The sequence below is a fragment of the Hemicordylus capensis genome, chromosome 4, assembly GCF_027244095.1.
Source record: "Hemicordylus capensis ecotype Gifberg chromosome 4, rHemCap1.1.pri, whole genome shotgun sequence".
Lineage (NCBI taxonomy): Eukaryota > Metazoa > Chordata > Lepidosauria > Squamata > Cordylidae > Hemicordylus > Hemicordylus capensis.
In genome coordinates this window covers 96605619-96833632 of record NC_069660.1, presented here as the reverse complement: position 1 = coordinate 96833632, position 228014 = coordinate 96605619, and the positions used below count along the sequence as shown (strand labels likewise).

Here is a 228014-nt window from a genome sequence, read left to right as displayed (position 1 = left end):
ACAATTAAACAATTACAGTGATTAAAATCCTAAAATTTGGTTTTTAATTGTAAAATAAACCAGATATTAAAACCCCCAAAATTTAGGAAGCTGAGAAAGCTTGGGTGAAAAGATGGGTTTTCAGGTGTTTTTTGAAAATTGCCAGAGATGGGGAGGATTGTATCTCAGCACTTGAGTCTGTTGTTGATTGGTATCTTCATTCTTCTTTTTAAATTTCTTTTAAAAATATAATTATACTGCTTTTCAATTTAAAAAGGTTCTAGAAGCAGTTTACATAGCAGAAAGTGAGACGAAATTAGTCACAAGCTAAAAACAGCAGCTCCCACATACATACCCAAAGGAGACAGCAATGCCAGCCCCTGGAGGTTAGGGGTGTGCGTGGACCAAGGGTTTGTGGTTCAGTCCAAATTCGGACCAAACCACTTATCCACGAATCCGTTTGGACCAGTTCAGCCCAACTGCAAACCGGTTCGAGGGCCGGTGAGGGCAGCACCAGAAGCGGGGGAGCGACAACTGCCCCCATTCAGCTCAGAATAGCATCTCTCTGGAGGCCAGGTGAGTGCCAGAGCCACACTGCCACTGCACACAGTCTGCTGAGGGAGCACCACCGCAACAGGAAGCTGCCTGGAGCGCTGGTAGTGCTGGTAAAGACCTGCTTATTTACTTTTAAATAAGCCTCTCGGGGGCCCCGGCCCAGTGCCACCCACATACCACTGGACCAGTTCGCAGTTGGGCTGAACTGGGACCAAACTGGTTCGCAGACCAGCAGTTTGGTCTGAATTTGGACCGAACCACAAAGCCTCGGTCTACACACACCCCTACTGGAGAGATGCTGTTCTGAGGTGAATGGAGACAGTTGTTCTCCCCTTGCTAATTATAAGAGAATCGCCATTTTTAAAAAATGCGTGTTTCCCAGTTAGCAGGGAGGTCATGCAAATCTGTACCGCTTCCCAGCGGAGTTGTTGGTGGCGCAGTGGTAAAACTGCTGCCCTGTAACCAGAAGGTTGCAAGTTCGATCCTGACCAGGGGCTCAAGGTTGACTCAGCCTTCCATCCTTCCGAGGTCGGTAAAATGAGTACCCAGAATGTTGGGGGCAATATGCTAAATCATTGTAAACCGCTTAGAGAGCTCCGGCTATAGAGCGGTATATAAATGTAAGTGCTATTGCTATTGCTATTGCTATTGTTGCAAAAGTTGGCTTTGGGTTTGCATGTAAGGGTGACCCACCAAATCCTGCCTTTCTGCAACTTGCTTCTCTTCCCTAAACTGATCTGGATGTCTGGGAGGGCTTTATGCCCGTACAAAATGATTAAGTGGTTGTTTTTCCTTATCCATACAGTTCATGCCAGGGGCTGTCTGTGTGCCTCTGGGGCCCTTGAGTAGGTGCAGGGCTGCTGGCAGTAAGAAGCAGCTGCAGTTTTTCAGGGATCAGTGGGGCAGAGCTCACATGCCATGCTTAAAATGCCTCTAAACTTCAGTGCAGCTGCCCCTGACGATTCATCTGTTTGTGAACAGGCATATGATTAGGGGACCAATGTACTAGAGCAGGCGTCCCCAACCTTGGGTCCCCAGATGCTATTGAACTACAACTCCCATCATCCCCAGCCACAGTGGCCAAAGGGGATTCCCAATTCCACTGGTGGGAATTGTAGTCAAACAATACCTGGGGAGCCAAGATTTGGAACCCCTGTATTGAGGAAGCATCTGAGAAAATGAACCAGCAAGCCAGTTCTTTGGCAATACTTCTTCCAAGATTCTGTCTAGCCCTGTCCAGTCATCAGCAAAACTGGCTTGAACTGAACAAAAGAGGCACCTTTTAAAAGTGGTGATTCTCTTTATTGAGCAGTGGGAGAGCAACTGACCTTATCCATCCCCACACAGCATCCCTCCAGTGGCTGTGGCTGGTGTCTAGCTTAGGTTTCCTTTTTAGATTGTGAGCCCTTTGGGGACAGGAGGCCATTATAGTTTGTTTTGTTTGTTTGTTTGTTTGTTTAGTATATCTATGTAAACCGCTTTGGGAACTTGTTGTTGAAAAGCGGTATATAAATATTCATCATATTCGTAAAACCATGGATGCTGTACCCAGACACAACAGCGTCAGCAAGCTTCACTTCCGCCCTGACACACACTTAAACATCCACTACCCTGCTCTTCTTGGCTGAATACCCCACAACATTCTGGGCACGTTTTAATGGAATGTGTGCGTAATCATGAAAGAGCGCTTGTGTGCAAAATGCAAACGTTGCACAAACCCAGCTGTGCAATGGACTGCCATTGTTTCTAGTGGCATCCATTGTGCAACTGCATTCGTGCCATTTTTGTGGTTTCCACAAGAGTGTTTTTGCACAATGGCGAACACGTTCCATTAAGCCATGCTCAGAACATTGTGCACCATGTCAGCCCCTGTATCCAGATACTGTACTTGGGGAGAGATCCTCCCCATGAATAAGAACAGTGGGCATGCAACATTCCTAATCATTAGGAGGATCTGACCCTGAACTCAGTGCTTTGGTTCTTCAAGGGACATGAAAATATGTTCCTGCACTGTTCTGTGTGATTTTATGAAGCTTTCATTTCAGGAAGTAGCATTGTCCTTTCCAGTGCTGATTCACGCTCTGTCCATCTGCACAGTGGGGTCTTTGTGCCATTTTAGCAGCATTATCTGCTAACCAACTCTTGCTTTCCATGGAGAACCATTAGAAAAGTTGAACAGTAATCAGTTTGTCACAATGCAGGAGCTAGCCAGCAGGTGGCGCTGTTAAAACTGCACAGGGACCCTGCTGTGCTTATGGACAGAGGAGCGTCGATTTGTCCTGGAAAGGGCAACACAAGCCTCCTGGTGTGTGTGGAAGTCAAGTAAAATCATGCAGGAATAGTGCTTCTTAATGTTGTCTGGAAGAGCAGACGAATGTTCTAAGTGTAGAAAGCCAGAGAGCATGGTTTACAAAAGCACCATGCATTTACAAATGCACAGGCATTGCTTAGTGGCACACACTTGTGAGTGAATTACCTCGGAATATGTCTCTTTCTTGGCTATAGCTAGCTGACTGTTAGCTCTTCTGCTCTCATAATTGTCTGAATTTACTTGTTTCCCTCACCATCCTTTTTTCCTTTTGTAGCATATCTTTTAGACTATAGGCTTGTGTTACTTTTTAACCTATGTTCAGCATCAAGAACATTTTAGATGTTATAAAATGATGATGATTGATGATTGCTCTGTCATACAAGCCATGTGCTTGTATTACAGAGACATATGCCCAAAAGACCTAGAAGTGCTTCAAAGCAAATTCCAGTGCTGTGGCCTTGATAAGCGAAAATGATCATAATTCAGATAATTGTATTAGGAACATAGGAAGCTGCCATATACTGAGTCAGACCCTTGGTCCATCTAGCTCAGTATTGTCTACACAGACTAGCAGCGGCTTCTCCTAGGTTGCAGGCAGGAATCTCTCTCAGCCCTATCTTGGAGATGCCAGAGAGGGAACTTGGAGCCTAGATGCTCTTCCCAGAGCAGCTCCATCCCCTGAGGGGCATATCTTACAGTGCTCACATATCAAGTCTCCCATTCAAATGCAACCAGGGCTGACCCTGCTTGGCTAAGGGGATAAGTCATACTTGCTACCACGAGATGAACAGGGGCGGGGGGAACCAAAAAAACAACAACCAGTTAATATTTTCCTTATGCTATTATATTCTGGTCAGGCCTTCTCCAAATGATGTTATCAGAAGACTTTGGGCAAGAATGTCTCAGCATTGGAGGGAACAGAGAGGAAAAACAACTGCAGGGATGGAAGGCCTTGGTTGGGAAGTCTGTGATGTGGTTCATTCCTGAGATGTTTTGTGCTCAGTGCCTAATCCTGTTCAGCCATGTTTGTTTGGGTTTGGGGTTTTGTAGGTTGTGTGTTTTTTTTAACAAAACCATAACACGTTCTCTGGTGTCGTTGATTTTATGGCCTGTATTTGTGGGTAGCTGCTGTGATGCTACACGTTGAGCAGCCTCCCTTAGGGCTTTTCCATGGGATTTGCCCTGAATGGATTTGCCCTGGAGAAGGGAAAGCTTGGAAAACTAAAAAGGAGAAGGGGTAGAAAAACATTTGGCATGTGAAATGGTCAGTACCTTGCTGCAGGGACGGAAGGTGGTCACTTTCCTGCTGTTTGCCACTTTTCTCTCTCTCTAAAGGAGCTAGATGAGCAATTTGGTGTCTTGCAGAGTAATTCTCAGCCTTTAAAAATCTAAAACTACCAGCTGACATACTGCACAATGTTCCATCTGCCTTGTAACAGAATGCACTCACAGCCGTGCAAGCGTGCTGTTGCACAAACTTGGGAAATTGCACAAACTGTTGCACGAATCAACAGCCATTGGAAGTAATGGCTGAAATACTGTGCATTGTTACTGCACAAAGTTGCACAAGAGCACTATAGTGCTAAATGCAAGAATTGTGCACATGCAGTTGCTGTATTTTATTTTTACTGGCCATCCATTACATGACGACATTTATGCAGTTGTGTTTAGCACAAATTATTGTGCTTAGTACAAGTTTAGCTCTCGCAAAGCTGCACCAATGTCATGTTGCAACACACACATAACACTGTGCACTATGTCTGCCAATGTCTATTGATTGCACTGCTGCCTTTGTGCTATTTCCCACATTTGTGCAAGGGGAATGCCCACAGTTTCCATTACAAGGCAGACAGGATGCTGCACAGTATGTCAGCCACTGTTAGGTGTGCACCCCGTATGTAATGAAAGATGGAGGGAACAAATAATAGTTTTACTGCCAATCCTTGTATGACCCATGGTCAGTTTCATCCAGCCACTCCTGTTGGCTTGACACCATGTTTGTAGTCTTCTGTGTGTGGGGTGTGTGTGTGTGTGTTTATTTATTTATTTATTTATTTATTTAATTGTTTTTATTTATTTTTAGAATTTTTCCCCAGTATAATACTAGAGGCAAGTTGGCAAGCCAAGAAGCTTGGCAGTTGGAAGGATCCTGAAGCTCCCGTGCAGTGTTCCAGATTTTCACTGTGGCGCACTGAAGCTGCTGCAGGCCATCAGGCATAAATAGCAACTGAAAACAGGACCTTAGAAGCAAGACGCACACAAGGATCCCACTCAGCTGGGGTTCATGCACACAAGCAGCTTATTCTGGGGCATCGACACTGGTGGAGTTGGAAGAGTTAATGGGCTGGATGTTCTTATCTCACTGCAAAAAAGAAATATGTTGCTGGGCAATAAACAACCAAACCTCTTCTTGCCAAAATAAGAGAGTTTGGAATGCGTTAGACCAAGCATGCTGCTTCCCTTTCCCCAAAAGAGGAATGCCAGTTGCTCCTACTGATAGTAAAACTAAAATGTGTTGGTGTCTTAAGGTACCAGCCAATACTTTCCAAAGAAAATAGATTGAGCAAAATAGGATGTGGCGGAAGCCCCTTATACTGGCGGAGCGTGAGACACGCCTCCACCATCACTGATGCAACGGCGCAACTCTGCTCGCAGAACTCCGCACCGATGACGCTGCACTGCCAGTGCAAATCCCACCACCCAAACTCCACTGGCTCAAGCTGCCTTAAACAAAGGTGGAGATGTGGGTTTGTCACGGGCAGGATAGGGAGAAGAGGACTGACGCCAAGAGCTTTCCCAGACCGCAGGCTCTGCCACACGATTACTGTGAGTTTGAAGTTGCCCCCCACAAAAAAAGAGGCAAAAAGTAGATTTTTGTACATGGGATAGAACTTAGGCTACTCTGTAATGTGCAATGAAAAATCTAAATTGTGTGTAAAGTGCTCCCCGGTAGCTCACAGGGGCTTCGAGGGAAATTTGGCCGATATGTGAACACTCACCTACATTCTGGAGGAGCTGGGGGCTTTCTGGGTGTGAAAAGGCTTCTGATCCTATCTCACTCCATGGAGAGTGAAACAAAAAAACCCACTGCCACCCCACCATTTCCTGCTTCACTCACCGTGCCCACTCTGCTGCAATGGGGTACAGGATGTGGGTGGGAGTTAACACTGTTTTCCTGTCCCCTCCACATTCTGCTATCTCCTGTTAGTCCCTAATGTGTTTATTCGCAGAAGCCGCTGTTTGGTGAAATCCCGGGCAAGCCCGGGAATTGCTCATGAAGGATATCTCCAAACTGGGTGAATGGACAACAACATGGCAGGCGAAATTCAGTGAGTAAGTGCAAAGTGATGGGACCAATTTTCAAAAAACTTTGCAATGTATAATTGCATATACATGGAGGGGATCTGAACAGGCTGCAGCAGTCCAGGACGCATCTTAAGAGTCATGGTAGACAGCTTAATTACAATGTCAACTCAGTGTGATGTGACAGTGAAAAAGATAAAATCAGAGTGTCATCCTGATTAATGCTGCGTGCATACTTCAAATAACAGCGTGAGCACAGTCCTAGTACCCACACATCCAAAGCACAGGAACTCTTATGCAAGAGCACAACTGTTTCAGAACCCCCCCCTCCCCATGCTCTGGAAGTGCTCAGTTGCAGCAAAAATGGATTGTTGAGGTCAGGGACTTGTTTGTGTGGTGTCAGAGCATGAGGAGAGAGCACCAGAGTGCAGGCGCTTCTGTGGGGGCTCATGCTCCATGCGCACCATCGTTTGGAGCACGCATGCAGGATTAGTCAGAATGTCCACTAGTGCTGGGAATTCTTGAGAGAGTGGAAATAAAACAGCAAGTACAATAATACTATTATATAAATTTGTGCCTAAAGTGATTGTTGACTGGATAATAAGCTGATATGCAGTGTTTTGGAAAGCACCCAGTACTGTGTGAGGACAAACTTTGCCAGCAGAGGGCAGACTGCCACAAGATTAGCAGTAGCAGAATGCTGTAGTGACTGCCAGGTGATAAATAGTTGAGTGTTGGTGTCATACTCCCATGCAGTATGTGATGATGCCTTTCAGCATCTTCCTATATCACTGATGCCCGAAAAAGGTGTTTCCCATTGTCTGGGAAACATACCAGTGTGGATTCGAACCAGCAACCTCTGGCTTGCTTGTCAAGTCATTTCCCCACTGCATACAGAGTACAAAAGATATGTTGAGGTAACAGACTGTTCCTTGAGGTTTCTGCTTTGGTCTCTTTGGGATATAAGCGGCATTCTTTGTAAAACAGCCCTGTATTAAGAACGTTGGGATGTCTTCAAGGAATATGCTTGAACCATCAAGGAAATTGTGATAGTGTTCCTGTTCACAAGTTAAAGGAAAACAAAATTAGCCAATTAAAATGAATTTGAGACCTAAACTACACATTGCACACAAATGCATGTAACAGCAACCTGATCGTTCATTTAGAACTGGGAAAGCTGTTCCTGGTGGGTGGAGTTGGGAGCACAAAAGTGACATGGGAGGGGTGTTTCACTGTTGCCCCAATTATCTGCAAGTCCCCCCCCCAAGTTTATAATGCATGTTGCGGGCAGAAGGTGATTTGGGGTGGGGTGGGGGAGAGCAGGCAGAGAAAGGGTTAAGTGCTCCTCTTCCTGCTCTTGATTGCCCACTAGAAGTGATGTCTCCAGTCCAAAATATTCAGGCTACCCTTACCTGTATTTGTGCATAACATGTTGTTTGGCCTGGCAGGGATGCAAGTGGAAAGGTCAGTAGATATATCTTGCACTTTCAGAGGGCAAACTGGATTTGTTTGCATCATGCTACATTCACTTATTGCTTTGCGCACATGAATCCTGTCTCAGTGTGAAAGGTGGTAATAGCTGACCTCCAACATCTTCCCCTGCTCTTGGGTCCCACAATGCTAAGATTCTGTAAGATGGGATATTTCTCATGCTCCAGCTTTGGCAAGATACAAATCCTCCAAGCTCATGACTCAGTTGTCCCATGGGACACACAAGAGATCCACACAAAATCATTTTGCGTCTCAGCTAGATACCTCATACCTATGCACAGGGAATACTTCACAGTTTCTGAGGAGCTTGGGAGTTGTTCTTTACTTTAAATGTACCTGCTTTTAATTTCCTCTCAGGTGAGTTATTTCTGGTAACGCTGCAAAGCCTTTTGGCTGCCTCACCCAATGTCAAGGTTATGTGCTAGGACTCTGGTTATTGCCTCGGCCTTTTCCACAAAGAGGCAGCCAACGCTTTGGGATGTCTGTTTACGTTGTTTAATTTCATGCAGGAATGTCTCTCTCCCTACAATATTTAACCCCAACTAATATTCTGAGTTTGAGCTACTTGGCCAACAGCAGCCTGGTCCAAGAGGTACATGGCTGTATGAGTGTGTTCACTCTGCATGGATGGTTCATAGGGAGCTGCCTTTTCCTGAGCCAAGCGATGGGCCCATCTAGCTTAGTATTGTTGGCACTGACAGGCAGCAGCTCTCTGGAGTCTCAGGTAGGGTCTTTCATAATCCTACGTGGAGATGTCACGGATTGGACCTGAGACTGTATTCAAGGCCTGTGTTTTGCCACTAGCCCTTCCCCTTCTGTATCAATGGCCCTGAACTTACTTTGTGGTAAAACAATCCGGGCCTGCTGATGGGACTGGGTAAGGGGGCTACCTCAGGCAGTGGACTGACAGGGAGACAGGACGCTCCCCTATTACTTGGACACACCAGTCTAAAATCATGGAGTCGGGAGACCCCTTCCGTCTTTAGACTTCCCAGCTAAACGCACACACACACATCCTGCAGCTGAGCTGGCATTAGTAGTATGTGATTGCTGGTGCAGCATTTTAAAGTGGTTTCTTGGTCTGTGTGTACTTTGTGAATCCATGGTATTGCCGGACCTTCACAGAGACAGAAATCTGTCACTGACTGACATACTGTGCCATGTCGCATCTGCCTTTTAATGGAGCGTGTGCACATTCCTACATTATTTCCAATGGCACACGGGTACACTTGTGCAACTTCATGCAGGTTTGATGGCCACAGAGATACACAATGCAAACCAGGCCTGAGCACCTCAGCAAGCATTCCAGTAGTTAAGGAGTTTTGCTTTAGTGTTCTTCACCATGCCTTGTTCCTTCCCAAGTCCCCGTGATACTGTTCTTGCCTCTACAGCTGCTTACTCCCCTAATATTTTCATTCTTCCAAGTTGAGTCTGAAAGATAGTCCTTTGTCCAGCGCCGCCAGCCAGGGGGTTCATGGCCAGTCAAATTTCCCAAGCCCTCTCCTCAGAGGACTTTCTTTCCATTCTTTTCCTTTTCTTTGCCAGGCACAACTGACTACTGTTATCTGTCCTAAACTTCAAGGCAATTGCATGTTGATGGTCAATGCATGGCCAAAAGGCAGGATTTGCACACCAGACCAGCATGGTCACTGGAGCCACTGCTGCCCTGGCATCTGCATAGGGCCAAGAAGTAGAGCTGGAATCAGACCATTGTTGCCAGAATCTTCCAAAGTGAACACGCAGAGAGGGCCTAAAAGTTAACAAATTACAGGAGAATCAGCTTCTAAATATCACAGAAAGTCTGTTGTGTTTAAGTTTCCATGAAATCAGTGGTGCCTGAGTTAGTCACTAACTTGTCCCATTTATTTCCATGGGGAAACATAGCTGGATTTCTCCGGAATGGATCTGTATGTTCCATTCTGTCTTCTTCTGTCCCATTGAGAGTTGGTATGCCTTTGAGTTTCAGCTGCAGAGGAACAGCAGCAAGAGAGAGGCGTGCCTTCATCCCCTGCTCATGGGCTTCTAGTGGGCCACTGTGGGAAATGGGATGCGGGACTAGGTAGGCCTTGGCCTGATCCAGCAGGGGTCTTCTTGTGTCCTTACTCAAGAAGATGTAGTATCACTATTATTACCGTAATAGTTATGCAAAAGACAGGTGAGGTTTTTGCTTTTTTCTTCTAATATCATAAGCCCGGGTCTAAAGAATGGACAGTACCATTCAGAGAGATTGAATATCCATGGACATATCATGTTTCCCATGGAGGAGGATAAACAAGGCTCTTGCAGGTGAAACAGCCTGCCTTTGAAGAAAGAGCCAAGCCGATGTAAACAGCCGAAATTGTTCTCTTGTGTACAGAGTTCACCGTCTTTGTGTACAATGTTTATGAAACACTCGTCTTCTTCCTTTTCTTTCCCACACCCAGCAAGTGTCCTTCACAAATGTATAAACAACCCCCCACCCCCGCCACCCTGACATTGTTTTCACCTTCCAAAGACAAATTTACATGAAATGGAAACTCGGAGCAGAATAGCTAGTGTGACATTGCTCTGATCTGCTGAATGTATAGTCTAGCTTGTTTCAGGTGAGATGCAGGGAACCAATGTAAAGCACAGTCAGTGCATAGTAAGAGATACAGAAAAAGGTAACACTGGTACCTATCCATCTGTCTGCCAGTGTTAAACTTTATTAAACTTGGAACCTGGCTTTCTACCGAAGAGCTCAAGGCCTAAGATAGTAAAATTGGTTTGTCACACATCCCCTGTAAGTGAATTTTATATAATGTTAAGGTGTTGTTTTGAGTGGCTGACATATCATGCAAAGGTGCATCAGCCCAATAGTGTTGAGTGCATGTAAATTGTACAAATGATGTTACATAAGAGTAAGCACATTGGGAATAATGAAAATAATGGGCTTACTCTTGTTTAGTCTTATTTGCGCAGCTTGTGTGTCTGCAGCATTACTGGGCTGACATACCCTTGCATGGCATGACAGTCACTGTTCTTAGGAATCACTATTGGCCATTGACTATGGCAATATCTACTAGAGCAGGGTTTCTTAACCTTGGGCCCCCAGATGATGTTGTTGGACTACAATTCCCAGAATCCCCAGCCACAAAGGCCATGTCTGGTGATTCTGGGAGTTGTAGTCCAACAACATCTGGGGGTCCAAGGTTAAGAAACCCTGTACTAGAGTGTATAGTGATGGATCTCATTCCCTATTCATTCTGCAAGTACTGAGAGGTGAAGCAGGCAAGCTTCTGAAGAGCCAGTGATGGAAAAATTATTGTCATAATTTAACAAGGCTGTTGGGGATAAGGGCACCACTCACAAGCCTTGTGGGAATCAGTAGCAAGTGAAGGAAGTCCACAAAATGGAACAAATGAATTTGGACTAACCATTGGTGGATGAATGTGTGAAATTCTCCCTATAATATTATTGAAAGTCCATGCTGTAGTGCTTTCACAGGGAACTTCTAAATAAACTAAAGTTGCCGCCTTTCTGAACTGTGGTCAGAGCTAAGAAGGACATGTTGGGGACATTAACTGGAATTTCTATTTAGTATAAACAAGACATTTAAAGTAACTCTGTTTACATGGTGTACAAGTAGGATTATTTCTGTGTATCTGGTGCAAACTGTGTTAACAAGATTTAGTAGAACTTTAGAGCTGATGTGATATAGAACTAGCAAGGAATTGCAGTACTGTATTTACCTGACTCAAAGACAATTCTGAATTTCAGATGACCCTCTTTTTAAAAAGTTATACCTGACCTGTATTTACCAAAAAGGAAGAGGACTCTGAATTTAAGATGATCCCCCTGATTTCTAACATAAAAGAACTTGGGGAAAACCAAGTCTTGGATTCAGGTAATTTAGATCTGTTCTGAGCTCACTAAACTGTGAGTCTCCTAGCCCCCTATTCCTCCCGATTAGCTGCTACCAGCAGTGATGTGGAAATGATGAACATATATTGCTATCAGGACACAACTTAAACATAGAAACATAGGAAGCTGCCTTATACTGAGTCAGCTCATCTAGGTCAGTATTGTCTTCACTGACTGGCAGCAGCTCTCCAAGGTTCAGGCAGGGGTCTCTTCCAGCCCTATCTTGAGATGCTGCCAGTGACTGGACCGGGGGCTTCAAGCATGCAGGTACTCTTCCACTAAGCTATGGCCCTAAGGGGAATATCTTACAGTGTAGTAACCCATCTGAATGCAACTCATGATGGATCCTGCTTAGCAAATTCATGCTTGCTACCGCAAGACCAGCTCTCCTCCCCAAATAGGAGTGTGCACAAAACCAGTTTGTCAGGTTCAATTTGAGTCCGAACCGGATCAGGCATGTTTGGTTTGGGTACCCCTTACTAGAACCCCAGCATGGCTCGAATTTGAGCTGGCTCAGGATTCTAAAGTGTTTAAAAGAATTTTTTTACTTACCACCTCTGAAGGGTGCTGCCATGACCATATGGGGGTTTCCGGCAGTTCCCCCTCCCCCTCCAGCCTCCCCCCAGTTTTCTATGTGCCAGTTCGGCCCTCTCTGGTGGCCATTTGGGAGACCGCTGCACATGCACTATGGCCATTTGAGTGGCCGGGTCACCTGGCCACACTAATGGCCAGGGCACATGTGTGGAGACCCCCCAAAAGGCCACCGGCTCTATGGGGAAGGCCAAACCTGCCCATAAAGACCGGGAGGAGGGCAGCAGGGGGAGGGGAACTGTCAGAGTCCCCCCAAAAAAATGGCTTTGGCAGAACCCCCCAGAGGCCACCAAACCCGGTGGTAAGCTTTTTTTTTAAAATTACAACCTAGCACCCCAAGCCTGCCTGGGGGGTTCAGCGCAACTTTGAGCTGAACCAGGGCCAGTCTGGCTCAAGGGCGAGGTTGAACCAGCTTGACCTCAAGCCAGTTCGCATATCCCTATCCCCAAATAACACATCATAGAGGGAGATGCACAACACGGAACTGCCATTTTTTATCAGCAGCTCTGTGTTTCTGATCATGTGTAGTTCCACCTCTAAGGTTTCCGAAACTCAAGATCAGGGACATCCAACCGCTTCCAGGCCACATCTGAAGTCAGCCTCTGATAACAGATTTGCACATTGTTTAAATGTTTAAGTGCTTCAACCTGTTAACAGGAGTCTTGAATAGTCTACTAAAACAAGAAGAAAAATCTCTAATTGCATTGCTGGAAGTGACATTTATTCAGATGCACAAAGTTTCCTGGTCATCTTGCGAGTTGATCTGGGAAATCAAGCTATTTGTTAGACTCTTCAGAGTCATGGCATTTCCAATATTTGTGGGGTGGAGAGTTTCAAGTGCTCATGATTGCAGAGACTAACCTATACATATGTTGTGCCCTAAGCAGCATTTCTTGGAAGTAACTACAAAAGTACATTGCTCGGGTGTCATGACACACCAATTTCACACAAGGATGAAGGCTGCCCTGTTCCACTCAAACAGAGAGCCTGCAGAGTGTTGAGCAGCAAGATCTAGGGAAATTGAGTCAGGAGGAGATGGCAACCCTGCAGCAGAGTGCAATAGCACAGGCAAGGGAGATAGTCTCATATATATTTCACACCCACATATACGCATTGCCAGTTGTTGTGAATGGTCACTATACTTGTATACATTTGTGTTTTGCATAGAATCGTCAAAGACTGGATCTCTTGCATTTCTGATCCGAGTGGTCCTATTTTCTTTTTATCTCTACTGATGCGAATATATCTGCCAACTGAGGATAACACTTCATGCATCCAATGACATGGGTACAAGTCCATGAAAGCTTCTGCCATGCTACATATTAGTCATTCAGGTGTTAAAGGACTCTCTTTCTTCCTCTCTCTCTCTCTCCCCTGCAACAGACTAACACAGTCCATCTGGGGTTTGGTTTTGCTTCATTTACTTAAGGTATCCTGAGTCCTGACACTGAATCCAGGTGCTGGAGTCATAGGTGCTCTTACCCCTGGACTTTGGAGCCAAAGTCCAGGGCCTCTTCAATCCCTGGAGCCCCCTCAAATCCTTTTTAGTCTGTCCCGGGTGGTATGGTTGCCCAGCCGAACATGATGATGCTTAATTTGCAGGGTAGTTGGGGCACATCCAAAGGCCTTTAGGTCCAGGCTCCAAAATTACCTAGGTGCACCTCTGGCTGGAGTTGTGCTGTGGTGAACCCATAGCTCAAATTAAGCCTTTTCAGTAGCAATGTTAACATTTGTATGCTTTCTGTATGTCCTGAACAGAGTAAGTTAACAACAGCATACTCATAGTTTCCCTTTCTTCCTCACTTATGAATTTTATAATGAATAAAAGGCAGAAACAGCACTCTGAGATGTTGAAAGACTCTTTGCTCTTGCGGAAATTTCCAAATATCCCTGTTTGCATGTTTAAACTAATAAAGGGATAACTCGGGTATCAGGCGAGGTAGAAAACCTAGAGGCTGTAATCATGAGCAGCTAAGGCCAGGCTAAGGCAGCTAAGCCTGGGGTTGGCTGCCTATGAGAACTGCAGGGCTTCTGTCGGCGCCTGGGCAGCAAACCCGCCTAAGAGGCTAGGCAGTTAAAGGAGGTTAAGGGAGTGAATCCTCCCTCGACCCCATTTACTTGACTGTGCGTCAGCACCAGCTGCTTTCAGCCAGCATTGAAACAGCATCACTGGGGAAATCCCCACAATGTGCCATGCACTTGTGTGGTGCATTGTGGGATTTCCGAGGGCCGGGACAACATGCCCTGACCCCCGCAGCTCCATGGGCAGGGAGAGGCCAGGGGCGGCAGCGGCTCGTCTGGGCGTGCGATTTATGTGCCCAGCAATAACACGAGGATTGTCTGCGGGAAGGGCGGGCTTCTGCTGCCTTCCCCGCTGCCCGTTCTCAAGGCCTCTCACACGATTGTGAGAAAGGGCACCCAGTGTTGTATTCAGGGTGTTTAAAGACTTATATAAAATGGTGGGTTTTCTCTTCCTTTTCTGTACATGCTCATATGAGTAGTGATGACTGTGGGAGCCAATGCACACCAGCTCAGCACATGGTGTCATTAAAGGAAGTGAACGTGCATTGCAGCCCAGTGCATGAGCACACAGTCCTACGCTGGCTGTGATGCTGGCTGGGCACTGGCACACAAGTCCTAGGTTTCACACTAGCCTTTGACAGTACATAAAGAAATTGGCCTGGGCTAACCAAAAAGCACTGGTACCACTCAAAAGGTTTATGTCAATGAACCCTGGTGGAGAAATAAAATGACTTCGCTAAACATTCAGTTGTTTGGCCCTTGTGAGTACAAAAAAATTGTAATGAGGCCCAAAGACCATGAAATGTAAGAGGTATGGCCTTTGACACACACAATCCAAATGCATATAGACAAATACAACGACCACTCACAATTGCATTGGCAAACTCTCTTCCTCCCTCAAGGATAATGCTTCAAGCATCTGATGGGATACACATATGTTCACTTTTAGTCCTGTTGAGAAGGTGGGAGTTACTGTGGATAATTAATCCAGAACAAAATATTGTGTGTGAGTGCCAAAGTTATTATTTTAAACACAAATTGCTTAGCAGTATGTGTCACTGAAATAAATTGAATTTACTTCCAGGTAATTCTGTTTAAGACTAAGGCCATGAGCACAGCTTGTAAAATACAGACTTTATGGGCCTGAAGTTCAGATGGCCTACTTAAGATGGAGCTTATGCCAATTCCTCTGCCACACATTGTCAGTTTCATACAGCCGCTGTTCCATTGTTGCTTGGGAGCTTGGCTTCTTCTCCATGCAGAAGAAACAAACTGACAAGCCAAGGAGTTGGCAGGCTTCTGAAACAAACATAAATCACTCCAGATTTTCCACTGCGATGAGTTGACCTCCAACGGCCAAAAGGCATGAATCAGAGCAGAATCTGAGCAGACCTCAATAGCAAAGGTGCTGAAGGCACACAATCAGCCTTCTGTTTGGCTGCTGCTCACGCATGTCAGCTGCTCAATCACGATCATGCCTGTCAACGAAGCACAAACAGTGAGCAGTCTGGGCATCCCCACAGAAGTGCTGTTTAACCTACAACCCATTTTTAATGTTGAAATAATATTAAAAGTGTCATGGGGCTTGGGAGATGTATCACCATTTAGAATTTTGTAGAAAGTATGCTTTCATCAGCTGGATTATTATTAATTATACTCATCATCACTGTCATCATTATTGCCTGCAATTATGAAGAATGGATAGAGGAGGGGGCCCATATATGGCAGGACACATAGAAAATATACATACACACACACACACACACACTTTGGTGTCCTTTCCTACTGAAGACTAGGTGCCCAAGATAGGGGTTTTGTAGGATTTGGGGAAGAGGTGATAGTACTACCATATATATCTCTATTTCAGCCTTTAAAAGTCATAGAACTTTAGACCTTGGAGGGATATCAAAGTCATGATCCAATCTCCTGAAATGAAGCAGAATCCACCCTTACCCAAGATAATCGGATTATCAAAGCCTTTTCCAACAAATCAAACCATCGGAAATATGGACATGATTGACAATCACACCAAGTTATGACTGGGGAAAAGGAGATAGCAAGATGGATGGAAATGCACCATCACTAGAGGTGTCTGAAAGACCTAGAATAATATTTATCAGAACAAAGCCAGAAGACCCAGAACCACTTCACACATTATGAGAATGCATCCATAGAAAACATCTCCCTTCCACATTGAACATCACCAGCCAATGCAGCTGGTAAATTCTGCTCTCAGCAATGAAGAAGCATAAATTCCCTCAGGTAAAAACAAAAATGGTTAACCATTTCCCCTGACTTTAGCATACTATGGCATCTTTCAAACAAGAGATGGCACCTCTGATGTGCAAAAAAAAAAATGTATGCCTATGTCTACATCATTCCTGTACAAGTTACAAACCACTAAGCTGAACGTATTGTGGCATGCAAGGTGCTTGAAAGGCAAGGCGGGAGGGCAATGAGGAAGCAAAGAGAAGAGATCTCAGCAGTACACAGTAAATGCTTTATTTAGCCCAACACATTCCAATCTTCCTGACTCTTCTTCAGGGGCACTGGTGAACCAAAACAGTCTGCTACCAGGGCAGAGGACTGCTTTGGTGCTTCGGAAGAAGGGTTGTAGGACTTGAAGCAAGTTAGGTGCTTCACATCTCTGCTCTGGGGTGTGCAATTTGATTCGCCAGCAAATTGATTCGGGTTGAATTGGGGGAGATTCACAAATTTGACCCCTAATTGAATCACCCTCAAAATAGAGGGCTTGATTTGGGGTCGAGGAGAGTCACCCCCGATCTGGTCTAAATTGATTTGTGTGATTCAAAAGCCATTTTAAGGCCCATTTTGCCTCTCCCCCCCCCCCACACAGCCCTGAGAGCAGGCTTACCAATTGGGAACGGTGGGTAGACCAGAGCTCCGCTCCAGATTAGCACATCAGCCCACCTCAGAGGACAGGTCTACCCAGGTAGACCTGTCCAAAGACGGCTGACGTGTGAAGTCCTGAGCAGGCAGCTGGTCTACCCGTTGATCCCAATTAGCAGACCAGCTCTCAGCAGGAAAAACACCATTTTGAGGCTTGTTTTCCCAGCAAAATGGACCTAAAAATGGCATGCAAATCACCCAAATCAATTCGGGTGATTCCGGGCTGATTCACTGAGACAACCGGCCAAACTGGCTGCTTTTGACCAATCAGTTCAGGGGGTCTGCTATTCAATTTGACCTCGAATCAAATTGCAGATTTTGATTCATGCACAGCCCTAATCTACCTTCACTCCTGTTTTTGCAATCCCAACACAAATGGGGTTTTTTAGACTCCATATCAGAGGCGTAACTAGGGAAAACGGCGCCCGGGGAAAGCACTGAAATTGCGCCCCCCCGCCGCCGCCCCCTGCCGCCCCCCAACATACATCTGACTGACACACATGTTTCAGAAAACTTTTATTTTAAAATTTTAAAAAATTACAAAAATTACCAAAAATTTCAAAATGCAATAAATAACCAAAAATGCAATAAATAACCAAAAATGCAATAAATAACCAAAAATTCTATTATTGTTTTTTGAGAGAAAATAGTATTTATTTTTTGTATTTCAATTTATTTATTTTTACATTCTATATCCCACTCTCCCTCCAAGTAGCCCAGAGTGGTGCACTACATACTTAGGTTTTTCCTCACAACAACCCTGTGAAGTTGGCTTGTATCTCAAACATCAGAATTATGATGCAATGATGATACATACTACATTATGAAGCCAACTGCTGCCAGCGCATTGCTCAAGAGTCAAGCAGCAGCACCACACAGACCCCGTTTCCTCAGCCACCCTCCTCCCCCCCCCCACCTAAAATCAAAAGAATGAAAGCTTTTTTTAAAAAACTAACAAACGAAAACAAGCACACACCGTGACCCAGCCAAGGGTCTCTCTCTGAATCTCTCTGTGCCGCCAGCCACAGCCGCATCTCAGCTGTTTGTCGGTGGAGAGCAGGGGAAGGGGCAGGCTATCTCCTCACTCCCGCCGCCGCCTCTTCAAACTGCGGGGTGACCCAAAACTGCCGCCTCACCACCTCCCCAGACACCATCTGAGCCCCAACACACCCCACTGTTTCCCTCAACCCTCCCCCCCCCCCGTAAATTTGAAGAAAAGGTTTTTTAAAACAGTAAACACACACACAGCTCTGTGCTACCCGTGGCTGTTTGTCGGTTGCTCCGGGTGGGGAAATAGCAGGGCACGCTCTCTCGTCACCATTGCCTCTTCAACTAGCATATATGGAAACTCTGAGCACCCCACCATTTTCCTCAACCCTCCCCCCATAAATTTAAAGCAAACAGTGTTTTTTTAAAAGCACATGGCTCAGGCTAGGGGGGGAAAGGGCAGGTTTTCTGCCTCCGTGGGGGTGGGGAGTTCACCCAACCGTTTTTCCTCAACCCTTCCCTCCCCCCCCGTAAGTTTAAATAAAACATTAAAAAGAACAAAAAACAGACACACACCTTGATGCTGCAGCTGCACACTTTATTGTGAAGGCGGTCAGTTTCCGTTTGCAAAAAGCAAGGCTTAGGCTCAGTCTGGTTGGTGGTCTTCTCCTCGCTGGATCCTCCCCGCGCAGCACACTAGAGCAGCCTCCAAACAGAGAGGAGCACAAACGCTCTCATCGCCAGCATGCAGTGCACATGAGTGATGACGCTGCGAGACTCCAGCGGGGAGATCTCGCGCAAGTGCAAGGACTCGGGAGGCCAATCAACCAATCAATGGCAGCAGCAAAACAGGCAGCGGCAGCACCCGCCCGCCTCAGAGCCAAGAGTGTTTGCCGGATGATTATCTTAAAAGATCTGAAGGGGGGCACGCGGTGATGGGCAGCATTTTGGCAATGGGGGGCGTGGGCGCGGGCGCGGAAGGGACCACTTGTGGGGGAGGGGGCGCCGACGCACTCCCTTGACTGCTGCTGCTGAGCCGGAGAAATTTTTATTTAAAATTTAAAAAAAAAAAATTGGGGGGGATCGGCAGGGTCATGGTGGCGCCCCCCATGTGACCTGCAAAGATGGCACCCGGGGCACGTGCCCCCCCGTCCCCCCTATCGTTACGCCTCTGCTCCATATGGTTGCTGTACGTAATTGGTGGACTGCATTTTGTTGGTCACAGGTCATACAAGCTTATTCCAGAATACATCTGGAGCAAGTGTTCTTCTTGCGGGTGATATTTATATTCTACAAAAGAAGATATATGCTGGCCTTGGGCTGAAATAAACAAATACATACATACAAAAGAAGATACAACTTCCCTTGAAATGCCCTGAGTGTCTTTGGAATAAGACATGCATACAGCAATGGCCTTGGGACAAATACACAACTCCTTTCCTGGACTATGAATTGTCCAGTCTGACAGTGAATTTTTTCTGGACTGTAAAAACAGCTCTCCATTTGCTTCTTCATCTTCTGCTTTGATCCCATTTCTGGTTGCTTCTTAGACAACACTTTTCTTTCAGACCCACAACGAGCAGAAGAAAAATACCATCACTTTGGTATTCTTTCCCTTCTACTTCGTTTAATAATGAGGCTCAGCTATTATTGAACCAACTGGATGACCACCAACACCCCCATCATCACAGATTTGGACTCCCACAAGAAATTTTAGACGTCAGGCTCATCTCTGTTTCTTACATTCCCCTTTCTAAGTGCTTAATCTTTCGGCTCATCTCTGTTTCTCACATTCCCTTTTCTAAGTCCTTAGTCTTTTGATCCAAAGACAGCATCAACAGATGTGGGGATGTCTTGTGGTCCCTCTTTTATCCCATAGTACATATCATCCTCTTCCACATTCTGCATGCCTTTGATTTCCAATAGCCCAGGTCTGACATCTGTAGCAGATGTGCCATCTCTTGCTGGAGCAGGAATAGAGCAACAGCCTTGGGTTGGTGCCACTGCCTTGTTCTTGCTCTGACCCTGACTTTCTCCCATCAGGGAATCAATCAAGGCAAAATCTTCATAGCAAGGAAGCTGGAATCTGAGCTGACTTTCTGTTGCAGGCACAAGTGGGGCATTTTTGCACCTCTGAAGAAATGGGCTGCTGGCAGTAGATTCCACCGAAGATGCATCCACCTCCCCTTGAAAGGAAGCTAGTGGTGCCTGGCTGTGAAGCCCATCAGACTTGCTGGAATTAAAAAGAAGAAGAATTATTTTTTTTTTAAGAAGGAGATTTATTGAAGGACACAGTTTTCAAGGCTGATTACCAAGCTGTTTTCTGTTCCGACTGGGAAGTTTACAGTAAATCAAGAAGGGCGGATGTTTGGGTTTCACCATCAGGCTGTTGGTTCTGGAATGACCAGGTTTATTTTGATTAACTTGGTTTCTAGGGTAGGTCAGTCCAATACCAGCATTTTGATCTGCTAACACAGCAATGAGAAGTGAGACTTTGACTAGAGGGCACATCAACCCTAGGTTAGTCGACTGCATTGGCTTTAAACTGATGAAAAGCAAGTGCACCATTTCATGCGGTTAACACAGCAAAAAAACCAAAGCAGGGATTTGGACATTTCATCTCTCCATTTTTACTAGGCCCACAACATTTCATATTCAGGTTCAATTGTATTTCCATATTGGCCATGGGCCATGACAGAAGTGCAAATTGCAGTACATTAAAATGATGACAAAAGTCATATGAAAAGTCATACAGTGGGATATAGAAGACTGAAGCTGGCATATATGCATCAAAATGACTGTTCTTTGTTGCAATTCCCTCTTTCTATGCTTTAATTTGCACAATTAAAAAAAGACCTGGAAAGAAGTAAAAGTCATATGTTTAAACATTATTTCAGTGGGCAAGAGATGAGTCAAATAACTGGTTAGTAGCAACTATTAATCAGATTAATTTATTAGAGACCCTTTAATCATTAAAAAAGTGCCCACACACACACACATATATAAATAGATAGATAGTACCGCTGTGCATGCATACATACTATACATACACATACACACGCCATGGGTGTCAGGCATCATCCAGGAAGAGAACTGGCTGCTTTTATCACGCCCAAGAGGGCATACCTTTCTTCAGATGATGCCTAATACAACACATACATACATACTCTAAAAATAAAATAATACATTTGTCTTCAGAAATGTTCTTATGGGTTACTTCCAATGCTGTGGGATGCTAAGTTCTGACTATAGAATATGGGCAGAGGGGCTGCAGTTCAGTGGCAGGGGACTGGCTTTGCATGCAGGCGATATTTCTGGCATCTCCAGGTTCTTAGAGAGCTTGGAGATGGCTTTATCTACCCCAGCTGCAGCGGAAGTGCACAGGTAAGGAGAGCACTGCTCATTAATACTGTTGTCTGGAGACATGGAGTTAAAGTTCTAAATAAAGTAGTTTAGGAAATCCATCAGGGAGATAGATAAGGCCTACATGCCTTACTGCTAACTACATACAGGAAGAAGGGGAGGGAGAAGAAGGAAGTCTCTCTCTCTCCAGGTGAGAGAATGGAACCTGAAACTATCAGTCTAACAAAGGAGAAGTAGAGTAGAGAAAGGGTAGTCAGAGAGGGTCCCTAGTGGTCAAAAGGGTTGCTGGTGCTAAGAGTCGATGCCATCAGGAGCTGCATCTCCAACACAGCTAAGGTTGGGAAAGAGCCCAGCCAGAGGCACTCTTCGGGGCCGAGTCCAGGGCCTCCACGCCCCGTGGGGGACCCCAAATCCTATTTCATCTGTCCTGGGTGGTGTGGTTGTGGCGCCACACTACTGGCCTGCCCTCTGCCCAGTGGCCGAGTGTGATTGTGACTGCGCCGGGTGCTTTAGAGACAGGAGTGCGGGGTGGGGAAAGAAATCTGTGGGGTGGGAATATGTTGAGCTGCATGTTGAAAAGCTTCTGCTAATGCCTATTCGCATGTGAGTTCCGTTGCTGTTTATGCCCTCAAGAGCCCACATGTGCAAAATACGGTGTGTTTCACAGCGTGTGTGTGTGTGTGTGTGTGTGTGTGTGTGTGTGTAGGGAGATGATGCTCAACATGTGGTGGGGGGCAGGGCTCCGAAATTACCTAGATACACCTCTGAGTCTGTCTGAAACCCTGGAGAGCTGCTGCCAGTCAGTGTAGACAACACTGAGCTAGACGGACCAAGGGGCCGACTCCGTATAAGACTGCTTTGAATGTTCATTGTGAGAGATCACGTGCTGGTCTATGCTCAAATGTTTAAAGCTTAGGACCAAACTGGACAATATGGCTAGGCATGACTGAGGTCTGATTGTTTTTTTCTAAAGTAAATGACACACAATTTGGGGGAGGGGGAATCCATATCAGGACTGAAGGGAGGGGGCTTTAACCTCCTCCTCCCCCCACCACTACGGTTGTGATCTGACTCCCTCCCCATGAAGTTATTTGCCCAGCCCCCAGGAGAAAAGCTGCCACCAAGAGGAGCAGCCATTGGGCGTAGCCACAGGGGGAGGCTCCGTCTCTGGACTCCAACAGGGGCACAACGTTAAGAAGACCCTCTCCCTGCACCTTGGGCCAAGAGGAAATCTAATTACAAGATACAGCAGGCTTTTGTCTGCAGCAGCCACTGAAGGAGAAAACATAGTGAAAACACAGCCAGCATAGTGTAATGAGCCAGCATAGTGTAGTGGTTAGCGTGTTGGACTGGGACCGGAAAGACGCAAGTTCGAAGCCCCATTCAGCCATGAAACTTACTGGGTGACTCTAGGCCAGTCATGTATCTCTCAGTCTAACCTACCTCGCAGTGTTGTTGTGAGGATAAAAACTGGCATGTACACCACTCTGAACTCCTCGGAGGAAGGGTGGGATATAAATGCAAAAATAAATAAATAGAACGACCATTTAATTTTTAAAAAAATCTGTACTACCTTTCTCTCATCGGACTCAAGGTGGTTTACAAAAAGAATCAAGTACAAATGCTACAATTCCACAATAAAACCACCATTACAATAAAAAAGGCAAACCGTCATAATTAAATAGTCACGTAAGCACCAATGCTACAATCTTATACCCTGAATTAATGCTTATTCTGCCTTGTGTTCAGTAAAATGTTTAGTAAAATTTTGCATGTAACTACTGAATGAGCATAATAAAGGAGATCATACCGTGGACTCTGGATCTACTTCTCACTGTGGCTGTAAACCTGTGTCTGGGCTGCACCACGTCAGACTACTGGTAGGGGCCCACATAATGGAATGCTCCCTCTGTGGGTGGGTGGATGCCTAAAGCATGTCAGGGAGAAAGCTAACCCACAACCCTTCTCCCTGACATTTGGTTTTCTCTGTGAAGAGGATGTTATGTATGGAGGAGCATTCAAGCATATGAAACTGACTTCCCCCCACCCCGTGATCTGAAGTGGTACAGCTCCAACAGAGACAAAAAGGCCCACCTGTCTCTCATCGTTGCCCCAGCTTTGCTCCTTGATGTGCAGTGCAGCAGCATCTCAAAAGGTCACACACAATTTCAGACATCATTTTACAGTCTCTTTGCTACAAAACAGTGGAGAGCTTCTGGCCTGCAGGTTATTTACAGCTAAGTATGCCAGGTCAGGTTTTTTGAAAAATAAAGGTTTGGATAAATCATTTTCTACAACTGTGACATTTCACTACCACTTATTATTTGAATTCACATCTAAACAAGTTAAGTACACCAGACTGTTTATGTAACTGGGTGGATCCAGCAGTCAAGAAATACGCCGCAGACTACCACTTGGCAGGGTTGCAATGAAGGCCTTAGAAAGGATACTTAGATGCCGTGGCATGTCTACACCTACAAAGATTAGAATCATTTGGACCATGGTTTTTCCCATGACACTCTATGGATATGAAAGCTGGAGTTTGAAGAAGCAAGATAGAAATAGCATCAACACTTTTGAACTTTGGTGCTGGAGAAGACTTTTGAGGATAACACGGACAGCCAGGAAAACAAACAAATGGATCATAGAACAAATCAATCCAGAATTTTCACTCGAGGCACAAATGACCAGGCTCAAATTATCATACTTCGGACATATTATGCAAAGATCCAGCTCCCTTGAGAAGTCCAAAATGCTGGGAAAAGTTGAAGGAAAGAGAAGAAGACGACGACCAATAGCAAGGTGGATGGACTCAATTACAACAGCAATGAATGCACCGCTGAGAGACCTTAAAGGCCAAGTTGAAAACAGATCATCCTGTAGAGAATCTATGTGTTCGCACTTGACGGCACTTAATCAATCAATCAGTCAACCAATCAAGAATGGCTAACTGAGATAACTGGAATGAAAAGTGACCATAGAGTGCTAGATGATCTGCAAAACAGCCCTTGTGCAAAACAAAAGAAGTACTCACCCGTAGAACCTCATGGCTTCCCTCTGGGATGCTGGATCTCCATCACTCTCTGAAGCCCTGTGAACCTCTGCTTTGGCTTGCACAACAGGTTGGACACATCCTCCTTGGCTGACTAGCAGGGCTGGGGCAGACGGAACTCCCAAGCACTCCGCAGCACCTACCACCTTTGTTTGGGTCTGCTCATACGTTGGCAGGCTTTTTTCATAGACATCAGCTTCTTTCTGGCTGGTGTAAGGTGTCTGAGAACTGTGCAAATACAGAGGAAACTGGGATGTCATTCAGGGGTACAGGCAAAGGGAAATCTTGAGGAGCAACTCAGTTAAATTGTGGGGAAGCACTTTTGGAAGGGAAATGTGGGCTATTCGGTTTGGCAGGGAGAAGTTCAGTAAAATGTGGGGACTCCTCTAATCCTTGGGAAGAGGGAGCTGCACCCCTGCAGGGAATGCTTTGTTAATCAGTTAGCAGGGACTCCACCATGAACTGATGGCCCCTTCCCTTTTTGTGGAAATGTCTCCACTGAGTGAGGCTCTTGGATTCAGAGAGCATAGACTGAGCATATAAAATTGGAGGGTGGAGCTATAGCAAAGCCACTCCTGGTATTTTGGGGCTTGGTTTGGACAAGTCCTTAACTGGGGGGCCATGGCCATCTCCTTTCTCAACTGTAGTCCAAAACATTCCTGAAGCCACAGCAGTCCTAGGATGGAGAGAGACATGCACAGAACAAAACGGAGAGACGTGCGCAGCACCAGAGCAAAACTGGTGCTCCGTTCTGCTCTTTTCTGCTCAGAGGAAGTCAGTGTGGTGTAGTGGGTAGAGGGTTGGACTAGGACCGGGGAGACCTGCGTTCAGATCCCCATTCAGCCATGAAACTTACTGGGTGACTCTGGGCCAGTCATGTATCTCTCAGCCTAGCCTACCACATAGGGTTGTTGTGAGGATAAACATAAATATGTACACCACTTTGGTCTTCTTGGAGGAAGAGCGGGATATAAATATTGTTATTATTACTATTAACAACAACTGAGCAAAACTGGGCAGCACCAGAGCAAAACTGAACTGTGATGGGCTCCAGGCAGGATACAGATTCAGCACCAGAATATGGTGACAAGATGGGCTAGACTGAGGCAACAGGACTAGGCTTGCTGTGAAGAGAAGTGGAGATAGTCTGTGCTCCTCACTTTGACCCTACCCCCAAGAAAATATTCCTAGTTGTGCCTCTCTACACTTCCAATGGACCATAGCCATCTGAATCACATGGAAGAATTGAGGTCTTTACATCAGTATCAGGATAGAAGTCCCTCCTCCTGAGACAAAGAACGAGGTAGCCAGGGACTTGGAGCTGAATAGCTGACTTCCTATATAATTTAAGCCACAGTGAAAGTTGCTATTTTATTGCGGCTTGGATTTATAGTGTTGCTCTTTTTTAAAAATAAAATAAAAACCAATTTGATTTAATTATGAACAGGAGTTCTGTCTCAGGCTTGATAACATATAAACTAGACATGACAGACAGTTTTGTGCATCCGTCTCCTCACTTTAGGTTGCTTTTTTAAAAGCAGCTTTAAGAAGGCTACAGGTTTGAGCAAAGGAATGGAAAGGGGAGGGGCTGCTTACCCCCTTCCCACCTGGCTGCCTTTCTGCTCAAAAGCCTCCCAACTTGCAAGCAACTTTTCTCTCCATGGCAGAAATCCTATGGGCACCTTATCATTTCCCCCTCTGGGAGAAAAGCACATTGAGAGATCTTTGAGCTGGAATATGGCAAGAGGAGCAAGAGTTAATCAGACCTTCCCCTAACTACTCCTTTGCTCATATTTGCCACCAGCAACACTGCTTTAAAAAAATAATCATAGGAAAGTGACATTACTACTACTATGAGTATTTGTATACTGCTTTTTCAATGAAAATTTTCAGAGAGAGAGAGAGAGAGAGAGAGAGAGAGAGAGAGAGAGAGAGAGAGAGAGAGAGAGAGATCTGTCCACAAAGGGTTCACAAGCTAAAAAGAAACATAAGATAGACAACAGCAATAGGCCACAGAGAGATGCTGTGCTGGGAAGGGCTGAGGTTGCCTAGGGTGGGATGTGTAACTAAGCTGCACATCTAATTTTGTCCCATACTCAGTATTAGCCGAATGTGACTTCCCAGTAGCTAATGGAGGTAGATGACAGCTACAGCTTAAATCGAACCTGGCACCTTTTCACCACAGCTGTGGTCTAGGTACTGTCCAACATGCCCGCCCGTGGTTTCTTCTTCCCTGAGCAGGGACTCTTGTCCAGGGTGGACAAGAGTACTGCTATGTATTACAAACTGTCAGATTATCCCATCTAGCAGTTGGACCCATCTAGTAGTTGCAGCCGCATTCATGCCAAGGACAGATTAGCAACCTTGAGATTTATAGCAGCACATGAGTGAGTATTATAAGAACATGGACAACTTGTGCACTACTGAGAAGCATTAATTTAAGAAGGACTGATGGAGGGGGTGGCTTTACTCATGAAAAAAGATGGTCTTGTGGTAGCATGTATGACTTGTCCCCTTTGCTAAGCTCCACCCTGGTTGCATATGGATGGGAGATTACATGTGTGAGCACCACAAGATATTCCACTTAGGGGGTGGGTCCACTCTGGGAAGAGCTCTGTATGCTTGTATACAGAAGCTTCCAAGTTCCCTCCCTGGCATCTCCAAGGTAGGGCTGAGAGGGTCACCTGACTGCAGCCTTAGAGAAGCCACTGCCAGGCTGGGTAGACAATACTGAGCTAGATAGACCAATGGTCTGACTCAGTATATGGCAGCTTCCTGTGTTCCTAAAACAGAATACAGTCAGGAACAGATTCACCTGTATATGAGATTGGACTAGCCCACAATAGGCCATGGCCAGGACTTAATCTAAGAAAGAGCTGATTGCTGGAGCCATAAAAACAGAACTCATGGCCGAAGGCTTGGCTTCTGCTCCTGCTCAGTGTTGAGAGATGTTGTTGGGAGGAAGGGAGCCTGAGATATGTGTTAGGGAATGGGAAACACAGAAAATGCTGCTTGGAGAACTTGATTGGCTGATTGTAGCTTTACACATCCCAAACAGACTGAGGGTCATAATTCAGTGATATGTGGACATGCTTTGCAGAAAGCAAGTCCCAGGTTGAATTCTTGGCATCTCCTGGTAGGGCTGGGAAAATCTGTGTCTGAAACCCTGAAAAGCTGCTGCCAGGGTAGACAACACTGAGCTAGATGGATCAATGATCTGACTTCATACCAGGCAGCTTCATAAAGTGCAGGGTGAGCTCTAAGCAGATCTACATTCCTGTTTTTGGATGGAATTACATACAGCAGGATTTGGCACTGAAATAAGACCAAGTGCTATAGCCGCAAGATCAGTGTATTGCTTTTTCCCCACATTGGTCTCCAGCACTGTTCCATGTGTTTTGGTGGGGTGTGTGTGTGTGTGTGTGTGTGTGTGTGTGTAATATATTTATTATAAACACAAAAACATCAATATAATCACAGTAGGATAAAACATAATTGATTAAATTATTTCCATTAATTACTAATACAATTAACTTAAATTATGTGCACCAGTCCACAACACAATGATATAAGCTAATATAATCTTTTCTAACCCTTCTTTCAACCTTCATCAATTATCCAAAGCTTTTCATCACTTAACCCATCATAAGCCATCCTGAGTCCACCATTCCATCCCCAATATCAAAAACATCCATCCATCATTCTTATATATTCCATGTAGTTCTTCTTTCCTTCCCTACACCATATCATATGGGTTAATTTTAGGCATCTCAAGGTTGACTAACATTTTCCCTCCCATTGTCTTTCCACTGGGATCTCTACATTTTGCCCTTTCAATAATCTAGCTTCCATTATCAAATGAAATATTAATGCATTTTCATATTTTGAATCCATCTGACCAAAGCACCCTCAATGCCACTACTACAGGATCTTATTCCAGGCTGGCTTAAAAAAAAAAAAAAAAATGAGCAGGAGCTTTTGAGACACCCTAAATTTTTCTGAAGATGTTGATTTTCTTCTGGCTTCTTTTGTTTTCCATCAGTAAAATATGTTTGTATTTCACTGTCTTGTGCCACTGTTTCCAGACACTGACCTTGCCCCCTGAGGAACACCGCTTATAGTGTTCTTATTAAAAATTAGATTACAAACTGTTGAGATGAAGCTTACAGGCTTGGCTTCTTCAGACATACCTGTTCTTCTCAGGAATCTCATTTTCAATAGATGAAGCAGCAGACTTCTTTACAAGGAACTTCTCAGACTCTGTGTCAACAGAAACAACTCTGATCTGGGGAGAAAGTGGGGGTTAGGGGAGATGAGGGGGAACAAAGAGAGGGAATATCCTATGTTAGGAGCTATTATTCCTCTTATAGCTCTCACTTGTGAGAGGACACTAATGTGCACATTGCAGCATCCTTTACAAGTTTTCTCTTTAATATAGCTTGATGTATCCACGTAGTAGCTCCTTCACGATAATCCCACCAGTAGGCAGGTGTTAGGAGCATTTGATCACACTTGCGATTTGTACTTGGTCTCTATTTACATCACAATATTACCCAAGTTTAAAACACTCAAGTGTATGCTCTCATTAATCAGGAACAGGGATGTGCAGAACCAGAACCGGTTCGAGCTGATTCTCAAACCCACTGGCCCAGCCAATTGGTTCAACGAATTGGTTCAAATACCCACAGTTGGGTCTGAATTTGAAATGCCCCGACCAGTCCATGCATACCCCTAATCAGGACTCTCCACCCAAAACAGGCACATGCACTGCTTGCTGTGTAAACACTGGCCAACATGATGTGCAACACAAAGCTGGCATTGCACATCAACCCGTGCTGCTGCACACAGGGCAGACTGCCCTGATGGTGTTGTGAGTGGGGGCAGTTGCACAATTACTTAAAACTACTGCACTCCCATAGTAGTGCAGCGCTACTTCTATTGGAAACAATGATGTCCTGATTTTCTCCCAGCACACACACACACACGAATAAATAAATATGTGAGGGGTGGCTTGTCCCAATTAGTATTTGGGTCACGTGTAGAGTGGTATTTCAGATTAGCCACACACCCCACATTCATTAAGAGGACATCAGGAAATACATCGGGACAGGCATGCACTGGGGACTTCTTAATTGCCCTTGCTATTCTTAGTTGCATGGGCCAGTTCTTCAGGGGAAGTATAATCTGAACCAGCCCTTTGCTTTGTAAGGGCTGGTGTCAAGGGTTAGCATAATTGTGCAAATGGTCAAGGACCCGCTGCCAATTCCTGAAGACACCTCTGTGCACATAGCTTTTGTGTGGTGGTAATGGAGTAACACTCTTAGCCTAGAGAATTGGTCAATTGCCACCTCCCTCTTTCCCATTTGCCACAGTAGCCCCATTGTGTGTTGGGGGGGGGGCAGGTAGGAGGGATCCCATGGAAGATAGTTTACCAAGGATTCCCTCAAACCTGGAGTCTGATCCCTGATAACTGAGCAAATTGACACATTTTAAAAGTGATGATTCTCTTATGTTTTGCAGGGGGAGAGAAACTGGCCCTATCCAGCCCCAGCACAGCATCCTTCTAGTGGCTGTTGCAGGTATCTGCCTTATGTTTCTTTTAGAAATTGTGAGCCCTTTGGGGACGGGGGACCATGTATTATTTATTTTCCTATGTAAACCGCTTTGTGAACTTTGGTTGAAGAGCAGCATAGTAATTCATAGCAATATATACTAGCCGACCCCGCACAGAGCATCTGTGCGCTCTTTGGGGCCGGCTACCTCTTCCCCCCTACCTTCTGCTCCAGTCTCTGGCCAGCCTGTGCCTGGCCCAGGCTGCCAGGCTGAGTGCCGCTGCTACACCCGGGCCCACCACCGCCTCGCCTCCATGGCCAGGTCCACTGCAGCAACCAATTCTCCTGGGATCCGCCTCAGCCAATCAGATGCCTCCGACGCCCAGCCAATCAGCTGGACTCCAGGACGCACATTCCAAGGCTCACCCAGGAGAATTAAATATATAGGTAGTGCAAACATCTGTATCAAGTATCAAATGTATTGAAAGCTATTTGGCACCTAGTTCAAGGCAAGAATGGACAACAGTCATCTGTATTAGAAAAGATGGTGTCCCCTTCGTCAAGATTTTTGCACATCCTTTAACAAGGCATTATGGCAGCCTGACCCATTTGTTAAAATGTGAGTTGTCCTAAGTTCCCATAAAACAAGATGGAGGTAGGGTTGCTGACCTTTTGGGATTGGCTTAGACTCTTTAGGAATGGGCATATATCTCCAGGCAACTATTGAAAGTAATCCTGAGTTTTGTAATGGCTTGAAATTGTGGAAAATATTTAGGGAGGTGGAGAAGTCTCTAGGAATTGCTTCACTCAGAGCTGGCAATCCTAGATGGGAGTGATTTAAAAGCTTCAAATTTTTAGGGGGGGGGGATACTGAACTCTTCCCCTGCCCATGCAAAACATCTTCTCTCCAGCAGTTTTCTCTCATCAGAGGTTTGTTTCAGTCCTGAAGCCTCACTGAGAAGAAAACAGGAAAGAATCAGTTGGGGACGGAGCATAGTTTCAGTGTCTCCACCCACCCCCCTGCTATGTTTTACATCTCCACTTTATATCCTCACCTCCCTTTATAGGAATTGGGTCTGATTCTAACACATGGGTCTGTCACCATCGCCTCACTTGGTTAACCCCAAGTGAGATTTGGGTTGCCAAGCCTCTGGGATCGGCTTGGAGTCTCCAGGAACCAGCATCAATCTCCAGGTGACTACTGAAAGCAGTCTTGGAGCTTGTAATGGCTTGAGAAAATGCTGTATTGGAAAACACATCTCCAGAAATGGCTTCAGTCAGAAGCAGTGGTGAGAGGACTGGGCCTTGACATGAGGAAACCCAGATTCACACTCCCCCCTCAGTGCCAAGCTCATATTATTCAGAAGGTCTGTGACTGAATCTCCTGCCATTTTCTTTCTTCATGAAATTAGGGCTGCCTTGTGGGAAAGAGGACAGGTTTCCTGCACCTGAAAAGATGCAGAGAAGAGGAAAGTTCAGTAGATGCAGCTTGTCACACCAGGGGGAGAAAAGCTGCACCTGTTGCAATTTCCTCTTCTGTGCAACTCTTCAAAATACAGGAGACCTCTCTCCTGTTTCCCATACGGTAGTCCTCAGTGGAATGCACCAGCAGGTATGAGAGCTAAACCACACATGGCATATTCTCCTTGAATGAAATGCATCTGTGGGCTGCCTGCCAGTTTGATTGCAGCCATGGCGCGGATAGTCGTGTACTTATTAATAGCATATTATTAACTGCCATTATACATCTTAATTGCATCTTTAAATATACATCCATGCAAGTATGAATATATAGATGCTAGCATATATAAACAGGATGTGTGTGACCTAAAAAACCCTCATATTTCCCTTCTTGCCACTTAAATGTTTTTCAGTGAAACATGTATTTTGCCTTGTACTTTATTGTTCCAATATAATATAAACATGCATCAACTTTGAATAAAACCATTATCTATCTGCCAAATCAAACTGGTGAGTATGGCATATCACAGACCCTAACCAATTGCTCCATTTTTTTTTAATTTCATGTTTTAATGTGTTGTGAGCCACCAAGAGAACAATTTGTTATGGGGCAGCTAACAAAGAAAGTTGTTGTTGTTGTTGTTATTTAGTAAATGCATCTGCTCTCCATGTAGGGGGGAAAGTTAAACAGTCCCTCCCCTCCTGCTGTGATCAAATTCACAGTCCTCTGCATCTGCATTTTATTTTTAAAATAAAAGGAAAAGGTAATATGTAGCTTGGCCTTCCAGCAATAAAGCCCACTAGCTGCCTTGGGCAAAGCAACTCTGAGCCTCATGTTGTTTTAAGATGGTATCTTCAATCTGTAGATTTTCAAGAGAAGGATTCAAGCCATGAACCCAATGAACCCAAGACATTCCTACATTTTGTCTTTCAAAAAGTGGATCTTCTACAATTCGCACTGAATTATGTGCAACAATTAATATCTACACTGCAATCTTAAGCAGGGCTTTCTTAAAATATGCAATTAGGCACAAAATTTGCAATGTTCTTGCAAAAGAACATTTGTGCAATTCAAGAATTCAAGTCATGAAAAAGTTGTATTATGTTATATTAACCAATGTAAAAAGGGACTGAATGAATGAACCATTGAGAGACCTTAAAGCCGAGTTGAAGACAGATCATCCTGGAGAGAATCTATCTATGTTGTCGCTAAGAGTCAACACCAACTTGATGACACTTAATCAATCAATCAATCAATCAATCAATCAAAAAGTGACTGATAATTTGAAAAATAAAGTTAATAGCCCAGGCTCCTCTAGAACCCCAGACTCTGATACTGTAAACAAGTCCATTATAATGAGGGAATATCTGAAGCTAAATTGTAACAGATCATACTGAAAGATAGCTATGAAAACCTATTCCCCTCATCTATTTCTATCTGTGTCCAGACTTTATGAGATTTTCTAGAAGAAAGGGTCTCTGAACATCAGCAGAGTTCATTTCTCATAACCAGAATGCAAAGATGTGTTTTAGCAGCATGCACTTTAAGTGGCACAGCGGGGAAATGCTTGACTAACAGGCAGAAGGTTGCTGGTTCAAATCCCCGCTGGTATGTTTCTCAGGCAGCAGCGATATAGGAAGATGCTGAAAGGCATCATCTCATACTGCACGGGAGAAGGCAATGGTAAACCCCTCCTGTATTCTACCAAAAGAAAACCACAGGGCTCTGAGGGCACCAGGAGTCAAAATCGACTTGATGGCACACTTTACCTTACTATGTGTGCAGATTATAATCATATACCACAGCGCCATTCCAAATTTTCCTCTTTAAAAAACTATGCTTGTCAGTATCATCATCCTTGTGGTAGCTATAAGGAAACTGATGTATCATGTAATTAACCTGTTGAGCAGTTACTAGAACCTGTATCTCCTACCTGGCAAATACATACATACTTGCCTTGACACTACCCTACAAGAGAACAGGAAACACTGAAGCATCTTGAAGTGATTACTAGAGATGCTCTACAGGAGCCCGAGTCATGTGTAAAAACATACAGATGCTGAAGGCACATTTATGTATCTGCCATTCAAATCTCCCCTACCTTTGGATAGCACTGGCACATGCTCCAGATGATCCCCACCACAACGATCAGGATTCCTAGGGTGCAGAAGGTGATGTAGATCTGGGGCTTCTCCACGCTCATAATGAACATGCCAATCATCACCAGAAAAAAGCCCAGGACAATGAGTCCATAGCGGAAGGTTTTATCTTCAGCCATTGAAAGCCACGCACCTCATAAAGCACAATCAAAACCAAGCAAATTTCTGGGCAATCCAAGTCATGGAGAAAGGTCGTGCTGGAAACACAAGAGACACCCCAAAAGGCTGGGCAGCCCTTCACCTGCCCCTGACCCAGACAGCAGTTCTCTCAAGGCACTGCACACAGAGAGGCAGGAAGGGGGCAAGAGTCAGCTGCACCTTCAAACCAGTCCTGCTCAGGTCTGAGCCAGCCAGTTTTCTTTCTAATGGGCTTGTAATGAATGCAAACAAGATCCTCACATTCACACTTGAGTAAGACTGCCCAGGTATGCTTTCATATAACCTTCCCCCTAGGCATAGGCAGTGTAAAGGCTGGGAATGCTTTGCCAAGGGGGTGTGGAGAGGGGAGGGAGATGTTAGAACCCTTCTCGAGTCATAGCCCAGGTGCCAGGTTTGAGAGGCTGGAGGTGAATTAAAGAAATAGGCAGAGCCCATAGCAAGCCAAGAGGATATGGGCTGCTCCAAATTCCAGTCATTTGCACACATGTGCAAGTGGGGACTAGCTGTGTGTCTGTCTGTCTCTATGTGTGTTTGTGTGTTCTTGCACTGACAACCTTGGCAATGTAGCCAGTTTTGGAGAATAATTCTGTTGCTAAGAAAGGCAAATAGAGAGGCATTAAGCATGTGTTAACTGCTGTCATTTACCACAATGTCAGCAGCAGAAGCTAGCTTCCCCCGCCCCCACCCCAATTGTGCCCCCCAGTTGCAACTGTCTTTCTTCTTTCAATAGCTGCAAATGCCTCCTGCTGAGAAAGTCAATACAGTCCATCATGAAAATAGGCAGTTCACTATCCCATTCCATCAACACTTCAAGGCACATACATCCTCAAGATCCCTTATTACAGATAATTTTAACAAGCTTTAATAATTTAACTAGCTTTAGTAATCTGTTAAAACAGGGCTAGAGAGTGGAGGTTTTCCTCCGTCCTTCCAAATACATTCATGCTGTAAGGAAGGGAACATTCTGACAATCTGAGGTCAGCCTATTACAGGGGCGTAGCAACCGTTCAGCAAGGGGGCCAATTGTCCCCAGGCCCCAAGACTGTCCCTTGCCCAGGGTGCTTCCTTGCCCCTCTCCTGCACCCGACTGGAAGCCAGCTGGAAGCATGAAGCACACCCCTCTCCTCTCCAGCTCCCTGGAAGAGGGATGGAGCCTCTCCCGGGCATTAGTCATGTCCCTGCATCTGATGTCAGATGCAAGGGGTGGGGCCAATGCTGAGAAGCCCAGCAGGGTTTTATTTCAAAGTGAAGAGATGGGGTGAGATGAGACGGGGTGAGCTGGGCAGGAAGGACTAGCAGCGGTTCTTCCTGACCGGTGACCACACTGGGCTCAGCCCCATGGCCTGCTCTTGGGGTCCAAGGTTGGCACTGCATGGGCTGCTGGCTTCTGTAAAGTGGCCACGGAGGAGCAGCACCCGAGGAGCCAGCTGAGCTGACCATGGCGGCGCCAGGGAGGAGGCAGTGGCAGCATCAGTTCCCCCAATGTAAGTACAGTAGGTGGCTCAGGCCTGGGAGGGCATTGCCCTGCCCCCTTATGTCTGATGTCAGACACAGGGGGCGTGGCTTTGGGCATGTGCATGCTTTGCACACGTGATGGAGAAACCGGGGAGGGGGGAGCTGGCCACCCTTTGCTCCCTGGCCACCTCAAAGCTCGCTATATCAATTATCTATTCGTGTATTTTTGAGACAAATTACTCTGAAGGTCTTCATCACCAGTCTATTCTGAAAATGTTCTTCTAACAAAGCACATTTCTTCACCCTTTTGTTGCCTCTTCTTGGTTTGGGGTAATGTAATGCAGTCAATGAGATCTCTCCAAGCTCTCAGAGGATGGGTCAGGCAGCCAAATCAGAAACATTTATTTTATTTTTGATGCTCTAATGTAATTGGCTTTTTCCTTTGCAGGGATTGATAAATTCATGAATCACCTAGCTTGTTTGAGTTGACCCTTTTCTCTTCAAGCAGTAATTAATATTTCCTTCCTTCCTTCCTTCCCTTCCTTCCTTCCTTCTTTCCTCTTCTTCTTCTTCAAACCTTTCAGGAGCAAAAACATTTAGGAGTAGGATGCCACCTGGTGGTTGCTTTGCAAAACAACATCATTGTCAATGAACCATTTAGACATGGAAGTAATTTACAAATCCATATGTTCATAAAATTAAGTTTTCTCCTCCAAAACCCTTTTTCTCATCTCTCCAATTGTTCAAGAACAACAGCTGACGATTTGCAGAACTCAGTCCATGTCCTCCAAGTTCACATTGCTGAGACTTTAGCATTAATTACCGTTACAACTGCGAAAGAAATCACCCTTCTCTAACAAGAGAAACTCATGAGAGGCAGCCCACAAATCTTGCTCCAGTAGGCATTGAGGCCCATCATTAGTAGCCATCAATATCAATATTGATTCTATTTTTCAGAAAACAAATAATCAGTAGATGCCCAAGAGTACTTTGGGAAGTCTTGCTTTGATAGAAGAAGAGAACAGCCAACCCAATTGTAGTGAGCTGACATGCCAATCGGGGTGGGTGGCGGTGGGGGTGAGATGCCAGTGGGAGGAACACAGGCCACCGGCTGGCTTCCTCTGCCAAGTGAGCACTCCGTACAGCTTTGGTCACTGTATCTGGAGGAGGACAGTGTAGAACTGGAAAAGGTGCAGAAGAGGGCAACCAAGCTGATCAGGAGCCTGGAGCACCTTCCTTATGAGGCCAGGCTACAGCATCTGGGGCTTTTTAGTTTGGAAAAGAGGCGACTAGAGGGAGATATGACAGAGGAGTGTACAATTATGCATGGAGTAGAGAGAGTGGACAGAGAGAAATCCTTCTCCCTCTCTCACAGTACTAGAACCAGGGGTCATCCCATGAAACTGAAGGCCGGGAAATTTAGAAACAACAAAAGGAAGTACTTTTTCACACAGTGCATAATTAATATATGGAATTCTCTGCCACAGGATGTGGTGATGGCCGCTAGCTTGGATGGCTTTAAAGGGGGCTTAGGCAAATTCATGGGGGACAGTTGGCCAATAGTCTGATGGCTATAGGCCACTTCCAGCCTCAGAGGCAAGATGCCTCTCAATCCCAGTTGCAGGGGGAGCAACAGCAAGAGAGAGGGCATGCCCTCACCCCTTGCCTGTGAGAGGCATCTGGTGGGCTACTGTCATTGTGAAACAGGATGCTGGACTAGATGGACCTTGGGCCTGATCCAGCAGGGCTGTTCTTAGGAAGCAGGGTGAAATGGCTGCCTCAGGCATGGGTGTGAGGCGGGGCACGAGGGCAGCAAGCACCAGCCTTGCCACTACCCATCTGCTTGCTGCCACCACTCCACGGAGGCATGCTGTTCATTTCCCCCACTTCCCCCTACTGAGGCACACCTCTTCGTTTCCTCTTCTCCCACCACCGATGCAAGCAAGGTGCACCCCGCTGCCACTGCTGGCTTGGTGGCATAGTCTGAGAGGGCTCACGTGCCACTGTCACAGCGACAGCAGCCTGGCCTGAGAATACTGGGAATACTCACCCAGAGGAGGAGGGGTGTCATATTGCCTGCCGCAGGCAATAACATGTCTTGGACCATCCCTGCATATAATGCTCCTGTCAGCTAACGTGCCTCTTACGCCATGATTGGCTATAAATTAACATCCTTTCCCATAACCAGGGGAAGAAAATATCCTCCTCTGATGTGTTTAGAATTGGCGGCCCAGTTCCATGCCATTCTGTGCCATAATATTATTATGTTGAGGACACCAATGAATGTACCCAAGAATTGATCCATCACATATTTTTATTAATACAATTTTTAAAAAGCACTTGAAAGCCCACCTCTTCACTCAAGCTTTTTCAGCTTTTTAAAGTTTAAGCTTTAATCTGTTTTAAGTTTTTAGATTGCCTGAATTGTTTTAAGATTTTTGTGTAGGTTTTAACTTGTTTTATGATGTTGTTAACTGCCCAGAGACGAAAGTTTGGGGTGGTGTACACATTTGACAAATAAATTAAAAAAAGGAGCTTCTTTTTCCTTCAAATTGTTTAGCTACACATACTGTTCTTTAATTTGAAAAACATACTTAGTTATGCATACTACCTAAAATGATTCCTCCTTTATATTTTGCAGGAGGAGGTACCAAACATACGAAAAATGCAAACTTGGGCATGTTGAAGGCAGATGAGAATTTAGACTAAATCCATTTCAAATTTTAGTTGAGTCACTTTAAGGGTGAAGGAATAGAAGTCACTGAGGTGATCTACACCAGGGGTTCTCAACCTTGGGTCTCCAGATGTTGTTGGACTTCAACTCTCATAATCCCCAATCAAAGGCCATTGGGGCTGGGGATTATGAGAGTTGAAGTCCAACAACATCTGGGGACCCAAGGTTGAGAATCCCTAATCTACACGACTGCCCTGGGAGGGAGCAGGGGGGAGGCTGCTTTTACCTTCCCTTCCTCCAGACAACCAAGCAGATCCTCTTTGGTGCACCTCCCAGATGCCCACATGGGCAGCCCTGCTCTGTACAGCTCCATGAAGCACAGAGCAGGGTGGAAGGAGCCAGGGCTGGAACTCCTTGTTCCAGCCTCCAGGCATCCCTCAATGCAATGCACAGCACACAGATTGCACTGGGGGTTCCCCCCTCAGATGGGCACTCTATGCACCCATCTCTGTGACTCTTTGGGCTGCACACAGCCCGAGAAATCAGACGACACCTGGTAGCTGGGTTAAGGGTGCGAGAGTACTCTTAACCTCCACTAAAAACTGGGTTGATTAAGGGGGGTTAGGCAGCGGGGAGCAGAGGGATCCACAAGGATCCTGCTGCTTCTCACGACCAGCTTAACCTTGCCTGGGGCAGCCCCGGCAGGGTTAGGCTGGTCATGAGAACACCCTCATTTGCCTTCTGTTTCCTGTAAGGTTAATCCTCTGTTTTAGAAGCAAGCAAAGTCTTACCCAGCAGTCAGTTGAACTCTGGCTTAAAAAATTTTTATTTTATTTTTTAAAGTATGTGTAAGTCAGCACAATGGAATGCAGGAGTTTCATTAGCCTGGCTGGATGTGTGAACCACACAAGGGTTCTTGCTTGGTATTCTTTGCACAAAGGGCAAAAGAAACAATCGAGATTTCCCATTTGAACTGGGTTCCACAGTTTGTGCTAAGAAGCGTGAAAATGTCTGTCCCGTATTGCCTTGCTGTAAGAAAGCTTGAAGTAGATCGCCTTTGATAGCCCAGGGCTTGCCTTTGGTCCAACCCAGGGCGCCCTAAACTTGGGTCTCAAAGTATTGTTATCCAGGGGCGCACAACTCTGGCCCTCCAGCTGTCGTCAGACTGCAGCTCACATAACCCCCAGTCACAGTGCCTAATAGTCAGGGATTATGGGAGTTGTAGTCCAACAACATATGGAGAGATGAGCTAGTCTAGTGAGTATGAATTTTTCCTTTGCTAAGCAGCATCTGTCTTGGTTTGCCTTTAAATGGGAGATCATATGTGACCACTGTAAGATATGCCCCTTAGGCGGTGGGTCCTTAGCCCAGTGGAAGAGTATCTATCTGCATATTTTCATGCAGAAGGTCCCAGGTTCGCTCCCTGGCATCTCCAGGTAGGGCTGGGAAAGACGCCTGCCTGAAACTATGGAGAGCCGCTGCTAGTCAGTGTAGACAAAACTCAGCTAGATGGACCAAGGGTCTGACTCGGTAGAAGGCAATTTCCTATGTGAGCTGCTGGACTAGCCGGCTACTTCAGTCCAGGAGGAAACTAACAGGCCCCAAAATTATTAAGGAAACTACATGGGAGAGGGGGGAGGGATTCATCCAACATTGCTACCAACTAATGAGGAGGTTGCAGCTCTGATTTGGGTGGGATCAGGCCCAGCTTAAGGGGCACACAATGCATTCGCATGGAGCCTGCATTTGTATGGAGTCCGGATGAAGTCTGGTGTTTATATTATAATGTGAATGAAACAAAATAAGAAAGCCACAAAAGAAGCCCACTGCTCCTGCCTGTTCACAGAGACCATCTGGGTCAATGTACATCCCTAAGTGCAAACAAAAGACTGTTGATTCTTCTGAATACCTGGCTGGCTCTCAGCAAGAACAGTCGTGGCTGGCTGGAGTCAGTTACTCTGTAGGTTGCTTGAAAGAAGGCCCCTCCCCACCACCACCACCACCACCAATAACTTTCTCTCATCAGTGCCATATCTGATTTCAGCATTCAGCATATCAGATTTAAGCATTTAGACAGGTGAAAGATGACCGCAGAAGAAAACTATCAGATAAAGCATATCTTTATATTCAAGTCAGATGGCATATTTGCTGCTGCACATCCTTTTGCATGCACAAAGGGACCTAAAAGATGTGCAACTGCTTACAAGCTACTTAACCCTTGTTCTGGGAGTTGGGGCGGGGGGGGGCGGCGGTTTGAGGTGGGTGCAGCTATGGGGACTGCTTGCTGTCCCTGACTTCTTACATAACCCCCAAGGGGAGGTTGTAGAAAAGGAACCCCCCCCCAAATTCGAAGAGGCCGCAAACCTCGCTTTTCAACAGGCCTCAAAATCCCTTTGACCTTGTATCCCTGCCCCCCCCCCAAATTATCTGACATTAATTTCTCCCTATCAAGCTGCTATTAAAGGCACAGGAGTAGAGCTAGATAAAAAATATTGGCAACCCTATACAGAATCTCTTCCCTTATCCCCACCTCTGACCACTGAAATGACTTTCTCTACAACTCATTTTTAACACTGTAGGCACATGTTAAGATGCTTTCCAGAGCCAAGAGGGCTGCAGACTCCATTTTCCTTGACAATGGAAGAATGGACTCTTAGAGTGAGGGGAATTCCCTGGTTTCCATGCCAACATGCAGGCCTCTATGAGCAACAGCACTTCCCCATGATGCCGAGGAAAGGGATCATTGTTCCAGAGTCACTCCAACAGGCTAGAAATGTTCTTCACACATTAGGGTGGAACAGGGGACAAGTGGGCCTAGCCTGTCCTTCCAGAGATGGTGGGGAAAAGGCCTCTCTTCTCCTGTTTTCCCCAATGCCATGGCTTACTCAGGAGGCAAATCCTGGCCCTCTTGGTTCCCAGCTCCCCGAGTGGTGCTCTGCAGGCCTGGGATGATCTTATTGACCAGGGCAACCAGGAGTTTAGGGAACCTCGCTGCCACCACGCTGGCGTGCTCCAGGGAAGATCCGTTCCTGGCCACGCTGCGAACGCAGCAATGGCCATTTAACTCCCGAACTGGGCCGCGGAGCTCCAAATTCTTCCAGTGCTGCTTTGAAGTGCGGCTTTTACACATCTGCTTGTGTAATATGTAGTGGAGCCCTGCATTTCATCCTATCCCACCAACCATCATCACATCAGTTCCAAATCACACAATGCTGTTTCGTAGTGAGGGTCTTACACATGTGTCTTACACATGTGCATGTGCGATGTGTAGTGGAGCCCTTCGTTTCATCCCATCAACCCAAATTCCTCCCAACGTGCAGCAACTATGGTTTGACCCACTCTCCCCACACACAATCAGGCAGCACTCCCTGGGCGGCCGGATTGGCCGACCAGACAATTACGGGCCCTGTCACGGAGCCAGCTGGGGCAGCGGGGATCAGGGGCCTCCCAGCCCCTGGAAGTTCCATAAAGGTACCACACAAGTGCACAATGCCTTGTGGGGAGCCCTCCCGATGCCAGGAGGCTTGTTGTAACCCCCCGGTCAAGAGGCTACTCGTGAGGCACTGCGGCACAGAGCCACGCTACAGTGACACACACTCTTTTAACCCAGTTTTCGGACACTCTCATGCCTGAAACCCGGGTTACGCGGCAGGCTTCGTAAGCAGACTTGCCGCCGTGTGGCTCCCATTGCTGCACCAGAGCAGCAGGAACCAGGCTGGGCTGCCTTAGTCCAGTTCCTGCTGCTCGTGAGAATCGCCTCAGAGGCTCACACAGATCGATTGTGAACCGTGGGCAGCTAAATGTACGAATACGGATACGACAAATGTTTATATACCGCTTTTCAACCAAAGTTCCCAACGCGGTTTACATAGATAGATATAAATAAATAGAATGGCTCCCTGTCCCTAAAGGGCTCACAATCTAAAAGAGAAACATAAGACAGACACCAGCAACAGTCACTGGAAGGCTGCTGGGCTGGGGACAGATAAGGCCAGTAGTTACTCTCCCCCTGCTAAATAAAGAGAATCGCCACTTTAAAAAGGTGCCTCTTTGCTCAGTTAGCAGGGGACGTACATGTCCCACCCTACTGCTCCTGTGCCTTAACCCTGGATCTTCACCCCAAGCCCAAATAGGCATAACTACATTTGCTCAGACTGATCTCCTCCACTTCTCTCATTCTGTTCTGTTCTCATTCACTCTTCGTTTCCTTTTCCTGCCCTTTCTGCCTTTCCCCCAGTTACATTGTTAGACTGGGAGCTCCATGTGGGCAGGGAACTGTCTTTCTTGGCATAGGAAACCCAGTCAAGTGCCACTTTTCTTGATTGCCAGAGGCAGTAGGCTGCACAACGTTGGCCCTCTAGGTATTTTTGGACTACAGCCCCCCTAATCCTTAGCCACAGGGGCCAATAGTCAAGGATTATGGAATTTGTAGTCGAACAGCTACGGGGGGGGGGGGATAGTTGTGCAGCCATGTAGTATTCAAATGCAACTACAAATAACCAGTAAAATAAACCATTGATCCTAATAATCCATCGGGAGCAGGATATCGTACCGGAGGGGAGCTACAGGAACTTCCACTTTGAGGCTGCCCACACTGCAAAGTAAGGGGTATCCTTTCCCCAGGTCCTAGAGAGGAGAGCAGGAACCCATCTGGATCAGAAGGGAAGATGGGCTGCATTAGTTAGTGTCCATGTGGGTCACCCCAAAGGAACCAGGATGGACTTACATCCTGGAATTCCCCACACTGACTAAAATGCAACCCTCAGTGGTCTTGTTTTCCCCAAAACCTATTTGGGGCACAGTGGTGAAGACATGTGGGGAATATCTTCCTGAGGCAATGTTCAGCACTCCCTTACAGCCAAATATGGACAGAAAAGTGGAGTAAGCAGCAGGAGAGACGGGAAAGACCTCTTGCCAACAGCTGTATCCAGAGTCCAACGGCGGCAGCAGAACCTCCAGCCTCCATCACAATCCGTCAGAACCTCATCACCATGGAGATCAGGTAAACACACCCAGCCCTGAGATCCAGCAAAGCAGCTGCCACTTTCTGAATCTATCTATGTCTGGCAGGACTCTCAGGCCTCAGTGGTGGGAATGGGGCACCTGCAGGCAGAGTTGCCAACTCTCTAACTAATCCTGCTTCTATGCCTTTAGAAGAAACCTGGCATGTAGAAATTAAACTGGTTGATTTCCCTATCTCTTTATTTTCATGGCAGCAAAAGCTTCACCTGCTTAATTTTTGTATGTCAGACTATTTTTAAAGGCATAGGAGCCAGGCCAGTTAAAAGGTTGGTAACCCAGCAGGCCGGGTCCAAACTGAATCCAGTCACTGAACACACACAGGGGGACAACATAGCCATGTCTTTTCTCCAAGTGGCAGGGGGAATATTCCAAACATCCAGGTCCTCAGACTTTTAGAGAAGTAAAGGGAGACTTATTCACACAGGTGTTAGTACATGGGGGAGGCTCCTTGTAAATTGGATAATAGAGTATCTGACGAGCAGAAGGCTTGGAGGGAGGTGTGTGTAAAATGGGGTCAGGTGCAGAATCTTTTTCTTTCTGGATCATAACAGAAAGGCTTCATCTGTAAGGCAGGCCTGTATAATTGTGGTGGTCATGAAGTTAAATGCAGCAGATGGCCAGTCAACACTGCTGCTATGTTCTCATCCAGGGAATCCATAGTTTTGCAGATTGTCACACTACTAGGAGCCTCTGGAACTCACCAAAGCAGCACAGAATAGACCTGTCTGTCTCCACAGCAATGGTGTCTTGGAGAGCAATCCTTCCTGCTTCTTCTGTCCATGTTCTCCTAATACCACCAGAATCTGAACCACCTCATTCTATAAAGTTAAGCTTTTGACTAAAAAGGACCCTAGGTTCTGTGTATATTTTTGACAGAAGCACCTGGTCAGGGCCGGATTAAGGGCAATTGAAGCCCTAAGCACAGCCCAACAATGGTGCCCCCCCCTCGGCCCCCTCCATTGCTTAACTGACAAGACATTAAGACTCAAGCAAATTATTTACTTATACCTTAATATTTATTTAAATTTTAAAAATTTTTCTTCTAGATTTTTAAGGTTAAAAAAAAAACCCCAGTTCCACTGCCTATAATTTCTTATAAATAGCCGCAATAGAATGAATGATTGAGGAGAATATTTCATCTTCAAGGTCAGACATCATAACATACGACCATCTTTTACATGAAGTTTTATCAATATTTTGTACTGCTCTTTAATCTTTCTCAAATCAATGACTTTTTACTTCAGCCAGCGTGGTGTAGTGGTTAGAGTGCTGGACTAGGACCGGGGAGACCCGAGTTCAAATCCCCATTCAGGCATGAGACTTGCTGGGTGACTCTGGGCCAGTCACCTCTCTCTCAGCCTAACTTACCTCACAGGGTTGTTGTGAAGAGAAACGTAAGTATGTAGAACACCACTCTGGGTTCCTTGGAGGAAGAGCGGGATATAAAAAAAAACCCACCAAAAAACCCATAGTTTAGTAGTTTCTCGAAACTTTAGTCACGCACTGAGCCAAAGAAAATGTTTTTTTAACAATGCAGAGTAAAGTCGAACACGGCAGATAAAAACAATTACAAAAAATCGACTAAAATTGAGTGTGGCAGTGAAATGCAAGGTGGGAAAAGAAATGCAAGGTGACAATAAGGGAGGCAAAAAGAGAGTTTGAGGAACATTTAGCTAAAAGTATCAAGGGGAATTAAAAAAATTATTTAAATACATCAGAAGCAGGAAACCTGCCATGGAGGCTGTTGGACCATTAGACAATGAGGGAGTGAAAGGGATTATTAAGGAGGATATGGAGGTTGCAGGGAAGCTTAATGAGTTCTTTGTGTCTATCTTCAGGGCAGAGGATACAGAGTATATACCTGTTCCTGAACCAGACTTTTCAGGGATGGAGGCTAAAGAACTGAGCCAGATAGAAGTGACAAGAGATGATGTTCTATACTGTCTGGAAAAACCGAAAACTAACAAATCGCCAGGGCCAGATGGCATCCATCCAAGAGTCCTCAAAGAACTCAAATGTGAAATTGCCGACCTCCTTGCCAAAATATATAACTTATCCCTGCAATCAGGCTCTGTACCAGAGGATTGGAAAGTAGCAAATGTAACACTGCTTTTCAAAAAGGGGTCCAAGGGTGATCCGGGAAATTACAGGCCGATTAGCTTAACATCCATTCCAGGCAAATTTATGGAAAGCATCCTCAAGGAAAAAATTGTAAAGCACATAGAAGAACAGGCCCTGCTGGGAGAGAACCAGCATGGCTTCTGGAAAGGTAAATCTTGCCTGACCAACCTTTTGGAGTTCTTTGAGAGTGTGAACAAGTGTGTGGATAAAGGTGATCCAGTTGACATAGTATACTGGGACTTCCAAAAAGCTTTTGACAAAGTTCCTCATCAAAGACTCCTGAGAAAACTTAGCAGTCATGGGATAAGGGGACAAGTACATGTGTGGATTACTAACTGGTTGAAGGACAGGAAACAGAGGGTAGGTATAAATGGAGAGTTTTCACAATGAGGGAAGTAAGAAGTGGGGTCCCCCAGGGATCTGTACTGGGACCGGTGCTTTTTAATTTATTCATAAACGATCTAGAAGTAGGGGTAAGCAGCGAGGTGGCCCAATTTCAGATGATACCAAACTCTTTAGGGTAGTGAAATCCAAAACGGATTGTGAGGAGATCCAAAAGGATCTCTCCAGACTGGGTGAGTTGGTGACAAAATGGCAAATGCGGTTCAGTGTCGGCAAGTGTAAAGTGATGCATATTGGGACGAAAACCCCCAACTTCAGGTATACACCGATGGGATTTGAGCTGTCGGTGACTGACCAGGAGAGGGATCTTGAGCTCATGGTGGACAGCTCGTTGAAAGTGTGGACTCAATGTGCGACAGCTGTGAAATTCCATGCTAGAGATCATTAGGAAGGGGATTGAAAATAAAATGGCTAATATTATAATGCCCTTATACAAAACGATGGCGTGGCCACACCTGGAGTACAATTCTGGTCACCACATCTAAAAAAGACATTGTAGAACTGGAAAAGGTGCAGAAGAGGGCAACCAAGATGATCAGGGGCCTAGAGCACCTTTCTTATGAGGCAAGGCTACAACACATGGGGCTTTTTAGTTTAGAAAAAATACGACTGCGGGGAGACATGATAGAGATCTATAAAATCATGCATGGTGTGGAGAAAGTGGATAGAGAGAAATTCTTCTCCCTCTCCCATAACACTAGAACCAGGGCTCATCCCATGAAATTGATTGCCAGGAAATCTAGGACCAACAAATGAAAGTGCTTTTTCACACAGCGCATAATCAACTTGTGGAATTCTATCCCACAAGATGTGGTGACAACAAACAACCTGGGTGGTTTTAAGAGGGGTTTGGATAACTTCATGGAGGAGAGGTCTATTGATGGCTACTAGTCGGAGGGCTGTAGGCCACCTCCAGCCTCGGGGGTGGGGTGTCTCTGGGTACCAGTTGCGGTGGAGTAACAGCAGGAGAGAGGGCATGCCCTCAACTCCTGCCTGTTGCTTCCAGCAGCATCTGGTGGGCCACTGTGTGAAACAGGATGCTGGACTAGATGGGCCCTGGGCCTGATCCAGCAGGGCTGTTCTTGTGTTCAGTGAAAGAGTTAAACTCTGTGGTGCCCCCCTTCCCTTGAGGCCCTAAGCACATGCTTCTTTTGCCTTATAGTTAATCCAGGGCTGGTTCACATATCTGCCAGATTTACCCTGAAGTCCTTGCGAATTATCGGGAAGCAGTTCACACATAATTCGCGTTTTTCACAGCGTGTTAGAATGTAGCCTGATTTATATCCAGGGTTAAAAAAAATCCACTATTTGTGTCAGGGTTTTTGGAACAACTTTGAGTTCACAGTAAAGCTTCCCAGTAAACTCACAGTAAAGCCTGCTGTGTGTAAAAGTTCCATGACGCTTTCCAGATTATCTGATACAACCGTGGAAAAATGCTTCAGCCTGGCAGGATCAAATTGAAAACGATCCCCAGAATCTACAATGGAAAATACAGCTACTTTTTTTTTTGCAACATACATACAACTGTCCAGCTACATGTCTCTGCTTCCCCTACCCAGCCTGGCTAGGCTTATCAGGACCAGCCTCAGAGCAGGGACAAGGAGGGGGTTGAGCATCACCCGGTGCCTCCTCTGTCCCAGGCTGCTTGTTCTTTGTGTCAGTCCCTTGCTGGGGGGCCCTGACACTCTCCACCAACCTCCTTCTCATCCTCGGCTGGCTCCTTATATGCCTCCTCAAAGGCTATGCATCGCCCACTGCCAATTATGGGGCCAACGCCCCTCTTTATTACCTGCAATTGATTACCCTTTACAGCTGTTGTCAATGTCTCTCCCCCTTCTCCCTCCTCCTGCTCAGCCCCCCTCCCTTTGGGAGGCATGCTGATGATGTTATTCTTGCATGCCTCCGCTTTGGTTTTATCGGGGCTCAGCTCCTCCTCCACCGGGGCTGAGTCCCTACCTGTTGGCAGTCCTTCCTCCATCTCTCCCCGGCTGCCACCCATCCCTGTCACCTTGGGCCCTCTCACCACTCTGTCCTCGGAGGTAAGGACAGTCGGCCTCGCCGGACAACGACGTTATAGCACTAAATCGCAGCGATAAAATACGAAACAAGGCATTCAAAATGTGAACGGCACCCTGCTGACAGCGGAGGGACTGTGGTGTCACAACACAGGAAGTACGGAAGCAGACTGAGCAGATACGTTGAAACACTGTTGTAGGGGTTAGTCTGGAAAGTGCCCTGGAAGGAATTGTTCCCAAACACCACCCACATGTGTGAGGAAATGGCTAAGATTCGTCAGTGCTGGGGGAATGGACCTTGCTCATGCTCAGAAAACACCCTACAATTACCTGACATAATCCATACTTAATAATCATACTTAGGTGAGAGTAAATTCCATTGGACTGTATAGGATTTAATTCTGAATAGACATGCACAGGAGAATGCTTTATGTGTGAGAATAGGCAAAGATTGCAAAGGCAAACAATGGGGGGATAAGACCAGGAAGATGGTGATGAGGATATTTGGTGGTATTCCCCACCCCTGCCCCCCCAAAAAACTGCTCACAGGCATCTGAAATTAAGGCTTGAAGTTCCTATTTGGCTTCTCTCCCTCCCTGCCCCCACCACAAACAGGCAGGAGTCATGTTAGCTATGCTGTAATAATTTGACCAAAAACAACTGTAGTTTGAAAAATCCAGAAGGTACAAGTGGTATATAGTACTATTGTGCAAGAGTACAGCCAAAAGTACACAGGAAAAAATATTTGTGTGTGTCCCTATGGAAAGAAGAGAGAGAAAGCAGGCATAGATGCTATGGGATGGGAAAAGTTGTTCAGAGAGAAATCTGTGTTGTGTGTCAGGACCATGTCGCTCTCAGTACAAATGACTTATAAAATATTTATTCTCCCCAGCGTTCTTATGTTACACATATTTTTATTTTATTTTATTTGCTTCATTTTACCTCAGAACTGCTAGGCCTCAGTGCTTTTACTACCCTCCAGCCTTGTGCCTCATAAGTGGAAGGGGCTGCTGCTGAGTTCCTTGTAAGGGCCAAAGGGCCCAAGATTTTTAACAGCTGCATGACAGGCAGACATTTGACAGGTGCAACTTTACTTAGCATATGGATGGAAGCAATATCTGTTAATATTCTGCCTGTACTTCAGCTGCATAAGAGTCAGAATTTCAACTGGTGAAATTCCAGTCTCCAAATGCTGGGGAAACACCACCTACTGGCGTTCTGACTGTCATTGTCTGCTAGACACAGAATGACAGACGGAAACTATCCTTGACTTCTTGTAACGGAACCTCCAGAATTATTTTACCTATTTATGTGGGGTGCGTGGCCATGGGCATGTGGCTGTTGGGATGGGCATGGCTGTCAGAGTGAGTGTGGCTATGAGACCTGCCTTCTGTCCCTGGAGTACGGATAGTGTGTGTGGTGGGAGGAATGTCAATTTTCAGCAGTTCCTCTGGTATGGCACTGCAAACAGGAAAAGCGACAACACCTCATGCAGGGGAGAGGCCAATTTTTTTTTGTCCCAATCTGTCACTGAAAGGGGGCAATTACCACTCAGCATCCCAGAACTATGCACTTTCCCTTTAATGTGGGTTTCCCTGAGACATTTGCAGACACTGTGGATCCTTCATGATAATTGCATTGGATGGAACACTAAAGTACCACAGAGGAATTATAAATCCTAAAGTGTCAGGAGAGCTTTCAACAGTAATTACAGCAACAAATCAGGAGTAAAGTGCTACAGCAAATGCATTCATACTAGGATTGTATGGGAGCCCCCTGAGAAATTTCAGTAGCCTTAGAGAAAGTTTTTATGCTTCCTTTAAAAAAATAATTGGTAGAATCCAGGATTTTTCTAAGAGGTTATAATGTGTTTCACCTTCCTATTCAGCCTTTACAATCAGATTCTGTCTCTGAGGCCCTGGTGTAATTTCAGTGCGGTAGAGGTAACACTTTAATGGAGTTTTTGACACTAAATCAGATGTACAGCAGGGGTTTCTCTTGCTTGACATCTTTCATGTAGAGTTGCCAGCTTTTTTCACAGGCTCTGCTAACCTCGTGCATTTAGACATCAGCCTAACATGCAGAAATTAAGCAAGTTGCCCTTTTCTGAGCATTGAGAGAAAGTGATGAAAAAAACTTCACCTGCTTGTTTTCTGTGTTTGCTTGCTGTCAAAGGCATAAAAGCAGGGCCAGTAAGAAGTTGGTAAGCCTGTCTATGAGTGCTTTTGTTTTGCATTAAATGGAGATATTTGGTTAGGCAATGGGACAGCATGGGAAAAGATTAAACAAGAAATCGTGTTAAGATAATCTAATATTCTGTGAGTTTAATTTCAGAGAGGAACATTTCCCTTTAACCAATAAAAGGGTGTAACCCTGCTAAAAATATCCAGGACTTAATTGCATTCCTGAAGCTGCCAGATCCATTGTCTAACACCCACATAACCTATTCTTTCGTTTGAAGGAAGAATTGATCGAACATGTGACAGTAGATACCACTGTGTTCACATGGCTGTCTTGCCTTGAGTTCTCAGAAACAGAATCCAAGAATTTCAGCTGTGAAGTTTGCAAAAGCTTTGGTTGTCGAAGAGACACCTGTAAATGAACATTAGCCTATGTATCCTTGCTCCTTGGGGAATGAGGATTTTAGTGACTTATTGGATGTGATTCTTAAAGATATTTGATAGCATTATCCAGTGCTGTTCATATCATTCCAATAGGGCATTAATCATGATTACAATTTTCAGTGCCAGTAGCTTCACTGTAAACAACTTTTTAATCTGCTTCTGTTCCTATGACAGCTGTGGTGGCACAGCAGAGAAGCAGCTTGCCTAGGGAGCAAGAGGCTGTTAGTTCGAATCCACACCAGTGTGCTTCCCAGGCTGTGCCCTATATCGGGCAGCAACGATAGAGGAAGGTGCTGGAGCCAGGTGCTCACTTCAGTGACAACAGCAAAAGCATCATCTCATACTCTGGGGGAGGAAGGCAATGGTAAACCACTCCTGTATTCTACCAAGAGAAAAACCACATGGCTCTGTGGGTGCCAGGAATTGACACTGACTCAACAGCACAATCTTTTCCTTTTTCCTATGTCTTTAACAGCAGTCATTTACACTCAAAATGAAGCAGGTGAAGCTTTTTTTTTTTTGCAAGAAACTAACATAAATGGGTTGTTTTATAGCTACTTCCCTCATACACTCAAGGAAATCTTATGTGGATTTAACAAAAGGTTTGTTCAGAAGCAACTCCATTTTCTCCTCCTCCTTTCCCTCTTTTCCTTTCTGACTCCTCCTCCCCCACACTCTCTACTACAGGGTCCCCCCTGGGACAAATGTCCAATCAAACAATCTGCAAAAGTTAACTGGATATGATGCAAAACAGCCCTCCCCCTTTATAACTAAAAATTGAACTGATTTAAACTCTAGTGTCAAAGTTTTAAAGTCTTTTAGGTGGTCTCCTGTCATGCACACTTCTCTTGGGTTCTCTGGCACAGGAGCTGTTTGTTCTTTTGGTACCAAGGATTGTCCGTCAATCAGCCTCAACTCCAAGGTCAAAACTGGAGACAATATCAAATTCCTTTCCAGTTCCTCTCTTGAGATCAGACTCCTTTCCCGCTTGTCTCATAGTGTGCATGCTGGAAAAGTCTCAAACTGTTCAATTTCTTTCCATCATCCAATAGAACAGAATCTCCTCAGATTTTGATTATTTGTTTTGGTCCAGAATATTGGGGACATCCCTTTCTTACTTTATAAGGCAGCCATACTTGAACAAAGTCCCCCACCTGAAATGTTTGCTGTTTTGCACCCTGTTTCTGATCTAGGTAAAGGTAAAGTGGGCCAATTTTGATTCCTGGCGCCCACAGAGCCCTATGGTTTTCTTTGGTGGAATACAGGAGGGCTTTACCATTGCCACCTCCTGTGTAGTATGAGATGATGCCTTTCAGCATCTTCCTATATCACTTCTGCCCAATATAGTACCAGCAGGGATGCGAAACAGCAGCCTTCTGCTGGTTAGTCAAGCATTTCCCCATTGTGCCACTTCAGGTGACTGTTTCTGATCTACATACAACTTATATGTTTGTTGCTTCTCCCTTATCTGATCATGAATCTCTGCATCCTCAGGGTGAGAGGGTATGGAAAGCCCTATCAGTTGTTGCCATTGGGTATGTTTGGTGGTAACTTTGCATCCTCTCAGTTGTTTAAGAGGTGATTTTCCTGTAGTGGGATGAGGAGTACATCGATAAGCAAATAGTGTTTCACCAACTGCCACTTTCCAGGGTTGTTGTTGTAGTTGTGTAGTAACCATTTACAACCTTTCTTTCACTAATCTGTTCATTCTTTCCACTAGATAATTCCCTCAAGGATGGTACAAGGAAAGAGTCTTGTGTTTTATCCCATGGTTATGCAAATATTGCTCCATTTCAAATAAGGTAAGTTGTATCCCATTGTCAGTTACTAGTTCTATTAGGAAGACCTTCCCTCACAAAAACTGCAACCATGAACTTGTTTGCAGTAATGTTGTCAGCAAATGAAACTTCTGGCCACCCATAATAGTAATCCACCATCACTATAACAAATATTTGTTTTACAGATTGCTTATCAAAAGGCCCCGTTATATACAGACCAAGTTTCCCCAGGGACCATTGGGATACTACTGGAGGGTGGTTAAAGTCTTCTGCAATTTGTCACATACAGCACAAGCCATGCAGTATTTTCAATGTGTTTGTCCATAACTGGCCACCAAAAACTTTCTCTGATTTGCCTTTCTGTTAAGCTCATGCCCAGGAAATTTTGATCACTTTTGCTTGTAAGGAGGTTGGCACCACCAAACGATCAGTCCTCAGCTCCAACTCATTGAGAAGGGACAGCTCACTTGCTATGTGCATGCATTGCTGAAGATGTTCAGGTACCCTGTTTTTGCATGACCAGCCATTAGTTATGTAAGATTTAAGTTCAGTAAGCACTTGATCAGCACAGGGCTGCTTTCCATTCAGAAGACATGATCATTCCATGAGTGGATGAAGCTATTTGCATAATAATTAGTCCTTCAACCTCATCTTCTGGGATCTCCTCTTGGCCTGGAAGTGGAAGTTGAAATAGATCATCTGCAGTTGTATTCCAAAGACCTGGAAGATATTCTACCTGGAAATCAAAATCCACAAGTCTGGTGATCCATTTGGCTTTTTATTCTTTTAGTTGCTCAACTTGATTCCCAAGTAGGAAGTAAAGCAGATAGGGGTTTATGGTCTGACCGTAAAATGAATTTTCTGCCCCACAACTAAGTCCTGAAGACTTCACCATCCAGAAACATCCTAGAGCTTCTTTTTCAATGAAAGAATACATCTTCTCTGAAGCAGTAAGAACTCTGGAAACAAAGGCAACTGTAACTTCCCTTTGCTGGTTCAAGACAGCATTCAGACCATATTCAGAAGCATCAGTGGTTACAATAGTGTGCTTGTTGATGTCAAAAGAAGTAAGAGCAAGGGCTTTCAGCAAGGGCTGATTTGATAGTCTGAAAACTAGTCTTGCAGGATGCATCCCACCCAGGTTAAATGCTACAGTCTTTTAAAAAAAGAGAGACGCAATGGAGCAACATTTGAGGCCAATTATCTAACAAATTTAGAGTAATAATCTCAGAGTCCTAAAAATGATTGAAGTACATCCTTGTTGTATGGCTCTGCTGCTTCCCAAATAACTTTCACCAAGTCTGTTTTGGGATGTACGTCAGTGGTCCCTCTAAATTTTATCCACAGTGAGTGGAAAGAGTTGTTCTGGGTGGCACAATCAAGTCAGTGTGTGCACATATCTCTCTCTCTCTCTCACACACACACACACACACACACACACACACACACACACACACACCCCAATTTAAAAAAAAAAAAATTCCCCAGGCCCCCCAGAAATAATTAATGCATAAAGCAGTAAAAAAAAAATAATCTTTACCTTTTTCTTTTTTTTTAACCTCACCTCCAGTCTCTCTGGGCTGTGGGAGGAGCCGCTACCACCACCTCTCCTCCCTCCCTCCTCTGGCTTCCTCCTCCCCCTGCACCAAGGCCCCCACCTCCGGTTTCTCTGGGCTGCTGGAGCGGAGCCTCCACTACCACCACCCATCCTCCTCCCTCCATCCTTCTCTGGCTGGAAGAGGAGGAGAAGGCTGAGGCCTGGCTGGAGGGGAGGGAGGAAGTGGAAGTGGCGCAGCGGCAGCCCAGCTGGGGAGAGGGGAAAATAGACAATGCTTCCCTTCCTGGATGGGGAAATGGGGTGCTGGGCAGTTGGGCAGCAGTGGTGGCTGCAGCAGAGACTGCGCACCCACCAAAAAATGGCTGCGTGGGGGCCCAGGGGTTGGTGTGCATGGACACCTTAGAGAAGCCTGATGTACACCACTCTAAGATATTGTGTGTCCCAAGTATGTCACTGAGTGTGTGCAAAACTGGCATTTCTCTGTGGAGATAGTAGTCCATGTTGGAGTTTTCTTAAGACTTCTTTTCACGCTCCTCAGGGGTTTTGCCATACACCAAAATGCCATCCTGAAAGTAAATTATGCCATCCCAAAAATTGCATGCATCAGTCTATGAAATATCAAGGCTTCAGAGGTTAACCCAAAGGGCAGTCTTTTTTTAAATTGAAAAGGACCCTCTGGGGTAATGAAGGCTGCTTATTTGTGAGAACTCTTGAGCAGAGGAATTAGATGATAGGCTAAAGACAAGTCCAAAGTTGTGAACACTCTTTCAGAATAAGCAGCATTTCATTGATATTGGGTAATGGATGATAATCCACTACCATGTTGGAGATCACATCTCTTAGATCTATGCACATTTGAAGTGTACCATTTTATTTCTTCACAAGAACAATGGGAAAGACCCATTCTGATGACTCAACTATGATGTTGGCATGCTGTGATCTTAAGAGCTCTTCTCTACGTGGTTGGCACAATGCTATTGGTACGTGTCTCACTTTGTGTTGTACAGGTATTGCATTTGCCTTTATCTGGATTTTTTTTTATTTATTTAACACATTTATATACCACCCTATATAAAATCTCAGAGCCATTTACAATCTAAACAAACAGCAGCTAAACAAACCAACCAACAGCAGCTATAAACCCCAAATAATATGATTTTGAATTTTATGTTTGAAATGTATGGCAGTGCCAGGAGTATCAGCAAAAATATCTGAGATATCATCAATCATATCAGCATATGGATGATCCATCATCTGTAATGTGGATTCTGTCCTATTTGGGTCAAACACTATCCGTAGATCTTTCTGATGTTTCCAACCCAATATTGAGACTTCTTTTGTGACACATACACTTTCACTTCCGCAGTACATCCTTTGTATTCCAGGACAGCGATGAAGTATCAATTTATGGCAATAGGGGAACCTCCATACCCCCATGGGTGGATGTCTGAAGGCTGCAAGTGCAGATCTGATGCAGTGAGGAGTTTCTTGTAAAGCAGATGGGAAATGATAGTGTACTGAGAACCAGAATCAGCCTGCATCTGCACTTCATGGCCATTAAGTTTTACTTCGCTATGTGGAGAAGCAGGCTCTGGCTCTCCCAAAACACTGTCAGGAAGTGGCTCAGTTGCCTCATCCTTATCATATGGTGAATCAGTAATGGAGCAAACAGCAGATTTGCAAACCTTAGCTAAGTGCCCCCTTTTTTGCACCTCTTGCAAGTGACCTTCTGTGCAGGTCAGTGAACAAAATTGGCTTTGTGGGCAGAGTCTCCACAACAATAGCTTTGGTAGCTCCCCCATCTTGTGCTGCCACAGTCTGGGGCAGTGCCATATGAGAAGATTGGTTTGGAAAGATTTCAACTGAACAGCCTGGATTTCAAAAGATAAGGTTTTGGGGTACCAAAGAGAGTGATTTGGCACAGTGAAAAGCATTTTATACCCTCTGGCCATCACTATAACCTTATCCAAGATATGTTTCCACCCCAATAGCAGTTTTTCACACAGTTTGGAGCAGTTTGTTTTAATAACAATCTGATCCCTGATCAGTGGTGCACCCAGGCTAACTGGGCATCCAGACCGCCTCTGCCATGGGGTTTATTGGGGATGAGGGATCGTGGCAGCAGCAGGGAGACAGGTTCACAGCAGCGGGGGGCTCGTGGCAGTGGGAGGAGGCCCCTAGGCCTTTGAAGCCCTGCCCAGGCCTTGCAGGACACAGACCGGGGCCCCAAGGTTCAGGGGCTAGAGCACCTCTGTCCCTGATCAGTTCATCAGGATAGTTGGCAAATTCGTGGGTTACACTGAAGGCACACAGTGCTGTGATATACTGATCGACAGATTCACCAGGCAGTTGGGATCTATAATAGAACTTGTAAAGTTCAGCAATCACATCAATAGTAGGGTTGAAATAATCATCTAAGGCTTGAAGAGCAGCTTCATAAGAATTGGCATCCCCATCTAAATGGCAGGAAATAGGATGGTTATATATTATCTGGCCTTCAGGGCCCAGGCAGTGAAGTAATATAGCCTTCTGCTTTGCTGGAGTAAAATCAGGGCTCTGAATGGTGAGGAGCAGGCTGGTAACAATGATAGGGCAAGGGGAGACAGTTGTCTGGGGGCCCCACTGCCTGGAGGGGCACCCCAGAGGCACCTCATGTGACTCCCCATTGCCCCCTGCCCAGCCCCATAGCCTCTCAGCCACTTGCCCTCTTCGCCGTCTCTCCTGCTTGTTCTCCTGGCCCGCAATCGAAGCAGCAGGCAAGCTGCAAAGAGCTCCTTTTCTCCCGCCTCGCAGCTGATCGGCGGGTGGGCGGGGCTTCCACCGAGGCCTCCCTGTAGGCCGCAGTGAAGCCTGAACTCGAGTAGGGCCCAAGCAAGCCAGGAAGGAGGAGGCAGCCAGTGTTCTCTGCAGCAGAAGACCCTTTGCTGCCCTGCTCAACCCAGACCAGCATTTGCCAGGTAGAGTGTGAACTCCTTTTTGTGGTTACCTTTCCCGCCCCCCGCCCCCATATATAGGGATCTGCTTGCCATAGGGCTTGGATATGGGGGGGGGAGGGACCGAGAAGTCTCTGAATATTTATTTTGAAACAGCTTGGAAAATTTGCTGACTTAAAAAAAACTATCTAAAAAGTCCTATAAGTGGCTTGTTTCATGGCAGAAAATTGCAAAAACTTCTGGAACAGTATTTTATTAATTTTATTTATTTATTCATTCATTTATAAATGCACTTATGTTCAAGTTGTTTTGCAACCCAGAAGGTCTGAGTGAGAACTGTGAAGCATGTGTGGTGCTTTTATTTTATTTTTCTTGTGTGTGAACTGCTCCCCAATAACTTGCAGGGACTTCAGGGTAAATCTGGCCAACATGTGAATGCAGCATCTCCATTCCAGAGGGGATGTGTCTTAAAGGGCTTTAAAAGCCTCCTGTGAAAAACCTCCTGGAATCAAACTTGACTGAATTTGTTCAGAATTCTGGGAAAACAAACATAGGCTCACCCTGCATGGTTGAAAGTCTCCTTTGCTAATCTGCAGCGAGGGGCCCATTTTAATAATTCATCTTTCTAGTGTGTTCTAGGCATTAAAAGTAATACAAATGTATAGTACTCAATGTATCTCACTATATACTGTGAAGTGTGCATGTGTGTATTCAGTGAAATGTATTTGCAGGCAGCATACTTATTTTGGAATATCAGACTTAAATCCTTGGGGGCCTGGGGTGTGCGGAGGCCCTGGACTTTGGGGGGGGGCATTTTAAAATGGAGATCCTTGTCTCTGGGCCCACTCCAACCTTGCTACGCCCCTGGTGAGGAGGTAATTGCAGAAATAGGATCTCCATTGTTTCCAGGGAAGAGCAGGTTCTCCTGGGGTGGACAAGAAAAAAGGTGGTGGTGGGATCTGAGCCATGCTGCAGTGGGCATCCAGTGAACAGAGTCCAGGATTGAGAAGCAAAAAGTACCTTCAGGGGTTGTGCAGATCAGGAGACTGGAGAAACAATCAGCAGCAGTGATAGTAGATAGTGATGTGCACGGTCCGGAGAAGTCCGGACCGGCACCAAAGGGGGGCCTTGTTTTTAGGGCGGGGAGGGCTTGCTTAGCCCTCCCGCCTCCTTGCCCCCGCCAGCGCCCGTATTGAACAGTATAGGGGCGCTGGAAACCAGCCGCCGCCCCCCCGCCGCCGCGGCGAAATAACCCCCAAAGCCAGCCAGCCAGCCCTCCCTCCCTCCCAGCTAGCTGCCCTCCCACCCACCCGCTCGCTCACCCGCTCGCTCACTGGATAAGAAACGAGAGGAGCTCCGGCACAGAGCTCCTCTCGTTCGGAAGGCCTCCTGCAGAATGGCGGCTTGCGCGCGCGCATGCGCGCGCCGCAAAGCACACCGTTCTCCGGAGGCCCGGTCTACCCGCCGGGAAAGGGCCGGGTAGACCGGGCCTCCGATCGCTGAGTAGACCGGGCCTCCGATCGCCGGAGGCCCGGTCTACCCAGCGATCGGAGGCCCGGTCTACCCGGCCCTTTCCCGGCGGGTAGACCGGGCCTCCGATCGCTGGGTAGACCGGGCCTCCGGCGATTGGAGGCCCGGTCTACTCAGCGATCGGAGGCCCGGTCTACCCGGCCCTTTCCCGGCGGGTAGACCGGGCCTCCGGAGAACGGCGTGCTTTGCGGCGCGCGCATGCGCGCGCGCGCAAGCCGCCATTCTGCAGGAGGCCTTCCGAACGAGAGGAGCTCTGTGCTGGAGCTCCTCTCGTTTCTTATCCAGTGAGCGAGCGGGTGGGTGGGTGGGTGGGAGGGCAGCTAGCTGGGAGGGAGGGAGGGCTGGCTGGCTGGCTTTGGGGGTTATTTCGCCGCCGCCGCGGCGGGGGGGGCGGCTGGTTTCCAGCGCCCCTATACTGTTCAATATGGGCGCTGGCGGGGGCAAGGAGGCGGGAGGGCTAAGCAAGCCCTCCCGCCCTTAAAGGCATACCCCCCACCCGGACCCGAACCAGGCAGGGCCGGACCGGTCCGGCAGTTCGGCCATTCTTTGGAATGGCCGCCGGACCGGTTCGGGCACACTGCTAATAGTAGAAAGCAGTTCATGCCCAGTAATGCAATGAAATGAGGTTGCAGGGACATTCACAAGCTTTGCAGGCTCACAAGCTTAGCTTGATCCCATCCTCATCACAAAACATTACACACAAGGAAATCTTATGTGGATGTAGCTAAAGGTTTATTCAGCAGCAACTCAATTTTCTCCTTTTTTTCTTTCTTTCTTTCTGACTTCTCCCCCAAACTCTCTACAGGATTCCCCTTGGGACAAATGTCCAAAACAAACAAACTGCAAAAGTTACAACATGGGGCAGGCCTCAAGTGCTTAATTTCTGTGTTTCAGACTTCTGTTAAAGGCACAAGGCGCTTTTCAGATTAGCTGCTCAACGGCGGCAAAATGCTTCCGTTCAGGCAAATTGCAATCTAAACGTAAATAGCAAAGTGTCCTGCAGGAGGAGCAGTCTCGCGAAAACGAACAACCTGAAAAAACAGCAACTTTTTAATGCCGGATATACATTATAGCACTATATCACAGCGATTAAATTCAAAACACGGCACTGGAAATATGAATGGCACCCTGCTGTCAGCATAAGGACTGCAGTGCCACAACAAAGGAAGTGCAGAAGCACACTTCAGAGATACGTCGTGACCCCGTTGCAGGGTCTAATCTGGAAAGTGCCCAGGAGCAGTACAACCAGAATCCTTAAGTCCATGTATGAAAGATTTGCATCACCACCAGAATTTTTTTTAGCAAGCCCACCACCCAACCACCAAATATTAAGTTCAAAAACAAAGACGAGTGCATGCATGCAATCTTTTCCACAATGGCAATGCATATTTTAAATTAAACATTTAAACAGATTTATAATCATTTTTCAAAAGTCTGTGATTAGCTGGTTACTTTAATATATTACAATTTACTTTAAGATTGCCTGATGACAGGAACAATCCCAGCCCAGCCTATTCTTGTGCCTTTAACAGACATACAGTAAGCAAAAATCAGCTGGTGAAGATTTTTTAAGGACATGGACATAAACTTTTATCACCGCTAATTGCTGCAGGTCAAATGGCTGTTAAAAGGCCTAAAGCAGATAATAAAGTTTGCAAAAGTATTTGGGAAGGAGGATTACACTTGGAAGACTAGCTCTGTAGGCTTGGCAAACCATGCGAAAATACACTCATGTGGGCCCATTGGAATGTCTGAGAATCACAAGATGGTTCTTCATTTCCAGGAAAAACATCAAATTGCTTTCCAGTGTGGGAATAATAAGATGCCAAATGAAAGTGGAAATCCTGTAATTGGAATAACCTATGTTTCAGATATCATGCTTTGTATTTTTGAAAAAGATATAATTCAATTATAGTTCAAAAAATTGGGGTCTGTTCTGTTATAGACACACACCTTGAGAAGCTGTGAGACTAGCAGGTGGTGGTTCATATGTGCACCTGTAACCAAAACAGATGTATATGATGAAAACTTGTGAACATATTTTTTTTCTTCTACATCCATGTGCATCTCTGTAAGTAAACAATTGCATTTGAATCAGCAGCTCAATTTTCATTTCTACAAGCATGGGTGTTTGGAAGAGATCTACCACCATGGGTGTTCAGAGGGGGGCCAGGGGGCCAGCAAGTCTCCCCTGATTGAGTCAATTCCATTGAATTCAATGGGGCTTATTCCCATGTAAGCGAGTATAGGACTGCAGCCTTTGCATCCCCCTTGAAAAACATCCTGTGGATGCCCATGTATACAGGCTGGCCACCTTTGTAATAGACAGGGATTCTGAGATTTTTACACCAGCCACAAATCAAATTAATAAGTGTAGCTTTTTTTCTCTTGAAGATGCAGTGGTGGAAAGAATCTTCACCTGTTGATTTCTGCCTGCTACTCAGGTTTTAAAGGCCTAGACTGCCCATTTAAATATATATATATAATGCGCCAGGCCTAATGCAAGACAAACTGACTACTACATAGTTCAATCATTTCCAATATTTATTAGCAGAAGAATTAAGCAATGACACACTTGATCCTTTCCTCTTCCCTGTTCAATCTTTAGGAGCACAGTGAAATTTAAACAGCACAGTAGAAAAATAAATAACAATTATTTCCAAGCCACTGCCAAACAAGAAGAACACATTGTGCTCGAAAGGCGAGTTAACATGACAAAATTGGAATGCTGCAGAAGTGGACTGAGCAAGTCTGGGCTAAGTTCAATAGGTGGCGTTACCTCCCAGTTCAAGCCACATTTACCGTACCACTGAAAAACTACCCAAGGTGGCCGAGTTGTGAGCCAAGCGTATTGTGAAATGGTCACAATGATGTTTCAGCCAAAGATAAATAATATGTACTGGGATCTCTTCTATCAAGCAAATAAGATCCCCACCACATTATGTACAAACCATATAATGAAGAGTGTGGAGCCAATTGGTGTAGTTTTATAATCAAAGATACTGTCAACAGGGGATAGAACCAAAGTTCAACCAAAGATGAAAATTGGAAATGACATTGGTAAAGCTAAATTTATTGCAGTGGGAAAATACTGAAGTTCATTGTGTGGAAAGTAATATAGTCTGTTTCAAACAAGTCGACAAGTCCACAATGGTGACCTGGAGCATTTCCAGACAGCAGGCTTTACCGTGGGTTTACTGCGAGGCTTTACTGAGAGTTTGAATTTCCAAAAAAGGGGGGGGGGGGAATCCGAAGCAGAAAGTGGATTTTTTTTTAACCCCAGACATAAATTGGACTACGCTCTAATGTGCAATGAAAACCCAAATCGTGTGTGAAGTGCTCCCCAATAGCTCACAGGGACTTTGGGGTAAATCTGGAAGATATGTGAACACATACCCTCCATTCTGGAGGAGAAGTGAGCTAAAAGCCCCATCTGGAAATGCTCCTGGTGACCTCCGTTTCAAGGTCAAGTGGACCTTAGTCTTAGAAAAGTTCCATAAATTTGACAGCACTGGTCCAGATGCTCCAGAATCCAATCTTCCAAGAAATATACAACTCATTTATTATCTAGGTTGTAATCATGTTTCATATAAATCGTTGGCAACACAACTTTTATCCTTTGGATACAGAATTACTACTGACTTCCAGCTGGTATATAAGTTGTGCTTGAGGAAAGTGGTGTTTGAGTAGTTTTTTACCTTATTGGAATGTTACAGTAAGTTGGTTCTCTTAGTAGATTTTCTAGACGTAACAGAGGTGGCTCTACACATTGTGAGTATTATACAAGCTTTTTGCTTGACTTTTTATAATATGTTAATTTGAGATAAGGTGCCTTTGTATCAACTTTTTTTTAGTTTTTTACATATGTACTTATTAAGCGTTTGTAAAAAGATGGAAACTTTTTACAGACACTACTTTAGAATATTTCTTTATCTGATTAGAATGATATAGTAAGCTGGCTGTTTTTAGTATATCAGGTTGAGAATACCTTGGATTATAAAACTATATTACTTTGTTACATACTCTTCATTATATGGTTTGTACTTAATATGGTGCGGATCTTATTGTTTTTTACTCTCAGTTATGGTTCACCACTTTCTGAATTCAGCCAGGATTCCTTCCATACACAAAACACTCATTTGATCACATTAATTGACCCTAGTACAGTAATTCTTGTCAAACTGATAACCCATCCTTAAGATTGATTTCTCTTTATCTTCAAGTCTTTGGTGTTCTGATTAGCCTATCTTGGAAAATAAGCCTGTTCACTTGCCCTGTACAGTGCAGTCTGAACTTTTGTTTTTTACAATAATTTGTACCAGAACAAGACTATATTGCTGGAAAGTTTGTTTTTTTCCATCTCTCTCACAAAGTTGGTCAAATCAAAGTTTCAGTTGATTATTTCTTCTGTTCAGTCAGGGTGTAGATCCTAACCCCGCCCCTGGAACATAGGAAACTGCCATATACTGAGTCAGACCATTGGTCTATCTAGCTCAGTATTGTCTTCACAGACTGGCAGCGGCTTCTCCAAGGTTGCAGGCAGGAATCTCTCTCAGCCCTATCTTGGAAAAGCCAGGGAGGGAACTTGAAACCTTCTGCTCTTCCCAGAGCGGCTTCATCCCCTGAGGGGAAGATCTTGCAGTGTTCACACACCAAGTCTCCCATTCATATGCAACCAGGGCAGACCCTGCTTAGCTATGGGGACAAGTCATGCTTGCTACCACAAGACCAGCTCTCCTCTCCCTGCCCACGCACACACACACCCAAGCATTTGAGTAGTTCCCCCTTTGTTTTATTAACTCCTCTCACAAAAACCTAATATTCTGCATTTTCAATGGTCAAAACATTTTTCTGCCCTCCGAAAGTCTCCCCTTCCCTCCTTGAGTTGCTCCTCAAGCTTTCCCTCTGTCTGCAACCCACATTCAGTTTTCTAGCAGTTACATGTTCTTTGACAAGAAACAGCAAGCAGAGATATCCTATACTCTGAATTATTAAATAACGCTGTTAATAGCTGTGTGATTTTGAAAGTTCAGCGGGTCATTTACTATGGAGATGTAGTGATGGGATGCTTCATCTATTGAATTTTGATTTGGCACAGAGTAGTTTCAAGGCACAGAAGCCTTGCCAGAAACAAAGAAAAAGTATCAACCTTGTTCTTATAGCAGACTCTTCCTGTTTCCATGGCCCTGTCTTCTTAAAATATTCCAAGAAAAGTACATTTTAAACTTCCTACCCAGTTAACCCTTCCTCAGGTAAAATATAAATGACAAACACTGAAATGCAGAATGTTAAAAGGCCCTAAAAGCCTGCAACAAACATTTGCATGTAGCTAAGCCCTAGCCTTCAGTCTAGCTCTGTGGCTTTCCATCACAAGAGAAGATAGACATCTGCTGTGCTTTCCATCTGGTCACACAGCATAGGAGGGCCATGGTAATAAATGAGTTATTCTTTCTTACAATTTTTCCATGCCTTGGCTAATAGGGCCAGTGTTCACTGTGAGCAAAGCAGCAGCCTGCAGATGTGCAGCAAGGTCATCCTTGTGAGCGGAGCCCTCCTCCTAGGTCACTGCGATAATTAAAATCAAGATGATGCATATACAGTAAATATGCATCTGCCTCCTGTGTAGGAACAGCTGCCACATGAGTGACAATATTTCAGCAACTTTTAATCTTTAAATGTATTGCCTTTTTTCTGGCAGGGCTCCTATGGACATATGAAGTTGCCTTATACTGAATCTCAGACCATTGATCAATCTAGCCTTGCACTGAGTTGAGTCTGGCAGCAGCTCTCCAAGCTTAGGCAGGTGTCTTTCCTGGCTCTCCTTGAGAGTCTTGTAATTCAAGGTCTCCGAGACTGAATCTAGGATCTTCTGCACGCAAAACACATGTTCCCCCCACCCTGCGCTATGGCCCCTGGCCAGTGCCTTCATGGCAGGCTCTTTTCCCAGCATGGAGCTGCAGTCATTGGGAAATACTTGCTGAATTTCTACCTGTTATGCAGCTGGTAAAAACACTGGTATTTGCTGAAGGGGGAACAGATGGCAGTTCTTTGTATCTTTAGTCACATACTGACTTTATACACACACAAGGGATAAAATATTTGATAAAATAAGATTAATGATTAATATAAAAGATACTTGTAGACTACTAGCAAATATCTGTGATAAGAATCAGAAGCCTTTTGTAAGTGTAAACAGATTGTTAGTAATTTTGGAAAATAAAAAGAGTAATGGGTTGAAGTTAGGTCAAACAGGATAAGAAATGCTAAGGAAGAAAAATCCACCCTTAGCCATTACATCTTTGAGAGAGAGAGAGAGAGAGAGAGAGAGAGAGAGAGAGAGAGAGAGAGACTGCTGTATTCACAGACTGATTTTTAAATGGGATAAAGTCCTCCCAATGATGACTGTAGCAACTTGATTTTCACACAGAGAGCCATTTATCTGAAATTGTTCCCATGTAAAAGTCTTCCAAGTTAACCATTTAGTCAGATAAAATGTTAATTCTGAAGGGTTCTTCTTTTACGTAGCACTGGAGATGTTCATGTGGGCACAATTGGAGACAAATAACTTCCCATGTGAAAATGAAGCAGTAAAGTCATTGCTGGAGGACTTTCATCCCCTCAAAATAAACATGTGACTCAGTTCTAATACTCCCCCATAAGCCAACAAATGAGAAACACCCTAAGAAAATAAGCTGTTCATTCTCCTCTTCAAGGTCCTCATAGAATCCAAATATAGACACATTCTCTGTAGCTTCACTTGTCTTTTCAACTGAAAAGCATTTTGTTTTCAGGGAGGCAATTGTATCTACCTCGGTTCCCATGTTTCAGACTACAAACACACAAGCATATTTTTCAATTTAATTATGAATATACCCCAAAGCAGCCCTTTCAACTTTGCTGTGATCTTGCGTCCCCCTACTAAAATCTCTTTGCCTCCCACCTTGAAATCTGAAATTATGCCCATGCTTGCTTTCACTAGATGTCAATTCTTCTCTAGACAAAAGGGAATTCCTCCTAACACTTCATTTACCATTTCAACAAAACTGTTTAATTTGCACCTTTTCATGTTGTATGCCTTTTACAGAGTTAGACAAAATATCAAGCTTTTGTTCACATCTTTGAATACTCTCTCTCTGACTCAGAAACAGTTAACTGAAAACTGACAACCAAAAGATCCTCAGTTGAGATGAACTGAAACAGGTCCTAGACTACCAGCAGAAGAGAATGATAAGGTCTCTCTTTCAGGCAATCTCTCTCTTTCAAACAATCTTCTCTTTTCTGTGATTGCTGCTCATTTCCCCATAATGGATACTTTGGCCTTCGTCTGCAACATAACAGCTTTATGGGATATTTATCTTTCATCAGCTGGAGTATGTGAACTGGGGGACTAACCCTTCCTTCTTGGGATACAATTGCATACATAGATGAGCAGTAATTACATGTTATGGCAGCAATGTATCATCCTTGCCCATAGACTCAACCACCTGGAATGTGGCATATAACCTTTTAAAGAGGACATTAAACAGCAGGACATTCCACATTTTGCTTAGCATTTGAGTGTGCTGGGCTCATTCTTTTTTTTCTAATTCTGAAATCCCTGTTCACCTCAAAGATGGTGTGGACCGCTCATTCCTTCACTCTATCTGTGGCATACTATCATCCAGCATCTATGCCAAATCCATTTGCTAAGGTCTGTTAGATTTTGCTTCAGTTTGGTTGAATTAGAAGACCTGCAGCTCTCTTTCAGATTCCTGATTCTATGGGATCAGGTCCTACCTGAATATATTTCAAGGGGCATTACCAAGTCCACGGACTACAGTAAAATCTAAGACGGCTAGTTGAGACAATACTGAGAGTGATCTTCTTAAATGCATGGAAGAGGAGCATAGGTGCACATGTCTTCCTGCCACTCAGCTTGCTGTCCTGCCACTGCTTAATCACATGGGAGGGACAGTTTGTCCACACCACCCCTCAATGCACTGTTTAAATACTACATTAAAGTGTGATTAAACAGCACACTGGGGGCGGGGCTCCTCCCTCTGTGTTTAAAAGGGCTGATTTGAGTATTGCTCAAACCAGCCCAAAGTTACAAGCAGTTTGGAGTCAGGCTGTCCTTTGTCCAAAAGAGGTATGGCCATGCTCAGTGGGCGAGCCTCTCCTGTCAAGCCTCAGAGTCCATTGTGCTTCTCCAGCCTCAGAAGCATGATACCTCTCAATACCAGTTGCAGGGAGCAACAGCAAGAGAGAAGGCATGCCCTCATCTCTTGTCTATGGGCTCCCAGAGGCATCTGGTGGGCCACTGTGTGAAACAGGATGCTGGACTTGATCCAGCACCCATCCTTGGGCCTGATCCAGCAGGGCTGTTCTTATGTTTAAGAGGTTTAAACCAGTGGTGGCCAACCGGAGTCTCTCCAGCTGTTGTTGGGACTGCAGCTCCCACCATTTCCAGCTGCAATTGTGTAATGGGAGTTGTGATCCAACAACAGCTGAGAGCTTCAGGTGGGCCACCCCTAGTCTAAACCAATAAAGAGTAAGGATCCCTGCTCAGTGTTTGCTTCACAAATAAGTGATTAAAAGAAGAGGAGATTCCTTCTGACTAGGTGGTAGCTGCCTTGCTTAGAAAGGGAAATTACTTGTAACTCCAAAAGCTTTCTAGCTCTCAGAACTTTGCTTTCCAAAATACCACCACTTAGTGCTCAGCAACACATTACTTTAAATATGTCATGCCCAACATTAGTGCTGACCTTTTCTTTTTTTAAATTAGAAACATTTCAGAATATTGCTTTTTCTAAATCCCATTTATCCAGAATTTAGTTTACTCATATTCACTGTGTGCACTGCCCTAAGCTTGTACCTGTGTTGCCCTATGTAAGTAGAATTCCCACCTTTCAATTATCCATACACTTTGAGGGTTCCTCCAAAGCATTTAGATATGAGGCCTATCAACACGTTAGCCACACACTAAAAAAGCAATGTTGAGACAGATCTCCAATAATTTAGCAGCAGCTCCTACAAAAGACAATACAGTAGTTCATGTTTCAATAGCTATTTATCCCTTTCCACAATTAATTAATTAAAGAAAAAGACAGCTATCAGTGAATGCACTCAACAGCAATCTAGAGATTCTTGAGCAGTGATAAACCAGATCCCTAGATCATCCTTCACACGAGCTGACACTCTCATAGCTAGGAGGTGGAGTGTCACAAACAACGCTTGCTTCATCCCATGATCCTGGCTCTAGCCTTGGTAGAACATTCCGGAACAAAATACTATCTGAGGAACTGCGTCTACGACTGCCATGCCACGTATCGTTTTCATCCACCACTTGATAAAAGGGTGGCCTGTTTTCCTTCACACCATGAGACTGTGTGTAGTTTGGGGCATTTTCAGCAGGCTGGCAATTCAAAGCTTCTTCATAGGTCGGAATGCTGCTGGCTTCCCAGGTACTGAAACAAACCAAAGCCAAAATAAAACACTTTTGTTATTTAAAATGTTACTTGAATGTAAAATAAGATTTACAAAGAGACACATGGGAAAGATTAATTAGCAGTAGTAGAGTTTGAGTGGGGACCCCACATCACCATTTTCCAGTGTTCATTAAGGACATTTTCATTAAAAGCATCTCTGTGCCTCGGTCACAATTCATGCACACCTGTGAATAGCTAATTCTACTACAACTGATTAAGGGCAGAAGTCCAATGTTTCTGTACATGGCCTATGCTTCCACTTCTGTAGTTTCTGTACAACATGGATCTTTGTATGCTACCACAGTATAATGAGTATCCAACTTTACTGTATTCCCACTGGTTAATTACATTGCGCAGGCTGCTGTTTGTATGCTGCTGTTCCTTTTTCCATTGTCTTTTGCTGAGCAAACATGGCTTGTGTACAGGTAAAACTTTCACATAACCTTTGATCATCTCACTTCCTCTATTTCAAGGAGAAATTTTTTTGTGGGTGAGAAGCAACAATGTATATTTCACTTTGAAGCAGGGCTAGCCACAAGACACTACATTTATCTGGATCAAAAGGAACAAATCAGTATGTAATGTGAGATTTTATCATCATGTCACAGGTATTGCATCATAGTTACACACTCAAAACCTAAGAGAGAACTAAAAAAAAGAAATTCTTGTGTGCAAGATGCACATTTTTTGAGAACTATCATAATATTTTTGTTATGTCAATCTGGATAGGGTGGGGGGAGGGTGAAAATTCAAATCCATCTTAGATTTTAAAAAACCTTCATTAAAGTACTGAGCTGGATCTTGATCAACTACAGCAAAAGGCTCAGTTGTGAGTCTGATGGCCTGGGCCTCCAGTTTGAAACCCACAGTGCCTATGAGTAAGTTTCCTGCTCCAGAGAACTTTTCCCTCCCTAGGTGGGGCTGCCCTTGAACAATATTCGGAAACTGCAGCTAGTGCAAAATGCAGTAGCTAGGGTTTTAGCTGGAGCTGCCCACTGGGATCACATCACACCCATTTTGAAAGAGCTGTACTGGCTGCCAATTTCTTTCTGGATCCAATTCAAGGTGCTGGTTTTGACCTTTAAAGCCCTTAACGGTTTGGGCCCTGGATACCTGATGGACCGCCTGCTCCCAAGGGTTGCTGCCTATTTGATGAGGTCATGCGGGGGGGGGGACTCTGCTCCGGGTGTCGACATTGAGGGAGGCTCAGTTGTGAACGCAGGACAGAGCCTTCTCTGTTGTTGCCCCCAGACTCTGGAATGCTCTCCCGGTGGCCATCCGTTCTTCAGTCTCCATCACAGTTTTTAGAAAGAGTGTAAAATCTTGGCTTTTTACCCAGGTTTTTATGTTATTGACTCTACTGCTGCTGCTTTATATTTTTGTGGTTATATTGTGCTTGGTTTGGTGGGTTGTTGTTTTTTTTTAAATCTTTTCAATCAGATCTGTATTTTTATATTCTAGTTTAATATTTTAATTGTGTAATTTTTATAGTCTTATTTTTACTTTTGTGTGAACTGCCTTGAGATTGTTTTAATGAAAGGCGGTATAGAAATAAACATTGGTCTTACCTGTGAAGGGTTCTTTTCCCATGTGTCTGGAGCTCATCATTATGGGTTAAGTATGGAGCATGCTCGGAAGACAGGACTGATGTCATTGAAGTTTTAATCTCCTGCCGCCAGGAGGCAGTTCCAGGAGTGTAGCAAAGAGCAGCAGTAGTAAATACAGGAGAGAGCTCCCTAAACTTCTGAGAAAAAATGAGTATATACAACTTGAGAGAAATACAAGAGAGGCGGAGAGGTTAGTGAGATGGAAATACCATATATAGGGAAGACTGACCGAAAGCAAAGAAAAACTGTCCACTAATAATGCCATGTAGCTGGCTCCACCCAAAAGTGGTTACCCATAGTACTATCCAATGGAAATAAGAGAAGGTAACATCCACATACATCCGGGTGGGCATGATGAGCTTCAGACAAAGGGAAAAAGAACCTTTCACAGTTAAGACCAATGTTCCTTTTCTCCCTGTGCTGAAGCTCACCATTATGGGACATGCTCAAGCAACCTAAACGTGGGAGGGAGATGGACCTATACAATCTGTTGAAGCATGCGGTGTCTGAAAGCTGCCTGTGGTGTGTGGAAGGAAGGAATATTATAGTGTCAAATAAAGGGAGTGATAGAGGACCAGGTAGCAGCTTTGCAAATGTCAAGTAATGGCACCTGGGCCTAGAGGTTCGTGGCGCTGTGCATAGAGTGAGCAGTGATTCCCCCTGGTACTGGGAGATTTAGGGTCTTGTATGTAATGCTGATGCACTCCCTGAGCCAACAACCCAACGTGGCTTTAGATACTTTTGGACCTAGAGAGGAAGGATGGAAAGACACGAGAAGGTAATCAGAAATTTTGCTGTGTGGCAAAGATAGGTGAACAGAGCCCTGCGTATGTCCAGTTTATGCCAAGTCCTCTCTTTGCTGTGGATGGGCAGTGGACAGAATAAGGGGAGGACGATGTCCTGGGAGTGGTGGAAAGTTAAACTGACCTTTGGAATGAATGTGGGATCCATCTTCAACACCACAGCCTCTGGCTGGAACAAGCACAATTCCTTAAGGGCCGATATGGCTCCCAACTCCGAAACCCTGCAGGCCAATGTGATGGCTACCAGGAACAGGTCCTTGTAAGAGAGAAGTGTGAGACTGATGTCTGACAGGAGCTCAAAGTGGGGTTGCGTCACTGCGTTCAGGTCCTTTTTCAGATTTCAGGATGGAAAACACTGGATGGGGGAGGCGCAAGGTTAGAGGCTCCTTTTAGGAAGCGAGATATGTGAGAGTGAAGAGAAGATAGGTCAAGGATAGTTCCTAAGTCAAGGACAGAGGCCAGCTCTGAAGCCTGCCATCTAAGGGTACTGGGCCTACACCTCCCTGAAGGAAGTTGAGGAACTCCTGCAGTGAATGGATTTAAATACTTCCTGTGGCCAGATCTGGAGAATGCCACCCATGTAGCCTGGTAGATCTGCTGGGTGGACGGATGGTGGGAGGCTAGGATGGTATCTCAGACAGGGGCCCTTGGCCACTAGTCTGTTGCACTCAATGTCTAGGGACAGAGTTGGAGCCATCCCGGCTCCAGACGCAGAATGGCCCCTGGGATAGAAGGTCCCTGCATACTGGGAGATGCCACAGGGGCCATGTGGACAGGTTGACTAGGTCAGAAAACCATGGCCTCCCGGGCCAATGAGGGGCCACCAGGATCAGGTGGGCCCGCTCTCGGATCAGCTTTCTGATGACCTTGTTGATGATGGCTGTTGGTGGAAAGGTGAAAAGGAGGCCTTTGGGCCAATTGGTGTTGATGGCTTCTGCTGCTGGAGAATGGTATTTTGAGAAGCAGCACAGGAGCTGGTGATTCAGAGAAGAGGTGAAGAGATCCACTAGAGGCTCACCAAAGTGTGCTGTGATCAGCTGGAAGACCTCTGGGTGGAGGGCCCATTCCACTGGGTCCACCGTCCTTCGACTGAGCCAGTCAGCTCAATCGTTCTCTGTCCCACTTTGGTGTTCCGATGTCATGAACAGAAATTTCTGACGTTTTTTGACATTTGTGGGGGGTGGTATGTTCTGTATGTGTGTGAGCAAGAGAGACTTATGTGCGCACACTGCCTTGATACTGCCACCCAGAACAATACTCTTTCTGCTCACTGATGATAAAAATTAGAGGTAACACTGGTCATGAGGTCAGATGGCCTCCTTGATGGAGTAGAGGGATTCCATCCTGATTTTTTTCTTCCTGACAAACTTGTTCAGAAGTTTTAGTTCCAGGACTGCCCTCCAAGATCTGTCTCTTTTTCAGGACCAGAAATAACAGTGAGTAGACAGCAGAACATTCTTCTGTGGAGGGTACTTGCTCGGTCGCCTGAATCTGAAGAAGATGGTGAATGGCCTCATTCATCAGTTGATGTTTAGATGCTCTGGTAGATCGAGGAATGAACATGTAGGAGTCCAGTGGGGTGGTCATGAAGTCTATGGTGTAACCGAGGAAGATTGTGTCTATCACCCATTAATCTTGGGTGGTAGACATGCAGGTGGGGGCGAAAAGGTGTACTCTGCCCCCAACCTGACCGGTGACATTGTTTTCTGCTCTGTTGGAAGTTAGATGAAGGTGCTCGGAAGCTTTCGGAGCTGCCTTGGTCTCTGAAGCTCTCCGTCCACTGAGGTCATCCTGTACCTCTGAAACTAGATGTGCAGAATTCCCTCCCTTGGGAAGGGAAGGAGCATTGGTACTGCCTGAAGGGGCGAAAGGAAGAGGAGGAAATCGAAGTCTGTGAAGAGCTGTGAAACAGTCTGTGCGAGTCCCTGTGTGTCATAGGAACATAGGAAACTGCCATATACTGAGTCAGACCATTGGTCTGTCTAGCTCAGTATTGTCTTCACAGACTGGCAGTGGCTTCTCCAAGGTTGCAGGCAGGAATCTCTCTCAGCCCTATCTTGGAGAAGCCAGAGAGGGAACTTGAAACCTTCTGCTCTTCCCAGAGCAGCTCCATCCCCTGAGGGGGAATATCTTGCAGTGCTCACACATCAAGTCTCCCATTCATATGCAACCAGGGCAGACCCTGCTTACCTATGGGGACAAGTCATGCTTGCTACCACAAGACCAGCTCTCCTCTCGTCGAAGGCATGGCTTTCTTTTTGTCCTTGGTCTCTACTAATATGGGGTCCAGCGCTGGACCAAACAGGTCTGATCTGATAAAGGGAGATGCCGTGAGTGCCATCTTGGACTTGGGGTCTACTTGTCACGATCTTAACCAGAGAGATCTGCACACAGCCACCCCGGCTGCCATGGACCTGGAGGCCTTCTGCAGGCAGTCTAGGCTAGAGCCTACTGTTAGGGCCACTGCCTTGGCTAGCTTATTAATGCCTTGGCGACACTTGACATTTTCAGGAGGGACCAGTGTTATGAGCTCCTTGGCCCATAAGATTGAAGCCTGGGCAAAGAGAGTTGGTAGTGGCAGCTTTGATGACTGTTGCCAATGCCTCATGCACCTTCTTAAGGTAGGAATAGCACTTCCTGTCCTCAGAAGATCTTAACTGATCATGCCCCTCAGTGGTTAGAATCAGCCCAACACCATCTGGGCAACCGAGACATCAATGCAGGGTACTGCCAGGGGGGAAATTACAATCTCGGGCAAGGAATAGTGTTTTCTGGGATAGCTGCTTACTGGCCTAGAGGAGGCTGGTTGCTGCCATTTGGCCAGCATGACCTCACGAAAGCTGCTGGGGAAGGGGACCGTGCAAGATGGGGAGTTGGCAGCAGAGAATACATTTTGATCCAGATGGGTAGCCTCTTGTACTGATTCTGCCAGGGCCACATCATTGATGGCTCTTTTAGCTTTTGCTAATTGGATATCAAAATCAGAGGACAAAAGAAGGCAAGCAGATAGTGTAGATGGCTGAGCTACCTCCTCTCCAGATAATTCCCCTTCCTCCTTGTCAGACCTATCTGGATGGGGGCGGGGGTGAATTAGGGTTGGACTTGGGTTCGGATGTTGGCATCTGGTCTCTAGGCTTGGCCAGTGGTGGTGGGGGGCACTATAGCTAGGCTAGGTTGGGGTAGAGGAGGAGGTGGGGTAAGTTGGGTACTCAAGGATTGGATGGAAGAGGGAGGGGATGTTTGGGAGGGGAAGGGGAATCAAAAAAGGAATAATGATGTTTTCCTTTTAAGTTTGGCCTCCAATTTTTGTTGTAGGAAAAGGCCACACTCAGATGGTAAAATAGCTTCCCTCTGTGGACTAGAGTCAGGAGAGGAAGAAGACAATCATTTTCTGGGTAGTCTGGGTCTCATGGGCACAGTGGGTGCCCCGGGTCTTGAGGTGGCATTGCAGGTTGCAAGTTTAAGGCACTGCACAAGGCTGAGCCACCCTCCCCCATAAGTAGTCTTAGCTAATCGGCTACATCAGGCAGCACAGTTGATACCGACCCTGGAACAGGGTTTGTGGAGTTAATTACTGGGATCTGTGGTTTGCCGCTCAGGCCTGCTGGTGGAGGGTCCAGTGGCATTCCTGGGAAAGCCGCCATAGATGGAGCTGAGTTTTGGTCACTAGCAGGCTGATTTGACTTGTCTGGCCAAGTTAGAGTTGGGCCAAGCCATCCTTCTCATAAGCATTGGATTTTGGTGCAGGGGAACAGCACAGACCAGCCAATTTCCCCTTGACACCAATCAACCCTGAGATGATGTTACTGGATGCCAGGGAATTGCCCGCTGGGCCCTGGCCGTCCACCTCCTTTTTGCTGCTCTGCACTGTGCTGCTTTCCAGGCATGGTTTGGTGCGCCTACATAAATCTTTAATAAGGCACTCGCTAAGATGCAGGCAAGTGGGTGATCTTTTCTTTTTCAGCAGCTGAACATCCTCTTTAAGGTGCTTGGATTTTTGGGAGGCTTTTCGCAGACTTGCAGCCACTTTGTGCGTCCCTGCCACCTTCGTGTGGGGAAGGGGACTGGGAAGAGTTGGGGATAGCGATTTCGGGGGGTGAGCTTTGTAGTCACAGGGGGACCTTCAGAAAGGTAACTCCCCAAGAGATCCTCGGCTTGTGCTCTTTCCATGAGTGGAGGAAAGGGAAACCAAAGGTAAAATACTCAAACAAAGGGCTACGCTGAATTGGTCAAATTGGAAAAGAAAAAAGATTTTTTGAGGGATTTTTTCAATTAAAAATGGGCCTAGGTCACTCTTTTTCTGCCCTGGCACAATCTAAGAGGAACAGAGGGGAAGTTAGGAGCAGAAGAAAAGAAAATACAAGACCCGAAGACCTAAATTTGCAAGAGCTCTCTCCATATGCTGCGTTCCGAGCGAAGACAGGACTGGAATTGGGGTCCGAGAATGCTCTGTACTTAACCCGTAATGATAAGCTCCAGCACAGGGGGGGGAATTTAAAAATTAAATTAAAAAGCAAGCGACATGGGGCTCCACGTTGTGCTGGATTGTCCCTAGAATTCCAGGATAAAAGCCAAGAAAAACTGTTCATGGTTTCACAATGCACTTGACTAACATGGCTTTTTAATAAATAACGTAAATCAGTCTCTCTCTTTGTAGCAGCAGTAGTACATTAATACTACTTAATATTTGACCAAGGTTTTAAACCAGTAAAAGGCCCAACTCTGAACATCAATCTATCACCATCAAATATTGCTGCAAAGCTCTTACTAACCTGCAGGTCTGTTTCTCTAGAGGTTCAACGGTGGAATAATGAAGGTCCCTGGAAAAATGGTACTGATAGCGTCGAGAAACGATCCCAGCATTTGCTGACCACAGGAGGCCAAAAAGGAGAAGGAGCCCACCAATTCCACAGCAAAAGAAGCTGATGGACCTGAGAACTGCATTTGAAGAGGAAGAGCTTGTCACTGGCTCAGCTTCTCCATGAGTTACAATCTTGGCGTCACTGCTAGTTACGACCCCCATTTCACCATCACTCCACCAAGCAAAACACAGCGTCCCTGTCACCAACAGGATAGCTCCAGTGATGGTCACTCCATGCCGCAAGGAAGCCGTTACCATTTTGAAGATGGAGGACTGTCGATTGCCGCTATTTCATAAGGAAATAGGTCCAAAGCCCTGGCTCATACTGGGGGGAGGTGTGTGGAAAGAAAAGAAAACAAAACAAACATGAACATATACAAACAGTTGTAAGCTGAAAATCAACCCAACATTCAGAAAGTCACTCAGAGTTCACTGAGTAGCTTAGTACATTTGTGTGATGTAATTACATACATTAGTACATTCTTGTGTATTAAGAATCCAAATGTCCTTTTGTGGCAATATGAAATGCCCTTTATACTATAACTATGAATATTTATATACCACATTTCAGCAAAAGTGATACAAGTGGTTTACAGAGAATATAAATAAATAATATGGTTCTCTGTCCCCAAAAGGCTCTCAGTCTTTTTAAAAGGTAGGAATGTGCACAAATATATTTTTTGATTTGATTTGTGCCCCAAACAAATCACAAATCATGTTTTGTATCCAAATCTATCCCCTCCAAATCACCCCAGATTCGATTTCTATTTACTTTGATTCGATTCATATTCAGACTGATTCGGACCACTTAACAAAGACCTAGGGGCACCAAATTTGGGTGGTGGGTAAGTCCCCATGGGTGCCACCTACCACTCAAACATCAAGGCAGTGGGACACTTGGTTGATTTTTAATGAATCTGTTTCATTTTTACTGATTTTGAACATTTCCGCCATAGGAAACAATTGTGATACAAAGTTGCCATATCCTAACCCTAAAACGGATCCCCAGCTTTCTTTAAAAAAAAAAAAAAAAAAAAAAGCTAAGCTTTAGCCCTTGTAGAAGTGGAGTTATGGAACAAAATGTCCAGTCATTATTTTTCAAGTGTTTTGATTCTTTGGTGTATAATTCTTTTCCTCATAATGAATCCCTATGAGGATTCATTGCACACCTTCATTTCTTCTGTTCATTTTGATTGTCACTGGACAGTGCCAACCGTCAAATGCCATGTGCCAACTACACCACCACCCCCAACTCCAAGGCAGTGGGGTACTCATTTTAATTTTTAGGAATATTGAAATGTTTAGATTTTTTGGTGTCTGGTAACTTTTCCTAATAATGAATCCCTATGAGGATTCATTATACGCCTTCTTTTCTTCTGTTCATTTTGACTCTCATTGGACAGTGCCAACTGTCAACTGCCATGTCTCAACTACACACACACACACACACACACACACACTGAGGTACTCAGTTTATTTTTTAGGTATTTTTGAAGTGTTTAGATTCTTTGGTGTCTTCATTACACATCTTCATTTCTTCTGTTCATTTTGACCCCACTGCTTTACAGATGGGGGTGGGGAATTAGTGGCATCCTATGTTCCAATTACCCTGCAACCCACAAGCCATTGGGTACTCAGTTTATATTTTAGGAATTTTTGAGGTGTTTAGACTCTTTGGTGTGTAATGAATCCTCATAGGGATTCATTATGAGGAAAGGTTATTAGACACTAAAGAGCCTAAACACTTGAAAAAAATCCTAGAACATAAACTGAGTAGTACCCCACTACATTGCAGGTGGGAGTGTAGTGTAGTTGGCACATGGCAATTGACACTGTCGAAAAGACAGTCAAAATGAATAGAAGAAATGAAGGTGTGTAATGAATCCTCACAGGGATTCATTGAGGAAAAGTTATTATATACCTAAGAATCCAAACACTTGAAAAATGATGTCCACACATTTTGTTCCATAACTCCACTTCTACAAGGGCTAGAGCTTAACTTTTTTTTTTAATGAAAGCTGGGAATCTGGGGGAATTAACAGGAGGGATCCGAATCTCAAATCGATTTGGATCGCATCAGACGTGATTTGATTTGTACCCGAATCTAGCCAATGTACCACAGGGGTGATTTGTTTTGTCTCCAAATCACCTGAATCAGCTAGATTTGGGTACAAATCAGTTTGTACCTGAATCAGTTTCCACATCCCTATTAAAAAGAGAAAGGAGATAGACAGCAGCAAATAGCCGCTAGAGGGATTCTGTGCTGGGGTTGGAAAGGGACAGTTGCTCCCTCCCTGCTAAATATAAGAAAATCACCCTTTTAAAAGATGCCTCTTCACTTAGCTAAAGGCATTATAAGACCATGTTTGATCCTAGAAGATATAACAAAATAAAATTACTTATAACTTAGGTCTGAGACCACTGGAATAGTTTTTTAAACATCTGTATTAAAAAAACCCTAGCATCCATGTGCAAGTTAGTCACAAGATACAGGATGCATGCATTATGTAAAACACAAGGCCGAGTGCATTACCAGTAGTACATGTCAAAGTCAGTCTCTCTTTCTTCGATAAATTTCCAAAGTTCATTTCAGATAATATCAGGTTCCATATGAATGTTTTGACATATCATGGATCTATATCCAGTAATATATAATTATGGTAGTGGTGCCTTTACAAACCCAGGTTTTCCAGCTTTTTCCTTGCCCAAGAAATCAACCAAGTGAAGCACTGAAAAACGAGGTAGCCCATTAAAATAGAGACATAATAGAAACTCCACAATTAGCCCTAGAACTTGTTTTCAGTACTGAGACACAGACTATGTTGTTATCATAAAGCATGTACAAGGTACTTTTACATCAATACTTCATAGCCACAACTGGGTCCAGTACATCTGAGAATAAAGATAAGATCAGGTAGAATGTATTTGTTCACACCACAGGTCATTTGGGGACAAAAGAGGAAGTTTCGGGGTAAGAGGCAGAGAAGGATCCTCACTCAGGGCAACTGGGGCACTGCCCTCCCACCATCCAAATGTCCCCCACTCTCTTCCACCCCCAATCCTTGCTTTGCTGAAGCAGTGGACACTTGCAACGCTTTCCATCAGCCAGGCAACAGGAGACTGGCTGTGCCTGTCACCTCACCCGTAAAATCAAAAACAAAACTTTGCTTTTTTCCAAGGTAAAGTTGCCTCAGGAAAGGTGTTGTTCTGCATTTATCACACAGTCACTCTCTAAATGGCTAACTATGTGCCCCAAAACCAATTGGAACATGAGGTTTTGTTTTATACTAGGGCATTGTCCATAATGCCTACAGCCAATCCCAATTTGCAATAGCTGCTTCATGCAATTGCCATCGGAAGATGACATGAGAGGGAAAGATGGCAGATCAAGATTAGATATCTCTTCCTTCCCTCTTCCCCTTCACTGTTCCTGACAGATTTAGCTTCCCTCAAAAGAACATTCTTTAAAGCTGATAGAACAGAGATAGGAAACCTGCAGCACCTTACTGACTGGAAAGAGAAAAAGACATTCAGAGTACATTTTAGACTCCTTAAAATGGAAAGCTTTGTGTTCAAAACTTGGATCTGCTCTGCCTAAACCTTTTTGTTAGACCTCAGAAGATCTAATGCAAAATATTAAAATGAGAATAAGAATTTGCCCCCTTTAGCATGTGGCTTGAGTCATCTGTTCTGCTAGCACTGCTGTGTGATATACCCACTCCGTTGATTATGGCACCCTGTGGTCTGGATTGTTTGGGTTGATCTGTTGAATTCTGACATGTGCAACTTCATGGTTCAGATTTATTATTATTACGGTTGGTAGTTTCCTTGCTATCCCAGCCTTCCTACAAGATGCTAAGAACATAAGAACAGTCCTCCTGGACCAGGCCAAAGGCCTATCTAGACCAGCATCCTGTTTCACACAGCGGTTTACCAGATGCCTCTGGAAAACCCACAGGCAAGAGGTGAGGGCATGCCTCTCTCCTGCTGTGGAGATGCTTACAAAGTTCTCCCCTTCATTTTATCCTCATAACTGTGAGGTAGATTAGGCTCAGAGATAACAACTGGCTTAGTCTAACATTCTAACCACGATGCCACACTGGCTCTCAAAAGACTGCTGTCCTTTCTTTTACACTTGTCCAACTCTGTGAAATCTACTCTACTACACTACAAACCTAAACATGCTCAGTAAGAAGTAAGCACCACTGGGACTTACTTTAGAATAAGCTGTTTGGGATCAGGCTGCATGAAAAGCACCTTCATTGACTTGGGCCTTAGTTCTTCACAGACATCTTACTAATGAAGGGAATGGATTTCTACTTTTCCTGTAAGGACCCACCTATTTCAATCCCTGATGTGGAAGCAAATTCCATTAAGCCAGGGGGTTCTCAAACTTCCCCAAAGGCCATTGTGGCTAGGAATGATGAGAGTAGTAGTAGTCCAGCAACATCTGGGGTTGACAGCACCAACTGTCAACTGCCATGTGCCAACTACACCCCCCTCACAACTGCAAGGCAGTGGGGTACTCATTTTAATTTTTAGGAATATTAAAATATTTAGATTCTTTGGTGTCTAATAACTTTTACTCATAATGAATCCCTATGAGGATTCATTATAAGCCTTCGTTTCTTCTGTTCATTTTGACTCTCATTGGACAGTGCCAACTGTCAACTGCCATGTGTCAACTACACCCCCCCACACACATACACACACCGGGGTACTCAGTTTATTTTTTAGGTATTTCTGAAGTGTTTAGATTCTTTGGTGTCTTCATTACACACCTTCATTTCTTCTGTTCATTTTGACCCCACTGCTTTACAGATGGGGGTGGGGAATTAGTGGCATCCTATGTTCCAATTACCCTGCAACCCACAAGCCACTGGATACTCAGTTTATATTTTAGGACCCAAGTTTGAAAACCCCTGGCTTAATGGAATTTGCTTCCACATCAGGGACATTTTGGTTCACACCGCTTTAATACTCGTGACTAAACTAATGACAACGGGTACAGCAACCAGCCTCACGATTGATAATGAAGACCTTGAAGTGGTGGATAGCTTCTGCCTTTGAGGATCGACCGTCAACAGTAAAGGATCCAGCAGTCTAGAAATATGCCGCAGATTAGCACTTGGTAGGGTTGCAATGAAGGCCTTGGAAAAGATATTTAGATGCCATGATGTGTCTATACCTACAAAGATTAGAATCGTCCAGACCATGGTTTTTCCCGTGACACTCTATGGATTCGAAAGCTGGACTTTGAAGAAGCAAGAAAGAAAAAGTATTGACCCTTTTGAATTTTGGTGCTGAAGAAGACTTTTGAGGATACCATGGATAGCCATGAAGACAAATGGACCATAGAACAAATCAATCCAGAATTTTCACTCAAGGCCCAAATGACCAGGATCAAACTATCATACTTTGGACACACTATGTGAAGACCCAGCTCCCTTGAGAAGTCCATAATGCTAGGAAAAGTTGGAGGAAAAAGAAGAGGATGACCAGCAGCAAGGTGGATGGACTTGATTACGACAGCAATGAATGCACCACTGAGAGACCTTAAAGGCCAAGTTGAAGACAGATCATCCTGGAGAGAATCTATCTATGTGGTTGCTAAGAGTCGACATCAACTTGACGGCACTTAATCAATCAATCACTAGCATCTGAGCAAGCCAATAGAACCACAATGGTTCAAGGACTTGGAGGAGTCAAAGAGCAGCCACCTCCAACTGATTAGTTTGAGTGGTCAAACAGTGGTAAAATAATAGTCAATTGTTTAATGCAATAATTTTAAAGAAGAGCGACAGACTTTATGCTAAAACTTGACTTTTAGAGGACTTCAGAGTCTACTTCCACCCAGAAGCTTTACGGAGTACCATACAAGATCACATGTGGTCTCTTCCTCTTCACACTAAAAGCAATGCGCTCTTGGTAGTCCTGACTCCTGGGCATTTGTAATCTATGCCACTGGGATGATTGCTTCTGAATTTGCTTCATGCTTCCTCCTGAATCCTGTGCTTTTGTTCAGAGGTGTGTTAGAGTATGTAGAAAGTAGGAGACGGTAGGTATAATGAGCATCCTGAAGGAATCCCATTAAGTTTCAACTCAAACAGATAACTCAATTCCAACTAGCTTTTAATGAATTTAATACTTCCAAATCATGCAACTGACTTACATGAGTGGAGGCAGAAGATTGCAAAAGACTGATCATCTTATGGTTCAAATGAAGATCAAATCCAAGATACACATTAATGCAGATGAAGAATGTTGGCTGGTGATCTGTTAGGTGAAAGGATGGTGAATTTACTAACTATATAGGGACTTTTCTGGTGAGAAGACTTCATGGAGGAACTTGCTGAGGATTGGAACTAAACAAGAAGGCAGGGCTGCTTAAACAGGATTGGTTGATTGAGAGAGGACTCTGCACATCTCTAACTTATACCCTGACTTTCAGCCCAATCAATCAATTAATCAGTCAATCTTTATTATGGTCACAGACCAGCATAAAGTACATTTTAAAACGTAAGCAGCAATAGATTTTACACTCTAAGACTATCATAAGATGATTTAAAATATACAATAAGAAATATAAAATACATTACTAACATAAAATGTTAGAGCCCCTGGTGGTGCAGTGGTAAAACTGCCGCCCTGTAACCAGAAGGTTGCAAGTTCGATCCTGACCAGGGGCTCAAGGTTGACTCAGCCTTCCATCCTTCCGAGGTCAGTAAAATGAGTACCCAGAATGTTGGGGGCAATATGCTAAATCATTGTAAACCGCTTAGAGAGCTTCGGCTATAGAGCGGTATATAAATGTAAGTGCTATTGCTATTGCTATAAAATGATTTAAAATATAAAAAATAGGCATGTGACTGCACTAAAAATCTAGCTATAGCTCTAATAAGAGACATAGTAGACTCTGGGCTACATTTTGATTAAACTACAGCTGCAATAAGAAGCATAGGAAGAAACCATGTACCAGTACCCTAGATCGCATTGCATGCTTATAAAGTAAGGGCTGACTTTCAGCCCGTTTAATTCCCCAAAGCAGATTACTCTCTCTCTCTCTCTCTCTCTCTCTCTCTCTCTCTCTCTCTCTATCTATCTATCTATCTATATATATATATATATAAATGTATGTCATCCCAACTCCTGTAGAGATGAGGAGCAAGGAGACCTCATTATTGCCATTGCTTTCAACTGACATCATGGTGTGTTAGTTAGATAATAGAGATATAAAAGGCAGCGCCACTTACACAAAGTCATTCTCTACTACTTTGTGGACTATCTAACAATATTTGATCATGGTCAAATAATAAGAGGTGGCCCACTGAACTGTGTCCCAGTCTAGATTGTCTCCATGAAGATTGTACAACTGTTAAAGCAACCCTGATCTGTGGGTGAGGTCAAGCCCACTTCTATAACACTTGATTCACATATCAGATTGACTATGTGTAGCTCACCTCTGATATGAAAGCCATTGCTCAGAAGTTTTTAAAATTCCACTGCTGCCAGCAATACTCTGTGGGTTTTGGACTGGACGCTGCACAAAATGTACCCACAGACCTGTGGCATACTATGATCATAGTAATTGCAAAGCTGAGCTGATAACCATGCAAAAATGCTTTGTATGAATCAGACATTAATCATAATATACATGATTGCAAGTGAAATTAAAGGGCAAAATGAAATGGAAGAAGAAAAGTGTTCCAAAAGCTGGATTATTTAGCAGCTATCTGCAAAGCGTAAAAACCTGTCACTGGAAAAAAGCCTCTAAGATCTCTTTTGGATATTATTATTAATTAAAAACTCCATCACCATTAGGCAATGTACCGGAGGGGGCAGGGGGCAATGGGAAATGAAGTATATACATATAGATACACCACTCTATTGTATCAGACGATCATCTTTTAGTCAAAGGGCATATATGTTCATTTACCTGAAGTATATTATTTAAGATCTGATGTACAGAGAAAACCAAAAAGAATATGGTACCTTCAAGGTGACTGAAATTGCTATTTTACACAACAGTTTACGAGCTGGGCCAATTAGGTGGAAAGTTGAATTATATGGCAGTGAAAGAAATCCTGTATGATCTTATCCATGTTTAATGAAGAGCTGTGATGAAATCAGATTTATTAAAGTTGCAGACAGGTTGGATGACTCTGTAGTTAATTAATCCAGGATATATATTAGCTCTAGATATGCTCCGACACAGATCCTTGGCTCAAGTAAACATGGGGCTACTCAGGAGCTGATTCTCTCTCACGTGCAATGACCAAGTGAATAGGCTTTGGCAGGAGTCCTAAAATCCAGGCAGGCATCCAGCAGTCACAGGTATCTCAAAAACCAGGCCTGGCAACTGGGTTGCTAAAGGGGCAGAGAAGTAGGATTCATCTTATCCATTCTCCTCTCACTAGCATGCTCGGGTCTCAATCTCTCCCTTTCATTTGGCTTCTAGAAAATCTCTTGTGAATCCAACATTTTGCAAAGATGTTTGTACTCCTGGATTTCTGGTGATATAATCCAAGATGGAGAGAAAGGAGATGGGGAAATGGGGATTCTTGTCAAGGAAGGAGCATCCCTTTCATAAGGCAAAGTGAGGCAGTGGATTATTAGGATGCCATCAGGGCAGCAAGATGCCACCCCTCTGCCACTAGAGCAGCAATTCAGGACCAATCTTGGAGGTTTTGCAAGGAGCGCCTCTCCTTGCAAGAAGCACAAGGAGACAAGGTTGCCGGCAACTTTTCCTCCTCCCTAGCCCCTGTGCCACTTTCAATGCTTGTAAGGTGCATGTAAGGTATAAAGTAATCCGCCACCTAATGGCGCAATGGAAAAGTAACTTGCCTAAGGAACAAGAGGTTGTTGGTTCAAATCCCTGCTAGTATCTTTCCCAGACTATGGGAAACTCCTATATCGGGCAGGAGTGATATAGGAAGATGCTGAAAGGCACATTTTAAACTGCATAGGAGACGGCAAGGGTAAACCCCTCCTATATTCTATCAAAGAAAATCACATGGCTCTGTGGTTGCAGGAGTCGACACCGACTCGACAGCACAACTTTACCTTTAAGGGCTGGCAAAACAGCATTTGGCACTTCTCCTCAGGAACCACCATATTTTTGGCTGCCCCTCGTCAGGGATTCTGGGGTTTAATCTTTGCCTGGGCAACACAGCAGTGCCTACTGCCCCTTCAGCCTCCAGATCTGGTGCAGCTTGTGTCAAACATCCCATTTTGAATACACAGAATACACCCTCCAGCTCTATACTGAGGCACAATCCTCAGTGGCCCCAACCTGAATCTGACAGGTTGTGTGCACCTGTGGGATGGTAAGTAGGTTGTTGAGAATTATACATTCTCAGAAGCTGAGGTAGTATACCAGAAAGAGAAGATAAAAATCTCTCTACCTTTCAAAGAACACTTGAATATCAGAGAATGATCCAAATCAACCCAGGATGGGAATATTCAGATGTGCTGCAAATGCAGAGAGCTGCTGAAATGCAACCCACCCGTATGCTTTGACCCTGGGACGAGCCCCACAGCAACTCTGTTTTCAAAAGACCATCCACCCGGTCATACAAAATGTGGGCATGTCAATCCTTTTTAAATCGACTTGAAGGATTTACATTACACAAGGACTTACACTGCCTGTATTAACAAAACCAATTAATTAACCTCTTAGAGACAGTCTGCCTGCAATCAACTGGATTAGAGGATCAGGCTTCTTATGGATCAGACCTTTCCTAGAACACCACTAGACACCTGCAATTGACAGGATCAACATTTCTAAGCCAAGGGTTGCATCTCAACTGTTTTTATTAACTAAAGTGCTCCAATTGCTGTTTCTTCTTCAGCCCTCTCCACCAAATAAAGAATGCCCATCTGTACTATGTTGTTACCTCATCTGAAGGGAAGGGCTGGAACGCTCTTCAGATATGCAAAGGCCCCAGGTAACATATGGAGCAGGATAGGATGGGGCTGTAGCTCAATGGTAGAACATCTGTTTTCCGTGCAGAATGTCTCGGGTTCAATCCCCAACATCTCTAAGTAATGCTGGGAAAAGACTCTGCCTAAAACCTTGGAGTGCCACTGCCAGCCAGATGATACTTAGCTAGATGGACCCATGGTCTGACTCGGTATAAGGCATCTTCCAATGTTGCAGTAGAGTTGCCAGCTATTCTATATTTTAAAAGGGGCAGGTTTGGTAGTACAGTAACATCACCTCAAAAAGCAGAAAGAGCTAGTACAGCAGAGTGTCTATGAATGCAGGCTGGAGAATTCTCTGTTCAAAATTCAGCTCATTAGGTGGTCTTAGGCAAGCCATTATTGTCCCAGCCTCAACCCCCATCTGCAACATGGGCATAATACTGTCCTATCTCTTAGTGCTATTGTAAGTATTACCCAAATAACATATGTCCATGGCAGTGTTCCCTCTGACAGGGATTCCCAGATGTTGTTGACTACAACTCCCAGAATCCCCAGCTGCAATGGATTTTGCTTGGGTATTATGGGAGTTGTAGTCAACAACATCTGGGAATCCCTGTTAGAAGGAACACTGGTCCGTGGTAGTCAATTTGTGAGGTAAGCTACAGTAGCACCAACCTCAAAGAACAAATGAAAAGTCCAAGTCTTTTAAAATATTAATATGGCAGGAGCCAATAAGCATGCTCACTTTTGTTTATCAAAGTGGGCAGTCCTAGGGCCACCCTATAAACCAATCAGAGAGGAATGACTCCTCAGGCAGCCAATCAAAGTGCCCTGAGGGTGGGGAAGTCTTTTTCTTTTAGCTACTCAGAAGCATTCAATCACCATTTTGGTTAGAGAGCAGGTAGGCTGCTGGCTGTTGACAAGTCTGATCTTTTCCTGGCTTCTTTGTTTGTGTTTGTTTGGAGGGGAGGAATACAACCTCTGTTTTCTCTCCCTTGCTCTCTGTTCTGATTTGTATGCAAAGCATTATGGCCCCTTCCCAAAATGACATGCCATAAAAGGAACAGTGAACTGGACTAATTAGATTAGAAACTGGCGTAAGAAGCCAGAAAGTTCTTTTAGGGCATATGGATGGGTTTTTGAGTCTAAATTTCTTTTCAAATAATTGCAGAAGTGGCTTTCCATGTGGGTGTGGAACACTAGGTATCATGATTATAATTGGGCATAGTAAGGTTCCCAGTGGCCCAAGGGACAAGTCGGAGCTATGGGGCCTCTGTTGCACGTGCAAAGCACAAGCACATGCCCCAGTGCTCAAGCTACACCTCCTGCATCTGATATCAGATGCAAGAGGTGGGGCAACCTAACCCTCCCACCACAAACCTTCCCCTCCACTGGCTCACCTTCTGTGCAGAGTGGGAGGGTGGCCAGCAGCAGCGCTGGCTCGACAGCATGGAGCTGGGCCAGGCATGGGGCCACCGGGGGTCGCCATCCTCTACTGGGGGTGGGGCAGATTGGGGCTGGGCAGCATGGCTGCGGTGGCGAGGGGCGGACCACTGCCTGGGAGGAGGAAGCGTGGGGGGAAGAAAGAGAAAGGAAGCCCAGCCCCAGTGCACTTCTTCTCGTCCCATCACACTCTGAAAGAGCATGTGCGGACCAGCTGCAGAGCACCCTTGTCCAATGGACCCTACACCCATGCTTGGAGGCCTCTCAAACCCTGTGGGCCCAGGTGCAATCGTCACCTCTTGTCCAACAGGAGCTACGCCCCTGATTATAATGAATGCCCCTTCTGAATGCTGCAGAAACAATTCCCAAAGGCAGGCAACAAGGAACCCTTAGAGGGGACAGGGCCACTGTGCAGTGCCCCTAATTGGTGAAGCCATGATCGAGCAAGTACACATAGGCAAGGTCATGAGTGAAGTAAGCAGGCATTTGTCCTTGTGGATCTGAGGACAGGAGATAATAAACCACACAGCAGAGCTGGAACCCAAGAGTTTCTCTGCAATTCAGCTGAGCCTGAGACCAGTTTGCTATTTTCTGTATTTGAAGCAACGTAGTGAACACTTTCCAGTTCAGTCTTCTAGGATGATTTTTGCGGGGGAGGTTAACAGCTTAACGCAATTTTTATCGCTTACAAAATAATAAGAAAGATTGACAGTTTTTGTAGAATAAAGTCCTCTCTCTCTCTCTCCCCGCATAAAAGCTTCAGCTGAAGCAGCGACATTTCCAGCGTCCCCAGCCCACGCTCCCAGGAAAGAAGGGAGCCTTGGGGAGGGGGGAGAACAGTAGATCCCCCACACCAATGGTTGCTAAATCAAAATTTGAAAACTATGGATGACATCCCAACTGTTCCTTACCATAAGGGAGATCTGCACTGAGCAACTTGGAAGGTGTCAAAAGACACAAAAAGGGAGAAAGTTGGATGGGAATGCTGAACAGAAGAATGCCAGTAAAGAAAGGCAGGGCATTCATGAAAAGCAAACACACACCAGAGTTAGAAATATATTTCACTATAGGACCACTTAATGGAATATATTAGAGATTAAATTAATTCAGGGAGAAAAAATATTCTCCGGCAAATTCTCCCGACTCAAGTTGGCTTGAAAAAAAATCAGATTTATATTTCCCTAATACTGTTTTCGCCCAATATCCCCTGTATAGGTTATATTTATTATATTTGTGTACCTTACCATTTCTCCAAGAATGTCAGGGTGATACTTATAGGGAGTCTCTCAGGGCTTGACAAATCCCAGGCACCAGGCAGCTACAGCACCTCGAAATTTAACCATGGTACCCAACTAGAATATTCAAAGTAGAGTTATTTAATAAAATCTGTATCTGTCCCAGGCAGCCCTGTTTCTGTTCTAAGTATTTATTTGTAAAGGGGATGAAGAAAACCTATTTATTCTCCCCCTCCACAATGTCCATCAATAAGTCCAGTTATTTTGTCAAACGTCCATTGTAGGGATCTGCAGTACTTTCCGCACTCAGAACATTCCAACTCGAAATGGGGCATTTTGAGTGTTCCGAGCTCAGAACAGAATGCCCTTCAAATGAAGTGCCTGTTCCAAGCTCAGATTGGAACAGCTCATTTTGAGTTGGAACGTTCCGAGCACCATTTTGGTAGTCAGCACCACCACGCAAATGGCTGCAGTGCATGTGCAGAGACCAGAAGAGAGGCATTTCAGAGTCCAAAATGGTGCTCAGAATGTTCCGAGTTGGAATGGGGTTGTTCCACCTGAACAACCGGCTGGACCAGTTGTTCTGTCAGAACATTATGGGAATTTAGCATTCCATTCTGAGCTTGGAACAGAATGCTCAATCCTGCACATCCCTAGTCCACTGTCTGGCTCGCAAATTTTGGAGCTGGCTCCTAGATCCAAAGAAAAACTGTCAAGTCCCGGGTTATTTCATGTTATCATCACCACGGTTTTGTAAGGTAGATTAAGCTCAGAGCAAGCAATTGGCCCAGGATCACTATGAGGATCATTCATAGCTAAGCAGTGATCATACTCTAAGTCTGTATAATCCAAACACTCCATCTTCTGCAGCTCAATAGATCTCTGTCATGTTGGGTTTAGTAATTTTAGGAAAAACAAGGTGCAAATATATTCTATTTGGGCGACATTATTGTCTTAAAAGTCATCAGCAGGGAACAAGTTTTTATAGTCCCCAAATGTGATCTGAAACATTCCAAAATTCAAATCTTGAACCCAAATGCCTACATGTTTAAGTGTGTGTATTTTCCCCCCCTTCTGCTGTATAAATGTCACTATGAACAACTGAACTAAAGACACTGTGCTGCTGAAGACCTTCGGTGTGCCCTCACAACTCTCTTATGGTGGATGAAGTCTAGGCTGTGGCACAGCAGGAAGAATGCAAGAGCGGGTAGCTCGTTCCAGTGCAGCATGGGGCTTGGTGCTCTGCAGGGCAGCCAGCATGAATCTTGCCAGAGGGGACCATCAAAGTGCCTGTGGCTTTTCAGCAATGTCCGGACCCTGAACAACTGGTTGTTCAAGTTGCCCAGATGCTGGCAAAGGTCCTGCCAGCCTCCTTCTCCTCCCTTCTACAGCAGACTTTTTTCAATCAGGCTGACCTGTGAACTAGTTTTTAAAAGTTCCTGCCAGCCTTTAGGATTTCAGCTTATTGAGTTATGTTGTCATCCCAGTTTTGAAAGGTCAGGATCCAGGATGCACACCCAGAGGTTGAACAATGAAGTGAATGAGCATGCTACAGCTTGCACAGAGGTCCATGTCCACACAAGCGCCCTTATGTGTGCAACAGAGGAAAGGACTACAATCCAGCAAAGCTGAACTATGTGCACAAAGAGGGATGCCCCATTGTTGGCTACAGGAACTAAAAACTTTCCAAATGCACATTGAACTTTGCTGTCCACAGGCTAGCAATGGAAGCTTCTCAGTTTAAGCTCTTCCAGTTTGTGTCTATTATACAGAATGTACATCTCTCCTGTTCCAGTCAGATCATTGGCTTCACTCTGCTTCCAGGCAGATGATGAATACGAATACGATGAATATTTATATACCGCTTTTCTACAGAAGTTCCCAAGGTGGTTTACATAGCTATAAACAAACAAACAAATAAATAAATACAATGGCTCCCTGTCCCCAAAGAGCTCACAATCTTAAAAAACATAAGATAGACAACAACAAATATTTATATACCGCTTTTTAACAAAAGTGTCCAAAGCGGTTTACATAGAGAAATAATAAATAAATAAAATGGTCCCCTGTCCCCAAAGGGCTCACAATCTTAAAAAACAAAAACATAAGACAGACCCCAGCAATAGTACTGGAGGGATGCTGTGCTGGGGAGGACAGGGCCAGTTGCTCTCCCCCTGCTCAATAAAGAGAACCACGTTAAAAAGGTGCCTCTTTGCCTAGTTAGCCTGGGTAATGACTAGACACCAGCAGCAGCCACTGGAGGGATGCTGTGCTGGGGATGGATAGGGTCAGTTGCTCTCCCCCTGCTAAATAAAATCACCACTTTTAAAAGGTGCCTCTTTGCTCAGTTAGCAGGGGAATGATGAGTTCACTCTACTGATTTTCCCAGTTCAGTTGCTTACATCAGGGGTTCCCGTCATTCCCACTCACAATGGCTAAAATGCATGATCAAACTTGTATGCAACATCTGGGGACCTAAACTTAGAAACCCCTGCCTTATGTGATTACAGAACTATGTGGAATGAGATTGGTGTTGGGCAGGAATACATGTAGCAAGTCAGCAGCCATCTCCCCTGGTGCTACTGGGACAAGTGCAACCATGATCATGAAGATGACTGCTGGCTCACTGCGCATACTGACCTTCACCCCATGATAGTGTATTTTGTTTGGGTGAACAAATCCAGCAGAGTGAATTGGCCCTTGTGCTGATGACCTGGTCATCTTGACTAAGTAAGGGCAATCCACACATGAAAAGGTGCTGTGGGTCCAGTTCCTGTGGCTTGACCTCTACATGGGGATGCATGCTGGATTCCAACCATTCGTGGAGGACCCCTGGTGACTGGCATTGACAAAGCCGCCCATGGTGACCATCTGTTCAGCTAATATACATGTGTGCAGGTCCAGTATATATACACAGCTGTAAGGATCAGAGGGCATTATACTGAGGGCTGGGATATGAACTAGTTTTAACTCAGATAATCATAATTATCTTAATTGTGTAGATAAGCATACAGGTGCTTAGTGGCTTCTAAACAAACATTCAAAAATGTGCTATTTTTCTCTAATTACCCTTTTGACTGATGCTTCTGATGGATGAAACATTCTTATCTTTACTCCTACTATAAAGGCACATCCTACATATTCTGAATACAGGTAAATTGGGCAGGGGGAGGTTTGCTAGAAGCAGGATGCCCCAGGAGGACTTATATGCAAGTCACTAAACTAGGGAGCAAGAGCCTGAGTTCAAATCCCTGCCGTTGTGCTTCCCAAACCATGACTAGTAAATATATATTTGTAGTCACCCATATCGGGCAGCAGCGATATAGGAAGGTGCTGGAGGTGGAGGCTCACTTCCGTGACAACGGCAAAGGCATCATCTCATACTGCGTGGAAGAAAGGCAATGGTAAACCATTCCTGTATTCTACCAAGAAAACCACAATAGGTCTGTGGTCGCCAGCAGTCGACACCGACTAAACAGCACAATCTTTCCTTTCTTTCCTAAATGTGGTTTACAGACTTCCTTAACTTTATCACTTCTCAGTCTTGATCACTTACCCTCCTTTAAAGGGCTTAGCTGACCATTTTTCCTATACAGACAGTGTTGATGGGTTTTCATGTCATCTAATCATTCTGTGTATTCCCCTGCACCTGTCTGCAACCCCACAATAACCTCAGGAAAAGAAAGCTGTTTATGTGGTGCAGGTAGAGGAAGAGATGCACTACCTATTGCGAGTGGCTTCTATAAACAGCTACAGGTTTGGGATTCTGTTTTTGTTGTTGGAGTTTTCGTTAAGACATTTCTCCAAATATTCTTGGCAGAGCATCTGGCATTTCTATGCCAGAGAAAAACAAAGGCTTAGTGTGTGAATACCAATCACTATAGAATCACCCTGTGTCTGCTCTTGAGGATACCTCATTTATACAAGTTCCCCATATATAATATTCAAGTGTACCATGCAAACACCTGCCTGGCACACTTTTTAAAAATCCCAGCTCTGTATTCTACAAGTCAAGATTGTGCAAGATGTTTGACCTTACTAAGTAGGGCTACTCTACCAGAAACGTCCGGGTGCAGCAGATCCAAGAGGCAGTGATTGCCAAAACAAACCCTTCCCATCCAGCAACTTTGGAATTCTACCATGGGCCAGTTTACCGCAGGGTTTGTGTGACCAAATCTCCAAACAATAGAACAACGAACAGACAATTAAGCAGAATGTGACATTCTGACTCCCCTAATCTTTATGACTAATCAACAGAGCGTTTCAACAGGAGTGCTTGCCTGTAAGTAAGCCCACTGGATCTAAACTGCAGGGGTGGCTCGAGATGGAGCACATGGGTGGGCAAGTGCCCCACCCCCCACAGATAGCCCCACTACTCCCCCACCCACCCATTTCTAAGCTGAAAAGGATATATTTGAGTGAAAATATCCTCAAGATGAGAGTGTTAGTGTGAAATGTACCATGAGTTCTGTTTCAAAAAATCTAAGTGTGGGACCCAGCTTGCCCACCCAGAAATGCACTTTGCCCCTTCTGTGCCCCTCCTCGATTTCTGTTCTGGTGCTAAACCGGTTTCAGTCCCTATTCTCTAAATGAAGAGGTTTATGCATGGCACATTTTATTGTTACTTAATGCACACATCCCGCGCACGGCGGTTAAGTGAAAATCCAGGCACCGACCTAAGCAAGAAAATGAGTTTTGAGTCTCCGACGACCCACACACACACACATCGAGCACAAATGCAATGCCGCTGCCGCCAGCCCGGCAGTCCTTTTGCTTTTTGCGTCCACTCCTCGCTATTAGCAACCGCGGAAATGTATCACCGAGGAGGAGGAGGAGGAGGCAAGAGACGGTTCCATCCAGCGTGGACTGAAATGGGATTCTCCCCCTCCTGTGTGCCGCAGCCCTTCAAAACAAACGCACGGAGCTTCTACAGCAAAGTCCAAGCGGAAAACGTTCTACGAACGCCGTCGCCTGCACCAGTGTCTTTGGGAAGCAAACTTGCCAGATAATGCATCCCAGGCGAAACCAGCACAATGTTCCCGAGAGGCTACCCTACTAATTCTGGGCAGTTCTCGGGGCCATTCTGAGCGTCTTACTGGCTGCACCGCAAACGACGCTGAACTTTGAATAATTCAAGCCAATGGTTAGGAGCAAATATTGAGACGGCTCGTACGGCAGGCCAGCCAATTGGACGCGGACATGGACGATATTATAGCATGCAGCCCTGCGGCACAATCATAGCAGCAATAATCCCCCCTAAGAATTGCTAACGTGCTTGAACATGAGATCAGTGCTGCAAATCGCGAACTACTCTTCGCACGTTTCCCTCCCTCTGCCGCCAGCTCAGATTGTGAGCGAGGCAGTCTGAAATCAGAGAGGCAGGCATTGTGAGACAATCTAGGCATACCTACCCGTGGCTTCAGGTGGTCCCCATCTGGCATCCAGAAGCTCCTTGGACAAGCAAGCAGCGAAACTCTCAACTGCAGCAGGAACAGAAAGCACAGGGCAAGCCGAGGCGCTTCCAAAGAATGCTAGACTTGCAAGCGCAAGTCCTAGCTAGCCAAGCCAATTAAATCCCCACAGCCAACTTTGATAACAGCAGCAGCGCCCTCCAGCGGAGAGAAAGGAGGATTTCCTTGTCGCTGCTGAATCGGACTGACGTTGACTGGTGAACTCCTAAGACTCGTTCCAGAGAGTGGCTTAACAGCGCCCTCTAGTGCCCAAGATCCAGAGACGGAGATACGTTCTAGTCTGGAGACTGTGCCTGCCACTTAAGAAAAGGGAGAAAGGTTGAGGATTGTCTGGTATCAATAAAAGTGAAAAACTGTGTATGCCTGTATGTGTGTTTGAGCTAAAGCCTAAAGGCATGAGGGTCACCACTGGTCTTGTGTCTTCATTCCCCCACCTTCCAGCATCCCACTTACAGCCTCTTCAAACTTCAGTCACTACGCCACCACATTTCCCTGGATTAGGTTCTGGCAGAGCATTTGCCCAGGAAGATCCCGGTCAGGTTGAGGGAGATGGATTGAAACAGAGAGGCCAGAGAGGAGAGATCCCAAGGTGGGGGGAGGGGCAGGGCAGGGGGGCGGAGCCAGACTACCAGGCAGCAGGTCCCTTGAGGCATACAAGTCAGCCCTGGTCCCTTGCCTTCTCTTCCCCACTTTCCAACACCCCACTTACAGCTGCAAAACTGTCTTTTCTCTCTCCAGCAGAAATCTGGGCTTGTGGGCTTGGAAACTGTGACAATCTTTTCTTATAAAGGGGTTTTTCCCCAGTTTGGAGCTTACTATATTGGTATCTATCTACCTATCTAAAGCTGGTTGGGCCTCACTCACTCATTGACATGAAACTCTCAGACCAAATCACAAAAGACAGAGGTTCCTATCTGTTTTCACAGGGAAGTTCCAGATCTTGGTCAGATTCCCAAAGAGTCCAACCACCCTATTCTTCAGAGCAAGTCAGGCTTTGCCCGTCAAACCCCTTAGAACCCTTGCCTTTCAGATGTGAGCACAGGAGAAGTACCACAGAACTCCTGACTTCCTAGCCCACTGTTAATGAACAGGGGCAATTGACAGAGACAGACATCACCGTTGTAGGGCAAAATGTTATCTATTTAATTAACAGAACAATCAATCAATCAATCTTTATTACAGTTTCAGACCTGCACAAGGTAAAAGGAGCAAGTTACAGGTGATGTTAAATCAGACAAAAGCGATAGAATTTGTGTCTATTCGCATAAAATTGACTGAACTAGAAGAAGGTTACCATGGGCAGGGTTACTGCAGGTGTATTGCTGATGCAGCTTAGGTGCAAGTCAGTGTCTGGGTGCAGCCAAGTCTCTTTCAGCCAAGTAAGGATGTGTGAACCTGCTCGAGGTTCTCTTTCACTTTAAAAGCCTCTTTCGCTTTAAAAGTAAGGATGTGTGAACCTGCTCGAGGTTCTCTTTCACTTTAAAAGCCTCTTTCGCTTTAAAAGTAAGGATGTGTGAACCTGCTCGAGGTTCTCTTTCACTTTAAAAGCCTCTTTCGCTTTAAAAGTAAGGATGTGTGAACCTGCTCGAGGTCAAGCCAGTTCGCCATCAAACCGGGCTGGCGCAAGGGCTTGCCCTCGAGCCGGACTGGAACTAGTTCAGCTCAACCTCGAATCAAAGCTCCTGAACCAGCTCGAAGCTGGTTTGGGGGTTCTAAGTTTTAAAAAAATTAAAACTAGCTGGGCTGGGCGCAGAGCACCTGTGCCTCTAGTTTGGCCCAGCCATTTTCTCGCCGCTGGCCCCTAACTTCCCACCCGCCTGCCTGCCAGCCACCTCCAGCTGGCCAGCCACCACCTCCTCCAGTTGGCCACCCTCCTCCTCCCGCCAGCCGCCTCCTCCCGCCGGCGTGGCTTTGCCCACCGACCAGCTGCTTCCTCCTGCCGGCTGGTCGGCTCCTCCCACCAGTGTGGCTCCGCCAGCCGCCATGGCTGTTTTCTTTCCTGTCCCTGTCCCTGTCCCGGTCCCCACCCCCACTGCTCACAAACTCTCACAAGAGCTGCCACACATTAGATTAGTGACGGGTATGCCTAGGAGAAATAAATATATAGATTTTTAAAACTTTTAACACTCACCGCTGTGTCCGGGTCATTGGCAGTGGCCACGGGGGGGGGGGGTGGAGGTCTTTGCCATCTCCCCTCCGCTTGCTGGCCTTTTCCCATTCTAAAAAGGGCCAGTTTGGCCCATTTTTCCAGTGGCAGCAGTGAAAGCCATTTTGGAGGCCATCACACATGCCCAATGGGCCTCTTCATGGCCTGGGTCATGACACAGCCATGCAGAGGCCCACTGGGCATGCGTGCTTCTGGACAACTATAGACCTGTGTCTAACCTTCCCTTTCTGGGCAAGGTGATGGAGCGTGTGGTGGCGTCCCAGTTTCAGAGGGTCTTGGATGATACGGATTATCTGGACCCTTTTCAATCTGGCTTCCGCCCCAGGTATGGGACTGAGACTGCCTTGGTCGCTCTAGTGGATGACCTACGCCGGGAACTAGACAGGGGGAGTGTGTCCCTGTTAGTTCTGCTGGACCTCTCGGCTGCGTTCGATACCATCGACCATGGTATCCTTCTGGGCCGCCTCTCGAGTATGGGAATTGGAGGCACTGCATTACAGTGGTTCCAGTCCTTTCTTGGGGGGAGGGTCCAGAAGGTGGTGCTGGGGGACTACTGCTCGGCCCCGTGGCCGTTGGCCTGTGGGGTCCCGCAGTGATCGGTCTTGTCCCCCATGCTGTTTAACATCTACATGAAGCCGCTGGGAGAGATCATCCGGGGACTTGGACTGAGTTGTCAGCAATATGCGGATGACACTCAGCTCTATCTCTCCTTGTCATCTGATCCTAGGGAGGCGGTGGATGTCCTGAATCGGGGGCTGGAGGCTGTGATGGGTTGGATGTGGGCTAACAAACTGAAATTGAATCCGGATAAGACGGAGGTACTGTTGGTCAGTAGGAGAGCCAATCGGGATGAGGAGATTTTACCGGTTCTGGATGGGGTTGCACTCCCCTTGAAGGAGCAAGTATGCAGCTTAGGGGTACTACTGGACCCGGCTCTGCTTTTGGAAGCTCAGGTGGAGGCGGTGGCCAGGGGTGCCTTTGCACGGCTTCGGCTAGTGCGCCAGCTGCGTCCCTTTCTCGAGAAGGCAGATGTGGCCACGGTTACCCACGCCTTAGTCACGTCGCAGCTGGATTACTGTAACGCGCTCTACGTGGGGCTGCCCTTGAAGAATATCCGGAAACTGCAGCTAGTGCAAAATGTGGCAGCGAGGGTTTTATCCGGAGCTGCCTGTTGGGAACATATCACCCGCATTTTGAAAGAGCTGCACTGGCTGCCGGTTCGTTTCTGGGTCCAATTCAAAGTGCTGGTTTTGACCTTTAAAGCCCTTAACGGTTTGGGCCCGGGGTATTTGAGGGACCGCCTGCTCCCAAGGGTTGCTGCCTGCTTGACGAGGACATCTGAGGGGGCCCTGCTCCGGGTGCCGACAATGAGAGAGGCCCGGCTGTCGTGCACTCGGGACAGGGCCTTCTCTGTTGCTGCTCCTAGACTCTGGAATGCTCTCCCAGTGGCCATTCGTTCCTCGGACTCCATCACCGCTTTTAGAAAGCTTGTAAAGACTTGGCTTTTTACCCAGGCCTTTACATAATCGTTTTTACTGCTGCTTCTGTGTGTTTTTATCTGTTGTATTGTTTTTATGTCTGTTTTTATATGTTTTTAGCTTGATGTTTTTACTGCTTTTTTATTGTATGTTTTAATTTTTGTAAACTGCCTTGGGGTTGTTTTTAATGAAAGGCGGTATAGAAATGTAAAAATAAATAAAATAAATAATAAAATAAAATAAATAAATAAAACCAAACCAGGCAAACTGGTTTTGTTCACACCCCTATTTAAAAGTGGTGTGCTCTTTTATCAGCACGCACCTGTCTGCCTTGCTGTTGGGGCAAAATGCTGCCAGGCATATCTTGAGAAAATTGTTTGCTGTGTTAGTAGCAGAAAAAATGGAGGGGACATACAGGCCTAAAAAACACTGCTCTTTATTGGCACATTTAGAATATGCAGAAGCTCCACCCAGCAGCTACACCTCCCAAAAAACTACAGGAGCTGCAAAGGAACAAAAAGCACAACTAAACAACACAGCAACCCCTGGCATACATAACCCTCCTCCCTGATTAGCTAACATAGTCCTTCATCCAGTGAGGGGGAACACTTTCACAGGATGGTCTCTGAAGTCTGCGGGTGGATGTCAGTGGTCCAGAGGACTGCACCTCAGCAACTGCCTCAGGCAAGGAACAACTATCACTCTCATCCCTTGCTGGCTCTGGTAATTCCACAGGGAGTGTGGCAGACACATCAGCTCCAATGCCCAAGGAAGATGCCTCTGATGGGTCCGTTGGTACCAGTTCACTCTGGGAAGAACGCCGTCTCAATTGATCAATGTGGCAATTCCACACTGGTCCACAGGGGCGTAACTATAATAAGGCAAGGGGAGACAGCAGTCTGGGGGCCCACTGCCTTGGGGGGCTCACCAGAGGCAAGTCACATGACTGACTCCCCCAGCCACACACCCGCCCGGGCTTCCTTCAGTTGTATTCATCCTCCGAAAACTGATGTGAGTGTTAAGACCTGGAGCTACCAGAACAGCAAGTCTTTCTCTAGTACCATTAAATGACTTGCATCGTCCACAATTTACAAAACCTTTAAAAAAATAATTTAGGATGATGTTCTATTGTGGCATTGTGTGTGTGTGTGTGTGTATGTGTGTGTATAAAAACTTTACTGTGTTTTTTGTTACCACTATTCAGCCTCATTTAAGATTTCTTTACTTCATGAGCTGAGCTTCGGGGGGGGGGCATTTTAAAATCTTGTCTCTGGGCCCACTCCAACCTTGCTATGCCCCTGCTGGTCCATCTTGTCCACCTTGAACTGGGGTAGAGCCACCATTGTGTGAATGGGTTCAAAGAACCCGTGCCGCCCCCCTCAAGGGCCATGCCTCCCATCCCTGTCCCGCCCCCTGTGCCTTATGTCAGATGCAGAGGGTGGGGTTTTGCTTGGAAACGGGGGGGGGAGCACCTAATTTCCGAGAAAATTCCCTTCCGTGTTCCTGGCATAGCCGGGAGCGGCTCTCCCTGCTTTAAAAGGCAGGGAAATGCGTTCCCAACTAGGCAGGGAAGCCGGTGCTGGACTAAGCACCTCAAAAATGTCGGGGTTGGGTGGGTTTAGCCACTCTGTTTTGAGCTGCTTAGCCGAGTGCTGGCTTCCCAGTCTGGCTGGAAACACGTCTCCTTGCCTTTTAAAGCCGGGAGAGCTGCTCTTGGCCGCTCTGAGAACGAACGCGACTGTGTGGAAATGTTGTTATAATATGTCCAGCCAGTAGGTGGCACTAGCATTTGCTAGTGGTGATCTGAATTGAAGGCCTTCCTTCTTCCTGCCCGTACCTTTGTTGAACTTGCCTCTACCTGTTACACAATAAAGTAGTTTTAGGCTATAATGGCTGCTGTCCTCTGAGCTCTCATGACATGGTGTCAGAAGTCTGAGTTCGAATCCACAAACTTTTGAAATGGCTCACTTTCCTGCACCAGAAGCGTTACGCTTTTACAATGCTGCTTGGCTAGAATGGAAAGAAAGATTTGCTTGCTTCAGACTAGCTACAAAGCTCCACAAAGAAGAAGGCGTTACAACGCCTGATGAACATCTCAGAGACAAGCTTGTCCTTGGAATTCTAGATAAAGGGCTATCAGAGTGAATGCAACTCGCAGAAAATCTGAAATGGCAAGGCAATCAGAGTTAATAAAAGCACAGATCAGGGAGCAGAGGAAACCTGAAAGTTTAGAAGAAATAACCCTTTCACCACAAAAAACTAAAAGGAGAAAGAGTAGCTCCTTAGGAAATGTAGATTTTATGTCTTTAGCTGCAATGACCGAACAAAAGAAACCCCAAGCAAAGCAGCCCAGCCATTTCAAAAGCATACTGCAGCAAAAAGGCATTCATTCCCAGTCTGCATGTATAATAATAATGACAACAACAACACTGTCTGTATATTCAGTAGCGATATAGCAATGGAGTTTGGACTAGACAAGTGTGCTGCATTAATAATGAACAGAGGAAAAATAAGAAAAACAGAAGGAATAGAACTGCCCAATGGAAGCAACATCAAGAACCTGGAAGAGAAAGAACATTACAAATACATACTTGGGCATTCTCCAGGCTGATAACATTGCACACACTGAAGTTAAAATAAAAATTGGAAGTGGATACATCAGGAGAGTTAGAAAAATCCTCAAGTCCAAACTCAATGGCGGGAACACCATACACGCCGTAAACACCTGGGCTATACCTGTTATCAGATACACTGCAGGAATAATAGACTGGACCCAGGCAGAGCTAGAGACGCTAGATCATAAGACCAGGAAAATAATGACCATCAATCATGCTCTGCACCCCCGCAGTGATGTAGATAGGCTATACCTCCCTCGCAGCTCAGGTGGAAGAGGAATGCTGCAAGTCCATCAAACAGTAGAGGAGGAGAAAAGAGGCCTTGCACATTATATCAAGGACAGTAAAGAAGATGTACTTAAAATGGTCAATAATGAGAAACTATTAAACACCAATGAAACAAAGCAGGCCTACAAGAAAGAACAAATCAAGAACCAAGCAGAAAAATGGAAAAATAAGCCACTGCACGATCAATATTTGCACAATATAAGTGGAAAATCAGACATCACCAAGACCTGGCAATGGCTTAAGAATGGCAACTTGAAGAAAGAAACAGTGTAGTGCACCACTCAGAAGTTTGTGGAATATAGGCCTGGAATATAGACCTGTGTCTGATTTCATTTTTATATTAAGAGATGAAATCACACCTGAACTCTGGGTGAAATGCCTGCTCGGCCTCTGGGTGAGACATTCCAGCATTGCATTGTGAAACTGGATACTTAAGATAGCACAAAGGCTGGGCTTGAGCTAATCAATATGCTAAAATGTAACTCAATATCAGATAATGTCTGTGGAAGAAATCTATGCTAATCATTGTCAATGATTGGCTCTGCCATGCCCCAAGGGGGATTACTCAGTTGCTGTCTATAGAAATTCCATCCTGGGAGAACACCTGTAGATTTAGTCTTTCCACTAACACTTGCTTCCCCCCCCCCACACCCTTCCTGAGTGCACAGATTTCAGAAGATGAGATTCAGAATTCTCTGAACTGGCCAATATCCTGAGTGATTAAAAGACATTGCCCTGAAAGTAACAGTTTTGTCACCCCTTCTGGGGAACCCAGGAAAAGATGAGATTTGTATAGATCAACGAGAAAATCCACTATAAAGAATGGGGCTTTTTGAGACAGAGAGCTCAGCAATCTTTGCCTACAGAAAAGCTGCTCACAAGATCCCAGAGTTTGCTGCTAAAGCTACGGGGCTAAGCAGGAACTCTGTTCATGAACAGAAACTACAGCAATGCCTGAGTTCTGCTGCCCTAGCTGCCTGATCTGAAGCAACTGCACAGCTCCTGTCTCCGCCAGCGCCTCACTCCTTCAACTGAAGTGATTCTTCTCTCTCCAGCCTCGGTTCCTGGTAAATATGCTGCTTGGGATCCACTCATCCCTTCCTCTTTCCCTGCTCCCCTCTCCTCCCCCTTTTTCCTCTACTAATCACCCCAAAACTATGCCAGCCCTGAGCCTTCCTTCCTCCCCCCCCCCTTTTCCGCCTGTATCTAAACTGTACTAGGCTCTAGGAAGATTTAAGTGCAAACACATATTTAGTTAGGAACACTGGGTGGAATATTGGTGATGGCTAGAATGTTCCATTTAAATACTGTTGCTAATATTAATAGAGTATTCTGCTTTCTGCTTTGCTAGATTGTTGCTAAGCCTTTTATATTCAATAAAGCCCATTGAATCCTGTTTGAGTGGTTTGCATCTCCTTTCTTCCTTGAGCCCAGATCCAACATGGGTCACCATATAAAAGAACTTGAAGCCAGACCTGATTTTGTATACTAGCTAATGAGCATATTTGGTATACCAATCGGGCCTGGTCTGTAACAACAGAGGGTTTAATACTGGCTGCGCAAGAACAGGCACTAAGAACAAATGCAATAAGAGCAAAAGTAGAAAAGTCAACAACAAATAGCAAGTGCTGCCTTTGTAAAGAAGCAGATTTCAATTGAACTTGAAAGGCTGTGGCAGAAAAAGACCAAAATAATCCCAGTGGTAATTGGCGCCCTGGGTGCAATTCCAAAACAACTTGAAGAGCACCTCAACACCATAGGAGCCACAGAAACCACCATCAGCCAATTACAAAAACCAACTTTGCTGGGAACAGCCTATATTCTGCGACGATATCTATAACAACAGCAACAACATTGACAATAAAATTCTGGCATCCCAGGTCCTTGGGAAGGACTCGATGTCTGGATAAAACAAACTAGTCAATAACACCTGTCTGACTGTGTAAACAACAACAATAATAATATTTATATACCACTTTTCAAAAATGTTTGCAAAGCGGTTTACATAGGAAAATATATAATAAATAAATAGACGATTCCCTGTCCCAAAAGACTCACAATCTAAAAAGAAGTATAAAATAGACATTAACAACAGCCACTGGAGGGTTCCCGGGCTAGGGTTGGATAGGACCAGTTGCTCTCCCAGTTACACAATAAAATAGTCTTAGCCTCTAATAGCTGTCTTCCTCTTTGTTCTCATGACAGCAGCGCTGGCCGGGAATTTGAGCAAAACCCCGCCCACTGCATCTGATGTTGGATGCAGGGGGCAGGGAGGCTACGGTAGCAGGCAAACATGGGCTGCCGCTGGCCTCTCTACGGGCCTGCATTGAACCTTGTATGACACAGGTCCAGTGACCTCCATGATAGTGGAAGGAACCTGCCTTGGTCCACATCCATAGTTCCTTGCAAAACCTCTGCAAGTGGCACAGATAAACAGAGAGTAGGTGCTGACAGAGCAGCATCCAGAGCACATTCCTGTCTGTCTTGTAAGTTAAATCTGGATGGAAACAGTCATAGTATTTAGACATTGCCCCATAAGTAACTCAGCAGGACTGACTCCTGTTGTTGAGTAAGGAGTAACATGTTGAGCAATCAGAAACCTGGCAAGATGTGTTGACCAGTCTCCTCCAACAATTCACTTCAGGGCATCCTTTGCTGTCTGCATCATCCATTCAGCCTGGCCATTTCCTTCAGTATGACGAGGTGCAATTGTGACAGCCCAGATAAGGTTTCTGTCCAAAAAGTCCTTAAACACAGCTGATATGAATGTGAGATGACAGTGTCAGGCAATCTATGGGCTGTAAATAAATGGTGCAGTGCTGTAATTGCTGCAGTAGATGTTTGTGAGGGTACTAAGACCACTTCAAGCCATTTCAAGTAAGAGTCTACCACAATCAGGAAATTATTTCCCTAAAATGATCTTGCAAAGTCAATATGAATCCTTGACCAATGTCACTTCCCAGGGAAAAATAGGTGCCCTTGGTGGGTTATGTCGAGTAGCCTGGCATGTGCTGCACTCATTTATAGACCTTTCAATGTCTGAGTCAATTCCAGGCCACCAGACATAATTTCTAGCCAATCATGCAAACAATTCTGGGATGTGCTGCAGGTCGTGTGGCTAAAATTGTTCAACGACCCCCTTCGGGAACAACAACATGGTTTCCCCACAAAATACATCCTTATGGGCAGACATCTCACATTGACAGCTTTTGAATGGCTTAAATTATTTTGGCAGTTTCTGGCCAACCCTTCCACACTCAATTTAAAACATGAGCCAGTTTGGGATCCCAAGTGGTTAATTTTGCAATTTGATCAGCCTGAAGGGGAGGGTCTGGGAGGGCCTCCAGGATCAAAACTTCCATTGGTGGTGGCACAGCAAACTCCAGTGGCAGCCGACTCAGAGTATCAGGATTAGATATTGTTGTTCCTAGCTTGTAGACAAGTGTACTGTATAATCATAAGCACTGAGCAAAAGACTCCAGCATTCCATATGAGGTGACAGTGCTAGGGGCATAGGCTTCACATTAGAGTAAATTAGAGAACATTCCCCAAAGAAGATTGTGATCAGTATGAATTTCAAAGACATGGCCATAGAGATAGTTGTGGAACTTCTCAACTCCGGCAATAATAGCAAGGGCTTCTCTGTCAATTTCTGCATAATTCCTTTCTGTTGGAAATTCTCTGTGGTGAGAGAATCCCTTTCTCATTATAGCAGAGTGCACAGAGGCACAATACAGCGGTTTAGTTAGGCATGCGTGTGTGCTGAGAGTAAAGTAACTTGGAGCCAATTCATAGTTTCAATCCTCTATAATAAAGACCCTGAGTGTGCGGCCGTGCTGCCCGTGTCTTTTTTGGCAGTTCTGAGCATGCGCAGAGCGCATGCTCAGAACCTCTGTAAAAGATACAGCCGCCCAGACACGGGTGGCCATGTTGGCAAGGCTGAGGAGAAGCCGGCCGAGGAGAAGCGAGCCAGCCGAGGAGAAGCGGCTGCTGCCGGGCGGGCCGGCTGAAGAGAAGCGGCTGCCGCCAGGCGGGCAGCCGGCCTAGGAGAAGCCCCGCCGCCAGGCGGGCGGGACGGCCGAGGAGAAGCGGCTGCCGCCGGGTGCACAGCCCGGCCAAAGAGAAGCCCCTCCAGCCCAAAACCAACTTGCAGCCGCCTATCTGGTGTTGAGGGTCTGTTGCTGTTGAGGGTCTCGGGCAACGGGACTCCGTCCTAGCAACTGGGAGGAAGGAAGTAGCAACTGGGAGGAGAAGGGAGGAGAAGCAAACTAGCACACACACCCCACTAGAGCCCGTTATTATAACGGGCTTAAAAACACTAGTTCAATATAAAAGGCATTTATTAAGGAACTCCATTCTAGATAGGAAAGTGAGGATTTAGGATCTCTAATCTATCTATCTAGCTGGATGCAGATGGATTCTGCATCCTCTCTGCACATATGGTGCAGGGAGAGAAGCTTGCCATGTTGCAAGGTAGGCGGGCCAGGTAGGAAGAGAGAGAGAGGAAGGAAGGAAGGAAGTCCCTGAGATTAGCAATCTACACATCAAAGGGATAGCATCAGAGCAGTGGAGAAGGGATGACAAATGTCTTGACCCTCTAGCCCTCTGACTTACTAGTCTGTCCTCCACTGTCTGAGGCAAAGAGACAGTGCAAAATCCTTTAACTTCCAACACCCCCTCTCGATGTCTCATGACTCAGCTCACAAGATTCACTTTCTCTCTCAGCTTTTCAAAGCAGGGTCTTGGTAGTGGCTTAGTGAGTATGTCTGCAAGCATTTCATTTGTCGGGCAGTAGATCAGCTTGATTAGTCCATCCTTCTGCAGACTTCTCACTACATGGTACTTCATATCAATATGTTTGGTACTCCTCTTTACATCTTCTTGTTTGGAGAGCTGAATGCAGCTTTGGTTGTCTTCATACACTGGTATGGCCTGTGGTACATCTGTACCTAGGTCCTTCAGTAGTTGACACAGCCATTGTATCTCGTGACAGCCCTGTGCAGCTGATACATATTCTACTTCAGTGATTGATGATGCTACTATGTCTTGCTTTCTGCTTGACCAACGTATCGCTCCATCTCCATAGAAAATTATGTAACCACTGGTGGATTTCTTATCTGTTATATCTCCACCCCAGTCTGAATCTACATATGCTTCTAGTTTTGGTTGACTATTAGCTGGCAGCTTGAGCTTAAAGTGTGCAGTACCCTTTAGGTACCTAACAAGTCTCTTAATTGCATTCCAGTCCTTGACTGTTGGTGATGCAGTCTTTCTACAAAGTAAGCCAACTGCTGTGCTACTATCTGGCCTAGTGAGTGTACTAATGTATAAAAGCTTACCCAATGCTTCACGATATCTATGGTTGTCAGATAGTGGCTCAGTTTGATCTTCTTGCTTTATGTAGTTCACTTCCATTGGAGTTGGTGTAGGATTTGCATTTTCCAGTCTGAGCAGGTTTATCAGGTCTTTAATTTTCTGTTCTTGGTTGATGAGGAAACTTCTATCTTTCTCTCTTTGTACTTGAATGCCCAAGTAGTGTGCAATGTTGCCAAGTTGCTTGACTTCCACTTCTCTGTTCAGATGATGCATTATTTCCTTGCTGTCATCTGGATTTTCATAGGCAAGAATCAAATCATCAACATACGCCAAAATGTAAGTCCACTTGCCATCTATGCATCTCATGTATAGACAGGGGTCTGCGTTGCTTCTTTTGAAGTTTGCTTGAAGCAGCATATCATTCAGTTTTATATTCCATGCTCTGGCAGCCTGTTTTAAACCGTAAATGCTCTTTTGCAGTTTGCATACATAGTCCTCTTTGTCTTTCTCTAAGAAACCTGGTGGCTGTTGCATGTAAATGTCTTCTTCCAGTTCACCATGCAAGAATGCAGTTTTCACATCTAGGTGTTCAACATACATTCCTTTGCTAGCAGCAATACTTAACAGAGTCCTTACTGTGGTATGTTTAACCACTGGTGCAAAGGTTTCATCATAATCTTCTCCATATTTCTGTGAATATCCTTTTGCTACTAATCTCACTTTGTAGCGCTGAATCTCACCATTAGCATCGTGTTTGAGTTTGAAAACCTATTTGCAGCCTATAACTTTCCTTCCTTGTGGTAACTTAGTAAGAGTCCAGGTTTTGTTTTTCTGTAGAGCCTCAAGCTCTTCAATTGCAGCTTGTTTCCACTTCTGGGCTTCTGGTTGTGGTAGCTGGGATATTTCCTCCCATGACGAAGATTCTGGTTGTTCTGCCGTTCTTGCGAGGTAGGACAGTCTCGGAGCTGGAACACGTTTGAGCGCGTTGATCGCCTCACCTCACCCTCTGTGGTCCCTCTCATTACCTCAGGTGCGTCTGGTGGATCGCTGGGGGTCTCTGTGTTGACTGTGGTTGGATCTGGATCTGCTGTCTCCTCCTCCTCAATTCCTCTGAGATCAGGAAGCATAATCCAGTCATCAGGGTGCTTGGTCTGGTTGCTTGCTTCAGTGTAGGCCCCCTCTGAAGGTGTAGCTCTCATTCTCATCAAAATACACCACTCTGTTTATGGTTATCCTGTTGGTGTCAGGATCCAGAATTCTGTAGCCTTTGGACTGTGCTGAGTAGCCTACAAAAATCCCTTTTGTGGCCCTAGCCCCTAACTTAGTCCTTTTTTCCTTTGGGATGTATGAGTAAGCCGTGCTTCCAAAGACACACAGGCTTATGACCATGCCAAAGTTCATATGGTGTTGTTCCTATAGGTTTTGTGTGCATTCTGTTTTGTATGTATGTAGCTGTCATGATGCCTTCTCCCCAGAATTTCTGTGGGAGGTGTGCGTCAGCAAGCATGCATCTTACCATGTCCAGTAGAGTTCTGTTCTTTCTTTCTGCAATTCCATTTTGGGACGGGCAGTAAGCTACCGTGGTTTGATGCACGATTCCATGTTCTCTCAGGAACTGCTGTGTGGTGCTGGACATATATTCTCCTCCATTGTCTGTGCGTAGGATCTTTGGCTTCCAGCCAAATTTGTTGCTTGCCATCGCCACATATCCTTTTAATTTCTCGAACATTTCTGATTTTTTCTTTAGTAGAAAAACACACGTATATTGTGAGAAATCATCTGTTATTGTTAGAAAATACTTTTGATTACCTATGGTTGCTGGTAGTGGTCCAGATATATCGCTGTGGATCTATTCCAAGGGTCTTCTGGTCTTCCTTTCACTCTGCTTTGGATATGGCTTGTTTACTGCTTTGAACTCAAGACAACAAACACAGTTAGTTACAATGTCACATGGTACAAAATCAATGCCATTAGCTAATCCCTTTTCCTTCATGTTCTGGATTGACTCAAAACTCCTGTGTCCTAGCCTTCTATGCCACAGTTGCAAGCAGTTTTCATGCAGGCATGACTTAGCAAGGTTCACTTCATTAGGCTTGTATGCCTCAGGTTGTGGTCTTTCTCTGTCTGTAGATTCCACATAATAAAGACCTTTGAAATTAGAGCCTACAAGGCAAATTTCTCCATTCTGGGTAACAATACATTGTCCATTTTTAATATACAGTTCACAGCCTTGCTTTTCTAGCTTGGGAATTGAAATCAAGGAGCTTGAGAAGTCAGGGATATACAAAACATCTTTAAGAAAAAATGGTTTAACAGATCCATCCAGCAATTTGCAATACAAAACTCCTCCGCCTTTCTTCTTGGCTTTAATTGTAGTATTATTGCCCAAATAAACAGTCTCTTCAGGAATATCAAACAGTTCAGTATAGAAACCCAGATTTTTAGAGATATGCACAGACGACCCAGAATCCAAAATGAACTTTTCATCACTTTGCATTAGATTAACATTATAATTTCTGTTTAAATTCTCCTTAGTAAAATCGGTCCCCCTTGTCTGATAAAAATCCTTTGTCTGATTAAAAGCCTTTGTCTGATTCTTGGGACAGTTCGCCACCTTGTGGCCAAATTCGTTACATAGAAAACATCTAAAGGCATTATTCCCAGTTCGCCTCATTTCAGGAGCAGTTTCCCTGCTGGCGGTCATGTGACCTCTCTCTCTGGGCTGAGTTTCTTTGGCGGCAAAGCCAGATCTCTTTGTATGTAAATGTGAGGGCCCCATGCGGTTTCCTCTTGCAGCATTCCCTCCCCACCTTAGGTTTCGTCTGGAATGACCAATTGTTGCTTTAAGAGCAAAGTTACTTGCCAGTTCACTCTCACAGTGTGAATTCAAAATTCTCCTTCTGCTTGCTTCTGAGGATAATGTTTCCACAGCCTTTTCAAAGCTTAGATTGGTGTGGGTTTCCAATTGGCCGATTATACTGCTATAGCTGGGGGGCATGCTTAAGAACAGAGCTTCCAGCTTCTGACTTTCTGAAAATTGCTCCCCTGCCTCTCTAAATTGAAAAAAGAAATCTTCCAAAATTCCCACAAAGGTAGAAAAACAGTCCTCATCTTTATATTGGAGGTCTTGCATTTTCTTTCTTAAATTAAAGGTGTATGCCCACCCTTTCTTCATATTCAAGGAATCTAGCTTGCTTAGCATTTCCTTTGAAGTTCCAAGATTACATATAGCAAAAAGTAGATTTTTACTCACAGAAGCTGTAATCATCGCTTGCGATTTTGCATCTTTGATGAGCCAATTTTATCTGGCAGTCTTCTCAGCATTTGTGGTTCCTTCTGGTGGGGGGGTCTCCTCAGTAACGTTTTGGAGTCCTTCTGCTTTCAGTGCAATCCTCAATCGAGTCTTCCATTCCAAATAGTTGTCTGCATTCAGGATAGTCAGCCTGAGTTTTCCCTCTAGGTATGTAGCCATCCTCACCGCTCCAAAAGGCAGTTGCTGTAGATTAGCAATTCAAAGTGTCCAAGCTAGATCTTACTGGATCTCCTGGAACAAACCTAACTCTCTAGTTGCAGCACACGCAGCTCAAAATACTGGGCTCCCGTAACCTGTTGGAAATTCTCTGTGGTGAGAGAATCCCTTTCTCATTATAGCAGAGTGCACAGAGGCACAACAAAGCGGTTTAGTTAGGCATGCGTGTGTGCTGAGAGTAAAGTAACTTGGAGCCAATTCATAGTTTCAATTCAATATAAAAGGCATTTATTAAGGAACTCCATTCTAGATAGGAAAGTGAGGATTTAGGATCTCTAATCTATCTATCTAGCTGGATGCAGATGGATTCTGCATCCTCTCTGCACATATGGTGCAGGGAGAGAAGCTTGCCATGTTGCAAGGTAGGCGGGCCAGGTAGGAAGAGAGAGAGAGGAAGGAAGGAAGGAAGTCCCTGAGATTAGCAATCTACACATCAAAGGGATAGCATCAGAGCAGTGGAGAAGGGATGACAAATGTCTTGACCCTCTAGCCCTCTGACTTACTAGTCTGTCCTCCACTGTCTGAGGCAAAGAGACAGTGCAAAGTCCTTTAACTTCCAACACTTTCAGTGGAAGACATAGGCCTGGAACAGTAAATAACTGGCGCCTCTGTGCCATCTGGCAACCTGTGGAGGGCTGTGGTCATTAGCACGTGCATGCAAAGCAAGCAACGTGGAACACAGGTGGGACATAGGTGTGGATGGAAACCTCCCATTGGAAAATAAAGCCACACACATGCCCTCTTTCTTATGATGGAAGATCAAGTGTGATCAGAAATGTGTTCAATTATTTGTGTTACTAGGGCATAATGTGTTTGTGCACAAAGTATTGCAGTGATGAACTGTTGGAGACCTCTTCTGCTGTCTCCGTCTCATTCTCCCATTCTTTTTTGATCAGGAGCACGCAAGGTCCAAAACACGCTGGGGAAAGGGGCTTGCTCTAGTGTGGCTCTTTCCCTTTAAATGCACAAACTCTAGGGACATGGCATCCCCGTTGCTAAACAGTGGCAGGAGGAGTAAGGAGACGGCAGAGGGCGGGCCATCAGTAAGTAGGTAAGTAAAACTTTATTTCGGTCGTAGACCAGCAGTACAACAAAATAATAAAACAAATTACAAGAATAAAATAATCATATGTAATCAGACTACATTAATACGCATCTGGCATAATATATAATAATATTTGGCCACAATATGAATAACATCTGAATTAAGATTAGTGAGCAAATAGTCTAAATAAAAATCATCTCCACAACCCGGTAAATTAATCAGAAGTGGGGCAATTAGTTGGCATCTTATGTCCCTGTAATAATCACAATACAGAAGAACATGAGCAGTTGTTTCAGCTTTACCAAATCCACAAGGGCATAATCTTAATGCATATGGTATACCCTGGTATCTCCCTTGGAGTACGGCTGTTGGGAGAGCATTTACATGTGCAAGTGTTAGAGCTCATCTGAACTTTGGGATTAATATACTACTTAAGTATGTAGCAGGCTTAATGCTACATACTCTGACTCGATGCTCTGACTAGGTCGTGCCATCCGCTCCGAGAGGCAGCCAGCAAAACACGCGGCCACTCTAGAACTCATGCATTTCAGGGCTACTCTGAGCCAACTTCATTATGGCTGTGGGAGGAACTTGTGCACAAAACCCAGATTATAGTGGCAACGGAATTAGGACAACATAATGGTGTCTTTGAACCTCAGGTTTAAGCAGTGAAACTCATGACAAACTGAGGGTTCAAATTCAAGATTCAAAGAAAAAACAGAGCTGCAGTTGGGTGACGAAACTGAGGCTTTGCGCATTTGGATGATCACAGACTCCAACCTTTGGCATGTACCTCTGGCTTAGCATTATGTCCAAAGGAGGCCATAGAGTTAGATTAGAGTGGCACACAGGCTAAAATTCTGGTGAAAACTGAAAGAAGCTATGCTTCTTTATTTATACTGCAGATGTAATTAGCAATTAATTTTGTCACATGTAAGACCTGAGTTAGAAAGTTCATGACCTCTTCTCTTGTCTGGCATTTTTCTACTGGGGGAGGGGGCCCTGCCTGGTGCCCAACCACAACTATGAAAAAATCCAATATTTCTCCATTGATTTCTATGGGTAGCTCTCACTTCTGCTCCAGGGAACATTTTAAAATAGCTGCTGAAATTTCAACCAAGAAATAGTCTGTAGATATATTTTTCTGTCAGAGGTACTATACACACTGATTTTAGGCAGTAGTTGCTACATTATCATCTCAGCCCTGATAATGTTGTCCATTATCATTATCACCCCTGCTAACTTGGCAAAGAGGTACCTTTTAACGTGGTGATTCTCTTTATTTAGCAGGCGGAGAGTAACTGGCCCTATCCACACCACCAGCACAGTACCTCCAGTGACTGTTGCTGGTATCTATCTTATGTTTCTTTTTAGATTGTGAGCCCTTTGGGGACAGGGAGCCATCTTATTTATTTGTTATTTCTCTGTGTAAACCGCCCTGAGCCATTTTTGGAAGGGCGGTATAGAAATTGAATGAATGAATGAAAAAACTGAGTGAGCTGAAGAGGTAGTTATTTCATTTCACCAGCCTATGTTTTTGCCCTGGATCTTCCAGATATTTCTTAGTTACAAAAAATAATAGAGTGCTAAGATGGTTTCTGCTGTTTCTACAACACAATCGAATCCACATTGCTTCTCCTAAGCAGATTTCCCTCTGGAATGAGATTGCTATCAGATCGTAAACACCTTTTTCTTGGAAATAATTAAACAAACAATTCTGGTTCAAACAGCTCCTTTATATGTAGGTTCTACATATGAAGAAGTATGGGTCAGAAGCTTGGGTTTGTGCATGCCCATCACACAGCATGTAGAATGTCCATCTAATGTAGTGTACTGTTGTTGTTTCTGCATACATCTACTCAATAGCCCCATAATGATCAACTGGACGAAGGCACATATTATTTATTTATTTACATGTGTACATGTACACCTCAGATTAAAGATTTGTGCTTCTATTTATCCCATTGCCCTTTATATGCATCAATGAGTGAAAAATATCTTGATAAGGTGATGCACTCCCAAATCTATCAATCTGTATGTTAGATTCTGGTGAAGAAAAGGTGTTCTTTTTGTTATCAAACTGGGATATTAGTATTATCAATGTGTAATGCCATTTACTGTTAGCATCTTTAAAGATATAAGCTAATTTTCTTAAGACCATAGCAACAGACCATAAGGGGGCTTATTGTTTGATTCATATTTGCCTCTCCGTTGATCTATATGTGACTCTGAATGGTAGATTATACTGTAATTTATATCTGATGCAATATCCTATGGTTACACACAGTGAATGAACTAGAAACCTGAACCATATACATATACATGAACCAGTCATTTAACTTACAATTCTCTTCAGCCAGTGATGCATGCATGCCCAAAGCTTGTTCCTGTGCCTCACTTACATAAAGAGTACACATGCCTGAAAGATCTTTCCAGGCCGTCAGTTTTAGATACACAAAACCTGGGTTGTCATTTCTTTGTTGCCAGGAGATCATTTTCTGAAGATGTCTTTCCAGCATGCATCCAAAAAACCAAGTATCTACAGATTAATTACAGGTTAGAACTAGATTCTTCCCATCAGTAATTGTGCCTCCATCACCAGAATTGGGGGGGGGGGGCAAAATTACTCCAAATAAAACAAAAGTACAAATAAAAATTAAAGCTTTTTTTTAAAAAAAAGTACAAAAATGATAATTAAAATGCCAATGATGACATACAGGGACATAGATGCCACTGAAAAAGGGGAGGGGAACAAATGTCCCTGGGCCCCTGGAGTGAGGGGGCCCCACTGGCTGGGTGACAGGTTGCTCTTCAGTAGGGAGGAGAGCTGGTCTTGTGGTAGCAAGCATGACTTGTTCCCTTAGCTAAGCAGGGTCCACCCTGGTTGCATCTGAATGGGAGACTTGATGTGTGAGCACTGCAAGATATCCCCTCAGGGGATGAAGCCGCTCTGGGAAGAGCAGAAGGTTTCAAGTTCCCTCCCTGGCTCCTCCAAGATAGGGCTGAGAGAGATTCCTGCCTGCAACCTTGGAGAAGCCGCTGCCAGTCTGTGAAGACAATACTGAGCTAGATAGACCAATGGTCTGACTTAGTATATGGCAGCTTCCTATGTTCCTATTGATGTTCTGTGAATATATGAGGTGACTATAGTAGGTACATATGTTTTTCAAAGTGTTTTTTTAGCTGAGGGAATGCATGTACTCAAGTGTGTGTGTGTGTGTGTGTGTGTGAAATGTCTATGTGTGTAGGGAATGTATGATGCTATTTGCATAGGAGCAAGAGAGAGACCATGCCAAGAATGTTTTATTTTTCAGTCCAACAGAAGGGAGTCAAAACAAGCAGGAGATCAGGAATCAGAAGGTCAGTCCAACAGGAGCAAGCTAAGCCACAGTCAACACAAGCAGGAGGTCAAAAGCCAGGGAATCACAAAAGCCTGAAACTAGGATGAACCAAAGTGCATTCACAATGAAGTTGCTTCAGCAAGAGACAGAGGCAAGCTGGAAGCTTCCATAAGAAACCAGGACTGAGGCCCTGCCTGGGCTAGGAATGTTCCAAGTCAAGTCTTAAAGGACCTCTGTCCTATTTTCCAGGAGCAAGCTGGGTTGCCGTTATTAGGGTTGGCGGTGCTTCTGCTTCTTCCTCCAAAGACAGGGGTACGGATTGGGAGGTACAGGGACCACTAGTATTGGAGGTGGAAGCCTCTTGAGACCTGCCTCATTCTGTGAATCCTCCATATCCACTCAAATGATAGAGTGTCAAGTTCAGGGTTCATGACAATAACGCCCCTGACAAAATAAATAAGAGGGAACAAAGCACCGTTTTCCACTTTTGAATTTATTTATTGAGTTCTTTTTTCCACAAACACTGTATCTCCCAAATTGTTATGCACAGAAAGAAAGCTTCAGGATAGATAAAGGCACTCACTACTGTGCACAACTAGGTATTCAGTCCTCTATCTTCATATATGAATCCTTTTCAGTGATCAACTTCTTAGTGAATCAATGTCAGCATAAATATTTCTCCCAGCTAAATATGAACAACTTTAACAAAATACATAAATTGTCATCTCAAGTAACAAACAAAAATAATGCAGAAAGATACAATATTGCTATAAAAATATTGCAAACAATGAACTGCTCAATTACTTACAAAGACTTCAGACACATTCAATGAGATAACTCACAACTGTGTGCAGCTTAAGTTTCATTTCTCTGTCTTAAAATACTAACATATAAACACAAAAGAGAATATATTTTGTTTTCATCATATTGGTATTATTGGTATTTTTGTTTTGTGAGATACATTTATGCTAATATTAAATCATTAAGAAGTTACTGGAGACTATTGGAATTTGGAGGTGTCAATGTAGACAAAATTAACTATTTTAACATAACTAAAACTTGCATTGATTGAGGGAAGAGAAGTGCTGGTTTTTGTTTTTAGGTGGTGTTAGGTTGTTAGTTTTATAACTACATTGCATAACATGCATATTATATTAATATGGGATGGTGTCATATTATCCTCATGAAATCTGGATTTTAAAGGATAGCGAAATATTGTGCTTGCGTGTGTCCTTGTTTTTGAAGGTTAGCAATACTAAACAATAAATTCAGCCGGTAACAGGGTGTCCCAAGTAATTATTTATGGAACTCAATGTACTCCTGAGAGTTAGAGGAAGAATCTAAGTAATGTTTAAATAAACCAGTGGCATAAGGCTGGTGTGAGCAATCCTTGAAGCTTCAGCCTTAGCCTTTCAGTTGAACTCAGATACGAGAATGGACTTTACATCTCATCAGCCTTCGGTCTGCCCTGAAGGCCTAAAAGGAGAGTATATGGAACAAGAACAGCTATCTTCAACAGAGAGCATCCATATCTATCTACAGTAAATGATGTTTGATATTGTAGTGTTTTTATATTATGATGTTTTATATTGTACACCACCATGGGGGTCACAGGATGAAGGGTAGTATACAAATGCAAATAAATAAATAAACTCTAATAGTAGCATCCTGTCCTGGGATCAGGACGTGAGCCATATTTGACTGGCTGACATAAGGAAATAAGAAGAACCCTGCTGAATCAGGCCAAGGCCTATGTGATCCAGCATCCTGTTCCTCACAGTAAACAACCAGATGCCCCTAGCAAGTCCATCAGCTTCCCTTCAGCTGGTATTTGGAGACAGACTGCCTCTGAACTGAAGATAACTAACACGTAGAATCAAGATGAGTAGCTACTGAAGACTTGTCCTCCATGAATTTGTCTAATCCCCTTTCTAAGCCATCTAAGCTAGTGGCTATCACCACATCTTCAGGCAGTGAATTCCATAGATTCTGTGCTTTAAGAAGTACATTTTTTGTCCATCCTAAATCATTGCAATCAGTTCAACTGGATGACCCTGCTTCTAGTGTTGTGAGAGTGGGAGAAAGACCTCTCTATCCACTTTCTCTGCACCATGCATAACTGCATATAATCCTATTATTTATTATTATTATTAAACAAATAAATAAATAATATAAAATAACCTTCCTTTTTAAAAAGTCTTCAAAACAGATTATATAGCTAAAGGAATGAGAAAGTGGTTTCCTGATGCAAAGGGACTCACAATAACACACACACACACACACAAGAAACACCACAAATAACCCAGAGGGTTACTCCATGGTAGAGCAGGTGAGAGGATGGGGATGGGGAGGTGGGGTGGCTATAAGAGTACAATCTCCCTTACCAGGATCCCTGTCAGGGATTTGGCCTATACTGAATGTGTGTACCCTAGCCAGGGACCAGGCATAGACTGGGATTTCTGCTGGTGTACCGATCACCCCGCTGGCCAGTGGAGTCCCTAATTGAGCTGATGGACCTGGTTGCTGAGTTGGCATTGGAGTGGCCCAGGTTGCTGGTGGTGGGGGACTGCAATGTTCATTTTGGGACCAGGTTGTCGGGAGCAGCTCAAGAGTTCATAGCAACCATGATGACTGTGGGCCTATCCCAACTGGTCTCTGGTCCAACACATGATGCTGGTCACACACTTGATTGGGTCTTTTGCTCTGATCAAGGTGGTGTTCTGTGGACAGATCACCAGGGGCGTAACTACAATTAGGCAGGGGGAGGCTGTTGTCTCGGGGGGCCCCGCCTTGGGGGGGGCCCTCAGAGGCTCTCCCCAACCCGATCTTCCTTTTGAAGTCATTAAAAAAAATGTTCCTCCTTGTTCTGGCGCTATTTCCTTGTTGTTTGTCTCCGCGAGTCCACCCTTGGAGGGGCCCCTCAGAGGCTCTCCCCACCCAGCTCCTACGCGATCTTCCCTTTGAAGTCATTTTAAAAAAAATTCTCCTCCTTGTTCTGGCACTATTTCCTTGTTGTTTGTCTCCACGAGTCCACCCTTGGAGGGGCCCTCAGAGGCTCTCCCCACCCAGCTCCTATCCGATCTTCCCTTTGAAGTCATTTTAAAAAAATTCTCCTCCTTGTTCTGGCGCTATTTCCTTGTTGTTTGTCTCCACGAGTCCACCCTTGGAGGGGCCCCTCAGAGGCTCTCCCCAACCAGCTCCTACCCAATCTTCCCTTTGAAGTCATTAAAAAAAAATTCTCCTCCTTGTTCTGGCACTATTTCCTTGTTGTTTGTCTCCGCGAGTCCACCCTTGGAGGGGCCCCTCAGAGGCTCTCCTCAAGGTGTTATCTATACCTTGCAACTAGTTGGGATAGTTAGCAGAGACATCGGGCCAGAGGAAGGAGAGGTAAGTGGTGACGGCGGGGGCGGGGGATTTAAGAATCTTGTCTCAGGGCCCACTCCAACCTAGTTACGCCCCTGCAGATCACCATCTGGTTAAGGTAGAATTTACAGCCATGACCCACATCTGCAGGGGTGAAGGACCTATTAGTTTGGTCTGCCCAAGGAGATTATTGGATCCAATAGAATTCCAAGAAGCCTTGGAAGGGTTTAGGGTTGGCTCTGCTCATGATTCTGTCGATGCTCTGGTACAAAGATGGAAAAATGAACTCACTAGAGCAGTAGACACAATAGCTCCTAAGCATGACAACCGCATGGTATTTGGATGAGTTACGGGAGCTGAAGCAGCAAGGTAGACGAATAGAGTGCAAGTGGAGGAAGACTCGGCGTGAGTCTGATCGGGCACAACACAGAGCACATTTGAAGACTTATGCTCTGGCACTGCAGGTGGGAAAAAAGCAGTTCTTTTCTGCCCGCATTGCTTCCGCAAATTCACGTCCACTTGAGTTGTCTAGGATTGTGAGGGGGCAGTTTTTACCCCTCCCCCTTGAATTTATACTTAGAATCATCGGTCACTCACTGTGACATTTTTAATGACTTTTTTGTGGATAAAATCTCTCATATTCGGGCCAAGCTGGATTCCACAATTAGTGCTGAGTCTACTGTGGAGGTGTCCAGCAACTCCTCTTATGGGATTAAATTGGATCATTTTGTGATCAGGAGTCAGTTTGTGATCAGGCGTCCGTTTGTGACTCCTGAGGAAGTTGAGAAACTGCTTCAGACTGTATGTTCTACAACCTGTTCTCTTGACCCTTGCCCAACTTGGCTTGTCTCATCTGATAATCATATTATCAGAGAGGATCTGGTAAATATTATAATTGCTTCTCTGAGGGAGGGCAGGATGCCTCCTTGTCTTAAAAGGGCTATTATTAGACCACTTTTGAAGAAAGCTACACTGGATCTCTCAAAGCCAGCTAATTACAGACTTGTTTCTAACCCTCCATGGTTGGGAAAGGTGGTTGAGCAGGTGGTGGCATCTCAGCTCCAGGCAGTCGGTCAGTCATCTTTATTCGGTCAATTGACCAGAAAAACAAATAAATAAAACAACAGCACATTGTGAGATACATTCAAACAATCCCACAGATCCCACCACGGACCAAAGAGCTCCAAATTCTAATAGCAATGTAACAAAACTTTGCCACTGAATATGAGATACTAGAGTCTTTATCTTCAAGTAAGAAATTCACTAACAAATCATTAGAAATACAAGAATGACCAAGACAACCAAAGCGCCGAGACAGCAAAGGTGCAATTAAACGCTTCCTAACATCTGTATAAAATTCACATAAGTAAAATGTGAGCAACCGTCTCAATCTCATTGACATTGCAAGGACATAGTCACGCCTCTATCGGCCACTGATGGAATCTGCCATAAAGTAAAACAGATGGCAAGGAATTAAAGCGAGCTCTAGAAAAGGCCCAACAAAACTTAGAAAGGGTGGTAGTGGATAAGTATGGAACAATAGAGAATCTTGTCCATGATTTTAAAGGGCTATATAGGTTTGGAAGGAGAGTTGTCTCATTCTGTAGCTTGATATTGAGAAGACGTTGGCATACCAGAGCCTTTGCTCTCCGAAAACCCAACTCCAGCAGGTGTTCAGGGTCTAAACCTATCAAAAGCAATTTGTTAATAATCCCCTTAGACCAAGTATGTCTGGGAGAAATAGAAAGAAAATAAGGTATTAGGCCTGCCGGCTGCAAAACAATCTTCAGCCAATAGTTAATAAAAATCCTCCAGGCCCTGGTTTCCACCTTTGGAAGCCCTGCCTCTTGCCGCAACACTACATTAGCAATACATTTTGGAGTGTTAAACAGGGCTCTGAATTCTTTCTAATAATGTAAAATTATCATAAGGGCCCAATTGGGCTCCATAAGTGAGTTGTGACAGGGATTTAGCTATAAACAACATGATGGCCACTGGGATAGAACCACCACCTTTAGGCCTAAAGAATCTAAGTATAGCAGCAGAGCTCCTTTGAGCAGAATCAGCTGCTGATTGAATATGGGTGGCCAACTTCCCGTTATATTGGAAAACTGCACCCAAATACTTTTTTTTTGCATTAAATTTTTATTGATTTTAACAATATCTTAAACATCTCATTACATTTAAACAAACCAAAATTGACTTCCAGCTCACCAATCAGCGCAAATCACTAACTATACAATTAGCCCTTGCTATAATAATTCAAAACATATATCCTATATCTTACCAAACTCGATTTTAGTCTACTCAACCTGCTAATATTACTAAATTTCAAACCCTGTTGAAAAACCAATATTAGCAATAGCAATAGCAATAGCACTTACATTTATATACCGCTCTATAGCCGGAGCTCTCTAAGCGGTTTACAATGATTTAGCATATTGCCCCCAACATTCTGGGTACTCATTTTACCGACCTCGGAAGGATGGAAGGCTGAGTCAACCTTGAGCCCCTGGTCAGGATCGAACTTGTAACCTTCTGATTACAGGGCGGCAGTTTTACCACTGCGCCACCAGGGCAGTGGTAAACTATTAGGAAAATAGTTCTTTAGGTACAGTAAGAATGATTTCCAATCTTCTTTAAAACCTTCCAAATTTTGATCTCTTATCAGTACTGTAAGTTTTGCCATCTCCGCATATTCCAAAATTTTTATCAGCCAATCTTCTTTTGTGGGCAGTTCATTGTCCTTCCATTTCTGTGCATATACTATTCTGGCCGCTGTGGTTGCATACATGAAGAATGTTAAATTGCTTGTGGAAAACTCTCCTTGCATTATTCCCAACAGGAAGGATTCTGGGCTCTTAGGAAATGTCATTAAAAAAATTTTTTTAACTCATTATATATCATGTCCCAAAAGGCCTTTGCCTTCCTACAAAACCACCACATATGGAAAAAAGTTCCTTCGCAATGTCCACATTTCCAACATTTGTTTGAAACATTTTTATACATTATCGCCAATTTTTTAGGCGCCAAGTACCACCTGCACATCATCTTATAATAATTTTCTTTTAAAGTGTAACATGCAGTGAACTTTAAATCAATTTTCCATAATTTTTCCCAAGCTGCCATATCTATATTATGACCCACATCTTGAGCCCGCACCCAAATACTTAAAACACTTCACCTGGTCAATTTTATGGCCATCAACCTGCCAAACCGAGCTTTTAAATCTATTGTTAAAACACATTATTTAAGTTTTGGCATAATTGATGGTCAAACGCTCTTCATGCCAATGATGGACAAAAGTTACAAAAGGCGAGCCTTTTACAGAGCATACATATTTCTCAATTAGATGATGCAAAAGCAAGCAGTGGTCCATAGTTGATCTGCCATATCTGAAACCAGCCTGTTCATATTCCAAATAACCTTCCTGCTCTAACCACCAAACCCATAATTTATAGCAAAGATGTCTAGTATATAACTTACTAATAATATTTAGAAGGCTTATAGGCCTGTAATTGGACAGATCCGCTCTACCACCCTTCTTAAAAATGAGAACTATTATAGCTAAACCCCAGCCTTGAGGAATTTGGGCTGTTTGGTCAATATGCGTGAGCAGAGCAGCTAAGAAGGGAGCCCACCAATCCATGTTCAATTTTAATAGGTCGAGGGGACAAAATCACTGCTTGGAGCTTTCCCGCTCTTTAGCTGTTCTATTAGGAGTTTAACTTCACAGATAGTTACCAGCGGCCACCGAGGAGTAGACTCAGGAGAAATATCTGAAAAATGATTTGCGTGCTGATCATTATAAAGGGCAGAAAATCGATGTTCCCAACCTTGACAGAAATGGAACTGGTCATATGGTTATATACTAAATTGGAGCAGGAAGATGTTAGTCTCCAGAACTCCACAGTGTTATTGGTCTTAACAGACTTGATGAGAGCAGACCAATTTTCATGGACAACAGCTCTTTTCTTATTCCTTAGAAGAACTTCATATGCTTTCTTACTGTCTAAGGCTCTTAATTTTGTAGCTGATGACGGATTATTTTTAAAATCGCTAAAATGCCACAGAAGATCTCTTTTAGCGGCTACGCAATCATAGTCAAACCACTTCCTGGAGGGAATTTTCTGAGTAGAACAAACTGAGCCAGATCTAGATAATAGTGGTTTTAAAAACTGTATAAGTTCCTCATATATAACCCAAAAGTAACCAACATTGTCTGAATGACTTAAAGGTCTAGCATGAATCTCTCTACCCTGGGGTGAGTTTGCCCATTCAGTGATTGTATTGTTCAATTGCAAACTCCATTTAATTTTAAGTCTCCCAGGCTCAACTGTCGAATCTAAGAATATCTCACAGACTGATTTCCAAGATCGCAAAAGAGAGTAAGTGGCAGGTGATCATTTTCCCGCCTTGGTACAATAGTATAGTTCTTTATCCTAAAAGCCAGATCAAGTGAGACCATCAGATAGTCTATGGTAGGTAGTTTGGATCCAGACCAGAATGAGAATTGGCCAGGATGGTCACCAGGGGCAGCTCCATTAAGAATAACTAAATCTAATTTGTTGGCTGCCTAGACATAAGCCAGAAAAATTCACCACAGGGTCCAAGGAAATACAAGAGGGGAAGGGATGTCCACCCTCGATAGCAGGGGGCCAGAATCGAAACTTATCTGCCAAAGTAGCATCATTGGGGCCACTCCTAGCATTAAGATCTCCCCCAGTGATCAACAGGGCAGTTGGAAATCTTCGAACTAACTGGGAAACAGAAGATTCCACTTCTTTCCACAGGGATCTAAGCTGAGCATATGAACGCTGTGGAGGCAGATAAAGATTAACACAAAGAATCTTAAACAGTTCAAAAGACAGCAACACAGCTACTACCCAATTAGCATGAGAGGCACTTCCACAATTTGTACCATCAACCTAGTAGACACAAAGATCCCAAGTCACCTGAGGGTCTCCCCACCCTGGTACTTGGCACAGCAGCCGTTAACACAGAGTGATAATTTGGAATGTCAAATTCCTCGACCATCCAGGACTCCTGAAAAAACAAAAGATCAAATTGAGAAAGAAATTTTATAAAAGCACAGCCTGATCTTTTGGAGGACCACCCCGCAATATTCCAACACAATAAGGAGAACTGGGATGTTTATAAGTCAGTCAGCAGGGGCCAGTTGCACTCCACTTCTCTCTTTCAAATGATGTCCACGCACTGGAGGAATCTGATGAACTATATCTATCTGATTCGCCTAGAACAGTTCCTGGGCCAACGACTTATTATTATCATCGCGTAAGTGTAGATCAAGTGGTAATACCCTAGCAGACCTTAGGTGTAAATCAAAATCAGATATTGACAACCCTGGAGGCACAAACGGCTGGGAAGGCTCACTCCTGGAGATTAACTCATTCACTGGAGAGGCAGTTGGTTCAGATAAATCTAATAAGACTTCTGAGTTTATGTGAGTCAAAGGAATAGATGAAGTTTGACCAGAGCAATCATTCTTTTGTGATGAATCTGAGAGCAAATTACAAGCATCTGAGAGATGAGCATAACGTTTTTCTGCTTGCTTGAACAAATGTAAGATTTCCTCACTCTTACCTGAAACAGTGGTCAGTTCTCTGGTTTTCCCAGTAGGAACATTGTGGAAGCTTTCTGTTGAATCAATCTTATCTTTAGTTAAGTTGGCAGCTTGCCCATGTTGAGCATCCAGGCTCGGCGTTAATTTCCCAAAGACAGGCTGTTTCGTCAATTTAGCACAGCTGCAACTCACTGTTTCTCTATGAATCAAGGGAGCCTGAGAGGCATTTTTTAAAACTCTAGAAACTAATATATCAAACTTATTAAAAAGGTGTGAACACATTCTCAATCACTGGGATGGGGGACCCGCATGATAAAAGGATAAAATCAGTCTCTTGTAATGGCCCACCCTTGGTAGGTGGGAAACAGACTGAAGTTGAATAGAAGCTGTGTTACAGTTCAGTAGTTGACTTAATGTTACTTTAATAGAATTAAAGTTATACCAGCGATTAGTATTAAGTGTAGAGTCCCCCACAGAAATTGCCAATTGCCTCCTTTGTAAAATTAAAGAGAACACCTCAGTTGACAAACCTAAGCGACACCCTTGACAACTCCAATTAGGTCTATACAAAAGTAAAAGTACAACTAAAAGTCTCTAAAACAAGCCAATGAGTTTTTCATCTCATTCATCATAGTTTCTAAACTGTTAAACTTCTCAAATAAGATTCTCAAGGTTTCAGAGATCAAAAAAGCTTCATTGGATAATATTTCTAATGACAAAGAGTTTTCAAGGGCGTTATCCATCAAAAGTAAAGCTCCCTGAGAAAGATGTTGTTGTTGCTTACCGCAGCACAAATTAATGGAGGAGGCACCCTCCTCTGTATTATCTCCAGGCAGATATTATCTCTGTATTATCTCCAGGCAGATATGGTGTAACACTCTCCAGTACAGAAAACTTGTTGGAAACTGGGATACCATCCTGCAGAGTCCTCCAGAGGTCTTTATCTAACAAATAGTTGTCTATTTTCAGTTGTTTCCCAACCTTCATAACAGCATTTTCTGGAGAGAGCGGGCGCTTCCTCTGACCCATCATTCTGCAGACCTAACTTCAGCTCCCATAATCCCCAGCCTCAGTGGCCTTTGGTTGGAGATTATGGGAGTTGAAGTACAATAATATCTGGGGACCCAACATTGAGAATCCCTGATCTAAACCCATTTCAAACTGGCTTTCATGTGGGTTGTGGGGTTGAGACTGCCTTGGTCGACCTGATGGATGATCTCCAACTGGCTATTGATAGAGGGAGTATGACTCTGCTGATCCTTTTGGATCTCTCTGCAGCTTTTGATACCATTGACCATGGTATCCTTCTGGATTGCCTGAAGGAGGTGGGGTTGGGTGATGCTGTTTTACAGTGGTTCCACTCCTACCTCTCTGGCAGATTCCAGATGGTGTCGCTTGAAGACTGTTGTTCTGCTAAGTGAGAACTGGAGCTCCACAAGGCTCCATACTGTCTCCAATGCTTTTTAACGTCTACATGAAACCACTGGGAGTGATCGTCAGGAGATTTGGTGTTAGGTGTTATCAATATGCTGATGACACCCAGATCTACTTCTCCATGTCGACCTCATGAGGAAATGGCATATCTTCACTAAATGCCTGGCTGGAGGCAGTAATGGGCTGGATGAGGGATAGCAAACTGAGGTGGAATCCACTTAAGATGGAGGTACTGACTGTGGGGGGCCAGGACCCGAGAGATGGTTAAGATCTGCCTGTTTGGGATGGGGTTACACTCCCCCTAAAAGATCAGGTACGCAGCTTGGGAGTGCTCCTGGACTCAAAGCCATCTCTGGTTTCTCAGGTTGAGGTGGTGGCCAGGAGCACTTTTTATCAGCCTTGGCTGATACCTCAGCTACATACATTTCTAGAGGCGAATCACCTTTAAACAGTGGTATATATGCTGGCAACTTCCAGGCTTGACTACTGTAATGTTCTCTTTGTGGGCCTGCCTTTGTACGTAGTCCAGAAACTACAATTCGTACAGAATGCGGCAGCCAGGTTGGTCTCTGGGACAACATGAAGGCACCACATTACACTGGTTTTAAAAGAACTACACTGGCTGATATGTTTCCGAGTGAAATACAAAGTGCTGGTTATTACCTATAAAGCCCTTAATGGCTTGGGTCCAGGCTGTTTAAGAGAGGGCCTCCTTTGTCATAAACCCTGCCACCTGTTACGATCTTCTGGAGAGGCCCAGTTACGGTTGCACCAGATCATTTGGTGGCGACCCAGGACTGGGCTTTCTCTGTGGCTGCCCCAGGGCTTTGGAATATACTCCCTGATGAAATAAGAGCATCTCCTCTTTTTGTTTTCAGGAAGAACCTCAAGACTCTCCTGTTTTTGCTGACTTTTAATTAGAATTAATTTAATAATTTTTTAAAACTTGTTTTAATAACTATTTTATTCTATTTTTATTGTGTCATGTATTTTAATTTGTGACTTTTAAATATTTTAAATTTTGTACACTGCCTAGAGAAGTAATATCAGGTGGTATAAAAATATGACTGATAAATAAATAAATAACTAAATAGCCACTGGAAGGACCCTCTGCTGGGATCAGTAGGGACAAATGCTCTCCCTCTGTTCAATAAAAGAAAGCCACCACTTTAAGATACCTCTTTGCCAAGACTAGCAAAAGTACTGAAACAATACTAGAAATGGTGATTACTTTTCAAACCCAAGGAAAATATGTTAGTCCATGAATCAGAGAGTATTGCACACAGATTTAGGAAAATATGGGTTATGAACTCTCTCTCTCTCTCTCTCTCTCTCTCTCTCTCTCTCTCTCTCAGAGCTAATCCTTCAGAATGTAGCTAGAGTGACTCAGTTATTGTAGATCTGCTAGAAGCAATTCTGAACTGACTCAGCAGTCCAGGCTTGCACACAAAAGCAAGGCATATTCAGATCCAAGAGTGCAGGCTCTTACATTCTTCAGTTGTTCTTTAGCTAATAAAGTGTTTGGTTTTAACTGCCCTTGTTATTTAAGAAAATAGCAGTGTATACCAAATTTCAGTTTCATAGGGAGTAGCTTAACTATTTGTGGGTCTGTTTTGAGTCCCCTGTTTTGGTGGATAAATGTTTAAAAAAAAAAATTACAAGCTTTCTTCTGTTCCATTTTCACCAAAGGTAGATTCAAGCAACATAATATTCTCTGCCAACAACTTAAAATGTAATTAATTGCACAATGCTGCATTCATGTGGAGAGCCTTGCCTTAAATTTACCTTACAATACCAATATAGCTAACTCCCACATTTTTGTGCAGTGCAGTAGCAAGGCAGAGTGTGGTAGAGCAATATGTGGTCATTCACTATAGATAACCATCTCTCCACATGGATGCAATTACTGCACAGTCAGAACTAAAATGGCTGGCACAAGGCTCTCTGTTGTCTAAATCAGTCCCAAAATAAGAGATAGCAGGAATATAGATTCATTTTGGAAGTATACTTACCTCATCCTGAGCTATTATCTGTGTGAATGTTAGTGAAACATAAGGTAAAGTTGTGCCTTCGAGTTGGTATCGACTCCTGGTGACCACAGAGCCACGTGGTTTTCTTTGGTAGAATACAGTGAATAGGCCCCTTGAAAAGATTATTCTGTCCATCATAGAACAAATGACTATATCCTTTTGAGAAAGCAGAGTAGGGAAGAAGTTTGGGATGTCCTTGTATAAGAACACTGGAAATTATCCTCCTGTGCAGGGTGGGTGGGGGGAATATTCCTGAGCATAAAGAGTGTGTGAACAATACACAAGTAAGGTAATTCTAGGTAACAAACAGGTGGGTGTTTTTTTCTTTTGGTTTTTTGTAGGATTTGTAGTATGTGATCAATATCTCAATCCCATGTAATGCATAGAAGAAAGCTCGTTTGAACATAATTTTTTTTAAAGGTTCACAAATGATGCAACTATGGGAGAAGTTACAATGTTGATATTGCATCTTTCTTTTGTGTATCTATTTATTTTAAATGCCTGAAAACTGCACACTTCAATGGCATCTCTAGAAAATGTATAAATACCAGAGACAAGTTAGCCTGCAAGTCATACTTTCTGACCTGGGCACTGTTGTGGCCACCCTGACTACCACATTAGACCCAGAGTTACCAATCCAAAATTATGTGAAATCCAGGCCTGTGTCTGATACCATTTTATTAAGAAATCAATTAATGCCTAAACTCAGATGAACTGACCAGTACTGTACATGACACCCAGGTCTCATGACTTGCCTCTGGGACAGATGGTAATTGCTTTGTGAGGGCAGTGGCAATCCAGCATTGTTTCTCAATGTTTGTGAAATGGGTAATCAAGAGACACAATGGCCAGGCTTGGTTTCCTGTCTCATACGTATCCAAATGCTATCACTGTGGAATGCCTTTACAGATGCGTGTTTGGAAGATTTAACTTGCTCTCAGGTAATGTCTCTGGGATAAGCTAGGAGCTGAGCTCACATTTCCTCTTACAGAAAGTTTACCACAGCCATTGGTCATAGCTTTGCTATCCGGTGAATTGACTTGAAAAGACAGGGGATAATCCTGTCTTTCTCTGAGGAGATGTTTGCAATGTAGAACTAGAAGCATTGTCTATATCCTCTTGCTGTTTTTAGAATTACACCCTAGGTAGATGTACACAAAAGAAAATGATTTAATTGCTGTCTCACAGATGTAGCTTAACTTCTTCCTTCTTAAATAACCCCTTTTGACCTTTTAACATTCTTTGGAGCAAGAGGCACCAGGAGCATACCTCTTAGGCAAAGGCAGACCAACAACTTAAGAAATGCAGAAATTTGGAGAACAAAAGGAGCAAATTGCTTCCTGACAACACAGACAGTATGCAGAGGATGCTGCTCTGAACTCGTCTAACAAAGAAACAGTTTTGTCATGAGAAGGAAGTTTTATTATAAGAGCGACTGACACTTTGAAGATCCAGGACTGAAATTGCTATCTTGAAAGAACTCCTAGTACAGGTCTATAGGAGCCAGATGCTATAAAAAGGGGTCTCTGGACATGGAAAATCAGCAAGCTTTGCCTAACCAGCAGTTCTTTGCTCAAGAGTGATTCCAGAATTCACTGTTCAAGTGTGGGGCTAGAGCAGGGATTCTTTCCATGGACAGGGACTGTTTGTAACCTCTGCTGCGGAGTGAGAAGCCAAGACTACCCAGTCATGGTGTTCTCTCTCTCGGTCTTGCTCTGAGCATCTGCCACCAGCCTGCCTGACTGCTTGAAGCCTGCATCACTCCCAAGCCCCAGCAATGAACAAGTCCTTTGAAGCCTTCTTCGTGAACCTAGTGAGATGCCTATTCAATGCACAGCTCAGCTTGCTCCCCCCCCTTCCCTCCTCCCTGCTAATCACTGCCATCTCTTTCCTAAGCCCTCCCTTCTTTCTTCTCTCTCTGCTTCTCTCTAAGTGTTTTATTAGGATTTGTTACGACAGCTGTAATTATCAGAGGCGTATCTAGGGAAAATAGCACCTAGGGCAAGCACTGAAATTGCGCCCCTGTCCAAACATCTGACATGCATCTTTCAGATAACTTTACCATAATATCAGCTGAAGAATACAAGTCAAGCTCGTTAATCTTTTAATCTTTCAAAAACTATTTAGCAGTGGATGTAGTCAGGCCAAAAAATGCTGGAAAACTACAAATTTCAGTATGCTGGAGCTCATGAAATATCTAAATACTATGTGGAGGTGTACTTGGAAAACTAAACAGAAGTGCCTGTCTAATTCTCTACTATGCATTGTAGCATTACATACGTTTTAAAAATAAATGGAGAATTTGACTTTCCCCAGATATTCTGAAAATAATTAAAGGATATTCAGAGTAAATTGTGTCATTGCTTGGAATATATTCTAGTATTTCAGAAAGACAGTTAAAATGAGAGAAAGAGAACAAGACACTCTCAGTGGCCTTAATACTAAGGATTTCACACTGATTCAAAGAAACTCACCATTAATTGTCATATTATTAAGACATCACATTTAACTAACTTATCACAAGAAGCAAAGTAAGAGCAAATGAATACAATCCTAGCTCATAAGCTTCAGCTCAGTATTCACAAGCCCTGATAGTGCCAAACTGAATATGTGTACAGTGACTTATATTAATTTTAAAAAAAATGACCTGTAGCCCCTTTGTGGAGCTTCCTAAAGGCCGTGGGGGGGGGGGTCGGCAAAGGTTCCCCCTCCCCGCACCGGCCTCTTAATTCACCACCACAGCCCATCCCGGGCTGATTTTCGGGCCTGTTTGCACCTGCAAAGATCAGTGTGGTGGCCATTTTGGAGGCCACCACACATGCTCAAATGGCCTCTGCGAGGCCTGGCAAGGCCTAGGGCCTCACAGGGACCATTTGACCATGTGCAGTGGATATATATATATATATATATATATATATATATATATATAGGCCACCGAAAACAAAATGGCCACCGCGCATGCTCAAATGGCCTCTGTGAGGCCTGGCATGGCCTAGGGCCTTGCAAAGGCCATTTGAGCATGCGCAGCATCCATTTTGTTTTCAGTGGCCATTTTTAAAATTTTTATTTTATTTTTAAAATGGCGCCCCCTTTCAGGTGGTGCCCGGGGCACGTGCCCTGCCTGCCCTACCCTAGATACACCCCTGGTAATTATTGATTGCACACACGTGATAGCCAGGCACATTGCACTACACCTTGAATTGGAAATGTGTTTAATTTGGATGACCTGTTTGAATTTTATCCTGATGAGCAACTTTCTATAATTAAGCCCATTGAATTATTTGGGAGTGTTTTGGTCTTCTTTCTACTTTCATGCCCAGACTGTACATGGCCACTGTATAAAGAACTGGTCACTTTGTGACACTGGTGAAACAAGCCTAATTTCATATGCTAGCTCCAGAGCCTATCTAGTGTACAAATCAGGCTTGGCTCGCAACAGCACCTGACCCCTCCCAGATGTATGGAGCCTAGCTATGGTAAGTCAGTTATGAGGGGCGAAAGGCATCCTGCACACAGAGATCAGAAGTGACAGAGATTTTGCTGCTCCAGGAGAAATTAAGTGGAGTCAGGGCATTCCAATACAAGAATGCAGTTACGAGCCACTGAAATATCACAGAAAATTCTGAAATTCTCTTATGACTAGTTCTTCACATTGCACAGAATGAGATGATAGAATATGTTTAGAGACTTTGTGGGCTTTATCCATTTCAAGTGAGAGATTACACTTTTGAATGCTTCCCACATTAAGAAACAACAACCTCCCAGCACGTAGAAACAGGATGAAAACTGATGTGCTCGTTTACTATGCACAGGTTATTTTTCTTTTTTTAGGTGGACAAACATACCATAATACACTCACCCATCTGAAATTTGCATTGGTACAGATTGAGAACTCTGCACCCACCAATTTATTCTGCATAATATGCAAAACTATTTTTTTTTTAAGTTTTTACTGGAAGCTACGGTAGTTTTCGTCTTCTAGCATGGCAAGTTCCTCTTGAATTGTGGTGCCTGAGGCGGCTGCAGAGTGAGTTCTACTGCCTGTAGAACTGAAATGGCCCTGACAGAGCCAGACTATGATAGTTTTCATGGCCCATGGCTGAACCTAGTATGACCTGGGTCTGCGGCTCACCCCTGATTCAATTAAGCTCTGAAGGGGAGTGCTGTTTCCCTCCCAATTTGTAAAGGTTGTCCATTATTTTGTCTCATGGCCACTGCTGTGCCAGAGTCTGCAGATGGTTTGCCTCGTGCCATGACACTGTGCCACCAGAGAGGCGGGAGGATTACAATGTTCCAGGCGGTGTGCCACAAGCCAGCACGTGGCTTGAAAGGGTGCCCCATGGTGCTGTGCCAAAGCCTGGCTGTTTTCTAGTCCCAGCATGCCAACGCTATTTCCAAGCCCATGAACATGGTTTAGTGCATTGCTTCTTTCCCAGTGGTAAGAAGAGGGCACAAACCACCCCAGAAGTTCCCTTTCCCTTGTCCCACTTCGCGTTTGGGAAGTGGCTACAGCTATTTGGGCGGCGGGCGGGGGGGGGGGGGTACAGTCAACAAGAAAAAGAGTTTCGTCAGAAGCAATAACGCGTCAGTCACAACGTTGACTACTCTTTGAAGCGCCACAGAATTCTACGCTGTTTTCGCCTACAACAACAGATACTGTAACATAGCTGTTCGTCTGAAAGCGATGTGGGAAGAGAAATTTTCCATATGCTCGGAGACGCTTTGATATTTTTAACGCCACACGTTCCACCAAAACAGATTCCGGGGGGGCTGAACTGAGCCTGGGGTCCAAAGGATGCCTTGCAGCGACCTCCCACTGTTGCGGGAAGGCAGCCCTCCTGCTCAATGCAGGCGCACATTAAAAGCGGCTCCAGCAGCCTCGTGCCATTTCCAGGCACCCGCGCGAGCCGGCCCAGGGTCTCACACCCCCTTTCCTCCCCCAGCCAATCCCGCCTTGCGGTGCCTGATCCGATCCCAACGGCTCGTTCCCATTGGTTGGACAGCGTCCCTCTCCTCACCGCTGAGGGAGCAACCCAGCCAATCCGGAGAGAGTGGGCTGCCTTCGAGTTGCGCTTGCGAAGAGCGACGGGTGGACACAGTGTCTTCTGAACCAGAGAGGGAGACGGAGTTCCCTGGGTGTGAGCTGCGAGGGCGGTTTGGATTGAGCAGGGCAGGGCAGGGCGGTTACAGAGGGACCAGGGTGTGGAGCAGTGTGGAGATCAACAGGGTTACGCAGCTGTCGGTGTGTGAGGGGTGCCTGGGGGGAAGGTGGTGCGTGTCTGTAGCAAAGGCTTCCAGGACCGCACTTGTTGAGCGCGTTCAGCGTTGTATGCCTGAAGGGGTTCGTCCTGCACGCCCTAAGGAGTGCAGGTGGGCAGGGCAGGGTGTCAGCAGCTGGTGAGCAGCAGAGAGTCGGGAGGAGCTCTAGCTGCAGCGACTGCCAGAAAGGGGCTACTCCGGCGCACGGGGGCAGGACGGAGGGACGTGGTCTGGGGTCAGGACAGTGAACTGAGCGGTAGAAGGGAGAGGGGGAGGCCAGGGTGGCTTTGTGGGTACTAATTGTGAGAACAGGTGGCCGGCGATGCAGAGGGGGCGCTAGAGAGCGAGCAGGAGAATCGCCGCCCAGGGAGTTTTGAAGTCCTCGCTGGGCGATCTGCAGGTTGGCTGATCGGGAGATCTGTTTGGCGAGTGGTGGGTGAAGCGCTGAGACTGGCCCGGGAGGATGGGGCCCCTGCTCTCTCTCGCGGTTGGGCTCCTGCTCCTCTTGCTGTGGGCCCGTTATAAGGGCATTGCATACGTGCTGGTCCATCACCGCTGGGTCTTCGTGTGCCTCTTCTTGCTGCCCCTCTCTGTCCTCTTCGACATCTACTACCAGCTCCGCGCCTGGGTCGTGCAGAAGCTCCACAGTGCTCCTCTGCAGCACATCCAGCGTGTTCGCAACATCCAAGCCCAGGTGAGCGCTTGGCAGAGGAAAGAGAGAGGTCCTTTTGCTCTACGACGTGGAGGTGCTGTTTTTGGTCTGTTTTCCAGTGAGACTGGACTTGTTCCTGGATTCCGGGAGTTCTCTGGTCTCTCTTTAATACGTATAGTGTCTTTTTTAGAGCTTTATCCTCTTTTTTTTAAAGCTGAAACCTCAAAAATTATTCAACTTCTGATTAAAGCCATTTTGAGGTGTTTTAAAAAACAACAACCCTGCTTTCTCTAAACTTTATTGGGTGACTGAGTTTCACTATTAATAATATAGCCCATATTTGCTCATGCTGGCTGTCCAGTTCTGGGCCTTCTGTTGTCTTCCATTACCTAACTAGTTCCATTCTGGCATGTATGTTTGTTCTGCTTGTTTGTTTTATAATATTTGAATTGCATTTTCCAAATTACCAGGAAAGCTCAAAGAAAGAAAGGTATGCGGGGGGTGAGAGAGAGAGGGCTTTTCGTTTAAATTAGTAGCTGTTAGAAATGTCTTCCTAATATTTCTGACATCTAACTAACAGGTATGGAGAGAGGGGGGCATGCTGTCATTTATCTTGGTGTTGGTGTCACTTTAGTTTGTGTCTCTTGCTCCTCCCTTTGACTAAAGCCTCCTTTGGGTATTTGTGTCAGTGATGCAGTGCTAAATTGGAAGTGAATGGAAAAGTGCTATAAGGAATCAGTGCCAGCTAGCACAGGTCTTTGCAAAGTTGCTATTAATTTACTTGGTAGAGTCTGCATTGAATCTGTTAGTTCCTGGTGCTCTGTTTGGGCCAGCAGACATAAATTTGAGGATTAAGAGTCCTTGTGACATGATAGTTAGTATATGCCTGTGAAAGCTATCCATTAAGAAGCATTCAAAATTGGTATGAAATGATTCTGTGCAAGTGTGTGTAATGCAGTCCTGCCAAAACAGCCTTTTTATTATGTCCCTGTTGATGGGAGTAGTAGTATTTTATCTGTACTGCTTATGGTAGGGGCTGTTCTTGAATACTTAGTATTATCTTTTTCTATCTAAAGTCTTCAGCCCTGGGAGATCAAGTAATTTAAATTGTGAGCCCTTAGATTGTCTAGATTGTGAGCCCTTTTGCGGGCAGGGGAGCCACTTTATTTATATCTATCTATGTAAACTGCTTTGGGAACTTTTGTTGAAAAGTGGTATATAAATATTTGTCATACTTGTAATTGCTAGCTTTTAATACCTCTGGTAACCCATAAGCAGGAGCCATCAAGGAATGCATCTCAAACATAACAATTTTTAAAACAAAGAATGAAAAAACCTACATTCATTGTTTGTGAGCAGTGTTCCTTCTAACAGGGATTCCCAGATGTTGTTGACTACAACTCCCATAATACCCAAACAAAAGCCATTGCAGCTGGGGATTCTGGGAGTTGTAGTCAACAACATCTGAGAATTCCTCCTAGAGGGAAGACTGTTTGTGAGCAGGGCTACATGTTAACATGTTAATTATGCTCCCAAAACTGCATTTGTCAAGATAAAATGAATGTAGAGGCAGCTGTTGTTGGGAAGAATCTGGAGGAGGAAGTGATACATAACATTCCCTGCAGTTGCCCATCAGGCTCTTTGAATAGCCCTGCTCCCCCACAACTGAGTTCCATGCATAATTTCTCCCCCTCCATGCATAACTTTCTGCACCTCTATCATGTCTCCCTGTAGTCGCCTCTTTTCCAATCTAAAAAGCCCCAGATGCTGTATTCTTCCCTCATAAGCAGTGTTCTCTCTCATTTTTTTCATCTGTGTGCGGAATGAGTTTTGTTCTGGGCGGCAGTGTCAAAGCAGTGTGTGCACACATGCATTCAGAGTGAGGCCTTCCTGACTCAACCTGAGCAGGATCTAAAATTAACTGAGCGGACATAAAAAAATGTGTGAGTGTGCACGCACGCCTTAGGGGGAACACTGCTCATAAGGAAGGTGCTCTAGGCCCCAATCATCTTGGTTGCCCTCTTCTGCGCCTTTTCCAATTCTACAATGTGCTCCTTAAGATACAGTGACCAGAACAGTACGCATTACTCCAAACGTGGCCGCACCATAGATTTGTATAAGTGCATTATAATATTAGCGTTTTTATTTTCAGTCCCCTTTCTCATGATCTTAAGCGTGGAATTGGCATTTTTCACAGCTGCCATGCACAGAGTCCAAACTTTCAGCAAGCTGCCCACCATGACCCCAATATCTCTCTTCTGGTCAGTCACCGACAGCTTGGACCCCATAAGTGTATATGTGAAGTTAGGGGTTTTTGCCCCGATATGCTGTTTTAACTACTTGCTTGCCACTTTTATCCTTCAGTTCTGTCACTATAATTCTTTCTTGTAGGTTCGAGAATGGAAAAAAGAAGGCCAAAAGAGGTATATGTGCACAGGCCGTCCTGGTTGGCTTACAGTATCTCTCCGTGTTGGAAAGTACAAAAAGACTCTTAAAAATATAGCAATCAACTTGATGGATGTTCTGGAAGTAGACATTACAAAACAGGTAAGTGTAAACTATACTTCATTTTTTAAATTGGGCTTTTGTGTAACGAATGCAGCTCTTGGAGATTTAAAATTTATTGCTTGTGTTTACTTCTGTTGGAGGAGGTGTTTTGCTTACTGAATTCACCTGACTGGGACAGGAAATGGGCAAAAACATTAATTTTCTGCAGATCTGAGTTTTATACTTCTAGTATGGTCATGGAGAAATGTCCTAAAAGGTTGTCCGAAGCTGTCTTTGACTTTAAACACAGACATATACAAGGAGAAATCTGCAAGAAGTTGGGTTTGTGTGTGATTTTTTTTTTTTTTTTAATCCTTTGTGCAGAGTGGGTAGAAAATCTCTGGCTAAATTTCCAGGTACCACGTTTGGCTGTGGCTGCTATGCCTGCTGTAGAAACTACTGTTGTGCTGCTTATATCTAAAGCACATTCATAGGATAGGGTTCTCAATCACTGTAAGTTACACATTTTCATCATGTATAATAAAACATTACTGGTAACACTATTCTACATATGTAGAGGTTTCACTTTTGTTTTACATTTTTTGCTTTTTATAAGCAAAATCCCAAGATTGCTTTTGCTGCGTGTTCCATGTGGTGAGGATGGGTTACTGTGTAAGCAGCAAAAGTACAGTTACACACTTGTATTCAAACTGTGGTATGTACAATATTTTCTGCCCTAGGTTGTCCGTGTAGAGCCCTTGGTCACAATGGGTCAGTTAACTGCACATCTCAACCCCATGGGCTGGACTATTCCAGTGGTACCGGAACTTGATGATCTTACAGTAGGTAAGGGGACTACTAAAGCATGACTGTTTTTCAGGTTAAAAATTTGGATACAGTTTCACAGATAACATTAGAATGACATGCTCAGCAATCTGAAATAGAATTCTCATTCAGATATTTCTATGGTGCAGGGGATGGAATGTTAATAGCATTAGTTTTATCCCTAGAAAATTTTCATATTGAGCAGCTACATGTATTTAGAAGAGTAAATTTTGTCTTATTCCTATTCATGGTTTCTTGTTCAGGTGGCTTGATCATGGGAACTGGCATTGAATCTTCTTCCCATCTCTATGGTCTGTTTCAGCATACCTGCATGGCCTATGAACTCATTCTTGCTGACGGAAGCCATGTGAAGTGTTCACCAGTAAGAAAACATGTTATTTTGCTGTGTTGTATGTTAATCGTACCCATTCTGTATCCATATGATTTTGTGTGGTGTGCTTTTTGCAGGAGGAGAACCCAGACCTTTTTTATGCAGTGCCTTGGTCTTGTGGTACATTGGGTTTCCTGGTTGCAGCAGAAATAAAAATGATCCCAGCTAAGAAATATGTGAAGCTGCATTATGAACCTGTGAGAGGATTGAAAGCAATCTGCAAAAGATTTGCTGAGGAGTCTCAAAAGAAAGAGAATCATTTTGTGGAAGGCTTAGTGTACTCTTTGGAAGAAGCTGTCATAATGACAGGAGTTTTGACCAATGAAGCTGTTCAGGGCAAGGTAATGTATCATTTATTCTTCTGATTGTTAAGATGAACGAAAGCCAGTCAAATTAGCCTCTATCTGTTCTAGATACAGCCAACAGATAGATAGTATTCTAGCTTACATCTAAAGCTGGAATATGTAATAGTCTAAATATAATACACTACAAATGCATATCCGTTTAAAACTTCACAGGATCCCCCAAACAATTCTAGGAATTAAAATTTGGTAAAGGCATTGATTCTGGCTTCCAGTACAGATTCTGGCCTCCTAGGCTTCTGTGGAGAGAGAAAATACTGTGAAACTAGTCTGTGATCTAGCTTTATACTGAGTGATATGGTTTTATGACACTACTTAAGATGACGGCTGTAAGTTCTGGTGAATTGCAGCTTTGGAGGTACAGAGGAGTAATTTCAATTTAATCTCCGAACAAGCCAGCTCAGTGCATCATATAAGTAGTGTTGTGAGGCTATACTTCCCAGACTAATCTTTCACTGAATCATGAGGATTGTGTTAGCAAAAACAGGCTATGGTACTCCTGGCAGCTTCCTGTAAACACATCTACTCTTGTGGACAAGTCCATAATACTGCTACTTGATTTTAAACCTAACTGCATGGCAAGCTGCCTCAAACTTTTAGTATACTGATCCTTTTGGATCAGATGTGTTTGTTGCAAATCTGCTCTGCCTGAAAGGCATCCTGGGTTCTCTCCTCCTGGGGAGTTGTTTACCATAAACAAAAGTCTGAAAGAAATGTGGATTTACAAATTGAGTACATTGTGTACCTGTGATGCTTCATGCCATTGTCACTCTGAACATGGTAGAAATTAGGCATATCCTCTGGTCCAAATTAGGATCTGTTCTTGGTTTTGTGAACCAGTTCATTCTGGTTCAGCCCAACCATGAACCAGTTTGAGGTTCATGCACTGGTCAGAATTCAGACCAGTTAGTGATTCCGTGAACCAGTTTGTTCTGGTTCGGCCCAACCACGAACCAGTTCAGTGGTTCGAGGGTGGCGCCAGGGAGAGCAGCAAGCGGCACCTTTAAAAGTAAGTAAGCAAGTCCTTGCCTGCATGACCACTCCCCCCAGCAGCCCGTGCATGGTGGCATACACAGAAGCCCACACACGGCCATGGGCATACATGGAGGCCCGCACACAGAGGCTACATGTGCACGGGCTGCTGGGGGAAGTGCCTCCACAGCAGGAAGCTGCATGAAGTGGCAGTCATGCAGGTAAGGACCTGCTTACTTTTAAAGATGCTACTTGCCTCATAGGCAGAGCCCTGTTGGGGAGGCAGCCCCTCCGTCACTGCATCCATCTCCACTTAAAAGTGCCCCCCCCACCAACCAACAACAAAAACATCACTGATTGGACGATTGTAACATGATTGCTTCAAAGTGTGTGTGGGGAGTGGGAAGGTGTTTACAGCAGACTCACTGAAAGAATAGCACTTAGATTACAGTGCAATCTTATGCATGTCTACTCAGAAGTAAGTCTCATTGAATTAGATGGGGCCTACTCCCAGGTAAACAGGTATGTTTATGCAATGTGGCAGGCTAGTGCAGCTTCTTTCCAACATCACACATGCACCAACATAGCTTGAGGAATCAACTTGCCCGTAAGTTTTTTGTCCAGCTGGTTGCTTTCCAGACGGCTGCTTAAAATTGCTTCGCAACATATAGGCTTGGTGCGCATTTGTATCTTGCATATGGGAACATTCGCACAGCCACAGCCTGTAATTGTCTCTTATCTTGACATTTCAAGTTCAATATGTTGTATGTGCGTGAGAAAATAGTAGCTGGGTGTTTGTTTTTGCTTGCTCCATTTTCCTCCCATCTCTGCCTCTCAGCTTTTGAAATCGGACTTTAAAAAAAAAAAAAGTTCCCACTGTTCCTGCACAAAGCAACCAGCTTTACAAAAAACAATTTATCCAGTGCTCTGGCGCAATGGTACCAGCAGTACTTTCTTCAGTTGCAATCGGCAAGGTGTTTTGTTTTTTCAAGAGTCTCTCTTGCGCAAATTCACCAAGAGGAAAAAAATAGAGGGAGGGAAAGCCATCATGTCATCCGCTCACTCGTCCTCTCTCTCGCTCTTTGCCAGCAGTCTCCCTCTCCAATTTGCTTCACGTGTGGGGGTGGTTTCCTCTCCTCCTTCTTTCTCTAGCTCTCTCCCCTCAAAGCCTCAGACAGCTCCAGCCACAACCGGTTTACTCCCGTTTTGAAGCCAGTTAGGATTTTATACCACTTCCTCCCTTGCTCAAGGTCAAAGTCTGGAAAGCACCATGGTGAACTGAATCAACATTCCTTGACCCTTGGTTATGGCTCTTGCTGCTACTAACTCATCAAGAACAGTTGGCTTTGGTTCTTGTTTTTTCATTGTGCTCCTGTTTTCTATGTTAAGATTAATAGAATTGGGAACTACTACAAGCCATGGTTTTTTAAGCATGTGGAAAACTATTTGAAGACTAACAAGCAAGGAACAGAATATATTCCAGCAAGGCATTACTATCACAGGCATACACGGAGCATCTTCTGGGAACTTCAGGTAGGAATATAATTCATTCAGGTTTACTATTGTGTGACTATTTATGTCAGTCTTTGCAGCCAGTCCAGCCCACAAACACTTCATCTTCCCCTAACAAAACAGCAGACAGAGGGTTCTTCATAATATATGGGATTGCACTAAATATGCAATTGTTTCAGGAAGCATAACTAGGGCAGGGTGGGTCATAGCACACATATGGTCTGAACATAGACATTCCAAAATACAACATCTCCTAGCAGGGTTGGGAACAGCCCCTGCCTGTCAGAGTAGACAATACTGAGCTAGATGGATGCCTGATGGTATAAGGCAGCATCATATGTTCAACCAATACCTTTTCCCCTTTAACTTATATATTTTGCCAGCTCCCAAACAGTCAAACCTAAAACACTTGTGCCACTTAGCTTCCTCCAGCATTAGTGTTGTGGTGGGTCAAATCTTTCTGTCAAACACACTCATAGGAACATAGGGAGCTGCCATATACTGAGTCAGACCATTGGTCCATCTAGCTCAGTATTGTCTTCACAGACTGGCGGCGGCTCCTCCAAGGTTGCAGGCAGGAATCTCTCTCAGCCCTATCTTGGAGAAGCCAGGGAGGGAACTTGAAACCTTCTGCTCTTCCCAGAGCGGCTCCATCCCCTGAGGGGAATATCTTACAGTGCTCGCTCATAGTCTCCCATTCAAATGCAACCAGGGCAGACCCTGCTTAGCTAGGGGGACAAGTCATGCTTGCTACCAAAAGGCCAGTGCCAGTCCACAAGCAAAATAAGAGTATGAAGCAGAAAGCCAGGGAGCAGTAACTGTAAGCAAGACTAGCAAAAGGTCCAGTTTTTAAAGGCTTTGTTGATAATGACATTTGTCTGGAAGAGATTATAAATAACTAGTGATGTTGCCAAGACTTGTTTCTGACTCCAGAAATACAACGATCAGGAACTTGTAATGCTTACTTCAAATATAAGGTGAATACTGTAACCTCTGAATTCTTCTCTGGCTAGGATTTTAAACTGAGCCAAAGAATTCTCCTCCTACCCCACTTACTAGGCTCATGCTCTAGTGAAGGGAAGAGATAAAAGAGGAAGGTTCTTACCCAGCCCACATCCCCTGGTTCAGTGCACCAAGCTGCAAAAAGCCCCTAGGAAATAAACATTTCCCAAGGGCTACTACATTATGTTACCCCTCTTTACTGTAAGATGTTTCCTGCCTTTCTCCTCGTCCCAAATAAAAAAAGATTAGAGAATGCAGACAGTTGTATCTAGCCATGGCAACACCATCCTCCACTACCCTATCACTAATGTCCTGTGCTCCATAGTATGCTAAATAATCGAGTTGCGGTGTTGCATTCTTCCCACCGCGCTGGGTGACTGCTTTCTCCACTGAGCCATTTCTACAGCTTTTTCTGTGGCTCTTGCTCAGGAGTGGAGGTGGGATGTCTCCTTGACAGTTCTTCAGTCATTTCTGCTGCTGGGACTCTGTTCCTAGTTAGCAATGTGAAACTCTTCTTCTTCCCCTACCTGTTCCTGGAGAAGCAGGGACCAAAGCAGGTATTGTCTGTTAAGATGTTAGTGAGAGCACCCTAGCAAAAATAAAGCTGCAGTGCTTTCCCTTTTTATGACTGAGCTGAATCACAATAGTGTGAAAGACTTCTTTGGTAGGCTGTACTATCAAGTACTCTGTACTATCAAGTGCTTTGCGGACATAGAGAAAGTAGAGCACCAGATGTCTGTAAAATTAGTTGCTTATTAGCTAAATCTATCTTTACTGTAACTTCAGCATATTGTTTTGGATGTACCAGTTAGTACTAATTGAGGAGGAGGTATTTTTTAGGCTAGGCATTGGTTTTGCAATGTGCAATTTGCTCATAATCCCGCCCCCCATTTTTGTCTCTTCTATAGGATATTATTCCTTTTGGCAATAACCCAATTTTTCGCTACCTGTTTGGCTGGATGGTTCCTCCTAAAATCTCACTTTTAAAACTTACCCAAGGAGAAGCAATTCGAAAGCTCTATGAACAGCATCACGTGGTACAAGACATGATGATCCCCATGAAAAGCCTTGACAAGTGCATTGAAACCTTCCACAGCGACATTAAAGTAAGAACATCTTTCCTAAATCTAAAGGCAATGTCCTAAGTCTAGCAGAAGGACAAATGTTAAATAGAACAGAGGATTGACAGTGGTGGGTAGTAGCTTTTGTATAAGCAGCAAGTTGTTGATCTCAAATGTCTGTTTCCTAGCCCTAGTTTAGAATCTGACATGGCCCTGCCAGCATATATTGCTTTGCATTAATGGAGGGCCTCATGGGAACTCATCCTCTTAGTTGTGTCTGCTTCTCTATATTGCCACTGCTCCCGTTTCTAATCAAAGGATCTAAGCACATTGCTAAAGCACCTGCATGTGTGTTCTCACTTCAGGATTTGATGAACATAAGAATGCATGACCCCCTGTTTTGCTAAGAAAAATAGGAGCAGTGACTGCAGTGCAATATAAAGAAAGGGAAATGGGCAGAGTGGTACCAAGAGGGGCAGGCAATAAAAGTAGGGGGGCGGGTGCTGCCCATTTTCAGTGTGTGTTGCGCATGACAATCTTTGCCTGTTGACTTGGGCTTTGCCAAGTGTGAATTTTTCCCTTGCTTCCTCTTTCCAGACCTGTTGGGATGTTGGTTAACAGTTGTTTGTTTACTATACTTAGGAAAACTTTGTTCTATATGTCAGTGGTTTGGGAAACTTGGTTTCTTTGTTGCTGTAGAACTAACCAAAGATTACTGGGGTTTGTAATTATGTAAATAGGTCTGGAAAAGGGAGGGGATTGGTTTTCCTGCAAAGACTCTGACACTTGTGTATGCAGGCACCTTTGCAGCTGCCTGCATACATCTTTTTGCCCCTTTGACTGTGCTTTCTTTGGAGGGTGGAAAGCCTTTAGGTTCTTACTCAGAGAAGAAAGATTGTAGCCTCACTTTGGTCTGTCCTGTCTGTCCTGTCTGTCTGTCTGTCTGTCTGTCTGTCTGTCTGTCTCTCTCTCTCTCTCTCTCTCTCTCTCTCTCTCTCTCTCTCTCTCTCTCTCTCTCACACACACACACACACACACACACACACACACACACACACACACACACACACCTCCCTCTGAATTTTCTAACAATACCTCTTCAGCCTGCACTAGCAGAGTGGTTCAAGAAGATATGGTGGACTAAACAACACAGAGCATCCTGTGAAAAGGCTTATTTTGTTACTGTGTGTCTTGATATGACAATAGGCCACGAGTCTAAGCCCATTTTCAGTTGGCTGCTTGTAAGTCTCATGCTGGCTCCTTGTGAATAAGTAGCTTAAGGCTGAAGTTGTTACTAGAGTGATGTTTTTTGTTCTCCCCCAGTTTTAGGAGGGAATCCATTCTAGCGGGTTGTCATGCCCACTTGCTCCCTGAAGGCAGGACTTATCCTTCTAGCTTTTACACGTTCTGTTTTTCTCATCTTTTTGCTTTCCTTGGATTCTCTTTTGAGGTGTTTGTGCTCTCTTTTTACTTAGTTTTTCCTTTTAAAAAACACACACACACATTTTCTCCTCCTATTGCCATCACTCTCCGAGGCTTCTCTAGTCTCCCCCCACCCTCCATGGTTTTCTTGCCTTTGCTGCGCCACCTGAAAGTTTTTAGTTTGCATCTGCTCCGGAATGGTGTGCATCTACATATTGGACAAATTTACCCCGAAGTCCCTGTGTTTTTCACCAGGTGTTAGAATGTAGCCTGATATATATCCGGGGTAAAAAAAATTCCACTTTTTGCATCGGTTTTTCTGGGCAACTTCAAATTCGCAGTAGAGCCTCGTAGAAAGCCTGCAGTCAATCCTGCTGTCTGGAAACTGCATGGCTGATAATGTAACCAGACATTCCCGGAACTGGGAGGATCCTATAGAGGCAGTATGGGACTACTTTTGTTTCTGAATAAGTCTTGCCTTCAGGGAACAAGTTGGCATGACAACCCACTAGAATGGATACCCTTGTACACTGGGGAGAAAGAACCTTCACAGTAAGTACTACCAATGTTACTTTCCCCATTGTGTCTAGGTTTATCCACTGTGGCTGTGCCCCTTCATATTGCCTAATAACCCTGGCATGATTCACCCAAAAGGGAATGAAGCAGAACTCTATGTGGATGTAGGAGCCTATGGAGAGCCCAAAACAAAACACTTTGAAGCCATGGCTTCCACCAGACAAGTAGAAAAGTTTGTGCGGAGTGTACATGGGTAAGGAACTAACTCCTGAAAAGACTTCTTGTGATTCCCCTTTTATCTTGTTCAAATGAAAGTGGGTTATAATTTTTTCAATTCAATTCCTTCATCACAGACGAGCACAGTTTACAAACAGAAGCCCAACCAAAAAAACCCTACATAACCTACAGAGTTATGATACAGAGGTTAAGCACATAGTTAAGCACAAATATATAAACTGAATTGAATTAAATAAATAAATATTAGTTAAGAAGGATTCTTAATGAACTCCGGGTGAATTTTACTGGCTTTTAAACAGAAATTAGCCACATTATAGGATCTCAAGTCATTCTGGTCAGTTAAAAGATAATCAGAATAAAAAGAATCTGTACAACTTGGATGACAGCTAATAAAAGGGGTTATATGTTTATGCTGTATATCTCAGTAAAATTGACAATAAAGGAGCACATGAGCCATTGTTTCAATATCTCCCGATTTGCGACTTGTCCCTTAGCTAAGCAGGGTCCACCCTGGTTGCATATGAAAGAGAGACTAGAAGTGTGAGCACTGTAAGATATTCCCCTTAGGGGATTGAGTCACTCTGGGAAGAGCAGAAGGTTCCAAGTCTCCTCCCTGGCTTCCCCAAGATAAGGCTGAGAGAGATTCCTACCTGCAAGCTTGGAGAAGCCGCTGCCAGTCTGTGAAGACAATACTGAGTTAGATACACCAATGGTCTGACTCAGTATATGGCAGCTTCCTATGTTCCTAAGTACGTTCTTTGTAGGGGATTTTTTGATATCTCCCTTCCAGGACTGCTGCTTGCAAGGTGTTGCATCGTGCCTGTGTCAAAGCTCTGCGGTATTTTGGCATGGTTATCTGGTTAGGTATCTGGCAGGGTTGAAACTCAGAACTTGGTTGCCCAAATGGACACCAACAGGAATAGAGCTATGATCAATTTAACGTTCCATATCATATATTATTTGTCTGAGTTTGACCCTGGCATTTTCATACCCAAGAGTTAACAGTTCAAAAGGGGAGAAACCATAATGATGCAGCCTCTCCTCCAGCTCTCTTTTCCACATGGAGTGATAGATATACTTTAGCACAAGTGGAGCTAGACCTGCAGGGTGGAAAATCAGCTTCAGCTAGAATTCAAAGATAATAAGCCATGCTCTGGCCTCTACTTTAAGCAGTCCTGCTTCCAGGCGGACAGCACTGAGTACACACCAGGGTACCTGAAAAATGTTCCTCAGGAACTTAGATTTCACGGCTTCCACCTTAGATAAGTTAGAGTACATGCCAAGTTGAGCTCCATATAGGAGCTGTGTTTGTACTTTAGCCAATAAGAGTTTTATTGCGGAGTGGATAAATTGGGCACTCCTGGAGCAATGGAAAGATTGAATTGCTTGTGCACTCTTGTGTGCATTCTGCCTCACACATTCTCTGGGTGCACCCCTTCTGCCTGAAGACTGGACTATTACGCCAAAGTAGCTGAAATACTTAATTTGTTCTAACTTGTGCCCATTTAGTGACCAGTTCCGAATCTTTGGTCTCTTTGCAAACAATAGGATCTTAGTTTTGTTATAATTAATTTCTAAAAGTTGTTCTTCGCAGCAGGTAGCAAGAGAGTTCAAAGCTCTTCTTAGACCTGTTGGAGTTTGCGAGAGAATGACAGCATCATCTGCATATAGAAATATAGCAAGATGTCTGTCTGCTAATTTTGGTGGATGATGGTCTAGGTTTTCTAAATGGGAGACAAATAATTTGTTAATATTGGAATATGTAAAAAAAATATTGTCGTTATGGATTACTTCATAAAAACAAGTTTAAAAAAGAAAAATGTTTCTGTTTACTTCAACTGTTACACAATATGCAACTGGTTCAGTGGTTTAAACCACTAAGTACTGGAGTATATGGAACTGAGCTGAAGGGTTCTTCTGCTGGCACAAGGCCTTAACGAGTGTCCCTATCCTGGCAGAGCAACCTGATCTTAGAAGGACAGCATCTGCTGCCTTCTGAGGCAACAATTCCAACATGCATTTCTTGTTTTTCTCAGTTTTCAGATGTTGTATGCAGATTGCTATATGACCCGTGAGGAATTCTGGGAAATGTTTGATGGCTCACTATATCACAAGCTGAGGAAGCAACTTCAGTGCACTGATGCTTTTCCAGAGGTGTATGATAAAATCTGCAAAGCTGCAAGACATTGAGCATGACTTATCCAAACAAGCAATCAAAGGAAGTTGGATTTAATAATAACTAATTGGTCTACTCTTAATAAAACATTTTGTTGATGTCCTAAAGATTTCAAATATATTTGTGATATGAAGGTACATACTCCTGCTGTCTTATATGAAAATACAACTAATGAGTTCTTTTTAAAGAACGCAGTTCACAGTTCTTAATAAAATTATTAAGGAATAAGCAGTCTTTAACCTGTAAGGCTTAGTGATAGCTTAGCCACAGATTTGTATATTTATTTAGTGGTATCTTGCAGAAGGGAAATGGAAAAATCAAAATCCTTAAGTACAGCAGTGACTTGTTAGAGAACTACAGTCCTGACTAGGGATTGCCTATGTGAGCTGTGCTACTGCAGGTGTATTTAGATGGCATCCTGTAACTAAAATATAGCCTCTACCTGCCAATGAGTGCCAAACGAGACTGCCTTTTTGAATGATGTCACAGTTGCCTCTTCTAAATCTCTGACCTTGTCCAGGAATTCAGTTTGAATTGTCAAAGCCAAGTGTGCAACAGGTTCACAACTTTAAATCATCTGTCTGGATGCCTTGGAAGTTATGATTTAGGGGGAGTTTCAGTCAATATACATTGTTTCTACTCTCACTCTTGTTTCTTATTTTTATGATAACTTTGTTTTGTTACTATCAAGATGTATTTACTTTAGGTAAAGATTATGGCTGGCATGCATTGAATGGTGGTAGAGGATTAATATGTATGTTTTTCCTCTTTATAAATGCTGCTTTTATGTCTCTTTCCCTGGTTCCGTGAAGGATCTCTGCAGCCTCTCCTGGCACAGATTGCTGCTTTAAAAAAACAAAACAAAAAACTGTGCTACTTGTTGGGTGCCTCTGTTACAAGACATGAAGCATGCTAGGGTGAGCTGTATCTTGGGTTACAGAGGCAGGATTAACGGGTTTCTAATGTGTTTGTTAGAAATGTAATAGTAGTCTCATTTTTAATAGTACACCAAGAGGATTGCCACTAAGCTGAAATTGAATAGTAAAATGTGTTGAGTGTTGTGCCTACTTATTTTATGCTTATTCTGTTTATGAAACATGTAGTAAACATAATGGTGGAGTTCTGTGTGGTAGATTATAATAGGGCAACCATTACTTGAAAAGTGGTATCCTTTTCCCTGCCTTTACCACTGGCAGATTTTGCCGAATATCTTGGGAGAAAAGTATTTGACGTGTCTCTCCCTGTTCTTAGTAAGGTTTTTTAGTGCCTTAAATCAGCTGGAGGAAACTTAGATCATCATACACCATTCTGTTTTCAAGTCTTTGAAAATGCTTTGGGGGGGGGGTTGTGAAGGGTGGTGTATCTCCAGAATATTTACCTGTCATCAGAAAAGCATCTATCTTGAGTTCTAGCTGAAAAGAATTTGAGGCTCTTGTATTTTGAAGATCCAAGTATCTTCAGAAGCCAAGCTCTCAGGCAGGCAGTATAGGAGGGGAATTAATTGCATTCTCACACACACACACACACACACACACACACACACACACACCCCGCCACCTCCCCCATCAGCTCCTGCCTACTACGTAGAATGTTAGGGAACTTAGCTGTTTTCTTTCTCAGGTTAATTCAAGCTATTGGTATGTAAAACTTTCTCATTATTTTGAGTAAGTCTGCTTCTTCCCTCAAGTGATGAAGGAACATAACCCCTAATCAATTCTTTCAGATCATTTTAATATTGTGACTGGGGTCATGAATCTTCCCATAATGAAAAGTGATTGGGAAGTAATCGGCTTCACAGAGTTGTGTTTTGAAGATATTTTTGGTCTGGGTTTTTCTGATTAGACAAGTTTAACCAAAATTCGATCCAAAGACTAGTTAAGATGTAATCAAATTCTAAAATTGAATATTTATTTGACCTTAGGGAGAAATGTCTGGTTTGGTGTGAGACATGCAATATGCCTGTAAGGTTTTATTTATGATGTTCATCTAATGATTGTATTCAGTAAAAGGAAAGGCTGAGAAGGGACTAGTAAGAATACGGTTTAGCATTCAGTCGTGTGCAGACATCCAAGCTGTGAGCCACCTGACAACTCTTCCATGAGAGTTAAGGGCACTGCTCATACTTCTATAATAATGGTTACCAAGATGTCCGAGACTCACTTTCATAATGCTTATGAGGGATGGGAAAAGGCTGAAGCAGCCGAAAGCCAGCATAGCAGTCCAGTGCCTTGGGCATGTGCTGAACCCAGAAAAAGACTTTGTGCATACTCCATATTTGCCACTCATCTGTGTGCAGGGATTGGTTCACTTAGTTCTAAAGCGGGTGGTGGGAAGTGCAAGAGTTTATAATTTCTAGAATATTTCTTTACTCTCGGTTATACACTGTGTTGTTTTTCATCACAGGTTGCATGTGTAAGTGTTGTTGTGCTCTGTTGTTCTAATCCAATACCAGCAGCAACAATGTACTTGTGCTGAAATTATCAACTGTTTGTAATGCTACACTTGGGCAGAATTTGTACTAGTCACATAAAAATGCTATTTAGATGTGACTGAATAAAGTGGTGTTGAGAGTTTTTTGCTGTACATCTGATACTGCAATTCACTTGCTTTGAGTAGAAGACATGTTCAAAATGCCATGCATCTGCCACCCTACCTCCTTAGAGTATATTTATATTGGAACACTGTAGAGTGAGTGTTATTCCCTAGAACTAGGAATCTATTCTTTGAACACTTAAAAATGTTTTGCATCAACTTAAATATAACTGTTATTCTTTTCTTAGACTAACTTCTAATCTGTTAATCCAGTGGGCATGCAGACTAGAAACTGACTTGCATCTTTTCTTAAGCAGCCCTTGCCTCTAATAGCCCATGAAAAGTTTCAAACCTGTGCTTTGCCTTAAATCCTTACAGGGTCCTGCCTGCCACTCTCTTAGCCCATTATCTGCATGTTGCAGATGACCAAGCATGGCTTTTCCATGCTTGGTCATGGATGAAAAGAGGGCAGACTAAATGTTTGGTTGTACTGTATGTTATGTTTCATTGCAGTCCAGTTATGCCAAATAGTATTTCGCTGTTCAGTATTCGCATATTAGGAAAGTCAGTAGTGTGCAATAAAATCTATAGGGAAACAAGGGGGGGGGAATCTGTGAAACTAGACATCTGGTGAATTGAGTCTCAGCAACTTTAGGCAGCGTAAATTGAGAGCAACATACCAGCCTATGTATGTGCACCTGGATAGGCTTGAACTGCCTCTCTTTCTCCTTTCCCACCCCATCACACACACAGAGTGACCACGCAAGACCAACTGCCCTGTGTGATAACTAGGGGAGAGAAGTAGGCAAATGCAACATCAAATGGCTGCGGCTGAGTCCAGGCGTGTGGCTGCTGTTGTGATGGAGTACTCCTTATGTGGGTCTTTGGGGGATGCCAGCTGCCTTCTCCCCCCTACACACACACACACACACACACACACACACACACGGCACTTGGCCTCAACTCACACCAACAGCCACTGCCGTTTCTCAGCCATCCTATCCAATGCAGGCATCAGTGAGTGGGGAAGATGGTGAGGGAGGCTGGTGGTGAAGGGGCCCACCCTCCCATCTTGCCCCAGGGCCGTCTCCAACCTTGCTATGACTCAGGCTGGGTCAGCTCAGAGTTGTCCCTTCTACTTCTCCATGTTTTATGTAACTTTGTTTAGTTCTTTGTGGTCAGAAGAACAAAACATTCTCCATGTCCTGGAAGTCTTTTTGTTTGAGTTCAGTGTATTAACATTCTGTGTCTCGAATTCTCATCTCTCTGCCCCCACCACCCCAAGAACCTTTCCTCTTGGCTCCATTCCCCCCCCCCCATGGTGTTAGTTTGTAAAGTGAAGAGGTCTTTAATAGAGCTGTTGTATTTAGTGAGCGTTGTGAGCTGCTTTGGCAGTTTATTAAATATCTTCATTGGCTTCAGGTAGCAAAGTATAGATCTCCCTTGTTCTCTACACTGCTGCCTGGAGTCGGTGAAAATAAACACTTAAAATGTGAGCTGAGAACCAGGATCAGTGAGACCATGCTGCTTGCATCTGCTTATACCTTGTGGCACATCTGACTCACTGAAGGAATATACTAGCTTCATAAGTGCATATAGTTTGTGCATCATCTCCTTTGTGAGTTCCATTCAGATATTGCAGTAGACGTCGGAGTATTTCTTAAACGCTTTTTGTAATGGCTGATTCCACCCTGCAGAGAGGCGATGGTGGTGTAGAGATTTTGACCACAGTTGCCTTTACTTCCTCTTGGGGCCAAATAACAATTGTAAACACTTAAGCTCTTTTTCCTCACAGTACTGAAAGGACACAAGTACAGTGATAGAACCTGGGATGCTTATCTCTACCAAATGTTTTGATTTTGAATGAAATAAGTAATGACCAGCAGTGAAGAATTATTGAAAATTGGATGGGATATGTCAATGTAGCAAATGCATAGGTGTCTGTGCTCTGTTGCAGGGGCATAACTACCATTAGGCAAGGGGAGGTGGCTGCCTGGGGGCCCCCACGCCTCGAAGGGCCCCCCAGAGGCAAGTCACATGTGAAGTGAGTGTGTGTGTATCAGCGAGGGGCCTATTTTAAAATTTTGTCTCTGGGCCCACTCCAGCCTCGTTACGCCCCTGCTCTGTTGGATTTATGCAATTAGAATCTCCCATGAAAATTAACTATAGGAATGCAGCTGATATTTGGTTGCTTAACTCTGCTTTGTTTCAGGAAGCAAATTCTGAAAATAGTGTTTCAGGCAGATGCTGGATTGATCCTCCGGCCTTTATTGACAGGAGTGATCCGTTCCCTGAAAAAGAAGGTGGGTTGTAAGAAGAGGAAGCCACCAATTATTATTTCAAAAATTTTTTACCATTCTTCACCCAAGGAGCACAGAACAACAGTTCAATCTCTCATCAAGCTATGAGGTGAGCTAGACAGACAACGCAAAGCCAAATTATATTTTGACCGAGTTGTAAAAAACAAGCAGATTCACTTCACAGACTATCAGCAATAGCATGGTTTGTTTGGCCCCTCCCTCTTCACAGTTTCCCCAAACACCATCCTAGAGTTCCAAGTCTGCCCTAGCGATCCAAGTCTCCTAGCAATGCTTCACCCCATAGGGATGTGCTTAAAATGTGTTTCGGTGTCGGGATTGCAGCACAATCGCTTTAAAACCAAATCCTTACACCACCCCTTTTAATGAGAGCAGGTCCATAATCGCAGAGCTCCTTCAGCTATGATTGGGCAGAGACCATGTGCATGCTGGCATCATGCAGGGGCAGCAGGGAGACGCCACACTGGTGTGCAATCATAGCTGGAGCATTACGATTATGGAAGTGGCGTCCAGTGGAGGAGGAGCATATATGGACCTGCTCTCCGCATTAAAGGGGTGGAGTAAGGATTTGGTTTTAAAGGTGCTTCAATTTGGACACTGAATTGTCTTTCAAGCACATCCCTATCACCCCTTCACTCTCTTAACATTAGTTGCCAGCTTGGCATGGGTGTGGAAAAACTGCATGAGCTGCTTCAGCTCCTTTTCTGTCCTCTGCTAGTCAGAGCCTAGCCGTGGTGCAGCAATACAAAGATGAGCAGCCTGCAGCTTTCTTGTCATCGTGGAGCTTGTAATAGTTAAGTTAGAAGGCCTACAGCCCCGCCGACACAGAAGGCCTCTTGCTGCTTGCTTTTGGCTCTGGTTGCCCCCCCCCCCCCGAATCACCTGGTAAATGTCTGTGCTCAGCACACAACCGTATAGCAGAGTTGGGTAGTGGTCACGCTAGCCAGCGGTACCAGAGCCCTGGTAGACACTAAGCAGATTTTGCCTGAATGTGTCTGGAGGGAAGACCACACCAAGGCTGCTTCTCAACATCTCTGTGGCAGAGGCAGAGCTCTTGTAACAAGCCAAGAATAAACCACCAGGGTGTCTTCAGATGCAACATGATGGTGAATTGAAATGCAGTTAAAACAAGCCAACTACAAACAGTTACAAAGTTCAGCTTGTTGGACCAAACTGAACCTTGCTTGAATTTCAGAGGTATGTTTGGACAACAATGACAAAAAATGAATGCTGAAATTCAACTGAGCATCTGAACATACCCAGAATGACTTGCCCCAACCCCTGCAGTGCTTCATAGCTGAACAAAGATTTGAACCCTTAGGGCCAGATTTATCATGAAAAGGAGGTCCGCTTGGGAGAAGGCAAGAGGAAACTACACTTACGTGGGCAGCAAATGTCAAAAATCATTATATGACTTGCCTCCCTTGTTTTGCCTAGTCTTACACAATTAGATGCTTTGTTTTGTGAAATGTGCCTGTAAACATCCTAAGTGTATTTCAATTGCAACTCTATAGACATACCTCAAATTGCAGCAGACAAACTTTCTGCTATTACAAGAAAAAGGGACTAGAGTCTGACTGCATTTGATTCCCTTCTAAGATGGTGTGGTTATTATGAAACTAGCATACTGCTCCCCGGAAGGGCTGAGAGAAGTTTATCATCCTGAAAGATCATCTGACTTTCTTTGTGGATTTCAAATTCAGAGACTACAATAGGTGTGGGTAAGACTAAGGATGCATCTGAAATTTTCTTTTAAACTTCTCCCTGAATTGCTTATGGAACAGACACATAACAGAAATGGAACTGGTGCATAACAGTGTCCACTTTCCAGTTTTTTTAATTTCCAAACTTTGTACAAAGTAATGTATGTGCTGTCTATGCTGCAGCTTTTGCTTTTCTGTTAATGTCTCTCCTCCACATTATTTACCAGTGCACATATTTGTGCTGAAAAAACAAATTTAATGTGATTGAGTAAACATATTATTGCACCAACATTCTCTTGTGTGGTGCTTTACTACAAGGCAGGCATGTCTGTGCATCCATAAAACACTGCACACAAAAATTTAATCTTGATGCAGATGAACTGAAAGCAGTGACAAACTGCATACTTGCCTAATGAAACCAAAATTCAGAAGGAATAAAACCAAGGGCAGAATGAATCACATAAAGGGAATGTGCAAAATCTTCTCCCTAGGCTTGGCCACAGTGTCTCTCCTAATTAACTCTAGCCACACTTTATTTCATGTGTCCCCTCTCTCTTACTGTTCTAGACCCTGAAAAAAGTTTCTAAACACTACTTAGCTTTTTTTAAGTTGTAATCAAAACTTGACATCCAGAACAAGGCATGTAAATTAGATCAAGCAACCAAACTAAAATGATTTGTTAAATCAAGCACTGTGTCTTCCCTGTAGAACTCTGTGGGAGGATTTCTAAAAACCAATTGCCTGCCTTCTACACTGGTAAGATTTCACTTACTGTAAACACTTGTCTCTTTCCAGGTTACTAAGGTAACGCTCTGCATCATGCATGTAAAGTGCACGGTATCTGATCTTCTTTGGATACTTCTCATGCTTTGTGGTATCATAGCGGCCAACTCCAACTGGGTTCTGTAAATAGAAAAGTAAGCAAAAGAATGTGGCTTTTGGATATTAGGAGAAGGACTAATAAGCAGATAGGTAGATCCTTCCATCATCTGCTTCTTGTATAGCCACTGCAGGCTCTGAAGGAAGAACTCTTGTTGGGGAGATGCACAGGCCTAAGATGTGCCTAATGCTTTAAGCAACTCATCTGTGCAGATTACTCTTCTGACAGCACAGCAGAAGCGGAAAAGTAGAACTGTGGGACACTTTGTAACCACTTGTTGCTGCTCACAGCTGAAACTTTCAAGCTTTTAGGAGTAAAGTTCTTCAAGAATCTTGAGCTGTGTGTACTGTACTTAAAGTGATAGAAGCTATGCACTGTTGATGCCAGTGAATGTTGGACATTATTTCCCAATGATCTAACAAAAATGTGTGCAAAAAATTAATAGTCTTTCCACCCATACCTAGGTGAAACTTCTAACTCAGTATTTCGTGGAAACCTAGCTGAAGAACTGGAGCATCAGCAGAGTTAATATTTAAAAGCTACACTGAAGCCGGTAGTACAATGTGAGAGACAAACCTTTCTGAGAGGCTGTAAGGAAGCCTCTGTTCTTTGAGAAGGAACACTTCTGCTCCACTTAAGGGAGTGATGAAAGACTTAAGGTGTTGTAATGTGACTTAAGAGGTTTTGAAATTAAAATACCAATGGGCAACACAGCTTGTTTATCAATCTCATAAGGATTAAGATGAGCAATCCCAAGCTAGTCTAGTCATACACCACGTGATGTGTCTAAAATAATTCCCCTGCAACCTACCATTCAAAAGGGCCAAGATGATTGCCAGGGAAACAAAGGACTATGCCTTCATCCTCTACAACATTGCATAGTTTTTACTTATGTCTATATCTATATATGGAAGTGGGGTAGTTAATTTTATATGCAAGGCAGAATTCAACTTATTCAATTATTCTCTTCCCCTTGATGAGTTTTGATTATAGATACCAGATGCAGCTAGTGCTGTACATTTGACACTGCTATACATAGAATGCAGGCACTGTAGAGTAAGGGGAGTGGGAGTATATCGGATAGCCCTGCCCACTCTTTAATTATGCACCCCAGCTCTCCCTGGTAGAGCATTTGCCTCTGCAGACAAATGCTGTATCAGGGAGAGCTGGGATCTGTGATTATGATGCAGGTTGGTGCTGAGGATATGGCTAGCTGGCTTGTTCTTGTATTCAGTTTGAAAAATTACTGGACTATAAGAGTATGGGGGTTCTGCAGCATTGGTGAGGGTTCTACCCATAATAGAGGCCTTGCCACCTCTGTACTTGAAACAACCTTCTCAAGTTGTCCTTAATGAGAATTGCAGGTATGCACTTTCCTCTTGCTGTTCGAGAATAGCCTAGATAGGAGAATGTAGCACATAAGTACTGAGATAGAAAGTGAATTGTGGTGGATGTAGAAAAGGAAGCTGCAACTCCTATAGCTTTCCTTCTACAGAGTTTCATTCTGGTGAGGCCATGTTAAATCCCTAGAGCTGCCCAATGATCACCTCTTTCAGGTAACAAGAGTCAGAGGACATCTGCAGAAGCCCATGTTCAGTGGGTTATGTTCCCAAACTGGCTAATACAGTTTTTTAAAATCTTCTTCTTTATACAAGGCCCCCCACTTTTCTGGTTATCTTGGGGAAAGTGTCATTGTGTATAAAATTGCCTCTGGCACTGGCTGTCGCAGGTCTCAGGCAGGGGACTTTCCCAGCCATTGTATCTGATATCTTGTAACTGGATATGTTACTGTAAGCGTAGACTCCCTTCTCTGCCAGTACCCCTGCCAGAGAAAAGTAGCCCACAGTCAACCTAGGCAAACTCAGAGGGAAGTCCTTTCCTTATACTCTACTGCTGTGAGGTGGGGTTGGGGTCCTGGAGCCAGAACATGCTTTGCCTAGCACATCTGGGGCTGGCCCAAGGATCAATGGCACCCTTAGTGAGGAATGCTGGGGAAGTTGAAGAAAAGAGAAGAAGAGCACGACAACCAGCAGCAAGGTGGATGGACTCAATTACCACAGCAATGAATGCACCACTGAGAGAGCTTAAAGGCCAAGTTGAAGACAGATCATCTTGGAGAGAATCATCTATGTGGTCGCTAAGAGTCAACACCAACTTGACAGCACTTAAACAATCAATGCTGAAAGGGCAGTAGGGATGTACACGAACCGAAGCTGGGCTGGTTCAGTGGCAGGGGGGTTACCTTTAAGGAGGGTTCTCTTCTCCCCCCCCCCCCCGCCATCGCTGTGTCCAGAATTGCTGTGCAGGTCACGCACATGCACGGGCCACTTCCAGTCTGATGCTGACCAGGGCAGCAAGAGGGTACCCTTCCACCCCGCACAGCAATTTTGGACACAGTGCCAGTGAGGGAAACATGCTGGGGGTGGGGGAGAGCACCCTCCCTACTCCTTAAAGGTAACCCACCACCACCGAACCAGCTTGACTGCCGGACCAGTTTGAAAGTCCAGAAAAGGACCTCCGAACCAGTTAGTGCACATTCCTAGAGTGCAACTGTCCTGATATCTTTTGCAGACACCCTGACATCATCCTAGTGCAATTCTTTATATCATGGGGAGTGGAGTGAACCACCACTCTACACACAACCCATATACTAGTTTAAACTATATTTGGGTTGCATCTAGAAAGGCAGTTTGGACACGCACGTGATAAATGAAGATGCTGGTGGGACTTCAGGACATCTGCAAAACTGTCAGGACACGTGCAGTCTCAGTGCATACTCCTAGACAAGTGAACTGGAAAAGTAGCATCTGAAACAGGCATGCTAAGTTTTGCAAAGTTGTGTGGCTGCATTCACACAGTGATGGTGATCCTAGTGAGAAAGTTAACCAGGATTGCTGAATCCTGTGGAACTGGTTGTAAGACCCAAACATTTCTGGGAAATGCTGATCAGACCACTGTGGTTAAGCTGTATTGAACCAGGATAAATGCAGTTTAATCACAGCAGGATTGACTGGAAATTTTTGGTTCTTGCAATCAGCTCTGCAGGTTCAGCAGTCTGGGTTAACTCTTTAACCAGGATCGCCATGACTATGTGAATACAGCCTTAGTAGTAGAACTGGTCCTACTGGTCCTAGGCTTTCTGAGTAATGTCCACGAAACAGGGTCAGAGCGACCTTTCAGTAGTCTGCTACATTGCTGCTAGTGTTCTTCAGCTCCAGTTCTAGGATCCCACTAAAAATCTCACAGAAGAAGCCTTCTGTAGCTGCTTCTTCCCGTTCCCCACATCTTTTCCTCCATTCTTTTTCAAAACCATCTCTCCCTTAACATATGAGAAAAATCAGGCAGAGAAAGCTCTTTTCTGGTTCTGCTTCCCACCCCCCACCCCTTAGTTCACTGCAGGCAGCTCAGCAACCCCTTCAGGGCGGTGGGATGGACAACAGCCTGGCTTACCCACTCCTGAGGCTAGCCCTGAGAATACTCTATTTGCATATGAGAGTAATAGAAGTCCTTGAGCCTCAAACAGAGGCCCTTTATTTTTGAACCATGGCACAGCGGGGAAGTAACTTGTCTAGGGAGCAAGAGGTTGCCAGTTTGAATCCCTGCTGGTATGTTTCCCAGACTATGTGATATAGGGAGATACTGAAAGACATCATCTTATACTGTGTGGGAGGAGGCAGTGGTAAACCCCTCCTGTATTCTGTCAAAGACAACCACAGAGTTCTGTGGTCACCAGGAGTCAACACCGACTCGACGGCACAACTTTACTTTACCTTACAAGAATTCTAGCACACCTGGCAACTCTGGCCATGTGAATCCAGACCACTGGTGAGGCCTCTATTTATGGATTAGACCTACTTATAGCCATTACAGGTGGCCAGTGAACTGCACTGTGTGAGAGATTAACTCCCCTATTGCAAAAAGCTCTCAAATCAGCTGCAGGTAAGTTCAGCACTCTTCCAATGTTATCAGGAAAGCTTAATCAGCAAAGTTCCCCTTCAATTATAGAAAAGCATTAGTTCTTGACTTCTTAAGTTCCCTGCTCTCCAGCATAAAGGACAAAAAAACTGCCTGGGAGTCCTTACCTGTTCCCTAAGCAGAAGTGAACTCTTTCAAATGAAAGCTTTCCCTGACTGAGTCCTTCTAGCTTTGTTCCAGTTCACCACGGGAACCCAGAAAAGATGAAGAGACAAGAAAGGGCACAGTGGGGAGGAGGAGGGAAAGTGCCAGACCTATCGCTTTGGCTCATCACTACTAAAAAAAGGTTGAAGCCTATCAGCAAAAGGAATGTGACACTATAGAACCACAGAAAGAAGCTCAACACACAACCCAGGGTAAGATGCACTTGAACCGGTTGAAAAGAGAGGAAATAAGCACTGTGTAGCGGGGAAATGCTTGACTAACAAGCAGAAGATGCCGGTTCAAATCCCTGCTGGTACTATATCGGGCAGCAGAGATATAGGAAGATGCTGGAAGGCATCATCTCATACTGTGCAGGAGGAGGCAAAGGTAAACCCCTCCTGTATTCTACCGAAAGAAAACCACAGGGCTTTGTGGGTGTCAGGAGTCGAAATCGACTTGACGGCACACTTTACCTTAGGCTGATCTTATGCTCTGCTCAGAAATACCTGCTTCCATGCAAATGCACACTGGATTGCATTAGCTAGCTAAAATGGCTTTTAAAAATAACCATGGAGTTTAAATGGTGAGCAGCATTCTTCTACTGGTTTGTAGCCAAATTCTAAAGAGAATATGCTGCAAGACGCAGCAAGTCACCTGTTGGGTGCAGTGCATGCATCTGCACCAGAGCCAAGGTGCTTACTGCATGCGGAAGACAATTTAGAAGAATTACAACTTTCATATCTAAAACAATATGATATGAAAACAACTTGAAAATGTTTGCAGGCAGGATTGTGGTGGCCATGCCTTTTGGTTACATTATTAAGCAATTCATATGCTGGGCCCTCTGCTTAAACTGTAAATATGTAGTGGCTTCCCTAAGAAAGAAATTCTCCCAAATGGAATGCTGCACTTACAGTGAAATTTACAGAAATAGTGAGATAGATTGAATGAGTTGGACGGTAGAATATTTATATTCTATTCAAAATGGTGATTTCATTTTGAATTAATTTAATTTAATTTTAATTTAATTTTTACATTTATATCCCACTCTTCCTTCAAGAAGCCCAGAGCATTGTACTACATACTTGAGTTTCTCCTCACAACAACCCTGTGAAGTAGGTTAGGCTGAGAGAAGTGACTGGCCCAGAGTTACCCAGCTAGTATCATGGCTGAATGGGGATTTGAACTCGGGTCTCCCCGGTCCTAGTCCAGCACTCTAACCACTACACCACACCAGCTCTATCTATCTATCTAAACAATCTAGTTTAGATTGTACAACAATCTCCATGTGTGTTTTTCAAATAACTGCAACAACTAAACTCTGCACTCTACTCTGTAAGTGGAGTGGGTAGCTTCCTTTTGGCGCTTTGTTAAATAATTACAAACTCCAACAGGGATGTTATAAAATAAGACTTGGTTGCAATGCCACTCCAAGAGTCCTTGCAGCTGACAGTGTGAAATAAGGCACAAGAGCTTGTTCTCAAGGGACTGTGTTCTCTGGTGCATTTTTACTGGTCCTCAGACGAAGCAGTTGTGCAACTTAAGGTTTGCAAAATATTGGCTGCCCACACACTCTCTCTCTTATTTGTGCCATTCCCCCTCCCTTTATCCTCACAAGAAGCCTGTGAAGCAGGTAAGACAGACCGTAACTGACTGAAAATCAACCAATAGACTTTGTGGCCAAGTATGGATTCAAATAATTGAAGCCCAATTCTAACCACTCCACCTGACTGCCTCTTTGCTTGGACAAAATTCATAAAAGAAACACAAGTGAATTGGAAAGGGAGGAGCCAAGACATGGAATATTCAACATTGCCACTCGGTCTGTTCCAACCTTATCTCTTCTCACTCACAGCATTTCCAAAGAAGAGCCGGTATGCTTTCCTGTCAAATCTCTTTGTACCTATCCAGAATGGCGGCTGATCTTCATATTCCGTTTTCTTAATGGGCTTTAGGTTATATGAGCCGGGCCCTGCTGTGAACTGCAAGAAATCAATAAGCTATTGTTTTGAGTTAGTGACTATGATAACAAACAGATTATGATTATGATTCTGCAGTCACACCCAAATTATGAAATACCCTCCTGGGGAAAATCTGCCTACTTCCATTGTTGGTTGCATTTTACAGAGCAGTGAATGATTTCAGCTGGCATTTTGCTGCTGAATTGTTGGCTCTCCTGACTGGTGCAAACAGCCAGTTACTGTCCCCATACTGAGAGGTAGGGATGTGCACAAATCAGTTTGGCGGTCCATGCCTCCTTGCTGAGCACTGGTTCGTGCACATCCCTACTGTGTGGTGAGCTCCACAATCCAAGCAACAAGTGTGCTTGCTGCTTCCGAGGCACTGTGAAGCACACCCATGCTGCTTCCGATAGCAGGGCTGCTGCAGGCCTACTAAGGACTGTGTAAATGCACTCCTAACAGTACTCCCATCATTCTCAGTGATGGAAGTAGCAAGTGCACCTGTTGCTTGGATAGGTGGCTCACTGTGCAATACATAGGCCAGTAACTTTGGAGAGGGATTTCTGTTGCGACCACAGTGTGGGTAGAAAAACACCCACCTCAAAGGCCACAGTGCCAATCCAGATCACTGCACCCCAGCAGCTATTACATTAAAAAACATAGATGGAAAGGCAAAGATGTGCTTCATGTTGCATCTAGTTTGACTGAGATACCTAGACAACTGCTCAGTAAATAGATCTTTTGGTTCACATTGGCACTGTCAGTTAAAATGTGCTTATTAGTTAATAGGTAATGAGGCGCTTCACACAATTGGTGTGCAGCACCTGAGAGGTGCTGCCGCTTGTGGTTGGGTGGCCGGATCAGCCGCCCACATAACTGCTGGCTCCGTGACGGAGCCGAAAGGGGTGGTGGGGATTGGAGGGCATGTGGCCCCCGGAAGTTCCAGGATGCCCCACGTGAGCACACAGGGCATCCTGGAGAGACCTCCGCACCTGGGAGGCTGCTTCCAGCCTCCTGGCGGGGGTCTCCTCGTGTGTCGCCAAGGCGCTGAGGCACACCATGGCGGCACACGACCAGGAAACCCGGGTTAGCAGAGTGCTCGCTCTGCTAACCTGGGCTGAGTGGAGGGCTACTTTGGTGGGATTGCTGCCAGAGAACCAGCGGGCTCGCCCGCTGGTTCTCACGATGGGGAAAAACCAGGCTGGGCTTCTTTAGCCCAGTTTTCCCCCATCGTGAGAATAGCCTCATTGTCAACCATCTCATAGGGTAGATCAGGCTCTGCACAAACCCATCCTGGCCAGGTTACATGACTGGTGGTTGTATCTGCCAATTCTGCATCTATCTAAAGCCTATCTAGGACCTAGGTCAGCACTTTGCATGAACTGAGGCCCATGTTGGACTGTACACATAGCCCATCAGATTTTGGAAGTTTAAACAGTGAATCTATTCTGATGATCACCCAAGAGCAGGCTAAGGAAGCCTAGTTCGCTTCCTGGTGATCGCTGGAAACACTGGGCTCATAGGCGAGCCTGGTGGTAACAGCCCACCTAATTCCCTCTCCCCTTAAATGAGGATAACAGAGCGGGCACTCTGTTAACCTTGTTTTTATGCTCGTGTGCCAGCACGGCATGTGGTGACATACGAGTAGACCCCCAACTAGGAGGATACAAGCAGCCTCCCAGGCTCGGGGGTCCCCCTAGAATGCCCCACGCACTTGCGCGGGGCATCCTAGGACTTCCGGAGGCCAAGCAGCCCCCGATCCCCACAGCCCCTACTGGCTCCATGGGAGCCGGTAGACATGTGGGCAGCCGATCTGGCCACCCAGGGCTCCACGGGCCACCATCTGTGGGGAGAGTGGGCTAAGCCCACTCTCCACGCAAACCACCTCGAGGCGCTTCACACTAATTGTGTGAAGCGCCTCGGTGACATTTTTTAAAAAGAAAATGTAATCCTTTTCCCTTTGAGCTGTGTACTACTTTCCCAGTCCCATCATTTTATCCAGAGAAAATCACCACTTGACGACTTTTCGGAGAGGAGCAGGGGAACAGCACCTACTGTTTCACAAGGACCCTGGCCAACCGTTGCCCAGAAGATCCGCTCGGTTGGGTAACTAGGATTCCGAGGAAGAGTGCTGAAAACACCATGTTTCTTTTTCTCCTTTGTCTCCAGTTCTTCTAGGAAGCTTTTGACTTTACTGCCACCCAACTCAATGGATTTTTTCTAGCAACATTAAATGAGGGAAACAGCGGCTTTGAGAGGAGAAATGTGTAGTAGATCTGTGTTATTCACCAGTATCAGCCACAAACCTAACTGTATTCCTGTAACTTTGCCCTCATATAATATACTCACCACACCCATACAAACTCAGTAAATCTAAACCTGAATTACATATAGTCCAGAGACCTTCCTTCAAATGAACAGACACAGTCTAATAGGATCTGAGTTTCTTGGACTATAGAATCTGAACCTGGACTATAGAATTCTGCCTTGGGATTAGCTCTGATGTGCTGGCTGCTTTTGCTATACTGTTGCTTACCAGTTTATAATTTTTCTTGTTCAGGAAAAGAGAAATGATATAATGTTAATCCTAGCAGAGGACGCAGGGTCATCCCAGTGGTTTCCCATGGACCCCCAGCAGTCAAAGTTACATTGACTCCCACTGTAATATGGGAATAGTTGGTTTACCTTGCAGGGTGGTCGTCAGGACTACACATGTGCACTTTAGAAAAATGTTAAATAATAAGTTGGTATTTTATGTTAAATAATAAGTTGGTATTTTTTGTGACTAGCTGTGGTATCTAAGGTTGCCGTCACCATCCACATAGTCTGAAGAAGTTCTATTGACATACAAGTCAACTACTCCTACCAAATATAAATTGCTCAGTTTCAATAAATGGAAAAACTACCTGTGGATTGCCAGAGTCCATTCAATGCAAATTACGTCAATGAAATGTGATCAGACTATGCCAAGTTTGTCACCCTCTGGCTCATAATAATTCTACTGGGCCCTTTGCTATGGAATATTTTGCTCACTCTAGTCTGGACTTGTTAGAAATTTTAAGAACAATATTGCACAGTGTATAGTATTGTTAAAAACAAGATTGCACTGTAGTGTAGGTGTAGTAACAACACTGTACTGCATACATTTGAGTCCTTTCAAGAACCCTCCTAAAATGTTTACAGATTTCACACCTGAATAGTCAGTGTTCCAACTCTAATGTTAAAACTCCCCTCAAATAAGAGAGTTTCAAAGATCATGAGACTGCAAAATATAAAAATGTAAGATTACCTGTAAATCACAAACAATTTTTAAATATTTTCTTTTTAAACCTTTCCCCAACAGAATCTAATTAAATTCCTGTAAAGACTGAGGACATAAAAGGGGCAGTGGGGAAGACTCATGTTGCTTCTGAAGCCTCACTAGTCAAACTGAAGGCTGACAACAGTATATCTTATGAATTACTAACCAGCACCATGATGTATGGAAAATGTCTTGCAAGCAAAGAAGATGAGCATACATACTTCAACAGCAAAATGTCCACAGATAATCGGCTTTGACCTGTCTCCTGTAAAGATTTCATAGGGCCCCCTCGTGCTGACCACTCTTTTTAGCATCTCATCTATATCGTTCTTCAGGTTATAGGTGCCAGGACCCAAACCACTTCCCTGAAACCAATGAGAAATTATGAGAACATAAAAAATGGACACAGTTTAGCAGTTGCAAAGTGCAGCATCTACTGAGCTGAGCCGGTGAGGACATTGGTCCTGATCCTGTTAATGTTATGTGCACAGAACAGCTCATAGCCCTGAGTATGGATGTGCAGCCCTCTCTGCATCACAGCAAGATGCAGCCAGCCAGTTCAGTGGGGTTCAGATGAGCATCGCAGCACAGATGCGTGTTTAGAGCCATTTGTAGGTGTACTAGCTGGACAGAGGGGAAACTGCTTCCATGGGTGCATCTCCTCGGTTTGGCCAAGTATGGTTTTTCAGCATTCATCTCATGGTAGCTGCTGCTATCTGTCTCCCTGTGCACCAAGGGTAGGATAGAATGCAGTAACTACTTTGTGAATGGACCCTTGTTTCCCTGTAGTGGATTACTTTGATCCAGTAACAAACGCTCAAAGGAAGCTCTGCAGCTTTCTAGAGGAAGCACTTACTTCTTGGTATAGCAACCCAGAGGTAAAGTGTACGATGACCCCAAGCCTCTGCATGGCTAGATGTGCTGCGATAGATGCAACCCGACTGCTGTACCCAGCTGGCAGTGCTTTGCTTAATCCGCTGTGGCATCATCGCAGTTGGGCACATGTACGTAAACAGAATATCAGGCTAGAGAGCCAATATGATGAAGTAATTCAAGTGACCTGGAGACTCAGAGCTAGGACCTGAGGGGATAAATGGGAGCTCTCTCTCTCTCTCTATCTCTCTCTCTCTCTCTCTCTCTCTCTCTCTCTCTCTCTCTCTCTCTCTCTCTCTCTCAGACTCATAGGACTGTTGTGGGGATAAAATGGCAGGGGGTCAGGTACAGTGCCCTTGATGACAAGGGAAGATAAAAATAACAAATACCTTCTCCCTTCCCCAGACTTAAAGGGATGGGATTAAACACCAATCCTTGGCTCTGGAAATGCAGCAAGGGCTTCTGGGTGCAGAAAGTAGGGGTGTGCACAGAACTGCTCTGTTCAAATTAAAACTGAATTTGAACCAGCTCGTTAAAACTGACGGGGTGGTTCAGTTGTGCACTCAACCCAGGTTGAACCAATTCCACCTGGTTCGGGATGCTTGTAAAGGGGAATCCGGTAAGGATTCCCCTTTACAAGCATCAGGGATCTCTAGGAAGTGCAATGGGGTTGAAAAGGCCGAGCAGGAGGGGGGACAGATGGAAGGTCACCTTATGCACTGTGGTGGCGGCAGGGCAGTGGCGACTCCCCTAGACCCTGCTGGTGCCCCCGCCCCCCGCATCAGCGCAGGCTGGCTGGGGCCCAGTTCAGGCCTCCATGCATGTGTGGAGTCCATTTGTGTGACCTCGGCACATCTGCAAAGGCTATTTGCATCACCATGCACCTCACAGAAGGACTCCTTCCATGAGGCTAAGGCTCTGAGCACGTCCCTTCCCTGGATTTTGTATTTACCAAACAGGCAGACCTTAGGCATAAAGAGCAGCTGAGTGAAGAATTAAGAGCTTGAGCTTGCCATATTGGGAAAGGCGAAGCATTTTGCAGCTTTACTGTCCATGACTCCAAGCGCAGTCACAAAGCGTTTTTGCCTCTCATCCTGGAGTGCGTAAGGATTCCCATACGTTCCTGGGCCAGGGTAGCATTCCTGGAAGTGGAGGAGGGGAGCCAATGAGAGAACGAAAAACAATTAGGAAATCAGCAGGGCAGCCATGCCCTCATCCCAGATAGGACGCAAATGCTCAGTGATACTGAGAAAGCGAGAACTTCCTCCTACATACAGGACAACTGAGTGTGTTCACTGAATCGTAGGGAAGCTCCTGATCTGATCCCCTGATATCCTTCAGATCCTTTTCAGATAAGTCTAGGGCTGGCAATATTTTGCGACCCTGTTGATGCAGTGATGGGGGGGAAGTTATCTGCTGAATTTCTTGTCATGCTGCTGTTAAAAGGCACAGGAGCCCTGCCAGTGTGATCAGGGAGGAAACTTGTCAACCCTAAGGACTTCCTGTTTTCATGCACTGAGGCTAGTTCTTGTCAGGTTGTCTTCAAAAACGGAAGCACCTTAGGTACACTTCCTGTCAGGAGTGAGCAAGTACTGTGAGAAAGCACCCTTCAAACCCTGGGTTCCATTAGATCCATAATATTCATATCATTTAATAGTATGAAAAAGAAACCTGGCTGTTTGAAACATATTGACAGGACCAGTGGAAAAGATAGCTGGATATTCTATACCAAGGTTTGGAATGAAGAAAACATTAAACAATGTAATAATAAGATGCGGGAGATCTGGCTATCTTTTCAGTGGGTTGAGCTTAGCAGTACTAAAAAGAGCAAGAAGCGGTTCACCTTCTAGTCCACTGTGAGTCACTCTTGCTCCATAAATACTAACATCAATCTTGCAGATATACTTGCCAGTTCTGAACCACAGAGGGCAGCCAGTGTGTCCATTCTGTGTTCACTCTCTCACCTTCACAGTTCTGTTCTGTTTTAAAGTGGAGACTGGTGCATGTGTAGCCCATTGCCATGCCATCACCTCCTTCCACATTGCTTCTCCTTTTCTACAGCACAAACTCACTAGGCACTTCCAAGGCAGAGGTTCTGCCTGAGGAAATTTATGGATTGCTAAAGTAGTGAGAGATGGCAGGAACAGTGAAATGAGAGGTCTTCTGATTACGGGGAGGAACACCAAATAATGTGGGCATCCCAACAGAAGCACCACCACCCCTTCCATTCATTACAACTCGCTAGTTAACCATGAAAAGTAGCTGTAGTCTAATTTTCTCTGACTGGTTCAAAGTTGAGCTAAGGTTGCCAAATCTTGACATAAATTGAACCCCCTGTGGTATGGAGAAATCCCAGCACCAGATAGTCCATTTCCATCATGCCTATAATGCAACACCAGGCCTCCAGTTACTGTTGGACTATATATCCCATCAACCCCCACCACAGTGGCCAATAGTCAGGGATGATGAGAGCTGTAGTCCAATAGCTGGAGGGCCAAAGTTTTGCAGACTTGATGTACGTGCTTCAGGGCTTCACCTGTTTTCTCTCCCCACTTGTTAGACCAGACATCCACAAAATATGGAATAAAGGACAGTGGCAAGATTTTGAGACTTCTGTGGATCTCCTGTTCAGCCTCATAGCTCCTCCTCATAGCAATGTATCCAAAGTAGCTTTCATATAATAACTGCCTTATCAGGGCAATGTTAGCTGCAATGTCACAGGAACGAATATAGCAAGGATGGATCTCTTTCCACAAAGCAATGAAATATACTAAACATGGCAGTTGTGATCAGAAAGTGTTGCTCTTTACCTAAGATGCCAAATTATCTGTAGTTGTATATAGCCAACCACCCACAAATCCACTTGCCAGGTCACCAGTGCTGAGTGCCCCAGGATCTCTGGAGAGCAGGACATCTGGTACCATGCAGATCTCGCTCCTTTCAACTGCCGTTTTTGGGAAGGGAAGAAACAGCAGGAATCCCTTTGGAGCAGTAGGAGAGTTTCTTTCCCTCTCTGTATCCCAGTGCAAATGAGAGAAGACCTGCTGCTTCTCTCCTCTGCAACTCTGCTTTTGTGCCAGAGAGAATTTGAGGGAAGCTGGTGGCAAGCACAAAGAGCAGCTGGTTAGTGAGTTAAGCCAAAATTTGTGGATTCATTTGCTAGGTTTTAATTATGAATGCCCCGCCATGTTCCACAACTCAGCTATTCCATGTTGAGAAAAATGTCAAATTGTCCAACCTTTGGGGGTTTTAAAAACATCTTTTACGTGAGTAGTTCCTGCAAGGATCGATGCCAGTACATACCCTGATGCGATCTTTAAACCTTACTTCTCCGGTGTTAATTATCCCTCTAATACTATGTGGACGTCTCTCCTGGAGTTCCAGAAAACTTTTGTAGTCATAAGTTCCAGGACCCAGTTTTGCTTTCTTGGAAAGAGAGAGAGAGGAAAAAACACGTGCAAGTAGGGTAGGAATGTTGTATAGTGTCACTTGAATAGCCCTCCGGCCACCATGGAGTATGCACATTAGGGGTGCCATCACATTTCACCTAATGCAAAATGTGGGGCAAATTTGAAGCTTGGGTAAAATGTTGGAGAAGTTTTGAGTGATGCTTAGAGGATGCAGGGGTGGAGCCGCCATTGCATGGGGTTCAAAGAACCTGGGCTATCATACCCAGTGTTGGGGACCCCCCCTTTGATCCCAACATTCAACCCAGAGGTCCCAACTCAGAAGTATGTGGAATTGAGGCCTGTGTCTGATTTCATTTTATAGTAAGAAATGAATTAAGGCCTGGACTCAAGGTGAACAGCCCAGATCTGCCTGGGTGATGCTTGGTAAATGATTTGTAGAGGCAGGGGTAATCTAGCATTGGTTATCAGTGTCTGTGGAAACTCACTGAGACAGTGGATCAGGCTTAATTACCAGTCTCACACTGCTGAAATTAACCTGCTGTCCAGTAATCCCCTTACCTCACTAACAGGATGCTCCTGCCATGTCCAAATGTGTTGATTAACTCACATGTGCCCCTTTTTGATGTTACTTTAAATATTCTTTTGTTATAAATACACACTAGATAGAGGTACACAAGAAATAATGTAATTGCTGTCTCACACTAACTCTCCTGACTTTTAACACCTTTTGGGACCAGGCTAGCACATCTGGGATGCAGATTTGCTTTGGACTATGTCCCCTCCTCAAGATAGCAATTTACAAAAGATGAGATGGAGATCTCTCTGAACTGACCAAATATCCTGAGAGATTTTTGGTAATTAAAAGACAATATTCAGAGGATAGCAGGAATAAACGCCTTTTGTGATCCAGAAGACTCAAATGGACATCAAAGGATGGAACCACTATAAGAAGGAGTCTCTGGACATGGCAGTTTAGCTATCTTGTGCCTCCAAGCAAGATCTGCTCATGAGCGATCCCAGAGTTTGCTGCCCAAGCCGCGGGGCTAGAGGCAGGAATTCTGTCCATGGACAGGAACTGTCTGTGACTTCTACTGCGCAGTGAGAAGTCAAGACTTCCCCAAGCCATGGCACCTTCACTCTCTGCCTTGCTCTGAGCAAACTGTCTGCTTGACCACCAGAAGCCAGACCATCGCTCTGTTGCTGCTCCCAGCTACAGTCTCTCCCCTCCAGCTGAAAGATCCACCACTCTCAAAGCCTCTGATCCTGGTAAATATGCTGCCTTCACAAGCCTTGGATCCCTACTTTCCTCCCCCTTACTAATCACTACTACCCCCCCCTTCCTAAGCCCCCTCCCCGTCTTCTTTCTCTGCTTCTCTCTAAATGTTTTATTTAGGACTTGTTAGATTATTAGATATCTGTAATTACTGATTGCACACACATATGTTAGTTATGCACATTACACTACACCTTGAATTGGAAACATGTTTTTAATGTGGATTATTTTATCCTGATGAGCAACTTTTTATAATAAAGCCCATTGAACTTTCTGAGTGTGTCTCTCTCTATCTCTGTTTCTGCGTCCAGATCATACATGGTCACCATCTCCAAGAACCAATTCAGTTTTTGTATGATGTGGCTTTGCCTGTTTCCCTCTGAGCATGTACAGAGTGTGAAACCAGGCATAGTTCACAACACCAGGGACCGTGCCTGGTGCCTCAGGCACACCCCTACATATGACGTCAGATGTGCAGGCAGCATGGTCGCGTTTGTAAACGGGGCCGTGCACAAAGTTTGCGAGTAAATTACAGCCAGTGCCATGTTTGCAGCAGTGGCCAGAAGCACCTTGCCCTGCTTGTAAAGTCAGGGAGACACATATCCAGCCAGGCTGGGAACCCAGCGCTGGCTGAAGCTTCTCAAAAACGGAGCCACGTGGCGCTGCAAACACGACACTGGTTGCAATTTGTTTGTTTGTTTAGCACATTTGTATACCTCCCAAAATGCAAGTCTCTTGGCGGTTTACAACAAAACAATAAAAACAACAGAAAAAGTTCAAAACATTACAATGAAAATGTCAAACGTTAAAACTATTAAAAACACAATTAAAACAATATCTAATTAAAAGCCTGGGCAAACAAATGCATCTTGACTGCCTTTTAAAAAGTTGTAAGAGATGGGGAGGCTCTTCACTCACATACAGGGCATGTGGCCCCGTTTGCAAATGCGACCATGCCCTCTCCATGTCTGATGTCAGGCACAAGGAGTGTGGTTGGAGCAGTGGAGGCTGCCGGCGGTGGACTGGACAGCAGCCGCGGGCATTATCTCTATGCCACACTGAAAGGATGTCAATAAGTCTAGCCACATTTCTCAGAGGGGGGCTTTGCACATCCTAGCGATGGCTCATCCCATTCCTTCATGGGTTCCTTTGCCCAACCTGTCCACTGCCTGCTGTGAGTTGGACCAGCCAAAAGAAGTGGAGGCAAAGGGTTAGGGTTGGGTGTAGATTGTCAAACTGCAGTTCTAAGCCTACTTACTTGGAACTAAACTCCAATGAAATGGTTGGCCCCCTCCATGGTCTCAGAAATGGAAATGGGTGGCAAGATCGCCCTTCCAGTTGCCTGATGTGACCCATTAACCTTTATGGGCCTTTTCCTCCTAATTAATACTGATAATATTCTTGATTCTTAATTCTGGCATTTGGTCCTTGTTCTCAACAAAATCCATGGCAAACTGGTTCATATTTTCAGCCTTTAAGTCAGGTAATATGAAGCAATAGGACAATTACTCACCAGAGATTTCTCTCTCTTGAAGACTTCCTTAAAATTAAAATGTGGCATCTGAGTGATTCTTGTTGCTTCTTGTCCTTTTGCCCAGCTAGAGCTTGACAACCTCTTCCAGAAGGAGGTACTACTGAGATCTCCATAGTCAAGACTGTAGGTGCCTGGTCCCAATTTTCGGTTCTAAAGAAGACAAACATATTTATTTTGTATAGATACAATTTGTTTGAAAAATGGGATAACTGTCAGCAAACATGGCCAGGGCTAGATTGCCCATTAGACAAGGCATGCTATAGAGGAGAGCACCAGCTCAATGGAGTCCTTTCAGCAGCTGACATTTTGCACAATGCTCCATTTGCCTAGCAACAGAGCAGTTGAGCAGTATGCTGGCCTTGGGCCAAAATAAACAATACTACTACTGGTTCCCAGTTGAGCAGTTACGCAAGAGTGGTCTTGCACAAGATGCTAGAATTGCGTGAATGTAGTTGCATAATAGAGGCCCATTCTTCCCATCAGCCCTTTATTGTGCAACTCGGTTTGAACAATTCTGGAATCCTGCGCAAGAGCACTCTTGCGTCGTATCTGCACAAGCACTCTGTTGCTCAGCAAACGGAGCACTGAGCAGTATGTCATCCATTATTACAAACAATACTTTGACATGGAAATCCTGCCTATTCTGCTTTCTTTGTTTGTATTATTTAAAATTCCAGATCATTCAGGTCACCACTTCCAGGAAAGTCACGGCCATCTTCCCACTTTTAGGGAGATATTTAATACAAGTAATCTATATTAGCAGGAGGGGCAGAGTGATCATATGTCACTATATTGTGGTATAGAAGTTTGCGGGGCAGAAGTCGGGTCTTTGGGAATGACTAGATGAGCAGAAGCTGTATTATAACATATGAAGCCATATTGTAACAAAGACAGAAGCTGTATTATAACATATAAGTCAGAGCAGTATGGTGGAAGGGCTGTGATTGACATTCCAGGTCTAAACCAGGACTGACCTAAGAAGCTCACCCCAATTTCTCCACCCCATTCATGGACAGCATAATTGGGAGGGCATTTCATCAAGGGGGGGGGCAAAAAGAGGAGATGTGACAACCTTACAGCAGGAGGCAGCAATGCTATTCCCCTCAGCTGACATTTTTGTCCACAAAAGCTCTTGAGGAATGTTACATCATGATGTCAAATCATTCTGAGGAAGCTTTTGAGGACACCTGGGAAAAGAGCTGCTCCACCTCTACCAATTGCTGTCAAACCAGCTGCAGCGAAATGCAAAACAGGCAAAGTATCATCCCTTATTTCGTCAGTGCCTCATCATCATCTCCACAGGATCAGTAGAAGTGATTGTGAATGAACTTTCATTTCAGCACTAAAAACATCCTCGCTCAGTAAAGACCTTCAGTGAGATGGTGATTGCATCTACTCTTTCCAAATCCCTCTCCTATTTCTCTAGGCTGATTGTATTTCCCAATGTTTTTTGACGCTTTGGATATTTTGCTGAAAGTTAAAAAAATATTTAATGATCAGTTACATTTTACATACGGTGAAATATCTTCCTTCTGTCCAAGAAGAAAGAAGTAATTGTCTGTTCCAGCATGACCAAGAAATTTAATCCATTTTAGGCAACCTGTCTGTGTCATTAACTGCTTTTATGAGGACAATGTCCTCATAACATTGTATTGTTTTTATGCTTGTGTTTTAAATTTTTTAATCAAATTTGTTTTATAACAAATAAAATGTAATAATGTTTAGCTTAATATTTTAATTGTGTCATTTTTACAATCTTGTTTTTAAATTCTGCTGTAAACCGCCTTGGGATTGTTTTAATGAAAGACGGTATATAAATTTAACAATAAAATAAATAAATAAAATTACAGAATAAAATTCACAAGAGATGGTCCCTTCTCTTCTCTGCATAGGAAAACTGCAGATTCTGAGAAGGAGAGCTGGCAGGCAGATAATCTTGTTCCAGTCCATTCATCTATATTTATATATGCATTGTGACAGTGAGCTACATTTTCTTGCTTACTGCTTTTTTTTCATTTATACTCCCACTTATTTTTCAAGAATAAATGTATTAAAAAGAAAGAAAAAGATACAGAGAAAAGAGAAACAAAGAGGTCATTCACACAATCAAAAACTGTGCTCTACCAAGGTTTGGGAGCTGTATGTGCTCTCAATTTTTGGTTGTGTGGAAGCAAGGTAAGAGAAAAACCAGGGTAGAAGTGATTGTGTGGAAGTAGTTAGTTAGTTAGTTATTTGTATATTTCTGTGAAAAGCGATTGAGAACTTTTGTTGAAAAGCAGTATATAAATATTTGTAGTAATGTAGTTGTACCAGTAAAATGTTTCCATTTTGGGAAATAATGTTATGTTTTGTCTGCTTTCTTTTACACTAATATTTAGTGTAATTTAGATCAATTTAGCCATGACTGCAAAGAATTTAAGTTCTTCACAGATGGTCATTTATTCCACTATGACCACTTACAGGCGATTTGGTGGGTGGTCCAGATGACATTCGTTACATCCCTTCTCAGAATTCATTGCGCAATCTGCATGGGAATCTGTGAAAAAGCAACAGCTGACATCCTAATTAAATTTACTATTGATTTAGCTGTCCTTCAGAGTAACTCCTGACTAGTACTAGTGAGTAGTGTATCCAGGATGTCAGCCAGTATCCTTCCATTACTACATTTATTCTATCTTGATCACAGAAGGGGGAAACTTTTCATGAGAAGGGAAAAAACGTCAATGGACCACAAGGCAATCTCTAGAAGACTGGTTGGCTGTGTTGTGCAAGAGGGGAGACTCCAAGGGTATGCCCCGATGTTCTCCCTAACCTTCACACCTGATCTGAGTGCACTTCTCTTCTGGTTCTTGCCTTGTGCCATCCTTTTTTCCAGTAAACTGAGGCCAATACAGACTGACATACAACACAGTGCCCCACTGTCTCAATAGTGGAGTGCTTGTGCTGCTTCCGTCTGTCCGAACACTGCACTGATGCTGCTGATGAAGAGCCTCTGTGGCTCCTAAGAACAGTGTCAGCAACACCTCTTCCATTAGGAATAATGGGTTAATGCTGTTCTTAGGGGCTCTCGAACAGCATCTAGTAGTAGTAGTAGTAGTAGTAGTAGTAGTAGTAGTAGTAGTAGTAGTAGTAGTATTGCTCCACTTTTAAGGAAGAGGCCTTCTAAACCTCCTCCTCCTCCTCCTCAGCTTCTACTCTCTCTCTCTCTGTCCCTCCAAAGGATTGTTACTGCACTTGATGCAGGGAACCCAGAAACACTCTGAACTATATAAAAGGGGCAAGGGAAGGACCTCAACCCATGGCTTTTCTGGTGTAGGCAGAATCCATACTTTCTTCCTATCTTTTTTCAATTTGTGACATAAGGTAGTCTAGCTGCAACAATCAACGTATGCAATTAATTATATATAATCTTTAAGTAAGTTTGTTACATGTCAGTAAAAAAGAGAAGAGGATCTACTTCTAATTTAATATGGGCTATATCTTCTATTGCAACTCTTATTTTCCTCCAGTATAATTTACTAGACTTGCACAGTCACCACATGTGGACAAACTTTGTACTTCTCTTAGGAATTTCCAACATTTGTCATTTCATCCTAAATATTGTTGTCATTTTACTTATATAATATAGCACTGTGACATGATTTTAAAGCAATGCTCTTATAAATGCACACACAGAAGTTATTTCCAACTTTCTGTGCTTATTCCCATATATCAAATGTTATGAGATCCCCTTACTTATTCAGCCACGTATATAGTACTAAATCTGGAGAATAATTTTGCTTTGCACATATATAAGACACACAGAGACACAGACTCACCAAGTCTGAACATATAGTTTTGGAGTATGGAGCCTGCAGCAAGGTACTGGGCCTCTTGGTATTGGGATAAATTGCTGACACATCAAATCTAGCCAGAGGAATACAAACAAAAAGAGTTAAAACAAACCTATACTATTCAGAGTATAACAGAACCCTTCTGTTGCCATTTTACTCAAAGTCAACAAACACAGGTGCTTTTCAAAGCAATCATTAACACGTTAACCATACCACTAGTTGCAATAAACTGGAGATGCAGGATATATTTTGTTTGGGGTAAATACAGGATTGCATCTCCCTCCAGACTAACCTGTCTATGGGGACCCCTACGTTTCATAGATTATTCTGATCTACAGAACATAGACACAGAATAACAAATTACATCAAAGGACAAATATCTCAGCATTTGGAAGTTTACCATAGACAACATGGGATTGAATTAGCTAAAGCAAGGGTGATTTAAACTCCTTTCTTTTGAAGCTATGGTGGTTATAATAATTTGTGTCTGTTGCATAATTTCTAAATCTATTTTTTTTAAAAAATCTGTTTAAAAAGTAATGTGCAACAATGGTAAAATCTTTTTATTGACATTAGTCCGTACAACAGATTTCAGAAATGTAGGCACTCTTAAAAATTGTCATGAGCTCAGGCATTGCCTAATGCAGCAGTAATTCCCTTATAAAGTCATGATTCGGTTGCTAGCTAGAATTAAGAAGATGTAGCCTGCCTACTTTTAAAGAGAATGGCTTGAAAGATATGGTCTATTCAGTTATAGCAGCACTATAAGGCGAGAAGGATCTCTCTTCTGCTAAGGCCGGTTCAGGTGAACATTGGAATTGCCACTCTATGCACACTCCCAAACCCTGTTTGAAGAGGGTTTTGGAGCACGTGTAGAGAAGCGATTTGGAAGAACATTCCTCACAATTGATTACAGGACATGCCAGGATTGCATCAGCACACTCTTTAGTGAGGGCACTCTCACCGCAGCCTGGATGTCACCACATTTAGGGGCCATTGTCTATCTGAAACAGTCCCTTGAGAGAAAGACTAATAAACTCAAAGGACTAAAACAACTCAGTGATCACCAAGATCAAGCTTCTCCTCAAAGCTAGGTTCCTTTAAACATTCAGTCACATATTCACAATGGCAATGCCTAATTTGTTCTTTTCATTTCAGTGGGACTACTTTGAGTGATTTTCCGCATATCAGCTGAGTCAACATAGGAACATAGGAAGCTGCCATATACTGAGTCAGACCATAGGTCCCTCTAGCTCAGTATTGCCTACACAGACTGGCAGAGGCTTCTCCAAGGTTGCAGGCAGGAATCTCTCTCAGCCCTATTTTGGAGATGCCTGAGAGGGAATTTGGAACCTAGATGCTCTTCCCAGATTGGCTCCATCCCCTAAGAGGAATATCTTACAGTGCTCACACTTCTAGTCTCCCATTCATATGCAACCTGGGCAAACTCTGCTTAGCTAAGGGGACAAGTCATGCTTGCTACCACAAGACTGGCTCTCCTCTCCTAGGAGAGGAGAGCATGTTTCACTTCCACGGTGTAGCCTATGTCTCCCTGATTATATTGTGTATCAAACAAGTTGCCCAGTAAAGAGGCAATAAAAATATATTGGCTGCTTCAAACAAACATGATGTGCCTGTTTTCTACATGGACAAAAGTTCCATGTATTGCAGGAAAAGTAGGCATACCATGCGTATTTTGATATTCACATGTGCTGATTGTACATATAGCTTGCATGTTGTCCAAGGAGAAGTGGGTGGCTTGAGCATTCCCTGTGCCCCGCTACATATGCAAACACCTGCAATGGTGCTGCATTGCAGAGAAGCAGCACTCTCCACGGTAAGGTTTCTGTGCATGAAACTGTGTGGCATGCTGCCCCTTATTTTCACTGGGAGGGGGGGCACATCTTGCACCTCTGTGCAAAGAACCCTAACCATTAAGCCCTGCTGCCCTGCAGCACAGCCCCATCACAGTTGTCTACATGTGCACAGGGGCGCAGGTGATGCTCACGCCACTCATATCCCCTTGCATGGTATGTGAGAACCACTGCTATGCTGGGAAGGCACAACTAATTGTTGCTCTCTAGTGGATTCCTATACAGCAACACAGAAACACATGTAACAATCACATGTGACAATCCAGAAGCAGCTGCTGCCCATGCAGAATGTATCACAACTGAAGTGGCTGATATCCGAGACAGAGGGCAGCGGAGGACCTTAAGATGTCACATGCCGAGAAAGAAAGTTGTATATTATTATAATATTATATAAATATTATATACGCTCTGTTCCCAAATATATAATGGGAACAGATCGTGTACGTCTCCAATAGAGGAGAAACTGCAGACTTAACTGTAATGGCCTGGCAAACACCATATAGTCCAGCACTCTGTCCATGGGTACACTAGGCATGTGCAGATGTGATTGGTGTGTGAATGAAAGTGATTTCTATAAAGGGACCAACAGGTGTGCTTTCCGTAACTAAGAGTTCTATGTTGAAAGGCAGTAGGTAGTGTGATTCTTTGTGCAGGAATATGTTTGCTTGTGTCCAAGGGTGTGTCCATGGGTTTGAACTGAAATATGAACGAACATAAACATACATATGTTTGCAAGGTGACTCGTGTGTATGTTTCTGTGTGTATGAGAGAGAGAGAGAGAGAGAGAGAGAGAGAGAGAGAGAGAGAGAGATCTGTACATGTATGAATGTCTGCATGTGTCTGTCGACATGACTCCTACAACTTCAGATCCATGATGAGTGATCTGTGTGAGTTTGAACAGGCGTACGGGTAGTGAACAAACAGCAGCTAGATTTCTAGTGTGCAAAATGTCAGGGTAGCTCCCGCCTGCCTGGAAACCATGCCTTCTGACCTGAAAACTTTTGCACAAAATCCCAGATGTCTGGAAACTGGCAGTGGTTATCCAGGGGTGGAAAGGCACTCTGCACATGCTCAGAAGCACCCCATATTTCTTATTTGATATGTTCTAGGATTGATCTCTGATAAAGCCTGGTACAAATTATGCCCTGTCTGTGAGAAAATGTATTTTTAAAAAAATAAAACCCCACTATTCTTTTTTTTAAAGAACTATCATGAATTTACCCTTACCTGGCTGATTGACTCCCAAAAGGGGCTCCTGTGAAACCCTTTGGTTCCATACTCCATCTTCTGGTGCCTCAAGTGGAGGAAGAACCGCCTTCCTGATTGGTGACTGCAGCTGAGCATAGCTCTGGAATCTCACCACCATGGCAACAGCAGACGCTTGAGCTTCTGTTTCTATGAGCCTGGGAGGGGCAGGTCTTAAGAGCACCCTGCTGTGTTCAAGGATTTGTCACTGTGGCTACAGGCAGCCATTTTGGCTCAATGTATGGGCACAAGTATGGGAAAAGGGGACACTGTTGTAATTTAGGGAGCATGTCCAGATGGCAGGTTCCTCTGCAGTTTGTCTTGCACAGTAGGGGGGGAAGTACCAGAAAGAGATGTCCCAAAGGAGGAGATTTTATTGAACAGTTGTTGTTGTTGTTTTACTGTGCCATCAATCCCACCAATCCCAGATCTGCCATGTGGAGGACTGCTGTGCCATCTGATCCCACCAATCCCAGATCTGCCATGTGGAGGACTGCTACTAGGGTTCAGCACACTGAGAGCAGTGCAGGCCCCATATGACCTACAGGTATGAAGGGCATACTGTAAAAGCACTTGGGAAAGCCTCTTGGAAACTGGAACAGCCTCTTTGCATCTCACAACAATTAAAAGGTGTCCATTTAGAAACAGTGTCAGGGTTGCTTTCAATACTTCTTGTAAAGTACAGATAGCCAAGAATGAAATATATGGACCTTGCCATAGTCATGAATGACACACACATTACATTCCTTAAGGGACTGAGAAGGCAGCTACAACCTCAGCCCAAACACTACAGCTGAACTTTGAACTTTGAAGCCATTTGTTCTGTGTATAGCACTATGCACAGAGCCAGATTTATAGCCCTGCATATTCAGTCATGTTCTTCTCCCCCAGCTCATAAAAGCAGCCTGTTTACACTTGTGTGACTAGTGATGGGATGTGCTAACTGCTGTTTTCTTGTAGCTCCTCTCAGTGCTCATACACCACTGAACTGTACACAGTGCTAATTTATGTGTTTATTTTAGCACCTTATATCCCAGGTTTCCTGAAGAACAGACTAAAGCAGGTAACCGTGTAAAAATATCACTGGCAACAATCGCCAAACACGAAAAATAGGACAAACGGGAAAATAGTACAAGGAAGACAAGCAGTGCAGCAGCAACAAGAAACAAACAATCCCTCCCACCCCTACACAAATGGTTGTAATCAATTAATAAAAAGAGACAAAACCACTCACAGCAGCAGGAAACTGCAAAACAAAACAAAACAACACACACCTCCCACCAAATCTTACATGATCCATTTCGTTTTGCCCAGTATTGTCTACACTGACTGGCAGCAGTCTTGTAGTTTCTCAGGCAAAGATCTTTCACAGCCCTGTTAGCTGGAGATGTTGTAGACTGAATCTGGGATCTTTCGTATGCACTCTGCTACTGAGTGATAACTCTTCCTCAGCCTGAACAGCCATGTTTTTACTAGGCCAGTTTCTCTCTGTAGGGCATTCCAGAGGGCTGGTGCCACAAGAGAAAGGGCCCTGACCCACATAACCACTTGCCACACTTCAGTTTGCAGGAGAACATTACAAAGTAGGACCCCTCAGATGCTGAGCAGAGAGTATTGGGCTAAATATTAAGGAGGAGGAGATCCTTAAGTACCATACTGCTGATTGACTAATGGAGCGTGTGGATAGGCACAGCAGCTCTGCAAGCTCCTGTTAAGGGTGGAGGACATTTGGGAGTGTTGGAAGGGACTCCGGCGTCCTGTAGCCAGCCTTAAAATTGGGAGGGGATTGCAGGGGAGGCAGGTTGTAAAATGTTCAGTGAAAAGAGTCAGTGAGGCTGGGGAGGAAAGAGGATTTTTTTGGTGTGGCAGGTACACACCATGCCACCAGCTTGCTATGGGCATGCTTCAAGGTATGCTCGAAAATGTTGATTTGGGGGGAAGCCAAGACACACACACCCCAAATCAAAAACCACCACCAAGGAAGCAGAGAGCATGGCACATATGCTTTACAGCCGCAGAATTCTCAAACAGAAGTTCTGAAAGGAGGTTCTTCACATGTCAATCAACAGACACAGCCAATAACACTGAAAGTTTGAAGGGAAGATAAATAATTTAGAGAAGAGGCAAAGGGAGCGAGCGAGCAAGGGAAAACCCTTGGCAGTTGATGGCAGTGTTGAGGGGTGTGAGGAGAAACATTAAAACCCTCACACAGCAGAGTATTCTCTGATGGTAAAGAAGTTCAGCCCAAGAGATTATCTTGGATAATCAAGACATTAAAGGTAAAGTAAAGTGTGCTGTTGAGTCGGTGTTGACTCCTGGTGCCCACAGAGCCCTGTGGTTGTCTTTGGTAGAATACAGGAGAGGTTTACCGTTGTCTCCTCCCACACAGTATAAGAAGATGTCTTTCAGCATCTTCCTATATCGCATAGTCTGGGAAACATACCAGAGGGGGTTGTTTGTTTGTTTGTTTGTTTGTTTTATATACCCCTTGATTCCAGAGGCTCCAGGAGAGTTTAAGCCTTCTGATTGAGGCACAGCCCGTGGATGATGTGAGGCCAGTAGCGGCCCAGGACTGGTACTTCTCAGAGTCGGGTTGCTTTGGAATGCAGCCCAAACTGCATGGTAAACTCCACCTAAGACTAAATACCGGCACGAGACTGATAGTCAACAAGAACTGTAAGGGAAAGTTGGAAATAACTTTGAAGAACCTCCAGGAGGTTCTTCTCAAGAAAGGTCCACCAGGCTCCATCTCTACTATGGAACATATGTTCTATTGTTTAAAACAAGAAGTTCTGGTAAGAACTAATCTGCCTACTTTCCTTTCACTAGAATCTTAATTGATAATTACCAACCTGCCTCAGATATTCATGCATCCACTATCTTAAATTGGGGTGGATGACATCATCACAAACTATGCCATTGAGATGTTCCTATGTGTCCCTTCAACCATACTAAATTTGGTCCAGATCGATTCTCACTTGCACCTCAAACATTTGCACGTCAGCCATCTTGAACCGGGTGGATGACATCATCACAAACTACACCAATGTGGTGTCCCTATGTGTCACTCACTACAACTGTTAGGCAGTCCACAAGTTCTTGAATCAGAGTGGATTACATCATTATAAACTACATCACTGAAGTGTCCCTATGTGTCCCTACAGCTGTTGGAAATTTGGTTCAAATCGGTTAGGCGGTCCACAAACATCCACATGTCTGCCATCTTGAATTGGAGTGTATGACATCAGCACAAACTACACCATTGAGGTGTCCCTATGTGTCCTACAATAGTACTCAATTTGGTTCATCAGTCCAGGCAATGCAAAGTTGATAGACACACACACACACAACACACACACACAGAGCTGGGTGATCTCATAAGCTTTTCTTTCCATAGGCTAAAAAATTATGCAGGAAGCCATTTATCATTATAAGGCAAGGGAGAACCTTTTAGAATGTTGGTAAGATTCTCTGGAAGCAAGATCATTAGAGACTGTTGGGGAGTCAGTTGGAGTCAGTTTGAGGACAGATTTTCCAAAGTAGAATGACAGAGAAAAGGGAAATATAGAAAGAGACTTGTCAGTTGTTGATGATCTCAGGATTTACTACAATATAGCTATTATTATCGTGTTCTTTGGATTATTTGTTAGTGAGATAACATCTCCACAATTTCGATCTGAACCTCTCTGCTGGAGTCTTCACCCTGACCAATAAGCGGTATTGTCTGATCTTGACTGTCCCTGAATTCTCTGATTCACTGACCGAATGACAACCCTGAAGCAGCAGGTAGGCTGTAGAATGACAAGCATTCTGTTTTACTCCTCCCTTTCCAAACACCATGTGAATCAGCTAAACCAGAAATACAGGTAAAGACAGAGGTGGAGGATGTGGAAATGCAAACACACTGAGAGGAAAGAGAGAGGAAAAACGTGAACACTAGAGAAAGTGACTGCTGAAGAGATTGTGGAGTGGCAGATGAATTATTTCCAGTGGGAAAATGGAAGAAACAGAGGTGGATATTGATACTCTCATTGATGAAATGGATTATATTCCTGGTCACTTTCATCTAGATATGAACTTGAATTTTGAGTCCTCTTCAACTATGAATTTCCAGGGGAGAGATCTGAAGCTGAAACGAGAGAGCCTAACCTATGAGCTGGAGTTTGAAACTGGCTCCCAGCAGTATGCCATCAGAAACCTTCTGGGGGTCTTTTCTTTCTACCTGGAGGAAGTGGAGCAAGCAAAAGAGATTTTCCTCCACATTTCTCAGGAGGACCCTGAGAACCTGAATGCCTGGGCCAACCTGGCCTATGTTTATGACCGGCTGAACAATGAGCAAGAAGAGGCTCAGTGCACCGAAAGACTCTCCCACTTAATGGGCTTGGATTCAGCAGATGAGCCACAAGGGGATCCCCAGATCAGAGCAGCTCGTTGCTTGGCAGAGCAAGGCTATGCTTATGCCTTTGATGTGGGGCTGGTGAATGAAGAAGAGAAGCTAGGGAAACTGACTGCCGGCCTCACTCTCTACAGCAAGGCTCTTGCTTATGGAAAGCAGGTGGGTAGGCAATCATACCTTTTAATGTCACTTGCTCTTCAATGGGGAGAAATGGAAGTGCTATCAGATCTGTTTACCAGATACCCAGAAAGACTGGCCATAGGTGTATAGGCACTTTAGACGGGAGACTAGATTTGCAATTGGCACATACATACGGAGGGAGGGGAGGGAGGGAGACAGTACAGTTCCGGGCTAGATTCCAGGTACCGGTCTTAACACGGCTTGGGGCTGGGGTACCTGTCAGACTGCATGTGTTTCACTCAGCATATGAGGCCCTGTTCACAACCCTGCCATTAATGGAAATCCAGCTAGTGGGGACTAGAAATAGAGCCTTTTCTGTTGTAGCCCCTCAACTTTGGAACACCCTCCTGGAAAAGCTTCTCTGTGCTCCCTTCCTTAGTGTTTTTAAGAAACAACTGAAGACACATCTTTTTGACGTTTTTAAATATCTTATCCTATGCTTTTATCTGGTTGGTTTCTTAGTTTTAACTTTTTACTGATAACTTTTAATATCAGTTTTACAACTTATTTTAATTGTGATTTTAGCCTGGTCTTAACTTTTTAACCTTATTGATTTTTCAGTCCTAACTGTATCTATTTTATTAATGTTGTAAGCCACCTCAAGCAATAGTGCACGGAAGGGGTGAAGTATAATTATTTTAAATTGATTGATTGATTGATTCCTTCTTATTTTCTCCTTCATGACATGCCCCATACCCACCACCTCTCAAGAAAAGTTTTTAAAGACTAGGTGGTAAATTTCACACTAAATTAGGATCACCTTAAATGTTATTTTAAGTATGTGATTGGGGTTAGCATGCTAAGTTTTTGTCCAGCAAATAGAAGCCAGACTGGGTCCTCTGTGGATTGGGACCACATAGAGCAAAGTGATGGGGCTTCTACCCCATCACGACATAAATGATCAAGTAGTAGGTGTAAGCAGCGAGGTGGCCAAATTTGCAGATGTTACCAAACTCTTTCGGGTAGTGAAATCCAAAACTGATTGTGAGGAGCTCCAAAAAGATCTCTCCAAACTGGGTGAGTGGGCAACAAAGTGGCAAATGCGGTTCAGTGTTGGCAAGTGTAAAGTGATGCACATTGGGACGAAAAACCCCAACTTCAAGTATACGTTGATGGGATCTGAGCTGTCGGTGACTGACCAAGTGAGGGATCTTGGGGTCATGGTGGACAGCTCATTGAAAGTGTCGACTCAATGTGCAGCAGCTGTGAAAAAGGCCAATTCCATGCTAGGGATCATTAGAAAGGGGATTGAAAATAAAACGGCTAATATTATAATGCCCTTATACAAAACTATGGTGTGGCCACACCTAGAGTACTGCATACAATTCTGGTCACCACATCGAAAAAAGGACATTGTAGAACTGGAAAAGGTGCAGAAAAGGGCAACCAAGATGATCAGTGGCCTAGAGCACCTTCCTTATGAGGCAAGGCTACAACACCCGGGGCTTTTTAGTTTAGAAAAAAAGATGACTGGAGGGAGACATGATAGAGGTCTATAAAATCATGCATGGTGTGGAGAAAGTGGATAGAGAGAAATTCTTCTCCCTCTCACATAACACTAGAACCAGGGGTCATCCCACGAAACTGATTGCACGGAAATCTAATACCAACAAAAGGAAGTACTTTTTCACACAATGCATAATCCACTTGTGGAATTCTCTGCCACAAAATGTGGTGACAGCCAACAACCTGGATGGCTTTAAGAGGGGTTTGTATAACTTCATAGAGGGGAGGTCTATCAATGGTTACTAGTCAGAGGGCTATAGGCCACCTCCAGCCTCAAAGGCAGGATGCCTCTGAGTACCGGTTGCAGGGGAATAACAGCAGGAGAGAGGGCATGCCCTCAACTTCTGCCTGTGGCTTCCAGTGGCATCTGGTGGGCCACTGTGTGAAACAGGATGCTGGACTAGATGGGCCTTGGGACTGATCCAGCAGGGCTGTTCTTATGTTCTTATGTACCCCCTGCCTTCTCCTAATCCAGACCAGGCATCCACCCAGCAGATATTTGTCCTTAAAAAAAAAAAGAAGCAGCTCCTATTGGCATCAGTGTGTAAATGCTAAGTGATGTTGCATGAGAGACGGAGACGAGGAGGATCAGTGGTAGAAGGAACAAGGGTAGCAGCATGGGCATGTGGTAGCCTATTGCTATACAACCTTGTTTCTGATGACCTGGTGGCAGAATTAGGTTCCTTTCCATCATCTGTTGGGATGATCTGGCCACTGACATCCATACAATTGTATTTATTTGAAGATTTATGCCTTGCCTTTTGATCAAAATAATCACCAAGACAGCTTCCAACATGCAAAGGTAAAGTGTGCCGTCAAGTCAATTTCAACTCCTGGTGCCCAGAGCCATGTGGTTGTCTTTGATAGAATACAGGAGGGGGTTACCATTGCCTCCTCCCACGCAGTGTGAGATGATGCCTTTCAGCATCTTCCTGTATCACTGCTGCCCAATATAGATGTTCCCCATAGTCTGGGAGACATACCAGCGGGGATTCGAACTGGCAACCTTCTGCTTGTTAGTCAAGCATTTCCCCACTGCACCAAAAATAACTCCACAGCCCTTAGTCCTCCCACAGATGGCAAAGTGTGCTTCACGAGTGTGCTTCCCTCACTTCTGCCGTCCTGAGGCAACAAGCAGGCAGTTAGAGCAAAGTCCTTCCTGGCAGGAAGTGGGGAAGCAAATGGACCCTTGCTGATGAATGGGGCCAGGTGGGTCCTTCCATTGTGGCGATGTTCTTCGAAGGAGGCAAGGGTACATCCTCCCATTGGCCCTTATTCCTCTGGCTGGTGGCAGAGGTTAGAGTGTGTCCCCCTCACGTCTGCATCTCAAGGCAAATGGCAGAGAGTCCTTTCTGGCCGAGAGATTATCTCTCTCTAGGGCCAAATGCTAATGATTGCAGCTGTTACAGTAGGCACCGTTTTTTGCAGTTAGAGCACCTGGAGGTTATTCACACTTGGCTTCAGGCTTTGGGGTAAATGTTGAGTGAAGTCACTTCAAAGTACACTTGCGGCATTGAGGGACGCAGCCCCTCCCCTTTGCTCTCAGCTTTCATTTTCGCAAATACACATGGCAGGCATCAGTGTTTTCCTTCCTGGCCAATGGGTCGGGGGGAGTTCCCTGGAGAGTTAGAGCTGCATTTCTGAAGAGACCATGCCTTTTATCATGCTAATGATTCTACGTTAATGATTCTACGCCAGCACTTCTCCCTGTTTGCTCTGGCAAAAAGTAGTTTAAAACCAGCATTTTAAAAATCTGAAAATACCACGAGATAAGCTAGAATTCACATCACAAAGCCTGACGTGTGTGGAGTGGGTCCAAGGATCTCATTGGGAGTTCAAGGTAAGTTTGCCTGGTGTGTGAACGCACACACTCTGTCCCAAAAGAGATTCGGGGCAGAAGCCCCATGTGTAAAGCCTCCTGGCTACAGAAAACCCTCAGGGAACCGGCCAAGAGAAAGCTCTTCCCATTAAAATATTGCTTTAAAATATTTATTTATTTACATTTTATATCCCGTTCTTCCTCCAAGGAGCCCAGTGCAGTGTACTACATACTTAGGTTTCTCCTCACAACAACCCTGTGAAGTAGATTAGGCTGAGAGAGAAGTGACTGGCCCAGAGTCACCCAGTTAGTTTCATGGCTGAATGGGGATTTGAACTCAGGTCTTCCCGGTCCTAGTCCAGCACTCTAACCACTATACCATGCTGGCTTTGCTTGCCATGTGCCTAATCCTGCATCTATAGTGTGAGAAAAATTGGAAACTTAGGCAACAAGGTGGCAATGGATGATACTCTTAAAGTGTGTTTTTAAAATACAGGGTTTGGATTACTGTGGCCTCTGGAGTGAGGCAAGTCTGTCCTGCTAAGGTTCTGTCCCTATCCTTAGCAGCCCCATTATAAAGAACAATTAATGTATTGGGCAAGTTGACTCTGCAGCGGCTAAAAATTTGCAGATCGGATGGCATACATGTGAGCAGCAACCAACAGCTCACAATGGCTCTCTGGGGTCTTGCTAACCTGCATATGATGATAGTAGTCCCTACAACAGTAGCCCCTGATATATTACTATTAGAAGCTGACATGATGCACATTCTGACAGAGTCATAAGCCTCCATGCAGAGCTACAATGAAGCTGCAAGATAAGCCCCAATGCTTTAAAAACCCGGTGGCTGCAAAAGCCACGTGGCTTTATTTATCTCCATTGTCATGAATGGGGATAAATATAGTAACGCTGTTTCCACAGCCGCTGGGTTTTAAAAGCATCAGGGCTTATCTTGCAGCTTTGCTGCAGTCCTGCATGGAGCCTTACAGCTCTATTAAAATGCATGTCATGTCAGCCATTATTATTTATGGCTGACATCCCCACTAAGGCACAGCATGCAAAGTGCATCTGCAGCATTTAGTAATCCACTGAGCACACAGGGAGGCAATTTTTACAGACTCCTCCTCCCCTTGGAAGGACTCTATGAGACCCAGAACTCACATTGGGTCACACTGAGCACTTCTAGGTGGGTGTCAGCAAAGAAAATTCCCCCGCCACATGCCGTGGTGGGGCTCTCGATTACTAAATAGTGTGGAGGCATTTTTCATGCTGTGCTTCCATACTGGGATATCAGCTATTGTCATTACATTTGTACAATACCCTGGTCCATCTCATGATCCAAGTCAAGATATAGCACAGTTGAAGCAGTGATTGTGTAGTGCAGAGGGTCATATAGTCGTCATCTGATGCTTTAAAAATGATGCCATAATAGCTTCATTGAGGAGAAAGCTGGAGAAATTGGAATAGGAATTGGGATCAACCATAAATAATCTAATGTGGGGGTATGAGCTTTGCTGGTGGCAGGGGAAAGCCGGAAAAGAGGAGGGAATGAGAAAAGAATAAAGTTGCCAGTCTTTTGGGACTGACTTGGTGTCTCCAGGAATTGGCATCAATCTCCAGGAGACCACTGAAAGCAATGCTGGAGATGATAATGCCTTGATATTGTGGTGGTGGGGGGGGAAGGGGTCCTCAGGTTAGAGTTAGTCCATTGGAAATATGGGGCTTACCCTTGTGTAATATCATTTGCACAAATAACTTGTGTGCATTCAGCGTTATGAGGCTGATGTACTGTTTCACAGTATGTTAGCTATTTATTCCAGTCTTCTTGAGTCAGGCTGTCCAAACAAAACTGCAACCTTCTGCATACTCCATTTATAGTTCTGTTGCAGGAACAGACTACAGAAAGGCCAGGTGGCTGATCAGCAACATTGTTTGCCAAGGCAAAGTGTTTGCACTGAGGGCTTGGACTATATTTATCTTTAAACTTAACTGTGCAAGGTCCAAACTTCTTAAGATACCAAAATGAGAAATGAAGCACTGAAAATACTAGTAGTTCATTTTGGAATCATTTCAATCAATCAATCAATCAATCAATCAATCAATCTATCTATCTATCTATCTATCTATCTATCTATCTATCTATCTATCATATTTATATACCACCTGATAAATGCTTCTCTAGGTGGTGTACACCAGTGTTTCTCAATGTTTTTGGAGTCATGGACCGGTACATTAATTGTGCGCAGTTTCCTGGACCAGCTGTTAGTAAGGCAGTCAGCCCCCCCACCCCCAGGCACCGCCCAAAAAACAATTCCGAGCAGCTCTCCGGAACTCATTTCTAGTCAGCCCTCGCTGCCGGATAATATTCATTTCGAGGAAGTGAGATGAACAGTATCCAGCAGCAAGGGTTGCCTGGAAATGAGCTCCAGAGAGCTTCCAGTGGCCCCTGCCTGCCCAAAATTTTTTTGGGTTGGTGGTGGTTTTTTTAGTGATGCCTCACAGACCAGTACCCAATGCCTCGTGGACCGGTGCCGGTCCAGGTACCGGTGGTTAAGAATCACAGGTGTACACAATCCAAAATTCAACAAAGGTAAAACTTGACAAAAACAAAACAGTTTCACAGAATACAAACAATTAAGCCATTCAAAATTAATTTTAATTAAAAGTCTGAAAAAACAGGTGTGTCTTAGGGATCTTTTAAAAAGTAATCTGAGATGGAGAAGCTCTTATTTTGACAAGAAGTGTATTTTAAAGCCCTGAGACAGCCACAGAAAAGGCCTGATCCCAAGTTGCTACCAGATGAGACGGTGGCAACCGTAACTGGACCTCCCCAGATGATCGTAATAGGCAGCAGGGTTCATGACAAAGGAGGTGCTTTCTTAAGAACCCTGGGCCCAAACCATTGAGGGATTTATAGGTAATAACCAGCTCTTATAAAATATTACTCTTCAAGCTTTTCAGTTCAGAACTTTCCATAGAGTGAGTGGTATCACTTTCTCCCCCTTTCATCAGTCATGCTTGCAGTCTTGATCTCTAGGGTTGCCATCGTAGTCAATTAATCCTGTAAATTTTAGACTATTAATTTGTTAGATTTTTGGCAAACTGGTCAATGACTGTAATAATAAAGAATGAATGAATTGTAGGCTATTAATCCTTTGATTAAATTTGCATCAATTTGCATCTCTATAAAGCCAATAGTTCCAGGAAAAACACATGCTTTCTGGGTCAAGCTACTCAGAAATAATCCCCATTGATTCCAGTGGAGTCTACTTCCAAGGAAAGCTGCAGAATTACAGGCTGCTTGGAAGATTCTGTGTGATACTTGTGGGTTGGGATGAGCTAGTTTTCCAGCCAAATCCTCCCAATCTGAAGCAAGGTGAAAGCTATCAATGATAATGGCATGCAAGAGCACTCTGGGTCTCTGAGCATGTGTCTTACTCTTTCTTCCCATCCTGTCACCAAAGCTGATGTATATGCAGGAGGGAAATAAAGTAAAAGTAAATTGTGCCATCAAGTCGATTTCGACTCCTGGCACCCACAGAGCCCTGTGGTTTTATTTGGTAGAATACAGGAGGGGTTTACCATTGCCTCCTCCCACACAGTGTGAGATGATGCCTTTCAGCATCTTCCTATATCACTGCGGCCCGATATAGTACCAGCAGGGATTCGAACCAGCAACCTGCTGCTTGTTAGTATGGCAAACATCAATTTGAAACAGGGAGGGAAGGAACACCATTTCTAAAATGGCATCTGATTGGGCACTTTAAAAACTCTATGGAATGTCTTTAATTGATCAAATAGTTGGTTTATCAAATAAATGTTGCAGCCCTGCTAATCTCCTTGAAGACAATAGGGGTGTGCATAGAACAGGTTTTTGCAGTTCGGTTCGAATTTGAACCAAAATTGAACTGAACCACCTGTCTGCTAACAGTTTCGGTCAAACCAACCGGCTGTTCAGTTCGACCTCTGCATGACCTCCATACATGCGCAGAGGCTGGAACCATGCTGCCATGCAGGCTGGACTGCTGGGGAGAATACCAAGGTTTAGAGGATCCACTGGTGACAGTGATAAGGTGCCCTCTCACAACCATTCTGGCTGCCCATATAAGATAGGGCTGAGAGAGATTCCTGCCTGCAACCTTGGAGAAGCCACTGCCAGTCTGTGAAGACAATACTGAGCTAGATAGACCAATAGTCTGACTCAGTATATGGCAGCTTCCTATATTCCTATGTTCCTAAGCCATTTAAAGGCAGGATTCCCCTTTGTTTGTAAAGGGGAATCCTCATCAGATCCCCCTTTACAAGCATAGCCCATCGGACTAGGTTGAACTGGGTTAAACCAGTCCATAACGGACTGGGCCCGGTTGTTTCAAACTCAGACTGAGCGCCTTTTTTTTGGTTCAGTTTGAGTTCAATCCAGTCGAACCGGGCCAGCTGGAATTGGTTCTGCACACCCCTAGAAGACAATGTCAGCCTTTCCAACTGACGTCACAGGGAATGATGGCATCCTTCACAGCAAAAAGGCTTTCATGTCTTAAGACAGAGAACACTATGGAAGTGCTGTGGATTTCTTTTCTTTTCTTTTCTTTTCTTTTCTTCCTACGGCTGTATGTTCATATCCACTGGGGAATGTTGCTGAATGTTACTGTATGGCAGACTTGTTACTCTCTGGCAACCCTGTTCATCTTTGATAAAGAAATGTTTAATCCAGGCCCACAAATAAGTGTATAAAAGTTTGGTTCAGGCTCCTAAACAGAATGTAAGGCCAGCATGAAATTGTTCGAGTCAAGGGTGTGAGGCCCATCGGCCAAGAAGTAAAAATACCAGAGCCTGACAAGAGACAATGTCATGAGACAAATCCCCCACTCAACAGAAAGAAACATTTTCCAGACAAAGGCATATTTGCTAAACTACATAAAGCTATATAACCATATATACCCAAACTTTACTGTGTGTATATTTCTTTGCACAAATATGAAGATATGCAAGCAGTTGCTTTCTCAGCAATCAGCATCATTCAGCACATTTCTAATCCCATTCTGTTTACTTCATCCCATGATGTGAGAAAATAACTTCAGCAATTGTAGGCTGCAGCCACAAGAAAAATGGCTGTGGCAGAAGGAAATAAGCATTGATGAGCTTGACAGTTTTCTGGCTTTGAGTGAGATGTGCTTCAAGTACTACATCACTGAACAAAGCAAAAACAGCAGCTCTTCCAGACAGAGATTTACTACAACTTCAGTGCAAATTTTGATAGGAGATGTAATGAGCCCTCATACAAGAATGTCCCAACAGTTCTTTACCTCATCTCCTGACAATCCATGAAAAAGCCATGTCTTTTTCAGGTTAGAATAAGTAGTCCAGCGACAAAGCTTTTTCATGGATTGTCAGCCAGGTGGATGACTAAGAATCCACTAAGAATTTACACAAAGTACTAAACGTATTTGGAGTGCTTAATATTATTATTATTATTATTATTATTATTATCAATAATAATAAATACAACTTTATTTGTTAGCCACCCCATAACAAATTGTTCTCTGGGTAGCTCACAACACATCTCCTGCCAAATTTGCACTGAAACTGGAATGAATCATTGTCTGTAAGAGTGCTGACTGGTTTCATGGAACTCCTGTATCAACAAAGGCATTTGCCAAAATGAATTCTTTATTTTCTGCTAATCTTTCTCTACTGCAGATCCCTTTGGGGGAGAAAAGAAGCTGGTACTTCACTATGGCCACACTGCACATCAGGTGAGAAAGAGATCTAGAATAAAAGGCAATCATAGGAACGTAGGAAGCTGCCATATACTGAGTCAGACCATTGATCCATTTAGCTCAGTCTATACAGATTGGCAATAGCTTCTCCAAGGTTGCAGTCAGGAGTTGACTTTCAGCCCTATCTTGGAGATGCCAGGAGGGAACCTGGAATGTTCTGCATGCAAGCAGGCAGATTCTCTTCCCAGAGTGGCCCCATATCTTACAGTGCTCACACATGTATCCCCCCATTCAAATGCAACCAGGGTGGGCCATGCTTAGCAAAGGGGACAATTTATACTTGCTACCACAAGACCAGCTCTCCTCCCATCAGACCTTCTCTCAAAGGAAAATAAAACATTGGCATTATGAGTACAGGAACTCTGGGAAGAGTTAGATAAATGAATTCATACTTCTCATGGATATACTCAGCCAATACATAAGCAAATACAAGCATTTATTAAAGGCAATAAATACATCAATTTGACTATCAGGTTTTAAGCTCCATCCATAATCCATCATGATTTAATATAATGGAGGAGAAACTAGATCTCTAAGGCAATGTCTCACAGCTTCAGGTGAAAGGGTGGCGATCAGGCTCAGAGTTCTAGGTCAAAGGTTCCTAACTTGGGATACCCAGATGTTGTTGGGCTACAACTCCCATCATCCCCAGCCATTGTGACCTTTGTGATGGGATGATGGAAGTTGTAGTCCAAAAACATCTGGGGACCCCAGTTGAGAACTCCTGTTCTAGGCAAGCAGAGGGATGCTGTATGCACTCACCTTTCAAGGAATCAGATAAAAGTGAATGCATTTAGAACAATGGGTTCAGAATCACCACAATATATAGGGAATGGTTGATTTGGACTGGTATTAACAAAGTAAGGACAGTTTTCTCACACACAATGTTTCTGTAGTGCTGCACTATAACTGCTTGTATTGCTCAAGAAAGCGGCATCTGCAGGTCTTAAACATAATGCTGTTCATTTTTTAAAAAAACATGACGACAGAGGGCTATCCCCCTTGAACCAGGCTTCCTTAAACCTAAAAGGGCAGTAACCTTAAAGGTATTGTGAGTGACACATTCAACTAAATCCTATTATCCTGATTCACAAAAAGCTCAATCAGCATCAGATCAAATATCTCAATGGAGATTTTTATCCATGGGCATTCCTAGCTGCTTTACACATCACAGGACCACCACCACACCCACCCACCCCCGTAAAGGACAATTGCAAAACCAGTAGTGAAGCAATTATCATACAAAACTGTCAGGTTCTGCCTAGGTAGAGGCTCCATATAATGGTGTCCTTTGTGACAAATCTCTGCACAGCAGCAGTCCTGGAGTCCTTAGAGCCCTGTCTGGCCCCACCCAGTGAGACCAGTCATCATCTCCCTTGCTAAACTAAGAACTTCCTGACTGAAACCAGTCTTTCCTTGTTATCAAGATCTCCTTGCTTTTGGCAAGTCGATGCTTGCCTGGTCAACTGCTGGTGCTTTGTTCCTTTACCTTTGGCTAAAGTTTTGTCCCCTGAAACCTAATGAACTACCCTCACTTGACCTTTGGTTTGTCTGCATTGCTCTCCTGGCCCTGGCCTCCCAGTCCTGCATCCTCCAAGCTTGTTGCCCATGACCCATCTGTGACAAAATCATGGTCAATGGCACAGTTGTGGGGGGTAGGTAGGGTCAAGACCAAGGGAAAGGACAGCACCAAAACCAATGGGTTGTCTCCTAAAGTTTCATTTCTCTGGAAGTTTAGGTTCTAACCTAAAGTTTTGTTTCTTTGGAAGAAGGACTCCTTTCTTCAGAGGAACGGTAAGTAAGGATACAGTGACTACCAGTTCAATGACTACCAGAAAGACTTGCCCAAACACCTTTCAAAATAGTATTACTAGACAAGTAGCAACACTGAAAAGCAACTAAAACTATTGAAGTTGGAAGCTGTTCAGGTTTCTAGAATAACATGCAACCTATTATAGCAATCAGGGAACGCACTGCTATTTTAAGATGTCAGGTGTGAGCTATGAGTCAAAAGGCAGAGTTGTCAAGCAAAAGCCTATGCATAAAATGCAGCAGACCTTTTAAATCACAGTCTGCAAACTGTTTAAATCACTATATCCCATCATAACCTAAGGCTGAAAGCTGGGGTATACAGGTCTTTTGGCCGAACATTAGGAAGTAGTCTGAACATCAAAATAAATTATATCTTAAATGAATATACAGTGAATACAACAAATATTTATATACCACTTTTCAACAAAAGTTCCCAAAGCAGTTTATGTAGATATAAATAAATACATTGAGCCTACACTTGTGTCCCCCCCTGCTTTGTAAATAGCACATGCGGGAGGGCATGAATTGTGTTATAACCCCAGTATGTGGTGGGGTGGATGGATAATAGGGGTGTGCAATTCGATTTGCCCTTCAATTGTTTCAGGTCAAATCAGGGATGATTCTCAAATTCAATCCCAAATCGAATCACCCTCAAAATAGAAGGTTCAATTTGGGGTCAAGGAGAATCACCCCCATTTGACCCAAATTGCTTCAGGTGATTCGAATGCCAATTTGATGCCCATTTTGCTAGAAAAACTGGCCTCAAAATGGCACTCCCCCTCTCCCGGGAGAGCTGGTCTATCAGTTGGTATTGGCGGGTAGACCAGTCCTCTGAGAAGGGCAGACCCACTAAGTCTAGAGTAGAGTGCTAACTCTGGACTTAGTGGATCTGGCCTTCTCAGAGGACTGGTCTACCTGGGTAATTCCTTATGGCAAGGATTCCCACCTTGGTTCCCCAGATGTTGCTGGATTATAACTCCAATCATCCCCAGTCCCAATAGCCATCAGCCACTGGGGCTGGGGATGATGGGAATTGTAGTCCAACAACATTTGGGGAACCAAAGCTGGAAACCCTTGCCCTATGAAATTATCTGCCCCCGATTAGAAATAGCCCAATAATATCATCTGAGCAAATTGCAGGAGGGTACAGGAAGGTTTCCTAGATAGCTGATGCTCAATAGTAATAATAGTAATAGTAAAACTTAAGACAGGGATTCCCACCTTGGTTCCCCAGATGTTGGATTACAACTCCCAACATCCCCAATCCCAATAGCCAGCAGCCCTTGGGGCTGGGATGATGGGAGCTGTAGTCCAACAACATCTGGGGAACCAAGGTTGGAAACTGATGCCTTATGAAATTATCTGCCCCCCACTAATACCATCTGAGCACTATGGTCAAATTGCAGGAGGGTGTAGGAAGGTTTCCTAGAGAGTTGATTCACAATGGTAGAACTTCCTTTCACTGAAAGTTTGCCAAAAGTCCTAGCACCTTCCAGTAGCAGCAACACCAAGTCCTGAGGGAAGCAGATGTGCGTGTCTTTGAAGCAGAAAGGGAGAATGTTGAGGAATGATACTTTACATTTGTTTTTTTAATGTTTTATATTAGTTCCTAGTTTTAAAAATGTTATTCAGCCCAGATGGTATGGGGTAGAGATTGGGAAGAATGAAACAGATTGTAATGTGTTTAGATGTCTGTACATGCAGAGAGGTAAACAGCAATAACAGTTCCCATCTTTGCTCCAGATTGGATGGGATGTGGATGAACAAGGGGAATAATGAGGGGGAAAGGTTGCCAGCCTTCAACAGAGCCATGGTTTTGCTTCAACAAGTCCTCAAATCCTCTAGCTTGCATTACAGAGGTAAGAGAAATCGCAAGGTCCTCCGTGTTTAATTCACACAAGGCTTCACACTATCTATTTATTTATTTCAAAGATTTCTACCCCACCCCTCTAGGACACTGCTGCTCAAGGCAGCTTACAATAAAAACAACAATAAAATACAATTAAAATCAAATTTAGCAGACAATAGCAGTAAAAGCACTGGCTTAAATTGGTTACACTAGAAAACCAATTAAAACCAAATTTAAAATGTCTCTCACAAGAGGAGGATTTTCAAGCTCTTTATAAAACCCATCAAAATTGGTGAGGTTCTTCTGAAAGGGCATCCCAAAGATGGGGGGGGAGCCATTACTGAAAAGGCCCCATCCCTGATCCCAAACAACCAGATCTGCATCAGTGGTGAAGCCAAGAGCAGGGCCTACAAGAATAAAAGACCTTATCAGATTCATATGGCCGAATGCAGTTTGACAGATACCCTGGTCTCAAACCGTGTAGAGCTTTGAAAGTCATAAGCAGTGTTTCACGTGCAGAAGGTTACACATGACATCCCACAGATTACATGTGAAACTGATACATCCCAGTTATGCACAGTCAGACCCTTCAGCCAGGGGTGTAACGAGGCTGGAGTGGGCCCAGAGACAAAATTTTAAAATGGGCCCCTCGCTGATATACACACACACACTTCACATGTGACTTGCCTCTGGGGGGCCCCTCGAGGCGTGGGGGCCCCCAGGCAGCCGCCTCCCCTTGCCTAATGGTAGTTACGCCCCTGCCTTCAGCTAAAATAAAATAAAACACAATAAAAAAGCTAATGGCTGACATCTAAAAGAGGATCGAATGATAAGCAGCTAATAATCCAAAAGCTACTTCTCTTTAATATTTGTTGCTGCAACTTCCAGGCATTTTCTGGACTACAAGATTTGCAACGGGTAAAGCATTGCAAAGTGTGATGGAATAGTACAACGGTTTAAAACCAAGAGTAAAGCATTATTCAGTGCTTTCTTGTAGGCCGGTGGCCATTCATATTTTCTGTCCATTGCAACATGTTTTCAAGTCAGGACTGTCCATATTCTCCTTGAAACACATTTATCTGCCCTCTTCCTGCTCCATTTGAGCCAATGGAGTTGCAGTAGGCGGGGTGGTGACATGAAATTTTTTTGTGTGATTTCTCAGCTGCCTTGTACAACTCTGGCAGCAGGGGGAAGCGCCATTCCAAAACAAAACTCTAACTTTGTCTTACATCATTCCAGTTTTGCACAAGCAATAACTGGGGGGGGGGTCGGCTTAAAAAAGTGGGGGGTGAGGAAATAGTTTGGAGTGACAAAATAAGGGAACTGCTTATTGGACAGGGGGAGCGAAAGGGAATCCTGTGGCAAGCCAGGAATGGGGAAAGACAGGAACTGGCACACCTCCAGAAAAATAGATAGATAGATAGATAGATAGATAGGCAGGCAGGCAGGCAGACAGACAGACAGATAGATAATAGGAGGGAGGAGGCGGATTGGAGGCAAGTGCTCCTCCAGTGAGGGCTGTGGGATTGCACAGAAGTAAATGAACCATGACTCAGTTCAGTGGGCTTCCTTTTAAGTAAGTGACTGTTCTCTCTCCCTACCCTTTGCCTTGTAGTAAGCAAGTGGGATTTCAGAGAAGTAAGTGATTTAGTTCAATGGGCTTCTTCTTCAGTAAAAAGTGCACAAGAAAGGGTTGGATTAAGAAATCTGCTAAGTTGCACTAATATGAGTCTCTGGCCAAAGTAGCAAATTAAAAGGGGACTGACTACACAAAAGAACTGGTGGAATAATGATAATAATAATAATAATAATAATAATAATAATAATAATAATAATATAACTGTAGTCGAGAAGAAAGAAAAACAAGTTAAAATAATCGACATAGCAATACCAGGGGATAGCAGAATAGAAGAAAAAGAAATAGAAAAAAATCACAAAATACAAAGATCTACAAATTGAAATTGAAAGGCTGTGGCAGAAAAAGACCAAAATAATCCCAGTGGTAATTGGCACCCTAGGTGCAATTCCAAAAGACCTTGAAGAGCACCTCAGCACCATAGATGCCATAGAAATCACCATCAGCCAATTACAAAAAGCAACTTTACTGGGAACAGCCTATATTCTGCGACGATATATATAATAATAACGGCAACAACATTGATAATAAAATTCAGCCATCCCAGGTCCTTGGGAAGGACTCGATGTCTGGATAAAACAAACCAGTCAATAACACTTGTCTGACTGTGTAAACAAGAAATAATAATAACAACAACAACCCTCCAATCTCTTCCCTCTCCCACCATCTCCCCTCCCCTTCTGTGTTGACAAGCTCAAGTTATATTGGAAGCAAACAGAAGAGGAGGGAGGTATGGGGTTTGGAATCTGTGGGAAGGAAAGGAGGGGAAAGCCGAGATTTCTCCTTACCTGTTTCTCTCCATGCGGTGTCAAGGGGGAGGAAGAAGCAAGCACCGGGGATGGGGGAGAACTGTCCATACTGCAACACATAAACTCCTAGAGTATAAACTCCCTACGATGGAGAAATACAGCTACTTTCCTCCAATGCTATTACCACATTATAGCGCCATAACACATCATTAAAATTCAAAACATGGCATCGGAAATATGGATGGCACCTTGCTGACTGCACAGTGAGCACAATGTCAAAACACTGGCAATACGGAGGGGTGCTTATGGGATTGTGGCAGCGTGTAATCTGGAAAATGCCCCACAGCCGTCAATGAGGTTTTAAATGAGGTTTGCTTAATCAGCTGGGAAGCCCTGATTAAAAAATTTAAAAAAACCCACCCTGGAAATCTTTTAGCCTAATTAAGCACATAGAAAGGAATTTATACAAAATTTTCCAGGAAATTGACTTGCTCTGAATTCGTTTTCTTTTAGCCTTGGCCTGGTGCTATCTTGGGATTCTGCTAGAAAGGAAGGAGTCATTTTCAACTATTCCTATGGGTATTCATGACTGTGGTTACTCTGGGACTGATCCCCTCGACTGCTTTGGAAAGGTAATTTATAGATTACTGCTCAAAATGCAGAGAAAATGGCTGTTGTTCAGTTTATCAGCTGCCATGGGTGTCCATGTTGGGGGCAAGAGGGGGCAGTCCCCCCACCCCAGATTTCAGATGTAAAGGAATTCCCTACCTCACAGCCCTAATCACCACTTGCTTTCTTTTCATTTCTTTTCTTTTCTTTTTGCAATTAAAAACCTGACCTGACCTTAAGCAATTTGCTCTGTGTACATTTGCAACTTGCCTAAGGCAGGTTGTTCTGCTAATATATCCCTATCTATTAAGGATGTATATGAATCAAGGTTCATGCGTGGATGCCATGTGCATGCTGGCACCGCATGCAGGTACTTGGGATGCACGCTGCCCTAGTAGGAAGCTGCATGGGGTGGCTGAGAGCAAGTAAGGACCTGCTCCCCTCTTTCTTAAAGCTCCCACTCGCTGCTCCCCTCCCCGCGGTGCTGAATCAATTCGGACCTCATCCAAACCGGTTCAGGGCCGAACCACTCGAACCTTGGTTTGTGCACATTCTGACTATCTATCCTCTGTTTTTTGCTGTGGCTGAGTAATGGCTGGTAACTAAAGATTTTCCATTTCTTTCTTCTCTGAGAGACAAAGAATCAGCATTCTCTCTGTCTGAAATTTACCTTCAGAATGATCTGAAGGGCTGGAGAGCATGCAGAGTGCTTCTCTGGCTTCCAGGTTACCTGGCTGTAGTGGGACACTGAGCTCACTGTGGGACACACAGAATAATGCAGAAAAAGCTTGCTTGCTTAGACTCAGTTAAAAGCCCTTAAACATTTTAAAAAACCATCTTTCTCTGCAACTAAGGTTTTTGATTCGCTCTTCTACTCGGCATGTGTAAGTAATCTTTATATTTTTGTAAATTTGAATTTAATGTCTCTGCTGTTTAAACCACTTTGGGATTGTGTTGCTGAAAAGCATGACATTTAAATTATTAGTTTCAGTTCTCTCTGCCATGTACTCCTTCTGACTGCTTTGCTGTGTGTGAGATTCAGCTCTGTGGTTTACTTCGTTATCTATCTATCTATCTATCTATCTATCATGTTTTTATACTGCCTGATATGTACATCTCTAGGTGGTGTACAAAATCTAAGATAATATTTTAAAGTCAATATAGATTCAAATACATGAGACACAATAATATCAATAGTATAAAACAGTTATTAAAACAATTAAAATTACTAAAATGAATTCTAATTAAAAGTTTGCGAGAACAGGAGGGTCTTGAGGGCCTTCCTAAAAACAAACAGAGAAGGAGATGCTCTTATTTCAGCAGGGAGCATAGTCCAAAGCCATGAGAGCAGTCACAGAGAAAGCCCTGTCCTGGGTTACCACCAAATGAGTGGGTGACAACACTAATTGGACTTCTCCAGAAGATCGTAACAGGCGGAAGGGTTTATGGCAAAGGAGCCCCTCTCTTAAATAGCCTGGGCCCAAGCTGTTAAAGGCTTTATAGGTAACTAGTATTTTTAAGCCCGTTATAATAACGGGCGCTAGCCCCCCCTTTTTGCGTTCTTCATCTCTTTGTTGTTGTTGTGTTTGTTTGTGTCCCTGGTGTTTTTTCTTTCTTTCTCCCTGTCTGTCTCTCCTCCATAATTCCCCCCCCTCTCCCTTGTCCCTGTGTCTCTCCTTCTTACCTCCCTTTTCCCCCCGCTCTTCCTTCTCCCTCATTTTGTTCTGCCAGTCTGTGGGTGCGTGCGCAAATAACGGGTTTTTGGCCCCCCTCCCCGCCCCTGGCTGTGGGTAGGGGACTGGTTGTGACCTTTTTTTTTCTTGGGGGGGGGGGAATTGTGGGGACCGGCTGTTCTAAGTTGTGTATATCTGTTGTGTAGTGTTGTCTTTGGGTTGTGTGTTGTGCTTGGTGTTACTATTGGTCACTATTTGTCTTGTTAGGGTTCTGTTGTAGTGCTTAGTGTAACATTTTTTTTCTAATTGTTGTTCTAGTTTCCAGAGCTGTTTGCAAAGAGGAAGTGAGGAGCTCGCAAAAAGAGCTCCTCTCTATGCTATGCTGCTGCCCAGACTGTTGCAATGGACGCTAATGACGCAATAGGCGTACTTCGCGTCCATACCGGCAGTCTGGGCAGAGGCTAACCCCAGGAAGGAGCTGTTTTTGTAAGCTCTTCACCTCTTCTTGGAGGTTTTTTTTTTACCTTTTTTCTTTTTTTGTTTCTGGCCGATTGCTGCGGGCTGCATTGGGTAACTTGGGTTTGGGCAGCTGGTTGGGCGGGAGGGCGATAGGCGGGGGCGGCGCAATTACCAAGGGTGTTTTTGGCACTTAATCTTGTGGGGGGGGGAAGCGGGGAAGGTGATTTCTGGGCACCATGGAGGGCGGGTGAGCGGGCGCGATTGCTTCGCTGCAATTTGTTCTGGCTGGCGTGGCAGGCATCGTTGGCGGCTTCGCCACCTCCTCGCCCAGCTTCCCCGTCCTCCTTCTTGTCCTTTCTTCCTCCGGGCGGGCAGAGGCGGGGGCCAGGAGAACCGGCCAGCATGGCCGCCTTTCCCTGCCCGTCCCCGCCGTCTTTCCCGCTGTTTTCCCAGCATGGCCGCCTTTCCCTGCCCGTCCCCGCCGTCTTTCCCTCCCGTCCCCACCGTCTTTCCCGCTGTTTTTCCCTTTCGCTGTATTTCCCAGTCCTTTCCTCCTCCAGGCGGGCAGAGGCGGCGGCAGGAGAACCGGCCAACATGGCCGCCTGATCCCTTTGTCCGTTTCTGACTCGGCGGTTCTGGGCATGCGCGGAACCGCTGAGGGAGGCACGAACGCATGCTTGGTGTCCGTCCACGGACGGACACCAAGCGTTTTATTAGAGAGGATAACCAGCACTTTGTATTTGTATTTCACCCAGAAACATATCGGCAGCCAGTGAAGTTCTTTCAAAACTGGTGTTATGTGGTCCCTTCATGTTGTCCCAGAGACCAATCTGGCTGCCGCATTCTGTACCAATCATAGTTTTTGGACTACGTACAAAGGCAGCCCCATGTAGAGTGCATTACAGTAGTCAAACCTGGAGGTTACCAGCATATGTACTACTGTTTTAAGGTCATTTACTTCTAGAAATGAACATAGCTGATGTATCAGTCAAAGCTGATAAAAACCACTCCTGGCCACTGCGTCAACCTGAAAAACCAGGGAGAGCTTTGGGTCCAGGAGCACTCCCAACAGGGGCATAGCCAGCCCGCCGGCAGCCCGTGTACGGCCGCGGTGGGCGCCCCGATAGCTCCGTCCCCCTGCGTCTGACATCAGACACAAGGGATAGCCACGGCCCACGTCTGACATCTAACCCCTTCGGCAGTTAGACGAAGGTTGGCGCTGCTTTCACAGCACAGCCCAGGAGCGGCTCTTCCCTGCAGGGAAGAGCCACTCCTAGGCTGCATTGTGAACGCAGCGCCAGTCTTAGCTCCTGAAGGGGCCACGCGGCCCCTTCAGGAGCTAGTTAGGCTGGTTCTGTGTTTGCAGTGCGCAGCCAGGAGCGACTCTTCCCTGCCTTTGCCTCAGGCCAACCAAGGCAGTCTCAACCACATAGCCCTAATGAAAGCCAGTTTGAAATGGGTCTAGATAATCTGCATCATCCAAAACTGCCTGGAGCTGAGAAGCCACCACCTGCTCAATCCCCTTACTCAACCATGGAAGATTAGGAACAGGTCTGAAATTAGCTAACTCCAAGGGATCCACTGCAGGTTTCCTCAAATGTGGTCTAATAAAAGCCTCAATACAAGGAGATATCCTGCCCTCCCTCAGAGAAGCATTTATAATATTTACCAGACCCTCTCTGATAATATAATTATCGGATGAGATAAGCCAAGTTGGGCAAGGGTCAAGAGAACAGATTGGAGGGCGCACAGTCTGAAGCAGTTTGTCTACTTCATTAGGAGTCACAAACTGAAAATGATCCAACCTAATCCCATAAGAGGAGTTGCTGGACACATCCACAGCAGACTCAGCAGTAACTGTGGAATCCAGCTCGGCCTGAATATGAGAGACACTATCCGCAAAAAAAAGTCATTTAAAACGTCACAGTGAGAGACAGATGGTTCCAAGTTTAAATTCAAGGGGGAGGGGGTATATACTAGCCCTCTCACAACCCTAGACAACTCAGCTGGATGTGAATTTGCAGAAGCAATGCGGGCAGAAAAGAACTGCTTCTTTGCATTGCCAGAGCATAGATCTTCAAATGTGTTTTGTGTTGTGCCCAATCAGACTCACGCAGAGTCTTTCTCCACTTGCACTCTAGCTGTCTACCTCGCCGCTTCAGCTTCTGTAGTTCAGCCAAATACCATGGGGCTGTCTTTAAAGCAGAGAAGACGCTTAGGAGCGATTGTGTCTACTGCACGAGTCAGTTCATTATTCCATATTTGCATTTATAGACCAGCATCAGTACAGCATAACCAGAATTTTATACTAAGATAGCCTAGCCTACCTCAAAAGATTGTTGTGAGGATAAAATGGGGGAAAGCAGACATAGGATACTGTACTTGGAGTATCTGCTCCTATGAGGCAGTCTCTCTCTCTGATGTAGGCTAGGCTACCTTAGTATAAAATTCTGGTTATGCTGTATTGATGCTGGTCTATAAGTGTAATATATTTGTTGGGTTGTACCTCATGTTAATCCAATTTAGAGTAGACCCATTGAAATAATAGTACTTAGAGTGCAATGATATGCATGTTCACTGAGAAGTAAGTTTCATTTAATTCAATGGGGCTTACTCCAGAGTTGTTGGTAATAGGCTTCATATAGGATTGCAGCCTATGTCATGACTAACTTTCAATTATTTCAGTGGGTCTACTTTAAGCAGGATTAGCATTGGATACATCCTATTGTGTTTTGATTTCTAATTACATACTTTGTGTATATTTTGTTCCCCCACCCCGCCTGTCTGCCTGGAGGGAAAGCCTACAGATGCCTATGCCAGCTGCTCCAGTATTCCTTACCTGTTTTTGTTTTTGTTTATTTTTTATTTTAACATTTTATATCCCACTGTTCCTCCAAGGAGCCCAGAGCGATGTACTACATACTTAAGTTTCTCCTCACAACAACCCTGTGAATTAGGTTAGGCTGAGAGAGAAGTGACTGGCCCAGAGTCACCCAGCAAGTATCATGGCTGAATGGGGATTTGAACTCGGGTCTCCCCGGTACTAGCCCAGCACTCTAACCACTACACCACGCTGGTTCGTGGTGAGTCCCTAATCTATCCATTTTCCTTCCCAATGTCTAGCATGGAAGCTTAGCATCTTGTCCATGCTGAAATAGACTTGAGAAGTAGAGAAAGAGACAAGTGAGTGTGGAGCAGAGATATGTATGATGAGGAGGAATTTTTATTCCTTCCAGTGTTCAGTTATGAGAAACATAGTACACCTTCTTCCCCCCACCTTTGATGTGCAGTTTGAAACTCAAATTTTCACTCCTGGTTGTTCTTTCTAGTTATTTTTTATGTTTTGTTGTTGAGAAGTTTGTCCTAGTGGGGATCCTGCAGAAAGTCTATGTGGGGTTGAGTCAGAAAGGGAAAGGAGAAGGAGAAAATTGAGTTGTTTCTGAATGAACTCTTAGTTAAATCTAAATAAGATTACTTTGTGTTCATGAGGGAAGCAGCTATAAAACATTTGGCAACGAGATTTTAAACCAGCTAAGCATGTGAACCTGAAGTGCTTGTGAATGTTCCTGCAACCTCATGTCATTGCATTACTGGGCCTACCTTCCTGAACTGCTTTCTGTTATTGCTGCTGCTGACTTTTCTTCAGCTTCCTTATCCGCACAACCCCTGAAGGTACTTTTTGCTTCTCAATCCTGGACTCTGTTCACTAGATGCCTGCTGCAACATGGCTCAGATCCCACCACCACCTTTTTTATTCTCCACCCAGGAGAACTTGCTCTTCCCTGGAGACAATAGAGGTCCTATTTCTGCAATTACCTCCACACCATTCAGAGCCCTGATTTTATTCCATCGAAGCAGAAAGCTATATTGTTTCACTGCCTGGGCCCTGAAGTCACCTGCGACAGGTGCAGAAAAGGGGGCACTTTGTTAGGGTTTGCAAGTCTGCTGTCCAATCCATTACTGATGAACCGCTTCCTGACAGCATTTTAAGTGTGACAGAATCAGAACTTAATGGCCATGAAGTGCGGAGGCTGGCTGATTCTGGTTCTCCATACACTATCAATTCCTATCTGCTTTACAAGAAACTCCTTACTACATCAGATCTGCACTTGCAGCTTTCAGACATCCACCCATGGGGATTTCGAGGTTCCCCTATTGCCATAAATTCATAAATTCATTCATTCATTCGATTTCTATATCGCCCTTCCAAAAATGGCTCAGGGCGGTTTACACAGAGAAATAACAAACAAATAAATGGCAAAGGACATACTACAGAAGGGAAAGTGTATGTGTTACAAAAAGGAGTCTCAATATTGGGCTGGAAACATCAGAAAGATCTTCGGATAGTGTTAGACCCAAATAGCACGGAACTCGTATTACAGATGAAAGAGCATCCATATGCTGATATGATTGCTGATTTTGCAGATGTTTTTGCTGCTACTCCTGGCACTGCCATACATTTCAAACATAAAATTCAGATGAAGGCAAATGCAATGCCTGTACAACACAAAGTGAGGAACATACCCATAGCATTGCACCAACCACTTAGAGATGAGTTCTTAAGACTACAACATGCGGACATCATAGCGCTGTTAATTCATCAGAATGTGTCTCTCCCATTGTTCTTGTGTAGAAATCAAAAGGTACACCTCAAATGTACATAGATTTAAGATATGTGAACTCCAACATGGTAGTGAATTGTCATCCATTACCCAATAATGAAATGCTGCTTACTCTGAAAGAGACCTAGGTGTTCACAACTTTGGACTTGTCTTCAGCCTATCATCAAATTCCTCTGCTCAAAAGTTCTCACAAATACGCAGCCTTCCTTATCCTGCTAACTGAGCAAAGAGACACCTATTAAAGTGGTGATTCTCTTATATTTAGCACGGGGAAAGCAACTGGCCCTATCCAACCCCAGCACAGCATCCTTCCAGTGGCTGTTGCTGGTGTTTACCTTATGTTTCTTTTTAGACTGTGAGACCTTTGGGTCAGGGGACCATCTTATTTATGTGCTTGTTTTTTCTATGCAAACCACTTGGAAAACTTTGGTTGAAGAGTGGTATATAAATATCCGTAGTAGTAGTAGTAGTAGTAGTATCCCGACTCACTCAGCAGCAACTCCGATGTCCAAAATGCCAGTCAGAGCAGGGACGGGAGGGAGGAGCACAAGACCCCAGGAGAACGAATCAGGAAGCTCCTTCTGGGAGAGGGCGGGACTAGCAGAGAGAGTATTAACCCTTTCTTGACTCTGCTGCCGCCCATGAAATGCAGACCGGGATAAAAATGCACAGGGAGTGCAACTGTCCACTTCTTGCATGCACACACCCCAATCCACCCCCAGAATGGTGAGCTGAGCTGCTGCCTCTCTGCCTGCTGCTCCTGCAGCTGCAGTGAAGAGTGAGCTGAGCAGCACGGCAGCAAGCAGAGGTAGGCTGCTCGGTCTTAGAGCCTCTTGGAGCGTGGGGCCCCAGGCGACTGTCCCTTCAGAGGCTGTGGGCTAGGAGACATTTGTCTCCCTTTGTCTTATTAAAGGGACACCTATGGACCAAGCATTCATCTAACCAGTGCAGAAATGGAACAGTTGAAGTAAATGTCCAAAGTGTCATTTCCCATTTCTAAAAATGCCTGTAGAAGTATGGGTGCTGAACAGTGTTCCCTCTAACAGGGGTTTCCAGATGTTGTTGACTACAACTCCCATAACCCCCAAGCAAAGGCATTTGCAGCTGGGGGTGCTGGGAGTTGTAGTCAACATCTGGGAATCCCTGTTAGAAGGAACACTGGTGTTGAACAGTTCTGAGGAGAGATGCTAAACAGGATCTTATATGCTTTGTGAATATAACTAAATAACATTATCTTGTTTGTGGCCCACTGAGCAACATAGCAGGTGGAAATTCACCAGCGGAAACATGCCGTATGGATTTGTTTGCTTGCTTGCTTTTAAGGCAATAGAAATGGCTAGAGACAATCCACCTGTTCTAAACCGCCTGGCAAAAATCTTCCACTTTCTTGGCAAGCAAGAGATGGCAATGGCAGTCTGCAACATGGCCTTAGATGTCCTGCCAGACCCAGTGCTTAACTGGCAAGCATACTGCATGCGTGCAAAGGTATGTCTTTCCCCTTTATAATAATGCCTTTGTAGCATACTGCACGGGAGGAGGCAATGGTAAACCCCTCCTGTATTCTACCAAAGAAAACCACAGGGCTCAGTGGTTGCCAGGAGTCGACACCTGACTCAAAGGCACAACTTTAGCATTCAAATGTCTCCCGAGAGACCAGCTTTTTCAGTCGGGCTATTTTTAAGAAGCAGTGACTGGCATTCCAAGTAGAGTTAGAAGTATATCGCAGGAGCTGTGTGCATACAGAGAGGGTAGTGATTTTCACTGCACAGCTGTCGTGGACATATTTCTGAAGTCCAAAAGTACTTTTGGAGAGCAGAGAAGACAGAGCAGCAAAAATAACTATCCACTCTGCACACGTTCGCCTGCTTGGCAGAACATTGGGCTGAGTGCCGTTGCAGAGTCTTCCGCAGAGGCAGCTCCTGTTACATACTCCTAACACTGCTTGGAATGTCTGCCACTAAAAGAAAATAAAAAATTGACAGCCTTTTTCTCTTTGGAGAGCCATCAAAGTCAAGGCCTGTCTTGTCTTATCAGCATCATCTAGACACGTAGGAATCCATATCTAGAGAAAAGAGTCTCTTTCTGCGACTGTTCTAATGAGGGTACCCATGCTGGCAAGTCTAATAGAAAATATGAGTGTATAACCACACACAGCTGCCTTCTCCTGAGTCAGACCATTGGTCCTTCTAGCCCAGTATTGTCCACTTTGACTGGCAGCAGTTCTATGGAGTTTCAGGCAGGGGTCTTTCCCAACCCTGTTACCTGAGATCCACTAAGTGGATTGAGTGCATGGGATCAGTAATCAGTTGTTTAAGTGCCAGGGAACAGTAATACAAAGTAATGCATAAATGAAGAAGAGAGTTACTGAACTGCCTATCCCTTTCTTTAGATGCTAATTAAGCTGTATTTGCGTGACCTGGAACGTGTCAAAATGGGTTTTGGAGGTATACCAGACCAGAAAAACCTTTTGGATGCCAAAGCTGACCTCGAAAGTGTTACAAAAGTACATCCATGCCTGAAGACATACCTTGACCTAGGCCAGGTGAGTGCAAGCATCCACATTTTTCCAGACCTTTCCATCGTGTTCACATTATTTTATTTATAACAAGGGATGACTGGTCTGTCAGGCTTTTGATTAGATTTAGTGTTTATCTTGCTGTTCTTTTATCCTGATTGTAATACTTTTTTTTAAATTGTGCTTGTTGTACAGTCATCTCTTGCCAGCCAGTTTTACCAAGCATAGTTTTGAGCATATGCAAATGGAAATTGTGACAGGTCTTGCCAACTGCAACCCGTGTATCCGTGGTTGGCGAGGTTTTTTAGTGATTTCAGGAAGGTTTCAGCAATTGGAGGGGGAGGTTTCAGAGGTTCGATCTGCTCATTCCTCTTGGTGATGCTTACTGACTCTTGCCAATATAAAAGGCCTTTGAATGATTTGGGGGAGGGATTTCAAAACATTTCCAGAGGTTTGAACTGTTCATTCTTCTTGGTGACTCTTGGCAATATTAGAGGTTGGCAAAGGATGACTGTATTTTTATTGTGATTAGATTGTTGTGGTAATCTAGGTTGTGACTCCCCTCAGAAACAATGGTTGAGAGGTGGGATATACATATTATACATAAATAGATAAACAGAACCTGGAAACCAAGAGCCAACCACATCATGGCTCTGAAGGTCAGTGAAATGCTGAAGCAGAAGGAACAATTGGATACTGCAGAAATACAATAGCCATTTGGAACCACAGATCACAGCTGGGGGAGTTCCTGAGTGTGTGGATCTCTGCAGGGCTATGCCATTAGGCATGCAGGCATTATTCAGTCCACCACAGAAGTACTCTCTCCGCCACCAGCTTATATAGCCCCACTTTGCTACTATGTGGGAGTTCACCCATGGGCCATTTTTTTGGGAGAAAGAGATGGGCCAAGCTTTGTTGGACTGAATATAGCCTATGGGCCTTTTGTTCCCTTCCCCGACGCAGTGGTTCCCAATCTGGGAGCCTCCAGATGTTGCTGAACTACAACTCCCATTAGCCCCTGGCTGATGGGAGTTGTAGTTCAGCAACAGCTGGAGGCACCCAGTTTGGGAACCACTGTCCTGAGGTGATGCACTGCCTAACTGTTCTACATATTCACCTACAGGACCAATTCAAGGTTTGGATATGTTGTCCTCTATAAAGCCCTAAACTGCTTCGGAATAGCATACGTCCGCGAGTGTCTCTACATATTAGCCTGCCTGTTCTTTGAAATCTTCCAAAGAAGTCCTCTTTCAGATGCTTTCTGCTCATGTCTCAAAATGAGCTAGGCCATAAGGCAGGAGCTTCTCTACAACGTAGTTTATTGTGATGTGCAGCTGGATACATTTTGTGCAGTGGGAACTAGGTTTCTGTGCAGTTAGGAATATTGATTGATTGATTGATTGATTGATTGATTATTGGATTTATATACCATCTAGTATAGAAATCTCTAGGCGGTGTACAGAATTTAAACATAATATAAAACATTTAAAATTAATAAAAAGATTTGTCCTATCCAATATGGGGGTTTAATAAGGAACAGAGTTGTAGAAACAGATATGAGAAAAATGTCTCAGTCATCAACTAGAGTTTGGGAAGGAAGATAACCTCACACATTTCTTGCAAAGCATCTTCCTTCTCTTATTTTCCTGTCCTTCCTTTCCACTTGCCTTTATGTCTCTTTCCCTTAAATTCTCTGTTCATTATCATCTTGATTATCATTTTCCCCCAGGAGACGGCCGCTCTAGGTGCCCGTCTTTCTGTTCACTGGGGCTGAACAAAGCCCCAGCAAACTCACAATCCTGGAGCCCAGGTTAAGGGCTCGCTCAAGCCCTTAACCCTGGCTGAAAGCTGGGCTAGGCAGAGCTAAACTCCCAGGACTGGGCCCAATTCTAGTGGTTCTCACACACAGCCTAACCCAGGCTGAGATTTCCTAGCTTGGGTTAAGGTCCACGTGAGAACAGCCTCATTGAGATCTTTGGGGGAGTCTCTGCTCTGTATCCCAGTGCGGACAGAAGTGCTGTTAGTGGGTATATGGGACGGGGTCTTCTTGGTTGTGGTGATCAGACTATAGAACTTTCTCCTCTTAGAAGCTTGTTGAACCCTTTCCCTGTTGAACTTTCAGATATTAGTTAAGACTGCCTTGTTCCTACATACCTTCACTTTTGGCTAATTTGTGCCCCCTCCCCCAACCTGAAAGGTTTTGCTTGACTCTGCCTTCGATTGTTTTTTTGGTGGGTTTTGTGCCATTTATTTTTTAAATATTATTTTATTGCAGTTTAAATATGGCTCTGCGCCACTTTGGAGGCCCCTTGGATTAAAAAAAACCACAGTTTATAGATTTAATATAATGCAATAGTTGTAAATATCTGAAGTATCCTCGGACTCCATCACAGTTTTTAGAAAGCTTGTTAAATCTTGGCTTTTTATCCAGGCCTTTACTTGATTGTTTTATTGGGGCCTCTGTGTGTTTTTATGTTTGCATCTTATATATTTTAAATCAGCTTTTATGTTTGCATCTGATATATTTTAAATCAGATTTGTTGTCATATTTTTAGCTTAATACTTTTAACTGTCATTTTTATTATACATTTTTTAACTTTTGTAAACTGCCTTGGGATTGTTTTTAATGAAAGGCGGTATATAAATTTAACAATAAATAAATAAAATAAATCTCCCCTCCCCTCTGTTATACTTTACTTTTTCCATTAGAACATGCCTGAGGGGTGCTCACAGATGGTGGGGGGGCTGCACTGGCTTCTTGTGCAGTTGGGGGAAAGCTTAGAATAAACCCTCCTCTACAATTATTTGGCTATTGTGGAACTCTCCCCAGTGAGGCCTGCCTGAGCCCAGTGCTACAAAACTCTTCGAAGAAGCTGCAAAGCTTTGCCCTTCAGGGAAATAGTTTTATTTATAGCAAAATTTAAAATTCATAAGAATAAGAATAATTCTCTCTATAGTTTTAATGGACATCAAGTGTTTTTGTTTTCTAATTGCTGTGAGCCATTTTTATTCTTTTAATAAGGCAATGTGAGCATTTTCAAAATCAATAGTAGCCACACACACACACACACACACCGTTCCTCCATTTCTTTTTGCTCTTCTTCTAGGTCTATTATTACATGGGAGTCGATGCCATGCAGGAGTTGTTCTTAGTGGATGAAAATGCCATGAACAATGCTCTGGTGTTCTTTGCTAAAGCTATGGAAATGGACTTGGGGAATGTCTTGCCCGAAATCCAGTTGTTGAGGGGGAAATGCCTCCGGATCAAAAATGAAGAGCTGAATGCCATTGAATGCTTCAAGCAAGCAATAGAACTGGACAGTGTGGGCTCTGTGTATACAGAGAGCTTCCGGTGTTTAATGGAGACGCTGCTTACCTTGTTCAGCCAGAGGAGAATGAATACAGAGATGCTGATACAGGAAGTGGAGCTATGGGTGAAGAAGGCCGAAGAAAAGTACCCAAAGCAGCGTGTGCGGCAGGAGCTTAGGCTGGTCTGTCGCAATTACACAACTGAAGTGCTTGAACTTTCCAAAGCCATGGTGGCCAGAGGGAAGACTGAACTGGTAAAGCTGCTCTTTGAGACCATGAGATGTGACTTTAACAAAGCCAAACTTAACGAACGCTCATTCTCCTTTTGAACAGGAGGTTTCTAGGTCACATCAAAAAGCAGCTTTTGCTAACCTGGTACCTTTTAGAACAGTAAGAGAGACTGTTTCATGAAGTTCTATATTTGAAAATGTTGTGCTCTCTAGAACACCTGCCAAGTATTATTCTAGGTGCTATACACCTGAAGGAACAGAGATATGTGGGTTGATGTACAGAGATGGCATCTCTCATTTTTTATAATTAATTTAGAAATGTGAGTGCTCAATTCTTCTAAGGAGAGATATTAAACATCTCCAAGCTGGACTCTCATCCTATATTTGCCTTCTGTATTTATGCATCACACACATGTGAAGGGCAGCAGTAAACCAGGAACTAAAAATGCACACACGGACACAGAAGGTCAATGCACGACTTCCCTTTCATCCCCATAGGCAATATCATTCTCTTGCTTACCAAACTTAAGTAATCAAGTGCTTGTGAGGCTGGAAGTTAAATGGGGCAAGCCAAAAATAAAGTTGTGGATTGTTTCCGCAGGAACTTTCAGCCACATTGGAGTTCACTGAAAATGCAAAATCCCTTAAAAATCCAGTGTGTTGCATTAAATAGCTATGTTTCTTACAACAAAGATTGTTTCTTATAACAAGCTGAAGTCTGGCTGTGTAAGAATCCCTATGATAAATAGGGATGTGCATGGAACCGGTTCGGAGGCCTTTTATGGGCATGTGCTGCGCATGTGCTGGCGTGCACAGGCATGTCGGAGACTTTCAGTCATATCCCGGAAACGGGGACAACGGGGCAGCAGGGAGGTATGCTGCCGCTCCAATGAGCTTTTTAAAAAACGGACGCTGGGGGTGGGGGAGCAGCAGGAGGGGAAAGTGTACCCTCGACCACTCTTAAAGCAGCACCCCCACCACCTTCGAGCCTCCTTGCCATAGTTCCGTGCACATCCCTTATGATAAACTGCCACCTTTTAGACCCATGTATAGAAATCAGCAATGCTATAAAATTAACTTGCTCTCCAATGTCTGTCTTAATTGTATTTCTTCATTCCTACAAATTACTAGAAACATGAAATTAACATGAAGGAAGAGTAGTCTAGGAGACTGGGAAAGCTGAAGTCCAGGCTCTTGGGAATAGCAAAATGGCATCTCAGTATCCTCTAGTCACACTTTACTCTGAATGTTCAAATCTGCTGTTTAGAAGTTGTCTAGTGATAGGGCTATTGGGATAAAGGCGCGGAAAGTGGACCAGTGCCAAAACAGGAAAGGTGATTTTGTAGGCATCATAGTAGAGACAACCGGACTTGTAGAACCCTGTTTCAATGTCACCCCGAGAAGAGGCAAGAGAAAAATGTTTTGAACAAGCTGCACACAAACAGATTTTCTGTCCTATTCCATACTGCAGATCTGTTACTACCCATTTAGAGAACCAAGAGACAAATGGGTAGGATGCTCACTGCAAAAGGGTGCTCTTAAGAGTGGCAGTCTCTTTCCCTGACATCAGCAAGAATCTGGTTAGCAAACAAGGATTTAAAAGGAGAGATCAGCCTCCTCAGTGTTTTGGAGAAATCACAGCTGATTAGTATCACAGATGACCAGAGATGACCTCACAGAGAAAATCCAAATAGCACACCTGATGGCGGTAGAAACATAATGAATGAATTGACTATTTGCTACCAGTTAATGGTATTCCATAGTTTGCTACATGAAAGTCACCCTAATGGAAGGGGCAGCCCTTTGCTGCAGCCTAATTACCATCTAAAGCCAACACATGACAGGTGTTCATGTCATACAATTCTTATGAGGGTGGTTGAAAATTTGGGTAGGTTAGATAACATGGGTATGCCCCACAGGGGGCATCAGCAGCTGCAATGGAGGGAGAAGTGTGAAAAGCACTAATGTGATCTGGCCTACCCGTGTCACACAACATACATGACAGTGCAGCATGGAAGCTAGTCATAGTCTACATCTTTATAGCAGCAACCATTCTGCAAGAATATATGAATCAGCCCTCAGTCTCAGGTGGGAAGGGCATTGAGTATATCTGTAATTTCTATTTGTATATACTGTAGATATGTGTGTGTGTTTATTTTGTTTGTTTGTTTTTGAAGGGTGTGTTTAGGTCCATAGTAAAGGGCACCAGGTCAATAAAAGAAAGCCGAAACACACCTGAGGCCAGTCCCCTCCCCAATGGATGTTTGTTGGTCAATCAAAACTTTGATCCCCCTCTCTAGAACTTGAACATCAGGATACCTGCAAAGCAAAATGAATACTGGTGGTGGTTCTGACAGTAAATACCCAAGTAGGAATCAATGATAGCTGTTCTAGAAGGAGAGCATCTTTTTATCAATGTGAGCTGAATTTCGGCCAGTCATAAGCGGCCTCTCAGACAGATCCTATCAACAGCATAGAGTCCTTGAACAATTAGGAAGATAGGAGCCATCTGGCTCAGTACTGTCTACACTGGCACTGCAGCAGGGCCGGACTGGGGGCACTGAGAGGGCAGTGGAATGTATGTGGGGAGGGCACCGGGTTTTGAGCATAATAGGTAATTAATGGTGGGAGTTGGGGCACAGGGGAGCCGTGCGGGTAGGGCGCATCAGGAATATGCCCTGTTGCCCTGTGGGCCAGGCTGAGCCTGCACTGCAGCGGCATTCCAAAGTTTCAGGCAGAAGTCTCTTCCAGTCCTACCGGGACGTGTCAGGGATTGAATCTGGGATCTTCTGCATGCAAAGCAGATGTTCTACCACTAACCCCATCCATAGCTGACTAATTCTGCAGAATGGCCCTAATTGTCTGAACTGATCGATCAAGATTTTCAATTTCTTGAAGGACAGCTAGCACAGAGATATTGGAATTCTAGGGTGGGATTGTCCTAGGCCAACAACCAGCTCCGAGAACGCATTATACAAACGCTACTTCCAAAGATCTCCAAAGAACAAAGAGGCAAAAGAGTCTATTTTATAAAGTCTGGTAAAGCTATGTCTAGATGACCAGGCGACCATCAAACATATCTCCTCCAGGATGGCTGAATCCTGCCATTTTATTGTATTACTAGTGTTTTCAAGCCCGTTAAAATAACGGGCGCTAGTAGGGGAGAGTTTCGCCGCCGCTGCCAAGAGTGCCCCACTCCCTCTTGCCCTTTCCCTTCCCCCCTGCCCCACTCCCTCTTGCCCTTCCCCCTCCCCCACTTCCTCTTGCCCTTCCCCCTCACCCACTCCTCTTGCCCTTGCCCTTGCCCCTGCCCCACTCCCTTGCCCTTGCCCCTCCCCCCTGCCCCACTCCCTCTTGCCCTTGCCCCTCCCCCACTCCCTCTTGCCCTCCCCCCTGCCCCACTCCCTCTTGCCCTCCCCCCTCCCTCTTGCCCTTCCCCCTCCCCCCTGCCCCACTCCCTCTTGCCCCTCCCCCTGCCCTCCCCCCCCGCCGCATTTTTAAATTTTTATCTTACCGGCCCTCCGCTCCTCCTCCCGGGTGGCAAGCAGTTTACAGTTTACATTTTTGGAAGCGGTGAGGGGAAGCAGCAGCAGGAGACGGCGACTGGGTCCGATGCCGGCCGCGGCGGGCCTGCCATGCCACGCGGCCTGCTGTGGCCGCTGCCGCCACTTGTCCGTTGTTGCGGCCGGCTGCCGGACAGCCAACGCTCCCCCCATTTCCACCTTCAGCCCCTGGTATCGGGGCCCATTGCGGGCTGCCCGTCCGCTGCCGGGCTGGCCCCCGCAACCACCAACTGTCGCCCCTCCGTGGCCGCCGCCGCCATGGGCCCCACTCGCCGCCCTGTTGTCCCGTTGCAGCGGCCGCCACCGCCATCGGTCCCTGGCGGCCCGCCATGGCTGGCAACGGCTCCAGTTGCCGCCGCCTTCTGCTGCTGCTTCCCCTCACCACTTACCAGGACCCAACATGGCCGCCCGTGTCCCTGCGGCCGTATCTTTCTCAGACGTTCTGGGCATGTGCTCCGCGCATGCCCAGAACAGCCGTGAAAGACACGGGCAGGGACATGGGATCAGACTCAAGCTCTTTATTATAGAGGATTTACTTTATCTTTTATGGACTTCAGTATTTTTAATTTTTGTTTTTAGCTGCCCAGGGTCTTCTTAAAATTAGACAGGATATTCATTTTATAATGCTTTAAAAAAAAAAAATCCCAGATTGCCATCAGCAGCCCTGATGGAGTGGGCCAGGATGCCTTCCAGAAGACTTCTAAAGACTAGTGTAAGCTGAGGATTCCCCCATACCCAAGCCCAATTTCTTGAAGGAAATAGAGTGGCATCCAAATTGGGGCCCAGGTCTCCCTAGGTAGGAGCCTGAGCTAGGAGGGAAAGGGGGGGAGGAAAGTGACCCCATGAGATTAAAACCCGGGCCTTGAGCCTGGCTCGAGGGTCACATCCATCTTCCAGTCTTTCAAACTACTGGATGCTTTGCAGCAGGTTTCCTTGGCATAGCTTCCTTGACACAACCAAAACCATTTATGCCAGGCCAGAATCTGCAAAAGACTGTTCATGGCTTTTGTCAAGATAGGACTGCCACATCTGCACTTACCTAGCAGCCATCAACCCCAGCAGAGCCCAGGCAGTTCAGTGGACCTGGGGTACAGTGTACTGAATGTATTTGCGGAGTCTATAGGATTCAAATTCCTCTCCCCAACCGCCATCTTTCATTTGCTTGGAGACCAGGAACTCACAGCCCTTGGTTACTTCCTTGCATGCCACCCTAAAAAACATGAAGGGGGATGGAAAAAAGGGAGGTTCTGTGAACAATGAGATTAGCCTCTGGGACATCTGCTCAGACTGTCAGCATTCCATTTTTATGCCCAGGACCATTTGTATCCTGCATATTCGTTGTGCAAACACCAAATATAGAGGTCCCTTCAACTGCAGTTCAGCATTATGTGCAAATGCAGCCTATATGTATCAACTGCTTTAATCACACTCAGGAAAATCCTCTAGTACTCAGGGGAAGGGCTTTATCTTTCTAACAGTTAGTGTTCTCTGTCCCACTGCCTGTCTAACCCTGATCTACATATTCTTCCCTCCAATTTTGGAAGCAAAATAAATTAGATATAGACCTGCTTGTTTGGTACTGTTCTCAGATTGTGTGGGGTTGTTGTTGTTTTTGCAAAGCTCCAATTCATTTCACTGATGCTTGCACACTAGAACTTCCCAGTGGATTGTGCCAGATCAGACAGATCTTTCCACCTTCCACTCTGCCACCTGTAAAGTAAAATTGTGCCATCGAGTTGGTGTTGACTCTTGGCGACCACAGAGCCCTGTGGTTTTCTTTGGTAGAATACAGGAGGGGTTTACCATTGCCATTTCCCACACAGTATGAGATAATGCCTTTCATTATCTTTCTATATCGCTGCTGCCTGATATAGGTGTTTCACCAGTGGGGGATCAAATCAGCAACCTCTTGCTCCCTAGGCAAGTTACTTCCTTGCTGTGCCATTAGGTGGCTCAGCCACCTGTAATGGTACCCAAAGTTCCCCATCAGAGGTAGCTTTTTCACCTTGCCTCATATAAGGCCATCTCTGCTCAGCAAGATAAATTCTTCCACACCTTTGGGGAGAAACGTGGGAAGGGCTGTGATCTGCCTTTGGCATTCACAAATATTAAGTCCACTAAAATGATGCCATACCAGGGGATAGCAGAATAGAAAAAAAGGAAATAGAAAAAATCACCAAATACAAAGATCTACAAATTGAAATTGAAAGGCTGTGGCAGAAAAAGACCCAAATAATCCCAGTGGTAATTGGGGCCCTGGGTGCATTTCCAAAAGACCTTGAAGAGCACCTCAACACCATAGGGGCCACAGAAATCACCATCAGCCAATTACAAAAAGCAGCTTTACTGGGAACAGCCTATATTCTGCGACGACATCTATAACAGCAACAACATTGACAATAAAATTCAGCCATCCCAGGTCCTTGGGAAGGACTCAATGTCTGGATGAAACAAACCAGTCAATAACACCTGTCTGACTGTGTAAATAAATAAATAAATAAATAATTATAATGATGATGATGATGATGTGTTTGTTTGTTTTCTAGTACATTTGTATGTACTTTTAGATAGTCTTTAAGATGTCACAGGTCTCTGTGTCCCTTTTTCCCTGTTAGCTGAGTGGGTATTGGGTCTATTCCTCCGCAGTTTTTTAAAGAGGATAAACAGGTTTATATAGGCAAAACCACAACAGCCACTTTAACTTTGATGTGAATATTGCGTCCTCAAGAGATTTCTCTGGATGCTTACACTTTATTTGTGCCTACTCCATCTTCTGAGAAGAAATACATTGGTAGCATGATTATCTTAGCCCATCAGTGTAAGTGTAGTTAATCAAATATCGTCACTTTACTTGGTATAAGGGTGATGACACCAGAGCACTCCATAGACCAGTGACCATCTTCTGCTTGCATGCCAGATAAAAACTTAATCCCTTTCAGTGCTGCTTCCTGTGCTGTGGTAGCCTTCGGCAAGTCTGGAAAGAATTTGCTCTACAAAACAAAATGGGAGACATGTGCACAAATGAAAAGAAGAGCTAGTTTGTAACCATGGCATGAGTCCTGACATGAAATCTACAGTGGTATACATCTATATATTTAATTCTCTAAGACATACCCGTGGCTAATCCCATGTGTGGCAGCTCTCGCAAGAGTTTGGAGAGCTGCTGGATAGGCTAGCCATGGGATGGGTGGGAAGGGGGGAAATGGCGGCAGCGGCTGGCCAGCTGGCCGGCGGGGGGGGAGCGGCACCGAGAAAGCGGTGGTGACAGGTGGAAGGAGGAGGCAGGGACAAACAGGGGAAGAAGGAGGCGGCAGCGGGCAGGTGGGGGAAGAAGGAAGCGGCAACAGGTGGGCGACAAAATGGTGACAGCGGGGGGGGGGGGTGACAGCAGGCAACAAACTAGAGGCACAGATGCTCTGTGCCCAGCCCTGCTAGTTTATTTTATTTTATTTAAAATATGCATGTTCCAGACCTTCACAAGAAATGCTAGGGCAGCTTACAAAGGTAAAATTAACAATAAAATAATAAACAGCAATACAACATCTATCTTGTCTAAACAAAACTGCCTTCACCAGCTACATAAAACAGGGGAGGGAGGGAGCCAACCAAATCTCTCTTGGGAGAGCATTCCAAAGGGAAGGGTGGGGGCACAGCAGAGAAAGCCCTATCCCATGTGGTCCCCAAACCAACCTCAGCTAGAGATGGAAACTCCCCCACATTTATCCCCCCTCCAGCTGATTGGCTGCCTGCCTGCCCAGCTGCAGTCTCCACCGTCACTACTGCCACCACTCGCTGCCACCACTCGCTGCCACCACCATTTCCTGCCACCCAGCTCTCAGGCCCGCCCTCCTTCCATCCATGGTGCCCTCCTTCCATCAGCCAGCATGGAAGGAGAATGGGCCTGGGAGCAGGGTGAGTGGCCAAAGGTGGCGGGCAGTGGCTGCAGCAGCAGGTGGCCAGTGGTGGCAGGAGCCCCAGCCAGGGGGAGAGGAGAGCTCAGCAACTCCCCCGGATTCTCGGCAACTCCCAGACGCAAGGTGCAGTGGGTTCTTTGAACTTATCTGCCCTGTTATAGCTCTGCCCCTAGGTGACACTCACAAGAGGCCCTCTCTCTCAGATCTTATAGAGTGAGCAGATTCAAGTGGGGAAAGGTGGTCCTTCAGGTAACCTGGTCCTAAACCATGAAGGGCTTTAAAGGTAATCACCAACACCTTGAATTGCACCTGGAAACAAACTGGTAACCAATGTAACTCACGCAAGATGGGTATTATATGGTTCATTTTCTTGACCTTGTCAAGACTCTTGCTGCTACATTTTGTACCAGTTAATGTTTCTGAAGAGTTTTCAAGTGCAGCCCCAAGTAGAGTGTGTTACAGTAATCCATCCTACTGAGATGTAACAAGGGCATGGGTCACTCTAGCCTAGTCAGACTAATCCAAGAACAGGTGCGACTGGCGCATAAATCAAAATTGGGTAAGAGCCCCTGGAGCCACAGCAAACATCTGGGAATCCATTTGCAATGCTGGGTCAAGGAGGATTCCCAAGCTGCAATCTTGCTCCTTCAAGGAGAGAGCAACACCATCAAGAATAGGTTGCTACACCATCCCTGAAGCAGCAGTTCTCCTCACCAGAAGAGTCTCTGTCTTGCCTGGATTTCATTTCAGCTTGTTAGCTCACATCCAACCCTATATGTGACAATACTTCATGCTAACGGAAATCTAGAGAATCACAGTTGTTCAGCAGTTCAGTTGCCAGTTAAGGGGCCTTCTGAAAGAGCAAGGTGAATGGTCAACGCATTTGCTTTAAGTGTCTTCATGCACATCAAAATCCCTCATGCAGCTATATTGTCCATGCATCGTGGACATCGGGCACACTGCACTAAAGATTGATCATTTGGGAGGCAGCTGGCTTCTCTCTGGGGACAAGCCACTGCCCTCTTGCAAATCGCAGAATCGTAGAATACGAGGCACCAGAAGGTAGGTCATGAATCCAACCCACTTCCCAAAGAGAAAAGGAAGAACAACATCCGCACAGCAAACAACTTAATGTTCCAGGTAACAATGCTCCAGAGCAGATGCATTGCAGAGGTTGCTAACCAAGCAAATGACATGAATTGCTCGATGTGTGTGAGCTACATTGTACAACAGAGGGGTGTTTAACCTTGAATAAATTGAGCTGGGGGGAAATGCCTTGCCAACCCAAAATATAATGTTCAGTCAAAGCTGGCCATCAACCAAATCCAACCTAAAGGGAAACTGAATGCTTCTCCATGCTACCCAACATTTTGTTCCTGCTTATAACACTTGCTAATATCACTCTAAGAGGGAGTGGGGGTGTAGCACAAGGACCAGAAGCCACTTCCTGTTCCCAATAGGCCATCACCATGGTGTCAGAAAAGCAATCGCACAGAATAAAGACCCAGCACTGGAGAACTGCAGCCAAGCATGACTGAGTCATGCACACAGGCCTTACACTCCCGTTATGGATTTATAGTGTTGTGCTCACATCATCAGCCACGTACAGTGTCCAACCCTAAAGTGTAATAGCAATAGCAATAGCACTTACATTTATATACCGCTTTATAGCCGGAGTTCTCTAAGCGGTTTACAATGATTAGCATATTGCCCCCAACATTCTGGGTACTCATTTTACCGACCTCGGAAGGATGGAAGGCTGAGTCAACCTTGAGCCCCTGGTCAGGATGGAACTTGTAACCTTCTGGTTACAGGGCGGCAGTTTTACCACTGCGCCACCAGGGGCTCTTAGTAAGTCTCGAGTGCGTTCTGCTCCTGGATACATTCATCACCATCTGCCACGTAGTACAACTTGTGCCGCCCATCCACAGTCTTCAGTCACCAGCGCATAAGATCAGTCTTGGGTTCTGTCTTCTGTGCACCTTCTCTTCTACGCAGACACCTACCAGGGATCATAGAGGGGAAAGTTAAAAGGTGGTGGCAGATGTTCAGTTTGTTACTCTGGCTTCAGTGCAAGAACATTCGAATACATAGGAAAGAACCATTTGAAACCTATTCAGTGCTCCTTCCATCCGGGAAGCTCTAGAAAAGACTGACTTGAAAGGCACCAGAAGCAACAAGGGCAGAGCCTCTAAGCAGAATTGTCAGGTTTCCAACTGTTGCATTCTTCTTGTCAATAGGAAGAACATAAAAAGGCAGACAGATTTCAGTATAAATATTGGTTTGAGATGTCCCTTTGATGACTGTGTTTCTTTTTATTGGGAAATTTTCTTCCTTTCAAAGCATCAGCAATCTAATTTTAAATGAGGGGGCTGGAACACTTGGTTACTTTGCTAAGCACACTATCACAAATTATTAAAGAATTAGAGGGAAATGCATGTTAAATAATACATAAAGGTATGAATGAATTTTTCAGAATGAATGAAAAAAATGAATTGAATTGGGCCTATATGGTTAGGTTTTTCTTTGTTCTGAAACAGAAGTCATCAATAACTAATGTTGGTCTGAAAAGGTTTATGCCATTCAATTTCATTCAGAATTTCATTCATTTTCATTAAGGGGAGCTTACTTTGTAATGTGGCAGCTGCAGCAGGTTTATCTTGCATTATAAAAACCTGATTTCACACTTTAAATCAAGCCATTGCGGTCTGATGGCATGACAGCCTCCGTTGGCAGCTGTCTTCCTCCCCACAGTGCCTTGGAGTGATCTTTATCCCAAGCATTGTGGGGAAAACATGGCAGCTGTCAGAAAAGACACATTATTGCCACCACATTAGGAACATAGGAACATAGGAAACTGCCATACACTGAGTCAGACCATTGGTCTATCTAGCTCAGTATTGTCTTCACAGACTGGCAGCGGCTTCTCCAAGGTTGCAGGCAGGAATCTCTCTCAGCCCTATCTTGGAGAAGCCAGGGAGGGAACTTGAAACCTTCTGCTCTTCCCAGAGCGGCTTTATCCCCTGAGGGTAAGATCTTGCAGGGCTCGCACATCAAGTCTCCCATTCAGATGCAACCAGGGCAGACCCTGCTTAGCTATGGGGATGAGTCATACTTGCTACCACAAGACCAGCTCTCCTCTCCTCTACACATTCTGCAGAAGTGTAAAAAGAAAGAAAAAGTCTCCCACTCTGAGCTACAAGTTAATCCCCCCTTTAATGAAAATAAATGGGAGTTGTGGAAATGAATGATTTTGATGAATGAAAAACAAAATGAATGAGAGGCATAAAACAAAAATGAATGGAACTAAAACAAAACATTTCTTGCACACCCATAAAATTAACTACTTGATCTAGTTCTAATTGCAGCACCAGTAACTGCAGTTCCTTGCCTCTGCCATGTACTTGTCCCCAAATAGTTTATTTACTGTGAGGAAAAATTAATAGCAGCAGCGGCTCCAACATCCCACTGAGGGATCTTTGGGTTCCTCTGAGTGCACCAACACCCTCCAAATTATAGTATATACATTATACAAGCTGTACTTACGGCTCAGCATACATCTCTCTTGGTTGATGTTTAGAATCCCTGGACTGAGAGGTGTATCCTTCAGGTGATGTTACTTCGTATGCAATGAGTAGAATAGTGAGAAGTGGACTTGGAAGCCGGACGTGATTGCTGCAAAGCTTTGACTCTGACGGTCTAGAATTTCTAAAGTACTCAGGTCACTGTCCAATCAAAAATGGGTTCATCTAAATAAATCTTGATATCCTGGCCTATCACAGCAAGAGAGAGTCTTAAGAGTCTGGGGAAAGGGTGTTAGTGAAAACCACTCCCACAATAGCAAGAGCTGTCGTGGATGCATACAGTTTTGTGAGCAGGTTGGAAATTGCAGGTGTTTGTGGTAAATGTATCATTATTTTAAATAAATTTCTTAGTGCTCACAAATATTAAGGGCTAATCTCTTATCTCAATAGATAAGGAATGTTAATGGCTACTGATGCCCTTGGGGCTATAGGATTATTCTGTCCATATGAGCTTGATCCCCTAACTTGGTGTACACTCAGGGCAGTTTCATCTGTTTATTTCTCCAAAATTGAGATAAATGCTATATGGTGGGGGTGGGGGGGGACAAAGTGTATACTGTCATTTATGGACATTGTAGTAGTGGGTTTTTTGCCATGATTAAATTTTTCTGGAAGGCACTATGTACCTGCTTTTCCTTGAGAATCAGGAGAGTGCCTCGTTGACATGGAATGCCAAAACATGCTTCTATTCTAGATGATTGAGCAAGGTTAGAAAGAAAAATCCGATAAGTCTAGCCCAGCAGCACATAATGATAACAGGTTGCTTTGCTACTTGATCCAAGGTCAGGTCAAATTGCAAGCGAGCAGAAAAACTGCAGAAATACAAACTAACCAGGTTCCAATCCCTCATGAGCCTTGTACGTGTATTTATGTATAAGAAAAAACAAACTTCTCTGGTCTGGTCTTCAGCTGTTTAAAAACACATTTTAATTCTGACAAAGCTTGCATTCTGTTTTATAAAATATTCTGATGCTTCTATTCTGTTTTCCCCAGGAGATCCAAAGCTCTTAACAAAGCACAAATACATAAAACAATGAAACACTATGGCTGCATTCACACACAATGGCAAACCATGGGTAGACGAACCCAAGATTAATGTTTGTTGCTGTGAATGGCATCGCAGACTTCATCCAACCATGGCCCAGCAACCTCCGGTGTGAGGGTGGGGGAGCCTCTCCTTCTTCCTGGTCCATTGAGTCTGCATCCCAACAAACTCCGTAGCACTTGTGTCACCAGTCTCTGGGCAAGGCATCAGAACGTCTGCAGGGCAGCAGCCATCGGCCATGATTTTCAAGGGGGCATGCAAAGCACTATCATGCCCTTTTGGAATGGACCGCCCACTCACGGCCAAGTAAGGGTATTTAAATCCCTTTGAATGACATCCAAGCCTTCTCCTGACAGCTATTACACCGTTACCTTCATAAGAGTCCCAGAACGAAACAGTCTTGCACAAGCACAATTTCTGGCAATGGTGGAGGATGCTGAGGGGCATTATTTCTCTATTACTCCAGGAAGGGATCATGATGACTTCGCAGGAGAGAATATGTATATGAGGGATGGCAAAGGATCCTTGGGTCTGGTCCACTGTGACCAAGGATGCGATGACAGACCCAGGCAAAGCAGTCCAGGAATACACAAGCACACTCCTGCCTTTGTGTTGGCTTGCTGCCCAGGAATTAGTCCTCCCATGAGAGGACCAGTCCAATGGGGAAGACCAGAGGCTTCAAGACCTTCAGTTCTCTTTCGGACTGCTCTTTCATGAGTTAGGCCATCCAAAACTTGTGTGTTGGGGTCCCATTCTCTCTGGTAAATAATAACTTGAACACTACGACCCCCTCCTCTGGAGGCAACCCTTTCATACACCCAAGGAGTAGTGGCCGCTCCATGTCTCCAGGCACTAAAGGGTGGGCAGACTAGGGGAACACCAGGACCAGGGATAGCTCAACATTCTCATTCAAATTTCCCAGATTGAAGCAGTGTTGCAAAGTATGAAGATTGGCCACTGCAGGGAATCGCAGGAGAGGGGATCCCCAGTTATCAGTGATCCCAGGAAAGTAAAGTTGCTGTACAAGGTGAAAACTAACATGGATGGTGAAAACTAACATGCTAATAGACGTGGCAGAAGGCCTATTTGGACTGCTTCTTCATGGCAGTCACCAAGCCAGGAAAAGGTGTTGCCGTCCCCATGGCTTGCTTGTGTGGAGCAATCAAGTTGTGCGGCATCTGCCATCCAGCCTACATGCGTGTCTATATGGCTTTCCACTCTCATGAGAGAGTGGTCCTTGGGAGAAGGGCTATCATCACACATTATTAGCGATTCATCCCCATCTCTGTGTACCCCAGGACAGTTCTTCTCTTGAGTAGTGCACGGGTATCTCCATGGCCTTTCACTCTCATGAGAGAGTGGCCCTTGGGAGAAGGGGCATTGTCACACATTATTAATGATTCAGCCCAATCCCTTTGTACCCCTGGATGGTTCTTACAATGATTAATGCCATAGAGTGCATTATTCTGCCCAAGGGGAAGGGATTGGGCCCTTGTAAAAAAAAAAAATTAGAGCAATCAAGAATTCCCAAATGGGGGCTGTCTTTTAAAGCAGATACTGGGTATCGCTGCCCTGCCATATGTTATCTTTGAAGTGATCTAATCCAGGATTTCTTAACCTTGGGCCCCCAGATGTTGTTGGACTACAACTCCCAGAATCTCCAAACATGGCCTTTGTGGCTAGGGATTCTGGGAGTTGTAGTTCAACAACATCTGGGGGCCCAAGGTTAAGAAACCCTGATCTAATCAGTTTGCCTGGTTTATGGTGCCACCACAACTGCATGTGCTTATGAACATACTGTTTTATCAATTTATTTTTGGTAACCAACACATATAGTGCCTGTCCTTCTTTCCATCCCTCTTTCTCTTCTGGTTTCTGGGGGGGGGGGGGTTACAAGAGACACAGTGGAATGTGGGCATCCCCCAATGTGATTTTTCCCTTTGACAGGCTTAGATGCTGGGGATGGGACAAGGCAGCATCTCTGTTGCCAGGCAACGGCTTGAGGAGCATGGAGACAGGGGCAGGGCAAGTGCTCAGAGAGGTGGCCAGAGAGAAGCGTGGCAGGCATGGAGCAGGTGCATTCCTGGGCAGTCTGAACCACCCTTTCTATGATTTTGGTTCCAGAAACAGCACTAAACCACAGTTATAGTAGCACCAGCATTCAGATGTAACATTGCCACCTTCATAACTCAGGTTGGGGCAGCAAATCCCACTACAAACCAAAAGTTCAAACTGGAGTTTGATGATGGAAACCACAGCTCACTTTTGTCTCAAAACCAAGGTTTCATGCATTCAGACGTAAACAAATTCCAACCTCTGCCCCATTCAACTCTGATTTGGCATTACATGTGAATGGAGCCTATTTAAACTAATCACTCATGTATTTGAAAGATGGTGTCATGCCCTTTCTTCCCAGAACTGAAAAAAGAGATGACGCTGTTATTTCTTTTTCGCCCCTGCCCCTGGCTTTCTTTTTGTTTGTGTTGGGAAACAATGCTTGCCCTTAGAAGCACCCCAACATAAGCAAGCATTTAATGCCACTTTGGCCTTGAGATGAATCAGGAAAAAAACACTGTGCAAATACTAAATTGGTAGGAAAGCCACCTGGGAAACTGGAGGCTCCTTCATTGAGTCATGTGCATTCCTGAGGAAGTCTGTGTTCCTCACAAACAAAAGAAATGTTGTTATGTTAAAAGCCATAAGCGACTGGAAGTAACCTTTATTTAACCTATTCAGACACCCCAAAATACAATCAAGTCAAGGAACCTAAATATGCGGACCAGGGAGAACATAACCCTTTTGTTCTGGTCTTCCTCTGAATAGACATAGTCTCACCCACACCTATTTCAAGGTCCAGTCCCCTGAACCTGTCTTTGAAACTTGGAGTTATAGCACCTTTGAGACCTTACACAGGACAGAGTGCTATACAAGTTCCAGTCTCCCTTAGCCTTGTGTGATTACTCTTTTCCTGAGAAGAAGATTCCTGGGAGACAGCAAAGCCTGCTATTATTGTGGGACAACAAAAAACAAAACAAAACACGTGATCAAAAAGGGCTAATCACAATTAGAACTAAACTATTCAAAACCAAAAGAACTATATGAAGGTCAAACCAATATGAAAGGATGTATATAATAAATATCTTGATATTTATTATATACATCTTTTCATATTGGTTTGATCTTCATATAGTTCTTTTGGTTTTGAATAGTTTAGTTCTAATTGTGATTGGCCCTTTTTGATCACAGGTGGTTTTTTTGTGTTGTTTTGTTGTTCCATTGATTCATGATCCCTGTTTTCTTTGGTTGCTATTATTGTGGGAGCTGGTAGTATAACCTACTGGCTACAGCTCCAGAGGATCCACCCAGCACCTGAACCTGCACATATACTTTCCCCCCTTCTTTAAGTGTAATCATTGGGCTACTGAGCCCCTGAGCTGACTGGAGCGTGGAGCTAGGTGGCCAGATTTGGCTTTTTAAAAGCCATATTCTGGCTTACAGCCCATTTGACCCACGAGTATACCCCTTAGGTTCTGGCAACCCTGGCGTGGAGTCAAAATCTGAAATCACAAAGTTTTGTGCACTCCTTGTGTAGGACAGTTTGCTGAAACACGCCTTAGATATTTGTTCTTGTCAACCTTGGTCTTTGGGACCTCTGGCTGTATGAGCTTGTACAGATCATTTCTCTGTCGGATTGCCTGAGAGCCTCCAGGCTCCCTGAGCAGAACCCCTACATAGAAACCTCTGAGATTGGGTCATTCTTTGGGTGGGTTCACCATGGGCTACCCCCTGCCCCTGATAGCCTTAGAATCCCAGTGATAAGGAACCCCTTGTATGCCACTTTGAGTACTATGATGGAATAAAGGTGAGGTTTAAGTGATACACTGAATCAGTCAGGGGGCCTTTTGGTTTTGTAGAGCCGGCACCTGGCATTCAAGACTGGATAGACAACATCATCACAACTGCTTCCTAATGCCAGGCCTGTAAAAGTGATATGAAACTAATGGTCCCATCTGAGGCCAGAGAGCAACCAAGGACAATCTTCTCAATGGCCTTCCTGAAATAATGGATGGACTTCTAAAAGCTTCCTGGCCAAAATGCAGAAGAAATATGTTTCTGAAATTGTTCTTCTATTTTGTAATTATTGCTGCATGCACATTGAGAGCATCACACATTCATTTGCCTTACTGCATCACCTCTGGAAATTGTAGTTCTGAGCACAAAACACGGTGGAAAGCCGCTTGGAAATCCAAATGTTCCCACTCCCGAAACAAATACAAAGAGTGTAGATCTGAGTGGCAGCTGACAATAACAGGGTGGAAAATAGAAATGCAAAAACAAAACAAAAATCAGAAGAATTGTCCCAAATAGAGAAGGTATTCACCAAACAAAAGTCTACTTGGTCAGGTGGTCTGATCACATAATTCACAGCAATTAACAATTATCTGAGCAAGTGTAAGGGCTTAACTTTAAATATATTATGTGGATGTCTTTACAAACAGCTGGCTTTGTAGTTCATGAAGTTTTATAGCAATTTTGGTGAGAGAAGGGAATTTAACATATCAACACAGCAAACTATAAGAAATGTGGCATCTTATTCTTAAAAGTGCCAAATGCAAACTGGCAATCATTAAAAAGAGTTGCAGAAGATCAAGGATCTTCCCAGATTAAATTGGAAGAGGAGAATTTTGGAATAACTCTCAGATACCATGGGGGTCAGAATGAGTCAGACTAGATACCACAACGTTCATTTGACCTTTGTGATTCAAAGCATTATTGCAATGATGGGAAAGAAAGATGAGAAGAAAGAAGCAGCTAGTCCAACTGTCCCCTATTACGGAAACTACCTCTGCCCTAGAACTGCAGAAAAGCTATCCCTGGATCTCTGTAACTTGAAGAAAAAGAATGCTCACAGCCAATATGCCAGGTCAGTTAACAAAAAAGATCTTGATTAATCAGGTTCTGCAAAATTCACTATCTGTTGTGTAAGCAGGCCCACCATGAACACTGAGGGACAAATGACAGGCTCTAGGGGGGAAAGAGACAGTAATAACTACTTGCCTTGCTGTGCTCCATAGACTTAAAGCAGTCTTCTCCCTGCGCAGCTAAGCAGGAAGAAAATTATTTAAGGCAGTGGAGTGCAGCAACATAAGAATGAAGAGGAGGAGAAGTTTTGCCTGGCTTTTCCCTACACTTCTTATTGTTTAATAAGTATACCCTTCCCACCCCTACTTCATATGTGTATCTATATACTATTTCCAAAACAGCTGGAAATGTATGATCCTTCTGGACAGATAACCCTGCAGGCAAGCGAAAGACATTGGCAGGCTCAGGGTGACCCACAGATACATCAGTGTTCAAAAACTCTAAAGGAAAAAACTCGGAGACACAAACCGACCCCATGTAAGTCAATGGGACAGAATGTTTGCAAATTCAAAAGTGTAGTTAACAGACAAGCATGTGGGCAGAGCAAATGGAACTCAATGGCTGAGAGAGGTTGGATTGAACAAAAAGAGTGGGAAATTTCTCAGCTTGAACAATACTTCCTCAAGACAGTCTCAACCCCTTCTGCTTCTAAGGGGGAAGATGCCTAAGACTTTCACCATGTTGAGGCACAAACTCAGGTAACACATGCACACTACGGATATACTGCAACATTTTGTTGCAGGTCCATACTGTGTGTGTGTGTGTGTTTACCACCTTTCATTCTAAGACCCCAGGGTGCTTAACAAGATAAAACAATAAAAATTTAATAAAACATAAAAATAGGATAAAACAATAAAACTCAACAAAAAACATAAAAACAGAACAAAATGTAGCTAAAGAGTTTTAAAAGAGCAGGGACAGTTCATTGGTGAAAAGCCTGGATCAAAAGGGCAGTCTTCACTCTGCTCCTCAAGCTGGGACAGAGGGAGCCATGCAGATCTCATCCACAAGCAAGTTCCACAGCCTGGGGGCAATAACTGAGAAGGCCGTGTCCCACGTACTCGATAAATGGACTTCAGCAAGTGCTGGCACATGGAGCAGAGCCCTCCCAGCCAATCTAGTCAGGTGGGTAAATTCAGCTGAGAGAAGGCAGTCCCTAATGTACTGGGCGGAACTCAAGCCATTTAGGGCTTTAAAGGTAATAACCAGCACCTTGAATTCTACCCAGAAACCGACTGGCAGCCAGATCAGTGCTTTCAAGACTAGAATAATATGTGCACTGTGATCAGTCCTAGAGATCAATCTGGCTGCCACATTCTACACCATCTGTAGTTTTCCTGAATACTTAGCAGCCTCATGTAGAGCTCATTGCAACAATCAAAATGTGATGTGATTAAGGCAAGGGTGACAGAGACCAGATCAGCCTTTTCAAGAAAGGGTTGCAGCTGGCGCATAAATCAAAGTTGAGTAAAAATGTTCCTGGCCACTGCCAACACCTAATTTTCTAGAAGCAGATTTGGGTCCAGGAGAACCCCAAACTGTGAGCCTGCTCCTTCAAAGGGAGTGTAAGCTCATCCAGTACAGGCTGAAACCCCTTATCCTGATCAGGCCTTCTACTAACCATCCATTTAGTCAGGATTAAGTTTCAGCTTGTTAGCCCCCATCCAGCCCATCACAGCTTCCAAACCACAGTTCAGAACCTCCTCTGCCTCCTGGGATCAGATGACATAGTGAGATAGAGCTGGGTGTCATCTGTATATTGTTGACACTGAAGCCCAGATCTATGGATGATCTCCCCCAGTGATTTCATGTAGATGTTAAACAACATGGGGGACAAAATAGAGCCCCATGGGACCCCAATGGCCATGGAGCTGAGCAACAGTCCCCCAGTAACACCTTCTGGACCCGAACTTCCAAGTAAGACTGGAACCAGTCCAAGACTGACACACTCAGCTCCAACTCAGAGAGGCAGACCAGAAGGATACCATGGTTGATGGTATCGAAAGCAACTGCGAGGTACAGAGGAACCAACAGACACCCTTCCCTTGTCCAGTTCCCGGTTTAGCTCATCCACCAGGGTGACCAAGACAGTTTCAGTCCCATAACCAGGTTGAAAACCAGATGTACATGCATCCAGATATGCCAATGGTTATTAGCCATGATAACAGCTAAATGAAACCTCCAAATTCAGAGACAGTGAGCTGGTTTGGACAGTACCGTCTGACTAGTTGGTTATGTTAGTTATGAACCCAGAGTTGTGTGAGTCAGTCTTGTGTTGCTTGTATCATTACCATGAAATATCTTACCAGTCTCATCTGACTTTAATCAGCTCTGTCCTGTAGCTACATGAAAACATCTTTCAGGTTTCTGCAACTTGGGAAAATCTGGCTGAACAAGTTGCATATTGTGTAAGTGACCATGAGGCAAGATTTGTAGATAAATCATCAGCATGGAGGGACAAAAGACAGGCGTCTGTGGAAAAAGTTTATAACAAGAAGTATAGCTGAGATTTTGCCAAAATCTTGATAACTGCGAGGCAAGCAGCAAACAAATAGAAAACAGCAAACAGGACGGCTGATAATGATTGGTGTACATTTATTAATTCATGTGCACATGTCTCCGTGCTTCTCTTGGGAGCACATTACACCTTGCTAACTGAGCAAAGAGGCACCTTTGCTCAGGTGCCTCTTTGGTGATTCTCTTTATTTAGCAAGGAGAGAGCAACTGGCCCTATCCATCCCCAGCACAGCATCTCTCCAGTGGCTGTTGCTGGTGTCTGTCTTACATTTCTTTTTAGATCATGAGCCCTTTGGGAACAGGGATCCATCTTATTTATTATTTCTCTATGAAAACCACTTTGGGAACTTTTGTTGAAAAGCGGTATATAAATATTCATAGTAGCAGTAGTAGTATCACTCAAATCTCAATATTTTCTACCTCATCCAGATATCACATGCTCCCTGCTATGTGGAATAGAAAAGGGTCAACTTAAATCAGACACTGGAAGATCCCCATGATCAAATCTCCCACCATTGCTCTTTAAGTTAAAAGCAGCTATTGAAGGCCCCAAATCGGATTAAGGAAGTAGTCCTGGAGTTTTTTAACCTTTCTCCCCATGCTTTCTCCCCATGGGGATTTCCTGTAGAGGAAAACATGCAAGTTAAACACCTCTTCCTCAATGCTTCTCCCCCAGTCCTATTTGGGCTACCCAGAGGCTGCAATG

The 228014-nt window shown here is 44.4% G+C and overlaps 5 protein-coding genes and 1 long non-coding RNA gene across 7 annotated transcripts; 3 read left to right on the top strand and 3 right to left on the bottom strand.

Annotated features, from left to right (window-relative positions):
• Positions 1–18616: 18616 nt before the first annotated feature.
• Positions 18617–96785, bottom strand: BSND (barttin CLCNK type accessory subunit beta). The gene is made up of 5 exons (XM_053247457.1): positions 96669–96785; positions 92642–93000; positions 28637–28731; positions 24429–24674; positions 18617–20264 (listed from the first exon to the last, which is right to left on the bottom strand). Exons 2-5 carry the CDS (start codon positions 92669–92671, stop codon positions 19841–19843), a joined length of 795 nt encoding a protein of 264 aa, XP_053103432.1. The 5' UTR covers positions 92672–93000; positions 96669–96785; the 3' UTR covers positions 18617–19840.
• On the bottom strand, positions 60422–74886 carry TMEM61 (transmembrane protein 61). Its single transcript, XM_053247458.1, has 2 exons — positions 74540–74886; positions 60422–67336 (listed from the first exon to the last, which is right to left on the bottom strand). The coding sequence occupies exons 1-2, from the start codon at positions 74884–74886 to the stop codon at positions 67045–67047; spliced, it is 639 nt and encodes a 212-aa protein (XP_053103433.1). The 3' UTR covers positions 60422–67044.
• Positions 96786–108994: 12209 nt separating the features above from the next.
• LOC128324014 (uncharacterized) lies at positions 108995–113762 on the top strand. The gene is made up of 2 exons (XR_008306569.1): positions 108995–109145; positions 112454–113762. It is a non-coding gene; the product is annotated as an uncharacterized LOC128324014 (long non-coding RNA).
• A 16192-nt stretch (positions 113763–129954) lies between these two features.
• Positions 129955–146348, top strand: DHCR24 (24-dehydrocholesterol reductase). Its single transcript, XM_053247045.1, has 9 exons — positions 129955–130844; positions 133194–133349; positions 134030–134135; positions 134378–134496; positions 134583–134846; positions 137229–137372; positions 139262–139459; positions 141427–141605; positions 143626–146348. The coding sequence occupies exons 1-9, from the start codon at positions 130614–130616 to the stop codon at positions 143777–143779; spliced, it is 1551 nt and encodes a 516-aa protein (XP_053103020.1). The 5' UTR covers positions 129955–130613; the 3' UTR covers positions 143780–146348.
• A 2132-nt stretch (positions 146349–148480) lies between these two features.
• On the bottom strand, positions 148481–174728 carry LEXM (lymphocyte expansion molecule). Its single transcript, XM_053247046.1, has 10 exons — positions 174604–174728; positions 171488–171575; positions 167649–167819; positions 164756–164878; positions 162466–162594; positions 160801–160944; positions 159334–159498; positions 157171–157299; positions 151091–151221; positions 148481–148588 (listed from the first exon to the last, which is right to left on the bottom strand). The coding sequence occupies exons 1-10, from the start codon at positions 174651–174653 to the stop codon at positions 148534–148536; spliced, it is 1185 nt and encodes a 394-aa protein (XP_053103021.1). The 5' UTR covers positions 174654–174728; the 3' UTR covers positions 148481–148533.
• Positions 174729–177967: 3239 nt separating this feature from the next.
• On the top strand, positions 177968–208138 carry TTC22 (tetratricopeptide repeat domain 22). 2 transcript variants are annotated; one of them, XM_053313542.1, is made up of 7 exons: positions 177970–179176; positions 188220–188275; positions 191855–191970; positions 194859–194977; positions 203032–203193; positions 204098–204250; positions 207331–208138. In XM_053313542.1, exons 1-7 carry the CDS (start codon positions 178619–178621, stop codon positions 207859–207861), a joined length of 1695 nt encoding a protein of 564 aa, XP_053169517.1. In that variant the 5' UTR covers positions 177970–178618; the 3' UTR covers positions 207862–208138. The 2 variants fall into 2 exon arrangements, with proteins under 2 accessions (XP_053169518.1, XP_053169517.1); XM_053313543.1 differs by lacking the exon at positions 203032–203193 and having other exon boundaries at positions 177968–179176.
• The last annotated feature ends 19876 nt before the right edge of the window (positions 208139–228014 follow it).

Coding starts and splice junctions, on each gene's coding strand:
- BSND (XM_053247457.1), bottom strand. CDS start 92,671: ATGCCAGATGGGGACCACCTGAAGCCACGG. Junction 28,732..92,641: donor GGGACCACCTGAAGCCACGG/GTAGGTATGCCT, acceptor CTTTCTCCCCAG/ATCAGAGTTGTTTCTGTTGA. Junction 20,265..24,428: donor GAAGCCATGAGGTTCTACGG/GTGAGTACTTCT, acceptor TTTTAATTCCAG/CAAGTCTGATGGGCTTCACA.
- TMEM61 (XM_053247458.1), bottom strand. CDS start 74,886: ATGGTAACGGCTTCCTTGCGGCATGGAGTGACCATCACTGGAGCTATC. Junction 67,337..74,539: donor CTAGAGAAACAGACCTGCAG/GTTAGTAAGAGC, acceptor GGTTTGTTTCAG/TACCTGGGAAGCCAGCAGCA.
- LEXM (XM_053247046.1), bottom strand. CDS start 174,653: ATGGAACCAAAGGGTTTCACAGGAGCCCCTTTTGGGAGTCAATCAGCC. Junction 159,499..160,800: donor GTGGACATTTTGCTGTTGAA/GTATGTATGCTC, acceptor TAATGTTGCTAG/AAAAAATCCATTGAGTTGGG. Junction 148,589..151,090: donor GAAAGAGACAAGTGTTTACA/GTAAGTGAAATC, acceptor CTTCTTTTTCAG/GGAACGGATCACTCCTGTCA.
- DHCR24 (XM_053247045.1), top strand. CDS start 130,614: ATGGGGCCCCTGCTCTCTCTCGCGGTTGGGCTCCTGCTCCTCTTGCTG. Junction 134,497..134,582: donor GCCATGTGAAGTGTTCACCA/GTAAGAAAACAT, acceptor TGCTTTTTGCAG/GAGGAGAACCCAGACCTTTT. Junction 141,606..143,625: donor TTTGTGCGGAGTGTACATGG/GTAAGGAACTAA, acceptor TGTTTTTCTCAG/TTTTCAGATGTTGTATGCAG.
- TTC22 (XM_053313542.1), top strand. CDS start 178,619: ATGGAAGAAACAGAGGTGGATATTGATACTCTCATTGATGAAATGGAT. Junction 188,276..191,854: donor ATGGCCACACTGCACATCAG/GTGAGAAAGAGA, acceptor TCTTTGCTCCAG/ATTGGATGGGATGTGGATGA. Junction 194,978..203,031: donor CCCTCGACTGCTTTGGAAAG/GTAATTTATAGA, acceptor CTTGCTTTTAAG/GCAATAGAAATGGCTAGAGA.